This window comes from Aphis gossypii, chromosome X (genome assembly GCF_020184175.1).
Source record: "Aphis gossypii isolate Hap1 chromosome X, ASM2018417v2, whole genome shotgun sequence".
Classification (NCBI taxonomy): domain Eukaryota; kingdom Metazoa; phylum Arthropoda; class Insecta; order Hemiptera; family Aphididae; genus Aphis; species Aphis gossypii.
The window spans coordinates 50,084,097-50,372,454 of NC_065533.1; the positions used below are offsets into that span (position 1 = coordinate 50,084,097).

Genomic DNA, 288,358 nt, shown 5'->3' on the forward strand with positions numbered 1-288,358 from the left:
ATGTGATTTATTACGAGGTAATGAAAAAAATAATTTATTGGGAATTTGGGATGGTAGTTTGTATTTTGTGTTGGATAGGTAGTCAGTTGGGGCATCTGGTAAAAAAACTTGGCTTTTGTGGTCATTTTATCTAAAACTAAAATAGGTATATTTTCTCATTTTCTGTTAAAATTCCTCGCCAAAATTGTGAACAATGTGAGATTTATTTTTATGTTATCAACAATATTGTTGCCAAGATATAAATTTGTTCGAATTCTCTTTTGATATGGAGTTGTACGGTACAATATAAATTTTTAATAACAATGTGATATGGATTATTTTCTTTTAATTGGTACAAACCTTGACTTTTGATTTTCTAAAAACTTTATAATAACTATATACCTACCTATCTATGTATAGACGTACAGTGTATGCGTTTGGAGAGGTAGTAAAGTATTATATATGGCGGCGGAAGCCGGAAACTCTTAAACAGTAATAATTAATATCAACAGAAAAATATTAAATAAATATTAAGCTTAAGTAACCAAATGTAAAATTTAAATATATTTAAGTTTACTTAAAATATTATAAATTCTTTATTAGTTTATATATATATTTAACACATTTATTGATTTCATTATTTTATAAATTCGGTTTTATATTTTTATTTAAAAGAATAATTGCAGATCTCTATAAAATTAAAAATTATATGGTTACATTACCTACAAATGACATTAATTCTACACTCAGTTTATTTATTAATCAATATAGTTAAATATCACACAATAAATCAGGAATGTACCTTAATAGATAAAAATAAAAATATATAAGATACTATGTGCAATAAAAGGATATTAATATGTAAAAATTTAACTGAAAAAAATGTTGATGTGGATTTCGAAAAATTTGAACTTAGTACATTATTTTAATTGAGTACATTTTAAGTATATTTACATCAATCCATATCAATATATTTTTTATAATAAAATTACAGAACACATATAACTACAAAAAATATAAATAATATGAATTCATATTTATTTTTTATTTTTTTTATAGTATGTTGGTAAGGAGAAGTCAGTAAGTATAAATTTATCCCGAGGTCATACGATTGAAGTTATCGTTTAAAAACACAATATTTAACATGTTAAATAATTAATGTGTATGGTTTTGGCGTATTAGTATATATTCGGTTGTAATTAACTTCAAAGGAACTCGATATAGTTACGCTTTTCTACTTCTTACCTCTTCTTGCTGAAATACGCCATTATAATAATTGTAATAAATACCATACTAATAATGTAATTTACACATGTTCTATATATAATATTATGTTTATTATGTACGTAAGTTGCTAAATCCGGTAATGGTAGTACTTAACGCATTACTTATAATTTACTGAACATCTTTAACTCTACGTATCGTTTAGAGTTAATACCTGGCTAGAAATTACAAATTTCTGAAATACCACAAAAAGCAATATTAAAAGCACATGCTCCAAAAAAACTGCAGCTGATTGAATTTTTTTATCTAAAATTTATTATAATAAATGGCCTAATTTTACCTAACACTATTCCTACTAACTAGTTTATAAAATAAAAATTTCACATAGGTAGGTGTTATATCATTTATTTATTAATTTTAACTTAATAATAATCTACTATTTACATTGATCATACACCGATATGTGTCCAAGTAAATCTAGTATCTGTTGTACAAATTAAAAAACTAATAAAAATTGAAAATTATTCTAAGACAAATCTAGTATCTGTTGTACAAATTATAAAACTAATAAAAATTGAAAATTATTCTAAGACAAACTAATATTTACTAGCAAAATTGATAATTTAATAAGTAGGTATTAGGTACAAATGTTTTTATTAGTAATTATGATCATTCATCAAAACCTTCATCTTTCTTCTGTTTTAAAGCATTCTAAAACAAAACAAAAAATATTGATATTTATTAGATACACATAATATTGTGAACAGAAATTTAAAAAAAATATATACTTATGATTAGGATTTGTGTTTCTTCAATTATTCGTATTTATATAAGGTCTAGTTTTTTACAATATTAAAGACAAGTTATAAATTTTATTTTGTGAAATGGTGAAATAAGTATAACAATAGATTTTAAATATTTCGTATTCGACCGGATAAACATTTAACATTTTTAACAATTAATTATCGAAATATGAGTGCATATAATATTTTAATTTAACAATATTTCATTTTTTTACCATTTTAAATGCTTACTTTAAAGAATTTTTTAGAAATTATAATTGCATGATATTTTGAATTTAGTATTTTTAATGTAATATGTTATCCGAGAACGCAGTACCCGCATGTGTTGTCACTTGTCAGTAGGTACTTGTCACCCTTTTACAAGTATTAAATAGTATTATTACATAGGAAATTTACGTTCAGTAGAGCCAATTGTGTGTTGTTAGCTTTGTTATTAAAGTAAATTGACCTATCATTAAAATTAGATCTAAGAACATTAACCATATTAATTAAGCGTTGGTTTTTTTTCGAAATTTTATTTTTTAAACAAGATATGAGTATAAAAGTATTACAAATTAAAAATGCTCATTAATTTAAGTTAGATAACTTAAAAATTAAAATATCGAAAATAGCCTATGTTTAAGCACAAATAATATTATTAACTATAACTTTAATTTTATGCAATTCACTTAAATATTAAAGCTAACAACATACAAATTAGTTATACTGAATGCAAATTTGCTATGTTATATATTTGTAAGACTTGGTAATACGCGCAAGTGTATTAATTATTAATTAAAGCAATCAGTTGAATATTTTAAATTTAGAACATTGTTTGGCATTTTAAATTGCGCATACTTTTAAGTTTTAATATAATTTTAGACTTTGGTGCAATAAGTCCCGAATCATATTAATAATACTGTGATAAGAACTTAATAATACTCTTTTTGTGTGTAACTCATGGCCCCAGAAGTGCTACACCAAAATAATTATTGCAACCAATTCATACTTACAATAATATTAAATTAGTTGTTGAAATAATTTAATTGATTAAATTATACGTCAGAATTCAGTCATTATTGCAGACTACAGTTTTATAATTTACTCATTTCAAAAATTTAAATATAGTTCGCAAGTTCACTAAATTATTTTTTAATCAAATTCAGTACTTGATTTAAAATTCCATCTCAATTTAAAACATAAATTGTTTAATTTGATTGAAAATTGAAATCTTTTTAATTATAAGTTCTTGTATATTTAAAAATTACAATGAAAATCACACGAACTAGAGATTACCAAAAAAAAATCATTTGTTCAATGATAACTATTGATAACTAATTGATAAAATTTTATTAAAATTTTAACTATAGATCTAACAGAAGGTATTTGTGAATCATAAAAGCAATCTTAGAAAGAGGTAAAGTATGTTGAGCATTTTTCAATTTTAAATTTATACCTCCTACCTCACAAAATGTAAAATAATAAAATAATTTAAAAATATACCAGTAGAAGTGAAGAAATAGAAAATTGAACTAAAACAAAAAAAAAAAAATCACCATTACAAAAATTGCAAACAATTAGTACCCATTATTTATTTTTAACTATGTCAAATTTTCGTTTGACAAACACAATAATTGACCAATGTTTAATCTTCAAAAATTTTTCAATAGATTGTTATAAATTAAACATAATATTTAATATCATGTATGATATCTACAAAAATGATTATTTTAATTTTTATTTATGATATAGCTTAAAAATAGGTGTCCACCAAATGTATTTAAATTAAAAACATATTCAAAAGATTTAAAATTAATTGTAAAATTATATTTATAACTATTACCTTGAAACGTTCTTCGAACCATGAAAGTTCAGTTAAAAGATCGGTTAATGAATTGGTTAATGCGTCTTGTGGTGTATACTCCGCACTTTTTGTTTGTATACGAAGTTCAAATTTATGTTCCATAGGATGTGATTGTTTATACCCAACAAATAGTACCTACATTGGGGTCCTTGAGTAGTTGGCTAATCAATAAAATAAGAGTATATTATTATTATCTAGTAAATTCAATAATAATAGTGAATAATCAACTTCAGTTTTTATTACTATTACTTACTCTCTGATCATGTTTCCAAGTGTGTGATCTTCCTTGTATATAGTGAATATTACTGCATTCACAACTTTTGTGTCCAATTCTTCAACGATTCTAAAAAAAATAAATTAATCTTATTTTGTGGTACCCTATGTAGATAAATAGTAATTCTAACTCACTTTTTTTCTCCGTCATACAACAAAAATGATTCAAACGTCGGTGGTGCGTTTATTTTTACTGTTAGCTTTTGGAGAGCTTAAATTTAATTTGAGCGGAGCTATATACAAGCGATCCTTATAGATTCTCTCCGGCGTATGATACAAATATATCTGTTGATTGGTTTCCGGGTTGGCGTAAGAGGATAAACAGTGCACGAATTGATTTTCGTACGCAGCGCCACCATTGCAGCGTCCCGGAGTTGAAAGGGAATAGCCACTGGGTGGTCTCAAATAGGGTTACAAGTATAGGGTGAGACTGGGCAAGACAGCAGTGTGAGGAAAGATGAACTGATCAATAAACATTGATACGACCAACGTTTCGACGTAATATAATATAGTGACTTACCTTGGAACCTTATTATAAACGTAGACTAGCGATTCTTACACCTAACTAATATCCCAAAAAAATAAAATTTATTAATTATGCAAATTATGTGTTAAAAGCTAAAAAGCACATTAGCAATAGACAAACAACAACCAACAAATACGAAAATTGCATTCATTTACTGTTAATTCTACTTAGTATTTACTAATCAGTGTTAACACGATTGTTAGATTAGGTTACACCACAGATTAAAATTAACGATTATACGCATTCGATTTTTTTGTGATAGATAAAGATTAAAAAATAAAAATCATAACAATTATCAAATTTTTATGAGGTTCATTGTTGGTAAGTCCAAGTTGCGAGTGGAATTAATGATAAATTATATAAGTAATAATATGACCTTTAAAGGATTTTACACTTACTTTATTGAATAACTGTCTTTATTTAATGTTTTCTGCTAAATTATAAAAAACGAGATTTCTTTTTTCGATAGCTATTCATTTTTGAAATACCTATATAGTATTAGATAATGTATAATGATAAGTAATGACTAATTACTAATAAACAATAATACTATGCATAAATAATTTATTTTCTATGATATTAAAATACCATAGGTATAATAATTATGTTTTTAAATGTTTACTTATGTACTTAAACGAAATAAATAACAAAGACAATAAAGTTAATTATTGATAATTAAATAATTATATTTTAGATATTTATGCAATTTACTCTTTTTTATACTTTTTGTATAGAGTAATTCAGACTAATCAGTAGTCATATTTAGTTGTTAAAATATTATAGATGGTATTATAAGAATAGTAAAATTCTTAGTCAGTAAAATTAACAATATAAATAATATTATTTATTTAAAGATTTATGATTTTTATATTTTATAAGTATATTAGTCACATCAATATTTCTAATGTATGTATTAATTCAAAACAAATAGTTTTAAAGTAATTGTGTGCATTGAAAGTACATACTTACCTATAATATTTTTTTTAAATATTTATAGAATTGGACAATCTGAAGATTCTAAACGACCGTTCAAAAGCTTATTAATGACTTCAATAGGTTAGATATGTTATAAAAACATAATGTTAAAACTATTTGAATAACTGAAATTTTAAATTTTGAGACGATATTATTTCTAAAAATAAAAAATGTTAAAACTTACTTATCTTATTTACCTAAATAGGTTCATAGTGCCATTTAATAGGCAGTATAATATAGGGGAGCACAATTATGCAGTTTTACACATATCCTCTCAAGAAGTAATAAATACGTAGATGTAAAATTATTTTATAAATTGTATTAATTTTTGATCTATAATAGTATTAAAATCGGAGGAAGTGGTTCTGGCGCTTTGCTGTATAAAAAGTTTTTATTGAAGAGAGATACAGTAGATCGCTGCTATCGATGTATTAAATTTGAATTCAATGATCTATCATTATTTACAAATAACGATTCTGAGCAGGAACGGTCTGTGTACGATCTATTAGGATGTGTTAAAATTTGTAGTAATAATGTATAATATAGTAACTCGGTAGATATTATATCAAAAATATCACTGACTTAGATGTACCTTTTATATTGTTATAAATCAATACCACAAGTACCAAAAAAATTCTACACAATTGCAGTAATAAACATATTAAATAGGTAGGTACCTAAATAATTATAATACATAATATCATATAATAATTATGTTCGATGTTCATGATATGAATAGCTTAAACTTATTTTAATTACCTATTTTGAATTTTCATTGCGTGTAAAGAAAATAACACTACAAGTAATAACGAAAATTGCACGTATATCTACCATTAATATTTTTTTGTAAATAAAAATAAATAAAATTAATAGAAGCTAAATCGTTATTTTCCGTTTAAATATCCAATTTAGTTTCGAAAAAAATTGAGTTCTAGAAATGTAAGGTCACGATGGCTTATTAGTATAGTATGTATTATATAATAATATAATATACATATATATATATATATATATATATATATATATATATATATAGAGAGAGAGAGAGAGAGAGAAGAAATAATGGGTGATAATATAATTTATTTAAAATTTTATCATTTATATCTATTGTACCTGATTTAAGATTTGTGGTTAAAATATCATACTCCAATAACATCATGAAATTATGTTATTTAATTGCCTAAGATAAAAATATAAAAGCCCGATCGCACAATACGAAGAAAATTGGTACACTTATATAGGTATAACAGCGGGCACTCAAAAGTAAGAAAAACAAATAATTCAAGTGAACAAATATTTGTCTAAGGACAACCGTGGCACCTACATACTTGGTCGTACTTAATCACTCATCAGAAAATATTTTATTATTATTTATTTTGTGCAACCCACTTGCCTATAATTCCATAATGGACAAACGACGTTCACACGTAAAAATTACACTTAAAAAAACACTTAAAAATTACATAGCATTGTTGAGCGATCATGGTAAAATAGTAAACACTAAAAGCTCAAATAAAAAAAAAACTATTGCTGAGTACCTAATACCTATTATCTAAACATGCAACTATTGCAAACCTTGTGAATTGTAGGGTTCCAATCGTTTGTTGTAAAATCTGAATGATTCAGTCATCTCCCCGTTAAACATTTGTTGCAAATTAGGACACACACACAATTGATTATAAGACTGACACTAGAAAATAGAATAATTTTTCTCGTAATCGCCTTCGTTAACGCTCTCTAGTGGCCCGGTTATATACCAATATACCTGTCTCATCAGTGTCGTTCACAGAGCGTATGACCGGTGTCACTAAATCACTGTCGCTGCTAATTCAAAACGTAAATATTTTTTTAGATAAACGAAAAAATATTTAACACCATGATACAGACTTATGATGCGAATCGCATTTACTATTACAGATAATAAAACGAATTTTTTTTTAATTGTTCATTTCTCATTATATAAAGCTAATAAAATATAATATATCTTACTAGTAATTTTTGAACTACAAATAAAAGAAAAGTTATTTTCTTGTAATACCTAATAATTTTTCTTTTTTTGCTTTTAATTATTATGTTATCGGTAATAAAAACATAATGATCGTAGGGAATTGAAACTTTATGCTATTAGGTATAAGTATTATTATAATTATTTATACATGGTGAAATTTAAAAACATAAAGAGCGAACAGTGGGTAACCACTCTACTATACAGTAGGTATTGAGTGTATTTTGTTATTGAGTAGGTCACTATAATGAATGTGGTAAAATTGAATCAATGATGAATCATTAAATGAAAATAACAAATCTGAGCAAAGACGATCCGTCAGCCTACATATTACCGACTAAATAGTAAATATTACTATTATAGTAATTAATTTTACTGTAAGTTATAATAGGAATTATTATTCTTTGATAAAAATATCAAATTTATTAAATATAATAATTATATTATTTCATAGAGCATTAAATTAGGAAATGGAACGTTTCGGTGAAATGTCAATTCAACGATATCCGTTTTGGCGCAAGACCGTTTCGGAGACACGTCTATGAACTTTTAAGTGCTTGATAAATTTGACTATACCTATGGCAATGAACTTATATGTCTATGATATACTTTGTCTCACTATGCACCGAGTGGTATAGAAATATTTTTTATATTACCATAAATTATTGTTATTATTATTATTATTATTATTACACGATAAGATGGTTAATAACATTTTTAAATGAGATAATTCTTTTTTATAAAATATAATTGACTAAATAATAATGTTTGTATTTTAACTTTTAACTTTTAACTGTATTAACTATAAATAACTATGATTATTTTTATTACTTTATGAATTAAAATGAATATGGTATTTATTAAACTATATAATACCTACGATTTTACATTACCTATACTACAATTGTTTTTTACTATTAATTTTCGACGAAACGGTCTCGCGCCAAAACGGAGTGTTATTTATTTTACAAAGGTTTGTACTTTGTATAAATAAGCAATATTTTAATATCAATATAAATATTTTTTAAAGTTCCAATTGTTAAAATATAATAATACGCGTACAAGTTTCATACGTATAATGATATTACCGTATAATGCATAATAAAAATAACTTATTCGGAGTCTTGTATTAAATGTTAAAGTTTAGTAAACTAGATGTTTGGGTAACTATTAGAAAAAAAAAATTTAACAGGTTTTAAATTTCTGATGATATTTAAACTATATTTAAACTTAAAATTTATTTATCCCGATCCTATTTACATGCGTGATAATATATAATAGTGGAGAATTATGTAAATACTATAGTGAAATGGTATGAGGAAAGAGCTAGTCTGTTCACAGAACTTTCAAAAGTTTAAATTTTATTTTGACAATTTATTTCAAAATAGTTATATATATATATTGTTTACAGGTACCAATTATTTTATTAGGTCCATATGGGTGTCACATTACCATCGACTCCTGTTAATAATTGATTTTATATCATATTTTTATGATTCTAAATTTTATTAGATTTTTTTTATTTCTGGAATATAGAATGTGGCCATTTAACTATTGTCAACCATAAAAGTCATTTATTAACTCAATTAATTATTAAATAATAGTAGATTAGTACTAATTATACGAGTACTTAAAAATTTGAACATTTTTGCAATAGTTTTCATAAAAATCATCATTTTACAATAAATAAATGATAGAGAAATTTTTAAGAAAGAATTTATTTTTCCGTTGATAAATCTATATATATATCCATATAAAGCTATATGTATGAAACTGAATTAAAAAAAAATAAGTAGTTAGTGATTACTGTCTACTTTACAGTAATTACTGATTAGGTAGCTGGTCATATGTTGTCTATTATAGGGAAATCGTCAATTATAAAATGTGTGGCCGAAACAATGTCATTTAACCTTAAAATATTGACCACTACTCGGAAAACCAAACTTAAAAAGAAATCGTTTTACTGGTGTTTCTGGTTTCAATTACTATACTTGTTAAGTTAATCGAGTAAAAAAAATTTAAATTTTGTATTAAAACCAAAATAGTTTACAATCGCCCATATTTTTTTATTAAGTTTATTTTATACTAGGTATAGTATTAACTATTAGTATCTACCTACATACATAATATAAATAAGTGTGTATGTAACCATGTAGGTAAGTAAAATAATGAGATGACGCAGAAAATATTTTTGATGATAGCTATACCAGTATATTGTTTATGTCATATGCATTTAAATATGCTCCCAAGTACCTATTTTGTTCAATTTTAAACGTTTTCTTAAAATACATTAATATATATTATTATGTTTTTTTTTTTATTATTATTCAAAATCCAGAGACGTGGAACAGAGTAATTAAATTGTGTTCATAAATAAAAAAATTAATTGAATTTAACGATTTTCCGAATTGGGAATAACTATATAATACAATACAATTCAAAATTAATATCATACTTGCAAAACTCGTTTTTTTTCTGTCTATCTTTGCTTTTTGAAGCAGTAAAATTGTGAATGGTTTCTGGTAGGCCAGTATCAATAACTGGAATAAACAAAAATTTACAGATGTATACTGATTTGAAATTTCATTTTAGATTTTTGGTGCTATTTATATAGGTATCTATTTAAAATTTAACAATTAATGTTTTGGTTATCTTTTGATTTATGTGTATGATTCAATAAATGTAAATTTAATATTAGGTTTGTTATAAGTTGAACAATTGAAAAATATTAGGTACTTATACATAGTTCCATTGTTATTTATTTTTCATTAAATTTAAAGTTAACATTTTTACGATATTCATTAAAATCACGAAATTAGCACATCATTTTGTAGTTAAAAAAAAATTTAAACTGTAAATTTATAATGTTTTTAAATTTAAATAATATTTAATTTAATACAAAAGGTATGACATCTTAAGACAATAGGTTACATATACATTTCTTTTGTGAGAGTTATAAAAATGAACGAAATTTCACTAAATTATTAAGAGCATCTGAAATTCAAAATTTGCAAAATTGGATATACTCATGCGTTTATTAATAATTTTAATTTTATTTTTATTACAAATGAAACATAATTAATTGAAGGAATCTGATACATTTCACTATTGTTTATATTATAATTTTCATTACTCAATAAAATGTTCTAAATATTTACTGATTTTTAAGCTATATGTATAATATATAGACTTTTGAAATGATTGATTTTTTCACTATTGTGGCTTCAAGGTGCTTGATTATTTTGAAGAAGATTTTTAATATTTTTAATATTAGAAATACATTTACATGTTTTGTTGTTTAGTTTAACTATTCTTTTATGAAGCTTAAAAATCTAATAAATTATATAGGTAGGTCCATCCAATTTTTTTTTTTAATAAACATTTTAAATTCAAATTTAAGTAAAATTCGTTATTTAAATGAAAAATAATAATATTAATTATTTTATTACTTGAATCTTTTAACATTTTACGAGTATATTATTATGATTTATAAACAAAATTAAATGTTAAAAGTAAACAATTTTTGAGGCAAAAATTAATTCAACCTATTACGTCATTAATTATTATTAATAAGTAAATGACATAATACACAAAATTTCATACTATTTTAGTAGTTGTATTTTCTAATTCATATTAATTACATCAATAAAATTTCATAGTATACAACATTATTTAAATTATAAGTATTTCAGTCGAAGTATTATAGTATTTTTGAATTAATGTGTTAAAAATTATAATTGAGGACATAAAGTATTCGTTAAGTAAGTTTTAATTTAAAATAATTTTCAATTTCTATTATCGAATAATTTAATATTTATATTTATACCTACCTATAGAGTATAGGTAGAATATATACCGAATAAAGAATTATTTTTATTATTTAATACCAATTTAATTTTGCATAAATGATAAATACAATATAGCTTATATAATATACATTGCATACTGTGTAGTGTGTATAAAATGTTATAAAAAAAGTTATCATTAACACGATATGAAGATTAGGTATAATAAGGTATATTAAGGTACTTAGATTATTTATTTATTTTCTAAGCAGACATTTCATCAAAAACGAAATTTTAGTCAGTTTTATGTACACCATACGGAAATGTATAGTAGTATATGGTACCTATTACATACTAAATAATAAATATTGTCTACCACATAATGTCTTTACTCTTTATAGGTTATTAATACATAGTAATAATGTCTTCTGTAATAAATAATAATGTACATTTTTTAAACGTCTACCATTTTTATAATCTGATATATCTATTTAATAGCCTACGATGTTTAAAGCATACTACTTTTATTTATATTTTAGGCTATTAACTCGTTTAAATGTATGTTTATAAGTCATAACTATAGATATCATAAGCTTACTTTGGATACCGATGTTGGATAGTGGATACTAATTGTTATTTATAAACGATAGTAATTTTATAGTTTTAAGCTAATGGAAAATATTTTATTGAATTTACATAGTAATTATGTATATCATTGTAAAACTTTTTATTTTAAAATCCAACGAAACTCATAATATTTTGCTTACAGATAACAATAATTACCATTTACAGAAGTAAAAAACGAATAACGATTATATTAGCAATATGAATTAAGAGATATTTATAATGTAACATTTATATTTGTACTAAAACAAAACATTAAAAAAATGATAAATCATTGTTTTTTTAAGAAGGACCAGATACACATAGTAAACCCATCAGCATAATTAAAGCTAGAAAAAATAAGAGTGAACTCTAAAATCTAAATAGACCAAACTATATCTGTCTATCTATATAGTTCGTGAAGTGGACGTCAAAAAGTAATTTTAAATAGAATTTCGAATAAATCATACATGGTTTACCAATAGAGTATAGACATGTAATGACCAGAACGGATCCTGAGTTATGTCCCTCCTTCGTGTGAATTAATTCCCAAGGTTAAACGTATTATTTGTTTCTTTCGTGAACACAGTGAAACTTGAACCAAGCTTAAAATAGCCCACAATCTCCACAAAGCACTTAGCCCTGATTTTGAAAAAATACTTTAATTTCTTAAGTTGACTAAATTATATAATTTAATTTATTAATACCTATATGTCTCAAATTTCACTAAATAATATTGTTTTCCCTTGCTTTTTTTCTGTACAAAATGTAAAACATTATATTAATCACTTCCACAGTTCCACTGTTTACCTAAGCCACTAAGCTCACTTAAAAATTTCAAAAGCCAATATAATTTATGTAGTTGAGGCTTTATTCACAATTAGAAAAAAAAATCATGAAGTTTAAACGAATATATTGTGAATAAAGAAGTACAATGCATAAGACTATGACATGTGTAATATAGATAAATAAATTAAATGTTTAAAAACAAAATATAACAATTTAAATAGCAAGACTAATTATATTTTTTTTTTAAATATTTTTAAAAATTAATTATTATTAGACCATAAAATAGAAGTAATTTTTTAAAATAGACGTAATAACTGTGAACTCCTAAAATACCGTCAGATTCGTCACAATAAACTATTTTCTATTTGGTAAGTACTTAGTAAACTCGTTTTTAGGGAATAAGAACCTTGAACCCTATAGTAATGTTTAGAACACCAAATTTCAACACAACGTAGAGGACACAATTACCTGTATTCTATCTCGAGTGTTTTTTTAATACCTTTATTTTGACGATTTTATATATTTTTTTTTGAAAATGTACAAAAGACACAAATAAAAAGCTAATAACTTACTCGTTTTTTACGTTATTTAAAAAAAAAACTCGCTGAGAGAACACAGATACGTAATTTTATTCTAATTGTATAAAATTTTTGTTTTTCTTAAGTTCTAGTTCTCGTAAACGCTCTTTCGACGCTCGTAAGTCGAAATACAGGTGTGAGGCGCGTGCTATTTACACTATAATATTAATTGTTGACAATTCGAATAGATCCATCGCTTCTACTCTATACCTACTACGACGTTTTACGGTACTCAACTGTAAACACATTATATACGTATACGCTAAGCTTGACCCATTGCCGACGACGACAAACCGTAAAACCGGATTTAAAGCGTAATTAGGTTTGTTTGACTATCGGACCACCAAAATTATATCGTGTGCCCAGTAAAATGGATTTTGGCCGTTTCACGCGTGTGCGTGTGCGTATAATATATATATTATATATATATATATATATATATACTTAGTTAAAGTCTTCTAAATAAGGAGCTCGCCGAGTATATATAATATTATATTATGTATCGTGTACAGTGGGGGTGGGACAGAAACTGGTTCTTAAAAAAAAAAAAACATGTTTTCCTAGTATGTCTACCTATAATAAATATTAATTATAATTCTACTAGACTAGCGTGTAAAACGAAATGAAGAAGATAATATCGTAGGTACTGGATTGTATTATTAAATGTACAGGTCGTGATTCGTAGGAATCCGGATCATCGTCATAATGACGTGGTCGGTCGTCTTGTAGGCACTCCACTCGTATCATATATATATATTTATATACGCGCACGCACTGCACACAAGTAGCATAGACATAGACTTACCTACCTATATATCGAATAAAATACACATCACAAGAGGAAGCGTGCGCGAACAATTATTATTTATCTCCGCCTGCGCTGCAGTGGCGCGGAAGAGACACCACTGGCCGGCACACATTCTGTTGGGCTAGGTAGAAGCACGTCGTACTCACACGAACGCACACACACAAATAAAAAGTTATAAACCTACCGACGCGAGTGTATTGTATATATATATATTATATTATATATGTGTAGTGACCGCCGTCGCAGTGGCGACACGGACAGAGGAGAAACACACTCGCATTGAACGATACGACGTGGCCATCGCACGAACGCATCGAACACGCGCCGAATACAGTTATTATTATTACAATAATAATAATTCGTATCGTAGGTAGGTACCTATACGCGTCGCGAATTTAATATAACAATAACGACGGACGACAATAATAATAACAATAATAAAATAAAAAATTAATTTGTATGTGGGCCGAAGACGAGGACGGAATGCTCGATCGGACCCGCGTTGACGGACGATAAACATCGAATAGATTCCTACATATATATTATATTTTATACGTACTTACACTCGAATATAAAAAAGAAAAAAAAACACGCACACGACGTAGGTACGTACACGTCTTATACAAATGCGATTGTCGCTTCTCCGAGCGGCATAACAATTCATACGCGCGCTATTGTCATCACATATTATTATTATTGTCGTTCGTATATGTACGTGCGCGAAAGTGATTCGAGTGAATGTGCACGTTCGGTCGACGATGACCCGGTAAACACGCGGTGAATCGTATATATTAATATAATCGACTGTATATTACTTATAATAATCGTACATAGTGACGATTGCCAAAAAGCCGGCAGACGTGTTATAGCAGTCCGCAGTGGTCCGTCCGCAGTAAGTCGCGTGGTCGTCGGCACACACCGTGAGCGTGTTTCGTGCGCGTGTTCGTGCTAAATTTCCGGTCGCAGTGCTCAAACCGTTTTTGTTTTTCCCCTTTTCATCGTACGACGTCTTCCGCGATACTACTTCTACTACTACTGCTGCTGCTGCTGCTGCTGCTGCTGCTGCGATATTTATTCAATAATCGAGGTATAGTGATTAAATCCGGTCGTATACGACCGTTCGCGTATAGTGCACCCGCTCCACTATGCGCCGAGACTTCCGCGACGGCTCGCAGTGATCGCCATGCGGTGGACCGGATTTTGGATCGTGCCGTTGGTTCTGGGATGCTGCGACGCTGCGGACGTCCGGCCCGCGGCTAACCGGAATGACGACCTCGGCGGACCGCCGGGATTGCAATCGGCGATCTCGCGCGCGCTGAGCCGCGTACGCCAATCCACATGCGACCATCGGTTGGCGGGCGACTTGTGGCTGGAAACGGTCGACTCCGATCGCAGTGCCAATAGCGACGGATTGACGGCGGCTCCGGGGTCCGTGCCCGACGACCTCGCTTCCCAAGCGGACGCTGTTTTCGACAACCATCGGCTGTCGTGGCGCGATGCCATAGTCCGAGGACTGGACTTGAGCTTGTACAAGGATCGGCAGCAGCAACGATACGCGCTCGGCATAACACGGCGCACGGGAGATTCGTCTCAGAGTTCCGGTAAATATAATAGAACGATATTATATTATATTTTGTTTATTGTACACTGCTGTGAAGTCCGTTGAAACAGCGCAATCAGTTTTAAGATCATTATGGTCATATTGCTCATGTAGATAGGTATATATTTGACGCGGGCTGATGTTAAGTAGTACCTATCTATATAGTTACCTACCTACTTATTATTTATTATCAACATATATGTATTTTATGCTCAACAATTCTTAAAATATAGTCCATACTATACATATACGATAGTTTGCACTGCATATATATTTCATTGCACTATAATGTAAATAATTAATGTTGTTAACCAAAACGAAAAAAAAAAATCTTAAAATAGGAATTAAGACTTTTATTTATAATTTATAGAAATTATTTATTATTTTTTCATAGGAATAGGATATACGAATAATATAGATACCTAAAATATTGCTCTCGCGTGATAACTATAGGTACAACTACAAAGCGTCACGTCTAGGTACTAAGTAATTCTATTTTTATTAAACTTGTATAAAAATAAATAAAAATGGTATACATAAAAACATAAAAAAAAAACAGTTATGTTCATTAACGACACTGATACCTAAAATATTTAAATGATTACGACCCGAATAAGATTTATATCACTTTAGTTATGATTCTAAAATAAATGTATCGATATGCAAATAAGTCATAATACAATTCACAGCTATATATTTTTTAAATTTAATTCCTAGTTACTATTTTTTTTAGTACCTACTACTAATATGTGTAGGATGTAGGTAGGTAGGTAGGTAGGTACTACGATATTATATATTATAATAGTTAAGTAAAAGTATAATAGACAATACTAAATATAACTTAATAAATGTACCAATAGGTATATGTTTAATATTTATTAAAAGTATATTTGAGACGCATTTCCGATATCTAATATTATGTTTTTTCCTTGTGCGACTGTCAATTTGATTGCCCTCATTTAACTATTTTAAATGACCGCATTTAAGCATGTAGGTAGGTAGTACTGTAATATAAAAAAATACATGGAGTTATAAATTCGTTAAATTATATGTCTTGCAATCTACATAATATTATAAATTCTAATATATAATCAAGAATTTTGCAAGTCGTAAACCTATAATTTTTTTAACTATGTTTAGTTGTTTTGACCTGGGATCACGATATTAGCCGACTTCTCATCAATCATTAGCATTGTTCTGATGTTACCATATAGGTACCTACTGTGTACAATAGTTTATTCAACGTATACGTATGTAAGCTTAGCTATAGTATTACTCTTGTAGAGATGCATTTACTTTCTAATTAGTACATATGTTTTTGTGTGTAATTAACATTTAGCCACTAATATTAGTTTTGTTAATTATTATTGTTGTTTTAGATTAACATTATTTTTGACTGTTTTATGATAAAGAATAATTACTCTCACGAATACTCATTATTTGAGTTTATGACTAAGCTATATCATATCAGTGATTCTTAAGTTTTTTAATTACTCGGAGCCATGGTTACAGACTTTTTGAAACAGCAGATCTCTTTCCATTTTTTTTTTCGATTAATCTGTTATTTATTCATATAGATTTTAAAAATAATTAAATTTTAATAAAGATTATAAGATAAGTTAAATGGGGAAAAAAGTTGCAATAACTCTAGTATAAAATAATAATATACTTTCAAATGTGTTCTTAGCAATCGCATTGTTGCAATACAACATGGTTTATGTGTCTACGACCGGAACCATCGATATTACCACGGACCCTAGGGGTTTAAAATCCATTGATTATGCTCCCCAACTCAAATTTCCTTACCACTTTATTTAACTGATAATTTAAATAGTTTGTGTGGTTAAAATTGTTTTGTTCTTGTGTTGCATAAAAAAGTCTTTAGTTCAATTTGTAATTGAATTCAGTCCATTAATTACTGAAAAAAGTTACATGAATTATACTTGTATACAAATATATACAATAATAAAATAAGTCCAAGTATTATACACTTGTACAGTATAGAAAGTAAAACATTTAATTTTATACCTTTATAAAAACTAATGTATTAGTTTATTTTTGTTCATGGTGTAAACTGTAAAGGAACTTACGTAAGTGTATCTATTTTATCGCATACAAATTTACATAAAATATAAGTATATAACCGTTTTAACTATATTTCGTGGCATACTATAGGGAAATTCTCAAACCTCAAATTATAGACTGGCTAAAATGGTTAAATGTTAAAATCCAAAAAGTCAACTCTATATAGTATAAATCGGTAAAATACGGCAAGAACGCCAATTGTTTTTATCATACAATTAAGCACGATATATTTTTTTATCGGTATACATAAATTATAAATAGAGAAAATTAACTTCGAAATTTGGATTAAAAGTTTATTGACCTAGAAAAAGAGCTTTAATCATTTTAGTTCGTTTTTAAGTCATGAAGAAGTCGAAGATGCGTTTTGGGGATAATGATCTATGTAGAAAAGGGAAAAAAGATTAATTACAAAAATAAATATATGGTACAAAATTCAATTAATTTATAAAAATATTGATAATATATTTGCTCACACTATAAATACTGATTAATAATTGGTATATATTATCTCGGTAACATATTTGTATTATTTTTTATTTTACGATTTTAATGAAATATGAGTAATACGATTATAATAATTGAAAACATTTTTATCACAAATTTCTGATACATAATTATTATTAGTTATACGTTTTTTATTTATATTGTGTATATTATATGCATTTATAATAATTTGTTTTAACACTACCTATATAATTATATTATTTTTATTTTTCATTACATTTAAATGTTCTGTTGTATAAATTCAGCGTGACAAATTATTCTATTATAGCCAAAATGAATTATATGGAAACGTTACGAGTAAATTTGTTCTTAATCGTATTAGTTTTTTTGATGAGAGGCGAGTTCTTTAGAATTTTAAGTATTTTATCAATCGTTCGACTAAAAATATAAAACGCTTTTAAATATTCGATACTAAAAAGAAATAATTTATATAATTACCATGCCAACAAACATACTTTTTTAACCACATCATCTAAAATCATCTTATTATCATCACCAACGATAAATTAAAATATTTTAGAATTTATATAAACATAATACGTAGATATTATATAGTATGTTTACAAATTTATTATACAAATAATGAATATATTACCTTTATTTTATTAAATAATAAATTAAAACATACTAACTACATAGCTAAATAATGAAATATAAAACGTTATGATTCAATCAAAAACCCTCCAAAATAAATAATAGATAAAACAATTATTTTAATATTATTTTCCTTTATTTTCTATTGTTATATTTTACAATATTTATACTTCAAAAATAGCAATATAAAATAGTAAATAGAATATTTTCCTAGTAATGTTATTATATACTATTTGACTGAAAAACTCTTTGTTTTCTTAAAGATGGCACAGATTGTAAGCGGCAACAAATTGTCATTATTTTAAAAATAAATTATAAAAAACCGGAGAGCTTATTTCTGCTGTATAATTGATTTGAATTTAGTAAAAAATAATTTGCTAATATAGATAGAAAAAAATAATTTAGAGCAAGCAATAAGCAGACGGACAATTTGAATTTAAAACGTTATTATCAAATAAAATATTCATTCTTTTCGATATTTTTAAATTCCTATAAAAATAACATTGGTGGGACATTTTAAAGCTCTAATTATATAAAAATTCAAGTATTAAAATTGAAAATGGAATGAAGTTTTAAATTTGAAGTACAAAATAATTTTTGAATTTTCTGGATTTAAACTAAAATTAAAAGCAAATAATTAAATAAATATAATTATCATTATCAATCGTTATCAATCACATAACAATTTATTTAACAGCGGTAGTTCAAACAAATCGGTAGGTACATTATTTTTTTTTTAATTTAATTATGTATGTATAGTTAGAATAGTAAGTTCCTGCCCGCAGTAATATTACCCAATCTCTACTTATACGAGTCTACCTATATTATATTACCTACCTAACTTTTTTCAGTTACTCGGACTTTTGGCGTAGGACGCCGACGAATGCAAATGTTCTTCATGTTGCCGGTGATGTACAAGCTGGGCGTGATTACCACTCTGCTGACTGGTCTGGTCGTGCTCACCCTCAAAGGCGTGACAATCGGCGTGATACTGCTCGTCATAGCCTTGTCCAGTATAGTGGCCAAACTGTCCAAGTTCCACAATCCCTACGCGTCACCGATGCCTGCAGCGTTTTCGTCCTGGTCGGGATACCATCACGATCCTTACGACCGTTCGTCGCTACCGCAACCCGCACTGCCGCCTTTGCAGGACAAAAACATACACGTGCACGTGCACACCGGTCCTGGTCCTGGTCCTGCGCCGTCCCCGGTCAGCTACGCTAAGGGCCTGCCACCGCCGGTGCCGCAATTGGCCGACGACGATGACACGGACAACTACAGCAACAACAATTATTATTACAACGGCGGAGGCGGCGGAGCGTACTACAATCGCGCTGGCGAGGAATACTACAACGCCGCCGCGATGAATCATTATCATCGGGGCGGCAACCACCAACTGGGTGCCGAATCTACGACTGCCAGCAATAGTGTCTATCACCAGTGGTTAGGATAATAGTATAACATATTGTATTATAATAAACACAGTAGAATATCGGATACGGTCGGTCACTGAAACATTTTCCGCCGTTCGGGGATACATAGGTATTGTTCGCTGTTTAGAATTAAGTTAGGTTAACCTAACCTATATATATAGTTTGTAATTAGTTCGAGAAAATTTCACTGAATTATTTTAATTTACAATATCGGGATTATTCAGTTGTGCGAACAACACGCTTGTTACGCAAGGTGCCTAGCCACTTTTAATTCGTATATTACGTATATAATATAATATTATAATACTGTTTATTATTTAATCGTAAGCCTATTATAATATATATACATTGTAACGGTTGTAAACTTAATTAGGTACTTTACAAAGATATGATATTATAATAATACCGTGATCAGGCACGTTACAGAACACAAATGTCTCAAGGGACGGGAGAGGAGTACATAAAAAAAGAGTTTTCAAATTTAATCTTACATGATCGTATCGGAAAAATAATTTTTTTGAAAACATTTAAATTTTAAACCACTTATTCGTACATACTGTTTACACGCCAGGCCGTGATCAGTGCTTAAATTTTTGTATTTATCAATTAAACTACTTAGTACTTAGCACTTAATAGAGAATACTGATTATAGAAATATATAGAATTTTCAACTAGCAGCTGTTTCCTATAGGTATAAGTAGCCAGTATATAAAATATACTGAAATATACAAACCAAAGCTATTACTCATAATATAATATTTTACTAGTATTATTAATAAATATTTTACTATTTCAAATAGAGGTACCTACCTATAATTAATTAAGTTAATATTAATATTAATGTGTTTTACGAATGCAATACTTAAGTTGTAGAAAAAAAAATTCTCTCTCTTAAATTAAATTTTACAAATTGTTTGTCATCTTTGTCTGATGAGCTAAAAATAATGAACATAGATATTTCACGTTTAAAATGACAATAATATAATGTAATTTTTAATTTTTATGCATAAGAGATAACAAAATTTGTATTATTATTAATTGAAAAATGAAAAAAATATATATTACTACTACCTATATTTATATTTTTGTATATTAAAATTGTATTTATATATTAATAAATTTAATTATTTAAAATAAACAAACCATAATACTTTTTCCGCCTTTTTTAGTATAAACTCTTTTTATTAATATATATATATGTCAACAAAAAAAGCCAGTCGATGTAGTTTCTCATAGTCAAATGTTATGACAAAATAATTTTCAGTAATATTATTTGAAAGTATTAAATGTCAAAAATTCAGAGTTAGATAGTAACATAATGTGAATTAATCGTTATTGTAACATAGTTACTTATTCGAATTTATATAATTTTTTATAATAAAAGTTACACTTCTATCAATTCTATAATTTTTTTCCTTTAATATCTACACCAAAAAACGATCATGATTAATAGTGACTACAATTTTAAAGATGCATTGTTATAAAAAAAAAATATATTAAATAAATTATTAAAATGTTGATAACTATCATTTATGTTTATAATTTTGTCATATTATAATATGTTATTTTAAATTCTGAACGAAGCGATAAATGTATTGATTTTACTACAATGATGTGTGTGGTTTTTTTCTTTGTGTGTACGATAAATATTCAATAAAATACTTCTTCGATTTTCAATTTCAAAGATGGTTTGTGAAAGAAAATTGGGTCTAACTTGTACCTATTTTAAAGAAGTTATAATTAAAAATTCTCAGTACATTTTTATAATCGATAAATACAAACAAAAAGTTAAGGAAAAACGGAAAAAACAAAAAAATTTTTAGCTAGATAAAATATGTTGAAAATTTAATATACTCGTAACATCTCATAGAAGTTGTTCTCGTAGAAATTTAAAAACATTTAAAATGCACGGATACAATACGTTTTTATCAGTGCTTTACATTCAATTTTTAACATAATTCGTCCAGAGTCATAATGATAATTTATTGCTAATTATTATGTTAGCTGAAAATGTATAATATTATTTTAAATTTTCGTAGAAAAAGCCCAAAGGCAGTACTCACATTATTATTTACCTACTTAACATAATGAAATTTTAAAAATATTTAAATTAATTTTAAGCTATAGTTATTCATATCACGAACCAATTCACACCGGTTTTGGTACTTTGCACTCGACTTATAGGCTAATAAAAACCAGTAATAATATAATTATAATAATAATAATAATATATAAGTATATATTATAACATATTATGCGATTCTTTTGGTCAACAGTTAGTTCAAAACTTAGCTACCACGTATTAGTAAAAAAATAAATTACCAATAGCAATATAAATATATAATAAAAATTCCTTAGACCTCTTTTAAATCTCGCCGTATAGAATCGTTTTTCGTGAGCAATGATTTAAAATTTAATTAAAATATGATACATCCATTACAGTTATCTGTGACCCACTCAATGACGAGGTATAATAACTTGACATCTATACTATAGATACAGTTTCCCGGTATTTTTTTTAACGTGTCTGTTAAATGTATTTGTTCACGTTAAAATAATGCTTTAAATGGCTGTTAAGTGTACGTGTATACTATAACTACTACAATGTTTTCTATAATCTACTTAAGAGAAATTGACAAGTTGAATAGGTACTTAAATACTTAAAATAGTTTAGACAATTTCATTAATTTTTAACTATTAAAACAATTATTATATGATTGGATTTCAAAGCTATCTATGCTTACAGTACTAGGCATAAATATTTTCAAATTTATATAATACAGTTCCTTAAAGGTAATAAATTGACTTTAATTTACATTACACTCTCAGTCCAGCCGTACACTAGCTAATGACAGTTTGTTGAAATATACTTAAATTTTAAAATCAAGAACTATGATCACAATTCATTTTTTAAATATTATATAGCATGTAATTCCAAGTATTTATCTAGTAGGTATGTCACTTGAATTTAAATAGTTCTAGGTTAACTTATAGTCTAAAAGCAATAACTACTTATAAATGATTCTTGTACAAGTACAACTGTTGCAGGCAACTATTTATCTATGATGCGGCATAAAAGCAATACGAGAGTAATAATTTACGATTATTAATAAGTATTTATCTAAAATAAAATGAATTTTATTAATTTACCTTGAGTCAATATTATAATGAATTTTATTGTTATTATTATTTTTTTTTTTTGTATTGAAATGAACTATATTATATAAGCAACAACAGTTACAACGAATATAGCAGTCTATATTATAAATATATTAGGAAGGTATATTATACTGTACAAACGTATTCAAAGTGTATATTTTTTAACGAATTGTTTAAAAAAAGATATTGTATTAACTATAGCTATACATTATAGAGTAATCAGTATTTAAATACAAACTTAACATAAATAATACTTGAGTTCCTTTCTAATTATATTTATTGTTATTAATATTGGTATTTTTATTTTTTTAGATTCACAAAATAATATTTTATTCTTATTCAATATTTTTATTTTACACCGATAGTTATATGTGGTGATAATAAACATATACAATGTGAAAATATAATATTTTTAAATAGGTTTACAATAACTTATGATACGTATGACAATATTATAATATATATAAGGCACAAAATAACGTATATTGAATCTAATTTTGAGTCATGGTTAATGATAACATACTATATAATAAAATATAGGTAATGTACCTTACGAGATATTACACTCATTTAATATAATATATAATACACAATTGGTGATTTTGTTCATAAATAGTCTTATGTTAACACAGCACTAAGTCCGACGTGGAACATGTGCAGAGAGCATTTTACATTATAAATTTAATAAATTATTAAGCATTAGAAAAACTGTCTGTTGGACAATTACTAACGGCCATTAAATATTGCTCCGAATTCTGGAACACCGTTGTAACCGTAATTTTGAGCCATGAGCAATGAATCCTGAAACACGATTTATAATATTTAATTAATATGGTCTGTAAGGAGTTGTGTCAAACGTAATTAAGTGTCAGACAGAATTAATAATTACCCCAGTTGAGCCACGAATCGAAGTACTGTGTGCATTTTGTGACCAATTACGCATCATATTAAAAATGATCAACAGAATTGCGAACTTGCCCACTGCCATTGCTTTCAAAGCTAACAATTTCAATTTCATTATGAAAAACGGTATGAGCATGGTTTGAATAACAAATGGTATTAAAAGAAGAGGCAAGAATTTATTCTTAAACGAATTCTTTTTCTTCTTGTGTTTGCCCAAAGGTTTCTTCTTTTTAATAGGCTTGTGAATGTTGTGGCCCTTTTCACTGTCCACTGTAATAAAAAAAAAACCGATTCAAACCTATTGTAATATTTTAGAACAAATGATTTAAATTTCGCGATAGACGTAACTAATAAATTTGGCTTATATTTATAAAATATATAATATGGACTTTGAAAACAGTAAAAAATGTATGTCTCAATCCTGCTATCAAAATAATACAATAGTGTTATTCATTTTCGCTTATGAATGCTGTTTAATATTGATATATAAATATACCTATGTTTACATATAATATGTCTGGTGTATACCTACGATTGCAGTATTGGGACAATCGCATTTGTTATATTATTTCCACGATATATAAATCAAAGTATATAACTGTTCCTTTATACTCACCCAAAGCTATATCCTTGACCGCATAATCACTAGCCGCTACATCGGTTGACGTAGCACTTAGGGCACTCGTGTCGAGTACTTCGTCTTCGATATCTCGCGATGACAGCGGCAGCGGTGTGGACGACTGTAGCGATTGATCTGCGGTCGGCAAAGCGTCAGTCGAATAGACTACAGATTGCAATACTAATATCGCGACGCACGCGAAAACGGCGTGACCGCACGTGGAGAGTGACATTTTCCTTGTGACAACACACGAGAGGCCACGTCGAAAATTCGGTATTTTGTTAAAAATTTAAACGACACGAAAGAACTGGAACGACTGAGTAGAGACGAGACGCCGGTGACAACCGTCGACGCACCTTAAAACAACTGCAGCAGCAGTGTATATTATACTATATATAATACGTTAAGTGTCTCTTTATTACTGTCTACAAAACGATTGAAATTGACGAGAGGACGTTCGAACGCGATCGGTACGTCCGAAACGAATGCTTCCCGAACGCTTACGTCGACACGTATAAGACGAATAGAAAATTAATATACGTGCCGGTAGGTATACGACGGGTATGCGATTGACCGACCATGGCCGTGGTACCCGGAGGGGACCTTGACCGAATACTTTCACGTGATCACGGTGGTAAGTGGGTTATACGGTTTTATATACACTCGCCCGACGCAAGTATGTTATATATAATTTATAATATATATATACATGAGGATGTAACTACCTATAATGTGTATATATATATATATATATATATCGCTTGTATATACGGTGATAAGACATCCGGTTTTGTGTGCGCGAGGAAGAAGACGTCCGCGCAGGATTCGAAGGAAAAGATATTTTAATGTATTCAGACATACCTATCGCATAGCTATATTATTATTATTATTATTATTAAACAAGTACTGTGGACATTGAGGTATTTGCGTGTATAGAGACGGTCGTATAGGTTAGGTAAATACCTATAATATTATATGATATTCCGATGTATGCGGTCTGCGTCCACCAATGTCTCCTACTTCTCATCGGGTACGCGCGCGTGTGAAATCGTCGCGTCTCATGACACATAATAATGTGTATATATAGGTTTGATACGAGTATATTTGCCACGGCCCGTGGTTACAAAACAGCTATATCGACGTGCAATACGCATTAATGTACGCGAAATTCTGCAGTAGCTATGTATTATATACGGTATGTGCCAAAAGTCCTGCGTCACTCTAAGTATAAGTGTCTCTCGTCCCGGCGACAGTTCGATGTAATATACTCGAATGCGATTTTGTCAACAGTAGTCACTAGTCAGTAATCTAAACCATATAAGGAAAAAAAATAGGTTTAAAATAATAAAAGGATCCGATTTATGATTTGCTATACGGAGAAATTTAGGATGATGCATTGGACTTTTTGGATATACTGTACATATAACATACGCGTGATTGTGACGACTACGACGAATATATAATAATAATGATGTGACACCGATTACATTTGGTTCAAATATATACCTTTACAGGCACCTACTGCAACCGTCGCTGGAAGAGAAAGTAAATTTTTTCCACAAGTCCATTTTCGAATAATATACGTTTAGGTATGTGTGTATTATATATGCACCGATATACTTGTGTACGGGTACCTACTTACATTTTTCGGCAAACACGTTTATTGGTAATTTTTTTCATTTTACAATAAGAATTAAGAGGTGTGCTCATATGACGCTAAGTCTATAATATATGTATTCCAAACATTTCGCATTAAGGAATAGCCCATCGCCAACGATTAGAAATTTATTATAAAATGCTGTGCAGTGAAGAAGTCTACCAATAAGAAATAATTTTTGACAACTCTCCTTATTACTTATAAATGTTGAAAATATTTTTTTTGTTTTCTGTTGACTTTTACTTGAGATAATCGATTTTACTGTAATTACTTGATTAAGTTAATCCAATTATGATGTAAATTGTCACCCTGCATAATTTTTTTACCGTATTATTATTATTAAACAATAATTAATGCTGTTTTTGATAAACTATATAATTTCAATTTTTAAAAGCTGATATTGATTTTCAGAATAGATTAATAATCGGGAGACATTTTAGATAAGTACAGTTATTGTTACTTGTTAGTGCCAAACACTATAATACAACCGAATAACAATCGGAAATCGGAATTGAAGCTGTGAAAAATTGTAAATTTTATGTAAATGAGTTGTACCTATATATCCATTGTTACATTCTATAGAATATAGGTAAGTAGTAGATATGCTTAAGCATAAGATTTATACACAGCTTCAGAATAATCAGAACCATATCTTAGAATAGGTAATTTAATTTGATATAATATATAGGTACTTTCTAGAACAGCTGTTAAAGATTCGTATATTTTCAAAAACTCAATTATGGTCAAGTTATAGAACGATAGTGACACCTCTGACATTTATATTTTGTTTAAAATATACGAAACATTTCTACCAGAAAAACAAGTTATTCGTAATATATATCTACGTTGTAAGGGATATTGTATAAAATATGCATAGCAAGTAGTTTTAAGACTGTAAAAATGAAAATCAACATATAATCAAAGTAAAATACAAGCAAAATACATTATAGGTATTAATTATAAATAAACCAATATATGTAAGTTTTTTTTTATATACCTAAATGAAGAAACTAAGATACTAATTTAGTGTACTTGAGTTTATAAAGATTTCGATTTTATAAAAATTATTTATTTATTTTTTAATTTTATGACTCCGATGGTTTTTTTAATTTTTTTTTTAAATATGATACTTTTAAGTAGATATTTCTTATTCACAGTTTTTATCTGAAACAACAGGGGTCAACTACACTTTATTTGTCTTCCATTTCTCTCTACATACATGCCACGCGCCATCATTTTCCCTAATCATAACCCTGACCTCTAACCACTTTTTCTTTGGCCCACCTCTCCCTTGACTTGTAAATTGTTATCATATTCAAATAATCAAATACTTATATTTATGGTTTCATAGACACACAAGTATAGTCATATGTATGTAACTATATGTATTTTTTAGATACATTTTATTAACTGTTTGATTTTGTATTTGTTATCAATATGTTTAATTTTACAAAAATTACGTTAATTATAGATTTTTATAGATTTTCTATAATTTATTTATTTATTTTTTTTTTTTTTGAGTTACTGCAAGTCCATCAAAAATTACGCGTGAATGAATATACAGTTTTCCCTCAATAAATTTGCAGTCCGTATTGGTACCATACTTATAATACTATTGCATATTACAAATTAAAAATTGAATAAAATTACTGATTTAGTAGATATACGGTATATATACTTACTGCAACAATAGTCAATACTTATATGGTAAACTCATTATCCAAAATTAGACATTGATAGGTACATTAACACAACTACAAAAACATTAAAATGATTGATTGATATATTTTATAGTCCATTAATCTATAATACGTTGACTCATTCACAATTAATTGAATATAATCTGATAATCAATCATAATATGTAATTGTGCGATATCATGGTGCATTACTAATACACGTTTAAAAATAATATCCAATGTACTTTGAATTATAAATTAATATAAATATAAGTATGTTACTAATGACTTCCATATTCATTATAGACTATAGCTATGGTTATTAAGAGCGTATTAATTATTAAAATGTATTACATTTCGAGTGAATAACCTAACGTTTACTCAAATACTTTGTAATATAAATAAAAAATATTCTATTCTGAAAAAAAATAGGTAGGTGTAAAATATAAGTATAAATATAATTATTTACTTACTTAATAATATTATAACGTTATAACAATACCTATTTCCTTATCTATATATATAAAGAAAGGGTACCTATACTATAAATATAAACTTAAATACGTTACGATTTATAATATTATCCATATAATATATTGTTAAAAATTATTTTTAATTCTAACAAATATTCGGGACTTGAGATGCTTATTTTTTTGTTGCATAAAATCTAACCAAGTACTATAAAAATATGTATCTTGTCATATGATAGTTTCAAATACTGAACTTGAAAGTGTTTAATTTTAATAAAAATATATATTTCAATGTTCTTTTTTTAATTTCTACTTTGAGGCAACGCAAATATGGTAGATACTATATAGATATAAACAAAATCAAATTAGTTTTTATAGTTGTAGGAAAGTGTACTCAGCACAGAAACAAATAACTATTATTATAAAGCTAATTGTTTTTAATTTTTGGAGTTTAAAGATTTGGAATTCTAAATTATCTCTTAATTTATTTTTATCTTATTTTAAGTGCTTACTTAATTCTATCTTTATGATACAATTTTTAAGTGCTTCATAGTTTTAATGATTCATTATTTTTATGGTTTAATGTACTTGTAGATAATGTAAGATTGCCTATGTATATAATAGTTATTATAAATATTATTAATATTAATATATTATTATTTACAATGTACAATGTACATATACATACACTACTTACATTATCATTTTCAGGAGGTTCAATTCCCCTTTGAAAATTCTCAAAAAAATCTTAGTTAAATTAAGTTTTTATGTTTAAAATATTAAAAAAAATTTATTAACACAATTATGCTTAATTAAAAAAAATTATGCTAAAAGTTATTACTTACAATTGATGCAAATAATTAGATACTTACATCTTATATTTTAATTAAAAGTACTGATTGGCTTGATCACCAAATCACATTCGAACCCAATTTTTCCATTAACCGATTACACCAACCTATCTTCGCTAAAACCACCAAAATATATATTGGGTACTACCCACCCATCGATGTTGTATTACATTAATCACGGAATAAAAATTAAATGTTAAATATTTTAACAGAGTATTCTATATATTTTTTTTAAATTAAAATCTCCAGTAGAACTTAATATATACTGTAATTATTGTGGTTAAAGGTTTTAAAACTCACCAAAATTTTCATCCTTTTCAAAAACAATTATTTGGTAGGTACAGAAAACAAGCAATATGTAATGTTAGCTAAATAAATATGTTACACCAATGGAGTCGCTTAACTAGATCAGCTGTTCACCAAACTAACGGCAGTATACCGAAATTATAATCGGTATTCGGTTGGATGGGTGGATTAACATTAGAATAAATTTACTTCATTATGGTGAAAATATACTACAATGATCCACAGACATGGCTGGTTAATAAGGTTATTCACTTATTATTAAAATACGTGATCCGTGATAGAATGATAATAATAATAATCTAGTTACATGTAATGTAGTCATAATATCAGTGGCATACGCAGAATTCATTTATGGGGGGAGGTTACCATTTATATATTTGTAAAAAATGTTATTGTTATAATATCACCTGTATTAAATGTAATACTCCATCTACTAAACTATTATACATATTTCACTTATGGGGGGGATTAAACCTCTAAACCCCCCATAGTACACCACTGCATAATATAAATATAAAATAGACAAGACTGAAACATAATAAGAAAATATTAGAGGACTGTAAGTAACCCCTTCATAATTTTGGCTTAGATATATATTATATAATATATATATATGTATTTAGAGATTTCACATAAATACCTACCTATATTTTAATATGAATACATATTTTATGCATGTACTTATAAAAATTAAAATTAAAAACTGAAGAACTCACTCCGCTGTACTAAAATAGATTTCGTGGGTACTTCATCATCGTCAGTAAATCACTGCGTGCTATATGATAATATATTATAATTATTTAAATAATAAAATCAATAACGACATCATACACAGTATAATAAAAAATATGTTATAAAATAGTAATTTTTTACAATAGCTAGAAATTCAAATTAAATAAGTAATAACTAAAATTGATCGAGAAAAAAGAATTATATTTCGTTTTAGTGAGCCACTTCATCAATTTTTTTACTTTACATATATTTTCCAAAACAAAAGTATGTTTATTTTCGTGAATTTTAGATTTTCTGCGAGAAAAACTCATAAAGAATCTTGTATTAATTTTTCAAGTTTTGCCTTAAAATTAAAAACGTTAGATATGCATCATTTATAGCTATATAATAATTTTAATGTTTTCATATTTTTGACGAGTGTTGAATCAGATTGATGGTAAAATCAAACTGTGCATATTATTATGTATTTTTAATATTTTTAAATTATTATACAACTTATGACGAAATATTAACATTGTATTTTCAAAATTTTTTGCTAAAAACACTGATATATTTATATTATTCATTGAAAATAACTAAAAATATTTTAAACTTTTAAATGCTTAGGTTATAATTGAAAAAATAGTTTAAAATCTTAAAAGGGATATTTTATGACGCATCGTAGATCGCTAGAAATTGACATAACGCGCCGTTTTATACATAAAATATATAGCTTTTAAGATTTTTATATTTAAAAAATTAAACGTTATATTTAAATTTTGATACTTTAAATCGTCTTAAACACACAAAATTCCACATTTATTCGTAAAATAAATTTCAAAAATAAAGTTATTAGTTTGGTAAACTGTTGTGTGAAGCTAGGAACTTTTACACGTATAAGATGAACAATAACGATGAGTTAGATCAAATGACGTAATGCGTTTTTTTTCAATTTCTCATAATTAATTAATTTGTCAGGAGAATTGAGAAACATTCAACCTGTACCACTTATCTTAGAAATGAACGCTCAAAAAAGAGTGGTCAAGTGAGTAATGCTCAGTTGTATTATAGGTCACTATAAATGTAAATGTATTAAATTTGAATCCAATAATAGGTATCATTGTATATACGAAAAACGATTCAAAACGGAGATGATTTGTCGGACTAGGTATAATTTCCAGTGGTTGGTGAAAAAGGTGGTTTTTGTTTTAATGGCCTGAATACCCCAAAACTTAAATTCTTTTATAATTATTGTAAGCCAAACTTATAGAAAATCTAGTATTAAATATTCTATTCATAGCTATTTATACAAACATTTTTATGAATTATACATACAAAATAATTTGCAAATATTCATGATTTTGACGAATTATTTTCAATATTTGAACTACAAAATAAAATGTTAATAAAAAAAATTGTGCTTATATGTATTCTTATGAAGCAATATAAGACTAACTTATGAGAAACTTAGTAATAAATTGTCAAGTATTGACTCAGCCAAAATAGATTTTATCGATATTTATAAAAAAAAACTAAATAAAAACAAATATTTAAATGCCTATAAATAGCATTAAAATAGGCAAAATATTTTTAAAATTAAATTATGCAAAAAAAATGCCATTCTAAATAATTAGTGAACATTTCAAGTATCTACGACTTATACTTTTTGAATAATAAAAAATATTGAAAAGGTACCTATCGTTTGAAGATAAATCGTTATCGTTACACAATTCACACATAAAATTGTTCCTATAATTATGTTTCAAATTTTATCTATAGCTTTTTAGTGTTGAATTTTTAAAAATTTGAACTATAAACGCTTATAAAAAAAATTGTGACTAACGATTTATTTAACTACAATAAGAACGACTCATAGGAACCTTGTATTAAATTTTCAATTTTTTTTTGGAGCCAACATTTTTTTATCGATACTTTAAAAAGAAAAATTCTTAGAAAAATCGAAAATTTCAGTTTTGTATAAATACTCAAAAAAATCCAAATTTTTTTAAAAATTTAATTGTATAGGTATAACTGACACGAATATTAACATTTGGAGAAAGTTTTAAGTATTTACAGAGATTAGTTTTTGAGTTACAACCATATAAAAACATTGATTTGGTCGAACACTAGTTTTGCGTAAAAATTCCCGTTTTTCCGTCACTTTTTTGTTGTTTTTCTCGAATTTTTGAAAACTGTTGGAAAATATTTACTTTTGACCTTTATAATACACCAAGAGTATTCACTTTGCCAGTGGACTTGTGGTCCTTTAATAATTTCAATCATTCATAAAAAAATAATGTAATATTACGCTAGACTTTTTTTTTATTCCAGTATCAACAACTTTAGAGAAACCTTGTTTTAAGCATCTACATATTCTGTAATTATATAAATTTTATATCTTTTTAACAATAAAATAATTTACAAATTTTGAACGAAATTTTATTTAAATCTGGTCTACTATACGATTTATTTAAAAATAAATCTTTTTAAATCATTATATTACTATTTGAATAAATTAATATAATTTTATAAAATATAAATTTACTTTTTAACATTAGTGTTTATCAGCAGTCAGGTCAATATCAATCAAGGTATTTATAATATGGTGTATCAGTGTAATTTAATTAGCTATAGGTGTATGATGTGTACCTGTATAATTTGTATAATGTTAAAAATATTCTGATGGTGTCAATTATTATTTTTAAATATTTGAAAATAGCAACTAAAGAACAGCATAGTTTTTCCCAAAATAAATAAATAGCAAGTATATATGTACCTACTTTCCATAGCCCCCTCCGAAAATAAATCATATATAATTTGGCCGCTGTGACTGTGAAGGGGTATGCAGAGGTCCACCTCCGTAGCTCGTATATTTACGTGAATCGCGTAGGTATACGCAGTATTTTTTTTTTTTTTTTGGCTTTAGATCAAAACTAAATTTCCCAAGGCCCTACAAATTATTCTGACATCATCATCGTTTTCGGGCTCTAAAATAAGTCACACCAGTTAAATGGCGTCCCGTGAAAGTGCATTAGCGTTGTAGTAATGCAATGATTATCGCAACGCTAACGAGACATAATATACTGCAAAATCGAACTAGCCAGTAGCCTCAAAATACAAAATAAGTACAGTCTGCGCAACATCGTTTTAGGAAATCATAGTAACGTCCATTTTAAAAGTGTAAACTGCTGTACATAGTGTTTGTTTTTTCTAAGCGCCTCAATCAAATGTAATCGTGATTTCATTTTATTTACACGTTAATAAGTACGTATTCGTTACACAATAAACGATTGCGCAAACGGCCGGAACGATAACGGCGGTTTGGAGGTAGGCAAGACAGGTACGTAACGGAACGTAGCGTAACGTCGGGACTCTCGAGTGTGGCGCTCGCTCGTATTTACTATTAATTGGGGCCGTTAATTCCGCACACCTATGAGATCGTCGAATGATAATGATATTATAATTGATAAAAAAAAAAAAAAAAAAACAGAAAAATGGGCAATGATATTGACGGTGAAGCGTTATTATAGTAATTTGGGTCGACGAACAAACGTTTGCAGTAAACAGCGATGGAATATAGCGTAATACGTTGAAACATTCGTCGAACTATGCGACGACGGATATATGGTGGGAGACGTTATCTTTTTAGAATGTCTTATCGTACCGAGACCGTGGTACAAGCAGATAAGTGATAACGCGCAAGTTATTTTAATTGCTCGTATCGTTGTTGTTGTTTTTAACTCGATTTTAAGTGATTTATTGCGATAAATATATTTCTCTTTACAATATTACACTTCGTACGAACCCAAAAAGTAATTTGGCCAGTAAAACGTACACGTCGAAATGTCCGATCCGGTGCTACTACACTAGATTCTATCGTTTACTACGCTGTGACGATTGCTGCATTGTTTCATTTGCTGATACATATTATTATGTATAGTGGTAACATTCAACAGGTTTTTAAGTAAATATCATTTGTTTAATAATCGTGCGCGCTTTTAAAACGTTTTTAAACGTACGAAATTAATTGAGATTTTATCGGTTTTTTCGTTTAGAAAATGTCAACTGTGTAACTTAATGTTACTCAGTTGCTCCGTTTAATGATAATTTTGTGAGTTTTTGCGAGATTACAGGCCAATTATGCATTTTATAAAGTTAATTAATTTTTTGCTATATCATGAACGAACTGCATGTTTTTATTATCTGTTTTAGATGTTGAAAGTAATAAATATTCAACACAATAATCATGTCTCGCGGAGAAAAAACCAAGCCAACCACTGGTTTTGTGAGTGCTAATAATAATATTTGTACATTAATATTTCTGTTAATTCTTTTCAATTACATTTATGTTAATAAATATTTTTAGTTATGAAACAAATTCTTAATTCCTTAAATCAAAACTATATTTTACTATTAAAATTTTCTTGTGTTTATTGATAGCTCATATTAGTTCTTACTTAATTATTATTTTCAAGCATTGATTTTATTTATGTACTTACAGCTAGATACATTGTTTGGACGACCAAAAAAATATGGGTCAGCGACATCATCACCCATTGGTGGTGTCGGTGGCAATGGTATCTACAGCAGTGGAAGTACATATGGTGTTGGCAGCCGCTCTTTGCCACGCATCAACTCAGATAACGATATTTCATCAGGAGGTCAATACGATGCAGATGAGTGTGAAATGTTTATTGAACATTTAGATGTAGAAGCACTCAATGATAAGTTTGAAGAAATGCTGGTAATAAAAAGAAATACATTATAGTTATTTATATATCAATTTCATTCCATATTTTAATTGTTGGAAAAACTGTGTTATACATAATATTCAATTAAATTGATCCAAGTTTATATCTATTTAAGGACGATATGAATTTAACAGAAGAAAAAAAGACCCCAATAAGAGATCAATCGGTTGTGAATAAAAAAAAAATGTTAATGATGCATTATAAAAAATCAAGTAATGTAAGTTAAATTTTCTGAAATATTATGTTATTATTTGTTTGAGTTATAAATGTTTAACATTTGTTATAATTAATACCATCTTAACAGGAAGGAAATAAAAAAACATGTGACAAGCCTACAGAATATATCCAATATCTTTCACAACCAGATTTAAGTGCCAATAAGACATATAACTGTGTAGTATCTCTCCGGATAGCTTTAACTAACCATCCATTAAGCTGGGTCAGTGAATTTGGTACTGAAGGATTACGTCAAGTATTATCTGTGCTCAATGAATGTTATCGCAAGTAAGTACAGTTTTATATTATAGTTTAATATTGATCATATTATATTTAATGAAGTTAAAATAAAGCAATTATAGATTAAATTAAGATAGGTGTAGTTTGTAGGGTATTGAATACATATACTGATATCAATGATTTGTCAAAAGTAAAATTTTGATATGGATAAGTACCGAAATACAGTAATATGCAAGTACAATAACCACATGTATGTTATATAATATATATATATATATACCTATAAATGGGTGCATTAATTCCTTTTTGTTAGATAATTTTTTGAGGGGTCCATGTATTTTTCATGTTTCTTAAAATTCTTAGAACATTTAATTTATTTTTTATTCTAAAATATAGTATAACATATTAATTTAATAAAATATCTCAAGTTTCAGTCTTTTACTTATTATAAATACAATGCTATATAATTATCAGAAAAAATACAAAATTATATCAAATAAAACACCAAATCTTCTTTTCTTTTTTTATCAGAAATTTGTCTGTATAGCTTCTATGACCATTAGATATTAAATTACTTTGATATTAAAATATATTTTTAAAATAATTAATAGTAGGAACAAAATGGTATTTTTACCTTAGTATAGTATTAATCTTTTATTAATTTAACAGAAGTAATAATTGTTGAAAGTGAGAACTGATTAGGTAATTTAAAGATTTTATTGTTGTTTCTTCAGCTTTAAGAAAAAAGTAGTTTGCAAAGGACAAATTTTGTAACTCTGGGTAAAGCATTAACAATTCTATATTCTATATATGGTATTAATATACAATACTATTATACAAACCTAAAAATCAGCTAATTGTTGTTATCTTTATATTAATACTATTAAGAAAATTGCATTGAAAAAAAATCAATATTTTACTTGCATTTAATGTATCACAACGTCTCTATTAATGTATATCACTTAAATAAATAACAATATAAAGTGAATCATTTTTATATTTTTTTCCAAGTTCTGTTTGTATTAATATCTATCTGTTTCTGAAGTTTTACATTAAAAAAATTGGATTTGAATTCGATAGTATTACTGCAATATGGTATTTTTAAAACTTATTCTTTATTTTTTTTTTACTTTTAATAATTATGATAAATATTACAATGTAGATATTTTCTATGTATATATTTTAAAGATTTTTTAAAATTATATTATAAATATTTTTTTTTTTTTAGTGATGGGAAAAATGCTCAATTTGCTCGTATTCAGTATGAATGTATCAGATGCTTAAAAGCAATCATGAATAGCACTGTTGGTTTAAAACAAATGTTTGGCCACAAAGAAGCATTGACTGTTATTGCTCGATCACTAGATATAAATAAACCTGCTGTTATGTTAGAGGCAGTAAAAGTCTTAGCAGCTGTTAGCTTAATACCTCCAAATGGTCATGAAAAAGCTCTTGAAGCCATAACTATGAGTGCGGATATTGAAAATCGTTGTCGATTCTTACCTATAGTCCAGGGTCTAAAAAGTATAGGAAATGAAGCTTTGAGAGTAAGTAAATTTATTTTAGCTTTTGTTAGTAATGTATTAAAAGCAGTTTTTGTATTCAAAAATAAGTAGTAAATATTTTCATTTTGTTTATAACTATAAAATAATATAAATTAAATTAATATTTTTAATTATACAATAGAAAGCTGTATACATAAGATATATATAATTCATTTTTTTAACTGTATAAAAATAATTTATACTAAATTGTGGTAGGAGAATTAATTAACTTAGTAATTTTTCTAGTTTTTTACTAATATAATTTCTTATATTTTATTAGGTAGCTTGTCTACAGTTTATTAATGCCATTGTATCTACACCCGAAGATTTAGAATTTCGTGGTCATTTACGAAATGAAATCATGCGAGCCGGCATGTATGATGTTATTGATGTAAGTCTGTTTAAATATTAAATAAGTTAATTTATCAAATTATTTATGCCATAAATATTTTTCAGAGCTTAGAAAAAGATTGCAGTGAAGATCTTAGTAGACAGTTAAATATATTTAATGTACATAAGGAAGATGATTATGAAGAATTAGTTCAAAGATTTGATAATGTGCGCATGGATTTTGATGATGTAGGAGATTGTTTTGATGTTATAAAAAACATTGTGGCCGATACACCTGCTGAACCTTATCTTTTGTCTATACTTCAACATTTTCTATTTATTAAAGATGACGTTTCAATTAGGTAAAATTTTTTAGTAGAAATAATAATCATAAAATAAATTGTTACTCTTGATTAAAAAAAAAAAAAATTTTCTATGCAATAACAATATTTAATTTAACGTGGTCATTATTATCATTTTTTAGTTATAATTATTTTATGGAATTTTTTCAACAATGAAATAATTCTATTAGATAATTATTGAGAAATAAGTATAGAATCTTAATTTTTATTCAAAATAAATGTTTTAATTTAATAATTTTTTTCCTCATTACTGAATTTCATAATTTAAGTTATATTTATAAATGTTTTTTTTTCTGAAAAAAATAACAAGTTTTTCTATTTATACATTTAAATTTTTAATTTACCTATGATTTAAATAAAAACAAATAATGTAGATTTCTATATTAAATTAAATGGTAGTACCTAACAAAAAAGTTAAATAAAAATTATTTTAGTCGCTAAAATATACATATTCAAAATAATTCAAATTAATTACATTTTTAATGTATACTGTAAACTTCTTCATTTGAAAGATTTTTTAATTTATTATATGCTGTTACTGGAGTAAGCAAAACAAAAGGTTTATAGATAATTTGTTTATTTTTATTGAAGGCCTGCTTTTTACAAACTCATAGAAGAGTGTGTATCACAAATTGTTTTACATCGCAATGGCTGTGATCCAGATTTTCATGCTACTAAGCGTTTTCAATTAGATGTACAACCATTAATTGACACTGTTGTTGGTAAATGATCAGTTTTATTGAACTTTATTATACTTTATTAACTTTATTTTTTTTAATTAATTTTAATTATTTATTGGCTATAGAAAAGTCTAAAGCCGAAGAAGATAGAAGAGTTGAAGAGCTTAAAGATAAATTGGAACATGCTGTAGCTACTCGTCAAGAAGCAGAGGCCAAATTAATTCAAGCTGAAACAACGATAAAAGAGTTTATGTTAAACTCATCTATGGAAAACGTAAGTTTTATTGTAATATTTAGTAAAAATAAAAAACCATCAGTATTTTTCAAAATAAATTTACTAATAATTATCCTATGTAAATAATGTTAATAAAGAATAAATAATATATTCTGATAAAGCAAGTATGATATTAGACAGATGTTATGTTATGCATTTATGATTTTGTACTGACAATTAAATTAAATAAATTAAATATAAATATTATTTATAATCATGCTTTAATATTTATTTACAAATTAAATAATATATAAAATCTTATTTATATTTTTATTTGATACTATAAATTTATAGATTTTATTAGAAAACCAAGAAAATCAAATTTCCTTATCACACTTAGAGAAGAAAGATATTAATATAATAAGTTCTATAGATGTCAAATCATATATATTTTTATTACATACAGTTTTCAACAACCAATATATTTATTTAGTTTTATTAAGTACATTTCTTTTTTATTAACCATACTCATTTTAATATTTATATGTTTTATTATTTAGAATGGGAAATTAGGATTAAATAAAAAGCAAGATGGTAATACCAGTGGTCCACCTCCACCACCGCCTCCTCCACCACCACCTATGTTTATTGGTGGTAACTTTCCGCCTCCACCTCCTATGCCTGGTTCTGTTGGTCCACCTCCGCCACCACCACCACCTATGCCTGGAGGTGGTCCCCCACCACCACCACCATTCCCAGGTATGACTGGAGGTGGAATACCTCGTCCACCCCCTCCACTTGGTAATTTAGGAAATCAACTTCCTCCGGGCCTGAAACCCAAGAAACTGTGGCATGTAGAAGGCATTAAACGAGCAAATTGGAAGAGTGTAAGTAAACATAGTTTACACAATTATGTTTTTACTATTTAAGAGATAGTAAAATGAATTTACAACGTAAATTGAACATCAGATATTTTATAATATATTAAATGGTTAATTGTATTGGTTTATAAAATATTATTATTTTATTAAGAGTTATTACATATTCAGTACAAACTTACCCTGTTAATACTGTTTTAGATAATACCTCAAAAAGTTTCTGACAAATGTTTTTGGGCACGCGTTCAAGAAGAATCTTTAGCATCCAATGATATATTACAAGGACTATCAGAAAAGTTTTCATCAAAACCAGCTCGGAAAAAACCAGAAGATTCCACTGACAAGTATAATAATATTTTATAATTTTTTATTAGATTAAAAATTAGAAAATTTTCAAATATCAAAAACTTTGTAATAATAATATATTATTTTTTCATACTAGGACTACGACTTTAAAGAAAGTAAGATGTTTAAAGGTATTAGAACCAAAAGCTTCACAAAATCTATCAATTTTATTGGGTGGCTCGTTAAAACATTTGAGTTATGCTGATGTAAAACGTGGTGTTCTCAAATGTGATGATGTAGTTCTAAAAGGCAATGTACTGGATCAACTAATTAATTACTTACCACCACCAGATCAATTAAAGAAACTTAGAGACTTAGATTGTCCTTATGAAGATCTTGTAGAAGCAGAACAATTTGCTGTAACTGTAAGTATTCTGAAAAATATTTAGCTCATCAAAAATTGAAGTCTAAAATGTTGAATTTAATAATAGTTATTTAATTCAAGAAGAAATTTAAGAATTACAATAATTCTTATTGTAATTCTTATTTATTAAAAATATGATGTTATATTTTCTATGTTACTTTTATTAGGAAATATATTAAAGCTTGATTTTTAATTGAACTTAAATTTTTTATAGATGGGAGAAATTAAAAGACTGCTACCTAGGCTAAAATCTTTAAGTTACCGACAACATCATCCTGAGATGGTACAAGATATTAAGCCAGCCATTGTGGCAGGTACAGCAGCTTGTGAAGAAGTTAAAAGTGGTGTTAAATTTAACAAAATGTTAGAACTTGTATTATTATTGGGAAACTATATGAACAGTGGTTCACGAAATGGACAAGCTTATGGTTTTGAAATAAGTTTTTTGCCAAAAGTAAGTGTCATTAGTACAGTGAGTGTACTTATTAACACATTCTACTTTGCTTAATTCTTATTTATCATTCACTGCTTACCACAGTCTTCAATCCTGTTTATTAGTTTAAAAGATAAATGTTTTTCTGTACTAAAAAAGAAAAATCCAATTCCATGTAATTATTAATAAATCTGTACTAAATAGTCACACAAATAATTCAAATTGTTTATAAATACCTCAATATTTTAATTTAATCAAAAACTCCATTTATTTATGATGACGACGCATCGTCATCGTCTAGGTTTATTAACAACATGATGACAATGTGTGGATGTCACTGGCAGTGAATGTGTTGAATAAATAAATAGTTTATTGATATTTTATAACATCTAATTTGCTTCTTTTACTTAAACAGCTCACTTCAATAAAAGATGTGGAAAATAAGTCAACTCTTCTCCATTATCTTGTTGATATAGTTGAAAAAAACTATCCTGACTTAATTACATTTGGTGATGAGCTAACACACTGTGATAGAGCTGCAAGAGTATCAATTGATGTTATACAAAAAACGTTACGCATTATGGATACAAGTTTACGTAACCTCGATGTAGACCTTACTAACAATTGTAATAAACAACAATGTGGTGAAGATGATTTATTTTCAGAAGTTATGACTGTAAGTATTTTTCATACAAATCTATAATAAAAATATGTTTGCCAAAAATTATTTTAGAGTTTTATCTCTTATTATACAAATGTTAAATTCAAAAATTTATTCTCGTTTTTAAAGTTACCAAAAAAAAAAAAATTAAACTCAAAATAATTTATGGTATGCAAAAAGCTATAAAACATCTAGAAGATATTGTATTATATTTTTATAACAACTAAAATAATTTTTGACAAATTTCTTGTTTTTTTTATAAATTCCACTTATTGCCATAGAAATAATCAGTTTTGGCATATTCATAATTTAATACTAATATTAAAATGTTAAAAAAAAATTATCCTTGTAGTAATAATTGTTTAACATTTTTAAAACATATTAGCCATTTGCAAAAGAAGCCAAGTCACAATTTGAATTGTTACAAAATATGTGTAAGAAAATGGAAGCATTGTATGATGATTTAGCTGAATATTATGTGTTTGACAAGTCAAAATATACCTTAGAAGAATTTTTCACAGACCTTAAAGCATTTAAAGATAGTTTTTATGTAAGTATAATTTGTATAATTACTTGTAATGGTTTACATACCCTTATCATCTTAATATCTTATGAACTCGGATGAACTACCATGCTATTTGAATAGTATACTATTCAGTTATAGACAATATTGTTTTTGTTATTAATTATTATCAGTTATTTATGTTTAATAGTGATAACAGCTTTTATTCATACTCTAATTACTGTTTTTTATTTTAATATTATATCATTTATATGTATTGTCCATTGATCAAATCAGTAATTATAATTTGCATCCAGCCGTATAATGTTTAAATTAATTTCATTTTAATCACAAAAATATGTTTGAAATGTGTAATGATAGAAAATAATATGACTTAGGAAGCTCAAAGAGAAAATCATAAACGAAGAGAAGCAGAAGAAAAAAGTCGTCGCGCTCGAGATGCTCGTGATAAGGCAGAGAAAGAAAAGAAGGAACGAGCAGCCCGTAAGAAAGCACTTATTGATATGAATGCTGATCATACACAAGAAGGTGTAATGGACAGTTTATTTGAGGCATTGCAGACAGGATCTGCTTTTAGTCGAGATCAAAGACGTCGAAGACAAGGTGGCACAAATACTGGAGGTAATGAACATAATTTATTTTTGCATATAAATATTAAACAAAATATCATTCGTAATTATAATTATTACTTATTTTGTATACCTTTATATTTTATATTTTTTTAAATATTTTAGATGATAAAAGAGCTCCATTATTATATCGCAGTCGATCAAGGACAGCTTTTACTGAAAGGGATTTACCAACTACACGAGTTCAACATTAACAATGTTCATTGCAACTGGTTATTAATGAAATTCGGTACAAATATTATGATTTGTTTCTTCAATAATGAACTATTCGACTGTATTTTATATTAATTCAAATTATATATTTGCTATTTTCATCAATAACATTTTATGAATGATAAATTGATTATTTCAAAATAACTTAAGACAAAATATGTATTAATAATATGATATATAATAATTAGTTAGTAGTAAAAGAGGCATATCAAGTATGAACAATTTGTACATAATCCATTTACAAATTCATTAGCTTTAAATAATAATATTATAGCCTAAAGGAACTTAATTGTATTAATAATATCCTATTTTTAAATAAAAAAAATATTGATTAATTGAATTATAATTTTTTTATTATTCACTCAAGTCATTCTTACTAAATAAGTAGTAAAACAAGATTTATAGATCAAGTTAGTTGTATATTAACCTTATACTAGAATTTATTCAATTCTATGATAATTTATTACTCGCATTTTATTATTTTAGAAAAAATTTTAGTTTATAATACCTGTTTTACCGTTGAATCTTGAAAATTTTATTTTTGTTTAAAAAAATAAGGATATTATATTTAATACATAAAATACATTATTTTTAAGTGCCTCTTCTACTATAATTGTAGTTGATCAACATTCAGCATTTTATTTTATTTTTTATATATATATTATAAATATGCAGTTGACTAACAAGCTGTGTATTAATGAAGATCATATTTTAATGACATCCTATATATTTTATGATGCTAATAAAAAATCAAATTATTTTTCAAACCTGTGATACTTAAGACATTTTAGATAAATTAGTATGAATTAACAATTTGATGTAACAAATTTTTTTAAATATTCAATTTTTTATGATAGTTAAAAATTATAATAAAATATTGAATTAATGTTGAAAAAAAAGAGACTGTCCCGTGTATTGTTGCTCATTTATATTGATTAAATTAACTAAAATTATTACTATTAAGTATGTTTTTGAATTATACAACATTTTAATTATATATCTTTTTTTCAATACCTATTATGTGATTTATTTACAGGTAAATAGAAATAATTATATTTTAAAAAAAAATTTGAGTTGTATAAAACTTCTGTTATTTCTTAATTCTTATAGTATTGATAATTATATTCTTGTATCTTGAATGTTTATTTTTAATGCAAGTGTCATCAGATGTCAAAATCAAAAATTTTAAAATCTCTAATGCTTATATTTTGATTTTAGATTTTTTTGTATAATAACTAAAATATTAATGCATCTGTTAAATTTGTTTGTAAAAATGTTAACAGTTAAGCATTTTATATTATTTGAGTATACATAGTAGTAAAGAAATATTGTAACTAACGATTTATTATATATATGTATACAAATGTACATCGAAAATATAATTAAAATTAATATATTTATACAAATTAAAAGATTTATATTCCATAATTAAATTAGTAATTTGCATATAATTTATACTTAATTATATATGCTAAAGTATTTTGTGATTTTCCTGCTTCACGATATTCATACTCGAGTTGAGAATTGCAATGCGCTTGAGTATTACGCGATTGTTCTGCTTCATGAATTCACGATATTCTGCCTTGAATTGCTGTACACGATGAGCTGTACTTTTTTCCTGTAATAATTTTGAGTGTTTTTCAAACCTGTCTTTTAGAGTTTGCAATTCGTTCCTTTCCATTTCCTTCAATTTTATTTCCTGTTTGTTTCTCGTCACCATTTTTATTTTTGGTTCAGCTTTAATTATTTGATTCTCTTTTTGATTTTTTGCCGCAAAAATGTCACGCCCAGGATTCCCCCGTGGCTTCCTTGGAATTGATGGAAACCGCATCAGTTCTTTACTTTGTAGTATGCGCAACAAATGGGGACGCATTTCTGCACTGATGAAATTTTCAAACACTGGGTTTTTTTTCAATGCAAGTGATGTAGCATAGGCAATAGCAAAGACGCCACAGTCGTAACTATTCGACTGCGCCTGTACTTCAGGGAACAAAATTGTTTTCCTGTGTGGAAATAGAGCATTCACAAACGCCTTCTGTAAAGGCGGCATAGATTTGCCCTTGAGACTATCATATATTCGCAACACGTTGCCATTGTAGAATAGACACACCCAATGTCCAATTCCACTGTAATTTTCTCCATAGTAAAATAACTGGATGTGTGTCTGATTACGATTAACAGGTGATATGTCACAGACAGAGTTCAAAAAATCCATTGGACAGGGCTGGGATAACGTATAACGATGTAAAATATTATTAAAAACATTAACACAATCGTCCTCTACATAACTAGTTTCACTTAATAAGTATTTGAAATCGTAATCGACGTTTTCGAAATCCATTTTAGTCAGTCTTACAGTAGGTGCCTATAAAAATGCAAAAAGAAGCTACATTTATCAAACTGTCGCTTGACTTTAGACTGTATACAGTCATACAGATAGTGTACATCAAAATATGTATAACGATTGTACCTACTACAAATAATAGCAGTCGAATATATCATTTATTTGAATTTCAAATTAAATATTTTGTAAATATTTCTACCTACAAACCTAAAATTGTATTTGTTGAATTATGCCCGTTTCTCGTGAACGCGTATCGTACGCGCGCGTTTTTAATTTGCATTGATTAAGTTCCTACGCGCCATTCCGAGGGTCGCGCGTTTTGCTCGCCGATATGGCGCGTATGAACTAAAACGATGTAAACTAAAAACGCACGTGTACGATACGCGTCCATGTGAAACGGGCCTTAGGTACTTTGAAACAGGTTTCACTTCACCCACGCGTACTCGTTATATGCACAGATTTTTTTCTCGGTCTCGACAAATAAAATATTAGGTTTGTATTTAGAGTAAAACTAAAATAATATAATTAACAAGACATAAAGTGGTCTAGGATACTTACGGGTTAAACAAGACGCAGTATTCTCTCATCAATAGCAGGTACTTCAGTACTGTACAAAACATGGATGTTTTATAATCACAATATTTTTATATTTAATTGACGGATTGATGTTTCGTAGAAGAATGATAAAAAACAAAATACAAATACAAATATTTCTTACGCGCTAATTATTATTATTATTGTAACCAATAGTAACTAAACTAAAATATCGAATAACTTAAAATGTCCAGCATAGATCTCAAAATGTCTGAGCACCTTCCGGAGTTGGACAAGTATTTGTTGTTATTGCGGCAACAGAAGCACATGATCTGTCAAAATTTCTACTGTCTAGTTTTCTCGGTTATTGAGACACAGCCTGGTGATAGAAGATATCTTCTATACCGACTATGGAGGCGGACAGCGGAGCCGCCAGAGGATTTATAGAGTCCTGTTTTACGGTACGGAACTCTAAAAACTAAAAAAAAACGAATATTTCAATATTTCAATTAGTTATTATGTTATTATGTAAAGAAAATGCCAATGTAATATTTTTTATAATTATTATTAATTATGCTCATTTCTCTTAGTCAAATATTAACCAATATCAACATAAATATCAATTCATGATATGGTACCTCCACGCGCATGCGCAGAAATGTCACAGTTTAGTGTTTAGACGCTCCTAAACCGGAGACTCCAAAAATTGAGTCCAGCGTACTAGGGGCGCATGAACAGGTAGTTTTATTTCTGGGTCGTCGTGGGCGGCGGCGCACAGTGGCAGTTGTAGATACTTATTCGAAGACATCACGATCACAAATTCACAACATAATCAATACATGTACTACGTTCCATGTATTCAGAGACCAGAGTTCTCCCGAATATGTTTTCCCGATGACCAGCTATATTCTTATACATTTTGAATTACCTACTATAAGACTAATTTATGAGAAAGGAACTATGTATTAAATTTTCAAGTATTTTAACTCGGCCAAAAAATTTTTATCGATATTAATAAAAAAAAAAAAAAATTAACTAAAACGAATATTTTAAATGCCTATAAATAGCATTAAAATAAGTAAAATATTTTGAAAATTAAATCATATTTTAAAGAAAATGCCAATCAAAATAACTGGTGAAATTTTCAATTATCCACGACTTATACTTTTTGAATAATAACAAATATTTATAATCGTTTGTGGATAAATCGTTATCGTTACGCAATTTCGTAAAAATTTAAAATTCAAATGCTCATAACATTAATATATTGACTTGGATATTGACTTTTTCAACGGAAACCATTCCCGAAGTTTGAAATTGAAGCATTACTTCGACAAGTTATGCAGTACACAGACAAACAAAAAATTTTAGGTATAGGTATACTGAATTTATATTTTTTATACGTTTCGAAAGTTGTTAGCTATTATCTCAAATGTTAAAATCCAGCACATCATTAATATTGTTAAATTATGTTATGTATCTATATCGCGTGTAAATATATTTTTTATAATACTGTAGTGAATAAGATAAAGTGGTTTATATAAAAAAAAGATATAATTGAAAAATTAGGTATCGTAAACATTGTACTTCGTATTAAATACTTTTCCAATATTTATCAATAAATGTAAATAATAGTCTTGGTATTTCTTCAAACCTTAGTCATTCGAATACGTATAATATTTTATTGGTACTGGTCTGTTGTCGCCCCGCCACGGGAACGAACATTTTTATCGCCCCGCCAATTACGAATGCGAGATTACCTATCGCTTTGTTTTATTAGTTTAGGTAATTTTACGGTACTTATCGGTTATCGCGACTACCTAACAAAAAATGTAACCGCCCGAAGAAATATTAAAAATTCAGAAAAAAGTCAAAAATGTGACTGCGCGTGTTTCGGCACTCGTCGCTACGCTTCGCACAAATCGAAAATATCCCTCGACTTGCTATGCAACGCCACCTTAAGTAGGTCACAGGGTAAATTATGTCGTAGTATATGGGCAGTAGCAAGTCGAGGGATATTTTCGATTTGTGTGGAGCGTAGCGACGAGTGCCGAAACACGCGCAGTCATATTTTTTGTTAGGTAGTCGCGATAACCGATAAGTACCGTAAAATTTTCTAAACTAATAAATTAAAGCGATAGGTAATTGTTGTAGGTATAAATAAAATAATAGGTTCGAAATCGCAGCATTCGTAATTGGCGGGGCGATAAAATTTTCGTTCCCGTGGCGGGGCGATAACATGATCAGTACCATTTTATTTTATGTTGATTGTGAAGTACAAACTTAAGTTCATAAATTTATAGTTACATGATTATCTCTATTAAAGTTAAGTATCTAAAGTAATAAACAAAAAATTACCGATGAAATTATTACCTTTTTTAAAAAAAAACAATAATTATTATTTTTAATTATAAGTTACTACATAATGTAAATAATTTATTCAAGGAATAATATCGTTATTATTATATTATTTTAAACTTAATTAAAACACATAAATATTTTTTTAAACCTCATTCCAACAGCTATAAGCTGTAAGTGTGTATAGTGTCATTCTCATAACATACCTATATTTTGCCATACCAATACAACTTTCACTAAATCACTGATAGGTAAGTATTCACACCAGCAATCACATCTATAGAAATACCATTTTACCAACTAACAAAAAATACAAACATATTTTATTGTATAGTAAACTACTAAACAGAAAAATCAAAAGTAAAAGAATAGGTAACATACTTGTAAAGCTTTAATTGTTCCAATTTAAACAACACTTTTCGATCTACTACACCAGACCAACAAAAGTTTCTGTTAATTTTCTTGCTGAACAAAAATAATCGTAATATAATAAATTAATTTCTGTTTGTAACATTTTTTCACATTGATTACACTAATTAATATATTATCATTATGGTTGGGATTTTAATGCCCAAAAAAATCTCAAAAATGCAGTATCAAAATGCATTTATATTTATTATGGCTTAATAAAAAAATTGTATAATTAATTTTTTGTTATTATACTTTGTTACTTGTTTTGTTTTGTTGTATTTCTGTTTTCTTAATCATTCATTATAAAATAATAGTTAAAAAAAATTGTTTAATATTTTAACTTGTTTTTGCTAGTACATATTAGCCAATAAGTATATTATAACAGCGATAATTTAAGCGGAAAATCCTAGCTATGATAAAATTGTTATCGACAATAATCGATTGTCATGCTATATAATTTATAAATCGTACCGTAGCGCATCGACAGTTTGCCGAAAATATCTTGTTAATCCCAACAATTTTCGTTCATTTTATGAACAAATTGTGAAAAATGCTCTAAAATCTTCAAAAAATGCCCTAAAAATACATTTAAAGTTAATTATGACAAAAAATGCAAAATAAAAATTACTTTAAATTAATCAGCATCGCCCAACACACATTTTATGCTTACGGAGCAACGTTTTAAAACACTAGAAAAAAATATGCATCTGCATCAAAATCCCAGCCCTAATTATCATATAAATACATGTTATTTATTTATTTAGATTTAATAAATAATATTATGATTGGTAGGATTAAAATGTAAAAATTATTAATCTTAATTTATAGGTATTATTTTGTGAATTAGTAATATTACCATATATTCGAACAGAAAATTAAATCTTGTTTAACATTAGTGATTACTAGGGTTAGGATGTTTATATGCACTAAAAAATGTATGAATATATTGTATGCACTTATGCACTAAAAAACAGTTAAATACCTATGCATGAAAATTTTGAAAAATATGCATTAAAAAGTAAATAAATGTGGACAGAAAAATATTTTATTAAATTATATTATTAACTATTATCGCTCGATTACATTTTTGAATTTTTTATTTACTGTATAAAATTATATTAAATATAAAAAGCTATTACAGCTTTAACCATATATGGCGCAGCGTCAGTTAAAAATAATAAGACGTTATCATGAAGTACACCGTTTGGCCATAAATCATAATAAATTCATTGATTATCAAATAACTTACTAATAGTTGAAAAGTTGGCCCTTTCCAACTGTTCTGAAATTAGCAAAAGGATTTTATCCGGTTTGTTTTTTGTAGTGTGCCAACTACTACATTTGCTATGTAACGGCCTTCATAATCACTTGTTTCATCGATCGAAATCCAAATTTTTTTGTCGGTTAAATTACTTCGAATTTTAATCATTGTTTCTTGATAGCACTCTGATAAATAGTTTTTGAGCATTGTCGATTCATCAGGTATCTCTTTTCCTGTTTACATCTCCAAAAAATTCAACATTGTTGATCTTATTTAATGGTTTGTTAGCTGAAATCAATGCTCTACATAAATCTAAATAATTTAGATTCAATTATTGAATGACGAAATTTTTATGTTCGACATTAATTGTCGTTTATCAGATTTTTGTTTTTGTGTACTTAATCGAATATGTTTAGCGGTGTTCATATGCTGTTCAACAATAAGCCCACGTTCGCTGCCGACCTTAACTTCGCATAATTTGCAATAAAGTATTAAACCATCGGTGGATAAAACGTGTTCACCAAATTCTTTTACAAAACTCCTTAATCTGTTAGAAGTAGAACAAGAGCTTATTACTTTAGGCATAACTGAGTGATATTTTTAGTGATTTAATAAATCAAATAGATTAACGTAAAAACGTATAACGCGCAGTATAGGTACTCTTCATTGGTCGTAGACTAGACGGGCAACTAACTACAAATTATAAAACGTTTTGTCAAAAAATATTTGATAAAAATGTAATTGTTCGCAGTTTTCAAATAAGTTTTGATTGTGACAATTGACGAGGGTTATCGGCATTTATATTTAGGTAGGAATTCTCAACAATAATTAGATAACTGATAATTTGTAAAATGCTTTATACAGATAATCAAATGTACGATATATATAATATATCAAACTCGTACATCAGATTCGATTAATAAAATATAAAGTAACTGTATTTTCCAGAATTTTGTATCAAAAACCGTCAAATATGCGCTTAAAAACAGAAAAAACACAAATTATGCACTTATAAATAAAAAATGGTAAAATAAGCAATTCTATGCAAAATAAAATTTTGATATTTTGAAAATAGATATCATATGAAACACATTTTTGTATAAAAATGAAAGCTATTGGACAACCTAAAAAAAATATGCGAAATCATAGACATTCTAACCCTAGTGATTACATATTATTATAATTTATTATATAATTAAATACTTTTAAATATTTATTTTTATTTTCTAATATTAACTATAAAAATTTAACATAATTGCAATGGAATTTTTTATAGTATTAGAAGATGTAGGGCAAAATCCCCCACCATTGTACCATTAATTATTCCAGCACCCAATGTGCCAATGTGCGCCTATGAACATGATGGGTCTTAAGTGTTATTTCTATGTATATGTAGTTATATATGTACGTATTTTTATAAATAGATAACTATAAACTAGGGCATAATATCATTGTAGTAATAAAAATATAAATATCAGTTTTTCAATAAATTTGTAAGTTCGTTTTTTTATTTCAGTTTATTGGGACAACCGCTTTATTGGAACAAAATAACACTCAATCACAATGTGTCCCAATAAAGCGGAATCGACTGTTATAATAACATACCTAATTAATATGCTGTATCGGGCAACGCACACACCTAGGTAGGTAGTAGACTTAGTGGAATGTATAACTCATAAACATCAATAATATATTAATAGAATTATAAAGGTGTATAACATATTGTTATGTACCGAATACCATTATTTAGTCTTATATACACGTGTAGTCGTGTAGGTTCCGTCGGTTCCGATAAAGAGCAAGCCGGTAATCACGACTGTACACACGTCTTGTCGGCGAGTCAGCCCAACACTCAAACAACCGCAATCAGCAATCAGCTTAAGCCTAGTTCAGTATAGTAACTAAATATATTTAGTAAATATGTAATTTATAAATGTAATATTGCGATAGGTAGCTTAATATTTTCAAAACAGTGTGTATATTAATATCAAGCAGTTGTTTTAATTTAATTTTAATATTGGTTTGATACTTTTTAATACAATTTATTATGCACATTATACTGATCGTTTAGTATTAATAGAAGAAAATGGTAAAAAAACTCAACAGACGAGCTCATACATAACAATATAGGTATATAATTAAATAGGTACCTACTACCTAATATATAGACCTATTAATAATATATATATATAATAGGTCAATGTATTATTTAGTATTAACCATAGCTAAATATATATATAATATAATATATATTTAGCCATGGTGATGGTATTAACTAAATACCTTTATATATGATACCCAAGTTTGGATTACAAGCAAATGTAATACAGTGATAAACTGATAAGTGATAATTGATAATGATAATAACCAATATATATTATTATTTTTATTAAAAAACCGACACTAAAAATAAAAAAAATAAAAAACAATTATAATCTAAGACTTTTGAGACAGTATCCGATCGCCTACAATGTACATCAAAACGTTTTCACATCGTCATTCGCCAGTCAAAATTATGAACACAGAACAACGCAAGAGCAACTGTGAGTGGTTGTTGTGAAGTAAAGGTGAAATAAATTAATGGTAAGAATGTTTTAAAGTGCACTTTTATTGTTTTGTTTGATTCTGAAAAATGCTATTATTCTATTGCCGTCGTTGATAATAGGACTATAGAACATAATACTCGGAGCATCTTGATAAATACCAACACCACTTACAGAAAGACCTAGCAACTATCGCCCACTAAGACTCTCTAGTTGTAACGTTTTTAAATATATTTCATTCTGTTTCTAGTTTTTAGCATAATTTTTATTATACCTAAAAAGTAAAATAAGAGAAAGATATAACATCATTTTTTATTCAACGTCTACCCGACATTTAGACTAGAACAGAGGTTCTCAAGTCTCAACTTTTTTTGACTCACAGCATCCTTAGTCATTTTCTAAAACTCTGGAGGCACCCTATAGACTACTTTGGTTTTATTTAGCAGTGCATAAGTATAAACAAAAGTAGTACCAACTACCTAAGATGTAGGTATATAGTATTTTATAAAACAAATTTTTACATTGATAATTCACTAGGTATACATTTTTATTTTTTATTATTATTGCATAAATAATATATTTCAAATAATTTCGTGGAACCCTAAATAAAGTCCGCAGCACCCCGGTTGTAAATCTCTGGACTATAGTCTCGCCACTGAGGTTGGGTGTATGAATATTGTACTATTTGTACTTTATCATTTACACATCAAAATATGTAAGGAGGATTAAGCTAATATTGAAAGAGCTACCTATTCAACAATTTTAACAAAATATATTTAACATTATAAATAAAAATTTTTTATTAAACTTAATTTTAATGAAAACATTTTTTATCTATAACATAATTTTCTTGTCTTTTAAAAAAGATTTAGATATATCAAAATATTCATAAAATAGCACATAGTATGTAAATCACTTAAAAGTTGGTATTTGATGCTACAAGCAGCATCAAAAATTGAATTTTAATGGAGGTATGACAAAAATTTTTTTTATGTTTAACTTAAATAGATATTGATTAAAAAATGTATAGAATTTCAGTACTTTTAATTCTTTCGATAATAAATTGATAATTTGAAAACAGCACTTAATGAGTAATAGCATCTGGTGGCATGTATCCTGAATTACTGTAACATCGTAAAGTTACTCTTCCATTTGGAGCAATAGAAAGCCATGTTATACTTGCATGATCTAGTTTCAAACGTAACCGTGCCTCTGGTGTCAACTGCAATGATCTATAGCATAAGAACACAAAGACACAATAATTAATTTAAAACAAGAGCTAATAAAATATTTTCTTAAATAGAAAAAACTATTCCTAAAATAAAATTATAGGTTTTGTTATGGTTATCAAAATCTATAATTTCACATTTTTATCATCAATATAATATTAAGGATTAAATGCTTATGTACAATAAATAAATATCATAATTACTTCATAACAAAATATTTTATAACATTTGCATGGCAAACTATTAATTCATAAGAGTCTTTTTTTTGTTCAGGTGGTGCTCTATGAATGAATCTTCGAAAAGCCACTTCTTTACGACTTTTATCCGTATTAAACTGTAAAAAAATCATAAAATGATGTAGGTTTATTTTATACAAATTATAAAAGAGGTAAATATTTATTTAATTTATGTTTACAATTAACTCAGGTATCCAGTGTTTGGATAGTGGATCTGGTTGAATTGGGGATCCAGTTAATAAATCAGATGTTGTTATAGGAATATTTTCAGGCAATTGTTTTTGGATTATTGAACAAGTTTCCATTGCACGAGTCATTGTTGATTGTGTAATTTTTGTCCATGGATAATTCAATATACTTAAGCGCTCGCCAGTAAAAAATGCTTGTTTTCTCCCTGCAAGAAAACATTTTTTTTAATTAAAAGCAATTTAATTTAAATAAAACAGTGAATACCTTAATCCAGTAGTAGATAATAAATAATAAATGTAAAATAAAAAAATATTTTTATTTGAATATTTATTTATATATATATTATAAATGTCTATTTTTATAAGTGTTATCAATAATTTTATTATAAAAGGGTTATTGATTAAATATTGAATAAAGACGATAGACTATTTTAATTGTTTTTGTCTTGTTTTTTAATAAATTCAAGATAACAGTACATAAATTAAAGTAAATTTATTAAGTATATTTCATTACCATAATATAATAAGTCAAATTGCCTATTGAAATAAATAATTTTATCAAGATAATATCACTTAATAACAGATTTTTGTTTAAATGAAATCATTTGGACACAAACATTTATCATTGTTCATAGATGTTAGATACATACCTAATTCAGTCAACTTTCTATCTCCATCAGTCTCACCAGATAGATTATACTGGCCATGTCTAATAAGGAAAATGTGTCTTGTTGCACAGGATTTTTGGCTTTTAATTTGCTTATCATACTTATCTTGAAGCTCTCTTTTTTTTGAGTAAACTGGTTTTACTAAACTTTTAAGTTGTCGCCTGGAAAAAATTTATATGTTGACAAACACATCCAAACTTATTTACATGTAATAAAAGAAAAGGTTAAGAATAAATAAAATATAATTTATTAGTATTGTTACTGTGAATTCTGATAGTCACCTGGTGAATAAATGGGCGAATGTTGAAAAATTAAAATAATATAGACATTTATAAGTGGATTTTGACATTAACATTAGGATTTTGGTCAATGTTGACATACACAACACAGTTTTGTTATATGTTGACATAGGTACGCATTCGCACATATTGTTATAGTATTATAGTGTTATAGTACTTTAGTTAAATATGTTTTATTATAAAATGGAAACAACATAATATTAAATCAAAAATTTATATTTTTCAACCAAAGAAAAAAGAATTATCATATCTTTTTTTAGATACTAAATCATTAAATTTATTATAAAATACTTCATGCATAAATTACATTTTAAAAAAAATCGCTTTAATAAAATTGTAAAATAAAAATATATAACTATGTTAAATAACAATAGGTAGGTATCATACTAAATGATTTGCGAATATTCACAGTAACAGTATCATTCATTGTGCTGAAAGACTAGACAATGTTAGTTTTGATTAGGACTTATTTTGCAATAAGCAAAAAAAAATTCAATTGAGATTATAAAGTAAAATGTTAGTAATAGAAAACAAGAAACTAAATACAATACATTTTTCTTATAAGTAACTAGGAATGTGAAGAAACATACAAAAGCAAAATTTTAATAAATAAATACACCTATTTAAGTACTTAATATATAATAACAGTGAGCAGAATATAAATTTAACAAGGCAGTCTTATTTGATTGTAGTTATTAGTATTTAAATATTATAAAATAAACAACATAATATGTATTTGGTGCATAACTTCAAGCATCCAGCAAATATTATATTTTGGTGTACTCTTGGGTAGCTTTTATTCGAAGTGGGTTTAATCTTAGGTCCAACAGCACTTTGTACGCTTTAAGGCCGCTCTGTAATCGATGCATCAACTTGTAGTTTGTTTTCAACTTTTAATGTTTCATTAAACATTGATGATGAAGGTGACATTTTTGGTTTCTTATACTTTTCTAATATATGTTCAAGTGTAAGTAAATTTAATGTTATTAAATTTTCATTTCTTTTTGTATTAATCATACCATTAATGCAGCCATGTGTGTGACTTTCTAATTGATTATTAATCATGCACCATTCATTGGTATTATCATCATAAAATAATCTATCCATTATACTCTGAAGTTCATCTTGAGATATAACATTTGCCATGACTATATTACCAAGTTTTAATTGACTTAAATTTTAATCAAATAAAGGAAGTTTTTTATCTCGCATTCCTACCATTGTAAATGTTTTACCAGTTTCAGTCTGTCCATATGCAAAAATCGTGCAAAATGTGCAAAATTAAATCCATTCAAAATAGATTCAATGAGAGAATGAACCATTTAATTGTACAGCTCTTCGTGAGTGTATTTCCAGTCTTCAAGTCCAGATTCAAAAATTAACTATTTATAGGTGCTCAAAAGTCAGAATCATCATTTTTGAGAACAGCGACACCGACAGAATTTTCACCTTAAGATATTTTTATAATATCTGTATATCCGTTAGACACTTCTTTAGAATTCATTGGTCTACATCTCATAATCACTTGGACGATTTCTTTTATTGTTTTAGCTGAAGGCTGTAGGTCACTTCGTTTTGTTGATGTTTCCATTGTACAATGGTTTAGCGGTAATAGTGTAATATTTTATGTATGAGTAAGATAATAGGACAGGAACAGTAAATATTTTAATAAGGTCATTGGTAAAATTAACAAAATATGAAGAAAAAAAATTAAAAACACAATCCTGTCACAGTAGAACATTAATATTAAAATATTGGATAGTAAAGCAAAGCGACAGGTGTTGTTCACAAAGAACAGACAAGAAGAAATAAAAAAAGGTATTATCGTGTGAATAATCGGCACAAAACCGTCTGGGCACTAGAACACGAGCAAAGCGATACACTTACTTATCCCAGTTAGAATCCCAATTGTCCTCGAATATTTTATTATAACTCTTTTCTAGAACATTATTTACTGGGGCATTGGTCTTGTTATATTCTTGAAAAATGAATATTCCAAAACCGCTGACGACACCAACACTAGTAGACAAAGCTAACTCGCGTAGGAAACGTTTGTTGAGGTATTTCGACATATTGTGATTAGCGACGATTATTATGTACAACAAAACGTATCACCATAAGCATATGTATGATGTAGGTACTCTAAAATAGGTCGTCTCAATAAGAAGGACCTGTTGCACGATAACATAAACACGACGAGAAACGATGCTCATAAATTACAGACGGTCATAGGTAGATAGTGTAACAAATCATTATAGTTAAGCGCACATAATACTCATCTATCTAGCGAATGTTAAACACTCAAATAATGTTCGATGATTCGGTTATCGAGTAGTAAACGTTAAAAAGTAATCGGTATTTCGTGAACAGCAAACACCAAACACGGACACGATAATGAACGTTAAAAGCATGTGGTTTGGTCGACAATCCAAACGGCAAACGTCAAATGTCTCGACCACGGATCTTACATATTGTTCTGTAGGCTTTATAGGTACTACATACAGGTATAGTATACACTATACAGTCTATGGTCGTACTATAGCCGCGTAAATTTCAAGGTAGATATATATATGTGTATCCTCCACCTTCGTAAATAGGTATAGTTAGACCACAGACATTATAATATGTGTCTGGACCCAAGGAGTATTGATATATCGATAAATAATTATAAACCTGTCCTTAGTCGGACCCTGTTGGACCTTATATAGTTAATATATAGTTATATATGTACATGTGTGTGCTGGAGGATGACGCGCGACGAGCATACAATATAGTGATAAACTGATAACGGTTAAATATTATTATTTATTATTAAAACAAATACAGTCACTAAAAATATACGAAACAACAAAAATCGATTAAATTCTATGATTCTCGAGTCCTGATTCCTGATCGCTTACAATTATATTTCAAAACGTCATTTCATCGTCATTCGCCAGTCTAAAATAAAGTGAACACTATATTATTTGTATTTTGTAGACGAGTAGTCGACACCGGCTGGCGGCGGCCAGGGCAATGTTAATGCTGTCGACTGTATTCGATTGTTGTGTTGAACGTCTTAAAAAACAGTTGTTACATACTTTAATAAGTAGGTAACTATTTGTATTTTTCGTAGTACTATTTCGTGTGTTGGACACTAAATTTTGTGTTGATTTATCTAGATGATATTGTGACAGGCCAAGTTTAAGCGACCGTGAACGGATGTTGTGTAGTATCGGTGAAAAAAATAAATGGTAAATATATTTCATGTTGTTTTGTTAGTTTCTGATAAATGCTATTCTATCGTCATCTTTAATACATTGCTCTTATAATGGTATATGGTACTGGGACTTTTCTCAGCTCACTATGTTTAATTTCTTCCCTATTAATATTCTGCATTTTTGGGCCTATCACTTTTAATACCTTCATGTATTGTATTTATTATAGGGTATCATAGCACGTAGTAAGATCAAGGTTTACTCGGATGATCCGGATAAATGCCAATATCGCTTACAGAAACACTGAGCAACTATCGCAGTAACGACTAAAGCTATAAGCTTACAGCTATAAACTGTCATATGTGGACTAACTTATTCAAGCAGGTCTTGATCTGAAACAATTATGGATTAAACTATTTTTACTTTTTAATTTAAAAACACTATCAAGGTATATATGATAACCTTTCAATGAACTCTGGGAATTTTAGTGTACACATAATAAATCACTTTCATTTTTAGATAACAAAGAGAAAAAGCCGGTCTACCTCAACAACAAAAAATCAATAATAGAGCAGCAGCAACAATTAACAAGTACAAGAGTCATTAAACAAAGAAACCAACACTGTGGAAAAGAGGATCAAAGCGCTGCACAAAATATTTTAGGATTTTGCTAATATAACTCTCAATTTAATTTCACAGTAAGATACTAGATACTTTATACATAATATGTTCTTATTTTTTTTTTAGTTAGTAAATTTGTATTGATTTATCTAAAATCTAGATCAGAGGTTCCCAAACTTTTTATTGTACGACCCATTTTGAGAATTTTTTAAAATTTGGTGACCCTAATTATTAATAAATGACCTATTTTTTTAGTGAATCAGTTACTTACAACAAAAAATATAAATTAATTTTTAATATAAAAGTATAGCGCAACCCACTTAAAATATAATCATGACCCACAGTTTGGGAACCTCTGATCTAGATGATATATTGTAGTAGGCTACATTTAAGCAACTGTGAATGAATGTTGTAAAGTAGCGGTAAAAAAATTAATGGTAAATATATTTCAAAGTGTATTTTTATTGTTTTGTTAGTTTTTATTACCATAAATTTCAAAATTTAATTTAATATAAAAATAATATTATTTTGAAAATATTTTAAAATTTTATATAAAGTTCCATATAAGTTAGCCTTATAGTGATTTGAAAATTATATGAATACCTAGGTACAATTTTTTTTTATTAAATTTTGAAGTTCAAATATTGACAAAATTCGTCGAAATCATTAATATTTGCTAATAATTTTGTGTTAATAATGTATACAATCTTTTGTATAAGTCGTATCTAAGAGTTGAAAAATTAATACTAGGTTTTCCAGAAGTTTGGCTTACAATAATTAAAAAATAATTTGAGCATTGGCCAATTAAATAAATTTTATCTTAAGTTAAAATTTTTATGAAATTAAATATTCACTTATAATATATCAAATTATGGGCGCCCATAGATAACATTTGGGGGGGGGGGGGTAAAAAAAAAAAGTTCTCAAATGTAAGGTAATAAAGATAATAATAATATTATGATAATATTTATTGAGATACACATTTTTAATATTTTTTATCCAGGGGGGGCAAGTACCATATCTTGCCCTCCCCAATGGGCGCCCATGTATCAATTATCAAATAATTTTAGATTTTTGTTAAAGTTAAAACATTTTAGTTATAGAAACTTGAGACATTCACCAGTTGTGTAAATTACCATTTTCTTTACATGATTTTAATTTTGGAGTGTTTAGGTCATTAAAACACACGTGAGTACCTATGTTCTGTGTTTAATTAAGCCAAATAATTAATTACAAAAATAAAAAATTATATGATTATGAATTTAAAAACTTAAAAAAAGGTGATTGTTGTTTAAATTGATTTTAATGTTGCAAACTTAGTTGGATAATGTATAATAATTTAAAAAATATAATAACATATAATTATTTATAATAATATTATAATATATTTGGTATAATAAATGACTAAATGTCAATAAGAACATTTAAAATCATATTAAATGTTGTATTTTGTAGTTTTTAGGATAGGTATATATCACCTATATCAAGATTATTGTGTAAACTTGTATCTGAGTATTATAATATTATGTTTATTCAATAATGCTCTGCTGTACATTGAATGCAGGGGCGTCATTTGCGGTACGCAGGGTATACATTTGCGTACTTAAAATTCTAAATTGTAATTTTTGGCCCGTAAGGCACATGCACATGGCCTGCTCGGCCACATCACAAAAAAAAAATAAAAATTATATTTATATAATTGTATTAAAATAATAAATTAATATGTAAATATTAATTACTATGATAGTTAATAATTGATTGACTGATCATGTCTTTATTATCACAAAACAACCGTTGTATGATTTATTCTGTGCATATCTATTGTATTGCTTAATATTGTAAATTATTCATTGTTTTTATTTGAATTTGACTGTTGAAGTTTCAATTGATATTAAATTTAGAAATTTATAGCTTTTGCACTGCTTACTGCTTGTATTATGTAATTATACTTTATTTTAATTGTGTTAATAATTATTGTTATACTACTATAATATTAATAATGTCAAATATGTCGAGAAAAAAAATAAATAGTGACCTGTTCAATATTTATGTGTACAAAAAAAAAAAAAAAATTGAAATGACGCCCCTGATTGAATGTACTGAGTAGTTCACTATTATAGATGTGTTACATTTGAATTTAATGATATATGTATTCAAAAAATTATTCTGAGCGGAAACGGTCTATTAGCATAATCATCAAGTATAATATTATATTTTTTTGATATATTTATTTACCTAAGTCATTTATTTTACTTTTAGTATTATAACAAAAAGTTGATACATTTTTTTTCAAAAATATTGCTTCTATTATATTATTATAAAAAAATATATTTTATTTTTACCATACATCAATTTATACAGCTCAACATTTAACAATATCTTTCTGTAAATACTGTGAACTGGTAGAAAAAGATTCGTTATACCTTTAAACAAATAACATTTTAAAATAAATCAAAAATATTATTTAGTAAAATTTATAATAGGTAATATAAAATACTTTAAAGTTTAGTTTCCATTAATAATGTTTTTAAATTATAATAAAATAATTAACATATTGTTATTATTTATAGTTTAAATGTCAAAATTGGAAATTAAAATGTCAATAAAAAATAATTGTCATTATACATTTTTTAGACTCTAAGTATTTAGTATGAACTAATTATGAAGAATGTTGTATTACATTTTCAAAACTTAGATACAAAAAAAAAGGTTTTCATAAATTTTTAATTAATGCCAAATAGATTGAATTTTTTTGCGATTTTTACGAATTTCATCAAAATTCTATCCATGAAAGCATATAAAAATAATTGTGCATACGTATTTTTAGTATTTTTATAATGCTTTAAGAATCACTTTTGTGCAATCTTATATTTAATTTTAAAAAATTTAACCCACCGAATAATTTTTTATTGCCATTTATAAAAAAAAATAAATAAAAATCTTCCATAAAACGATAATATAAAAATTTTCTAAAAATGTTTAGTATGTATAATGTATGGTTAGTTGTCTTCGAGTTATGTCAAAACTACAAAATTTTTTTTTCAAAAATTAGATTTTCGTAAAAATTGCCGTTTCTTCTTAATTTTTTGTTTATTTTACCCGGTTTTAAAAATATAAGTACTGGGAATTTTTAAATTTGACCTATTTAAGGTACAAACTAGATCCGATTTGATAACCAAAACCACTCCCGTTTTTGAAAATCAAAGTATTTTATCGAAAACTTTTTGCGTTCATGTCCATAAAACAAAAATAAACACATCATGATAATATCAATACATTCATCGCCATTCGTTCCGTTCAAAATCTAATATTATGTATAGTTGGTACCTTATTTCATATTTGTACCTATATATATTATATTTATTGCATAATTTAGATACACGCAATTAATAGCTATTGTTTGTAATGTATACCTATACCAATTATAAAAACATATTATGTAAGCCAATAAAAGTTGTGTCATAAAAAATCTAATGAGTACGTTATTGTCACAGTGGGTATCTAATTCGACGAGGTAAATACAACACGAATAATTTGTATTTACTTAAAAATAAACTTAAACATAGTTACCAATAACAATACAGGTACCTATGGTTAAATGAACTGAATAACACAATATAGCCGAACGACATAACACACGTAATTGAAATTATCAAATAAATACATATTAATTGTATTAACATAATTGACGCACACATACAACACTTATTTATATATCCATATACTCGGGTAGTTACTAGCTATGTGTTGTCGGATATTACAATTTGATGTTTACCTACCTACAATTTTTATTTACCTTTTGTTAATTTTCTATTTGAGTACTGGTCAGGCACAAACTACATCCAACTGCTACGTTAAAACGATTAAACTTTGATATCACACGATGATACCGTTTTGCGCCAGAGACATATTACTTATAAAAGTAGTTGGTGTTGGTGTAGGTACTTACTGGTTGCAATAGCTTGTGTCAACTTCCCATAAAGAATTTATAAAATATAATATTATACATAATAATTATAATTATAATTATTACACTCGCGATGACGACGACGACATCGATAACTACGTTATTCGGTTGTATTTTGCTTCATTTATTTGTGAGTAAATTATAATAAATAAACAATTTACATATAGGTGAAAGAGATTAGGAGTGACAACTACCACCCAATGACTTATAATTGAAGTCTAATTTAACACATTCATCACAGTAACATCTCAATTATTAGCTAGCAATCTATGTACTAAATTTCTATATTGTACAACAAAAAAGCTTCTAAGTATTTCTTCTTTTTTAATAATGAACCTATTTAACTAATATCAATTCAAATATTCACATATTATATCAACCGTGTTATACTGAACAATTAAAGTATATTTTCAAACAAAAAATATTGGATATTGTCGGATAATTTCGGAAAAGTTTTGTGTACAAAAAAGTTTTTCAGCTTTCACGGATATGATTGGTACACGTTTAAAAAAAGCAATTTCACTTACATTTTGTATCTATCAAACCTTTTATTTTTATACTTCTTGTCTTTAAATATTTTCGAAATAATTTGCATAGTTTATTTTTTCCAAAAAGAGATTTAAATATATTTGAATTTTGAGCTTAATTTTTTGTACTAGCTGAATTTATTTTTATCTTCTTTTACAATATAATATTGTAAGGTTAATCAACAAGGTTTTATCTTATGTACATTTAATTTAATTTTTACTCTAGATTGATCATTTCCTTTTTTAATGGAAGTCACATCATTTTTGTCCAGTACCAAGATTATATTTTTAAATATTTAATTGTTATACATTTTTCATAATAATTGAGGATTGGTACCTTCACAGATTGTGAAGGTATTATTTATTTTTTTTTTTTTTTTTCTGTATTATTTATCCTATAATAAATTATCAGATGTTATTTCTTTGAAAAATTATAGTCTTAAACAGACTTTACTTTTTTAGAAATATTTTTTGATTTATTCTTCCGCACTATGTAAGATGTGAGTTAAGTGAGGTACATCTTCCACTCTAATAATAAAATACATTAATGGCTGACTGATTTGATCATATAAACCATATAAGATGATGTAGTATCATTTAATACAAATAATACATGATTATGTTTATTATAATTTGGCAAAATAATAATGAAATGTTTTACGTTTTTTTTTTTAGCCACTCGAGGGGGTTAGTAACCACAATAACATTTGTTTAAGAACGTCCTTCAATATCCGTAAATTTATCTAAACTACGAACCTAAATTGTCTTATTTTTAATAAAAGATCTGATTAGTGATTTTATCGATAGTTTCCCCTGTTTTCTAATAGTATCGAATAATGTAACAACTTATTCATTGAGAATTATTTTATTTGTTAATTTCTTTAGAACACTTTTAGATGTTTATTCTGCATAGTTTTTGTAAAGAAATATTGGCGGATAATAATAATCCTCGGTATAGGATATAAGTAAAAATAGTAAAAAACAATTTCTTAATTTGGTTATATGTTTAAACATTAAATCATGTATCTACTTGTATTTAGTCTTTGGTTTTTATTTTTAAGTTCAATTTCATTTAAATGTTTAATATACCTACACGAAACTGCAGTTTGCAGTAGTGCTAAGTGGTTGTATGTAATGGTTACTTTCTCCCAAGCAGTTGTTGTAAGTGTAAATTATATACACAATTTTTATCTATTTCATCATAGAATATAACAAGAGAGAAGGTCATATAATAATTAAACTTATCAATAATTAGTAGATAATTATATAAAAGTATGCAGAAAAATAATATCAGGTGGAAATCCTGCCCGGCTGCTCCCTCCCAAATTACGCCTATGATTTTGTATAACACAGATACTTAACAGTAGATAATATACAGAGTGTAACTGGTCTATTTGACATTATTGAATTTGTAAAATAGACGAGTTACATCCTGTATACTATATAATAACTGGATCACAGGTCGGCAAGACCGTATAAATCGTCTTATTTTAAAAAAGAACACCTTAAGCTATGAATTTATTAGTTTTAAATAATGATTTGAATTCAATCTAAATAATAAATATACTTCCTTTGGATAACATGTTATAACGCAAAACCGTATTAATTTGTTATTTGAGTGAAGGTTTTAACATCGACCGCCCCCGTAAGATCGACAGATGATAATTCAGATTTGCCATTCGAGTTCAACTTCAAAAACGGATCCGTGGTTACCGAAGATAACGTACTCACCCAATCGGTTTCAAGTGATGGGCAAAATGTACTTAAAACAAATGACCCACAGCCAATAAAGAAATATCAAAAGGTTAACAAAAGTTCTAAATCGTCTACAAATCAGAATCCAAATAAAAAACAACATGCAAATAATTATAAAGCAGCGAACAGTGCAGTAGAGTATCCTGCTAGTCATACGAGTACATCGTATTATAGCACTTTCCCCCCAACGATGAACAATCAATGGGATTTTTTCGAAAATTTTAGCAAGTATGTATAAAATCATATTCAATCACTATAAATTTCAAATACTATATACATATCTTAAAATGGTATTATATTACTAAATATATTTTGTTAAACATATTTAAATGCAATTTTAATTTTTTTCATTTACTTATTGCCAGCTACATATTAAAACAATATGTTTCCAGTGTTTCCTACTAATTTAAACATGTTTGTATGCAGGTATATTCCTGGATTGTCTGGTATAAGAATTCAATACATTTAAAAACATACAATGGTGCACTTTTATCAAAATTTATGAAAATATTCATCTAAGAAAATAACAGATAATCGAATTACAATTAAGTATTAAATATAGTAAATACCATTATATTATAAATTAATGATATCTATATTTATATAGAAAATATACCCATTAACTATTTCATTTTATTTTTATTGAATGTGTAATAGCTACCTAATAAATACGCCATATCGCATTATTTACCTTGAAGTACCTATATAGGTACATGAAATAATTACATTTACGGTTTTGATTAATTATTATATTATTATATATACTTTTTATATAGATATACCAGATACCTATTATATATATTTATTATCAATGATGTTTATACAGATAATACCATTAACATCTTCATATAATATATGTGGTAGTTATACACATCTATTTTAACTTTTAAGAGTACATGAACAATGAACATAAATTAAAAATCAAAATATTTAAATTAAATAATTGAACACTTCAAAATTATGACGATAAATAGCTTTTAGGTACACAAGTCATAAACAGATCAATTACAAAGTTAATAATAAATTACACCTACTGGCTACTACTTAAAAAAAAACATTTCAATTAATTTTATTTTGTTTCATAATTTATTATAACAAAGGATTATCTAGGTCCTAGAAAACTGACGTTATATTGTCTGGTAGTTTACGAAAATAACTTGGGAATTTATTTAGCAACGTTAATGGTCGGTTAATGATGTAAATGTTCAATTTTCGTAAATATTATTGAGAGAAAACCGTATTATAATTTATAATGTTGCGGATTTACATAATAATTTTATATTAAACATAGAGTAAATTAATCTATAGTGTTTTATCATACTTACTGTTTTGTTAAAAATATTGATGCTGATAAACCTAACATTATTATTACACAAGATTAAATTATGGATTAAATCAAGATACACCGACTTATAAGAAATTGTTTTGTGAAAAAAGTTTATTTAGTACTTATATATTAGTCTCTTAAGACTATTAAAATATTGATGTATCTACTTTTCAATATAAAAGTTCGTTTTTGAATTACGTGAATTATCTAGAATAAAGTAATTTAAAATTGTAACATCCCGTATAATAATTATTTCTTCTTAAATAATTTTTTTTTTTGTTATTAAAATCAAATTACACCGTCGATATTTGAATTTTTACCAAATGTTTATAATAATTACGAATATTTAATATAAAAAAAAATGTTGAGCTATTATATAGGAATGACAAATTTCCAATTTTTTTTTATGATTGTCGAAAAAAAATTATTTACTGAGTTTAAATTCTTGAAAATTTTACATAAGATTCCACATAAATTGTTCTTATATTGAAACGTGGCAGGAAGAACATTTTTAGACTTAAAGAGATATTTTCATTTAATAAAAAACTTTATTTACGGTTTAATAATATACACTTTATAACTAAATAAATTAATATTTCGCTTAATATTTTAAAACATGAATTATTTCAAACCTTAAAACTAGGGTTGACAGTATTTTCAATACACCGGTAAAAACTGGTATAAGAAATACTGGTATCCGGTATATTCGGTGTTCTAGAACACCATTACACCGTGATTCGGTAATTACTGTTGTCGACAATGAAGGGCTGCATTTCAACCAAATTCTGAATGACGTACAATGAACGCATCTACATGAGGGCAATTGATCTATAAATTTACAGAATTGTTAGAAAAAAACAAAATTGATTTAACAAATTTAGAAACTTTAGACAATGGTAAACCTGCATGTACCTAATAACTCTGTATTATATGTGTAAAATAGACAAACACATTCAATATTTTTTCTTGTGGTTTTTGAGTAATCATAGAATAAATTCATTCGACATCCGCTGTATAAATTATAGAAAATAATATTTTCGAGGGGTTAGCATATCTTTTTTACATTATAAGAATATCATCAAAATGCATATGATTGTTTTTACTGTGTTTAATTCCGTTTGTTCGATTTTAATCACCGTTATTTATAATTAATTTCGGTCATTTTTTCATCGGTAGTGATCTTCATTTATACAAATTCCACTGCGTTGTATTTGTCGCAGCATCCAACGGCAGTCTCCGCAAAGGTGAGCGAAAACCGTATTTTCTTATACTTAAAATAAGAATAATTTTAAATTAATGCTGACAGCAGTACTTGTATATCATATCGGATACATCGGTATGATGGTATAAATAAATTCTTCCTACCTATCCCGTGTATAGTATATAATTTATATTTTAGGTAGCTCTTTTGATAGTGCAACTAAATACAGAGCAGTAAGAGGAGTTTGTTCAGCTGATTTTAATACAACAGTACATCCAGTAGCAAGTGCTGGTGCCAATTTTCGTAAGCTATAACAGTTGGATAGTTCCAGGGTATAATTGATTCGACTACTCCAACAGGTTGGCATTTGGTGAAAATATGGTCCATCTATAAAGGTAATATGTATTTAAATATTTTAACAAATTACAACTGATATAAGAGTAAATTAATGTTGCAACTTTTTCAAAATGTGTTGAATATTAAAGTCACAAATGTTCAATCTTTGGCTACAGCCTATTTGCGCCACAGAGTGGTAACTGGTAGATACATTTGCGCTCGAAAGATAATGTACTAGGTGAAATGTAAAATGTTGTGGGTATTCTTGCCCGGGCGCTGTTGGTATATAGGCGCTCTTAAGTGTTGACAACCCGCACACTAATACTATGTAAGGGCGCTAAATTTTTATTAATCTCAGGCGTCAAATGTCCTAGATCCGGCACTGTGTACACGAGTTGGCTAGGAAGAACTTATTTGTACCATTATAACGAAATATCCGATACGATGTATAAGTATTAAGTACCGTCATCATTAATTTAAAATGATTCTTATTTTAAGTATAAGAAAATACCGTTTACGCTCACCTTTGCGGAGACAGCTAGTTGAATGCTGTGACAAATACTACGCAGTAGATTTTGTATTAATGAAGATCACAACCGATGAAAAAATGATCGAAAATTAATTATAAATAACAGCGATTAAAATCGAACGAACGGAATTAAACACAGTAAAAACAATCACAAGCATTTTGACGATATTCCTATAATATAGCCCAGGACGACGAAGTAAAATATAAACAAACTATAAGCATACATGCAAAAATAAATATTATAGTAAGAAGTATCTATTATATTATTAGTATCCATAGGTACTTATTATTTTAAGAAAATTTTTTAAAAATATATTCGTAAATTATTTAAAATTGTAAGTTTATCACATAATTATTATTGCCTACTCTAAATATTTTGAAAATTGCATTGTGTATCTACCTATATTGATTATAATTATTTAAATAATAGTGAAATGTTTCTACAGTTAATATTTTAAATAATAATAAAATAACAAAAATTGTTTGAGGATATAATAAGTAATAACAGTAATTGTGTACTTTGAATATATTTTATTCAATAATTCAATGTTGTCATTTGTTAATTGCAAACACTCATAAAAAAAGTTTGTGGTATTATGTTCAACTTTTTTTTAACTTCTGGTAAAAAAAAAAATGAAAGACATTTTTGATTAAATATTTTAGCCTTAAGTGTTAAAATTAAAAATTGTATGAATGTTTGACTACGAAATAATTTACATATTATTTTCATGATATTTCGTTATAAAATATCTATCATATAATATCTAAAATATTATTTTACCTCTATCATAGCCCGTGTGATTATGATGTTTTTTCCATTATAACTTATTAACGCTATCGGAATACTATTTTTTTTCAAATCGTAACTGGTACTTAGTACCAAGACGAATTTTGTTTAATATTGACTATAAACTATAAAGTACTCGGTAGTAAGAGGGCTCCTGTACAGTTCGATTATTAATTCTAGCACCTTTTAATTAGAAAATCTATTGTTCATTTTTTTGTTATCAAAAATTACATCAATAGATCAATAGAATCAAGTGGCGTTTATTGTCGATATCCAAGTGCATCCAATTGATATCTTATTGATTCAAAACGCTAATTTTGTTCAGTTTGATTCATTTTTAATATCAACTTGCATATCTAATTAAAACGTCTGTTAATTAAAATATGAGCAAAATAAATGATCTAGATATTTTTAAGATATTATAAACAAATACAATTTTCTATTATTTTCATAACTTCATTATTAAATTTGTTTCCTAAACCTAAGTATTGTAAAAATTTAAATATATTTTATGAATAATAATGTTTAAACGTTTTGTAGATTTTTACTATTATTAAATCTATTCTATGTTCACAACTGTATATTCCTGTTCAGAATACCATGGCCCCATAGCGTTATCGAATTATTCTATGATTGAGTTGTCCAGCACTCCTGTCTGATCGGGTATAAAACTATTAACACCATGATGATTAACACAATAATTAGTAAAAACTTAAAATTAGTACTAAAACATTAACAATGTTTTTTCTGTGTACACACTTGTATAGGTAAAATAATAATAGTGTTGTATTGTTATGTATACTATACTACCATTGCACATATACACAATACACGATTTCAAATTAGCATCACTCCCCGTTCTTCCAGCTACAGTTGAACCTCTATTAAAGAAACTCTTTATATAGTAACGAAATATTATACGGAACTATGAAATTTTCATTCAAAAACGTTTCTATTTAACTAATACATTTCGTGTTATACTTTCTTTTAATAAATATATAAACCATTATTATTTTATAAAGTATACTGCACTCGCCAATAATAGAGATCGTATGTTATTATACCTCGTTAAATTTTATTAACTTAGATTATGTTGTCGATATTGATATATACAAGAGACTATCTATTATAAAACCTACTATAAAATAAAATGTCGCCAACTAGAAAACTAAAATTAGTTTTTTAAGTAAAGAAAATTATTATTTCTTTTTACCAATATTTCTATTAAATGATTTAAAAAAAAAAAAAAACCATTAAGTTTGTTAAATAGAAGTTGTACTGTAATTATATTTTTACAAACTTCTTATAAGCTATTGGCCTTTGCGTTTATTGTGGTTTAGATTTAAGATTTTTATATTTGATCGCTTTGAAAAATAATTATTTTTACAATTAATATCTGTTCTTAAATCGAAAACTTGAACTAGATATTTCGTAATTACATTTATTACTTTATGAATTACATCAATGGCATGTATATGGGCTATGTTATAAATGTTATGATATAATAATAATAATAATATAATATATATTAAATTAATTTTTTATATTCGATTTTAAAACAATATATAAGTCATACTTACCTATGTCATATATAATACAAATATATTGTGTAGCGTTAATAATTTAGATGGTGTGACGAGCGATTTAACAACTTGACACCGAAATTAAAAATGCCTATAATTAAAGCAAACACTTTTGAAAACAATTTAAGAGGAATCTTATAGCAATTTATGCAATATGCCTGAATATTCTACTATTATATTATGCCACTAAATATTTTATCGATCTATTGTAAGAAACACTGTACCAAAGCATAGGGAAATTAATGTTTACGATTGCATGCGATTAAACTATACGATCCGTCCAGCATCATTGTCAACTAATTATCAAAGTCACCCTGAATTGTAAAAGTTTTTCGATTTGGAATAATATAATACTATACTAAAACCGTGAAAATGATAATGAATATTATGATGTTTTCAGTCACAAGTCATAACCCCTTTGTATTTATAAATATAAAAATGTATAATTGATTGGTAACCGGTAAAAATACCCGGACAAAAAATATTCAGTAAAAAAATACTCTTGGGAAATATACCCGTTGAAATAATATCCAAAAGAAAAAATAACAAAATATAGTAACTACATTTTGGGAACGAGAGAATTATACAATAACCTATTATACGTAACTAAGCTTATATATGATGATTATTAAAATGTTCAAAATACACACAATTTATGAAGTTTGGCTATATAATTTTTTTTTAAATGAATTATGATATTTATATTTATTAACATCAAACATGCGCATTATTTATATGAGTTTTTAATTTATATACATAGATAATTTTAAATAAGAAATTTAAAATGGTAACAATATTATATATTTTTAATAAATTAAACAACTCTAATTACCATATATTATAATATATGCATATTTTTATATACAGCTTACAATATTATAGTATAGGTACCATAGTCGTGCTCACGGACTTCATACCCTGCACACATTTGTAAGTACCTACTTTAAATTTTTGATTTAAAATTTTTTTATCTATTTAAAACTGAAAATCAGTCATTCATTATCTAGTGTATTTGTCTATTCTGTATCATATATTATAAATATATTATTTTTAATATACAGTTGTATTCAGTTTGCCGAAAGAACACAGCTCGCTTGCACAATAATAATAATATATTGTAATAAAACAATAGTAACGCTTACTAAAATAATTCCGCAGCACACGTGCAAAATTCCTGCGCTCGCCTATAGTATGTAGTATGATGTATATAAATATGTATATTATGCTGTATAACAATTAGGACATACCAATATAAATTAATACATTCTTTAAAAAATAGTACCTACTATAAAATATTTTTAATTATTATTATTTTTCGAGTATTTTTTCTGTTGGATAATATTTCTTAGGATAATCTTTTTTATGGGTATTTTAGCTTTTTGATAATATTTTTACTGATATTTTTTCCTTGGTTTTTATTAATTTGACCCATCGACAAACCGGCTATCCGAGTTTGCGGTCTGCCGTTCGCACATTAATAATGAACCCTTTTTTATATTTACGTACCCACATTGCGAATATTTTGACAAGAAATATTTATTGTTAATTTAAACAGACTAAAATCCCAATACACGTTGTATAAATACCTAATATGTGTAATAATGATAAAATGAAATTTTGGCATATTATAATGGTATACAAATATTAATTTAATTAAAGATATTTTTTGTACACATTTATACGAATGTTTTAACTAGCCGATTTTTTATATTAGATAATTAAGACATTATGTCATATATTATAATATACTATACGTATAACATATTGGTAACACACCACTTAAAAAAATCCTCACAGTATAGGTAGATAGATCTAAACACTCTAAGCCACATCATTTCCAAAACGTTACTTTCATTTATACTACCAAAATATAAGTAACTAAAACTATCGTGATATGCATAATTTATTAATATTGCTATGGACACAAGAACAAAGGCACGTGCGTTGGTTTCTAAAATATTATAAATATAGTTTAACACAAATAAAATATTTAAATTTCACAAATTGTAATAAGTCACCGACAAATGTACCGAGTTTTAAGTGCTTAATTCATCAATATTCCGGACACGGATAGTAAAAGTAATACCATTATTTTATTTTTCATTTTCACATGAAATCGAATTTGTAACTATACACAAAACAATGCATATAACTATGTTAGTTATAATAAAAGCACGGATTTTTAAGCAATTGTATATTTTAATTTTTAAATTTTTGGAATTCTATAAATAATTTTTACAAATCGTAATTTTTTAAACTAATAATGACAACAATTTTATTTACATTTATTTGAATATAATAGTACATTTCATAATTTTTAATATTGAAATCGAAATCGAAATCGAAATTGAAATGAAATTATTTATTATATTCACTATAAATATTCAAAATTTGGTAAATGTGTCAAATAAATTTTTATCGTGTAGAAACAAATCATCTTATGATTAAATATAATATTAATTTCTGGTGGTAACTAATTATCTACTACGCCAGATACCTATCGTTGACTGATAAATGATGATCCAACCGTAGGTTTAGTAAGGTCAAACGCCTAATTTTAATAAATTCGGTTAAAACTCTAAATATTTCTTTCAACCTCCACTCCATTTACAAAATCTGAATCTACTATAAAAAAAACTGCGATCACTTTTATTTTTGAGGCGGGTTTTATCATATAATATACCAAATATTTTTATTATATTATATTATATATTATTAGATACTTTATAATTGTTGAGCAATCATATGTAGTTGTATAATAGTAGTAACTATAAAATAAAAAATGAATATATATCTTCTCAATATGACCTGTAGCATTACACAAAAACCTATTCACACTATACTTATATGCAAAAATATACACAGTAATTGTATTTAAATGTTGTTTTTATTTAATGCATACCTAACAGTTACCTACCTATATATATTATAAATGAATATGTTATATATTATCTTATTATTACCTTTGACGCATATACATAAAATAATTACATTTATTATTTTGATTAATATTATATTATTCATCTCGATATATATTTATAATGTATTATTTACATATAGGTAATATCGTTAACATATAAATATAGGTGATATATACACATTTATTTTACATGAATGATGAATATAAATTGAAAATAGAAATTTTTAAATTAAAGAATAGCACAATTCGACATCGAGAAAATAACAAAATTATAATGATAAATAACTATTACTAGATTTTTTTTATATATCTAATTGTATTGCAATATGCTTGCAAATTATATACATTTATTACATAAATACTATATTTAGATTATAAGTTTAATTTTATAAATAAATAAATTAACTCAATGGTAAATTGTACCTGGTTACAACAACTTATAAATATGAATAATTTATAATAACATTAAATAGATTTAAATTTAATAGCTCAATGTTTGCATAATATAATATTATAAACCCGTATATTATTATCACGCCATTACTTTGTCGATCCATGGTACGAAACGCTGTACATTGGTGTACACTCCAGGTAAATGTTCACGACCGCAACCGATTCCCCACGAGACCAATCCGATTAGAGTTTTCCGTCCATCCAGCATCGTTGTCAAAGGACCGCCAGAATCGCCCTAAATAGTGATAAAGTTATTTGATTATGAATTATATTACACTACGAAGTGAATCAAAACAATAATAATGTTTTCAGTCATAAACGCACTGTATAAAAAAATGTAGGTATAATAGGTATAATATTATATCCTTTATAGCCATTTATGGTGTATAGTATATTTATTGTATTATATAATATGATATATTTTTTATGAGTAAAAAAGTTTTAAAATTTAATAAGATTGATACATTGATCAGACAACTATTATAAAGTTTCAAATGGCATCTTCAAACGATTTTACACAAACCTGACAACTGTCTCGACCACCTTCTTTGTAACCAGCACACAAGAACACATCGTGAATCGTTTCCCTTCGACCAGCAGCCCGAAACCACCTTTGGCATCTTTCATTTGGAATCACCTCAACTTGCACTTCTTGTAAAACCGTAGGAACTGTTGCAACACCTGTGTTTGAAAATTTTGTTATGTTAGATATTAAATATAGTGTCATTGTATATAACATATGTTATAAATTATAATCTATAGAAATATGTATATACTTGGACATATCATATTCTACATTTTTAGGACATTTTTTATTTTAATATAGATATTCTCATAAGTAAGTTTTTAAGTAGTTTTTTGCTTTATATTTTTGAATAATCTATTGACCATATTTTAAAAGTGTCATTATAATTATTCCTACCATTTTTTAACTGGCCAATATATGAAAAAATACTTTTCAATTTAAAATTCATGTTTCAAAGAACAATATTTTTAGAGATAGGTATTGCATTGGTTTACGGAAATCTTAACATTACATAACATTATTTGTATCTGCAAATAGTTTTAACATGAGTATACTTAACTATAACGAAAAGTATATACTTGAGATGTACCAAACATTTTTCATCAAAACAAAGTTACAACTTATATTCTTAAAATAGTGGCATAATAAGAAATTATTTCTTATACTATTATTTTATTACATGCAATTATGCAAAACATTGTAACTCATCGTTTCAATATAATTTAATTCTACTTGGTCATTAAGTATAACTGTATAATAAATTATTGTTGTAAATTAAAATGTATTTAATAACACAGTTTGAAGCTCAGGTAACTATAATGACTAAGGCGTTTTAAGATGTTAATTGTCCGTGAATAAAAAATTAATTTCATTAGATTTAAGTTTGAAATGTAAACTGAGTAGAATATATTAAAAAGTGATGTGTTAAACTGAAAATGTTCAGATATTTCTTCTCAATATTTCAATTTATGATGGGCATTTGATAACAAAAAAATAACGTATGGTAAAATAAATACATATTACAGTGATTCAATTTATTGGTGGATAGATTTGTAGATTTGTCAATCTCTTGTTTAATAATGTTGTATAATAAAGAAATTTATTATTAAAAAAAAAAAAAAAAAATTACTAACCATGTCGAGTACGACCCCAACCAGCTACAGTGGCTGTCTTGCCAACCAATTTAGCTGCTGAGCTAGGCAAACACACTGGAATAATGTGCTGTTTATACGTTACGTCATGATCAATTTTGACTAATGCGACGTCATTTCGAAAATCAGTAGGACTGTACTGTGGATGTACCTGTAATTAACAATATTAAATAATTAATTGTGATAGATATAAATTATTATAAAGTATACTGGGAATTCTATATATGTAAATAACACATTTATATTATGATTATTAACCCTACATAATTTAAAGATTATAACATAATATACGAGTAGTTAGACCTATAACAGCGGGTAAACGTAAAATGTTGTATTATCAACTATCACTATGATGTCCAATAAAAGCGTAGGTACCTATATTCGAAATTTTGGCTACACGGTGCTATTTTTTTTATCTTCATTCAAATCATATATTAATTTTAACAACAAATATAATTGTTTTCTCTTTATTAACATGATGAATTATACACTTTACACCTATATATTGCTATGTTAATAATTAATTTTATAAAAATAAAATCAATTTCTATAGGTACTATTTACCACTCAGTAGTATCAAATATATATTATAACATACTAAATAATTAGGTAATCGTAGACAAATATATTATACTAATTATACTAATATAATATTATGTTAGTTATCATTTCTTACTTCTTTTCGCTCCACGTTGAATTCTTCATGTGCATACTTTTCTGATTGATCTCGTACATCCCATTCACCAAGCCGTACTTTTAAATTATTGTTCGCCGTACTTTTTAAATATAGTAAAAATTTTTAAATTAATATACATAAATTATCGTGTTATTCTATATTTAAATATATTACATGAATTATTGTCATATACATAAAATTCATTTTCAGATAAAGCCATTTAATGCAAAATTGGAACTCTAAAATAACCGTTATTAGGTATTTAAAACTATAAAAACGAAGTATCAGCTTGTAAGTTAATAGGCTGAAAATACCTAATTCATTATCCACTTATGACGCTTTTAATACATCATAAATTTATGGCAAAATAAAGCTTTTTATATTATAGCTTTATTCTGATATAATTTTATTTATAGATATAGGCGTTACTTTCTATCATAAATTAAAATAGTTTTTTTTTCTGGGATTAGGAGAGGACATTTTACTTGTATAAAATACGAATTCTTATAGCGTAAAATCAAATTAAATGTATGTCAAGTTCGATCCATAAACTGCCCTTATTTATCCCATGAACAAGTGAATGAAAACTTTATTATACTTACGTGGCCACGCAATGTGCAGCAGTAACTACCCATCGATTACTCAAAAGAGCACCTCCACACGACAATTTTTTTGACAAAAACCCTGACTTGATGATAGCGGCCTAAATAAATAAACATGTATTTTTATTTTTGATTCAATTCAAATAATAATATATATATATTTATATTTACCTGCCACGGATGTGTACCAAAGTTTGATCCATGTCCACCCACGATTCTATGGCTTCTAGCATATAATTCTCCACAACCTATTAAAATCAAATATATATATTTATTAGGTATATTATAGGTATTTATAAGAGAAATGTAAAGACTTTATACAAGAATTTTGTACAAGAATAAGGTCTATATGAAAACGTGAGGCACAAATTTAAATTTATACATAATACAACATTTCAAATAAAAAAAAAAATCATTATAATAAAGTTGTATGATTATATTTTGATTTTTGAATTAATCATGAATAGTTTAATTATCATGTTTCATAATATCAATAAGCATAACAAAAAATTTATAATATGACCTAAAAAATAATCATATTGGTAATTTATTTTATTCTATAAAAATATTTACTACAAAGATAAAAATAAAATATCAAGCTTGAAAATAAAAAAGTACCTTTATTATCCATACAAACATACCTAACTAATTATTTGTATAAAAATATTCATAGTAAACACAAACATTTATAACCAATAGATAACTAAATTTAATATCAGCTGCTAGTTAATAATATGTGTTGTTAATATTAATTAAACAAACGATTAATTTATACATTATATAACTAGAAAAGTAAAATACAAAACCACAAATTTACATTATTTTTATTATTATCATCATTATTTATACCTATTTTAAATTTAAATGATTGTGTTTTTAATATAGTATCCTTCCATACATTTAATATTATTATAATATTGTTAATATACGTATAAACTATAAAGTATCTTCAATGTATACTTTAAAATCTAAAATCACTCAACTTTTATTTATTATTTATTTATTATAGTTAGTGATAGCAATAACTTAGGCTATGGTTTATCTTTTTAAATTATTTAAACTATTTTTTTGTTGAAAATTAGGACTTATCATCGTGTACAGAATAGCGATTGGCTAAATGGTACAAAGGAAGTCGACTGTTGTTGGGTTACACTCCCATATTAGCTCAATTTAAGCACTTAAAAGTCATAAATTAAATACTTAAGAAAGATAATATGCTGTTTATTTCTTATTATCTTATAATATAAACTCTATCTCAATAACTATGTTTGAACAATAGTGGACTTGACATCAAGATTAAGTAAAGTATTAATAATAATATGTTTAAACAACTGAAAAGGATGCTTAATTGATTAATAGTTAGATATTCTAATTATTTCTTTCAACTTCATGTATGATATTAATACATTATGATTAAATTTATAATATAATATGTTTTAAAAGTTGATAAATTGTGAATCATATTATTAAAAAAATTCTAAATCACATATATTGAAAATTGTTAACAATTTTAGCAGAGTGGAAAATATATTTTTACACTCTTAGAAAAATTATTTACTAAGAATATCAGTGCTTCAAACTTTAAAGAAAAAATTATTCTCTTACTCTATTTGTCAAATCAATAGCTATAAGAAAATTTAAGAACACGTACTCAGAAGAAAACTCTAAAATTAATTATTTTTTAAACTCAAAATACCTAGTATGTTTTTAATATGATTTTTAAAATGTCGTAATGAATATAAAAATGATGATTAATATAATACAATTCGTTTCTACAGCTAGATAAATAAATATAAAAGCACATAGTCAATTTTATATTTTGTAGTTTAAGTTATCAGTTATATTTTAAATTTAAAGTCCACATATCTACTTAATATAGATAAAATCCGATAAGCTATATAGTAGGCTTTAAGTGTATTTCGTCATTGACTAGATTAATATAATGGATAAATAATGTGTTAAAACTTAAATTGGAATTCAATGATCATTGAGTCTGAAAAAACGATTCTAAACGGAGACGATTTAAAAATTATAAGTTTTAAATCAAATATAAGCTAATATACCGACATACCATAGCACTGTAGTTACGACATATGAATATATACAAATTAGTCTAAATGATTTAAAAATATTAATGTGTATAGAGAACTATAATAATTTAAGTTATAACGTGTTGCGTGCTACCTCTCATTGATAACAGGAACTTTCCCGGACAAAAACCTGGGACCAGTAAAATTAAACATAAGTTTGCTGCAACTCACCGCATAGATCTCGAATTTCAATTAGCTCAAGTGTTAAAAACCAAAGAGCTATTTATGCTTTCAACCTCAAATACGTCCTACAAATACAGCCATATAATTTCACAAAATCTACAACACGCAATTGATAATCAGACTATTCTTGGTATGATTCTATATAAATATGAATTTGAATGACGAAATAATTTCATATACGATAACGCTACGATTACCAACTCGGATGATACACTGGGCAGCAATAATTCTATCAATAATTACGAATCTATAATTCATCATGTTATCAATGCCATTGCTCATTAGAGCTTATTGTTTCTGCCTATACAGTTTTAATTTATCTTTGATTTTATAATATTACATTTTAATATCTCACATTTCAATAATATAATCTCATCTAATCTTAATCTATTTCACCATAATAGTCTAAAATTTAAAATTTAATTGTTTATTATAATTTATTCGATCAATATGTATGTATTTTTTTTTATAAAAATATAATTAAATAATAGTTATGAAGTAAAAAAAAATCATAGGAAATTACTGAAATGTTTCAAGTTGCTACGGTTAATTACAAAAAAAAAAACAAAGATTATTTTACGTTTGGATTTCCAATTTCATCCATATTTTAGCTTCAAATGAACAACAAAAACATAATACTCGTATAGATCACTAAATATTTTATTATTCCAGTAAGAACAACTTAATCTCATATTATATTTTCAAACTTGGCTTAAGTACTAAAGGAATTAAAATTTAAAATGTTATGAATTTTTAAAAACAAAATAATTTGCTTATTTTGGAGTTAATAACGAATTAGTATCTATATTTTTTTAAACGATTAAAAAAATATTCTGACCATGTTTTTTTTATATATTTTAAGTTTTATAAGAATATCTTATGATAAAAATTTTATTAATATTTGATTCAATAAAAAAAAAAATGACTCAACATTTATAAAAAAAAACTTAAATTAAAATAAAAGCTCACAAAAAATCTCAAGTCTAGATAATTATTTTTTGAATTGCAATAAACAATATGAAATAAATTTTGTCGAAAACTGGACATGCGGAAATGATCAGTTATTCCGTAATTTTTCACTCAAAAAGTGTTAGAAATTTGTTATTTTTGACCAACTAGATTAAATTTATTACTAGAAATCATCTTCAAAGTTAAGCATTGAAATGTTTTTACTGCTTCAAAAGTTAATGGCAGACACAGAAATAAATATCTACACTCATAAATCCAATATAATAGCTACTACGATCAGTAATTAAATTTTAATGTTTTATGATTTATGAATGAACAAGTACATTTAAAATTAAAATAATGAAATAATAGATAACAAATCATACGATTCCGAAATACTTAGTTTTTGAACTATTAAAAACCCAATACTACATATCAATAAAGGGCCTATTTTTTTTTATATATATATATAATACGAAATAATAAATTGTATAAATAGGTAGTAACTGATTAGTAATTTGTGACAATATTTATATTATTTTACTTAAAAGGACATCACGATGTTTTACAAATGTATTTACATTATGGCAAATTTAAGTTCAGCTGAACTAAGTTTGTGTTAGTAACTTTAATAATAGAATGAATTGATCTATAGATTCATTATCAAACTTAATAAAATTACCTCTGTTTATACGTTACATGTTTAAAGTTTGTGCTTTGAGTCATATGCAAATTATGAGTGTAAAATATTGTAATTTAAAAATGCTCAAATCTTGTAAAATCGTAAAAAACAACAACATTCAAAAATAGAAAATGTTCTTAACTAAGTTTAATACTAAAGTCAATTTACTGTACTATTTTATAAGTTAACATTCCAACAAAAAGATACATTGTTTAAGAGGATTTCGGAGCACCATTTTTTTTCTCTCTCTGGCCCGTGGAAAATCAAAAAAATTACATTCATCAGAACCACAATCTTGAATTGTTAGCTTTTATGTCAGACAATTAATTGATCTATTATAAAACTTAAACATAAAAACATTATCTGTATTTTTATGTTGAATTTTTACTCGAAATTTTGACTTTTAAGCAAATATAATATTACAATTTTGCTTATGACTTTTAAAAATTAAAATGTCGTAAAAAACAAGCAATATTTTTACTTTTGGGTTTAATAACTTTTTTATTTATATAGAAAATTTGCTATGCTTTACGTTTGTAAGATAACAAAAACGACATATTACATTTTGTAAAATATATTATGCATTTAAATAAAAAGATTGAACACTGAACTTTGAGTTTTTACTAAAAAATTGCTAAAATTACTAAGACATGTAAATTCATAAAAATTAGAATTTTACTTAGCAGTCGAACGAATTTAAAAAATAATATACCTGCAGTGTAGGTATATTCAATTGGAATTAGTATGGCCAGAATTATACAACATAAATTCATAAATATGTATTAATTCCTATAAGAATAAATAAATATAGGTACGAAAGATGAAGATACTTTTGAAAACTAACAGTAGATAAAAATGTAAAAAATAATTATGCGATTCAGATAAAAATACATGCAATTGCTTAGGTACACATTTCTAACATAATGATATGTCAAAACTATTAAATTGAGTTAAAATATATTATATATATAAACGAGATATCGATCATTAGATCGATCAAGTATCAAACGTTGCTTAATAATAATAATATCATTAAAACGTCTTCATATCGTTTTTTAATAATCATAATATATATTAAAACCTATATGTTCAATATATATGTGCGTTTCGACTTCAAATGACGTTCGATATATCTAAAATATTTTATCGACCGTCGTAATGCACCTCATCGTAATAATAATTTGTGTGTGCACCTGCTGCAGAGTGTAGTGCAATAATCATAAGACGTGCTGTAACCTATATAATATAACATATTATATAGATAGATAGATGCGTTTCAAGAACGAAAACTGTGTCGTGTAATTGTTATCGTGCATTTGTGCATTTCTCTTTACATAATACAATATATTTATACAACGTGCGTTACAAGACAACCCGATCGAAGATTTTTGCATTATCGTTTCTCGCGAACATACGGCAAAATAAAATCGGCGTATGCTCGTCTTCCAAACTGCAGGTGCTCTAATCTATTCCGTATACGGATAACAAGTGTAATAGTAGGTACGTGTACGAAGCGTGTGACCGGAAGCGGCGCGGCTTTATGCATAAACAGCGACTGTAGTTTACCGCGGTATCCGGACGGCATGTAGTGCAACAATTGACTCTGTTGCTGTTGCGGTTGCTGCTGTTGCTGCTGCAGTTGCTGTTGCTGCTGCTGCTGCAGTTGATCGTCGGCAACGATGCCGCTGCTGATCTGAGTGATGTGAGAGAACGGCGCCAGTTGCGGTGGTTTTTGCGTGGAATAAAATCCGTTTCCGTGATCGGTGTGGAACAACATGTTGGATGACGCGGGCGGTAAGGTCGTGCTGGTCGACGTGCTGCTGACCGACCCGCCACCGTTGATCTGCCAATGGCCTCCGACGCCACTCTGATGGTGCTGATAGTAATACGGATGGTAATGCTGGTGCTCTTGTTGGTAATAGTACGATGGTTTGGCCGTCTGGTCGGCGACGAAAGGCTGCGACGACGGACTTATGTCGTTGATGTAGTTGTCCACGTAACTGGCCACCGTCGCGGGCTGATGGCTGTGATGGTGTTGTTGTTGCTGCAGTTGCAGTTGCTGTTGCTGCAGCTGCTGATATTGATGTTGCTGGTGCATGTACATGTTGTAGTGGTGTTGGAATTCGGGATATTGCATCAGGAACTGTATGGCTTTATACAAGAGGAAACGATATGACAACATATAACGCAACAACTATAATATTTCGGAAGCATAACATCGTTTCCCATTGTCATAATAATATACGCTTATATAACCGAATAAACATTTCGTATGTGGTACCTAGCTATACGTGCCTATCATTAAAATATTAAATGACTCAATGTGAAAGCACGATGAAAAAATACATATATCGTTAATCGTAATATACTGCAATAAGGATAATATTATAAGGATTCTTATTAAATATAATCAATACCTGTACAAATATGATGTGTATAAATATATAATGTATATGTATATATTATAAGAACCTACTTAAATAATAATGAAATCATGTTTGTTCCAAAATTATAAAAGAAAATATGTTACAAACATGATCACAAATAAATAATATATTATAATATATGTTTAAGTTTTACTCAGCAGCCATTGCAAATATAGGTAGGTATTTTAGGTGTACAAACGTATTCGCGTATATCGTCACAACATAACGCACGTGTTCATAAGCATGTGTGTCACGAAATTAAAATAATTAAACACATGCGTATAAATGCCTATACGACTAAACAAGCAAACATAATATAATAATAAGGATAGCGCGTCTCGGTGTTATGTTATTATTGTGGTAGAAATGGTATCCTGCAAGTTATAAAATTAAAACTAAATAAAATCTACACTCTCGCGTCGTAATTATTATGCCCGTTCTTCGTCGTCATTTGAATATAATGTATACTATCGTACACCATGATTTTAATAAATACGAGAACCGTGACAATATTATAATAATAGCGGCGACCATAAAAAGTTTTGCTCTGATTATAATACCAAACGAGAGAAATTAACGCGATTATTATTATTATTTATATAGTCAACTGTGTCGTCGCACATCCAGCGTGCGCGTAACGACGTGTCTCTTTAATAATAATAGTAATAACATAAATATGAGCATCGCGTGAAACTCTACAAGTGAATATTGTGCAATGCTACCATTATTATTTTGAACCGTTTATTTCGATAATTTTTTAACAAACGCACGTTCTGGAATGAGACGTTAAAGAATGAAAATAAAAATAACATAGTAAAATACAAAAACTCACTGGCATTTTCTATTGTTCCCACCGAATTCGACGCTGCCGTCACGGCTGACGACGACGACGACGAAGAAGATCCGGATGTCTGGATTTTGTCTCTGGACACGCAACAGCTCCATATCATGCCACCACTGCACAAGTCCACTGGTTTGCCACCCTCGAGCACACACGAAATACTAAGCCCGCAATCGAATTTGTTGCTGTTGTACCAGCAGGTCTGAGGTATCACTGTGAACGACCAAAAAAAATATATTATTTAAAAAAAAAACGTCAACATGTAAAGTGTATATTTATAGGTATTAAGCATAATAATATTATTATTTGTATTGGATTAATCAAAATTATGATATAATTTAAACAGTATTATTACAATGTTGAAAAAAATTTTATAATTTTTACTACATTTCAACATTTAATATTATATAATGTACGGCCTATGAGCATATCTTATTAGATATGGTAATCAGAAATGTTATACCAATGTCCATCACTTCGTATGAACAATAAAAAAAATTTTCCAAAAATTTAAACTCAATATTGCTTTGCTAATATTATAGTACAATACATTTTAATCGTAAGACACATAAATACACGAAAACATGTAATTAAATGTAGACGGTGACGGATGTACCTATTCATTTTTTCAAGACTATAATAACATTAATAACTATAATAGGTTAATCTACACAGTGCAAATGGGCCGCCATTAAATCAATCATTCGATTATCAATGTCAATGAAATGAATAAGTCGAGAGAATACCCACTACGTACACTCAAATATTTTTAACGAAATCTCAAGAGTAGGTATATGGCACAGAGGAAACACCACATCACTACATCAATATGTAGGGAAATTGAGAGCACCGTTAATTATAATGTTACTATTTTATAGGTATAGGTACCTATATTTTAATTTTTTTTTCGTTATTGTAGAATAAGAAAAACAAAAAAAAAGGAAACACGCTTTATAAGAAAGCGTTTTCGACGAAATCGTATAAAATAATTTCAATATTTTTTTAATGGTAATAATAACAATCTATAGTCATTAAATCCATATAGACGATATATTATAGTCATGAACCCATACACATATTTGATAATAAGTAATAACTCATACATTTTTTCACAGCACAAAATGACTTTTTATTTTTGTGTTTTATATTATATCACTTTAAGTTATGTAATTAGGTATATTGTATTTTTACACTATAATCTTCGATAAAAAATATTTTACAATTTATGTATACAGTTTACTTTTTGTCATTTACTTTACATAATATATATAATGAGTTTTATTTTATGTGCATGTTCAATTTATACGAAAACTTTGTTTACAACCCGTAATAAAATGAATAAAGAAATTAGATAGGTAAGTACTCAATATCATAATGTAATATAGTTGTAATGTATTATAGTGGAATACATTTTGAATGCCGCAGTGATTATTCGAAAACGACTAATTTGTGTTTTTGACGGGGAAAGGTTTCTATATTGATGACATTCCATAAATTTACTTTTACATTTCGATTATTTAAATTCTGTAAAAGTAAAACGTGTTGAGAAAATAGTAATAATAATAATAATAATTATGTACCAAACAATTTCATACAACCCACTATTATTATTTTTTTTTTTTTTAGAAATGCATATCAGTTTATATCTTATAACGTACCTACACATTTAAAATTGATTTTTATATCCGTATTCGGTTATTAAATAAAAGTAACGAGAATGTAATTATTAAAGCCATACTAATTAGCTATAAAATATGAACAAAGTTGAAAATTTTAATGTATGAATAACTTTTTATCTACATTCTCGAAAAATTATGTATAATAATATATGGAGACGATCACAAGCAAAAAAACATGTTTAGTCCTGGACTTTAAAATGAATGACTAAACTAAATCGATGTAAAAATGGTTCGTATTTAAATAACAACTAAAATTCAAATAAATGTAAATTATCAATTGAAATGTAAACATTTTCCTCTCGGAAATATTACTATCAGTTCTTAAAATAAAAGTTTTTTTTTTAACGAGTGTACCGAAACTTCGAAACTAGAACAATAAAATAAATTATAGTCAGACAAAAGAACGAATATATTAAGCTCTTTATTTTTAATAAACATGAACTAAATAACGACTTAAATAAACAAAAGTAACCGGTCATAGATGTTAAAAACACAAATCATCAGCATGGATTTACGTAAATATTAAAATATTATTTTGTGTACAAAAATTAACCAAGTCACCGGCCATGGCAAGTTTGCAGACAAGTATTACCTATAGCAATTCAAGAAAGGAAAAACACCAGACGGCCGTGATGAAGAAAGTGAAACCACATCACGGTCATAGTGTTGCTTTCGTTTATATACTACCTACCTAGTATACAACTAATCGCGATGTGTATAATTTATTAATATTGTTATAGAAACGAGAACGGCGACACGTGCATTGATTTTTAAAATATTATATATTATCATTATTATCATACATGTAACAAATTGTAATACGTCACTAAACAATTTACCGGAGTTTAACTAAACGATTATAAATATCCCGGACACGAATGGCAAAATAATACTATTATTTCATTTTCATTTTCACGCAAAGCTTAATAAAACAGTCATAACAAATATCTTATGGCATTTAGTTCTAAATCGTAAAATATCCGTACTTCGTTAATAAATCGAGTTCGTCAATATCATATTATTTTAAGAAGAGTTAGAAAGTTATTCTGAAAAACATATGCGAAATTTGCTCATTAAAATGCAAAAAATACAAGTAGGTATGTCCTTAAATCAACAAAATAAGACATTACAAGTACTTTTTGAAGGTTTTACACATTCGCGCGAGTTGTTATATCAACAATAGTACACTTATAGGTGCAAACAGTGGAGTGGCTGAGAGATTGCAACGAACGAGGTCCAAACTAATTTATAATTTGGTCTAAACGCGAATAAAAGAAAAAGAAAAATGTAAAAGTCGTAAATCTATAAGTGATTAGCAATAATATACGGTATATTGTTAATACAGTTAGAAAGGTACTACAACCTATAATATACTAGGTAATATGTCCTTATTAACTATAATCAGAACCGTTTGAAAATGATTTAGTCGTCTTCGTCATTATTTTATTGAATACTCGCCTATGAGACCTACGTGTTTCGAAATTGGTAACTATCTAAGAAATATAATTTTATTATATTATTATGTTGTAAAAATGAATTGTAGTGCGAAGACTACGTCCCGAAGGCTACATTTATTTTATTTAATCTCAGAGAAAGTTATCAAGGATGTACATAAATACAATGGAATTATTCTAAACGGAAAACCCACACAAGTATAATAATATGACATGATCGCTATCAAGTAATTGAAGTGAGGAACACATCATGCCTGTATGTGTTATAGCGGAGCGAAATCATTAAAATCATAATTAGATGGAACGCACATTGTATAACGATAGCATTAGAATACAAACATTATTGTACACTTTTCGGTTATTTTAGTAAAAAAAAAAAAAACCAATGTAAGTATATAAGTACACGACATGATTACAATGTGGATGCATCTAAAAAAAATTGTAGTGCGTTACGCACATAATATTACGAATAGATATAATAAGGGGATATGCATGGCAAGACGTTCTATCTGTATATTATTATTATTTTAGTCAAATACCTATAATATATTTTTCGTTGCCCGCAACTACCGAATAAATACACAAATTGAAACGATAACGACGTTATTGAAAACGTCGCGTGTCGGACGATTAAAAGCCTAATCATCTGTTTAACGAATTATTATACACAATATTATAGTGTCGTACCTATTAGACCAAGAAAGAAAAAAATAGACGATAGCGATGATTTCTTCACGAAATCCAAGAACATAATATATAACGACTATAACGAAAACGACTAATCTCTGCAGAACCGTGATTAATTATTACACCTGTATATTAGATACCGGCTACAATGTATACCTATTGTAAATAATTTTTTTCGTTTTCATCGTCGCAGTCATCCACCCGTTTACTCCCCCAGCCGACAAAAGTCGCGAGTATCGTTTTCTTCGATTGCTCTTATTTTTTTTTTTTTATTCTCTTTCTCTCTCTCGTTCATCTTCCTCTAATCACTCGGAAATGTCACGTCAACACACCCATCATCGCGTCGGCAACCGAGTTCCGTGACAGCTCCTCCGGATATTATACAAATACATTGCGTGGCAGTGCACCGGATTGTATACCTATATTATATATATACATCTCATAAGACCAGGAGCGTAGACCCGTGCATCGACACATTTTATAATGTTATGTATACGCACGATTTACCCAAATTTACGATGGGTGTTCGTAATAGTTGTTACGAGTGAAACGGACGGAAAACAAAAACCGACTACCAAAAAAAATAAATAAATAAATAACCGTCATCGTTGGTGCGACACGAGTAAGACGACAACAATAACATAATAATACGAATGTATAAAAAAGTAAAACTATAATAATATATTAGACAGACCAATCTCGGAGTAATAATTATTGTTTAACACGAATTAAAACGAATATAAAAAAAAGCCCCGCGGAAAGACGGGGGCGAGTCCACATACTTTTACCCAACATGTCCATGAGATCGTTTTGAAAGCCTTTGGAACCGGTGACGGTTTGCCCGCCGTAGTAGCCGCCCTTGCCGGCGGTGGTGTTGAAACCGGACTTTTGACCGAGCACTTCGGCCAACAGCACTGCGTTGCTTCCCGCTGCGTCCGGCTGCTGCTGCTGCTGCGGTTGCAACGACTGCAACGACGACGGCAGAGGCGGTGCAACAGTGGCGGACGCGGCCGCCGGAGACGTCTTGGTCGCGTAAGACAGCCGCTTCGAGTACCACTTGGACGCCGCGTCGGACGACGGTTGCTGGTGGTCGCCGTCGGTCACCGAGTTGTGGTGCGACAGCGGCTGGTGCACTACCACCTGCACTTCGGACAACGACGACGCGCCTTCCGACCCGACAGCCGCCGGCCACTGTTGCTGGAGCTTGTCGTCCGTCGGTTCTCGCCGCTTGTCGTCCGTCTCTCCGGCAAACGCCACTTTGTCCTGGTGCATGTACTTGTGCGCGCCCGCCGAAGCCCGTCGACGGCTGCCGCCGATGATCCAACCGCCACCCCCGTCGGCCGACGACGAAGACGACGTGCCGTCGCTGACGTGATGGTACGTGTTGACCGTGCGACGGAGACCACCGTCGTACGCGTCCGATCTGTCGACGTCGGCTCCTCCACCGCCTCCGTCCGCGTCGCGACTTATCCGCTGACTCTGTCGGTCGTCGGACGACGAAGCGCCTCCGTTGCAGTACAACTGCATCACTATGACACTAACGATTATGGAGTATGACCTCATGGCAACGCGCTCGTGATCGACGGGCGATATTTTTTTATAATTTTTTTTTTATATATTGTATATAAATCGTTAATATAACGATATATTATTTTGTTTCGATGACGTTAAATGTGAAGTCGTCGTCCGCTCGCGGTGGCAGTGTAATAGAGCGCTATAACGACGTTATTGAAACGATGATGATCTGTCGTGGTGTTTCGGTGGCGTTTCGGCGATACGACATTGACCCGTAAGACCGCTGTGCAACACGACGACGATAACTATACAACAATCGCTGTTGTTGCGTAACATCCGACGATTATGATGATGATGACGAAGACGGCGACGACGACGACGACGACGACGGTGATGTCGACGACGATTGACGGTTTTGACGAAGACCGACGGATATCAGAGGAATGCGAGCCACAAATCCTACACACTCGAATGTCCGCCACTTTCTTCTTTCACCCGCGCGCGTGTGCGAAGTCGGCGAGTACGCGTGTGTGTGCGGCAAATAGGGCTTGGCCCGAGCAAATAATAATAATATAATAATTGTATTCGCGCGTATATCGCTCGAAAAACTATCACTTCGATAACAGGAGTAACAGCAGCGGTTTACCTTGGATTCCTGCGCGTATGTACAATGTCACGGAACGAGCGTATCCACTTTCTTTCTGTACGCGCGCACCGCGCTCAGTCGTCGTCGTCGTTGTTGTTATTATTATTATTATTATTATTGGCAGTAGTAGTAGTAGTAGTAGTAGTAGTAGTAGTAGAAGTAGTAGTAAGTAGTATTATTATTATTAAATTTTCTATCTCACACGCGCCGCATACACGTTCACTTTCACTCGCGGTCACTGAGAGTAAAAGAACCAGTGTAAAAAACAAATAAATAAAAAAATCCTGCACTACCTACACAGGTACGAAATTACGACGATAACAATATGATATTATTACATATACGATTGTTATTGATAAAAGACGTACCCTCAACACGTGGTAACTTCGAATAATATTTAATGTCAAAATTAAACGAAAATTGACCTTACGCGGTAATTTTCAATCGCACTGAAAATATATATTTTAATGAACCGTCGAAAAAAAACAGTATAGTAACTTTTGACTTACCGCGTCTCGAGTCGTATATTTAATATATTATCGCTGATTGTGTAAAATCCAATAACACGCGGATATAATATGCTATTATTATTGTAATAGTTAAATAAAGCAGATTTCAATAGAGTATAATATGTGTGTACATGTATATAGATTTATTTATATAGATACGTAGATGAGAAATTTTCTTTATAAAAAATATGATAACAAAAGAAGCAAGCGAGAAAATTGTCCTTTTGTATAACTTAATGCGATGATATATAGAGACAGATAAAACGGCAGATCATATTGGTGGTTATTTTTTTTTTTTTTACATTTTTATCATCACGACTATCAATACACCACAGATAAATAACGAAGTATTCTTTCTTCTACGAAACAATATCAACAATAAAGACAAATATTAAGAAAGTAAACCGACTGAGAGCCGCAGCAGCACACAAAAGACTAGTTGCTACAAAACGTAGCGACCACCATCATCATATTCAAGTGTCTCCGCCTAACCGCTCTTTTACCGCGAACTTTCTCTTAATCGGTTTGCTGTTGTTCACTGTATGCTTGACGTTTACCCCTCCACGATTAAAAATAAGAATCGCACTCTTTCAAACGCCATAACAGTGCTTTTACTATATTGTAACACACAATTTTTACGCATGTATATACATCGTATATGTTATAGGGATATTAACCAATTTTCAAAATAATTGATTGAATAGATAAAAGTAAAACTTAATAAATTCATTAACATTTTACGTGACTGAAAATCCAAATAAATTCTCAACATACATAACATAGTTATTACCTATAGGTAATATTATATTATTATATAATAAAACGTCTATAAATTATTAATAGTGTTTCTATTTTTGATATTTTCGGTCTGAGACACTACGAAAAAGACCTCTCGACTATTTTTTATTAGAGTTCTAATAATGACTAATATAAATTTTTAAATAAAAATATTCAAAATTATTTTTTGATAAATGTAAGTTTTGTCGACTTAAACGTCGTGAAATTAACGATTAACTTTATTAATTTTAACTGCGCAATGAGTTTTATAACTTAATACAACGAGATGTTCTAGTCTTATAAGTGCTGTATACATACATATGTATGTATATAAATATATAGTAAGTGATACGTTAATATCTTTTAGAAACTGAATGTTCGAAATTTCTCCATATTAATTAGTAAAATTGAAAATTAAATGAAATCTTAAACTAAAATATAAATTCATTGATAAAACGACTGGAATTTAAATAGAATTATTTAGTTAATTTTTTACTCATTAGTCAATTATTAAAAGAAAATACGATTCGTTAAATTCTTTGTGTTCTAAGATACAGTTAACTTCTTTACGTACAACGATAATAACACAGAAAAATAGAAAATAAGTGTATAAAAGCGATATTAGTTTCGAACGTAAATTTTGAAATTACTAACTTTTATTTATTTTTTTTTTTTTACAAATATATTTTGAATTATAATAAATTCTAATTTGTATTAAAAATTTTAATTTTATTGTAAAATATTGATAGTTCATGTTTTAATATTAATTGTCATTAAGTACAATTAATAAATGTCTTCTATCAATTTCATTACCAAACATTAGATTTTCAGTAAAATTTGGGTGAAACATTTTAAAGCAATAACGTTGCAATTTATAAATGTTTAATACATAAATAATAAATGTATACCACGAATTTTTATATCATTCCTTACATGTAGCTAATAAGTAAAAACGTATAAACTTACAAAATTGTTCGAAAAAACGACCCTTTTTCTTCTTTATTTTATGTTGCATTCCTTGTTGTTTCAGTCTGGTTGTTATAGAATGATTAGATTCTAAAATCGGTGCTGTATCATTGTATTGTAATGTAGAAACAACATCATGTTCACCAAATTTCATCGCTAAAATCATTATTTTTTTAATGAAAGAATAACATAAACATAGATAAAACAAAAACTACTATTATTCTTTACTATTGTTAAATCGATGTGTTTTTGGTAGGCTAACTGCTATTGATTCGCAATTGTTGATGATTGAAATAATAAAAGTAACTAAAGCTACTGCAATTATTGTGGTGTGCATGATAGTTTTTAATTGCGTCAAATGTTTCCTTTAAAACATAATAATACATCACAATTATTTCAAATATATATAATATATATATATTTATTTCGTATAACAATTATTTCAAATTATAAATTGTTATAGAATATTATTTTAAAGAGTAAAACTTAGTTATAATTATTATTAATGCATAGGTCATAAGCATATGAAGTATCCATTAAAACAACAGAAAAACTAATTTATAAAATGTTAATAAAATTTGTTTTGATACTTATGAGCAAAATAAAATGTCAACGTTTAATAAACAGCTGTCTATAGTATCTGAATAAAATAAAATATAATACATAAAAATTACACGTACATAGTATATAAATAAACAAGAAAGTAGTGTTCATAAACAACTTGTTATTTTTTATTTACCCTCACTATATATTCTACTCTTTAACGACTGATATTAATTTATATTAAACACATCAATTAAAAATATATATTACATGATACATCCGTATTCTAGATAATCATTGCGAAGGTAAATGATTTTCTATTATTAAATGTCACTGTAGCTACTCTATCTTAATTAGCATATCAATTATTGGGGGTTTTTTTTTTTAATTGAATTATTCGTAGTTTAATTGAAGCGTATATATATACTATTATACTGATTTAGTTTTAAGAACCATAAATATTTGATTTTCATTATTGTTTTTCAAGACAACAACATAAATACAAATACTTATTTCTAATTCCTAAAATATGTAAAAAGAAAAAAAAAGAAAAAAGTGTTTATATAATTTATAATTTACATGAAAATAATGCACACATTGTGAAAATTATCAGACCGTATAATTATGCATTGAAACTGTACTAAAAATACATACCTACCAAAACAATAATAAAGAACTCAATAGTAAATCATAACTATCGTTACAATGCTCTCTGTTCAAAATATTATGCATTATTATTTTTAATTTAACAACTTACCCGGTTTTTTAATTAAAATATTTAGTTAGAAAGTATTAAGTCAACCAGCTATTATAAACAGTACTTACACGGCAGTAATGACATTAAATAAGGAACTATATAATTAAGTTTATAATTTTTCTATTAAAATAATTTGACATTTGTTGATGTATATTATAAATAGCACCGATATAACTTGATTTAATTACGTTGAACAAAAGCCAATCATAATACGCAGGTAATTCGATTAAAATTAAACTCTTATTAATATCCGAGCATAATTGCTCTGCGAATGTAAAAATATACTCATAAATATTGTTGAGAAGACATTCCCGCGTATAAACTACACGGGTACTGCAGCATGTGTACCAGCTGTTGATGTGTTTACTGGGAGCTGACGTTCAGTCCATTGCCGGGTGAAAGTGATACTCAAGAAATGGGATGTGTACGTATGTAACGTACACAAAAACGGCATTTCTCCTTTGGTTTTGTCATGTCCAAGGAAAATATTTCATACCATTAAATAGTGTGTATAAAAGTACCCATACCTACCTACAATCTAAGAACTGTGATGATAATAACGTAACATAATATTAATATATTAATACAAACGTCTTAAGGTTTATAGGTATTCTGTTTTTATTTTATTTACTTACTGGATATAATATATACTATAAGCTTATAAAAACTCAAATAGAAACAGCATAAATTATTTAGTATTGAACATTTTCATAAACATGCAATAATAACATACACTCGTTAATGGATAAACGTATATGACCAGATTAAAAACGACATTCTTCGTTGAAGTGGCAAGCTACGTTATATGGAAGCTCCTCTCGTGAACAAAAACAGATTATAAGGACTATATTATCCTAAAACTAATATTACTATTCAAAAAATAATATACAAATATTAGTGTGTACAAAATTATTACCATAGTCTTAAAATATTTTTATTATCTTTGAAATACGAGTACACTAATTAAGCGCCTTCAGCCTACAGAAAACGGAATTATAAATTAAAAATTGATATAATACCTCTGACTATTTTTCATCATATTGCAGTGACGAATACTCTAAAATATAGGTACATTAAAAATATGAATATAAGTATTTGAAGTATTTCATATTCCTTCAGTTTATACTTCATAATAAGGGGAATCAAAATTGTCATTATATTTTTTTCCACTTTAAAGCTAACGACATTGGGGCAATTAAACAATGTTCTAAAGCATCCCCAATACCACTTCATGGCTCTTAACAACTGCATATCCTATAAAGGAGAGGCAAAACGTTACTTAACTAAATTTTACTAAGAATTTTTAAATATTTTCCAATCAATATTTAATTTACTAAAAGCAAATTTTAAAAATAAATTTGCAAAGTGTTCTCAAAATATAAGTGCATAATTTTCAAACAAATTGGTCATAGTGGGAGGAAAACTTCACAACAATTACATTACTATAGGTATAAGTACTAACATAGCCAGTTTACATATAAATCTAAATACTTCACCAAGCGTATCTACATTTAACATTCAGTCCCTAATTCACCATTGATCACCGTACACTTAACATCAACTCCACCCATACATTCGAACAAGACAGGCAGTTCAAGAGACTATGGAACATTATATCTCACATCTATAACTTATAAGCAAATAACAAATAAACCTTGACTTCTTACTTGTTAGCTTCTAACACCATTACATGAGCTTTATTTTAAAACTAAGCTTATAATAATACTTATAAGGAGATGAATAATAAAAAAAAGTATATTTTAGTTTCCGAGTGGTTACTAAGAATAGCTTATAGACTTAACAACAATAGGTAAGTGTTATTTTTTTTCGAAAAACACTTTTGATTAAACTAAAACTGAACAAAAGTACCATTCAGTTTCAATTGGGAATTAGACACAGGTGGTACACTAATACACTATACAGAAAGGTTTTTATTTTAAGTTCTAAAATAAAAGTAGCGGAAAAGTATTGAAATGTATACCTCTCTTAGTAACGGTAAAATTAATAAAAAATTAAATATAATTTTAAAATTATTATATTACAATTTATGCATAATTTGTACCAAGTTAATATTATATTAATATTCTATAAATTATAAATTGATTAATATATTTTAGGTTATAAATAACTTTTTTGACAAAACATTAAGATGAGTTTACTATATATCGTAATATTATGCTAGCTTAGGTCTTTAAGAAAATGTCACCACGATATTCTTTCTAAAGATGTTATAAAAATGCTCAACAATCAAATAATTCTATATTATACAGATAGGAAGTTGAACGCACATTATATTTTAAAGAAGTCATTTCCGTTTAGTTTTTAAAAAAATCAACTCTTACATGTATTGATGTATTTGACTATTATACTATTATACTTTTTTGTATTTTATTTTTATTTGATAGTTGATATGACCGTGTATAAAACTAACAGTAAAAAACTTTAAGTAGCTGAATACCATGAATTGTAAATGAACTTAGCTGAAAAGAGTAGAAGACTAAAAAAAATGCTCACCCACATACTCATATACATATTACATACCTAATATGAATGATCACAATCTTTAATTGATTAGAAAAAAATTTATAAGCATTATATATATTATTAATTACAATTTGAAATCATATAAATTAAAAAAATTGCTTTAGGCTATTATTTTTTTTTAACGCATGACATTATAGATTATTACAATATTCTGTAATTTGGATAAGCTGGTATTATATTTTCTTTATTTCATATCCATGAAATTTTTATTTCATGAGAAACTCCAGTCATTTTTCTTGTACAATAATAATTACTGTATAATAATTAATAATTTTAAAATATTTTACTAATATAGGAAATAAGTTTATTAAAAATGTATATTTTACGTATTATATACAGGTACGCATACGGTAATGATATACTCAATAAATAGTGTAAGCTTAATAATTAACTAATTATTTAGTTTCTATTCTACAGTTGCATTATTAATTGGTAATTAGTAATTACTATTTAATTTTATTCTTAATTATTACTATTATTTAGTAATTGAACATGTGTTAACAATTCCTATGTATATAAGCCATAGTTATTATTTATCTTTGAATAGGTATATCTATTATGTATAAATTGAATGCGTCCATTTTTTTTTTTATTTGATTTTTAAAGATATACTTACATTAAAAATGCATGAAAACATTATAAATGTGAAAAAAATGTATTCAATATTTTGAATTTTTAACAGTTACCTACGCTGTTTTAACCCTGATTATTATATTATTTGTAAAATAAAATTTAATGCTGAACAATAAGTATAAACAGTTTTGTAAAAAAAAAATTATTTCGCTTATGTATGTCTTTATCTAATGGTAATTATATTCGATATACTCTAATTACGTCAATTATTATAGCTATTGTCTGCACCAAACGTGATAATAATGACACATACGACACTACACCCGCGTTTATGGACCACACAACACAGTTGTCTGCATACATCAATAACTTAACCAACATGTGGAAATATGATTTTCACTTTTATATTTTTATTATAATAATCTGAACATAAAATATGTATACCAATATGACAATACCTAGAATCTACATTATATCACAGTGTAGGTACATTTCACGCTTTTTCTCGTTATAATTATACTATCCAGAACGGGACTTGTCTGAGCTCGGTGTATTCAGTATTGAGTGTAGAAATCTAAGCTTTTACTTTTTACTTTTTAGATTAACAACAATTAAAAAAAAAATACATAAGTTAAACTTCAAGAGTTAACCTATGTATTATTTCTATTTTGTATAAATATGATGTACATAAAATTATTAATATGACATTTTACATTTATCCAAAACATTGAATTTTTAACCAAGTTTCGCTCAATATTTTCTTTTAGGTTTACAGTACTATATAGTATATATTTTTTACCCAAAACAACTAAATTTAAAAAAAAAATTTATGCTTATAAAACAAAATTGAATTTACCAACTATGATATCCGTCAGTTTGTCACTTTCTGAAAATGAAATTTTGACTTCATACCAAACTAAAAAATAGTAAGTCATTTATCTTTTTTTTTTTTTTAATTAATTTTAACTATCAAATTCAATATTCGCTTTCCTGAGTCGTTCAGTTTGTTGATACCTATATAAAATTGCATTTTTTATCTTTACTCAAAAATTAAGTACATACTTTAGAATATTTTAAATTTAAATTTTGTTTTATAACTAAAATACTTAGGTAACTATCAAATTTAAAACCAACTTTTTCACTAATAATACACTAATAATTTATTTAGTTATTAAAGGCTAAAACAAAAAAAAATTAATTTCATAATATAGGTACAAATAAGAATTTTTACATTTACTTTTCGTGTTCCATTATCTCTGAAAATTTGAACTTTTGCGTATTCGTAACCATAAGCATTAAGCATTCATATAAAGGTCTTTTGACTTCAAACAAAAAGCAATATAGTGACCATTAAGTTTTCATAATTTCTTTTCTTTAGAACCACTATACATACTATAACACTTTTTAATTCAAAACTAATACTATGTATTTAATTTTTTTTTTTCGATATTAAATTTATTAACCATATAGGTACATTTATTCGCATAATTTTGCTTTACTTTATGTACCTACTTCTTCAAAATGGAATTAGTTGATGCTGCAAGATCTGGAAACAATATTATTTATGTTTAGTTATAATACAAAAAACAAATGGAAAATCATTTAAACTTAATACTTATCATTTAAATTATTTTTACGATAATTGTATGACATAAAATTCAACACATATTATAATTATTAATTGGTTTAATAGCAGAACTATATAGTTTCATAAATGTAATATATATAATTTACTATTTTTTACTGAATTACCTTTAGGTGATAAGAATCCCACATTTATACGATTATTTTTTTTTAGTGTTAATGTCTTTCATTAATACAATTCATAGATAGACATACATTTGTTGAAGAAATAAAAAAATTCGAGTGTCAGGATTAAATATATGTCCTCAAGTTTTTAGTTGTTCTAAATTTAAATTATAATTATATTATTTAAATTATAAATTGAAACAGTTTTTTAAAACACAGAATTAAAATTCAAATGTAAAAACTTTTAGTCTACTGAACTGAAACTAAAAGAATCTAAATTATAAAATAAATTTCTAAAATTATGTTCAAGCGACGAATGACATACGTCCATCAATTGTTCATAAAACGATTTCGGGTGAAAAAAACCACTCAACTATATAACAGTCCTAGTGTCTAGTTGTCTTCATAAAGGGTTATATTTTCGATTATAATATATTAGAGCATATTCATCATAATTTTAAAAATAGATATAGTCTGAAATGTGTTGATTAACTTTTTAGGAGTGACATTCCAATAAAAAAAAAATGAACCACTAAAAAATCGTAATTTACGAGTATATTATGTTTATTTTTAACAGTCAATAATTAAAATAAACCTTCAAAACATTTTTCGCTTCATTATGTTCATGCATATGTAATCATTTAGTAAAATATAAATTATCATCAGTATCAGTTTTTATAAAAATTTAAATAATGACATATTATAGTTAACCGACTGGAAATAAATTATATGTGTATACGTCATTACTCAAGTCGCATCAGATTAATTCTCCACAAAAACATACATGACTTTTATTTTCCAGAAAAACCAATCATACTATGTAGACTACTATTATAGAGTACAATATTAAACGTTATAATATGATAATAATATAAATTATACATGCACAAATTTAAACTAAGCATAGCATTTAAACTTATATTTATCATATCATACACTAGAAACATACTGTAATTTACGAAGAGGTGCATTATATTTTTTGTATACATTTTTTTGGACATAAATGTATAATTTTAAAGAAAAATGTAGGTACTTAAAACGATGAACTTAATAAATCTACTCGACTTTTGAATATATATTATAAACAGTCAATAATATGAGATTTGAAATGGTTGAGAATGATTTTGACGAGGTCAATTAATTACGAACATTTTCCGATAGATTTTAAATTTCCTATTTGTCACAAAATTATGGTGTATTCATTTAATTATGATAAATTATTGAATATTCATTTTTTAATATCACCAATTAATTGTACTCGTAAAAATACACATTTCCTTAAAATAATGTACAAATAATATTAACGACTCAATTAAAAGGAAATTATTGAAACCATTTTTATATCCCACAATTATATTTTTATAAACAATTTTTTTCTTTTTTAAAAGAAGTAAAATCAATTCATTTACATAACTCAGTAGAAGTTATATACAGTCATAAACAAATAATAAAATATATAACTACTCGTAGTGTATATTCGTAAATAATATATATATATTTTTTTTTAATACAAACGCTAAAATACAATATAAATTATAATATGTTAGGTACTTAAATTAATGTATATTAATATATTTAAGAACTTGAATTTCTCTTTTAAATATTTCAACATAATCATTTCTAAACAATTTTATAACAAATTGTAATATTTAGAAGGTAACTATTTCATATAATATCCAATACTATTTAATTTTTATCCATTACCTACCTATCGTTAACGCTTAAGAAAATAAAAATTACATTATAAAATTGTTTAATGTTGATCTGTTAACATGTCATTAAAAAAGTAAAGATAATAAGATTCATATATAGGTATACATAATTATTTATTATAGTTAAGTATTTTTTAATTAAGAAGCAAAAAATGTATTAGTTTAACAATAATTATGAGTATTTTTTAATATCATTAACAAACATTATTAGTTCAATAAGTTCAAATTTAAATTCTAAAACCATAAATCGTTTGGACTCAGTGGCGCCGTTCGCCAAATTTATCTATTAGAATGCCCTACTATTGCAGGTTTTGTAGGTTAAAGGGCACACCGTGGCATACTAGGTATACTATAGGTCCCTCCGACTATGGATTCAAAAATGTTCTATGAAGATAAATAAATACGATATACGAATGATTAATTACGAGTATAATAGTAAATAATTATCATTAAATATCATCAGTGTATGCGATTATTAAACAAATTTAAAGAATAATGTGAAATCTCTTGATGCACGATGTACATAAGATGCGTAGGTATTTACTTATAAATTAATAACAATAATATAGTATTATACTCGTATTTATATACAATATATTTTTAAAAAAATCAATAAACATTTTTAAATAAATGTAAGATAAAAACATCAAATTATTAACATGCCCTTTCTGAACAATAATAGTCTGACTCATATTTTGTGATTCAATAGCTGCCATATTTATAGTATTATGCTTTCCTCACAAACATTCACAGAACAATAGGATGTGTCTAAATAAAGTTTTAAATTCAGAAACGATAAATACATATGTAATACATCAAACTGATAATATATAATGCCAATATTATATTATATGTGCACATTATTACATTATATTATTGTTGTTTATCTATCTTATATTTGAATTTTCCCGTTGTTTATAAAATATTACAACTAAAATTTCAATTCTCTACATATTAATACGAACTTTCTGTAAAGATTACAAAATATATCTATATTTTCTGTAAAAGATTTAATTCCGTAAGTATAGGTTTTGTTTTCGCAATAAGTAATTAATCTTTTTTACATACAAATACCAACATAATATGAATTATACACTGTATATACCTAAGTCGTATTGCATGTACTTCCAAATACATCAACGTAAAACATATGCATTAATATAAGTCGATAATTCTTAAAGAAACACGAGTAGGTACTAACAAAACATCGAAACATCCTAAACTTCTTCTTGCTACGAGCCGCATTGTAAAAGCTGTAAATCAAAGGATTGAATAATTATTATTGTTAAATAAGTACATAATATAGTATAATATATATATATTATTTTGATACTTCAAATATATGATACGTATTAAAAAAAAAAAAAGTGGTTTAGTTTTATTTTATATTTTTTCTCCGTTAAAATCGATCTCTTGATATTAAATATATGTATATACACGTTACATGTCATTATGGGTGGAGAGACTTGTTGCACACCCCTCATAGAATCGCCAACGAACACTCGGAGCGCCCATTTATACATATGTGGGTGTATGTTAGTGTGTATGTGTGTGGACCCAAAAGGGTATATAAACCCAAGTCATCACTGAAAACCATCTCTTCCTGTACTATCGGCAGCAGCGTAGAGACTTTCGATAGGTACTTATTGACAACAATTCAATACGTACTTAACGTTTTAACAGTAATATCTACATAGGTACTTATTCAAAGTCTACTGAAATGTAAGTATAAAAAAATACGTATAACTACATAAAATAATATTTTATGTAATAATTGTAAATAATATAGATTAAATATTTTTATAGTGTTTTTAAATAATTGTTATGGCTATTAGCTAGGTATTTCGTATTTATATATATTATGGTTGCATAATATTAATATATTATATTAGTAATAAGATTATAACTATAACCATTTTATATATATTATTTTTAATATATTCATAAGTTTACGTTTTAGTAGTATACAAAAATATTTTAATTTTAAACAATGTTTATTTAATGGAATGTAGGTATATTTTATACTAGTGGTTTTCAACCTTTATCGGATCGCCACCCCCTATTTCTTATTTTTTTGTAATGCAAAAAAAAAAAAAAATGTTGTCTTATTCATCAAAATTTGATTTAATTACCGATGAAATATTTACATGGTATAGAATTTTAATAATTTACACTTAACAATTTAATTAATTATAATAATACAGCATTATTTTAAAACGTATTGTTAAATTGATAAAATATAAAAACTACACAAATAAAATTTTAAAAATGTACAATTTAAATTGTTAATCACGTGTTAATGAGATACTTGAACTTGAACTTTAGATATTATTTATTTCATATTTGGTTTTATATTAGAGACTTCTATACTCTTAAGTTTCATTCTACATTTAATTTTGTCCTATATTTGTTTTTTATTACTCTAAGAACTGAAAACACAAAATACATGTACTGCCCAAATAACACATAGGTAGGAACTGATAATTATAAATATTTGCGACTGATATTGTTCAAATATATGTATAAGATATCAATCGATACGAGTTACAAGTTTAAAAACAATAAATATTAACAATATATAGTTTGATCACAATAACTGAATAATATTACACATATAACCAAAATATTTATTTATCAACATAATACCTACAATTTACACAAGATTTTTTTTCTAATTTGTTATCACTTTCAATTTTATCAAGATTACTACGTATTTTTAGTTATAAATCATTTTTAACGTGTTTTAAATTAATTAACCAACTATGTACAACTTACACTTTATACTTTCTATGTATATGTATTTCAACAGATTACCAATTTATTGAAAAATTTGTACTATTAACATATAATTAAATGAATTTTAATATAAATTTCAAAGTTTTAGTAATTATTTATGATAGAAAATATTACTTTTTTAAATCTTAATTTTTTTTTTTGTCTCAACACAAGTTACTTTTGATTCAAAAACTAAACTTAGCATTTTTTAAATTTTTTATTATTACTATTTAAAAAACACATAGGTATATTTAACGAAGTTCAGTTTTCTAAGCTAGTAATATAAAAGATTAATTTTCCCAATTCATTGACCTTATTACTAATTCGTCGTACCTTCATAAAATATATTATTATTTTTAAATTATACTTATCAGATAAAATTAATTTCATTTTCATTAGGTTATAATAATAATAGACATCTTGAAATAGTTTTTATTCACGATCAGATTATCATATATTATAATTTGAAACAAAACTATAGGCAATAAAGCTTAAAATTAAAAATTGTTGCCAGAATACATTTTTTTTTACATACTTAAAACATTTGTATCAACTGTTGAGTAGAAATATATTTTTAACAGTTTTGCGATGATATAATGGTTATTTTTTATCCTAGTAGACAATTGAAATAATCTTCAAATATTTTTCAGTATATTTTTAAATACTTAGTATCTTTTGTACTACTTATAAACATTTAAATTGTTTAGAATTGTTTCTATATTTATTTTATTTATACAATTTTGTCATAGATATTAAAATGAGTGTCTAATACGTTATAAAAAAGTTTGCTGTAAAAATAATCTTTACTTTATAAAAGTTAAATTGTATGAAAATAAATAAAGTATAACATGACAAGATTAAAACAAAATTTCACATAAATCCTTCAATGTTAATAGCTTTAAAAAAGTATTGATGTATAGGAGTATCAGTAAACCATTTAAAGAAGTGACTATTTTTTACCAAATGAACTAAAATAACAGATATTATATTTCAATAAAATTAGTGATTTCACCATGAAATTTAACTGATAACTGATAAAATTGACTAGTTATTTTGTACTTATATTTTCATGCACACAAATTTTTACATAATTTTTACCTATACTCTAAAACAACGGTTTGGATAGACTCTTGGGACTAATAAAAAAGTATAATTTCTATTTAAAAACAATATCATATAGATATATATATATTATATACCTACGTATTATTTTGACGACATAAAATGCAAAAAAAAATATCACATATTGTCAAAATAATTTTTATTTTTTTATTATTATTATTTTTTGTTATTTTAATAAACATTTGGTTAACTTCATCTCATATGAAATCATTTAATTTTTCAATCCAACCAGAAATATTATGTTGTTATTTTTATTCAGGTTGAATTATCATTTAGACACAAATTAAAATAAATGTTTTTAGTCTTAGTTGAGCTCATTTTATACACCTCATACTAATTCATATACGTAGAACTTTCCATTTAAAAAAAAAAAAAACTATGTCGATACTAAAAATCTGATCTGGTTTGCAGCGTCACCATACTAATTTGTTATTCTAGCACGTATTGGTCGTTGTTGACATGTTTGTAATTGTATTTCTTTCTCGAGATTATTATGTAATCACTATACGTACACTTTTAACAGTCTCAAATGACGCCCCCTACGCATTTTTAACTTTCACATAACGCTGCCATATTATATTGGTGTTGTATAGACCACTAATTTCTTGAACACTTTTTGAAATAAAATAAAAAAAGCGATTTTGATTTTGGTATCCTCAAATTTTTTTTTTGAAAAAGTGAATTTTTCCAAGTACTTACCTAACAAATCTGTTTTCACGCATTTTTTAGACTAAATGACGATAGTCATTTTAATATAATAAATGTATTAATAATATTTTACAATATATATTATTGCGCATTAGTATTCACTTCATTAAACGACTCCTATTTCCTAATAGTGAAACATTAAATAAACCAACAGACGTGTGCACATTTTTAAGTTTGTTCCTCGGATCATTCAAAGCATCATAAATTTAAAATTATTTTGAATTATCTTTAAGGGGTATAATCTAAATGATAAAGCCTTAAATAACTTTGCATGCAATCAAAAATATACAATTTACATTATTATAACTTTGAGTTGTAATATTAATTATAAATCTAAATAATAATAAGAAATTTTCATTTAAAGTTAGGTATAAGTTAATTGATTATTTATTTAAAAACAAAATTTATTAAAACTTTATTGACGATGGATGACATTCATGAATCAAAATTGTATAGGTAACAGTATTCGATGAACTATACATGTATTGAAATATTTAAATCAAATTAAATTAAATTAAAATAAGATAATAAAAAAAAATATATATTTTACAGTTTAATTTTGAATTCGGTTGACTAAATCAAGCCGGCACTAAGTGTTCACAAAATAGTAGTTAATAAACTAAATTGGTTTGCACCTACCTACTATTATTTTACACTCATGAAAGCAAATCACAAGTCAATTTAATAAAAGTTCTAATGGAATTTGCCACTCTCAAAATAAAGTAAAAATAACTCGGTTTCTCACTATGTATTCTACTGCAATCGTTTTGTATTCGCGTAAAGAGCTTTCATCTACAATTATCTATCTCGGATTTTTAGCTTATTGTTTTTATATTTCCATACAGATTAAAGTTAAAGACAACTGTAATTTTCATTATGCTACTAATTTTTAAAATAAAAATAAAAATACTAGAAACGATTAATTTTTTAATTAATTAAATATTATAAGCAATTTAACTTAACTTTATTTTAAATTATTGAATTCTCAAAGTTATAAAAGAACAGTACAGCTTATTATTTTATCGCAAAAATAAAATCTTTATTTATAATCTTTAATGATATTTATTTACCGGGACCCTTCATTGCCGAAGTTCAAGTATTTTACATCACACAATAAGACTATTTACGTCAGTACAAATACGTCAATAGAAAGTAAAACAACAATACAATCTAACAATAATTATTACTAAAATTAATTAACAGTAATTTTGTTAGTTTATTTATTTAATACAAAACAAATACATTTCTAGAACCAACCAAACGTAACACAACCAATATTAACTAAATATGTCTTGTTATGAATATTTATTATTTATGGTTTTATTCATTTGCTACAAAAAATAAAAGAATCCATTAATAAATTTTTTTTTTTTGTATTGTACAAGATTTATTTAACCGTGAAACGATTTTAAAGGATGCCTTTTTTAATGAATCCCCTTATTGCTTCTTATAGGCATTTTGTAACTTATTAATCAACTTTGATCTTATTCTTACAGTACAAATGTGATTGATATTTCAAAATAACTAATAAGACATTCCGTCTATGTCGCTATATATATTTGTTTATTAATTCTTTATTATAATTTTTTCAGACGATTTTTTTCAGATTTTAAAATTACATCCTACGTTTTATCCATGCATCAAAATAATAACTCTAACATGATCAAAGTAATGGTTTACATTGGATTTGTCGTCTATATCATGGCCTTGACCACAACGTGTTGCTGTAATCCCGTAACATCTTCTGAAGTGGAAAGCATAGCTCGACCAACAAGGCCTAAAACTTTCGGTTCTCCAGATGAATTACGTTCGTACCTAGACCAGTTAGGACAGTACTTGGCGGTAGTTTCTCGTCCGAGGTAACTATATTCATAGGTTTATTAAATTAAACGAATATATCATACATTATTTTGATTCTAGTGTCCCAAATGTCCCAAATGTCTTAATATATAAATAAAACGGTAGTATTAATAAAATCGAGATAATTAATTTCGTAATTACAATTTGTTCGACTTATTCACAATACCTTTAATTATTAAATTATATATTTAAGATATGGTATATATTCTAATTTAAGCAAACATATTAAATCAATTGTCTGATGCCTAACTCGACCATTAAGGACATTAAAAATTAAAATACTTGAAATATACTATATTATTATTTTTCCTTGAATTATAATTTTATTTTAATCTTAATTATCTAAATATTATTCAGAAAATCTACATAATATAAAATATTATCATAAATTATTAAATTTACCAAAAAAATACTGTCTATAATTAGGTTTGGAAAAAGGAAACCTACGTTTCCAGTCATCCCGTCCGCTATCACAACACCGAGATTACAACAGTACATCGATCATCAACACATGCTTAACAATATCATAAACCGAGAAGACGATGAGACTTATAAATTACAATACAAACCGGCTACTATAAGAAATTCAAAAGACTTGTATGACATGCTGTTTACGACACGTCGTGAAAACGGAAATAATGACCGCCATCAATACTATTTAATGCAACAAGATTTAACGAATGCAGACATTGGTTTAGATTCAAATTAATTATCATTAAACTGTTTAAACTATATTTGTAGTATAAGATTTAATGTATTTGTATTTCTTAAAAACTTTAGTCATGTACATACAGTATTGTACTAGCTGTTAATAATATAAGAACTTTAAAATTTTAATTCATCAGTATAAATAAAATCCGTTAAAAGCGTTGGTATAGGTATCTGATGCCTATAGACGTTAAAATTGTATCAGTTGAATTTATTATTATAAACAATAAAAATATCGGTTTGTTTTTAATTTTTATTCTGAAATATAGACAACTTTTATAAATATAAAAACCTATTGTTTAACCATCAAGTAATGCAATGTGATAAGTAAGGTAAGTCATGTATACCTGTATGGCATACCTACATAAGCACAGCGTAATGTAGCAGACGCAGATCCAGAAAATATTTACGAAGGGGGCAATCTTGAATAAAATTCCGCTAAAAACGGTATCGGCAAAACAATGCAGATATACATACAGTATATATACCAGTCTACGGAGGGGGCATGGTCCCTTGCCTCCCTTCGATCCGCGCCTTAACAATACTTAACAATTAACCGAATAAATTATCTAAATTTTAAGATAATTGTTATAAAATGCTTATCTTTAATATATAGATGGATTAAGCTTTTAATTCGTTGAAAACTATACACTGAAAACAATAATTATAAACATACTAGTATATTAATATTACACCACATACTACATATATACCTAGGTACGACAAATAGGGACAGCCATATAAATATTTTGTCATATTTATCATTAATACACTTTAAAATAAAAACGGTATACATTGTTATACTACAGCATATTGTATATACACTTACAATTTACGTGGTGCCTACACTAGTATAGTACACTGGTATACCTATACCCAAACGCAGTGGCGGCTCGCGCGTAGTATAGTGCACAGGAACACGTGAACTACCAAAAAAAAATATATATAAAAATTATTAGATTTCTCTTATTAGACTACATATAAATATAATTGATTATAATTATGCATGATATGTACTGTTCTAAAACAAATATAAATTAATAAAAAAAAAGTTTCCGCAGCTTATATGGTGAAAAGTGTGTTTATAAACGATTAAATAATTCGCGGAGCACAAATTGTTTGTGCTCCGGGCGACCGTGTAAAAATTAGGTACATGCCACGACACGTCGATTAATAATATATTATGGTAATTTAGAGCACATTTAATGTGTGCACCGAACTTGTTTTTATTGTGCCGCGATGACGTGTCGTTCGTTTTTATTTAGATAAGTACTTAGTAGGTACATTATTTTGATATTTACCTAAAAAAAAAATTTACAAAATTAATATTTTTACCATCATCTTTCATAGATAGCATATCTTATACTTTTTTTGTGCACCACTTTATGTGAACCTCACGAGCTGCCACTGCCTAAACGTCATTACATCCGAATATAAATATATCTTAAACTCCACTTCGAGATGGATTTAGACCCTATCCTGTTCTGGAAAAATCTATCAAAAACAGAAAAAATAGAGAATTCATGGTTTAAAATATTAAAATATTATTAATTATTATATTATATATTATTAAAATTGTTTAATAGTGCGAACCGGGTTTTACGTGATTCTCAGCTTCTAGTATTTGTAAGTGATATATGAAAATATTCCTTCGTTTTAATTTATTAATTCTATAAACAGTTGTACCCGTCTTCAGAATGTCTTAAGGAAACTCGCATCTTGAGCTTTTAAGTTAATCGCCTAACGGTTCTATAAATGTAACACCGTTACACTTACTCACCACAAAAATCTATTAAAATGTTCGTACTTCATCACTAATAATACTATATTTCTTCACTCAACGGTTTAATCGGTAATCTAGGTTTCATTATAATTCCTACACTTAGTTCTAATCTGAATTCTGCACATTGATAATAAGTAATGACTACAATGCCTATATAATGCCTTTGGATTTTATTAAGTGAGTAGTACATATTACTGTAGTGGCTACTATATATTGTAATTACATACATAATAATACAATATTTATAATGTAGAATATAATTATAGTTTTATAAATTATAAAATATCTCCGGATGGCGGATTGATTATAATACAAATGATAATTACAGCGACATCTACTGCTGTCGATTCGAACTTTAATCGAATATTCCTATATTTTGACTCACCGCTTGAAATCAAAAAAATCAAAATATTGTAAAAATTTAAAAAGTACATCACTATTAACAAAATTTTATTTTAAAAAAGTTAAGTGTTAAGCCAATTTTTTTTTGTTGTAATACAAAAAAATATTTTTTATTAGAACTTGAAACTTTTCGATGTTAAATGTACCTATAGGTACCTATATTATAATTTATCACAGCTAGGTACACTATTAAATTTTAAAATTATACAGTGCACCTACCTACTCTCAATTATCCGCTTAGCGGATTATCCGTAGTCTTCCACACATCATCTACATACCTACATATACACAATTGTAGAGAGCCTATATAATTTATATAGTTTAGGATTACTATAATTATCATATAAACACAAAAAAGAGAAAATGTGGTAAACATAGCTTAAAATCATTCTAAATATAGTGTATTCTAGATTATCCGCGGAATAGGGTAGCTTGGGATCCATGGATAAGCGAATTTTGCTACAATTTGGATTTTGGGCGTACAAAGATTAATTAATATGAAATCGTTATAGAAATCGGAATTGCAGCGAACTGCGAAGGCAAATGCTAACGCTGTCTACGTAAGTATATTTAAAACATTTAAAGTTTTATAATTCTTATGTACAAATATGTAGAGATAATATATACTGGAGAAGTTTGTTTGGCCTATCGTAATTTTAAAAAAATAATTAACCTTCAGATATAGGTACGAAAACGTCATTCACAACAAACACTGTTTATTGGTAAAGTTAAAAAATACATAAAATAACACAACTTACCTCAATAAGGTACCCATTTCATAAAAAAAAAAATATTTTGTTTTCAAAATTAAATTCTGGTTTTAAACTCTTGAATATGTTTTTTTTTTTTTTAGGATAATTATAAAGTCATTATAATAATGCTCACAAAAATTAAAAAATCATAAACCAAACAGAAATAATTTTTGGATCAGAGTTCAACAAATTAATATAATAATGAAAATGTACAAAACATTGAAAAAAGAATTGAGCAAAGTTATTTAGCGATTATGAGTGAAGAAGGATAAACACACTTAATAACAGTTAAAGAAGCCAATATTCAAAATAAAATAGATTCACAACTTCAGCTTTTCAGCTTTATTCGACAATAAAGAAATCCGGCAAAACAACAATAGTAAAGGCTTTTGCTGTAAGTGAAGAGTGAAGTTAATACGTTAATATTTGGACATAAATATGGCAAAAATGAGACTACCTGGCAACTGCAAAATATATTCATAATGTACCTATTCGTTCATTCGTATTCTTAAAAAGTACTTAAAATATTTTATTTAATTAATTAAGTAGGTACCTACCTACCTACATGGCTACATATTATTATTTTGCAATTACAATATTGACAATTACATTACACTTATTTTCAAAAAAAAAATTTTAAATTTAAAATTTTTTTTTTAAAATTTTTTAAATTTGTTATTTGCCATAAGACATAAATGTGCAAATTTAATACTTACACAGACTTGTAGTTTTATAAAGGTATCTATATGAATATTTGCTAATATTCAATTATGTATAACCACAGTCATATACATATATTATATATGTCCTGTACTCCTGTGGGTACAACAAATTTATTTTATTGTCTATTGATAACAATGATTTGCGCACAGTGATAATGCTATGATAAGGGAAGCTGCATTCGCAGCATCCAATTTTACAAGCTTCAATGAGATGCTCGTCCGAATGAGCGATGCGTTTTCATAAACTACAATATTATAGTCTTGTGATAATACTATAGCCACAATAGTACGTCACTACGTTAGATCAGGTTATGTTTATGGTTACATTGTGTTCTACAGCCGACGGTAGATATAAATGATAATAAATTATTACTGGCCTTTCGGAATTTAAATTTTTTTTACAATACATTTTAAACTTATAATTAAGCCAACCTTAGTCCATAACTATTAACTATGTTAGCCTTCTAGTTTTTAAAATAATTCTTAACGCTAGTTTATATACAGACTATATAAATGTTTGATTTTTATTATATGTTATGTTTATAAAAGTATTATAATCTATATGGATAGACAACAGTTTCCGTTGTCTTACGGTGGTGACAACGACATCGGAGACTACTTATATAACTTCCCAGCGGGTAATCATTATTATTACGAAAGAAACATATCTAATGAGAACAGTATTTAATTCAAAATTCACAAAACTAGATTACTATGAATTGTATGATGATCAATTAGAAGATGAGAATCAGTATTATCAATCAAATACAGAAACTCATGATGAACCCTCGTTTTGGAGCAATCTAACATTTCACCAGTTATGCACTCAATGTGTTGTGCCTGCTGTTGGAAGTACTGGCAATCTACTGGGAACTACACTTATTCTATGCGTGTTTTTCCGATTATTCATTGTTATATGTAAGTAAAACACATTATGTTAAAACTATTTTTTAACAAGTTCTAAAACAACTCTGCTTTAGGCAATAAAATCAAAATAGTTCCTGAAGCAATCTTGCACACAGTGTGCGCCATATGCGGTATTCTACCATTAATCATATTTCATGAAGATGGAGATGTGTACCAATTATTACTACAAATTATACTGTACCCTATGTTCTGTTACATAGTGTCTATAATATGTATATTGACTTTAAAACACCATTCCTCTATTGTGTTCTCTATTATAATCCTATTTACATTATTCTATCGGTGAGTTAATATTTACTTAAATATATATTAATATTAGTAGTATAATATTAGTAATATTACCTATCAATGGCGGTGTGAACAGAGTTAATTTGATGGAGCTAATTGATGGGTGTTAAAAGTTAACGTTTGTAGTTGAGTAGAAGTTAGAAACTTATTTTTACATTATCGATTAAATATAAAATACATTTTAATAATTTTGATGTTATAGAACATAGGTGATTTTTTACTGCGTCATAGAAATAATAAGTTCATACCGCCACTGTTACCTTTATATTATTATATACTTCATTTGTAATTAAAATTAAACAAAATATTTTTAATAATGATATTATGTATTAGATGTAAAGTATATTTATTATAATATGGTATGTATACTTAATTTGAAATATAATAACTTATAATTATAATTAAAAATTATTTTTTATACTTTAGTCATAAAAAGATCTAAGTACTTGTACATTTTTAATAAGGAATTGAAAATAATGATACACCATTTCAAAATAATATATTATATTAAATATTTGTAAACAATACTAAAAACCTATGTTTTAATCTCAAGAGAATGTCAGATTACTATACTTTATTTTATCTTTCTGACCAATGTATAACATACCAAATTTAGATTCATTTGAATCAATCTTGTGTTGTTAACTTTAACATTACAGTGCATTTACCTATTATCATACAAAAAAGTTACATTATCTGTACTATTTACAATATTTCAATATTAACTTTAAATTGAATATTTTGTATACATAACTTGTATGCAAATTTAAATATAATAAAATCTAGCATTCAAAGACTTATCATTTTCTTTACTTTTATTTTAATAATATGTGAATTCATCATAATATTAAAACTAACAACACAATATTGATTCTGCTGAATATTATTTTATGTTAGCTACATTGCTAGTCAGTCAAAGATAGAAAACTAATAGTATAATAATGTATTTATAAAAAACAAAATTAATGAAAATCTAAATATTTACAGTGAATGTTTTACAAATGATTCAAAATGGCAAAAAACCAAAAGTGCTCATATGCTAATGTCAATGAAAGCAATGGCAATATTATTTGATATTCAATCGAATAAATTGCGAAAGTTTCCTTCAGTTCCTCAGTATACAGGTTATATGATGTGCGCAGGTACTGTTTATCTGGGTCCATTTTTAACATTTCAAGAATACTCAAACGCGTTTTTGTTCTCTGTTAATTGGGTAATACATTAATTAATATTTTATTTTTAAATATTTAATTGTATTTTATACCTTTTATTTCATTTAAGAACAAGACCAAAGTCTGTCATTTAATATGGAAAATAATAATTTCGTTGCTTTGCTTCGTTTTATCAATTTGTGTTGTAGATTGGCTGTTTAGCCAACATTTATCAACCAATAATAAAAGGTTTGTATTATTTTATTCAATTTATATTTTAATTTTTAATTTATTATAATTCTATGTTACAGTAATTCAATTATTAACATTTTTCTAACTATGTACAAACAAGCTTTGGAGTTCCGTACTGGTCATTATTTTGTTGCCTATGCATCTACAGTATTTGCAACTGTTTGTGGATACCACAGTGAATACAACAGTGAAATATTAGTAACTCGACCATTAATTATGGAATGGCCACGATCTCTTCTACATGTTGTTGTGCATTGGAATGCGCCAATGCACTATTGGTTAAAAAAGTGTAAGTTACTAATAAAAATTGTGTTATAATTATATAAATTAATGTAAACTTTGTATATTTATTTAGATGTATTCGAAGAAGTACTAAAATATGGCAATAAAAATAAAAAACATAGAAATAGATTTATTGCTGTAGGAACCACATATCTAGTGAGCTCTCTATTACATGGATTAGAACGACGTTTATCAGCTGTACTACTTTCTCTTGCTGCTTATACATATGTAGAACACCAAATTCGTACCAAACTGGCATCAAGATTTCCAAACACATTTTCTTATTATGCTAAAAACAAAGATTCCCGCCATAATTCAAAAACTTACTTAGGTAGCCCAAATCAAAATAATTGGTTATTTTGGAGTATTAACCTTATGTTTACTATTTTAAACATTATACATTTAGCTTATCTTGGTTCAATAGTAGATATGTCCGTAGACAACTCTCATAATACTACCTACCAAGAATCTTTTGCTCCTTGGAGTCGAGTATCGTATTTTAGTCATTTTATAACGTTAGTTATGTTTTTTATCAGTTTTATACTTTAAGTGTATATATTATACATATATAAGTCTTTTGTAAGCATAAAAAATATATATATTTTTTTTTATTTTTTTATGTAATATAATATACTGGTTATTTGAATTAAAAATATGTTAAAGCTAAACAGACCAACTTAGAAAACAAATAAACAATTAAAAAAAAAGTAAGAAAATGACATTAAAATAATAAATATTTAGTAGTACTTATTCAATACTTATGATAGTAAGAATAATTAATCGAACGAGAAATGATGGGTATTGTTGGCCAGATTTGTCATCCTATACAAAGAATTATTATTAAAATAAAACAAACAACATTAACATTAAATAATTCAGTTGTATATAGCATATTATAATATATATTTTTATAGATTTAATTGCCTTTAAAATGATAACTTATTGAACTTGTACTTAATAAAAAGAATATTTTATACATTTTTTTAACTAATGTGAACTCTGTACTTAAGAAAAATGCAATCATTCATTGCAACACAATAAAGTTATTATAAAAGACAAATGAAAAGTATAAAAAAACTTATTGTTTTGATTTACTTTCTTGTATACTTAACATATTGATACAAAATATTAGTACTTAAAATACAAAACTCAACTATAATTTATGATGCCAGTGAAGCAATTCACTTTTTCTATTATAAAGACACAAAAATAAAACACTATTATGAAATTTATTTATTTATCATCCTACTCACATCTTTTTAATATATTGTAAAATAATTATTTAGTTACCAAGGTTACCAAAATATTTGATCCATCTCCACTTAGAATTATTTTTCGTTTAATTCAAATTTAACACGTCATCCATTACAGACTTGATTAACTTAAAAGCTTTTTTCATATTATTTTAAAAAATGCATACTCTTAACCAATTGTAGTACAAACAAGATCCCATTTTTACAAAAAAAGCTTTCCTGAAAGTTAATGATTGAATAATTTTTTAATCTAGAAAGTGTCTTCAAACACCAAAATAAAAACACATTATTGTTAAAATAATCATCTAGGAATCTAATATAATAACCATAATATATATATATATGTATATATAAAATTTAATTATTATTCAAAAATTTTGTTTTTAAATGGACTAAATAATTATTAGATAGGCTAAAAAATTTGAATTATACAAATTCTATTAAAATATATATAATAGCATATTTAGAGGTTTTTTTATTAATTCAAACGTCCTGTTGTTAATTACAGATAACTCAAATATTAAGTAATTGTAAATTACTTTTAAAAGGCTTAATGATAAACAAAAAATAAAATTTATTTATAATTGAATGTTTAATGGTGTGTATCAATCAGATTGTGAACTGTGATGTTTAAAAAAAACATATTAATTTAAAAAAATTTTCTATTATTTTATAAAAATAATAAATTTTAAAATGAAAGGCAATGAATGCGTGCTTATAATATGGTAATTCTAGTGAATAAACTTCCAGTCCCTTATAATTACCCTGTATACTCATTAATTGATATTTTCTTAAATTATTATTTTTAAATTTAATTTAAACAATATTAATAATTAAGGTCAGTACATTTAAATTTAAAATAATACAAAAATCATACTGCTCAGTGCTCACTAAGGTATGACAGTTGAAGTGATTTTAATAGCATGTCAAAATTTGTTGATTTATGAATAATTATATACATAAGCTATTCATACAAAAATATTATATTATACTTGGTAGTGTGACCAGTATTTTATTGTAGTTTTAATATTATTATTATTATTATTATTATTATTATATTCAGTCAATTATATGAAAAAATTAAGTCAGTAGTTTCATATTTTTATTTTTGAAATGCTCAATGAATTTATAACATAAGCTTTATTTAAAATAAAAATAAAAATGTTGAGATTCAAATAAACATATATGACAAAAATATAAAATGATATATAAATTAGCACAAACTTTACAGTAATAATATTTACAGTATAGTCTAAAATTATAACAAAATGATATGTATGTAATGACATCATAATAAGTAAAAATAATTAAGTATCGTTTTATAATACAAGTTTCAATACCTTACATTTAAAATATAATTTGTTTTAAAATCAGGTATTTCTGAAAATAAACTTATTAACTAGAAAAAAATATTTAAATAAATAGCTGCATCATTTCACTAGAATTAGAGACTAGAAGTTACTTATATGCATCTTTAACGCATCAATACAATTCTATACTTAATATAAACACTTAGCTTAAAAAAAACCATATTATGAACAATTGTTTAAATTACCCTGTTTTAAAAAAAATTTATATATTACAATGATATGGTAAAAAGATAAGCAGATAATACTAAATTGGGAATAATATTCCATAACACAGTATGATAAAAAAAATTATATTTTCCGCAAAATTTTAAATATAAACTTGGTAAAAATAGTTATTGATAAGTAGGGCAGTGAAGTTGTTGCATTTGCATATTTTTTGTAGATGCTTATATTTATTGCTAAGTGAGCTTAAAATATGTTTCAGTTAACTATGAGTTTAAACAAAAAACATTTTTATTGCAATAAATGCAATTTTGGCCATTATTTTTCTTTAAGTGCAATTTTAACTATTTTTCGTCATTTTTTTATAATTACGTACCTATAGTGAGTTAAATTTTTACATGTAGGTATGTTTTTCGGGTAAAACCGTTCACACAACGGTGAAAAAATCTTTTGTCATGCAATGCAATAATGTAAGCAATATTTGTTCTTAATTTTTTTATGTATTGTAATATTTTATTTTATTAATTAAATTATACCTAAATAGTAAATACCTACATAATAAATAATGATTAATGATTATACTGTATATTTGTTCTTAATTTAATTTTATACGCGATTTTTTTAATGCAATTTTCAAAAATTATAACTGCAATTTTCAATATATTTTAATGTAATAATGCGATCAATTTATTATGTTTTTTAAAACAATAATTTCACTGCCCTATTGATAAGTATTAAATAAAAATACTTGTTAGTGAAAATGCTTAAGTTTACCATACCACTGAAACCACAACCAATGTACCTAAATTAAAATAGTTATAAATTAACAATTACAATATAATTTGACGTTTTTTTGACCAATAGTAAAAAAAATCTGTCTGTGATGTATTACTAGGGTCTAGATTCAATTCATAAAGTGCTTCTCTTCTCCAAATCTATAATAATAACCAATAATTAATAAATATAGTGAAATAATGATGAATAAAACTCACATTTACGTTTTCAGGAGATGGTTCTGGTAAGATCTTATTAGAATTTGACATTAGATCTTGTTTGGTTACTAATCTTATTTTGTACAAGACATACTTGTAAAACATTGCATAATAATTTGAAGATAAATCTAGTTGAAATGTAATGGCAAATCTACTCATACATTTCTAAAAAAAAAAACATAATATTATTTAAGTATACAATATTATTTCTATGTAGTAAATTAAATATATTTTTAGTTTATCTTACGTACATTAAGTATTTCAGGTCTTAAGCTTTTTACGTTAAAAGCATTAAACATATTTATTGAATGAAACAAAGTACAACCATATGAATCCATATTGCTAATTGGTATAGCATTATTCAGTTTTCTTAAATAATAATCTATTGAAAGTAAACAAATAAAAATAATGTAATTATCTTCAATTTCATAAAAGTCTAGGTAAATGAATATGTTTAAAGTATATTTAGTAGTTGTTTATTAAATAAATGTTACTTATATATTATTTTATTATTAATTAATCATATAGAAGTTCACAAAAAACATCATATGAAACAAAATACATTTTTTTAGATATAACTTAGTAAAAATAAAATTAACAACATATTTAACACAGCCTTTAATTAACATTTATTTAGTGCCATACTTAGTATCAAGTTACACCTTACAACATGTGTAGGCAAGTATAGTATAATTAATATTAAAGTATTAAATCCTGATGGTATCTATTTATATTTATTACCAATCAAATTTTTAAATAAGCCATTTTTGATAAGATGAATGTGTAAATCAAAAAGAAAATAAAGGAACTATTTTACTTTTACAGTATTCTGTGTAGTTCAAAATCAGATTTCTGTTATTTCTCACCAAATTAAATATTATTGTTTAAGTTAACCATTTTCACTATTCATTAATAACCACACAGTGCATTAATTGAATATTTTTAACTATTTAATATAGTATGTTAACACGTTAATTACAGATTGACACAGAATATGTAGACAGTTTAATAGTACCTAAATATATTTTTTTTTTTATACATATACATTTCAATAATACAACTATTGTCAGCACAATTAATAATACAAAAGATTTTATTATTCAATTGAACAATGGGATAAAATCAGAGGTTGGTCATCTTTGAAGATAACTTAATCAAACTACCCAACGTTCTACTTTCCTAGAGCTGGCACTAAATTAAGTTAATATAACAATACAAATTAATTTAAAACTCACCTAACATTTGACTTTCATTTTTGGATACTTCCGAGTTACAACCATCCACATTACTAATTAAATGCACTAGGGCTGTTAATGTATTTGTATTAAACAGTACACCTGCATTGATATTTAATATACCATTGATGTATTGCCCAGCATAATAATTATGTTTGTGTTTATTGACATTCAATAATGATATTAAATGTATTAAATTTTCATAAATTAACCAAACATTATCCTTGGCCAAAAATATCCAATCATATTTAATGTTACTTGAACTATATTGGTCATGTAAGTACATTATAGTTTGACAGTAATATTTCCATGGTTGTGATGAATAAGTATCAGTTATAACTTGTCCAATATACTTGTGCTTTTGTTTACTCACATATATTTTGTCGTTGCCACATTTATCGAGCCAAACATTATGTTGCATGAGTAATGAGTCTATATCATTAATAAATATGAGACACAAAAGCGATGTATTATGATTTATAGTTGATTTTGTTAAATCCACTAGATGATAATTCATCTTTATTTGACTGTTAAAATCTTTAACTGGAACTGGTGTTAACTTTGTGTTGTCTTCATAATTCAATAACAAATAGTAAGTGTAAACTGACATAATGCCAATAATGAAGCCCATTAATAAAGGCATTGGCAATGTACATATTTTGGACTTATTACCATTTGTGCTTCTATACAAAAATACCATAGCTGCTGTTAAGATTTATAAATATATTATGATATACATTAATTTTAAAGCTACGTTAATTTGAATGTTTTTTATATATTTTTAGTAAATGATAATTTATTAAATCCATTTCAAATTACTAAATAGAAATTACACGTAAACAAGAAGTTGAATTTTTTTTTAATGTAACTACTTTATAACTATCATTTTTTCTACCTAACAGCTAATAGTAAAGTAAGTTATATATGTACAACTATAACTGAGTAATAGACAATAATGAGCAATATTAAGTATAAAATTTAATACTAAAACTTGGTACAGTAAACAGTTCATATGATAACTCACGTACATTTGCCACTTATCGCTTCTGATAAGGCAGGTAACCACAATACTGAATAATTTATTGCCTATAAATATTCTAAAAGGGGTTTTAATAGACGAATTTATTGCTCAAATATTATTCAAGAATTCAAGATTGATAATTATTAATAATAATTATCCTATTAAAAATTAAATATTATTTTCATCAGTAATATTAAAATTAATTATTAAATTAATTAATAAGTATCTACATACATATTATTATGTACCAATCCAATTTCAAAAGTAGTATTAAGTCAACAATAGCGGTTATTGTTTAAAGGAAAAAATACAGACAATTTTTAATCTTGTCACCACTCACCGACCGTGTTCTCTGTGTTAGTGTATCTTTTATAGTCCTAAATTATTGTTAGTTTAAGTATAGTTTAATTTGTGTTCTTTATCTAAATATTCTATACGTGAGAGTCAGCACGAATTATTTAAGGCACGTTCGAAAATATTTTTCTGTTTACGCAACAATGAGTAATGCCATTGATTATAAATTAGTATTTATAATCAATGGTATAATTTCAATAAATTGGTGAAAAATAATAAAACATAAATAAAAGACCAACGAATTTAATAATTTTTCAAAATTAAAAATAGAATAGGTTCTTTGTCGAAGGGTGGGTAGACCTATCGGGAAATCAGGATTTTCTAGGTGGGGAGCCTCTGTCCATACCAAATTATGGGGCTCCCAGTTAAAACACGGTATTTTATGTTTTAAATGTTATTACTTATTATTTATTAATAGGGCTGGAATTTTAAACCATAATAAGCAACTAAAAAAACACATGATTATATTAAAAAAGCAAAAAAGAAGTACCTATATTAATTATTTTTAAAAAAAAAGCATGGCCAAAAATTAATACGAACTAGTTCTAAAAATGAATAAAATTATTTTAAAAAATTAATTTAAATTTAAAAAAGAATTAACTACTGTGTATTTCCCTCGATTTGCAGTAGTGCAACTGATTATTGTCCAACAGAATGCTTAAAATTTAACACAGAAAACGAACTCTCTACATCCACTGAAGTGATCGGTGCATACTTCATATAAAAGGTTTCAAATTACAACACTAACGGCCCCATATGCACAGTCAATTTATGTGACCCATGGTACTTAATTATGTATTTTTTTAGTCAATATCGATGTTTAAGCCTTTAAGGCATACTGACAATATGTATAGGTATCGCAGGCTATATGTAGATAAACAATCTATATTATGTTTAATACATTTAATAAACAAGCCGATAACGAAAACAATAATAATTCAAATATCCAATATAAATATTTAGTCCGCATTTTGTGATTTTACGTTTCTTATTAATTCAATTTTTTATTATTACTCTAGTAGCATATTAAACATAATATAAAAATTCTATAACTGAAATAACTAAAAAAGCATTTACATAAAAATAGCCGAAAAATGCAAAAAAAATCGGTTTATTTGGAATCAGAATGACGTGAAACGAATTTATGAATAAAAATTAGATTTCTATGTCATACCTACATAAAAAAATAAGCATACTCGTATTATGCTTTAAAATCCAAGCCCTACTTATTATTATTAATAACAATAATATAATTATAATATCGAACAATACACAATTTGGAAACAGTTTATTTTATTGGTATTTGATATATAATTAATAATGAAATAAATACTTATGTGTTTACGGCTTTACGTTAATAATACATGTAATATGAAGTACACATGAAGACTACAAAAAGGAGACCAAACTTCGAATTCTAATCTTCATGGTAGACGGTAGTACGTTTTCTATAGTATGTAAAGTATATTATGGATAATGAATATAATATATATTATCTACATTATTATAATAATATCGTAAATTCAGTGGCCTAAATTGACTTAAATTTCTGGTGGTGCAGAGAAATACTTTAATTTGTAACCCACCAATAATGTTATATTTTTATGTTAAATTAATAAATAAGTATTGAATTATTTTACTATTATACCTGTGCCTAACATTAAAAAATAAAAATGTAATGATTAAAAAGACACTCTAATATCGGGGATGATTTTTTGTCTTTTAAAGTTTTAAATCAGTTACTTATTAATTATTACATTATAATTTAGTCATATTACCTCTCCGATCCTCATAGTGACGTGCTTGTTGAAACCGTGATTAGCGTCTTATTTGTGAAATAAGGTGACCGATTTATACCTATTTGTAGAGTAAAAAGACTTTTTTCTTTGAATCACTACTTATTAATTCTATTTAACTTTTTGACACACATTAATACATATATTTTAAATTATTATTACAACTATATGTCTTACTGCCCAGACGATCTGCGTAGTCTTTTACACTCGCCTTTGGCCGTCTGTACACAAAGATAATAATAACGCGAATGCTGCATGACAGAAAATTGGGCTCCTTTATCTAATTTTATGTGTGTGTGTGTGTCGTGTGAGTATGTGTATGTATGTATAATTGTATCTAATTTAACATTTATCATCTTATTTCTAAAAGTTATTAATTCAAGTTATTATATAAATGTGTGTGAGTGTATTTATAATTGTATCTAATGTAACATTTACTGTCTTAATTCTAAAGGTTATTAATTATTAAGAGAGTATATTGATTGCGCCAAAATAACCTTTCTACTTGTAAAAAATCTATTGAATCCGCCGCGGCTTTTTAAATTATTGATTCCGCCAGTTAATATTTGTAAATTATTGATTTTATTAAAAACAAAATATAAAAGGCTGCAATTAATATAAAATTAATTTTCAATTCACTCGTAACATATTATTTTACTATTTTAATACATTTTACTTACAAAAATGTTTGAATTATTTTTTGAAATGTTTATATTTAAACTTAAAAAAATTATGGTAAACTACGTGTATCTCATACAGTCATACCTATACTATTGATTAAAAAAATTACAGTCATCGGAATCAATATAAACAAATATCCAGTAAAATTGATAGCCGATGGAATCAATAAATAAAAAAGTTAGTCGTAATCAATAAATAAAAAAGCTCGGCGGAATCAATAAAACATTAAAACTCCATTATTAAAGTTATTACCTATATACAATTGATGTAATGTATATATAATAATTGTAATAAATGTTGTCTAAATAATATGTTTATATATATGTATATAATTATGATGTGTAGTATGATCCAGGCGCGTTCCTAGAAATTTCTAAGGGGGGTTGTTATTCAAAATTAATTGATAAAATTATACACACAAAATTTATTACTTTACGTATATTTAAATTTTTCACAAATATCATTTATCGATTTAAGATAAATCGTGCTTATGATGCATCCTTAACTTGATAAAACATATTAACCACGGCTGAGGGAGGGGAGGGGGGGGGTGTTACTACACCTGTAACATCCCACCTGACTACGCGGCTCATACTATGATCTTTAAATTTAAATGTCGTTCGATAAATATTATATACAATTAAATATGACATAAATATACCATGTATACATCATACTTAAATGTTGTTAGATAAACATTATATACAACTAAAATGATTATATATATACACTAGCTATGTATATATCATTACAAAAATTACAAATAATTTTTTTTTTTTTGACCTAGTCAACGTCTTATTTTAAGACATATATATCATCAAATTCATCAATTACTAATAGAAAATTTATTTTATCAACGGAAAATTTTTTACCAAATGTATAGTTGAAATAGAATTTAAGATATAGATACAAAACGACACTTGCACAAAAATGAAATTTTATACAAAGGTACTTGTAAATTATAAAACAAACGTATATTTTTGAAAATAGAAATTATATATACTATATATTTTTATGATTTTCTGGTGGTGCAATTGCTACATTTGCACTACTCAATTTATGCCAATTTATCTATATTTAGATATAGATATCTATACAACACGTACGTTTTTATACCAAAAAATAAATACATCCATTATCATAAGTTTCTCAGGAGCGTGCTCAGAGGGGATGAGGGTGCTATACCTCTCCATAAATTTTTTAAGTATTTATACATTTTGTATCTACCTATGACTAACAAAACAAAATACAGTTCATTCCCTCATCTCCCCCATTGGAAAAAGCTGAGCACGCCCCTGAAGCTTCACAATTTTACAATAATTTGTCTAACATTTTCATGACAATTGTTATTATCTATACATGTCCATAATCCACGTATCTACATACATTTCTTTTTTTATGTTTTATATTGTGTTGGTTTTAATTTTTTATACATAGTTAATATTTATTATAAACTCTATATTAAAAAATATAAGTGTATAAAATTGTATACAATATTTTTTTCTAACAGAATATATTAACACACCATACGATACATCGATATATATACCTATAGAGGTATGTATATGTATATATAAAAAAATTACAAAACAACTGCTTAAAATAAAAAAATATATTCAAAATATGAGTCCAAGAATCTCCACAAAGGAAAATTACTTAGTGTATTAGTATAAGCATAAAGAGTAAGGTACTGCACAGCAGTGGCGTATCCAAAGGGGGGCTTAAGGGGGCTATAGCCTCCACCATTGGCTGTATTTTTTTTATTGTTTTGAAATATTTAAATTTAAATATGGAAATTGTCTTACAAATTTGACTAATATATTTCTTGTTATTAGTTTTATAATAGAATATTTTAGTAAAAAAAGTATTATTAAAAGTGTTTAATTAATTTTTTTGTTGTTTTTGATTTTCAATAACTCAAATTAAAAGTAGCCCTCCCCATAAAAAAATCCTGGCTACGTCTCTGCTGTACAGTGCACACTATTTGCGGTATTTAACTATACCTGTATTATGTTTGCCTTAAGTTTTAGGATTTGTCATACAATCGTTCATTTTGTCCCAGTTGTAAGTCAATCGAAGTTGAGAGAAACAAATTTTAAATTATAAATTGCAATTATTATAGTGAACAAATAAAAACCCCGTCAAGCCCATAACACGGCCATACACTAAATGTAGTAATACACGATATTATTATACTTATGTATATAGTAATATACTATACTATACTATGTACAAATCAAATGTAATATGAATCTAATGTTACATATTGAATAAACCGACAATAAGCAAAAAAAAAAGATAAAAGTGTTTAAGTAATATATCCTCGCAACTATTCGTTTATTGCCTAAACAATAAACCGGCTAAACCATTGTCAAACTAATCGAAAAAATGCGTTTTATAATATAAAACACTTAACAAAAGAAATTATAAACGTCCACGATATTACGAGTATACGCCATACAACCATCGTCATAGTCATCACTCATCGTGATATTATATCATACACCACGTCATATTCTCGTGCCCTTGTGAGACTATATTTTGAGACCAGAGACACAGTCCAAAATTTTACCTACTGACGTCTTTATAATATAATGATACGTATGTTTGGTCCGTGTAATGCCAAATAACAATATATCACGCACCACAGGGTCAAACTTGAAATCAGTTCGAATGTTTTGTTCACAGGGTATTCTACTGCAGAATATTTTATTGCATCGGAATTTTTTCTAACCATTCGTCGCCCCGTGTTCCGGGACGGCGGGCGCTTCCGGCAATTTTCAACCTCCACGAAAACCGCGCGCACAGGGCAGCTGGCGCGTGCGTCTGATCATCATCATCATCATCGTCTTCATCGTCGGTCTGTCTTATCTTTTCTCTCTCTCTCTCTCTCTCTCTCTCTCTGGTCGCTAATCGAAACAACGTTAATAATCACTACGTTAATGACTAAAAAATAATGGCCATTTATCGAGATACGAGCACGTGTTTATGGGCTCTGCCCGTAGTAAGTCGTACAATTTAGTCGGTATAAATAATTATTCCTAGTACACATGTTCGCACATATTTTGTGCGGCTCGTGATCCCTCCATCGATTTAACCTGCACGGACGGTTGTTTTTCTTTTTATTATCAGTCGACGAACAGTTGTACGAACGCCATAACAATATTCGTGCGCGCACACGCACTCTATCCCGATCCACAAAACCACCTCTGCTTCACACACGCGCACACACGCACACACACACACCGTGCGCACGGTGTACGCACACACTGACGCATACACTCACACAAATTACAAACACACTCGCACGAGTCCGAACGCTCAAGCCGCAGTAATAATAATAATTAATAATATTATTATTATTATTATTGCCGTTCGGGATTTATCTCGTTGACCACCGATCCCCGACGAGGTCGGACAGCGTACACCACGCGAAACACGAACGCGATTATTCCGTTTTCGTACAAAACGTGATCAGCTCTGTCCGTTACCGTACGCCGCCCGGCGTTCCGCTGAACATCGATCGAGCAACTGTACCACCGAGTAAGCATTTTTTTTTTTTTTGTTTTTGTTTCCTCGAGCGTTTGTCGACGGGCCTCCGACCGATCCCCGCGACGGTGCCGAACGGCGGCGATCGCTTACCGTTTTTGGTCGGCGTCGACGTTTCGAAATTCGGTATAATAATATGATCGTCCTCGGCCATTGTAATCGCCCTTGATTTTCACCGAAATACCACAACATTTATGTTTGTTATTAACCCATTCACCTTTTGTTTCGTTCTGTTGCAGGTTAGCCTTCGACGAAGGTCCTTTGGCTGTTGGTCGCTCATTTTTGATCTTCATCTCTAGTAGGTATTTCCCCTATTTTGAAAAATGGCTGTAAACGTACTGCAGACCAACAACACTGGCAAAATTAATAACAAACGCTTGGCATTGATACAAATTGTAAAAATTGATCTGAATACTGGAAACAACTCTGAAACCGACGATGATGGTGTTGTATACTCGCCCGCTTACATTTCCACTACTAATACTTGTGTCGTAAATAGTGGAACAGCATCACAGGGGATACAATTTCAATTATTGGGTAAGTTAATTATTATTTTTTTTTTTTACTGTAGGAGATTATGAAAATATTTAATTTATATTTTCATTGATATTATAAAATGTCTATTACCTACCAATCTATATTTATATCTGTACAATTCTTAACCTTTCATAATTAATATGCTATAATCTTCATAGGTATATAGAGTTTATCTTTTTTAAATTTAAAAAACATTAAAAATCCAAAATATAAAATAATCTAGCCTATCTAGGTACCTATTTTTTTTTTGTATATTTAGTAAATTTATTTTAAAATTTTTTCTAAATCTTTGATGATTCATAACTAAGCTCTTGAAAATAGAAAGTTTTTAACAATTAGGGTAATATGTAGTACAAGTCAATTACACATTGTATGTAAATACAAACTACAGTAGTAATCTGGAGTAATTTGTGAACTTTTTACTTTTTTCTTTTAGTTAATAGTTAGGTATCCATTTATACTTATTGGTATAAGTCTTTCATTAGTTTTTAACTTAAGAGTGTTTAATAACTAGTGTTAAAAATTACTGCTATTTTTAGGTTTAGGAATAATTATTATTTTTATTACCTGATTAACAACTAATATTATTTAAATTTAAATTACTGAATACTTTAACCTAGATTACTTAAATATATTATCTAATAAAAATTAATTATAATTTAAATTTTTGTTCAAAACTATATCTAATTTACTTAATTTGTTATAACGGGTAGTTGACTCCAAATTATTGTATAGAGTATGCTGCATTTTCTGAATCAGTTGTTTCAACAAATTTTGTTAGAATATATTTCATAATTAAACATATAAACATAAATAACATGTTTCTACAGGGCATCTAAGTAACAAGTATATTATTTGATTTCATTTAATTGGTAAAATGGTAAAATATTTAAAAAAAAAAATCTGTGTAGGAATTATATTATACTATCATGTATATTGTTTCATAGTTGTAATTTTTTCAATAAAATATAATATAATAATTTCAAACAGGTATGAACTATTATCAATCATCTTTGTGATTGCAAATTTTACAATAATGCATAGCAACTAGGTCCGCAACTAGGTTTAAATAATTGTATATGGGGTGAAAAGGTGAAAAAATTGGGTTCAGATAAAGTGTGAACTAACCAAGTTTATTGTGGTTAATTTAAATAGACTAAGAGCCTTTAGAGAACAATAATTATTTCTATATTAATTGTTTATATAGATTGGTCACCATCAATTGTAAAATATATAAAATATTTAATAAATTAAATAAAAAATGTATATACTACTTATATAGTTATAAATATAATATTACTTATTAGTTGTGCATTAATGTTATAGTAGTATAAAACTAGTAAAATTGATTACATAAATGTTCTACTTTTACTGTTATAATATTTAAATTCTATAAATATATATAAATATACCTATATTACATTTTGTAATAATTAATTACAATCTCAGCATAAACTAAATATCATTGCATAATGACACTATTAATGTTTGTTTTATGTTTTTAAATTTAAACGCTCTTTGATTTAGAGCTAATAAGTTCTTATACATTGAAAAACTATGTTGTTGTTAGTAGAGCGTACTTAAAATGAGCTAACCCGCTAACTGTCAAGTCTTCCAATTTCTCAAAATACATTATCTAATTTATTTTGAAAATTTCTAATTATTGTAATGACTTCAACTATCGAAACTACTTATTTTTTTAATTTTAAAATTATGTTTGGCAAAAATATAATCCTATTCATACAAGTTTCAAATTATAGCTAAAATAGTTTGATAAATGAGTAAATTCAACAAAATTGCAATTAATTATGCTTAAAATTTTTAGATTAAAATTTGTACTTTCATGGAACATATTTAAAACTTACTTAGCTATAAACTGAAAAATTAGAAAAAAAAGTTGTAAATGCAACAACATCCATTCCCTACTTATTAGTTGAATGTTAGTTTATTGAGTTAAAATAATCCACTAATTTTACAATAATGACCAATTTTAACAAACATCACTTATTAATAAAATTGACCAAATGTTTGCATTATTTAATAAAATAGTTAATTACTTTTAGTAAACTATATTATAAGTATTATAACTTGTAGAATGTGTGGATTTGTATCCATTAAAAAAAATTAATAAGAATATGTACATACTATATATATATATAATATGTTAGGTACTCAAAAATGATCTAAGATAAAACATTTATTTCTTTATAATCATCTAATTTCTGATTCAATATATTAATATGTACAATAGATAATACCATTAAAGATATACTGCAGGTCATATCCAAGCTACCTATACCTATAAAATATTAATTTATTTCAATATCATTCAAAGTATTATTTTTGAAGTTCATTAAACATTAAAAAAAAAAAACACCTACAATTTGAAACAAAAGTTGAGCTTACATAGCATATTATAATATTAATTTAAATTAGAATATATATTAAATTTCCACAAACGTGGCTTCTAATTATATTGTTAATGGTTATTTAATTTTTAACTACTATTTATTTACCGAATTAAATTTACAGCTATTCTAACAATAAAAAAAGTGTAATTAGACATTTGACATGCTATAGTGTGTTGTATGTGTGCATTGTGCCCACTCCATATAGTTATCTTTTATGCTGCTACTTATTAATAATAATTGATAAGTAACTTACTACTAATATACCATATCATATTATTGATTAAACTATTAAAGTATGTGAATACATTAAATAATTTAAATAATCAATCCATTTTATTGAAATGATTTTGATTTTATGTTTTTTTTTTTTTTTTGTAACAATTAATGCAATCTTATGAAATTAATTTTTGCGCTTGATTATTTTATATGCAATTTTATTAATATTTTTAATATGATTCAATAATAATAACATTAAATTGAATTTAAAACCATATTATCATACCTAAATTTCAGTTGGGTCATATAAAAGAATAATATGGTACTTATTTTATTGGCATTACATTAAAAAATTCACAGTAAAATTATTGCATTAAAAACTTACCATAAACTATCATAATAATTATTATAAATTTTACATTTCACAGAAGTTAGATGCTGTTTAGGCGTTTAATGTATTAAAAAATCATTTTTTATGTTACACAAATATTATATTATATTAAATAAATACATTTAATTTTAATAAACAATTAGTTATTCCAGTATTCCAGGGTTTCTCAACCTTTTTAGTGTCGCAACCCTCAAAGGCTCAAAATATGTATAAAATATGGTCACTCTCTTTGTGACCCTCCTATTTATATTAAGTACAAATTTTAACAGTAAAAATATTATATCATTAACCAATTAATCAAACAAAATATACCATTTTGATTATCAATTTATAAATACCATGTTTAATACCTAATTTAAACTTGTTACAGATATATAATATAATATACTTCTATACTTATTTTTATAAGTATTTTTTTATTCAATAAACAATTTTAAATAAAATTGTTCATTATTTACCTATTTTAGCATTTTATTAATTTGACCTACGTAACCCCTAGTTAAGATGATTGTGACCCCCAGGTTGAAAAACTTTGTTCTAAATAATAAAATTATAAAAAAAAATATTTAAAGACTTGTTTAAATTATTAATTAATATTTTCATTAAACCAAAAAATAGTTTGTAAGCACCGCATATTAAATTAAACTGGCTTAAATAATATTTAAAAAATTCCTTTATGATTGAATATTTTTAAAATTGTAATTTCATTTTTTCTAGATGGTAACAATGAGAATATTGTAGAATTTACTCCCAGTTATTCAGTGGACTATTGTAAAGTTTCCAAAGATACATATGCCATACAGTTGAATAATCATTCATATATGTTAAAGTTTAAAACACATATAGGTAAAGTATTTAAAAATGATTTTATTAATATAAAAAGAAATTTTATGAAGTTAAATAGTTACTTACATAAGTATTTTAAAATTAGATTTGTATGAATTCACTGTATTGTTGGCTCGTGCTAAAAAAGGGAATGAACTCTCAGTTTTTTCAAATCGAACTGATGAAGCGTCAGCGGCACAATATTTTCAAGTAACATATTATTTAAAAATATTAATTTTCTATATTGAATATATTAATTTTTGTTTAGTTTTATGGCTATCTTTCTCAACAACAAAACATGTTACAAGACTATATACGTACAAGTACCTATCAAAAAGCAGTACTTATTAATACCATAGACTTTCAAGACAAAGTTGTACTAGATGTAGGCGCTGGATCGGGGATATTATCATTTTTTTCTGTTCAAGCTGGTGCTAAAAAAGTGTATGCTGTTGAAGCAAGTTCAATGGCACAACATGCTCAGGTATAAAATATTAAAATTAAAAATTAAAATAAATAAATAAATGTAATTATTAATTATGTTTTGTTTTGCTTTTTTGTATATTTAAAGACTTTGGTAGATTCTAATAATTTAGGAGACAAAATTTTTATTGTTGCTGGTAAAATTGAAGAAATTGATTTACCTGAAAAAGTAGATGTTATTATATCAGAACCAATGGGATATATGCTCTATAATGAGCGTATGCTTGAAACCTATTTACATGCTAAAAAGTGGTTAAAACCAGGAGGTAAATTAAGTTTTAGACAAAAAAAAATATATATATAGAGAGAGAGAGTTGATAATGTATTAATTATTGTAGTTTTGTAAATAATTAATTATAATTTTTAGGGAAAATGTATCCTAGTAAAGGGGATTTGCATATAGCTCCATTCACTGATGATGCCTTATTCATGGAGCAAACAAATAAAGCCAGCTTTTGGTATGTAAAATATTTTGTTAAGTATCTAATTGATCGAAACAGATCTGATAACATAAATAATTTGAATGAATCAAAATATCTTTGAATTTATATTTTTAAATTATCGACGATTTGTTAAGTATATTGATTATTACCATTCAAATTTTAATTATAACTCAATATTATCTTATTTTAGTATAATTTTATCAGTAAAAAATATAAATTTAAGTATATGAATTTGATTATTAATAACCTTACACAACCTTATTTCTTTTAAAGTCTGATGTTTTTAATATTATTTAATTTATATTTCAAACTTGAAGGGTTCAGTCCTGTTTTCATGGAGTTGACTTGAGTTCATTAAGAGATATGGCTATGCGGGAATATTTCCGACAGCCAATAGTTGATACATTTGATATCCGTATATGCCTTGCAAAGTCTGTCAAACATAGCTTGGATTTTCTCACAGCTACTGAACAACAATTACACAAGATTGACATCCCATTAGAGTATTATATACTTGAATCTGGAACAATTCATGGATTAGCTTTTTGGTTTGATGTTGCATTTCAAGGTAGCAGTCAAACTCTGTGGCTTTCTACTTCACCTACTGAATCTTTAACTCATTGGTATCAAGTCAGGTGCCTTCTAGAAAAACCAATTCTTGTTAAAGTTGGTCAAATTTTAACTGGTAGTGTATCACTTCAAGCTAATGTTAGGTTAGTATATTGAAATTGTAAACATTCAGTAATCAATTTATTTATATTTTTTATTACTGTGTTTTTAAAAATTATGATGAATTTATTTTTAGACAAAGTTATGATGTTTTTATAAACTTAATGATTGACGGACTTCCACACACAAGTTCTTCCAACAATTTGGATCTTAAAAATCCATACTTTCGATATACTGGTCAACCACCACAGCCTCCTCCTGGAGTCAATACTATATCGCCCAGTGAAAGTTATTGGGCAAACTTGGATCTTCAAAGTACTACTTCTGGTATTTTTTATAATAGTATTGAGTATCATAATCTTACTAACAACGGTGAAACTTAATTTAAATAGCTTTAAACATGGTTAATGGCATTCCATTAAACGGTTATGCTACAGAAATTTCCATGGATATGCAAACATCTCCAACTGCTGTAGCCAACAATGCAAATCTTATAAATTTAGGTAGGTAATCAAACAATTATATTATATAAACAATAACTTTTTGGGGCATGGAGTGGCACAGTGGACACACCAGTTGCCCAACAGCACTGATGTTAAAGCTATTCTGTTGTTAGTCCCAAAATGAGTGACCACTTGAGAATTTTAGCAGCATACACACCATGTCCTACCTAACTTCATCGATAAGATAAATAGTATCCAGCTAAAATTTCTCTCAACATAAAAAAAATAAATAAATAACTAAGTTTTATATCTAAAACATTTATTTTATAAAATAGTTACCGTACCTCAACCAAATATTCATCCAGGGTCTATAAGTAGTACTGGACGACAACGTGTTAGCACAGCTACTTCTACAGCAGGAGCACAACTCATTGGTGGTGGAATATCTCCAACCTTATTTACTTCTAACCAGGTAGATATTAAGTAGATTTATTGTTGTAAAGCAAATGTTCCAAATGTAATATTAAGTATTAATTGTTGGTTTTAAAATATGAACGTAGAATTATTAAATCAAACCCCATTTAAAAATGTTTTCAATATTTTAGTAATTTCGTTTTTTATTTATAATTTTTTTAATTAACCATCAATTTTTTAGAACCAAAATCAACAACTTTTGTTAGGAGCAGCAACAGCTGCTGCAGGAGGTTCAACCACTGCTATGGGAAATTATCCAGTTAACAACAGTTTAATGATTGGAGACTATGTTGCGCCCAGTACTGGTGTTTTAAATATTTCATATCGTTAAACTTATTACATTATGATTTATTTGTATTTACAAAATAAATCTTAAACCGCGATAATTTCAAACTCCCTCTTAAGGGGATTTTTTTCTCCTTAAATAAATTTACCATCCAGTCAAATATTTATTTGATATATATATATATATGTATATATATACAATAATAATATAAATAGTTCATATGTTTTAATACAAACTATTTTTATTTATAAATATAAACTCAAGTAGGATTATTAATTTTAAAAAGGATATGTTTTCCTGTTACTCATTTTTTTTATAAGAAAAATAATATTTATAGACTATTAATATGATAAACATCCATTATTTTTACATTTTCATAAAAAATAAACTAATTTAAACAGGTTTCAAACATAAAAAATGTTTAGCAATAAATGTTCTTTACTTCCCAATTTATATTTTTAAAGTAATATATAAATATATTATTATATATTTGCTTCAAAATTGTTACATTCATTTAGGGTTGAAAAATTAACATTTAAAAATATAGTTTAATGGTACATAATAAATGCAAAACAATTATAAGTATTAATTATTTTATAATTAATAAATAACAATAATAATATTATCATTAAAATATCAAAAATCATTATTCTAGATATATTATTTTTTATGGAACATAAAATTGTTATTTAATAGTGTATAATAATTTTAGTTAAGCCTTTGTTGCTAATTTATTGTTAAGGTTGATTATATGTATCAATAATAATTTGGCAATAACTTTATGTATACTTTTTTATAACTATTTTTCTTTGTAATATTATTTTTAATTTGATAAATATTAATACCTAAGGTGTGCATTATTCTACCTTTTTCCTGATTATTTCCATGTATTTTTCATTCTCTTATGTGATTTGAATATAAAATATCATAGCTTTTTTACAATATACTTAAATATTAATTCATTATTGTGATTCCTATGTATACATAATATATAGTAATATTTTAATTAAGATAGTACAGTTATGTAAAGCTTAATATTAATAAAATGTTCAAATAAATTTATCACCACTACCAACCAACTATTTTATATTTTTATTTGATAAAAAAATATCATTTTGTATACTATGAGTAATTATTACATAATATATCATGTATATATTTCAAATAATTTCAGTTGTAAGATGTGATAATTGATTACCTAATTATGTAATGAATATCAGCTATAGGTTAGGTAACTTGACAAATTATGAATACTATTATAGTATTATGAATAAAATATTATCACTATAAAAGTTTTTATAAAATTAATATGGTAAAAAGTTAGGTACAAATCATTTATTACCAGTTACCTAAATAGTTTGCGTATCTTTTATTGGTTGCATATGGAAAAGCTTTTCAAAAATTATTTTTTTTATACAATTATACTAAGAAAAGTGGGTTAAGTAAGTAAAGGTGTGTAAAAAATAAGAGTTCTTCAGCGTATCAGCGGTGACCCCTCTATGAGGTTGCTGTGTATAGAACTATAAACCACGATTTAATAAAATACTTATATTTTAAATTTTATACATGTTTATTTGTTTATTTGTGTTTGGCGAAGTGATGAGTATTGACACTACAGTAGGGGTGCCCAACTTTCAAAAACTTGTGATTGGCCTCTGAGATTTTCTAGGTTGTGTAAAAAAAAAAAAAAAAGGATACTATTAAAAAAAATATTACATGTATGCGTAGGTATTAAGTATTATTAACACGTTTAATTTTACACCATAGCTACTCAATATCAGTGTATAAACTCATTTTTCAGAATTATTTATTGACTTTTTTGAAATCTAATTTCTATATCAGTGGGACATACAAAGATTTACAAATTTACAAAAAACAAATAAACATTTTATTTGTTTTCTGAAAAAACTTTAAGAAAGTCACGATCGATCTGTTGGCCACCCCTGCTACACAGCATAGTATAATAACATAACACATTCATACTAATACCTATAATATTATGGAGGTACATAATGTATACAAACATAATACAATTGTATATAGAAGGTATAAGTAATCTATGGTGTCTCAATTTCATAATTATTAATTAATAATAAAAACAAAACATTTTTATTACATAAAAATTTTGTCAATAAACATAATTTGTACTATATCATTTTATTTAAATAGCATACATATTATGTACTATAACCAATGCCGGATCTAGGGGGGGGGGGCAAGGTTAGGTTATCCTTGCCCAAGATTAGGGTGCTGTTGATATTATGGTGCTCTTAGGTTAGGGTGACCAATGACCATGTTTCCAAAAAAAAAAACGGGACACTTTTTTTCAATGAGTAAAATATAGGTGTATTGATTGTCAAAACATGAAATAATATACAATATTTATATACTATATGTATTATAAATACTACAAAAAACGGGACAATCCTGTTTAAAACAGGACGTATGGTCACTCTATCTTAGGTTAACCTAACCTGCATACTATTATTGTGTAAGGGCTCTACATTTTCATTAGCCCTGGACATCAAATGTCCAAGATCCGACACTAACTACAACTCATAAAATACATTAAAATAATTTATAGATTTGTTTTTCAAGTTCAATATTATCATTGATTTATATTGTATAATAAAATACATAATATTAATCATATATAATTGATATTATATAATAAATTAATATGAACATTGAACACTGAACATTACCTCAAAATCAATATCTCCAGGTTCTACAGAAGTCTATAAAAAATTTATTTCATACTGAAAATCAATTAGTAAAAGTACAATTTGCTTAACTTTCAAAGGAAATAATAATAAGACATTATTTCTGTATTATTATATACATTATTTAAGCCTTGTATTTTTGTTTCATACAAATAATAAAAAAAAAACCAATTGAATAATATACAAAACATATACTATTAATTTTATATCATAAATTATTTTAGACTTAATTGCAAATATGAAGTATTGTTAATGAGCAGCTCAACAAACAAAAGTATAGTCAAGTGGGTACGGGTACCAGGGCTGGATCAAGGGGGGGGCTAGGGGGGGCTATAGCCCCGGGCCGCAAGTTTAAAGGGGCCACAGTGTGTCAACTCATTTTTTTTTTCAAAATATTATTATAACTTAATTTTTAATTTATGTCATATGAAAATGGACTATGGACTTGGATACTTCATTACCGACACACAAGACCCAATTTTATTGTAGGTATAATGGTCGTCGCTTCTTATTGTAACTCGTTATCGTCGTTATCGAACGTGATTCCGGCCGATCCGTCAACGCGATAAATATAATCAGTTAAATTTATTTTAAAAACCTAGTACATTACACGTTCGATGAACGACAAACACGTACTTTTGCAGCCCGTAGGTGCAGTACTGATTATGTTAGCTTAGACCGCAGACGCTAGCTTGAGATTTCCGATTGTTATTACTTTATTATCATATAATATTTAAAGCCCCTTTTAAAACGTTATAAAATTATTGAATTTATCTATCAAGTGTGATTTAATAATCATGTCTTTCCGAAAACATGAATCTGGTGCTTCAAAACGAAGAGCCCTGAAAATTAGAAATGAGTACGAAGCCAAAATTCCTAAATTGTCAAATTTCTTTCGACCAATTGAAAATCCTGCATTTGAGCAAAAAATGAAAAACACCGTCAGCGAAATTGATACAAACACTGATAAAGTAAATTTAACATAATTAAATTAAAATATTTATTTTAAATATTAATACTATTTAATATCTTGTAAATAGAACATATTGACGGAGTTGGAAATAAATAAAGATGCTTCTTTGGAGCCAGAAATGAATGAAACCGTCGGCGAAATTGATATAAACACTGATAAAGTAAATTTAACATAATTAAATTAAAATATTTATTTTAAATATTAATACTATTTAATATCATATAAATAGAAAATATTGATAGAGTTGGAAAAAAATAATGATGCTTCTTTGGAGCCAGAAATGGATGAAACCGTCGGCGAAATTGATATAAACACTGATAAAGTAAATTTAACATAATTAAATTAAAATATTTATTTTAAGTATTAATAGTTAATACTATTTTATATCATATAAATAGAAAATATTGACGGAGTTGGAAATAAATAATGATCCTGCATTGTGGCCGTCAATGAGTGAAACCGTCCGAGAAAAATGTATACAATTAGGACCGGCATTTTTCCAAAATAAAAACAACGGATTTTCAGCTTCCTTACGAGATTATAAAAACCAAAAAAGGTATTTTTCCTGTAATTTTTTTATACGAACTTTGGTGAATGGAGAGAAACACGAACGATTATGGTTGATGTACTCTGAATCAACAGGGAACGTATTTTGTTTTGTCTGTATGTTATTCAATAGTAATAGTTCAATGAATCCTTTTGTAAAAAATGGATTTTCAAATTGGAAGAAGGGCGATGAAAGAATTAGTGGTCATGAAAACAGTTCTGTACACCAGGTATGCACGATGAAATGGCTTCATCGTTTGAATAATAAAACAAATATTAATAAACAGTTAACGAAACAATTAGAAGTAGAAGAAAATTATTGGATCGATATTTTAAAACGCGTTGTTGAAGCTATTCGTTTTCTTTCGACACGAGGTCTTGCATTTCGAGGTAGTCATGAAGTGATTGGAGTTACGGATAATGGTAATTATTTAGGAATACTTGAGTTGATTGCTAAATTTGATCCTGTATTGAAAGCACACATAGAAAATTATGGTAACAAAGGCAGGGGCAGTGTGTCTTACATATCAAAAACTATCTGTGAGGAACTTATTGGTATCATGTCTTTAAAAGTGTTTGATCACATTGTCGATGAAATTATTAAATCTAAGTATTTTGGTATTGTCGTTGATTCAACTCCAGATCTTGCCCATATTGATCAGCTGTCGATAATCATACGTTATTGTTTGAATGGTATGGTACATGAAAGATTTCTTGGCTTTGTCTCTTTTCATAGCCATACTGGCGAAGCTCTAGCTACGACTGTCTTAGAATTTCTCAAACGAAGTGGTATCGATATTGCCAACTGTCGTGCGCAAACGTATGATAATGCTGCCAACATGTCTGGAAGATATCATGGACTACAGGCTCAAATTAAAGATCTAAATGATTTAGCATTTTATGTCCCATGTGTCGCACATTCTTTAAATTTAGTTGGAGATTGCAGTGCAAAAGAATGTTTAGAAGCAATCAATTTTTTTTCAATTCTTCAAAAATTATATGCGTTTTTTGCAGCCTCTACGCACAGATGGGATGTATTATTAAGAAACAGTAAAAAAAGTAGTAAGACTTTAAAAAGTCTCTCCAGTACACGGTGGTCTTGTCGTAATGATGCTATTGAAGCATTAGCTGGTAATTATGATGTGATATATAATACGTTATCTGACATTTCTAAAGATATGAATGAAAATGCTGACACTCGTCATGATGCCAATTCAATTAAGAAAAAGTTAATAAAATTAGAAATAGCTTTTATGACTATTTTTTGGAAACGTGTTCTAGGCAGATTCAATGCTACAAGTGTTTATTTACAAAGAATTGAAATTGATATGGTTACTGGTAATAGTATGCTACAATCGTTGATAACATTTGTTGATGAACTCAGAAATGATTTTGACGCGATTGAAGATGAAGCAAAAATATTGAGTATCTCAGTTAATAAAGAATGGTCTAATGGAGGAAAAAACAAACGTAAAATTATTAAAAAATATTCGGATGGTACTACAGGTCATGAGAGTTTAAAAGGTAGAGATACGTTTAGAGTCAACACTTTTTTTGTTATCATAGATAAATTGCAAACCGAATTAAAAAAACGTAGCTCAGCTTATGACAATATAACAAACCTTTTTGGATTTTTGACTCGCTTGGACGTGATTGATGATAATTTATTGAAAAAATCCGTAAATAATTTAGTCAAAGTTTACTCTCGTGATTTAGAAGAAAGTCTATACGACGAATTGAAACAATTCATTGGTATGGTTAAAGTCAAGGAAGATAATAAATTAATAAAAAACCCAATTAACATGTTACAAATGATTGTTGAAGATAATCTCTCGGGCGTTTTTCCACATATTTATGTAGCGTTCCGAATTTTTTTAAGTATACCAGTTACTAACTGTGAAAGTGAACGATCTTTTTCTGCACTAACAATAATTAAAAATAAATATCGTTGTATGATGGGTGAATCAAGACTGACATCTCTATCTATTCTTTCAATAGAGTGTGAATTGACTATGAATATTTCATTTGAAAATATTATAAGACAATTTGCCCAGGAAAAATCCAGGAAAAAGTTTTTCAAACATAATATTATATAATATTAAAAATATATGTGTATATTTTTTTATTGTATATGCCGAAAAATGTATAATATGATATAAGAATAAAATGTTATACTTATAAACAATGCTATACTTATTTTAATTTATATTTATTACAAATTAATAAATTGTTTTAGGTGAAAAGGCCTCAATAAAAGTAATAGCCCCCCTTAAATTATGACCATAATCCGGCCCTGACGGGTACCGCTCTGCTGTACATTAGGTAGGTACCGTGTGGATAATATAGGAGTCCAATGATAGGTATCATTATATAATTTATATACCGAAATACGAAAAACGATTCTGAACTGAGATTATTTGGCAGCCTAGGATATTATTATATATAAAATGTTTAAATGTATTACATTTTTAATTGGGTAGTGAAGAAAGTGGCTTATGTTTTAATGATCTGAATACCCTAAACTTAAATCATTTACAAAAAATGACAATTCAAACAACTGTTGTATGTTTCAAGTTTCTACGACTAATAATTTTTAACTATACCAAAAATCTAAAAATATTTAATAGTAAATCGTTATTTTACGTGTTAATTTTGGATTTCGTAAATATTTAAACTAAGGATACAATTTTTTTAATTGGTCAATGTTCAAGTTCTTTTATAATTATTGTAAGCCAAACTTATGGAAAATCAAGTGTTAAATTTTCAACTCTTAGCTACTTATAGGTACAATATGTATAAATAAATTTTAACTACAAAATAATTTTCAAATACCATTCATGATTTTGACAAATTGTTGTTAATATTTGAACTTCAAACACTAATAAAAAAAAATTGTACCTATGTATTTTTATAAATTTTTAATCACTTTAAGACTAACTCATGATAAACTTTTTATTGAATTTTCAAGTATTTTAACTCATCTAAAAAAATTTTATCGATATTTATAAAAAAAAAAAATTAAACTAAAACGAATATTTCATATGCTTAAAAATAAACTTAAAATAAGTGAAATATTTTGAAAATTATATCATCTAAAGAAAATACCAATCTAAATAACTGGTGAAAATAGTCAAGTATCTAATACTATTTATACTTTTTGAATAATAATAAATATTGAAAATCGTGCGATGATAAATCGTTATTGTTACGCAATTTCGTAAAATTTTTAAATTCAAACGCTCATAATATTTTTCTTATACTGAGGCTTCGAGTTTTCTCTACAGTAATGTGAAGGAAAACTCATGGAAAACTTAGTGTTGACTTTTTCAACCTTAGATATAAATACAAAAAATTGTATGTATTTTCATAAATGTCTCAGTATATGAGAGCAATAGTGTGCCGTCGCCGTGTGCGCTATGTACCTATACTGTGCCAAGTGACAGTGTTGATTTATTTTATATTCTATTGCTTTTTCATTTCTGTAAATGCATTATAACCTATAGGCTTTAATGTTAAGTATAGTATTTTTTTCATTCACAATAATATTATATACATTAGAACCAGTACAGTTTCATTTTGTTATAATTTATTATTGACCAACGCCATCTTAATTCTTATAGTCATCCTATAATTCGCTTTACAGTTTAGTTCTATTACTAAAACATGAAAATGGCATAAGCTTTAGTTTATATTAGATTTATTGAGCATTTGTCATTTTCTAAACAATATTCTTACCTTTAAATTTGATAATAGGTAAATTTACTCTAATATTAAAGTTAACATCACAAAATATGTTTTGCTAAATGCAAATTTGTTATGATGTATATTAGCAAGACAGCGAGACAACACATGTGGATTGTGGATATGGTGTCCTCTTAATACAAAAATTAACAAGTAAAAAACGGAGCTAACAATTTTTAGTATAACTTAAGTGCCTCTTGATCAGATTGCAGACTGCAGGGACTTATGACGACAGTCCGACCCTAATTGTCTGTACACCAGTGGTTCTTAAAGTTTTTCGAATGACGGAACACAGCCATATAAGGCTTATAAGGTTTTCGCGGAACACTAACAACAAAACAGTTTGCATAATTTCAAACATGTTAGTGAAATAAAACAAAACTTGTTCCTAATGATTCTATAGTCTATATACAGTATATATGCACTGGTGACTATAGTTATTAATTTGTACAGTTATTGTTGTTGTATACACGTCTTATATCTTTGTGTTTTGTTTTAAAGGTCAAAATGTCAAGAGAATGAAATAAGAAATACTAAATAAATTTTTTTTCACTGATTTTTAAATTTTGTCGGAACATTTATATGAAGTTCGCGGAACATCAGTGTGACTGTGTTCCGCGCAACACCGGTTAAGAATCACTGGTGTACAGTGTACACGGACACAAACAAAATAAAAAAAAACACTGATCATTGTAAAATCAATACGTTCGCATCATTTCAGAATCTTATACACTATTATGAAAGAAATAATACAGAATAATTTAAAATATTACAAGTTAAAAAAAAAATTGTTTTTAATTACGTTTTATTATAGTTTTGAATTTGAAGTGTACCTTGCCACCTTGGTGCTTGAAAATTAATTTTTAAGCAATTAAGTAGTGCACGAGGCGTTTGTTGACATGTTCATGTTACACTTCCACACTGCGCCAAGTCTCACAGACTCACACCGTAGGACGTAGGTAATAGGTATGATATACCTAGTGTTGATGACTTATTAGTTATTACTTATTACTCACACTAGTCACACATTTAAGATTTACACAGTATGCACGTGTTTAAAAAAAAAAAGTTCGATTTCCCATACTCAAAAAATAAGTCCTGTATTGATGTTAAATAAAATTTACAATATAGGTATACCTAATTTATTACTGCCATAAATCATTATACTATATCGTCTATAATCGCCTAATAATTCTACGCAGATTAAACAAAACAAACATTGATTCAAGAAAATGTGAGATTTCAATAATAATACCTGTAATAAACTTTAAAACATTTATACATATAAGTAATTTTTTTTTATTATTATTATTATTACAAAAATGCAGAATTAAACAATTTAATACGTTTTATAAACTTGTTGAATGTTTTAAAAATTATTTAACGAAATGGTGAAAATTGTTTAATGAAGTAGTTTTTGTACACGCATAACCTTACAATGTGTAGCCCCTTGTTCACACTAATTTTACGTCTAAATAATGCTTCCGCACCGTCGACACAACGATGAGCGGTCTACTAAACCGTGTAACACGTCAGTAGTGCAGTACACGTATAGGACGTAGCGGGTAGTGAGGGTCATACACAAAACACAATGCTCGCGGCATTCAGCAATGCTCGTCGATTTGTGAATACGGAACGCTATCGTAATTGAGTTATATATAAGCACGTCGCAACTTATCGTTCGTCTTTACATCAAAATCAAACACTTTGACGTTGAAGAATAGTCAAACGACGCTTTTATAACGGTCGTATTAATTAATATTTTGTGCACGACTGTGTACGAGTTATACGCAGCACACGCAATGTGTTCATTGCCACCCTCCCCCCCCATTTCGCACACTACTTGCAGTCACGTCGCCGTCGACACTATTGTCGTTATAATATTCCATAACTATTAATATGTACTCTGTGCGAAAATCGTACACAAAACTATTGAAAAAAAAAAAATCTAAAATTGATTATTTTCAAACAATGCGATTGTCTTTCGCGTACATTTTTACTTTAAATAAATACCACTACGTATAGTACTCAAGTTCTAGATGGCCCGTAAAAACATTCTACGTATAATATCTGTGCATATATCTAACACGTAATATAGCGATGTCGTCTATTAAAGTATAAATTATCACAATACGATAAAAATTAAAAACCGTGAGACACAGCAGTACACACTACACGTTTACGCGTAATCGTAGTGGTGGAGTCATGAAACGTGTGTGTGTGTGTGTGTCGCTTGTCGATAGGTAGCAACGCTCTTTGCATTGTTATACATAGGTAGACAGAAACCACGTAAAAATCTCGACACTCGTAATAATATTTTTATAACGTAATAATTTTTCGTACGTTTTTAAATCAAAATTCAACTTTTCTGAAAAAACAATAATGCACTTTATTAAAATGGTCATTAGTAGTTTTAGTGTTAGTGCACTAGTTCAACACAAACGGCGTAAGGTATAACGATTGAAATTAATATATTTTGAAAAAAAAATCGTCCACCTACGTATATTGTATGTTATTAATTTATAATAAATGGATGATTGTAAAAAGTTCCTTCACTTTTCACACAAATGAAGTTCACGAGTAAATCGCTAACGTTGTGAAAATCCAAAATTCGGGAACGTTGAAATTTGGAACCTATACAATTTTCAAAAATCAAAATTTTGAAAATTCCAAAATCCAAAATCCAAAATTTTGAAAATTTCCAAAATTCAAAATTTTGAGTTTTGAAAAATCAAAATCTTTTTGGATTCTTATAAACTAGATCATTTTATTATGTGGGCCGTTCCCGGTGGTACTGCAATACCGGGTCAACCCGCGGTGGAGCAGGAGCAAGCCCCAAAATCTCCACCAAGTTTTCAAAAATTAGTTTAACATTTGAACCTTTCGATGAAAGGTGTATCAGATGTTAAGCTGATAAGAACAGATACTACACTTTGATCTTAGCCGATAGGCCGAGAAGCGATACACTACAAACATCTTTCAGCTCTCTTATAGACGAATACAATTCTTAAACAATAGCAGTTTCAAAAATGGAAAAATTCGGTAAAGGAAAAATATCGATTTTCAAAAAATCGGATTTTCAAAAAAAGTCGTGTATGACAATAATTTATTTGTCTACATATTATACGTCATCAATAAATGTATTTAAATACATAATTTCATAGATTAATTGTCGAAAATTCGATCGCACAAACAGTACAGCTCAATCGCGCTATCTATCGTCAACGAAAAACGGCGTACACACCAAATATTGCGAATACGCGTATACGGCGGTACATCGTTTTTTGTCGACGACGAGTCGATTGCGATCGTATATCGTTAGCGCCCTCTTGTTGTTTTTTTAAAATAATCTTAACAATAGAAAAATGACATTTTCCACTTGGTAATTTTGAAATTATGTCGATATTATTTCATGAATCAAAAACGATTTAATAACTAGCAATATTGTAAATTATCGATTTAAATTGTATTTGAAATTGTGTTTGTAATCGTTTATAAAATAATATCAATAATAATTTTATTATTTTATACTATTAAAATCCTATGTTTTCGTGTGTATTTTTTTAAATATTTTAGTTTTGAAACTAGTTATTATAAATACATAAAATAATATAAAACTCTCAAAACTCGTTTTAAAATTTAAATATCAAATATTAACAGAAGAACATGGATAATATATCCACCTTCAATATAATAAATAATATATTTAATATAATATGATAAATAATATGTAATAATATTACAATAATTATAATCACCGCCAAATAGATTCTGGTGAACGCAATAATGTTTTGTAGTACGTTTTTACATACGACGATGATGCAAATTTCGATTGCATATCGTTAACACCATCTTATAAATAGTCATCTCATTTTGTACAATTTGTAAAAATTGGGAAAATTAATATTTAATATATTTTCTAATAATGTAAAATTTTAGTTAGAAAACTTGTTTTTTTTTTTTAAAATACAGCGATAACATTTTTTTATCAATGATTGATGAAATATCAGTATATCTTAATAAAAATAATTTTATAAATTTATTTTTTAAATTCAATTTTTTTAGCATTTATGACTGTTTTTTCATATTTTAATTTTGTCGCTAGTTACAAATACCAGAACCGTCAATCGAAGTAACTTGGAATTGCCAAGTGAAATGAAACGATTCGGTTTTTGTTTAAACATATCAGGTTATCTCTGAGAAAAAATGATTTATTAATTTTACTTTCATTAAAATTAAATTTACAATTTTTGTGATAATAAATGTTATTATTTATCAAGTGATTGGTCTTTTTATTACTTCTGAAAAATATAACCAAACATTTCGTATGATTACAGCGATTTTATTATTGCTGTCAAAAGTGCTTCAGATCTTGATGATTGAAGTCAAGTGTAAAGGTTTTAAATTTTTTTTATGCTTTAAACAGTTCAAAAGCAGAATTTTGTAGTTGGATAAATATTTTTTCAATTTTATAGCTTGTTTTATTTTACAAAAAAAAAAAAATTGAGGGTGACTTGTAACACCAAAAAAACAGTAACCAGACAATTATTGAGAAAAAGAAAAAGAGCGAATACAAAATGAGCAAAAACATAATAAAGAGCGAACAAAATATAATATTATAATATAATTAAAATAAATTATTTGCATTTATTATTTATTATATTTATAACAAAAAATATAAAATATAAAATATTTGTTCATATTTGACATACTTTTATTGAATTAATACATTAATTATACTTGCAATGAAAAATTATACGCGATACCTTTTAAATATTAAACTGTCGTAGTATTATAATAATCGTCAATTATATTTTTTTTAAGTACTATAGCTAGCTGGTATAAAATATTTAAAGACGAAAACATTTATGTTATACATTTTTCTTCTTTATATTATGTTTTCGCTCATTTTGTATTCGCTCTTTTTCTTTCGTTCAATTGTCGTAGAACGTAGAACTCAAAAAAATACTATATCAAGGGACCAAATAATTAAAAAAGACAAAGAAGAGGTCATTTCAAATTTCAATAGTATCTATTAAGTAGGTACCTATTAAGTACTTATTGTTAAAAAGTTATGTTTTTCTATTTAAAAAGTTATTTTATTTTGTTTTTGTAATTTTGTTATGTTCCTTATTGGTAATATTTTTATTATTTTAAGTTTAACCATGTAGGTATACAGTTTAAAAAAGGTTAAATCAACCTATTTTTTTAAATATTTAATTTACATATACTTGTGTTAACTTAAAAAAAAATATTTTGTTACCCAAAAATTGAGGTGACTTGTAACACATACTTTTTATTTTTTTTTAAGTCCAATTTTAGTCAAAAAACTAAATGAAAGGTCTTATTCTATTCATGAAATATATGCAGTATGCGCACATTTATGTATTTTTTGTAGCCCATTGCAATTTTTTTTATGCTTGGAATACCTAGAAGTATAACAAAATCATTTCAAGTCACTTCAATTGACAGACAACGGTAGTAATAAATATGTAAAGTATAAAAATACCACTTGCTTTAAAATTAAAATATTAAATAAAATTTACTGAAGAACACAGAACATATTCTTACTAATAAATTTTATATCAGATATAAATTTGTTATCATATCAAAACTAATAAAGTAATAACACAACAATTTTATGTTATATGTTTCTTCAAAGACAACAATTAAGGGTATAGGCGTCCACTTCAAAAATTCTAATTTCATACTGACACACCACACACATTTCTAAATTATAGATAAAAATATTTGGAACATATAATGTACAATAAATACACAGCATTTTTGAAAATTTTAATGAAAGTGATTGTATAAATATTTTTAAAATATTGAACTAAAATAACATTTTTTTCATATATAACTAAAATTTACAAATCTTTAGAAAAGTAGGTATACCTACTTATGATTTTATAAATATTTCAAATTAATTAAAGCATTAAAGAATTATTATTTAATAAGATAAAAAAATCCAACCTATATTTAGTCTAAAAATAAATCTTAAATACAATTTAATTTAACTTTTTTTATTTAAATGGTGTCGTCAATGGGTGGTTTCTTATTTAACACCTCATGTCCTGTTATTTATTTTACCACATAAACTTATTGTGCATTGGCATTTAGCTGTACAGATTATTTATTTCTAATAAAAAATAAAATAATTATTTTCAAACAGTTCAACATTAACAATAATATTACCTATTTAATATTCTATTAAATAAAAAAATTAAAAAAAAAATAAAATATGTAAAATTAATTATATTGCATAATTAATTAAAATTTCAAAAACATGTACAACTTAAAAATTAAATTAAGTGTTAGTTATATTTTATAAATGACTATAAATTTAATTATCGTATGATTAATATAATATTACTTTAATAGTTACTTTGTTGTACAAAATAATTGCTGTTTTAAATATTTAAAACTACCTATAATAAGTTAAATAAAAATCTTTTTTTTTAGTTGAATATTATTATGGTGCCTTAAAGAGTTTTTTGAAAACAAAACTTTATGTATTAGGTATTTATATTAAACAAGGTTGTTTGGCTTTAAGTTATATTTATCTAAGATGACATTATATCATTGATTTTAAATAATGTGTAAATTAATAATAATATTTCAATATTTATAAATACATGTTGTAATTAATATAAATAAAAACAAATTATTCAAAAAAGAAAAAAGAAGTTTATAATATAAGTAAAACAGTAATACTAGTAATAGTATACCGTGATTTGTTTTAGGATTTATTTAAAAAATAATTACATGTCGATTTTTAAAAAGTATACATAAACATAAACGAATTCAAGCAATTTTATGAAAACATCGATTTCACAGAGAAAGAATAATATTATGATTTACTGACTACGTGCTGTTTTTGGTATTCACCGCTAGATATCCTCAACCCTACATAATATTAAAGACTTGTAATTCAGACAAAGTGCACGTATTTTATTTTTTCCAGTTGAACACGCAGTGGCGTCATTTCAATTTTTGCGGCGTGTAGTATGCTTAAGTACAAACCACTATACATTTTATTCAGGCCAATCAATTTATAAAGTGATCCAAATTACTGCAATATTGGATTTTAAATATGCAAATGTATACTCTGGGCTGTCCAGATAACGCCACTGTGAATATGGTCCTGGAATATTATTTTTATGTCCACACAGACTTCTGCGTTGGAAATAAATATGTACGTAACACTTAACCGTCAAACCAAAAGGACATTTTGGAGTAAAAGCAGATTCTAAAATTCAATATTTCGATATAAACAACGTCCTGCTGAAGCTTTGTTTCCATTGCGGTACATTGACTATACACAGAATAATGTCTATTAATTGTTCGTGATGGAACGCGCCAGTCACCACGTAGTGCGGTGTATCGTCGAACCAAAAACATACTATGAGGTGCATTCAATGACTATACACAGAATAATGTCTATTAATTGTTCGTGATGGAACGCGCCAGTCACCATGTAGTTGCGGTGTATCGTCGAAACAAGAAGATTCTATAGCCAGACTGGTTAATCGACTAAAGAGAGAAATAATGCTATATAATATTAACCGTATGAGAACGATGACTCGAAATTTAGTCGAGACGAAGCTGTTCTTTCTGGTAACGAAACAATAACAATAAACACGTCTTTTTCCAAACTATTACAAACATTATCACTAACACCGACTATGCAATCAAGACTCGAGAGCTATAATCGATATTGAAATCATAAAAAAAAGCCGATTCGATTGGCATTTACATTACAAACAATATTTGTTATCGTCGTCCACTCGTGTATCGTATTGCGTTATAATATACTGACGCACGACGAAATGAAAAATTACTCAGATTAAATTAATTCGTCAATCATCGTGATGTTGTACATGGCATGGATCGGGAAACCGTTGACGGAGGAGATCCGATATGTGTTCGAAACGTCGCGATACGTTTTCGTTCGGTACATTGTTGTAGCGGTCGCCGTGCTCGGACGTTTCGATGAACCGCCGATAGATGGCGTTCGCTGGCACGGTCGTTTGTCGACGCGCTTTCGACGCGATCGTCGAGCGTTTCGAAAGTACCGCGACCACGGATTTTCGAGTTCGGCCGTCGTAACGACGCCTAAACTTTGCGCCGGTCGCGGTCCGGACGCGCACCGACCCTATGGACTCGCGTTCACTACTCGGAAAACGACGTGATGCGAAAAGCAGCAACTGCACGGCGTCGTTACTGAGCCAACGGTATATAGGTACCCGAAAAATGAGCAGACGACAACTCCGGTTCCCTTTCAAAACGAAAAAATCTTTCGCCTTTTACTAAAGATTTCCGTGGAGGGGAGCACTCAAAGGAGTCTAGAAAATTAATTTTTTAACTGCCTGATCTTACGGTCGGGCTTCTGATACAAACAAACATTTAAAAATCAAAGTATATATCGTACTTCATATGCTTCTGTGAAGTACACTCGTATGCGGCAAGTAGTGTGTGTTACACGTAAGTGCGTGACTGCTTGTTCGTTCGGTATTCAGTGTGTGTGTGTGTGTGGTAATATTATATGAGAATTCCTTATTGTCCTTTTGGTGTGTGTGATGCGTATCTACCAAAACGCGTATAATATTTATAATAATCGTGTTATCTACAGACAATACAAACGCTTTTTCCCTATCACTATGAGTTATCATTTTATCAATATTAAATGAAAATTGTACATGTTTTGTAGTTTGTACGCTGACCGGCTGTCCAGTTGTTTCATGTTTGCATAATATTTGCTTATACAACGGTAGTCGATACTCACTCGGTATTTTGTATTTTTGTACTCAGTCACCTCAAATCACTCAAATCAAAGCATCGACTATTGCTCTAATTTTATTCCGAATCGTCGATCTTACTCGATGCACGTAAATAATGCTTACGTTATTTCAGCAATTTTATTTCTGTTTTTATGAAAAAAATATGAACCCTTTTTTATATGTACGAACTACGAATAATATTTTGCTTACGATATATTTTAACAAAAAATGTGTCCAGACTCGAAAATACATTACTTCAGTATATTATGATAAATAATTCCAAATTTTGGTAAATACGACGATAAGTTTATAATTTATTATAATTTTTGATAAACACATCCGTGCCCGGTAATATTAATAAAGAAAATTATAAAATTAAACGTAATTCCTAATTTCACAATGAAAATTATTTGAAAATATTATGGTCACCGTAATTGTCTAACTTCATTCAACTACAGCATACGAATATGTTAAAATTGTTTATAATATGTGTAATTAGTACTCGTTTGTATTATGTTATATTTAATATTTATACTACTACAGTAACTTGAGTAAAAATTATAAAATTATAATTTCAATGGTACACAAGGACAATGGTAATTGATTGCATCATTAATATCTATTTCAATTGTAAGATTTTATTACTGATAAAAAACAAATTATATTAGAACTATTAAGTACATTATTAAATTGTTATAGGCTAAACGCTTGGATTTTGATATTTTAATTTTATAGCCTTATAGGTAATTGACCACCTAACAATTATATTTATTTATTATACATAATAAAACACATTTGACTTGATGTTTTCACGGTAGGTATCATTTTTGTCTTAGTTTCGATAATATAGGTAATATACCAATTTGTTACTGAGTAGATACTATATAATATTGTATTTTAATTTATTATACTGAAATTTTTTACTAACTACCTACTCCTTTACTTAGCTGTAATCATTAATTATTTATTTTTTTGTATTATTTGTGTTAATTATTTTATTATAGGTAGAGTTAAATGTTGTCAACCATACTTTAATTTTTTTACAGTAAATTAAAATATACTATTATTGTGTAAAATTGAAATATAATAGACATTAGGTACCTACTAAGGGTATAAGGACTTAAGGACTTCCACATTCCTAAGGCCAGGACTGTTAATACTTATTACTATTCACTAATGATACCCGTACCTTATACTTTAATTCATCAAATAATATAATACATAAATATTGTTTTAAAATAACTGATATACTAAAGATAATAAATTATAAATTAGTTTAATAGTATACACACACAAAACAATAATCATTATTTGAATTATCTTGAGACTTGAATTAGAGAAATTTTATTTGAAAAACAAATGTTTCTAGTTTAATATGTTTTTATAGAACTTTGGGTACTATACAATAAAATTAATTTATTTTGTGAGATATTACCACAGGGCACAGAATATTCAGTGATACTACCGCCTTATCAGAAAGTTAGAAAGTGATAAGTGGCACATTACTGGGAGCTAACAGTTTTTTTTATATTGTTTAAATATCTTCAAATTATGATGAAGTTTAAAGGATTATTCCGATCACAAATATTTCCTAAGTACAAATTGGTATTCAATAAAACAATGTTTATCCGGTCAACAGACAAGCCGAATGCAAAATCACTAACAAGTCTTAACAAGTCCCAGCCGTATACCAAATATTTTGTCTTAGATTTTGAAGCCACTTGTGACAATGGGGCTCATTTACTAAAACCTCAGGTTGATTTTTTGTTTAAACTTAAGTGTTTAAGTGATAATGGCCTAATTTTTAATTCTTCTAAAGAAAAAAATAGAAATTATCACTTTTAATTAAAAGTTGATTTTCCTCAGTGTTTAATATTTAATTTAAAATATCTTATAGTTGAAATAATATTGTATTAAGATAGTGTGTGAATTAAAAAACAATACATACAAATTTAACAGTTTCATCACTGAAAATAAGCGGGATGTATAAGTAGAAAAGTGATGTTTGGTTATGATATTGTAAAAATAATCATGTTGTATATTTTATAGTAGGTACTGATCTGCTTAGCACTTGACATATTTATCAAAGATTGTACTTAAAGCCCTGATACATTTTACTGGCTAACATTGAACTTTTGAATCAGTTAATACCCCTCATAAAGTGTTTTTAAATTTAAAAATAATGATTTTAGACAGATTTAGTTCCTCGGAAAAATGTAACATTTTTATTAGAATAGGTACTTACATATTCTCATTAGTTTATTTCAGTTTTTAAATTTACTTAAAAAGAACTTTAATGGTATTATTTCTTGTAAATGCAATTGTTCCATTACATTTTTAAAAACTTTTACTGTATCAAAATATTTTATAAAACCACTCATATCATATTAATATAGGTATGTATTACAATTAATTTATTACTAATTCATCATGTTCCAATTCATAAAATAGCAATTTACAATTATTAAGACAGTACATTTTTATCAATAAATACCAATAAAAATTAAACAAAATAATGAATATTTTTAACAACAAGTTATTGTAATGTATCATATTGAAATTTTTATTTACTCACTGTTCGTCTATTTTTTTTTTTTTTTTTAATGTTCTTAATATATTTGTTTTAGGAAATAATTGAATTCCCATGTATACTGGTAGAACTTAATACAGTCAAAGGAGGTTTTGAAGTAGTATCATGTTTTCATTCATACGTTAAACCTATAATTCATACACAGTTAACAGAATATTGTACAGAGTTGACTGGTATTACACAAGTATGATATTTCAAAATTTATTTTTACAATTTTTAAGCTTTATTTTATAATTTGTTAGAATTACTATTGATGTTAACTAAAAAGTTGCCAAATTATGTAATATTGACAAAATTTAAAATATTACATAATTTAAAATAAATTATGTGTTCAAATATTGATGCTAACTTAAATTTATAGTATTAACAAATTAACATATTTTTATATTACGGATAAAAAATATAAAATTGTTCACTTACCTTCTATTCTAAACAGCCAACTTACCATCTTGAATAAATATATTTTCATTAGTTAATTTTTTTTTTTTTTATCTAAATTTACTTTTGGAAATAGGATACTATTAGGAATATTAAGCTTCTTGTAAATATATAAGGATATTATGTTTAGATTTTTTTGATTATTGATTATTATACATTTAGAAATAGTGTAACATTTTAAGCTTTAACTTACTATTCTTTTTATGTGCTACCAAATATTGTTTACTATGAGACTAGATAGAATAAATCTGGCCCCATAAAAATGTACAAAACATTAAGATTAAAATATTATAATATAATAGTGTTTGAAAAATAAACTTTATTTTTATAATATTGATATATTGAAAAATTCAAAAATGAATATCCAACCAAGATTATAGTCTATTCTATAATCCAGTAGTTCCCAACCTTTTTGGTACTATGGACCACTTAGAGAACTTTCAATACGTCACAGACCACCTGAATTGTATACCTCATTTTTCTTATAAATTAGAATCAATTTTTTTCACACATTTTAGAATTTAGACTATGAATAAATAAAAAAAAAACAATGAAATTCCTTATAAGAGCCTTTTAATAATGTTTATTATTAATAATTTTTAATTACAATTTAAAATAATTAAAAATTTAACACAAATTATCTAAAATTAATGTATTAACAAGATCGGATTATTGGTTAAAATAATAACATAAATTTCACTGTATAATATAAATTTATAAATAAACTACATACTTTATACAATTGTTAGTATTCCTGTTATGCCTCAAAGGAAAATGAAATATTTAAAATATTTTTAAATTTTGTAAGTATGGCTAGCAGACCACCAGTGGTCCGCGACCTTTAAGTTGGGAACCTATGTTATAATCAATGATCTAACTATATTTATTAATAGAGCTTTTAATTATTAAAAAAATGAATATTATACATTATATGCATTTATGAATATTAGGATATGGTCAATAATAGCCCACCATTTGATGAAGTATTCTCTAATTTTTGCAATTGGCATAATGATCATATAAATATGGAAAAAGAAAAATCTATCATTGTAACATCAGGTAACTGGGACATTGGTAACATGTTTGTTGAACAGTGTAAATTGTTTCCTTCAACAATAACAATTCCAGAGTTCATGTGTACTTGGATAAATATTAAAAAGGTATTTCAAAAAAAAATAAAATAAAATATTTTAACATTCTTAACCAATAAACAGTTAAAAATAAATAAATGTGTGTTATCTTGATTATTTTAATAGTTGTTTGCTCTGACAATGGGACAATATCCATTAGGTATAAAAAATATGCTGAAGACAACAAATTCAAAACAAATTGGTAACATTCATTGTGGAATTGGTAATATTCATTTAAAATAAATATTAATAGAGAATATAATTATCATTATTTGTATTTATGGTTTATAGATGATTGCGTTAACATTATTACCATTATGAATCAATTATTACAACGAGGTTGTGTATTTCAAGCTACTAATAAAATAACCAGTGTATAAAATATATTTTGTATAATATACTATGACATAAGTAAAATTGAAATAAATAATAGAATTTTAATTTAATTTATATTTTACCTAATTTTTTTAATATTAATCAATTATGAATGGATTCAAGTGCTCAACATTTAAGTTTGTTGTCTAAACTTGAAGATGAGAAATTCTTAATTTTTAGTTTTTAAGTTTAAGCATAGACATATGTACTAGTTGGAAATATTAAATATATTATATATATATATTATATACTGAAATCTCAATATTTTAAAACCTTATCAAGTTACCCATAAATACTTATTTAAATGAAAGTAATATTTTTTTAAATTATAATTTATCACAAAAATTAATTTTATTATTAATTTATACATTTGTATAGGTATATTTTGATTACTATATGTCTATATGATAATAATATAATTAGTATTTTTTTTATAATTTATTATTCATTATAATTAGGTGAATTTCAAACTGTAAATAAACTATCTATATATTACAATAGTTAATAGCTAGATTTTCACATGTACTTTTACTATTTAGTTAGACAATGAATACTTATATATACAAATATCATTTTCACATAATTTGGCTCACAATAGTTCCCATTACATTATTTATTGATTATTTTTTAATTACAAATTTACAATTTCTATAAACACTATATAAATATTGCCTTCTATTCTCTAATGGTTACTTTATTAAGCCAATAAAACATATATTTGATTGTAAATTCATATTTTTGAAGTAAAATATTGTAAGTTATTTATTTTTTTTAATATGTTAATCTTATCTTCACACATTTTCATAACTCATAAGTACCAATGATTTTATTTTATACAAATGTATATTTTTTTAAAGTATAGTATAAAAATGGATAATACCCAAGGTAGATGGCCTGAACACGTAGGGATACTAGCCTTAGAGATAGTAGTACCATCTATGTATGTGAGTCAGACTGACCTTGAGCTACACGATGGTGTATCCAAAGGCAAGTATACAATCGGTCTGGGTCAAGAGCGTATGGCATTATGTTCAGACCGTGAAGATGTTGTCTCATTGTGTCTAACTGCAGTTAGTTTGCTGATGAAACGTACAAAAACAAGTATGTATACATAATAATATATATTTATACCAATTTAAATGTGATGGATTTTACATAGTATATTTAAATACAAATAAGGTTACTCTAATATTGGACGACTCGAAGTGGGAACTGAAACACCAATAGATAAGTCCAAAAGTATCAAGTCTATGTTGATGCGTTTATTTGACAACTGTAACAACAACGTCGAAGGCGTAGATTCAACCAATGCATGTTATGGGGGCACAGCTGCTCTTTTTAATTCAATAGCATGGTTGGAATCCAGCGCGTGGGATGGTATATATGTATCTTCTCTATGATAAAAGATTTATGAATTTACTGATTACAATCATTAAATCATGGCTTAAGACTTGGCATTTGCATATTTATTTTTTTGCATTCCCACTGTAATTCTAATTTATAGTAAATAAGAATCAAATTTCAAATTTTGCTTTATAAAGCTATATTAATATCAAAATAAAAGTACAATTTTAAAAGATTTGGCAGTAAATAAAATAAAAAAACGTATTAATCAGTTATTTAGTTTTCAAAAATATTAAATTGTGTTGTCTTTGTTGAATTTATAACATTAAAATTAAACCTCATCGCATGATTTCAAAAGTTTACATTTTAATGTTTTATAAAACGTCAGTGATTATTTTTAGAAGTACATATTACATACCTATTTTTTTTTTAAATTCAGTCGTAAATCATAATTGGAAACAAATAATTCATGTTTAAATGATATGTAGTAATCGAGTTATATACATTGTTTGTAGGACGGTTGGCTATTGTTGTTGCTGCAGATGTCGCGACATATGCTCGCGGTGGAGCAAGGCCAACAGGTGGTGCAGGTGCTGTGGCAATGCTACTAGGACCTAATGCACCCTTGGTGTTAGATAGAGGTTTCAAGATAGAACTATATTATTTTTTTGCTACTATAACATTGATTTTTTAATATGTGTTAATCTAAATAAAAACTTAGAACTGAGAGCTTCACACATGGATGACACGTACGACTTTTACAAAGGAGATATGAGCACAAATTACCCAATAGTAGAAGGAAAAGTGTCGATCAGATGTTATTTTGAGGCGCTTTACAATTGCTATTATTTGTATCGAAAGAGATTTTTGAAGAAATTTGGTGGCATCGACAATGGCAAGTCCAATAATCTGAGTAATAGCTTATAAAAATTAATAAATTAGTATGATTTTTACATTAATCCATTTTAAAGACTGAAGGTCTAAGTAAACCTAGATTTACTATGATTTACTAACTTGCCAATTGAAATTGATTTCGTTCACGTTTAAACGTAAAATGTTATAGGCACTAAGAGTGTTTTGCAACACTTTGATGCCATTGTTTTTCATTCTCCCTATGGAAAACTTGTAAGGAAAGCGTTTACTTGGTTAACACTTCATGACGTGCAGTTAGATGTCAAATGTTATGAAAATGAACCAAATCTATTGAAACATGTGTAAGTAAATTAAATGTGTGATCACTAAAATCTGAGTTTCGATTGGGAAAATTAACAAATGCATATTATTACTAGGAATCTTTTTTTTTCTGATTTTTAAATGCGTTTTCTATGATTGTTTTAAAATAATTGTGAATATTCTTGGTTCAAGAGTTACAACAAAGTGTAATAAATTAATAACTAATAGTCTTGATTTGGTAATAAAAATACAGTTAAAACTTAATTATTTTTTACTTTTTTCTTCTACGTTCATTTGCTTAGATTGACTAAACCAAAGATATCTCTAAATTTTCTGACCAAAACCAACAAGTCACATGATAAAAACAATTTTTTTTTTAACATTTTAGAATTTTGTTCTTTTCAAAACAAATTTTTTTCATCAACAATTTTCAAAATATTTTTTTTTAAAGAAGGTTTAAGACATTTTTGATAATTTCTTTAATAGTTATTTTTTTGTGGAAATATTTTGAAATTCAGCATCTAAATAAACACATTATTTCAATAAAAAAAAAATAATAAAAATTTGTGATCATATGGTAAAGATACACAATTACCCTTTGTTTACTAATGAAATAATTTATGAAATTATGAATTGCCCATTAGTAATACAGATATCAGTGTCGATATGTTATCTGATTTGGGTGTTGTAAAAGACACAGAACAATTGTTTAAAAAATTCACTGCACAAACACAAAAATTACCCAAAAATATTGGAAACATGTATACAGCATCTATATTTAGTGGACTAATTTCATACTTGCTTAGGTAATTATAAAATGTTTGGTTTTCATTGGTTTTACAATTTAACCATAACATGGACACAGAAATATGTATTGTAATTGATGCGTTAAATTAATTGGATTACAGTAAACCTACCTGTGAAATGGCTGGGAAACGAATAGCAATGTTTTCATTTGGTTCTGGTATGTGTTCTTCATTTTATTCAATTACTGTACACCCAGGGGAAAAATTAGATACTCTTATTGGTTTATTGAAACACGTTCCTAGGATGTTAGAAAATAGACATTGTACATCGACTGATGAATTTGAAAATATATTAACAAACCGGGAATTAGCTTACAATAAAGGTAGTATATCTATTATCTATTATTATTGTTCTATAAAATTATTACTTGACATCTGAATACTAGTTGTGTTTTTCTTAACTATGTTCTATAAATTAAATTATTTAAATTTGTTTATAGCACCTTTTGAACCTACTTCAAATGTTGACAATTTGTTTCCTGATTCATGGTACTTGACTCATATTGATAGTACTTTTAAACGATATTATGCACAAAAGAAATAAACTACGTTCAGAAGTACCAGTTATTTTTAATATGTTTTTACATGATAAGATGAAAATAATGCTTAATGATTTATTATTGATTTTAGAATTTTTTTTTAATTTTCATCAATTTCATTTGATACTGTTAATGAGTGCTTGTATTTCATTTGCAGAATATTTCTGAAAAATAATTTAAATTTCTTATATTTCAATTGTAAATTTAACTTTTAATAAAATATTTTTTTAGAATTGGTCATTATTAAATAAAAAATAATAGAAATTATAAAATTATTTATTTTTATTTGTATGTATAGTAGAACCTCGATTATCCATCACCCAATTAACCGTATTCCTCAGTACAGTAACAGTATTCCTCATAACTACCAGGCGGCAGACTACTTGCGTGTTGCAGTAAAATCTTATCGACTTTAAATATGAGCAGGTATATTCAAAAAACAATAATAATTAGTTATGTAACTTTAAATGATAAATGTATGTTTGTATGTATGTGTGTTTAAAAAAATATTTATTGTTCACTAAACTGTCTTTACAATTATCCATCAAAGCTCTGGTTCCGACACTGACAGTTAATCAAGGTTCTACTGTATTAGATTATTAGATACCTTAAAAATTGAACTGATACATTTAAACATCATAATTTCAGTCCTTAAGTGTAAAACATAAATGTAAACATAACAAAACATTAAGTTTATATATGAAGATAAAAATTTAAGCACAGTAATAGTTACAAAAAAAACTTTAAAAAACCTGACAATTTACTCTGGGAATCAAGAAAAATAACTGAAATTTGAAACTTTTCACCATTATGTTTGATTTTCTATACATTATGAAATTTTCAAAATATTAAGATTAATTTTAAGCTATTTGTGCACTAAACCAATTCTCACTGTTCTACTAATTGAAGTATGGAAGTTTAGGCAATATAAACAATAAAAAATCTAAATGAAAAAAAAAAACATTCAAAAAAATTTTATATGTGAAAAAAAGAAGTAACTAAAATTGATTATGTTTTCAAATTATACACGTAAAAATTTGTGTCTATAAAAATTTATGAATATACCGTACTACACGTGTATACTTAATGATATTATTAGTATTTTATAAAAAAAACAACTTACTGATTTTTGTGGCAATATTTCTGATTTTATTTCTTTTCTTATTAAACTATCTTCAACAAATTTCTTCTGAAAAATAATTTTAATGCATTATGAAATAATAATATGTATATGTATATAATTTGTATAATTACTGTATTTAATTTTACTGAGAAAATAAATTTAAATCTATCATCTTCCACGTGTGTTATATTTTGTTTATCTCTATAAGATGATATATCAAGCCATACTATTTGTATATAATAAACTATAAATACATAGAACCATAAACCCATAGAAATTAAATGAATAGACAGGAACTGCACATAACAACAGCATTTCTAGAAATATATCGACATGTACACAGTTAAATAACCTGTATTGATGGCATTTGTGCATGTACACTAATATTCAATTTACTTTTGGATATAACTAAAAACTAAATCACAGTCACATAATTTACTAAATCAAATATTACAAATAATATTAGCGTACCCAATAACTACTATTTACAAAATAAAATATGTTAATATATATCTAATAAAATAATATTTAATCAATATACAAAAATAAATTTACCTGGTTCATAAGATCATCAGCCTTTGTATTATTATGTTTTATAATTCCTATATCTTTATCAATAGAACATATATTTGATAATGAGTAATTTTCATTGATATTTAATAAAATACTTTCTAGTTTTAATACATGGTCTTCTATTGATTTTAGTTTGTTATAAATATCAATGTTACTTTTACTATCATCACTTTTAATATTTAAGACTTTTTCTAGGTTTGATATTCTTTCTCGTACATCTGGTTTTAATCCAATTGAACTTGTATTATTTGATAAATTGTAACTGTTTGAACTAGTTATGTCCAAACCACCATTATTCTGTGGTCCTACATTATTTTGTACTATTGTCTCTGAAAAAAAAAAAATATCTTTAATTGAATTTTTATAAAATAAGGGTGTACACTATAAAAAAAATACTATACTTTTTACAAAGCATTCAGATCCTCTCTGACGTTTAGCTTCTATTGTATTACAAGTTCTGGAAGCACCAGAATAATTTGAGCTTGATATTGAGTTACAATACATTCTTGTATTTCTATCATGGTTTTCTTCTCTTTTTCTCTTTAAAAAATTTTCAATCCTGTCGTTGACCTACCATAAAAATATTACAACAATAAAAAATAATATTATCAAAAATAATTTACGAATTGTATACTGATGTAAGATTTTGGGTGAATGAAAAACTTACCACAGTGATAGGTTTACATATTTGAACTTCACTAGAATCCAAATATGTAACTCCATTGCTGTTTTCCATACTGTTCAATTCAATAGGTTGTTCATATAAATCCACAAACTTAACACATTCACACGTTAGGAGTCTCCTCAGCTGTACATAATACACATACAAGCATATCCATTAATCATAGAGCAATATATTGAATACCCAAAATATATCAATGTTGAGAAGACTACAAAGCTTAAGTGAATAGTATTATGGTCAAATTTAAATACAACAATGAATTTGTATTTTTTAATTATATCAATATCAATTTAACAATAAGTTACTAGGTAGTGGCCAAGTTTTCTGTATTAGAAATTATACAATAAAAATGTTATGAACATAATTTTATGCACTAAATATTAATGAATAGATTTCAAAGAAAATTCAGAGTAAAATTATCATTAGAATATTACCGGCAACAATTGTCCCAAAATTGAAGCTATATAATTAACAATTATTATGTGAATAGTAGAAACATGTAACAATTAGTTTGTTTTTAAAAGTACGAAAGTTATGTTAATTAATAATTATTGTTAACAAATCTACCGGTTATCACAAATTACAATAACAATATGAATTAACCAAAGACTTTATAAGTACATGATTTAACTTTAACAAATATCACGGTAAAATTATCAAATTGATTTGATAAATATTATTTTACAGATAAAGAAAAAAAGAGTTCCACAAGTTTAGTGTATACATTGTTTATGTTTACTAGTGCCTACTGCATACTGCCTAGACAGTGCTAAATATGAGTTTACTAAATTTAGTGTGAAAGTATAAATTATATATAAGAAAAAAAATTAACAGTAGATAGTAGTGTTTATTGTGTTAATACTGAAAAGTGAAATTAGTATAAAAGTATTATTGTAGTCAGTAGTAAATTAAATTAAATTGTTAGCATTGAATTGTAAATAAATTTCAGGTACCCTGAGTACATATTATATTAAATTTAAAAATAATTTATTCATTGATCTATTTAAAGTTAAGATATTATTTTCAGAATATTACTGAATAAGTTATCATAACATAATGGAAAATAAAAAAACGCAAGTCAAAATGTAAGAATTAAAATCAAATATCATACTTAAGTATTTTCTTTTTGCATTACTTCATTGTTGTTGAAATTATTGGTATACAGATTAGTTTGTTGCGGTATCAAAGGCCATATAACGTCATTTATTGATTATATAGAAGCATTATTTACTAAAAAAGGCATGTTTGACTATGTCTTTTGTATTGGCGATTTTTTTGGAGATGATGAGTCCTGTGAAAAAGAATGGGAAGAGTTTAAAAAGTCAGGCAAAAATAGTAAGAAATGCTGTTATTTACTTGAGTGAATTTAAAGTTAATTATTTTTTTTTTTAAAGTTTCAGTTCCTATTTATACATTGGGACCGAATAAGAAACAACATGAAAAATATTTTAAGAATTTAAAAGATCAACAATTAGCACCAAATATATACTATCTTGGTTTGTAATATTTTGTCATTTATAATAAATAGTTATATTAATATGTTAAATATTGTTTATATTATGCTCATCATTTTCTTTTTTAATTAAAAAAATATATTTTCATCTATGTTTATTAGGTAAAGATGGAATTTTTACTACTTCAGATGGCCTTAAAATAGGTTATATCAGTGGAATACAGAACAATAGTAGTAAGGAAAATGAAATTCATACATTTAATTATGATTCTCTCTCACAGTTCAGAGATTCTTGTATCCGAGCTGGAAGTACGTCATTGGATATACTATTAACTTCGCCATGGCCATTAGACATTCGCAACAAAGAGCGAATTCATGAAGTACAAACTATTATTAAGCAATATTATAATTTAAAGTACATGAAACAATTTCATAAATATATTTTATTATTTTTTCATAGAACATAAATGTTAAGGAACCTACAGAAAAAGACAGTGAATCTCAGCTATTGTCATGGGTAGCTATTAATTTAACTCCACGTTATCATTTTGCTGGTTTACAAAGAGTATTTTATCAGCGGAGTCCGTATAAGTATGTTATTTTTTTTTTATTCTTTGTATCAAATTAAAAATAAACATATTTTTGGTTCTATAGAAATTCCAATAGCAAAACAATAACACGATTTATTGGTTTGGGTGATTATCAAGACAATAAAACAAAAAAACAAAAATGGCTCTATGGCTTTGTTTTATCACTAGCAGAACCTACTACATCAAATACATTAAATTATACTGTTACTGAATCACCATTTGCTGATAATATATCTCAGTATACTGCTAATATGTTGCCAGTTTCAAATCAGTATTTTTATAATACAAGTACTAACTGCAATTATAGAAGTAATGAACAGACTAAAAAAAGAAGATTTGACGGGCAGCCAATCAAACAATGTCAGTACAATTTATTTATCGTATTTAATAATTTGTAAATGTACATCAGAAATATTATAATTTTTCATATTTTTTTAACAGCTATTGACATAAGTACAGATTCATGTTGGTTTTGTTTATCTAGTAAGAAAATTACTAAGCATTTGATTATATCTATTGGGAATCAGGTATTCAGTAATTTGTCAATTTTACCTAAATTAAATCTTAACCATTAATGTTCTCATATAATACGAACTAATTCGTTTAAGGTATATATATCAGGAACTAAAGGTCCATTGGTCAATGAACATATACTAGTGGCTTCAATTGAACATTACAAATCACTTGCTGAAGTACCACCAGAAACAGAAAATGAAATAAATTTGTAATTATCTAATCGCTTTTTTCTTTCTAAATTAGGATATCATGTTCACTAATTAAAATAAAATTACAAATTTATTTATATTTTCATTACAGGATTAAAAGTTCTTTAAATCAATATTTTGAAAGTACAGGCCGTGTAGCAGTTTATTTTGAACGTAATATTTTATCTGCTCATTTTCAATTACAAGTAGTTCCAGTTCCTATCAAAATGGCAGATCGCCTTGAGGACATGTTCAAAGTAATTAAAAATATTATTTATACATTTATAATTTATTAACTTTCAATTTTTGTAGGCTAAATTTAAAGAATATGATCTCAATTTAATAGACATTCCACCAGCTGCTTCGCTTCGTCAAATAGCTGGGAGCAGTGAAGGACATTACTTTTGTACAGAGTTACCTAATGGTAAACGTTTGTTTCATAGTGCATCCAAAAAAAATGGTCGTCAACAAAAATTTCCACTTAATATTGCAAGGTATGTTATAAATTATTAGTTAAAATATTTTCATGGGATTAATGACGTTGACAATTTAATTGTTATAGAGAAGTTTTGGCGTCTCCAAGACTATTGAATGTTGAAAGTCGTATTGACTGGAGAAAATGTGAGCAATCTTTAGATGAAGAAGAGAACGATGTTAAATTGTTTCGCGATGCTTTTGAGCCTTTTAATCCAATAAAAGATTAATTAATGACTGATTTTAATCATGATTATTATCAATAATATTTGTTAAATAAATAACTAGACAGAGTATTTGATACAGTTGAACTTAAAATACTTTAATGTAACCCATAGTTTTTAAATCTGTATATCTAATATTTAAAATAAGTGTAAATGATAAATTATAATATGTAATATATCATCATACATCATCCTTTAAATATAATATCTCAATTCATATTTAATAAATACAATTCACTGTGTAATTCATAGTTAGGGAACCTATGTAAAACTTTTCAAAGAGAAAATAATACAGCGTATGAAATATCGAAGTCAAAACAAAAAAAATTGAATTAACAAAAATTATGAAAATATACAAATGTATACATCTATTATATTAATAAATAATAATGCAATATTAAATGACATATTATAAATAATATAGTTTATAATTTGTTGTTGTACAAAATTATGTAATGCATTGGTGGTTGACTGTTAATTATGTACTATATAAATGTGATGATAGTTCAATGATGCTCTGAAAAAACAAGCTAAACTTCAAATAATTAATGAACCCATAATTCTTAATCTTGGTAAAACTACTATGATTTTATGCCAATTGAGTGAAACATACTTTGATTTGTCATGAATAGGCAATTTGGATTAATCTATATTTTTCTATAAATTGTGTACCTAAATTAATTTTTATTTCAAATGATCACGAAATTTTTAATTCTCAGGAAACCAAAATTTTATACTTACTTTGAACTAGTAATGTTTGAAATATCGTCGATTATAAATTATTTTATTAGTGTTTTTTTTTATAAACAGAGAACAAATTGTTTTATATACATAACAACATCTGTTTATAAACATAAAATCGCAATACAAGTAAATTTTGTTTATTAAATATAATTATTGAATTATTTCATTGCTTCAACTGGTGGCTCATTTCTCATTACAATTGATACCCTTCGTTTCCGTACAATCTGCTTATCACTGAACACAGATGGTGCACCATCACTTAATATTTCATGTGTATATTGGTATCGAACTGAATCTCTGTTTATAACAAATAAGAGTTTATAATAATTACATAGAAATAATAAATAATAAGCTCAAAGTCTATATAATAAACAAAATATATACTCTTCACTACTGTTCAAACACATTTATATTCGTGCAAAGTTTATATTTAATTTAAAAGAATATTATATCTAAATTTAAAATATTATGTAAAACTTACTTCATAATATATAATGAACGACGAGGTAACAGAGCATAAACTGCATAGATATCTGGAAATTTTTCATCAGCTAAACGCATGACAGAGTCGGACAGCAAGCTCAAGCCAGCAATTATATTTCCACAAAACTAGTAAACAAAAAATAAATAATATATCATGTTCAACATCTATTTTTGGTAAACTAAAAAATAGTTGTATTGTTAAATTTGATATGGATTCATAAAAACAAAATAAAATAATTCATTTATTTATTTAGTATTTTAGTGATATTAGTGGATCAAACATTAAATACTTACTCTTATACTATCTATATGTGGTTTTACATAGCCATTGTCACATAAATCAAGTATATGAACTCTTTTCATTTGTTCTGTAATTGACTCATCTGCAAACACTCTATTTCTGAGCCTTTGCATCACATTTGTATTGTTTTGATCTTTCCATGTCATAATTTCTGTTTCCCTATATCCATGTATAGCCTAGGTAAATAAACATTTGTTTACAAACTGTTAATTTAAGTATATTATAAATAAAATATGCTTACATCGTCCCAATGATCATGTTGATAACGTAGACGTTTTAATGACTTTTCTATTTCATTAATCAGTTGTGATTCTTCATCCACGGACACAATGTCTGGTATAATGGTAAACGAAGAATCAAATTGTTGCCGCTTAATATCAACTACATTTTTAGTATTTATTTCATTTGGAAATTTATATCTAACATATTCACTCTTATCGATAGAATTTGAAATATGTTCGATTGATGAAAATGATGTACTAAACAATTTACTTAAGTGAAATAAACGAGATACTGAGAAAATTTCGTTGAGGATAAACTTATTAGCTAAATTCATAGTAATATCTGATTATTTAATCACGTCAATTTTTGAACAAACAATATATTTTTATTTTGCACTCCATAAAATAACACAAATTATTATGAACTATGTAAAAGACACAATAACCAGCTGAGATTAGACAAGATCATAAGGAAAACTAACTTCAGTATCGTCAATTGTCTGTGACCCGTGTACAACAATAAATTATTTACTTTATTTTCCTTTATCTCTCGAGAACTATAGAAAAACGAAAAAATAAACTAACAGTTTGTTAAATCATAGATTGACACTATAATACCAGTATATTGTTCAAGCTGAGCACTGAACTATATTATACTATTAAATATTTAAGTATTGACACGGTGCTAGTGCCAAGTATTAATTAATAATTACAATTTACAATAATTTAGAGCGGTTCGTTATTCGTTAGTTTTTGTACAAGCTATAATAATATGATATGATAACTGATAAGGCGTAAACACTTGGCATATCAGTTGATTAAAAAATATGTACATCATGAGAATCTGGTTCACCACTAGATCACATAAAAACTCGATATTCCGATATCCGATGTTCGATGAAGGATCGAGTACTTTGGAATTGTAAAAAATTTCAACTAGAGTAGTGAGTACAAGACAACAGTTTATACGATGACTGATGAGTTGTTAATTTTTAGGTAATATAAGTTTATATGATTCAATGATTGTTTAAAATCTTAATTACCTATAATGGTTACCCTTACCTTTATAGTTTATTTTAAGAATTTTCTTTTTAAGTTTATAAATTCTAAAAATATTTAAGTAATTTGAAAGACATTGTTTTGGTTTCACAGTGTTTTTTTTAAATGTTTCAATTTACCTATCTTTGAACTGTACACATTTCATAAAATATAAATTTGAATCCAATTTTGCAATTCCTCAATTTAACTAATTTAAGGGTGAATTATATCAGTTATAAAAAAAATGTGAACGATTCGGTAAATGCTCTTCTGTACAGTAAGTGTATACTATAGTGTACCTCGACATTGATTAATGGATGTATTAAATTTTAATTAAATGATAAATCGTAGCATACGAAAAACAATTTTAAGCACTATCTATTCTTATATTATATATTGTCAAATACCTATACCTATCAATATTAAATTATATATTTGGAGCTGGACGGGATGGCTAACTCGCCATAACTTCAATACTTCATCCCAATGTTTCAGATGTTTGTAAACTGCCTTAGATGTTTCGCGCTTAGGAATTAAATGAGTGAAAATTGTTTCAAAATTCGGGTCCGGAATGGTGATTGGGTGTATAGATAAATCGGTCACTAATAATATGATAAAGTAGATTGCCATATTATAAAGTCTATAGTAGTTATCATAGGATGTAAAAGTTTATCCCACCGTTTGCCCGATGCTTTTTTGTATGTAAAAAAATGAAATAAAACGAAAAATGGTAGGTATTTTTTATAGTTTTTAATAATGAGTGTATAGCTATCAGTCTTCATCTGTTGTACCTACCTAAATCGATAATTAACAGGGCAATCCAATGATGAATTTTTAACATGTTTAGGTTTCTTTAAAATTAACTTTTGAAAACCCTTTTGTAACATTCGAAAATTTAACATCAGTGAGCCTTAGCAAAAGAAATAGTTAACTTTATAAATTATTAAGTATTAACTACAAAATAAAGTGTACAAACTTTCATTGCTTAAATAAATTTTGTCAAAATATTAACTTCAAACGCTTTTAAAATATATCATTTATATATTATATAGATAATTTAATATTTTTAGACTAGCCATTGTAAAAACAACATTTTCAAAACATCTAAAAAGTCGAAAATGTCTATCAAAAGCTTAAAATAAGCTTAAATAATTAGAAGTGTTATTTTTAGTATTATTATAATATACTTTTAAATAGGTATCTAATGTTTACGAAATTTGGTCTATAAAACAATGGTTCATAAAACATGTATAGGATCTTGTATGAGCTTTTGATAAACTATTTTAGATTCTGAATGAAGTGATACCTAAATGTTACTATCTACGAGTCAGTTCAACTTCAAATTGAATAAATTATTTTTTGTACAATTTTTTTCCACTAATTATTGCTTAGCATCATATTTTCCACATGTATGTTGGCAAATAAATTAGCAAATTTTGTTGATTTTTTTTTATGTCTCGTGAGTTTTAAAAACGAATATGTATTATGCCTTAGCAAATTATAATACATAATTTATTACTCACTCTTTTTTATACTATTTTGTAATTTATTATAAATTTAATTGTTTTTGTTTAAATGTTTTTTTTATTTTTTTGTTATTTTTAAAATAATTTGTATTGTGTATAATTATTTAATCAATCAGATTTGAATTGCTGTAGCCTGTAACTATTTCAAATATCTATTTTTAATTAAAGGGTTCATATCCGTTTACAATAAATAAATAAATAAATGTATTGATTTTAGAATGATGTGTGGTATTTTTTGTGTTTGTGTACAGCACAACTTGTCGAAATAATGCTTTAATTTCAAACTTCAGGGGTGGTTTCGAATAGCAAAGTGAATATCCTCGATGCATTATAGAGATCAAAAGAAAGAATTTTCCAACAGTTTTCAAAACAATTTTTATATAAATTTTATAATTTTTAACAATTTTTGGGTAGTGACGGATAGGTAAACAGGAATTTTTATGTAAAACAAGTTTTTGATAGGTTAGTTTTTATATATAGTTGTAACTCAAATACGAATCATTGTAAATATTTTAAATTTTTACCAAATGTTTATATTAGAGTTTTCTATACACAGTTAATTTTTTTTAAATATTCTGGCTTTTTTTGAGCTATTTATAATCTTATAGACAACTGAAATTTTCAAATATTCTAAATGTATATTTTTGAAATGTAGATAAAAAAATTTTGGGGGTTCAAAAAAAATTGAAAAATTAACAAAAATTATCTTATAAGTTTTATTGTAGTTAAGAAATAAATAAAAAATAGTTAGATTTGAGAATGTTCAAATTTTTACGAAAAATGTCAAATCGCGAACATTTGATAGTAATTTTGTAGTTGAAAAATAAAAATTTTTCGTATTTATATCGAATGTTAAACAATTTTACACTTAGTGTTCACTTAAATAGATGAAAAAAATGAAAAAAAATGTTATGCGAGCGTCTAAATTTAAAATTTTTCCGAAATCGCGTAACGATAACGATTTATCCTCAAACGATTTTTAATAATATTGTTTTTGTTATTATACAAAAAATATAAGTCGTAGATATTTGACAATGTCACCAATTATTTAGATTGGCATTTTCTTTATATCACATAATTTTCAAAATATTTTGCTTATTTTAAGGCTATTTATAGGTATTTGAAAAATACGTTTTTGTTTAGTTTTTTTACTATAAATATTGATCATTTTTTTTTGACTAAATCAAAATATTTGAAAATTGAATGCAAAGTTCTTTATGAGTTAATCTCATTAGTTATTGTCATTTAAAAATTATAAGAATACATTGGCACAATTTTTTTTTTAATAGCTTTTGAAGTTCAAATATTGACAAAATTCGTCAAAATCATGAATATTTGTAAATAATTATGTAGTTAAAAATATATAATCAATTTTGTATAAGTAACTAAGTTTTGATAGTTTAGTACAAGATTTTCCATAAGTTTGGCTTACAATTAGTTACAATTTTGGTGTATTCATTTCAGGCCATTAAAACATAAACCATCTTTTTCACCAACCACTGGAAATTATATCCTATAGGGCATAGGCCAAAAAATCATCTCTGTTCAGAATCGTTTTTCGTATACAATGATACCTATCATTGAATTCAAATTTAATACATTCATTATAGTGACAGAGCATTACTCACTTGATCACTCTTTTTTTTTTTTAAATTTTAAGTTGCCGAATTTTTTAAATAGTTAGGGCAAGGGCAAAATTATACCTTTGCTCTTCTGTAAAAAACTTATGAGTGTTTCTTTTGCCACCCCTCACAACTACGTCTCTACTTACAGTAATTTATAATTTATTATTGTATTCAAATTTAATCTATCCGTGGCAGTGACCTACTCGTCCTACTCAATAGTCAATGACAAGGTTCAATCGACACCTATTCTATGGACGTGACTCACGGTTTAATGGATCTAAACTCAATGTAATATAATTATTTTAGTTACAGACTATGCAATACATTCAGCCTAGGAAAACTATATTTTATCGACTCTAAAATTGGTTTCGTTTTGAAACTATTTAGTGTTTTTTTAAGGTATAAATGTATGTATATGCTGATTCTAAGTTTCAATATTTCATGTAACATATTGCCCTTAAATTAGTTATTAATTTATTATTAATCAAATTAACTCATATTTCACACTTTATAAAAACAGTACCTATAATATTATATAATATTAAATTAATATTAAATTAAAATTAAATTAATTAGGTACATAATTTGTTGAATGTAGTTTTTTTTTATCTAATAATTAAAATTAATAAATCACTTTTTTCTGATACCGAATATCAATGTTTTCAAAGTTCAAGATCAATATAGATATTTTTCTCTACAGCTGTACTGAGTGAACACTGCACAGCCATAAACTGGAATAGGAACCTATCTAGTTATTAATTATTATTTCAGAATTGTATGAACAGCCCTAGTTTCTAGCCACGACCAACTAGGAAAAGTGTCGATATCCCGCACCTAAGTCCGATATTGAATCATTTAAATCAGGAAAATTAAATGTTAAAATGTACAATATTGTCTTATGTTAATCTTACGAGCATTCAATATAATAATGAACTTCGTTGATGGAGGAAGAACGTCAATCATAGAACAAATAAGATTTTTTTTTTACGACCGTCTGGCCGTGACCGACTCCACAGTCCAATATAATATCATTTTCCTTATCTATACCTATATCGGCTATGTCTCAAACCACAGCGAATGTATTATGGCTACATGTGGTTTAGCTACCTACATGCTTATCTAAAATCGTAGCAGTATCGAAATACTATAGAACATAAATTACAAATGTAAAAAAATATTTTATTGAATAATTAAATCCACCTTGAAAGATAACAATATAATATTGTAATTATTATATTATTATTATCAGATTGCGGATGTGTGTAGAGTGTGTGTGTGTGTGTGTGTGTGTGTGTGTGTTTGTGGCACTCCTCCTACCTATCGTTATCATCAATAATTTTGGCTGGTGAAATGTAAAATGTAAATGTTCCATCTCAAAGAGAAAGTAGTTACTTACCAGTTACTACTTACTATTTTATTAACGTTTTAAGAAAAAATACATAAAACCTTTTCCCATACGCCGAATATGAGAATAGATATTTTGATGAGACGTAAATCATAGTTTTAGATCATCGTTATAATATTATTATAGGTGTTTTAATGCCAACGTGAATAAAATTAAAAAGTCGAACGTCGTTTTCATTTATATCGATATATATAAGATAAAAGGCTTTAATAACTCAACGAAAAATTATCTTTAAAGTATACTTCCTAATAAAAACCATTGTCATCGCTGATTAACATACATATCTGGTAAGTAAGTAACTTACCTATTGGTTTAATATGGTATCTAATTTAGTTATTGCATACAATTAAAAACAATAGTTGAAATTAAGTTTTTAATATATTTATATATATATTTCTCAAGTTTTTAATTGTGTTTGGCACTATGCCCTTTTGTATAAGCATAAAAGATAACTTCATCCTGATTACTACCTAATTATAAAATCATATCTCACAGAGCATTATTTTCAAATTTGCTAGGGTTCTGCTTGCTCTGACAGCAGTTATAAAAGCTGGTATTCCACAGGACAGCATTTTATCCTCTATTCTATATAATATTTATGTTTTTGACAGACCATACACTCTTCATTTGTCAGTAGCTGATTATAAAGATGACAAAGCTATAATTTCCACCAACAATGATCCTCCCACTACCTTTTAAAATCTTCAAAATCGCCTTGTCCATGTAGAAAATTGGTTTACCAAATGCCGTTTTAAAGTTAACCAAAGCAAATCTATTCATACTACTTTCACCCTTAGACAGGTTCCGTGTACTAATGAACATGGTACTCCCAATCCTTGCTCTCTTACTGTCAAATATTTTAATCTAATATTTGATCGAAGAAAAACTTGGGTATACCATATTAATACTGAAAAATAGTTCTAAATCATTGCCTACGTATGTTAAAAAATGTATTATGCAATAATAAATACACCTCTACTGGTATCAAACTTCTCATGTACTAAAGTCTACTCAAACCAATATGGACATATGATCTGTAACTATGAGGTAATGCAACAAAATCAAACATTAACAAAGTTCAAGTATTTTAAAACATTATTCTAGGAAAATTAACTATAGCACCTCAGTAGGTATGTTACAATTTTTTCTCTATCTTTAGACCTAAAATAAAACTAAAAACAATAAGTAATAAATCAAAATATTTCTATAGAAGATTCCACAACTCATTTGTTGTAAAACAAATATATAAATATTATATACAATTATTATAACCTAACCAGGAAGTTTCATCAATGGGTAGCTCATTTCATTAAAATAATTTTAACCTGTCATATTTGTTATTTTTAGCCTATATTCTTACTGTATCAAATGGAAAATTATATATTTTTTGTAATATGTACATGCTACTAAGTAGTATATCTAATAGAAACTATAATTTTACATAATTGGCTGTATTTTTCATATTTAAATAAAAATGCTGCTTTTTAAGAACAAAACTTTCATTTAATATTTATAATTAATTAGTAGTATCTTATTCCTCGGGAATAATATTAAGATTTTGCTCTTAGTCTTAATATCATTGTAAAATTTTCCAAGTTTTGTTAGAGTTGTTACTTATGTTTTGACACAAAAAAAAGGTAATTAAAAGATACTCGACAAAGATGAATAATGAAAATAGTGATTTAAATATGCATAATATGTAAAGTAGAATCCCATACATTTTTGTATACATAGTAATCTATTCTATATGATTATTTGTGTTATTATGTTTATTTAAACTATACATTTGAACAAATATTTTATATACTAAAAAAAAAAAAGGTAACATTGTGTATTATTACTATAAGTAATAATTATGAATAATGATCTTTATGAATTGAGCAATAAGTCAATAATATGGTTTTGTTATGATTGTTTGAGTTTGTTAAAACATTGTTATGTTTTACTAAAGCTATATATGTTTGGTTTCAATGCAAATTAAAAAAAAATTCATTATTATTTATTACAATAGTGTGGTAAAATATGCATGTATGTATTAATATAATATATATATATAAATATATGTATAATATTGGTGAAAAATTGACAATCACTATAGAGGTCATTGTGTGGCTATAGAATTAGATAGATAGTCATTGTTAAAATTATTGAGCATCACCTTGAATAGATAACTTACCTATATTATATTATATATATATATATATATATATATATATATTTATTTATAATATTATTATAGATATTATTATTGGCCTTCATTTTATTTAGTCTTAAAAATGATGGTATAAATTTTACCAATATTACTCTCAGTCTATTCTACTCAATCATACCAGTAATAATTGTCAGTCCTCCTAAAGTTGTGATTTAATGTAAAGTATTTTTATTTGCAATTTTTGTTTTATTCATAGAATTTATATTTGTTTAGTTTATAAGATGGCTCAAGGACCAGCTTTAGTTTGTAGACTTTTGGCTTCATCAGTATCTGTTGCCCATAAAGCTGGTAAAATAATTCGCGATGTTATGCAAAAAGGAGATTTGGGAATAATTGATAAGGTAAATAATGTTATTTATCATTTGTTAATTGTCTTGATGCTTGTATTGTAACTCATATTATGTTATGTTTAGGGTGAAAATGATTTGCAAACTGAAGCTGATAGATCTGCACAACGTTGTATAGTTGCATCTTTTAAAAATCTGTATCCAAATGTGAATATTGTAGCAGAAGAAGTTGATAAAATTAGTCAAAATTTGGATGTTCCTGCAGATTGGCTAATTACTGATCTTGATCCTAAAATATTGGATTTAGAGTGTCCAAAATCATTACAGGGTGTTACAGAAGATCAAGTTAGTATGACTGATTATTTTAATTTTTATTTATAATAAGTGATTAAAATACACATTATTTGAAGACTAAAAATATTAAATTTAGTAATTTTTTATAAAATATCAATACAATTTTTAATATTATAAAAATTATGACGTACCTTTTTAATAAATGCTAATAATGGTTCATTATTTGTATAAAAATTCTGTTGTTCAATACTTCTATTAATATATTTATCAATTATTAATATCAATATTATTTAAACTCATCCTTATTTTTAAATTTCTATGTTTAGGTTACAATTTGGATTGACCCATTAGATGGAACATCAGAATTTACAAAAGGTAAATCATTGTATGATTAGATTATTTTATATCTATTGGAATATTGGCTTAAACAAATTTATATTTACTGTTCTATTTTATAGGTTTAATAGATCATGTTACAATATTGATTGGAGTATGTGTTAATGATGAAGCTGTGGCTGGAGTAATTTATCAACCGTTTTGGCAAAACCGTGGTCGAGCTCTTTGGGGTCTGGTTGGCAGTGGTGTAGGTGGATTTGAGTTAAAAGAACCTCCTCAAACAAAGAAAGTATATGTAACTACAAGAAGTCACTATGATAAGGCAATAGAAAAATTTATTGATGGCTTAAAACCTTGTGAAATTATACGAGTTGGTGGTGCTGGAAATAAGGTATAATAATACAACTAACTGATATAAATTTTAATTATTAAATATGAATTCATTTTGAAAAAATATTATTTAGGTACTTTATATATTGGAAGGCAAAGCGCATGCTTACGTTTATCCTAGTGCTGGTTGTAAACGATGGGATACAGCAGCACCAGAGGCAGTTTTAAGAGCAGCTGGTGGTGAATTAACTGATGTATATGGAAATAAATACAGTTATAGCAAGGAGAATGAAAAAGATCCTTTAAATAAATATGGAGTATTTGCAACGGCTCCTTCTTATAACCATACTGAATTCATGAAACTCATTTGTGATATTCAGTCAAAAAATGAAAAAAACGATTAGTTATTTATTCAACAATGTTTAAGTATGTACAATGAGTATCATGTGTTCTAATTCAGTTGAGTAAATTCTTAATAAACGAATATGTAATGATTTAATTTCATGTGATCTAAATTAAATCTGATTTAAAAAAAAACTTTAAATTTAACGATTAACAATAAAATGTTTATAACAAAATACATTCCTATAAAATATTAAGTATCACTAACTTATAATACTTTAAATTTAGTAAATAAGTTTAATTTAAAAATTCTAATTTCCACACTAATTTTCCAACACATAAACTCTAACCATAATTAAACAATTAAATTGCTTGTACTGTATTATTTGCATTATATATTATGAATATATATATATACATATTATATACATTTCTTTTGTTACATTAAATATTATAAGTTATTTTTTTCAATTTTAAAGTTATTTATTAAGTACAAAGTACAAATAATTGTAGTATTTCTAATAGTATTATTATATTTTTGAGGGTTTTAAACTGGTATGTTACAACAACAATTATTTTATAAATAAACATATATATTATAATACTATTATATTATTAGTATATACATTTTGCTGTAATTTAAACTAATCAGAATGGCAAAATGTCATAAAGTTTAAATTTTGGTTAAATCATATTTTATAAATTTAGAGGATTTATATTTTAAATATAGATGGCTCATGAGATTCTGTTATCAAGTATTGTATTTCATGTCATTTTTAATATTATAGATCAGCACAAAGATTTACAGCAAAAAAAAAAAATCAGTAAGCTGTCTATGATAACATAAATTAAAAATTCAAAGTCATCTTTGTGTATAATAAAAGCTCTTGATAATATAAATCACAACATTATCTATTATAAGTTTCATTACATTAGTTTAAAAAAAGGCAAAATGTATGATTTATTAGTTATTATTATTCTACTTCATTGATAGAATAGAATCAATATTGAAATAAATAACTTCTATTGATAGGAATTGTAGTTATTTGTATGATAGGTATGTTTATAAATAATAAATGTAACCACGTTTTTAAATAAACTAGCATTACGAATTTATAATACAAAAATATATTATTATTATAAGCTTATAAATATGGAAATAATTTTCTTGATGTTTATTACAGCTATAACATCTGCTTTAAAGTAAATAATATTTACCTATTAACAATTAATATCAATGTAAATGTTCTTATTTTTAATAAATATTTTGTCTTAAAAATCTCCATAAAAGTAAAATAATGAAGAACAATATTTATTACTTTTAAAATGTAATTCACTTCAGTTGCACAGTCCAAACTTTACCTGAAAACAATTGATTTTTCTGATCAATTTGTTCTTATAATATTTAAAATTATGGACACTAAACTGTTTATCTGGAAGAGTCTCTTTTAAACCTAATACTACCCAATGGGAACACAAATAAAAAATTAACACTAATACAATAATAGTAATTGATAACAAATTAAATAATAATAATTATAGTTTTGATTATCTACAGTTATTTGATTTTGAATGAACCAAAATTAACAAAATCATAAAAGCAATAATGCTATACATTTTAATGTATTCATGTAAAATGTATACTTAAAAAAAAAAAATAAAACAAATTTGCTGTCGGTTTTAATTGTAGAAATATAGGTATCAACAATTTACATATTACTTTATCAAAAATAATATTTTGTTTTAGAAACTCTTTATTAATAATAAAGATATAATTTATGATACTTCCGAAACTTTGGAATTGAAATATTATTGATTGAATTATTATTATGTGCTATGTGCTGTTATTTATTATTTGTCTATTAAAAAATACTAACAACCCAACTATGAATTTAAATATGTACATTAATAAGAACTTGAACAAAATCATATTAATGAATTTTTTTATCAATCATTAATTTTATTCTATTATTCATTAAATTGGCAAATAGAAAATATAATAATTTATAATATTTAATTGTAATTTAAAATTATTTGTGTTTCTTAATACTCATTATATTTTTTCAGTAGGTAAATGTTTATCATGATTACATCATAACATAGTTGTCAACGTACATAAGATGGCAAGTGATAAAACAAAATTAAAATATTATTTAGTACTCACATTTAAAATTTAAAAAAATTGCACTTGATTACTTTTTGCATGATGACAACAATGTTTAAAATAGCTAAAAGCATTTTTTCATACATAAAATACTATTATTTTAATACAGAATATTATAATACAAAATTATTAGGTTTTTTTATATTGGTTAAATTATTAAAATTATTACTATAGAATATCAAAAATATAAAATTTACTATTTATAAAATGATACCGTATAATCATGTATATATAATAAAAAAAAAAAAACAATAATAATATATTGAATTAATATACTAATAAATAAAAAATAACAAGTAGGTAGTGTCTATATTTTATGTTAAACATGTATCACTGTTTGTTGACTGAAGATGGACTTTCTGTTTCATTTTCGTCTTTGCAACCAATACGTTTCAACACATAATTTACCTGTTTATATAAATATAATTTTTGATTAAACAAATAAAAAAAGGTTTATTTTAAAAATGATTTATTTACATCAACAAAAACATAACTGAAACTTGGATTGAATGCAACAAAACGATTGAAAGCAGACATTGAACTAGCGGGGCTAATGGCATGAAGATGCATATGTCCTATTGAATAAAATGGAGGCCAATGAAAACCCATTCTAACAAAACAACAAGACATAAAAATGAATATAATTATAAATATGACGTATGATTTTGAATACCTCATGTCATTTAAATCACAACCATTGTTTAATAATATTTGTTTTGCAGCTGCAACCATGCTCTTGACTAATGTAAATATACAAAAATATTATGCAAATTAAACAAAGTAGGTAATTAATATGGATTAATATATTTTTTCTTACGTAAATTACGATCTTGTTCATTAGGTTGCAAACTCTTAGAACTTTTTATGTGTTTGTCACTCAACACTAAGAAATGGTGAGTAGCCACTGGCTTAATGTCTTTTATGATTACAAATTGATCGCTCTGTAACATTATTTATTCCATAAAAATGTAATTTAATAAATATTTATCTTAAGTTTTTGAATTATAATCTAATGAATGTTAAACAGACATAATATTGGTCTGGCATTCAAAGTTTTTGGAAAGTGATAAATTAGTACAACGGTTACAATAATATTAATTAAATAAATAGACTTTAAATTACTCCAATCCAATCCATCACTGGTCGTCAATGATAACAAGTTAGTATTACATTAAATACCTACCTAAGTGTATAGCTATTAAACTAATTTAGTATAGGCAACTTATAGAATAATATATAGTTATAAAACAATTTCATTAAATCATAAGAATAAATATTAAATAATTTTTACTCGAGGCTCAAGAATAATATTTGGGTCATTGGCAGCAATTACGTTACAAAATACACAATTTTTAACTCGTGTCTTGGTTGTTTCCACAATATTCATATTAACCGGTGATTCTTCTGTCATAATTAGTAATTATATCCAATTAGGTACACAAACACACAAATTTACAATCTCCAAAAAAGGAAAAACAATATAATTTATAGTATTTTAATTTTCAGTTTTGAGTTTTACTATACACTATATTATAGTACTTGTATACTCTTATCATATTAAACTTCTATCTACGATAAAATCATTAAAAAATGATAATGATAAGAATTATGACTGATATAGATAGTTAACTACCGACGTATATAATATGCACCTTTGTTATAAATTATAATACTTTAGTACCTACAATAATTCGGGATTGTATTTAGGAATTTCATCGTTTATAATTTATGGTATCCCAGTTTTTAATAATAATTAATAACAAATATAATTCTCTGTCAAATTAAATTCAAATGTATAATAAAATGAAAATAGGTAGGTAGGTACCTACCTATATGTGCTAATATCTACATCTTTTCTGTCAATCAGATATTAAGATTTTTGACTTTTTTGAGTCAATACTACCTGTTCTGTTCTAGGATACTACCTTATCATAAAACAGTGAAACTACTACTGAGTAGTGAGTACTGAGTACTGACTACTGACTGTTAAGTTTCATAATAAAATAGAAAAATTGATAATATCTTCAGATAAATATGCATATTTCAAAAATAAAATTTCGTTTAGTGAAATGTATACCTAATATGCTTAAAACCTTTGTCCTCGCAAATAGTGTTTTGAATCACAACAAATTAATTTATATTGTTATTCGTTATCTAAATAAATAAATTCATTCAAATTTATACTTCAAATGTTTATAAAAAATAATTATGTTTATGTATTGCTTAGATTATTGTTCTAGTATAATAGTATAAATAAACTATTTATCTATGAAAAACCTTGTAGCTATAGGTACTATATTTTCAAATTTTAAATAAAAAAGAAAACTATTTATGAATTTCTAACTATTATAATGCACATAAAATATTTTTATATTTTTATACAGATATGAAAAAAAACTTATGTGAAATCTTATATTAAATTTTGAGGCTTATTTTTCAAAAAAAGAATTAATATTTTTAATATTTTATCATAACGAATAGAAAATAAAAACATAAACATTTGTTTGTGAAATTTTTAAGTTTTTACGGTTATTCGTTATCAAATTGCCATAACAACCTATTTAATTTAAAAATATTTGTCGATAATTAATTTAGCATAAAAATTCCTGTTTTTTCGTTAACTTTTTCTTTGTTCTTCTCGATAATTTATAATTTATAAAGAAAAGTACTGTATAACATTTTTACATTTAACCCCTAAAGTACCAACCACCCAATTTTTTACCAGAAACCAGCCCTAAAATTTAGAACTGAAACATTGTTACTGCTCAAAGAACTGATGATAAACACAAAAAAACATAGGTACATCATTGTAAAACTAATACATTAATTGCTTCGATTTAAAGGTTCATAAGCCAAGGGAATATTATTTCTCCCAATACGTTCTGCAACAACTAGGCAAGTTTACCAATATAAAAATTAACAATATTTTATTTAGGTAGGCAATAGGCATTTAATATTAATTATCATTATAGTATTAGTATTGTATTGTTACAATTATAATTGTTTTTTAGGTCATTCCAATTAGCAGCTTATCTTGAATATGATACGATTTATGATTTATCTAAAAAAATTAGAACACCGAATCAGTTAAATAATTATTGTTCGTAAATGTTTTTTTATTAAAAATTAAATCAAAGCTAATATGACGTAATACCCTTGAAATTCATTCGTTTAATCCGATATAATAATTACTCCTTAACAAGAATACCAGTGTGTTAAAAAAAGAAATTTATTTTTGATATTAGTGTAATCCTTGCTTTTCTATTCTTCCCCTATTTTATTTATTAAATAATAAAAAGATAATAGTATGTGAAATATTGTCCATGGAAGAGATACTGATGTTTTGTACGAACAAGTGTAAATGTTTTTACATTTTTTGATTTACCGCCTACTGGCATATATTATAAACCGATAAACTCCGATAATCGATATAAACTAAAAGATTCTGATATTAGGTATTGTTTGCACGTATATACCAGATGAAATAAATTTCTAGACCCATAGTAAGTACTTCCACTGTAGAACAGTGGTGCTCAGTGCTCGCTACGCGGACAATAATTAAGACATTTTATGCAAATCATGCAATACAATTAAACTGTACATTCTAGTGTGAAAAAACAAAATTATAATTTTTTGTGGTTCTATTATATGCAAACAATATAATTTCAAAAAATGCAAGAAGTTTCATCCATCAACATTAAAATAACATCAAAGTAAAAAATAAATTAAAAATAGATTATGTTAATACATTGATTTGTATAACTTGTTTATAAATTTATTTATAATTAATTTTAAATGTGTAAATAATAATACAATGTTATATTATACCTAATTTGATCGAACTACTATTTCTATTTATTTATTTATTTTAATAACAATAGTATGTAGACAAGTCTAATAAATTTATAAAAATTGTAGAAACTACTACTCACTAGCTACTATTTATTTTAGGCTGTATTTATATTTTACTGATTTTTAATAGGTATATCTATAAATGCCACAATAATAAAATAATGCTAAATTTACTAACACATTGTATGGTATAATATGTATACCTAATAATATGAAATAAATAAAAATTTCATTAAAATATAATATAATATACTACTATAATATAATATAATAATTATAGTAGGTATCTAAAATAAGTATAATTTGTTTAAAAATATAGTAACATATAGTTAAGAATAATGATTTCTAGTTTGTAAAGTTTGTACATACGAGTATAAGTTAAACAACGAACCAATCAATAACACTTTTAAAGTTTATGATTTTAATAACTAAATATTTACCCATACAATAATTTTGTAAATGTAAATAGTAAATAAGTACCTATATTGAGTTTAAGACTCGGCGCCATCAATAACCGGCGGAAGTCGATATAGGTATAATATCGGTGAAATCGATATACGCCCTTGTGACCTAGGGTACAAATTTGATAAAAAGCTCGCGAAATTTAAGAGTAGATTAAGCCCGATAATATGGATTAATTAAAAAAAATTAAAACAAATCTGGGGAAGTTTTGGAATTTGGATTTTTGTTTAATATTTAAATGCATATAATATAATATACATAATATAGGCTATAGCTATAATACCTACTAAAATGATTTACAGTATTGCTGCAAACTTTTAGAGCATAAAATAGCAAAATTAAACGTCATTGCAGCGTTACATTAATGTTTGAAATAAATTTTAAAATTATTATTCTAATTATTTTTTAATTATGTGGGTACCTACACGTCATGAACTCACAGCATAGATACTGTGTTTGCACTTTGTATAGTTATTATATTATTATTTGATGTTACTGACATAATAGTATAAATAACGGTAGGTATAGCGCTAATTTATACATTTATACATTTATTTATTGAAATGGTACCTATATATTATAAAATATAAATATGACTATACAAATTATGAACATAACCCAAATGATTAAACCTATACACAAGTACATTGGGAATGCAAGGTATGTAGCTGCTTAATATCCTGCCAATTGATGCTCCCCTCACCTCTCTTTAGATACATGTATTCTAACACGATTTTAGACAAAGTATATAGAATATTATAATTTACAACATGATGAATTAGTATTGACGTATTGTAGTTATTTATTGCCAAAAATATGCAGTCTGTCATTTCCACTCGTAGGTAGACGACGGGTGGCATGGTAATCTAAACAAATTTTATTGCCGACAATATACTTACGATAGCAAGCTCGAAATACCGAACACTTATTTAATCTGTCCCTTTAAACACTTTAATTTGAACGATATTTGCTTAAAAAACGATTGTAATAATTATTTTTACGGTCGCACTCTTATGCATAATGATTTTTTAAATTTTTCTAATATTTAAAATAATAATTATAATAAAATAATAAAACTAGTAATGTAATTATCATTATGTAATACTGTATAATTATTTATTACTATAATAGGTAATGATACTTAAGTCGGCAGTCGCCACTACAGTAGGTAATAAATTATCTACTATAACGTATAAAATATCACTCGAATACGTCAAAAACATGTGGGTAGTATCAATTATTATTATTTTTTCTGCTACTAAATTTTACCATTTTCATATAAACGTATCATGATAATGTTTAGTAATATTTCGTACACATATACGTATATATAATTTTAGTTTTTGAATTTATGCATAAAAAAACTGTTCTGTATCTCCTCTCAGTCCGGATTTATTAAATATTTATTTGAAGTCTTAACATCCCAAAGGCGTTATGAGCATAGTCATAGACACTATGTAGGTATTAGAAATAATACCTAATCAATATATTAGCAGCCAACGAGTAATTTTTATTTTCGTCTGGCGTTTACAAATATAATATAAACCTATTATGGCTATTCCATTCTATGATATTATCTAGGATTCGATACAACCGTCGAGCCAGCCCGGTGATTTTTCGTAGGTACCTACTCAATTCATTTTTTTGTCTTCGACTCCCGCCAACAACCAACCGCGTCGTCGTCGTTTTATACATAACGGAAAACGTGATCGTTGCCAAAAACGTTCAAAAGCGTAGTCACGCTATAGTATGCCTACCACCGTATTGGCATATTGCGTTACCTATAAATATTTTTTCATTTTTTTTTTTTTTTTTTTTCATCTCCAAACAGTCCAAACCGAGAACGAACGCGCGCCCACGGTAACCGTGTCAAATTGCCGTTTTTATTATCTACGAAAACGCCGTCCGATAAGTACCTACGTGATGGTAGTTAAATAATATTATAACTGTCTCACAATACCGTACAAACATAATACGTATAATGTTATATACATAGGTACAACACACGTACCACAAGGTCTATTAAAATATAATAAATAATAATAATAATCGGTGTTATGATAACGATGAAATTACGAAAACGGTAGTAGAGCTGCAGCCGCGCCGGGACAGATTGAGATAACGACTGCATATTTTCGTAGCGTAAACTATATCATTATTATTATTATTATAAGACGTATCGAGTTCGTACTAATAGCTTGTCGCGCAGCACTAGTAGCAAATATTTTATTATTAACGTCTCTTCGAGGTAGGACGTTAACGATATAATAATAATAATAATAATATTATATTTTATTGCGTGCCACCGATATCGTATTTTAGTATATTATTATATATTTTATATTGTAATTCAGGACTCTGATAACCGGTGCGCGAGCGGCGTTGGCGGCGTTGCCGACGCGACTCCGCGGGAACAGCCGCGGCGGAGTGGCAGCAGAGTAGTACAAATTATCAGCGATCTAATACAATATTAATACGTCGTGTGCGTAACGTTCTACAAAACGACAGACGTTGACGATTGTTATACACATAATAATATAATATATTATGTACGATAAAACGATATGATATATATTAATATCGAAGCGCAAAAAAACGGGAAAACGCGATCGAACGCGATTTAATTATCGTTTCCGTCCGGTAGGTCGGCGGCGGTCTCCAACAGTCGTTGTGTAAAAAGTAGTACCGATAATACGAAAAACCCATAATATAATAATAATATTATATATTTCGTACACGATAATATACCTAAAATATTAAACACGACGGGACGGGACGGCGGCGGCGGCGACGATGACCGGTGGCGCGGGGTCGCGTCAGCTGCCGGTGGCAAACCGTCTCGGTACCACTACTACCACGACGACTACTACTACCGCCGCCGCCGCCGCGGCTACCTACGACCACTACACCCGTTATAACGTGGACGGTAGGTACACGACGACCACCGACGTCACTACTACCACCGCGCACACACACACACGCACACACACACACACACACACACCATCATAAAATAATAACGACGTGTGTGTGCGTGCGCCGTATTCGCACCATGCGTGCGAGTCTGCGAGTCATGGGTGCGGACGCCCTCCGCGCGACGACGGCGGCGAGTGCGTGCGTCCGTCCCGTCCGCTCCGGCACCGGCGCGCGCGCGCACGCGTACACCGCGCGCGACACGGCCGTTTTCGCGTCCGTGTGAGTGACGGCGGTGCGCGCGCGGCGGTTTTCGTGTTGCGAGTGCGCGCGCGACGACGTACACCGCGGCGGTGGCAGCACAGTGTACTCGAGTGTGTCAGGTGCCTGTGTGTGCGTGCGTCGGACGTGCGCTGGTGTGAGTGAGTGAGTGTGATTAGAGAGCGATACCGTCGTCGTCGTCGGTGTGCGTGTGTGTGTGTGTGTGTTTTACGTACGGTTTTCTCGCCACCGCCGTGTGGTATTAGAGTCGAGTGCGTGCATGTGTGTGTGTGAGCGCCGCGCGAGCTTTTTGCCCAGGAGCGACTCGTCGTCGTCGTCGCCGTCGCCGTAGCCGCAACAGCAGTCTCGTTTCGCCGCAGTAATTTTCGCGTACGCGTTTTTCACGCGCGCCGCCCGCCGTCGGTTTTTCAACGTTTCCGTCGTCGTTCACCGTCGGACATCGTTCGTGTGCGTGCCGACGCCGCCACCGTCGTCGTCGTCGTGTTTATCATCCGGTCGGTCGGTCGCCTGCCCGCCCTCCCGACAACGACCGCGCGACCGTGTGTTGTATCGCCGTCGACACTGTTCACGTCCATCGCGGCATTTGTATACTGCGCGACGTATTGTGTTACCGTGTGTGTGTGCGTGGTGTTATAAACAACCGAAAAAAAAAAATTTATAATAATATTTTTCATATCGTTAAAATCATCGCCGTCGACGTCGTCGTATCGTGTTATATAGGAGGTACCTGCACATTATTTATTTATTTATCTATTATTATTATTATTATTATTACTATTATTACTATTATTATTATTATTATTATTATTGCTATTCATTACAACCTATTACAATATTTGTATTAGTTTTCGCGTAGACGTGTGTATGTGTGCGCGTGTGTGTGTTTGCGCGTGTGCGTGTGTGTGATTTGGTATGATAGTATTATATTATTATAATATTAGTACGTGCGTTTGCTGCTGCGCGACCGTGTGCATTGCGTTGAACAACAATAATATTTTATAATATTATCGTCAGTATTCGCTGGCGTCGAGTTTTCGCGATTTTCGGCCCGACCACGACGGTGATAGTATTAACGCCGCCGTAGTTGCGCACCGAACGCGATTTGATGATATCGATTCGTGGAGGTTGAATCCAACCACCGAGTTTACGGACCTCGCACGCTCGCCAAACCCTCGGCGGCGATAAGGTCCCGTGGAAACGCGAACCGATTTTTTACACGCGCTCGCACGTCGTCGTTTGCCGCGACGGGTGCCCGACGAGCTGTTGTAACAATAGTGCTTATCGCCGCCGCGCCGCGTACAAGTGCATCGCGACTGACGGTTGACACGTTTTCGTTTGTTTCGCGTTTTTGTCGTTTTCGAGGACCTCGGTAAGAACAACAGTTTACGTAGATCTCGTCTAGTACCTCGTACCCGCTCTTTATGCGAAATCATTATACTGTGTTTGGCTCTCTCTGTTTCCCCCCCAAATTCGTACGAGCTCGATCGAACCGAATAAATGTGCCCCGCGCCAGATTACGCGTTCGCCGTAATTATTTTGTTGTGATGCGTTTTCGTGTCATCAACGCGCCAGCAATCAATAATAATCGATTGTGCACAAATTAACGACTTGTGTGTGAACACAGATAACACACGATCGTTTTTAACAACAGACTATCGCACGATCGCCAAATTCGCTCCGAAAATCGTTGATCGTTTCATGCCGCGTTCACAACTAACGGGTCGTTCGATTTTTAACCGCCTACGGCGGGACTTGGCCCAACGATCAAGACTGTTCGAGTAGAAAATAAAACAAATCGTATTCGGGCCACTTTATTCGTGTTTGAGTTCTATGAATGGTGCTCGACAACGACATTACAATATTGTCGAGTGCCAATGTTTTTTTCATGCTTACTATCGTCCGTGTTCAACTTTATGTACGTTTATATATTTTATAACGTGATCCTCGTGTGGTGGGGGATACAAAGTCGGCTCCCTGTCTTATACTTAACACTGTATCACAAGTCTGTCGTTAATGAGGTGCCTGTGTGTATTCATATCTGGTTGTATTAGCTTTATTTTTGTTGTTGTGATGTGATCGACTCTTTAAGGTTATTACTTGTTGATGCATATCATCATTAATTTAAGATAGTGCATTTACTCTGACTTTTGACAAATTCTTATTGTTTGTCATCAATAATTTGTATTCTGTTACCTAGTTTTGTATATTTTTAAACATATCATAAATATCGACAATTAATATAACAAGGCTGATATTTATTTTTCATGTTGGTTTAATATTAAAATAAGTTATACCTAATCACTTATTCTTGAAATGTATATATAATGTAATATTTATCTAGTCGTATGTCAAAACTAATTTTTTGTTGTTTTCAGGTTGCAAATTCATGATGTATGTTTGTCTTATCACTTAAGATAAGATAGCTTTATAGAATTACAACTTATAAACAATGAATCATCTCGATCAGTGATATATTTTCGGATCCATCGAATTATAACATTTTCATTGTTAATTTTATTCCATGCATAATACTTATTTCTGCAAGTTCTTTATAAAGACTATAGTGTGATAGTAAATTGAATAATAATTCATTAGTCGCTACTTCGCATACGGACAATGTTCATTAAATATGCTAGTTTGATTGTATCACAACAGCATCATCAATATCTACAAAACGACAGTCAATCACCACACAGACGTTTTATCATTTCAATACTCAATAACGATCCAAACAAGTTGTCTACATACAGGGAAATAGTTGTTGGTTTATACAGTTGTTAACTATTTATAACAAAAGTTAATTCTTGAAATACAGTTAACAAAATGCGATTATATCAAGAAGAATAATATTAATGAAATAGTAAATGTATATATTATTATTACATTGTATTTCTGTCGTTTAATTGACAATAGTCACAGAAAATTGATTTGAGCTCTGATCACGTGTAAACCAAAAAAAAGTTTTCGCATTTGCTTATATAGAGCATGTCAAACACGGCGGCTACTGCTTCTAGTGCTGGTAGTGCTGCTAGCGGTGGAACTACTGCATCAACTGGTGCGGCCACAACATTTGTCGACCGCATCGACCCGTTCACAAAAATATCTGTGTTAAAACGCAAAACGAAGCGTTCACAGGGCTCATCGTCTTCTTCTAGATACCGTACGTGTTCAGACGTCGAATTACAGCCTTTACCATTGTTAAAGGGTGAGTACAAATTGACAGTAGAACTATTATTAATTTTTTTACGCATTATTTTTTAATTTTTATAGTTTTATTGATCAATATGTTAACAATAATAAGATTAATTTATGTCTAGTTAATTTATTATTTTATAATATAAGATAATTTACAGATAAGTATACATAATTCATTTTAATTTAATAAGTATACATAATATATCATATAGATAGTAATTTATTATAATTTATCATACTTAAAAAAATTACTTTAAAATACTGAAATATATAACTTGTTTCATTTTAATAGGTACATAAAATTGAAGTAATATTTTTAGGTAACTAATATCCATAACATATTTATATATGAAAAATACATAGAAAGCTAAGTTTTAATATTTTTTTTAAAAATCATGGTATATTTGCACTGGCATATTGTTATTTAATTATTGTTAAGATTATTGAATTTTGTAGGCGTGGTACCAGTTGATTCTACTGGTGCTGGTTGTTCCCTTTGTAAATTTTAATATTATTCAAAACCTCTTAAGAATCAATTCTATAGCTTACTAAGATACAATATCTGTAAATTTAAGAAATGTATGTACATTTTGATTTTTAAAATAGTTAACATGATATTAGGTAGTCTGATATTAGTTCATTTGTTTATCTTATTGAAAATAATAAATCATAATTCATAGACTTTTAGTATGAAGTTTATTTTATTAGAGAACACTGTTTTTTATTGTTTGAGATCTCAGATAAAATAAAAAACTTTCATTCTGATGTATATAACCTATTCACGCAAGTGTTATTTTAAAATTTGTTTTGCATTGTTTGAAATATATCTATAAAAAATTTTTTTCATTACTAGGTTAGGTAAATTAATATTTATATAAATTAAATTAAGTAAATAAGCCTTACTGGTATATAAAGTAAAAATTTCATGTAGGTAGCTAAGTATTAACTTGCGTGTGTAACATTGACGTGTATACATCAACATTTTTTTTACACTTATGCAATTTTTTCCTACAGATGTAACTGCTCAGGAACAAGAAGAGTTAATGATAAGAAAACTTCGACAGTGTTCAGTGCCTTTTGATTTTATGGATCCCATGGCAGAACTCAAGGGCAAAGAAATAAAGCGTGATACACTCAATGAACTTGTTGATTATGTATCAACGTCACGGGGTGTATTGACAGAAAATATGTATCCAGAAATCATTAAAATGGTATGAAATATAATTTATCCTTATTAAATAGTTGTTTTTTTTAATAACAATAATAATAATAATTTTTTTTTTAATTTTAATAACGCAATCAGTTGAAATTATATTCTTAACAAAAAGATTTATAATATATTAGCTAATAGAGTTAAGTAGCTAATAGATATATGTATTATTGTATTTTATCATCAAATGATTAATTTAACTGTTGTAGGTATGTAATTGAAGATACTAGTTTACAAGTACATACTTGTGTTATAATATTGTATGGTCTTTTAGATTAAAAAGATAAATTGGCATTAGTTTCTTCTAAAAAATTTAGTTTCGATCATGTGTGAATATAATGAATATATGTGTGATTTAAGTAAGGTTAATTTACCTTGCTCTTTTTACTAACATTTGGTTGAAGTACTAACATTTTGAAATTTTTGAGGCATAATAATGGTAATAATTAACTTTTGGTTTAACTTTTTGGATGTTTTGAAATGTCACCACATGTGTAGTGATATTTTACCCTGATGTGAAAATCAGTGGATATTTTGGTAAACAAATGTTATTATGATGGTTTAATTTACAATGCTATTTACATTCCATTTACACTTTTATATATATTTCAATAGTCTTAGCTCTTAGGACATAGTTTGTATTTAAAATGATCATATTATGATCATACACTGAATCATAGGTTCTTAACTTTTTGAGGTTTATACCCTTTTTCATACTATTGTATGATATTATACTATGCCCCTTTATTAGTATTAGATTTAAGTCTGATTAATGTAGGATATATATTATATATATATACATATACACATATCATGAAGTTATAATATTATATCAAATTATTACATCACCAATAATTATATTAAAAACTAAATTATAAACTGAAATAAAATTACTTCAATATGGTACGAAAGCTACGATACAATTACATTATATTATTGATAATTTGTATCTTGTTTATTGTACGACATTATTAGTGTAATCATAATATTTATTTATAAGTGTTATAACTATCTAATATTCTAGGAATATCAATGTTTATTCAACAGTATTCTTTGAATTATTAAAGATAATTTGATTACTCAATAATGTCCATTAAAATAAAAATAATCAGAAATAACAATTTCATGTTTGGTTTAAAAAAAATTCATGCTTCCCTAGGGGGGTTGCATCTGCCATATCCTAGATTGATGAGAACCATTGCTTTAGATCATTAGCTGATTTTTCCAAGTCTATATTATGATAATACAATAACAATTATCAATGAGATATTTGCTATCACTTAATTAGCCATTCCAAATATAATTGATTTCGTTGTTTTTTAAAGTGCACCTACATAGTGAATATGATCATAAAATAAAGTATACAATAATTTGAACAAAAGCAAGGTGAATAATTATTGTATCTAATAACTCAAATTTCCTCTGAAACATTATTAGTGACACTAATAAAAAAATTAAATTAGGAAATATAAATGATTATTATCAATAAATAAATATATTTATTTCATTAAATATGGGCTAGGCTTAAAGTATAGTAATGTGTAAGTAAATAATGCATACAAGAAACACAAAATCAAAATTGTAGAGCGAGATGTTTTCTAATATTGGAAACATAATAACAAACTGACCAAGGGTAATTATTTAAATTGATAAAAGGTTAATGGAGAAAACTTAATTAAATATAAATATGAACTTTTGATTTACTATATGCTTTACAATAAATTACTGAATATTTTAACTGTATAATCAATTCATTATTGATAGTTATAGCCTGTTTTTTTGTATTAACTATTTCAATGACAAACCACTTTGATACTAAACAAATTGCTTATTTTTTGTTTTTTCAGATTTCTTCAAATTTATTCAGAACACTGCCGCCCAGTGATAATCCAGATTTTGATCCCGAAGAAGATGATCCTACATTGGAAGCATCATGGCCTCATTTAACTGTAAATATGTGTTTATTAAATAATTTAAATAATAAGAAACAAAAAAGAATTTCTACATTTTATTTCTCTGAAGTTACATTTTTTAGTTAGGCTTTTTATTAATTTCTTTTAATAAAGATAAATTATAAATATTATTTACTTTTTCATTAAACACAAATAAAGGTGTTCATATATACAACATTTATTTATCCTTAATAATGAAATATTTTCATGATGATTAAATTTGTTTTATTGTTTTCAGCTTGTTTATGAATTGTTTTTACGCTTTTTGGAATCGCCAGACTTTCAACCAGCTATTGGCAAGAAAGTCATTGATCAGAAATTTGTGTTGCAGGTAATAATAATAACTGATAGGATAAAATATTGAGATACTATTTATTATTTTATTTTCATAAAATTTGCATACTTCAAGAGTATGTCAACACAATAAAAATTATTCTTCTTTAATTTTTATAGTCAATTTTACTTGAATATGTTTGGTTTTCTATACTTACATAGTATAAACTATATACAGTAAAACCTCTCTATAACGGACCCTTTATTAGACGGAATCTTCCTTATAACAGAATTATAACTGAAAAAATTGTAGGTCTCAAGCGATTCTGTTTTAGAGAGGTTTTACTGTACTGTACTCCAACAAAAATTGCTCCACAATGTGCAGTTAGACTACAGAATTTTGGAATACAATAAACATTTTTGTTTTCATTATCTATGCAACACAGAGATGTGTTTATTCAGGATTGCGCCTTATAGTAGTGATAAGAATTTTTGGAGAACCAATCTATGCCAGCTATTCTTAATGAATACTAACCTGTCTGGCTTTCTGTAAAATGTTTTTAATATGGTCAGAAATAAATTATTTTAATAACATAAGATGTCAATAATATTGAAATAATTGTAAACTTATATTATGTAGTATAAAAGAAATCAAATTAGGTAAACCAACAGTTTTCCGTAATTATATTGCCATTAATCAATAATTAATAATCCTAATAAGTATTTAAATGTTTTCGAATAAGTTGAATGTAAAAATATTGACCTGTGATAGTATAATTTGCGTTTTTGAAATTATTGTTTAGTTATCTTATGGTAACATATTTGTGACCAAAATTAGTTTTTACATTTATAAAACTATTTTAAAAACTAATTCAATCTATTACTTCAGCTCCTTGAATTATTTGATACGGAGGACCCACGGGAGAGAGACTTCCTGAAGACTGTGTTGCATCGCATTTATGGAAAATTCCTGGGCCTGCGTGCTTTTATTCGCAAGCAAATCAACAATATATTTTTAAGGTTTGTATATTACTAGAAAAAAATAACTAGGCACTTGTTATTTCTAATATGTATAATATATTATAGAATTATTTATTATTATAAAATTTATTAAAACAAATTATGTGTTTATTAGGTTCATTTATGAAACAGAACATTTCAATGGTGTTGGTGAACTTTTAGAAATACTAGGAAGGTAATTTAATACATATTTATTTATTCTTATAATACTTAAGTTATATGTAAATCAAAATTAATGAAGTTATTATAAAAAAAATATCTTTTTATCCATTTAGCATTATCAATGGGTTTGCACTTCCTTTGAAGAACGAACACAAGCAGTTCCTGGTTAAAGTACTCATACCTTTGCACAAAGTCAAATGCTTAAGTCTGTATCATGCACAATTAGCATATTGTGTAGTTCAATTTATTGAAAAGGATAGCTCTTTAACCGAATCTGTCATTCGAGGCCTACTCAAGTATTGGCCAAAAACGTGTAGCCTAAAAGAGGTATTATTATACTAAAAATAACTTACATTTGTTATTATAAATATACTGAAGAATTAGATGATTCTCTTAACTTTTTATTTTTTAATAATGAAATAATATTTATAGATTAAATTCATTAAATACTAATATTATGGAAAATGAATAATTATTGCAAATGATATATATATATATATATATTTATTTTTATTTTATAACAGTTTTTCACTCTTTTTAATTTTTTTATTTACAGGTCATGTTCCTTGGTGAAATGGAAGAAATACTTGATGTTGTTGAACCATTGCAATTTCAAAAAATTGAAACACATCTATTCAAACAAATTGCTCGTTGCGTATCCAGTGCTCACTTTCAGGCATGATAACTTTTATTTAAATTTTTATGTTGTGTATTAAGTATAAATAACGTACTGTATCTTCAAACCTTCTAATGTATTGACAATATTACAAATCAGTAGTTGATTTCTTGATACTGATTTAGGTTTTAAAAATTAAATTTTTTTTTGTGCTAGCTATTATTTTAAAAATTAAAATTACAGAAAATAATTTAGTTCTAATTTAAGTAAACTTCTATTATCTATATTAATCTAGTATTTAAACATTTAAAATTGGTTTCTTAAGTATAAATAAGTAAATTGAGTATATAGATTTAATAACAATCCTAAAAAAAAATGTTATGAATTCATATACTATGTATTCTTGGTTATATATAAGTATATCTTTAATCGTGGTTATCAAATATTAGTTTTGATTTTGATACTCTGGAAATGTTTAAAACAATATTATCAAAAGGTGTGAAGGTGTATGATCTTTAATATATTATTTGATTAGAGTTCTAAACTATGGTGTAGACTATGTTATCTTTAAAATATTAGATTTATTTATGTTTTCTTTCATGTAATTGTATTTTTAAATTTAGGTTGCCGAACGAGCGTTATATTTGTGGAACAACGAATACATTATGAGTCTGATAGAGGAAAATAACCAGACAATCATGCCAATCATGTTTCCAGCACTTTACCGTATTAGTAAGGAACATTGGAACCAAACCATTGTAGCATTAGTTTATAATGTACTAAAAACATTCATGGAAATGAATAGTCAACTTTTCGACGAATTAACTGCTAATTATAAAGCTGAACGACAAAAGTAAAAACTTAATAATAATTCTGTAATAATTTTTCTAATTGTGCCATATTTATACAGAGAGAAAAAAAAGGAAACTGAACGTGAAGAGTTATGGAAACGATTGGGACAACTGGAAATATCTCATGTTCGTGGTAAACCATCTGCAGCGTCACTAATATCAGTAGATAATAACAACAAGACTAGTAGTAATAATAGTTTGGATTCTGTACCAACAGCAGTAACAACATCAGCAGCACCAATAGCAGCAGCACCAATAGCAGCATCTCCAATTGCAGCACAACAACAGTAGTAGGAGTGGTAGTAGCAGCAGCGATAATAATTATTTGTCATTCAATATATATATATTTATTCATGTTAATGTATAATCTATATATTTATTTATATATACAGATTTTCACATGTTTTGTGTGTATTATAGTTGTATACAATTAAAGATCTAAACATTAAGATTCAAAGTGATGGCATTTTAAAACAATACAATGAACGTACAGTGTTGTTATCGGTGCACACATGCTGTTGTAGTGTGTTGTTTATTTTATTTTCAATAGTATTTGTATGGTAATATATTAATTGCATATGCTCCTCATTAAAATTATGTTTTGCAAAAATAATATCTGAGAGAAAGAAATTATGGAAATGTTAATAATTATGGAATATGACATACTTAAAAATTCTGTGAATATTTATTTTATGTTTATGAGATTTTGATGAAGAATAAAATATTGATGAAATTAATTATGTGATGTAAAACATGTTTACATGCATGTTCTTATTTTTTATTAAATGTATATTATGTGAATTGTTCAATATTATGTACTCAAAAATGTGGTGTTATCATTTCTATTCTATTGATTTGATAGTCACAATAACAATCAACACATGTGTAAACGCGTATAACTAATGCAAACTATGGCGTTATAAAAATTTTAATTTTCTAATGTTTAATGTTTAATGTAAATTAAATTAGTTTTAACCCTCTCCCTCTGTGTAAGCGTGTGTGTGTGTAAATAATATTAGAATAATTAAATATTAAAAATTGTTATTTTTTAATAATTATATATATATATATATATATTATAAATATAATATATAATATACAATGTAAACATTCTTAACTGTTAGCAATGGTAGTAGTAGTAATAGTAGTAGTAGTAAATAATAATAATAATAATGATAATCCTTAATAATTATAAGAATGATAATAATAATAATAATAGTAGTAGTAGTGGTATTATTAGTAGGAATTAAAGAATATTATTTTATAAAAAAATGCATAAATTAACTTATCGCATATACTGATCTGTAAATAATTTAATAATTGAACAATCATTGATCAGGTATCTGAATAATGGTGTTCTATCATTATTAGAATTATGATTTTTGATGTTCATTGTGGCTCTACTGTTGCTACTTCTTATTTTTTTCTATTGTTGTGTTTTTTATGATAAAATTAATTGTTTTAAAGATGAAATATGTTTTAACAGTGTCATTGTTGATGCTTTAATCTTAACTATTAGTTATTACACTTATACTACTGCTATTACTACTACTACTACTATTACTACTACTACTACTACTACTACTATTACACTACAACTATTACTACTACTACTATTATTATTTATAATTATAAATATTAAAAAACGTATATTAACTATATGAATGTTTCATTTCTCGCGCGCGTGATAGTTTTTATGTAGTTTGTAAATCATTATAACGAAATTATTATTATTTGTTGTCGTTAATACGTGTGCGCTCGCGAGAGTTTTAAAATTCTGATATATATATCTATATATATATATATATATGTACAAAGCAATTTAACTGGCATCAGAAGCTGTAAATCCATATAGATAGAAAACACACTCCATATGTACATATATACACATGTGTATTTATCTGTGTGTGTGTGTATTTATTAAAATGGAAAATATTATATTATTACATAAACACGAGGAAGATACACACAATTATTATACATTACTATATTATTACTATCATTAGATTATTATAATTATTATTGTAATTATATAAATTATAAAATATTATTAAAAAAAACTACATACAATTTTTTTTATTATTATTTACAGCAACCTTATTATCTGGAAAGGTTGAAATATCAAAATTCCTAGTAGTTTTTGATAGATGTTAAAATCATTAAATGTGTATTATTTTCATCTGAGATTTTTTTATTGTTATTATTTCTAGTAAATTACAGGTATAATATATATAGGTGTATATTTACCCCAAATGTGTTACTTTTAATATTGATCGCTTTCAAATGGTATATTTTGATAATATCTTTAAAAGTTATAACATATAAAACGTTACAACCCTACTGAATCAAGATTTTTTGAAAGATTTTCTGTTCTCTTATGTATTGATGTTTTAATTGAAAATTAATTTTTATTAAAAAAAAAATATATTATATTAAATCAATACATTTTATTGCACTCTTTTAGTTACTACCATTTCTACCATTTATCATGATAGCGTTATAAATTATTACAATAACTTTTTCTATACTTAGATTCAATATTTTCCATTATAATTTGTGAACATTAATGATTAATAAATTGTATAATATGCAAATATGCACTATCCCACATGTTTTAAACCACTTTGTGTTATTATCTCTAATACTTTTATACCCATTATTATACTTTTTAGTAAAAATATAATCTGTCATTTAACTTTAAAAACATTTCATTTTTTAACCGTTATAAAAATAAATTATATGAGCTCATATTATCTCGCTTAAAAATTTAAATTTCAAGTATTTAAAGATTTTGAGATACAATATAAAAAAGAGTGGTCAAGTGAGTAACGCTCTGCTGTTTAGTAAATCACTATAATGGATGTATTAAATTCAAATCCGATGGTAAGTATCATTAGGTATATATGAAAAAAGATTCTGAACGGAAATAATTTGTCAGTCTAGGATTTAATTTCCAGTGGTTGGTGAAAAAGGTGGTTTATGTTCAATGGCCTGAATATACATCAAAATTTAAGTTCTTTTATAATTATTGTAAGTCAAACTTATGGAAAATCTTGTATTAAATTTTCAACTCTTAGTTACTTGTACAAAATATTTTATGAATATACCTACAAAATAATTTGCAAATATTCATGATTTAAGGAATTTTCGTCAAAATTTGAACTTCAAATGTTAATATTTTGCCTATGTATTCGTATTATTTTTGAATCAAGACTAAGTTATGAGGAACTTTGTATTAAATTTTTAAGTATTTTGACCTAGCCAAAAAAATGTTATCGATATTCATATGAAAAAAAAAAAGCCATTACAGATATCGACTACCGGGAGCGTTCGCATCAGTGGCCACTTTTCGTTCACAATCACACTTCTAATTTCGCTGGCCGCAAACGAATAATGAAAAATGTGCTCAATCTCGTCGTTGACGATTCTCGTTGACGAAACGGGGATTGGCGGTACCAGGATCGCATGAACTAGCCACTACTCGTTCTGCAGTAACCGGCGGCGCGCAGTGTCGGTGCAAACGGCAGCGAACTGCTCGTTCGATGAGCATCATCATGATCGCCACATACACATTTCTGTTAAATTTTCTCCCCAATTTTTCGCGTTATAAACTCGTTTATTACGTTTATTACGCGTTCCTAATAATGTTGCTACAACCGAGTTTGCCAAACCGTTTCGTGACTGACTTTTCAATACAAAATAAGCTTTTTTTGGTTTCAATATGAACTTACTTAAACTTCAATTCAATTAAAGACATAATAAATTATACTATATTTATGATTACAACAATAAAAGGAACATAAGAATTTAAAAATCGTAAAAAAAACCAACGTAAAAACACATTTATCAGCTACAAGTTCATTAACAGGTCAAATTCACTCCAATATTAATAAGCTTATAAAGTTACCTATAACACAAAGTTGATTTTACTTAACGCAAATTTGCTATGTCGCATATTATGAGTTGGGAGATAAAACAAATGTCAAGCTGACTATCTTAATTTATATGCCATAATATTATTATATGATAAATAAAATGAACAATAAAATATATGCATATTATGTATTAAAAAAGGCACTAAAATTAATAATATGTACATATATAGCGCCGACGGCAAGTTTTGTGAGCCCGCAGCATAAGTCTTTCATGGGCCTATAGTGCAGCCATCGAAATTAAAAGTGTGATCGTCACGCACATACAGTGGCCGTTTTCGTGAAAATCAGCGATTCTAAGAGTTTTTTTTACCTTTTTTTACGAATGTACATTATATTATATAGGTATATTTTACGAGTGGGTGGCATTTGTAGAAATCTTAAAGGAAATTTGCCACCGGGAGCGTGACGGTCGCACTATAAGAAATTTTTTTCGTAAAGTAAAACAAATTTTTTTGGCATGTCATAGTACTTACTTGTGTGACATTTTTTTTCTATTTTATATAACTTACCTAAAAATGTTTTTTTTATGTACACAATTAAAGTTTAAACAAACTATTAAACGTACATTCTTCAACATACTATATTTATTTTTTAAAACATTAAACTACAAAATAGAACACCTAAAATTTAAAATTAAATTTTTTTTTCAAAAATTGTATTTACATATCATTTTAATGTAAATAGGTATATAAAATGCATATAATATATTAGTACTATGTATCTACTTTATATTGTGGTTTAAGTGTGTAACTCGTTTTATACCCGAACAGTCAAGAGTAGGTACTAAAGGACAACTCAATCATAGAATAATTCAATAATGCAAAGGGTCACGGCATGCTGAACAGGAATACAGCAGTGAACATAGAATAGATTTAATATTAGTAAAAATCTACAAAATGTTTATACATTATTATTCATAAAATATACTTAAATTTTTACAATATTTAGGTTTAGGAAAAAAAATTTAATAACGAAGTTATGAAAATACTAGAAAATTGTATCTGCTTATAATGTCTTAAAAATATCTCGATTGTTTATTTTACTTGTATTTTAATTAACAGGTGCTTTAATTAGATATGCAAGTTGATCTTAAAAACGAATCGAACTTAGAAAAATTAGCGTTTTGAATCAATAAGATATCAATTGGATGCACTTGGATATCGACAATATATGCCACTTGGTTCAATTGATTCTTGTAATGAGTTAAAAATATGATATTAAGTTAAAGTATAGGATTGTATTTAAATACCTATTTGTTTCTTCAGTTATGTATCTTTAACTCATCACTTTATGAGATAAAAATAGGGGATGAGTACGAGAATCTTTCCCTTCTAAAAGGTGGTAATGTATAGAAAATATTTATTTTGTATATTTTTCACTTACCTTTCGAGTCACTTATATGGTCATCGGCTGTATCTTGTCCGACTTGGTGCAGTAGATATTAAATAGTTACAAGAGAAAAAAGTATATTGAAATATTACAAAAAACAAATCGAAAGATAGAGTTATAGAAAATCACATTTATTACATCTATAAAAATTTAACAGAAATGTTGAATATTTATTGGGAACGTGTTATGTGAGCGACTGAGTCTCGTGTTGACTCATTGACTGTCGTAACCTTTTGATGTAGATGTTAATATGCCGCCTTTACAAATTTGTACATGAATTTACCGATAACGATATTAATCATTTGTATATTGATATCGTTATAATATGTACTATTGTTATAATAATTTGTGTTAATACAGCTTCAAAGGTTATTAATTTTCTTAACTTTAAAAATAACTTAATCAATAATAGTTATCTTATATTAATTAATGTTTGTGCAGTTGTACAAATAATATTCTATTGAATTTTCTTAAATCTAAAATCAAAAATAATTATCTTTAATAAATGTTTGTGCAACTATACAGATAATATTATTCTATTTAATTGTCTCAAAAATAAAAATAACCTAATTAACAATAATTATCTTTCGTTAATTATTTTTTGCGCAGCTGTACCAGATGATATATTTATTTAATATTCTTAAATTTAAATAATGATATATCACAATGTATATATCATTACATTCTATTGGTCTGATGTTGTTTGTCAGCTAATAGGAGACTTATTGCATACAACCGACAGTTTATAACAATATAAAAATATAGCTCAAAACACACTCGAGGTTGCTCGACATTTAGAAGCAAAATTTGCACCGTACTTATGAGATAATTGTTCACTTATCAAAGCGCATAATGAAATACAATCAAAATTAAAGAAAGAACTTGAAAATGTTAAGAAAAGTACAATTTTGTTTCACATTTTAGTTGAAAATTATATTAATGCAACATCTATATTTGTAGTTTTTTAATTCACTTATAGGTATTTATAATATTTCTATAATAATTATTTTTAATTTATGACTTAGACTTAGTGTATAATTTTTAATTGAATAAAATTATTTAAAATTAATTTTTATAACAAAAAAATGAACAGTAGATTTTTAAATTAGGTAATAGGTGATAGAATTAATAATCGATAATCGAGCAGCACAAGAGCCCTCTTACTACCGGGTAATTTATAGTTAATAGTCAATGGTTAACAAAGTTCATCTATTGGTACTCAGTAACAGTTAAGATTTGGAAAAAAAACAGTATTGAGGCAGCGATAATAAGTTATATAATCGAAAAAACATCATAATTACTCGGACTATGATAGAGGTAGAATAATATTTATTGTATGATAGATATTTTATAACGATAAATATCATGAAAATCATATGTAAATAATTTCGTAGTCAAACATTCATACCATTTTTATTTTTAACACTTAAGGCTTAAATATTTAATAAAAATATCCCTTATTTTTTTTTAGAAGTTAAAAAAAAAGTTTAACATAATACCACAAACTTTTTTTATGAGTGTTTGTAATTATTAACAAATGATAACATTGAAATATTGAATAAAATATATTCAAAATATATAATTACTGTCATTACTATTATTATATCCTCAAACGATTTTTATTATTTTGTTATTATTTAAAATATTAATTGTAGGAGCATTTCACTATTATTTTAATAATCATTATTATTAGAGCAAACTAAAAAATCATTAAATATACATTAAAAAATATGCAGTAGTTCTAATCTATACAGACTCGAAATTAAGATAATACGAGTCTTTATTGTCTTTAAGAGAAATTATGTACAGAAATAGTTTGATATAATAATTTTTGTCCTTGATCATGACAAATATTCACCGAACTACATGGTTTTCGAAAAAGATTCATAACACGCACTACAAACTTAAAAATGTTAAAATATGCAAAACATGCACTTAAAACTTCGAGCTTTTGGTCACAAATATTGTGAAATGTATTGTGTGCTTACTTTGCATACGAAAAAGTCAACCAGAAAAAATATGCGAATGCATCAAAGTCCTTGCTCTAATCATAATCAACATAGGTAGGTTTAGGTAGGTACACGATGAAAGTTTCAAAATAATTAGATTAGGTAATAATAATTATGCGATAAATTTACAATTTCAAATAATTTACGAATATTTTTAAAATTGTTTCTAAAAATGTTAAGTATACCTTTGGATACTAATAATATAAAAGATACTTACTATAATAATATTTTTTTTTGCATGTATATTGTGTGTAGTTTGTTTATATTTTACTTCATCGTCCTGGACTACATTATAGGAATATCATAAAAATTAATGTGATTGTTTTTTACTGTGTTTAATTTTTAATTCTGTTCGTTCGATTTTAATCAACGTTATTCAAAATTAATTTTCGGTTATTTTTTCATCGGTACAGCGGTGATCTTCATTTATATAAACTTCACTGCGTTGTATTTATCGCAGCATCCAACTAGCGATCTCCGCAAAGGTGAGCGAAACCCGTCTTTTTTTATACTTAAAATAAGAATAATTTAAACTTAATGATGACAGTACTTGTATATGGTATATATCGTATCGGATAGGTTAATTAGTATAATTACTCTGCTGTAAAATAAGTATGTTGCAGTGTCACTGACTAAGCCACATGCCCACATTTGCAAAAAATAAAGCAATAAGTATAAAATATAAATTTATTGTTTTTTATAAGGCCCATATAAAAGGTATTATGAAAATAAAAATGTAGCAAATACTGAGTATATTAATATAAAACATATTTTAGATTCTGAACGAAGTGATGAGTGTATTGATTTTACAATAATGTATGTTTTTATTGTGTCTATGTACAGCATAACTTGTTGAAGTAATGCTTCAATTTAAAACTTCGGAGTGTTTCAGATGGAAAAGTGAATATCCTTGGTGTATTATACTGGTCAAAAGTAAACATTTTCTAGTAGTTTTCAAAGAAATCGGGAAAAGCAAAACAAAAGTGATGGAAAAACGAGAATTTTTACGCAAAACCAGTTTTCGATAAAATCGATTTTTTTTTCATACATAGCTTAACTCAAAAACGAATTACTGTAAATATTTGAAGTTTTCATCAAATGTTTATATTAGTGTTATATATACAAAGTTAAATTTTCAAAATATTTTTGCTTTTTTGAGCTATATTTATAGACAACTGAAATTTTTGATTTTTTTTTTTAAATATCGATAAAAAAATTTGGTACCCCAAAAATTTGAAAATTGAATTCAAGGTTTCTTATGAGTTATTTTTATTGTAGTTGATAAAAATCAAAAATCGTTGGTCACAATTTTTTTTTTTATTAGCGTTTAAAGTTCAAATTTTAACGAAATTATATGTTAAAATCGCCATAAATTAAATTGTGAAAATGGTGGTTTATATTTTAATGACCTGAATATCTAAAAATTAAATCATGTACAGAAAATGACAATTTAAACAACTGGTGTATATATTTCAAGTTTCTACGACTAGTAATTTTTAACTATAACAAAAATCTAAAATTATTAATTGATAGTAAATCGCTATTTTACAATTGAATTTTGCATTTCATAAACATTTAAACTAAGAATAAATTTTTTTTAATTTGCCAACGTTCAAGTTATTTTATAATTATTATAAGCCAAACTTATGGAAAATCTTGTATTAAATTTTCAAGTCTTGGCTATTTATGCAAATTTTTTTATAAACTTTAACAACAAAATAATTTGTATATATTCATGATTTTAACAAATCTTTGTCAGTATTTGAACTTCAAACGCTAATAAAAAAAAAAACCTTTACCTAAACAATTTTCGTTCATTTTAAAAAACAAATTGTGAAAAATGCTCTAAAAACTAAGAAAATATACTTAAATTGTCAAAAAATATTCTAAAAATGCATTTAAGATTAATTTTGTCAAAAAATACAAAAAAAAAAAATTACTTTAAAAATGTAAAATAATCAGTATCACCCAAAACATATTTTATACTTATGGGCCAACGTTTCAAAACAACAAAAAAAGATGCCTTTGCATCAAAATCGCAGCCCTAATTATTATATATACAGTGAAACTCCCATCTAACGAATTTTCATTTAATAAAATTTTCTATTTAACGAATTATTTTTGAGAACCATATGATCTTCATTTTTAATGATAGGTACGCTAATTCTATTTAACAAATTCCTCTACGATACGAATTTTTCTTGTTCCCAATGAGACTTCGTTAAATAGAAGTTTCACTGTGCCAAACTATGTATTAAATTTATAGAAGTACAATTCACAAAATAAAATTATTAAAAAAACAAAGATTTGCTAATAGATACCTGGTCATATAATATTATTATTATACATAATGAAATACTCAGAATTTAAAAGCGTCATGTATAGAGGTATTCATATAATTATGTAAAGAACTTTTTAATGTAGATGTTTAGAGAATGCCACCGCATACCCTGCTCACTCCCATGTTCTGTCTCCATGAGTCTATTATAAAGTATTTGTATGTAATGATATTTTAAAGAAATGATTTTTTTTTTATTTATTATAGTGTAGAGCAGCGGTCTCAACCTTTTTATATTCGCGTACCACCTACATAGTTTGAACATTTTTACGTACCAACTTACCATTTTTTTGCTTTTTGGTTATTAATAGTTTATAGGTACGTTTATGTTTTTTTTTTATAAAGGGAGATTTTCTTCGCGTACCACCTATATGAGCTTTCCACGTGCCACTAGTGCAGAGATGGCGAACCTATATGTCACGCGTGTCACACGCGGAGTGACACGCACATGATCGTTAAGTGACACACGCAAGATCTGATTTTTATCATTCAAGCCATATGGATGCAGGCATTTTTAAGTTTAAAAAGAAGTTCATCAAATTAGTTGACACACAAGAAAAATAAAACAGAATCAAAATTTTTATTTGACTCGTAGGTATATAGAAAGGTTCGCCATCCCTGCACTAGTGGTACAAGTACCACAGGTTGGAACTCCTGGCTTAGAGTATAAAACTATTACAGCTCAACGATTATATAATAAAAAGAAATAAATTAAAAATTGTATAGATACATATTATGTATATATATATATATTTATTTTAAATAAAATATAATTATAAATACGCGTATAATAATAATAATAATAAAAATAATTAAAAAAAAAAAATACATATAATAAATAATAATAATAGTGGTGGTTTTAAAATTTTTGTTTATATATACGCGTATCTATATGATATAATTTGTGCAAAAATATTAACAATAAATATTTGATGCAAAATTTGCAACAATGTGTTTTAAATTAAAAATGAAAATGAAAATAAATATTAAATATAAGCATATAATAATAATACAAAATAAATAAATTTTATATATATTTGGATTATGATAAAATTATAAATTAATAATAAGAAAATAATTATAAGTTTATGATCAATAAAAATTCTTAAACTCTTCGGTTTCGTAATATGTATATTATTATATAAAAAAATAAATTTGTTCTTTATTCGTGTTATAAATTATAATGAAAAATATAAATAATATAGGATGATAAAAATAAATATATTATTCAGTAAAGTATTGATTTTAAAATTGGATAAAAATTAATTAATAAATGCTACAATATAATATGTATCGTGATACAGATATTGAGATATTATAATATCTATTATAATATAGGCGATTCATACGATTTTTTGTTTAAATGGTCGATATAAATTCTGTTACACACATACATAATATATAATATATAATCAAATAATACAAGTATAATTATTATGATATTAACATTTTTATAATAATAAAATATAAAAAAAACATTACAATAAATAGAAATCAATACATTTTGTTGTAATAGACATAAATATAACATATGCATAATATTATTCGGTATTCGTAACGTACATGTACATAATATTATTAGGATACTATCGTAGACTCTAAAAAATAGATTATAAGTAGACACATTGATATTATTTTTGGTTATTTTATTTTACACATTGTTATCATTCATGACCGTCGTATATTTTTTTTGTATTTAGCACACACGTCTTGATACATACTTCTATTTATTTAGACTAATTGATACAATTATACAACTACAATATATAATAGTTATTTTAGTTAACTGTTTGTTAAACTATAAAATCCCCTTACACACAAGTATTTGTCATCAATTTTGGTGAACAATTTTGCTTGGGATAAGTAGATTCGGTTAATAATTCCGCTATAGGTACCTATATACAATATCATGTAATATATTATATACTATATTATGATCTGTCAACTATTTAGTACAAACCCCTCTTGACTAGACTATATTTTTACTAATAAGCTATAGATTCTGATTTGACTAGATTATGGTTCAGCTAAATTTATATATAATTAAACTCTTTATCGGACTAACCAATATATCTATACATATACAAAGTATATAAGTAATAAGTACTTATATTATTATATCCCCTATATAGCTGTATATCTAACCCACAATGTTTGACTGGATTTTATTTTGACTAGACTGTGTTATATTTTATGCTATTGACTAGATTTTATATTTTGACTAGACTGTGTTATAATATAGTATGCCTATTAGTAGGTATACTTTATTGACTATGTTTGACTAGATCATACTTTTCGACTAGATATTTTATGCTGTATTGACTAGATTTTATTTTGACTAGATTGTGTTGTAATATAGTATGCCTATAATTGGTATACTTTATTGACTAGATCATACTTTTCGACTAGATATTTTATGCTCTTGACTAGATTTTATTTTGACTAGATTGTGTTGTAATATTGTATGCCTATAATTGGTATACTTTATTGACTATGTTTGACTAGATCATACTTTTCGACTAGATATTTTATGCTCTTGACTAGATTGCATTTCCACTACATTTAAACTGACTACTTTTGACTAGAATTTATTTCAACTTGACTAAACTATACACGGACTAAAATTATTCGATTGGACATGGATGTTTATTTTTATAAGATAATTATGCTACTACTTAAAATACGATAATAATATATACAAAACATATAATATAATATAGTATAAATTTATTTGGGAGGAAAAGGTTATAAGACGTACCTATATTATATTATATAGGTATTGGTCTGAATATATAATATCTTGGGACAAATGACTAGAACGTACTCGTGCCGTACAACGGCGTTTTTTATAACAATATACAATTAATGAATAAATATTTAAATATACTCTCTATACATATTATTATAATAAACTTATATTAAATGTGAAGTATGACAGTTGAATAATTTAGTCGATACGAATATATATATTATACACCCTAAATACGTATATTGACAATCACTGACAACCATCACACTTGCCTATATATATATCAATTATGAAATATAGATAACAGTTAACCATATATAAACTTATAATAATAATATAACAATGTAACACAACCCACACAATATTTTTGTTGTTGTTATATATACTTAATATAATACTGACGCATTATGTCCCAGTGTCTGTCGCATACGGCTCGGTGGTAACGGATTCGAATAGAATAATATGTATTTTGTTATTGTAATAATGCAACGGCTGTGGTGACTTGAATGCCCGCCACCACCGAGTGACATGCGACGACTTATTTTCTATAAGGAAGTTTATTAAGCTTAAGTTCATTACGAATAGAAAAACAGTACATTAAAAAAATATAATTAAAGTATAAAACAGATTGTTTAGATAAATTTATGATGGGAGAGGAAAAGGGGGGTTAGAAGATGGGTGCATTAATTTCATATAACAGGGGTTAAGAATAAAGAATTAAGTTAATTTTTGTGGAAAATGACAACAGCTGACTAGACAATATACAACTTGGACTAGACTGTTAATATTACGCTAAGCTGAAATATCCAGTATTATATGCTATTAATTTTGCTTATTATTATATCGCTTATTAAATATTATGTATGAGTATACGCGCGTATGACTAGAATTATTTTCATACACAGCGCATTTCATATACTTAATTATTAATGAATATATAGTAAATTATTTATGACTAGATATGTTAGAATTTCTGACTAGAATTGTTTTATGACTACTCAATGTAGGTATTTAGTATAATTGTATCAAAAAGTATAATTTTGAACCCATAAAAAATACACAAAACTAAAGTTAAAACTGAATTTGATTGTTTTGTTATTATTTTATCGAAATATTTAAAGAAATTTGTATCCAAACAGATTGCACTAAAATCATTTAAATAGAATTTACGGTTTTTAATTTGTGTAGTACGCTGTTTAGCTCGACGACGGTCAATGACGTTTAAAAGTTCTTAGATGTACGAGTAATTAAACCAATACAGTATAAAATAACCAATGTGTTTACAGAAATATTAATAACATTAAACATACCTACACCTACATACCAAATATAATGTACAATTTAGGTAATTATATAATATCGTATACCTATATATAACGGCGACGTTCATCTGCTTATTTGGCGATGTCACCACGGTCATCGTTGTACTTGTTCTTTTCGTTGTCATCGTTGCCGCCGTCGTTGTTGTTGTTGTCGTTGCAGGCGGCGGCCGCAGCAGCCGCGGCCGCTTGCACGGCCCGCTGCAATATGTTCTTTTTGAATCCCGAGACGGAAGTCATCGGCGCCGTCGTTATGCTGTTGGTTCCGTCGCCGTCGTTGACGTCCGCGATGGTTGCTGCAATGTCGCCGACGACATTTACGGGTTTGCTGCCGCCGCCGCCGTTGTTGTTGTCGCCGTTCTTGCTTTGCAGCTTTCCGGCGCCGGCCGTTTTCGCCGCGGCGGTTCCGGTGCCGTGCCACCGTCGGTGCGACGCCAAGTTGGCCGGACACTGAAACACCTTGTCGCACTCGGGACACGTGTACCGGACGTGCACGATGCACCGACACCGGTGACGGGCCAGCGCGAAGGCGTCGACGTACCGGACGCCGCACAACCGGCACCGGTACGGGCCCAGAGCGTTCGGGATGCTCTCGATCTGACGACGAGCCTCGTCGGTGGCCACGACCACGTTAAACTCGGGGTCGATGTCGCCGCCGTCGTAATCGTCGTCGGCGTCCTGTGCCGCTGCGCAGTCGGTCATCGGCGCCGAGTACGGAGGAGGTGACGGCAACGACGACGACGACGACAACGACGGAGAGTACGACGCCGGACGTTTCCGGCCGGCCGCGGTCGTAATAGGTTCTTCCGAACCGGCCGGCACGATGATCGTACCGGACACGGGCGACGACCTGTCCACGTGACGGTCGAGCATGAGCTGTGGCAGCAGTTTTCGCGTTGCCGCTTTCACCGCCGTCGTCGAAGCCGCCGCACCGGCTGCCGTCGAAGTCTTTTTAGCCGATTTACCTGCTCGATTGGCCGTCGTCGCCGCCGCGGCCGGCCGTTTCTCCGGCGTCTTGGCCGCTGCCGGATATCCGTCGGATCCCGCCCGTTTGCGAGGACTGTTGGTGGCATTGGTGGTGGTGGCGGTGGTGGTCGTCAGAGTGGCTTTCACGGACAAGTCCAGCGGGCCCGCCGAAGTCGCGTCTTCCGGCTCGTCTAGTCGATGACGTAGATGCGACAGTCCGTTGTTTCGTTCAAAAGGCCAATACTCGTCCTTGCCGGCGCCGCCGCCGCCGTAGACGTCGCCGACCCGCTGCCTCTTGCCGCCGGGCCCCGCGAATTCGTCGTCCACGTCGCTGCTTCCGCTCCCGCCGCCGTCTCCTTGATGGTGGTGGTGATGATGCTGTAGGTTGCGCAAGCGGACGGCCGCCGCGGCCGTGGTCATCCACCACGTCCACGACGGGTCGGCCGCCGAGGCTTGAGCGTAGTCCGTCATCGTCGGCAGAATTAATAACGATAATAATACGTGATATATATATATACGATTTTGAGAGCGCGATGCACTCGGGGACGGCTGCTGCAGCACTCGCTGTGTCGTCGGTGCGCGCCGCTCCTGTTGCGGTGCGTGACTGCCGCCGACTACTGCTGCAGTCGCCGGCGTGGTATATCATTACGGTATCGGTGGCGGCGCGCGGTATATACCTACGGCCGCCGCCGCCGCCGCGGTCGACCAATCGCCGCGTCCGCCGACCTGTGCAGGGGGCAGGACCCCGGTGTCCACTGCCGCCGCCCAGCACACACTCATCGGCGGCGTCGGTGACGTAGTCGTAGGTACGGCGGCGGCGGCGACAATAACAATAATAACAATAAACAACGCACACGTCATGTGTGTGTGTGTGTATAATATTATAATGCTCTATGTGTATGTGAGCGCGCGCGGAGATACCTTTGTTGTCGGTGGGTCATATATGAACGGGGGATGGGTTGAGGGGGGCGCGTGCCACAACCGTTGCAGCTGCCACTCGGCGGGCACTGTATTATAATACGACGGAACCGCGCGAGCGCGTCGTGCCGCGGGTGGGTGGGTGGTGAGTTGATAAAAATCGCTGCGGCGGCGGCGGCGTGCGAACAGAAATCTCCCTTTCGCCGCCGCCTCCCCATTAGTGATGCGCTTTCGCTTTTTTTTTTTTTGGCGTTCCCGCGATCGTCCCCACGGGCACGATATATAATATATAATATTTTACACACCGTGTAGCACTATTATATATATCATATGTGCTCGTATGTAGTATATTATATGATGCTCGCTCGGTGCAGTGTACATACTGCAGCACACAATGCTGCGACGGGTATAAGTATAAGTATTATGTGTCGCGTCTATATGTACGCGACTTATATGGTCTACACGGTCCGACGGCGGTGGGCGGTTGGTGGCGGGGCGGGGTGACCGGCCGTCGGACGAATGGGAGGGTTGATTTTGACGGTTATTGTTACGAACAACCCCGCGACACAAATCTCGACCGACTGTTATGTGCGCACATTACGTTAGGGTGGTTAATAGTTATAGCTATAATTCGTCGTATATATACCTATACATCGCGCGTATTATTTTCCTATATATACGGTACGCATAATGCTGTACTGAACCGGTCGCCCGGATAATTATATCGCGAAGAGCTTGCGCGGAAAATTTACGGTACAGATTTCTGTATAGTGTTCGCATAGACTGCAGCTATCGTCCATTCACTGCAGCGCATATTATATTTTATGTATAATAATATAATACCTATGCTAATTATATAAGCCGTTGGCACGTTATTGTGATCATATAATATGTGATATTAAATTTCTTTAAATTTTATTCTTATTTATCAATAACTAAGCGCCAACAGACGAATACCTACTTCCTGAGATGGAATTTACGCGTAAATAGTTTGTAGGAAAGTTACGTTAAGTTAATTAAACTCAATAAAAAAAAAGTAGTAGGTAGACACCAAAACAAACAATGAAAATAATTTATTTTGCACTGTATCAATTACTATTGAACCAAATTATACTTGATTTCTACGTCTAATGAGGAAAAACATATTATCTGTATAAAAATGTATGTTTGTCTGTGTGTCCTTTGTGGCATATTATGCATTCCTAAACCGTTCATCTGATTGCGATGAAGTTTGGTTCAGAGATAGACTACACGGAAAAAAATAATTAGTTGGTTTAACTAAAAATATATGTACACTAGCCATAAAATGTAATTCCGTATGGCATAGCCCAACATTTAGTTGCAAGTACCAAACGGTTATAGTTGCAAGATTAATAGTTAATTTGACTACAATTTAAAGTTGCTAATTTTTTTAACAATATTATTTAGTTAAGTCAACTATTAATCTATTGTAAATATATAGTTGATACAACCAAAAGATATATTAGTCTTACTATAGCATCAGTCAAATTAACCAAGTCAATTTTCTGAAACAACTAAACAATGCAGTTGACAATTTCTCTAACTAAATATTTAGTTAAACCAACTATTGTTATTTTTGACATTTATAGTAAATATAACTAAACCTTTTATAGTCATTACTATAATTTTAGTTAAATTTACTAATCATTTTTGTTTGAAATTGCTAAAAAATATAGTAGATTTTTCTAAGTCTATTAGCTAGTTTAATTTAAACTACTAATATTTTTGGGGTGATCAAGAAGTAGGAAAAAGAAAGTACAAGGACCTGTAAATATAAACAACATAAATTTCAAAAAAAAAAAAAAAAATACAGATTCATTAAGAATAATAAAATATTTATTAATAAAGAAATGTTTTTTTATACATAGTAGATAGTAGATACATAAAATTTTTGTATTACATATGTTTATGAAGATATATAAGATAAACCATTTGATAAGACACAATGAACAGTGGGATGTACACAGTCTAATTGTTCAACTGAACAACAAATTAATTTTTCAGTTAATTGCACATTATATGCTTGGAAATGCTCATCAAAATATTTATTCTCATAAATCTTACAAATAAAAAATGGTATATTATTGGTTTGAATAAATATAGATAAAATTAGTCCAAAAATTGGTAAAATATTTGGATTATCACTGAAATTAATAAGAACAGACATATTATTGCTATTGTAAGTGGTTCCTTTAAAATCAACCCATGAAACAAATATTGCATTTTCTAAAAATTCAAAAGGAGAACATAAAAATTCAACTTTACTATACTCGTGCCTTGTAGTTTCCGAAAGAGTTATTTGACGACCAAACTGCATATCAATAATATTATTATTTGATGACAAAACTCTGTATGCCAAACTAAGTTGATGTTTCAATGCTAAAGTATAAGGAGAGTTCTTACGAGATGTAATTGATTTAGCAGTTTCTTTAAGCTGTTTATGTTTTGATTGAAATATTTACCTATAATAAAAATGTGTTTTAAGTTATATTATGCTGTCCATATTATAGTATAAGCCCTGACTATATTATTTATAATTAATAACAAGATAAGCATAAAAAAAAATATTAACTTACCTTTAAATTTTTCAATCATATCTTCAAATCCCCATACGGATAAAATATTTTTAGTGAAGTCGTCCATTGAAATTTAAAGCAATGCAATTTTACGAGTAACAATGTTTAACGGTTACGGATTAACGTCGGCAGACGGCTTGTGACTAGTTGTTGTGACGGGACTCGAAGGGACTACGGTAGACACTAGACAGACTGGCGACTGCGAAAGGCGCGAGCGGGGATCCAGAGATTAAACAAAATTAACTAAACGTATAGTAGATCCAACTAAACAATCTAGTGAAACTCTTAAATAACCACACCATTTTAGTTACTTCAACTAACTTTATCAGTAGAATAATTATATTTTTTAACTATAAAATTCTAGTTCAGTTTACTATACCATTTAAGTAAATCTAACTAAAAATTAATTACTTCAACTAAATTTCTGCCAACTAAAAATATTTAGTTTATATTTTTTTCCGTGTAGACCTTTGGAAAAAAGATAGGCTAATTTAAAAAGGGAGAGGTCTAACCATCATCTTGGGATGTGTTCAAACAGGGATTTAGAGATTTACTATATGGACATTTTTGTTTGAAATAGTTGCTGTTGGTTTTAATTTCATTATTATTAAATTATTAAAGCGATAATAATGAGTCATCGAATAATTAAATAGTAATTTGTCCGATAATATCGGACTCTGGTATTTTTCAATGAGTGTCTTTGGATTTGTCTTTTTTTTTGTCATCACTGTAGAATTGATAACATTAATTATTGAGCACAGATTATTGTATTATATATATATCTGTGTTATTGGGTTTTTAAAAACGCGCCATGGCACTGTATGTTAGATGCATAATTTATATAGGTATGTGTCTATGACAGTTTTTAAATTTTAATCGGATTTGTGAATTTCATATTGCTTAGTGACAGTTCGTATGTGTTTAGTGTTTTTTCTGTTATTGCAGCAATATAAATAGTATTCAATCAAAAATGTATAATAGAATTGGCATTTTTAATGGCCATCGAAGAGCACGGATTCATACTCCTATATGTATAATATATTATGTTGTAATCAAAAATATTAAAGACTTAATTTATAAAATTAAAATGGTTATTTTCGAAACTAAATGCCCATATAATTTAAAATTATCGTTTAAATATGTTTAATATGAGTATATGACTAATCTGTTAATAATGAAAAAAATATTGACGTAATTTTATAGGTGATGTTTTTTTAATGTGGCTAATGGCTATTTTCTGTGTGTATTCAATCTGTCTTCTACCGACTACCACTGACACGATAAGCTTTGAAGTTACCGTATAGAATATAGATATTATAATTTACACGTAATCAAAATAATTCTTAGTTGAGTAAAATAATTTGTAAAGTGTTTTAATTGATAATAATAATAAATTAATAATAAAAAAATATCTTTATATTAATAGCCATTCTAATGTATACCTAACCTGGCTATCTATATAATATATGGTACACTTTAAATAGGTATATTTTATGGTATATAATTCTGTTTATTATGTACTTTTCAGTTTTGACTTTTGGGCTTCGGCTAGTTGCTACTATGTTCATTATTTATTGAAAAATAGCTAATAAAAAAATATATTTAATGAAATATTGCTGCAAGTCTGCACATAAGATAATATATATATATCTATTATGACTAATGTTGAATTAAATATTTAACTATTCGTTTTAAAGTATACTAAATAAGTTGTCATTTAATTATTTTAATTTGGTACTATTGTGATAATGTTTTTAACAAAGTCTGTATGATCTATGTAATTATTATTATGGGATTAGTTTGTTAAAAATCAAAAATATTTTATATTTAATTGCTCACGTTTTACTAAATAAATATAATTAACTCAATAGAGTTTTATAATTCACAGATAAATACATTTAATTGATATAAAAATATAAAATATACATTATACAATATGTAATACGTTTGAAATTATATTTCAATTTATTCAACAATAATTAAACGTAGTTAAAATCTAAAACTATATTTCTTACCAAAATAAAAGTAATAGTTAAAACGTGGTAGTTCAATGTTATTATCGTCGGAATAGATATACCTATCGTGCATTTTATATTAGTGTTTAAATATTATAATCATATAAATATGCGTGCTTATACTTATACCGAGTGTTTCATCAAACTCGATTACCCCCCTTTTAACTTAAATAACGCATTTATTAAAATTGAAATGTTTAGAGTTTTTAAGTATAGGTACTTACAGAAATACTATATTTTAAATTACTAAGATTTTTTATAATACCTATTTAAAAAGTGTTCTCTGATAATGTATTAAGTTATATTTTCTAAACGATAGTCACTCTTTTTTATTGTGAATTGATGATCATTTTGGGGTGTTTTTAAAAAAATTTTAATATACTTTTCTAAATTAAAACTAATATTTTTCGAGTTTTAAACATAACATACTAAAAGGATAACAGTAAATGATAATGGGTTAAAATAAATGAGGACTTATATTGAAAATTGTAATTATTTATACCAATATACACTAACATTTTATATATTGTAAAAATTAATTAGTATAGTAAGTAGGTATAAGTATTAAATTACATATTACGTATATATTTTATATTTTTGAAAAACTATTTTTTAGAACTATTATTCTTAGTATAATCATTTCAATAAATCAGAAACTATATACACGTTCAAATTTTAATTTAGATGAGTACTACAAGTCTACAACATTTTCAAAAACATTATATATTCTTAATAATTAAATGTAAAAAGGATGGTTCTCGTTTAACAGTAGTTTGTACTATCACTGTTACACTCTTGATATTTTTGTAAAGAATCTACATAATCAAAATATATAATTGAAAATCCGAAAATAATTATTTAAATAAATTTATCATTAAATAAAAAAAGAGAGTAAGGAATAATTATGCTTGTGAGAGGTATGGGTATCAACTGTATAATTTACTTTTAGATGAATGCAAGACAAAATTAATGTACAAGCACTATCGTAATACTAAACCTGCATAAAATCAAAATATCATACAATTAACCGGTTTCATTTTAACTTGATAGGTATTGTAGATGATGATACGCATACTATTTACCGCTATTATACCTTTGAATAAGTTCACTAGTTCACTACTCCCCCTTTAAATCAAAGATCACAAATTAACTGGTTATAGTTGATTTAAATCAAGAGGTTATGGTGTTACATTTATGTTTTATGGTTAGCTTTCAAACTTCAATGACTATATACAAATTAGGTTAGATCACTGTAATTAAGGCAAATTCAGCAATGATTACAGAAGGGTAATTAAATGAAATGTTGGCGGAAACATTTTTAATGAATACAAACACAAAATCAAATATAATTGTCCGTGTCCATGGATCGTCGCTAACATGCGTACGACCGTTGGACACACGTACTTTCTACCCACACAAGACACAACGGCTAGAGAGGGTCGCACCCTTTTCGTACTGATGGTGGCATAGTTTTATAACAATAACAATTTTGTGGTCTCCACACATTCGTTTTCATCGTCCTGGCTTATATTAATTACTTATTTTGCTTCCCATCTATTTCATGCCCATTACTAAATATTTGTAGATGGCTGTCCGTATAAACAGTACCTATAACCGCACACACCGTATACGGATATACGATAGTACTTATGTACGAAACACGCGTTTTATATAAACAATAAACGTCGATCGGATCGGTAAATATCGGTTCAGTAGGGGTCGTGTTAGACGCACAAAATTACAAAAATAATTTTGAAAATGAAAATGGTATTAACTGTTACGAGTTGCACCTACGAGTTTACGTCGACAGATATACATGTATCTAATCATGTATGTAATCTGCCAAGTTAATTTGGTTTGTGAGAAACAAGTGAGGCAATAAGTTATATTAATATTAAAATTTGACTATTTTTTAATTATTTTTAAGATTGATTAAAACATCATGTGTAAAAAATTTTCATAAATTGCCAATAGGTACACTATTTTTTTTAAATGGAATTTTTCTTTGGATATAATTTCAGTATAGTAATAATGAATTTAGTTTCTGCATACTTAATGTTGGTTAGTTTTCAATTTTTTAAATGTTGTAAATTGTAATTGGACTGTATAAATATTTATTATTTTCTATTAAATAGTAAAATACAAAAATTGAAATGATAATTCTAATATAATAATATATTTATACAATCATATTAATTAATTAAAACAAATAATAAGAATTGCTCATTGATTTATCTAATCTATACTTTGAATTGATAGTCCATAATCATTTAGTAAATAAAATAAGTTCATTAGTATAATTGCATATATATCATCGAATTAATTATTGCTAAACATTGAACTTATAATATATATCAATTACTAATATAATCCATGTCTTATCGAGTTAATAATGGGTATACATTTTATGATTTATAAAATAAGTTGTTGATTTAATTAAATATAATTCATGAACTTTATGTACATATTGTATACATCAAACATTCAAATGACAAACACTCATTCATTCAATCAATAAATAGCTTTATTGGAGATATTTTAATGACAATTTATTATAAATTTAACGAACTTTTTCTTTAGTCTTACGTAACTATTATTTTCAATCAGGGCCGTATTACTGCTTAGACTGTTTAGGCTAAATCCTAGGGTAGCAAATATTAAAGGGCGGCAAATGTTAACGGTCGAAACTAAATAGCAAATTTTACCTATGTAAATTAGGTGGTAAATTTATTTTAGCTTACGGGCGGCAAAAACCTTAATCCAGCCCTGTTTTCAGTGCAGTTATTCGCAAAGACGATTCGTAAACATATTATTGTATGATAATATATTCATTATTAATATTCAGATACAAACTTAATTATGGTGGAGAATCGCCGGCAAAATATGCATTGTAAAACTAAAATATTAAATAACCGTTGATCGTAATTTTTATTGCAGTTTAATAACAATACGGCAAACGAGAACCCCAAGTCTCGCGCTCTCACTTAAATATACGAGTATATTTCTATATGTTACAATATTATATATGCCGTTAATGGTATAGTTGGTATACGGATTTCATTTTAATTCGTTATGATAAATAATATATTCAAAGTCCGGTGATATTACAACGTATTATTATATTAAGCTAAAATGCGTATATTGCCCGCCAATCCGAGCCCCGAGTAGAGCGTGTGCGTGATGCGTATTGTGTAGCAGTGGCAGCTGATGTGATCCAAGCTAGAGACCGTTCCCGTGGGGTGATCGTACGGGGCTGCAGCGGCGTGTCTGTACACACGCGTGCGTCTAGATACGACGCGTGCGTTCAATTATATATTATAATTTATAATAATGTATGCGTGAAAAAAGCGACTGACACGCGTACGACGAAGATTTTAATACTTATGGTTAAAATATATGCACCAGGTTTCAAAAATGCACCGGGTACTGTAACTATACAAGGATATACTTCAGCACCCAAAACCCTCTGTAGTACCACTCGGTCAAAATTAAAACACCGGAACATAATATATGGACGGTTTTAATTTGGGCGAAATTCCTAAAATCGTGTATCGTTTAGACGTGACTTATACATAATAATATGTTCTTAATACTGCATATAGTTTGGCAGAGTCTATACAATATACATATTATATATAGTTTTGCTAAAATATATATGAATACCAATAATATGTCCTATAAATTTCCCAATTTAAGAAACTTAATTATTCATACAATAGGTACCTATAGTATATAATTAATTTTAATTAAAATGAGTCTCCCATATAATTTATATAAATGTTTGTGTAATATGATGTTAATTATTTAAAACATATAGCCAAAAATCTAAACATTAAGTTTTTGAATTAAAGTTTGATAACAGGAAAATGTATTCTAATAACAAAGTAACGAATTCACAAAATTGATTCTGAGTCAAAGTGTGAAATTAAATAGGCGCCAATATCGTTTTAAATATAAAATTCCCCAGGACAACATCTACGTGAAGTATTAAAACGTTAAAAAGTCAATCTAAAATCATTTAAAAAAAGCTATTTTTGAATTTTTTGGTTATTGATGGAATTGGTTGGAAGTTATTTTATAAGTTTTTATAAGCTCTAATGGCCAACATTATTTTTACAAAAACACTTTAGAATTTTCATCCAAAAACACACATTTATACAACGTTGTTAAAAATGTGTTAGAATTTGCTGGAAACAATTAAAAAGTTAATCAATCTAAAAGTTTGTAGTGTTAATTTTACTACTAGCACTCCATATTATTAAAGTGAAACATTCAAAACTCTGTCAATATTAATTATATATATATAGTATTACAAGATGTTATTGGGCAAAGATAAAATAAACTTTCCTAATTATTAAGTGAAAAGTTCAAAAGTTCATAAAATATAAGTGTTTAAATTTAAAATAATCATACAAATGCTTTTGATATTGTTTCAACAAACTTGTTTGTATTTTAGATGAGAGAAACGAACTAAAAAATAATTTTCAGTATTTTTCGCACAGCTTTTTAATCTAGTAGTCTAGCGCTGCTTGCCTACTTATAATTTTTAATACTGAAATAATACTAATATTTTTACTTTTTACTCTAACAACTTATAAAAGTGATCCAACAAACTTGTGTACACACATCAAAGACCCAGAACTCAATATTATGAATACAAAGTTTTATCAGTACGCATATTATCACGTGTAATAGGAAAAAGTAATGTATAATATATTAATATGTATACGAGCCAGAGTAAAACACTCTGTGAAAAATATCGAATAGTCGTTGGAGTTTTTTTTTTCATCTATCATAATATTATTATCAATATTATGATTTACACTGAAATAATTATAGGAATGTATTAACACCGTCGTGATGATGTAAAAACGCGAATTCAGAATTAACTGCCACATTCAGCTGTATCTGCAGTTGTGCGGGTAATAGGTACGATTGTACGTTATTAATTTTATTATATTATTATTAGTGAGTGACTAGACTAGACGTAAGTAGTTGGTATACTGTTGTTATTTGTACATATTATTATATTATAGTGGTAGTATTTTAAAGGTATGTATTTCGTAGGCATCTATATATACTGTTTATGACAACGACTTGGTTGTATTAAATAATAACAGTAATAATAATAATAATAAAAAATACCTAATAAAAAAAAAAAAAAAACCAAACGACGATATTACAATAATGGCCGTATCCTGCAGCCAGCCAGTCCATGCTGTGCCGAGTTGTTTTCTTTTTAAACGCGACAATGCGGGCCACTCGTATATAACGCCGTCACCCCGCCGGGGCACGACGAAACGAGCACTACACTTCGGTCGGAAGGGTTGCCCGTGAATAGAGATATAATAATATTATTATACGATTCTTTCAGTGACACTTGTAGATCTCATCGTAAGACAGTGTACCAGCATCGCCGCCACACACACAGCACCTGGCCATCTCACCGTTATCGCGTTTTATAATAATGGCTATTTATTATATAATAATATAAAGAGTCGTCGAGACGACATTGTGTTCTTTACGACAACAATAATTATATTATACACACGTTTGTTATTTGTCGTTATTCGATTTAGTGGTAACTGTATACCTATGTACATAATAATGCACTAGCTATTATATATACGTAGGTACATATTGTGTACACTTACACTTTTATTTGTGTGTGTTGCAATATGTACCTACGGTGCACTTCACTGTAGTTATGCTCAGGTTATACGTTAGGTAAGCCGGTATAGTGTATAGTAATAATATATACGGGTTTGTACATAATACAAAATAATAATATAATAATATAATGCTCGTATAGTAATGCGTGTACTCGAGCTCGTTTGTTCCTGCTCAAGGTATAGTATATTATAATGCATTTATGAGTTGTGATCTAATCTATACTGGACTTGTGGACTATCGAAGATTTTTAAAGGAAATATTACACGTATACGTGTACTTTATTATTCTCTGTTATTTTTATTATTTTTTTTTTTTAATCACTAGAGAAGTTTGAAAATCTTGTACATTTAACGGCTAGTGAACCTATAACGAATACAATGGAGTAGATTCTCGGGAAACAAAATAATACCTATGTTCTCTGTTAGAATTTGGTACATAAATTTATCTAACACTTAAGGTTCTAGTGAAATTTTGTTGTTTAGTATTACTATACATACTATACTTAGTATTACTCGATCGACAAATTAACTCCACGTTTACCTCTGAAATAAATTTTTTCTATGTCAATTTTAACATTTATACTTTTCGATTTTGGATGGTGGAATGTGAAATGTAAAAACTAAATTAAAAGTCGAGAGCAGTGAGTGATTGTTGTATTATATTATTTATAATTTTCTGAATTCGTAGCTATTGATTAATTACCAATAATTGAAAAATTATATACTTTCATACAAATAGTTATAAAAACTATAGAAACTTCACATGTAGGTATATAAATACTTTTTCGAATATATAAAAACATAGTTGTTAAAATTAAAAAATGTATTTACATATTTACATCTTTTTTTTACCTCTTATATTAATTATTATTATAGATGTGATGCTAAGTTCAGTAGCGTAATCAGAATTCATTTATTGTGGTGGGGGTTAACATTTATAAATGTTATTAATGTAATATTCCATAAAAGAAATCATTATAAATGTTTACTTATTGGTGGTGAAGGGAGTTTAAACTTTCGTCATTACGCCACTGGCTAAGTTGCACTTAAAATTCTCTTGCACTATTAAAGCAGACAAATAATATTGATTAATTTATTTAGCCATGCATTTTTCAATGATTTACTTTAAAAACTTGGTATTTTGTTATGTAATATTATAATTTGTAGACTGTGATATACACATACAACTAAAAAGTGAACATTGCCATACAAAATAATTTGTGTTGGATATTATTTATAAGCTATATTATTAATCAAATCATTATTAGTATAAGTAACAGTGGTGATAAAGTTCTATGTTCTTATGCCTCTCTTCACATAGTAGTGCAGTATCGTCTAAATTAAGTGTGGACTGCAATTGCATATAAGCAAAGAGGGTACCTACATTATTATTAATTAATTTAGAGCAGAATTAAATATAATAAATACCTAAAAACATTGTCATTCAAGTACAAGTGCACAACATTTATTTTACTATACCAAAGAGTTTAAAAATTAAGCTTTTTTTGAATTTTTTAAATTCAAGTATATTTTTTGTATACTATTTCAAAAGCATGAATACAATTTGACAACAATTTTTCCATAAACTATAGGTACGCCTCTAAAAATAAAAATAAAATAAGTGGTTTTTATTTCCCTCTAATTATTTTATTACGTATGTTTTTAGTTTTTACCTATAATGTAGGTACTAAACAAGGCGGTAGACTAGGCGGCTGCACAAACGACATTTTCGTCACGCGCAGTCAGACATAATATAGGTACATGAAGTATGAATATTTATATATTTATAGGTAGGTCATTTTATTTACGACTTCCATCAATCACGATAAAGCCAAATTATGTAAATGTATAAAATATTCAAATTGATTTTTGTTAAATTGTTTTTATTTAAAAAAAATTTTAAAAGCATTTTTTTGAAAATTTAAATGCACGTCTCATTTATTATTATTACTACATGCCATATCATACAGATTATGCATTTAACAGGTCGGTACTATAATAAGACTCACGCTCAGTCACCAAATATACACTCGTTGACCGTTATATAATAGTATGACATGTAGTTTATATATGATGTATATGTAGTACGTATCGGGTTTGCCAAGCAAATGCTAAATACTGCAGTGCTGTGAAATGAATTGTGTATGTTTTGCGTGTACTTAAACTGAGTACAATTTGTAATAAGGAATAATTGGGTATTATACATATATGTTGCATAGCTGCTTTCAGTGGCGGTAAAATGAGTGTGATGAGGGGTATAGTTGAATATTTATAACAATCTGTATAATATTATATAATATACAGATTGTATATTGTATAATGTATTAAATTTTGTTTTAAAAATATAAATAATTTACCATGATAAATTTCCACAGAATACATCTGTATGATTATATTCTTATACACTTTATCTAGTGCAATATTATCTAGACTTACACGTTTAGGAACTCGCTGGGCTATTATTATTATTAGTAGTGTATAGTTGTCTATAATATTATGCAAAACAAACGGAAATTACTCCACTTGATGATCGTTCATGTTCAATAACAAGTAACAACACCCTCTTCACTCGAAAAGTGAATATGCAAGTGTAAATAAATACATGTAAATTGTGTTATTATACTATTCTAAAGTCGTCTGAGTATAGATTGGCCATTATGGCTGTACATTGCGGGGCTATAAAATATATAAGTACATAAAAAATATGAAAATAGATTTAATAATTATTATATAAAAATATTATTATTAATATTTTTACAAATAAAGTTTGTATTTACCATATTTAAAAAAATTCATATTAGGCATAACCACAAATTGTATATTTTTAATGATCAAATAGTGTATGTTAAAAAATCAGCCACATCCTCCTCCTTCATAGACAAAATCATTTAACCATCACTGGTTACTTTATAAAATAATAAAAAGCTGCAAACACGCATGTAAGATGAAGAAGTATAATAATTATTATATAATATCCTTTTTGCAGGTTAAACGGAATTTTACTGGTAAATTTATTCACATATTTTATGTGATCAGTCATATTTTGAGTTTATATATATGTATATTGATTGACGTACTACCTATATATATCATTCTGTTATACTTATGATATTACTTTGAGACACGCCATCAACCACGACGGTGACGTTGAAAAAAACATCAATATAAATATATATTTACTTGTTGATTGTTGATTTGCGATATAGTTGCCAAAACATAATATAAGACATAACCAAATTATATATTGATGAATTTAAAAATAAATTGTTGTTGACGTAAGTAGTAAGTACCTATAAACGACGTCTTTTAGTATTTGATGATAGCGTGTTGTGTGCAAGTTAAAGGGGTTTTTTTCATTTAAGCCAATCTACGTGTATTGAAAAGCTCAACAGTTATAGGAATGTATTATATTCCGTAGACATAAATAACATACATTTATTCAATTTACGGCATCATAACGCTTTAGAATTTTTATCACATAACAATTAATCGACGGAATAATTTATTTATAAACAACGACGACTACACAATATTGTTATACCATATAGGTAATTATATTCATTTGACGAAATGTATTTATATGATAAGGAAAAGTATGAGAGATCAATATCTTCTCAATATTTTTGGAACGTACAAGAGATCACTTTACATTATTTTATGCAAAAGATTTAAATTGTAAAATGTTATTAATTTTTAAGTATAGCAATAAATGTACTAATATTGATTTAGTAATCGTGAAAAAAATAAGGAATGCAAAACTGTATGTTTATAATATAGTATTTTGACAAAATCTATTTTGTTTTAATTATAAAAAAAGTCTGTAGAATATTGAGTTTTTTAGGTACCTAATATTTACTTATATTAGCATTTTATAGGTAGGATATAATTTATACAATTTATAGACATTTGAAATTGTTTACTTTTTAGTTTTTTTTCGATTTATATACTATAAAATATTTTCTTCAAAATCATCAATATAATCTTAGAAATTTAATATATGGTTCTTTATACCAATTATACCTAAGTTAGTTTAAACTGAAATTAAAAAATGTTGAAAATACATAGAAATGACTTAGTCACAATTATTTTTTTTAAGTGCTCAAAGTTCAAGTTATGATGAAATTTATTACTATTATTTGAACTATAATTTTCTATGTACAATAAGGTTAACGTTAATGTTAAGGTTAACATTCAGTAAAAATTTCAAAATATTTCGAATAATTCTAAGGTTTCTCATAAGTCATAAGTATTATAATATGTAAAATAATTAAAAAATATCAACAATATCTAAATTAAATATTTTTTTATAAACTTTGAAGTTCAGAATTTTACAAAATTTATGTTTGTTTATCTCAAAAATAACAATCTTATTACTTATAACTATTTTAGTTGTATTTTGTTATAATTCAGAAAATATTAATTGTACATTGTTCTGGGTAATATTTTTTTTACGTACAATAAAAATTTAAAAATATTATGCCTTATTTTAAAGTATTTATGTATTACGAACCTATATACATACACTATAAATGTATATGGTACTATGGTACTTATATCGGTATAATGACTAGTATATTATCATAAGTTAGTAATAACAATATTATATTGTGAATGTTTTAGTTTTATTATAATGCAATGGTTAAACGCAAAACTTGGCATAAATTTAAATCTACTGTATTATTACTGTTAAAATATAAATTTGTCATACTAATAAAAATAATAAATATATTAGAAAATATTTTAAAAAATAAAGACTTTCGTTTGTTTTCAAAGTTTTAATAAAATCATTAGTTTCATTTTCTGATTCCGTCCGGAAAATAATTAACTAATACAAAATAAGAGACCAGTGGATTCGGATTAAATTTACTTCCATTCGCTAAGAATTTTGTATTGATTATGAACCTCAATTTGAAGAAAAATCGGGCTGAGAAGATACACAGCTATCTACTTTATATTAATAATATTAGTTGCACATGGTTAGCCAGAATTTATATAAATAAATGTTCTGAATGAATACGGTCAGTGGTCATGCGACAAGTACGGTAGTATGCAGTTGCGTTATAGTAATTATTTGGATCACATTTTTGGTGTTGTAAACTTATTAATGGATAAACAATATTAATCATCTAATTCGTTTGACTTTCAATGGATAAAATCCTAGCTTAGATGAGAATGTGTTTAAAATTTAAAGGATTACGAATTAAAAAAAAATTACCTTAATAGAATATTGATGAACAAAAGGTTCAACGTAAACCAAGAACGGTAGTAAGACTATTAACTACCCTATTGTTATATTGACAATTAGATTTAAATAAATGAGTCATTGTACTCACGTGTTTATTAAGTACCATATTTTAACGTAGAACTTTAAAACTTACAATTTGAACACTTTTGGCGTTAGTTATATTATACGAATTGTTAGTGGTTACACTTGCAAATTACAACCCCTAATTTCGCAACTCCAGTTCGCTGACCTGCATATCTACTACATACTAAATTAATAGGGTGGTAAAAGTGACACGCGAAACAAATAACCAACAAATTGCGACAATAATTACAGTGTTTAATTTTTAATTGCCAGTGGCCTATACTAATTGTCACCAACATATATACGCACAGCATGAGGTTTCTTTTACTTATTTAATACTGTTTACACATTAGCGTATGTAATAAACCAATGGTATTATACTATTATGCAAATGTTTCTAATATTTCTATAGAAATCTGTATAATGATAGATTGATATAATATACTTTCGTTACCACCCTGATTTGGCTTCTACTCGTGTTCAGGGTACTAAGTTCCGGTATTTGTTTAAAATAATTTTCGACAGCCAAGAGACCACTATACTAGTAAGTTCGTAAATTTATAATTTTCTCTGCTTCAGTTTTTTTTATGTTGACATTAGAGAGTCCTTCGAGAGTTCCACCACTGTATAAGTTAAGTTATGATAAAAGCTATCTCTGTGACTTTTTCTATCTGTTTTTCTAAAGATTTAACTTTCTAATTTTCTATTGATTATTATTTAGCGTTATTTAAAGTTCAGGCATTTTGATCAGGATTATTTTGTTGGGTTTGGCTAAAGTTTCCAAATTTAGCCGATATTTAGAACTAGTTTAGAGTTAACCTGCATTTTATTCAATAGATATATCTGCAATATTATTTTGACTGATCGTTTAACGGATTATAGACGATTGTGATTGTGATGTTCAGGGCTGTGAATGTTATGTATTAAAAAAGTGTTAAATATGCATGTATTTATGGCTTATGCACTAAAGAAAATATAAAAAAAATGTTGCTTCATAAAAATATTTAGTTATTAAAAATATAGAAAATTTATGTAAGATTATCATATGTAGGGTGACAAGATATACTAGGTACTATTTTATTTTCAAAATAACATTTATTTTTTATAAAATAATATACCATTCTTTAATAAATACCATTTTTTTAAATAATTAATATTGTATTAATATAAAAAAGTTTTTTTTACATAATGATAAAAGTTGGTAGAAGATGATGCATTTTTGAAATTTAATAATAAAGTTGAAAACAAAAAGTTGTAATTTTTTTTTTCTAGTGTGAAAATGGGACATATTTTTAAAAGCGGAATACCAGGGCAGATTTTTAAAATAAGAAACTTTACCGCATAAACAAGACTTCTGGCTACCTTAATCACGCGAATCACTTGCAAATTACAATCAAAAATAGAAATAAAAAATTTTTCAATACATTTATAAATTATAATACTATATTAAAAATCAAAAAAATTGAAAAATAAGTAATTTCTTTTTATTAAAATCAGAAAAAACCATTAACACAAATAATTAATGAAATTATACATTTATATCTAATCTGTTAAATATGCAAAAATATGTAAATAATATTTTGCATTTAATTTGTAAATAACGAAAAAAACAAATTTTGATTGATAATATATTCTTATACGGTGTAGTAAAAAATACACTAATGGGTTATAAAGTTATAGCCTCGGTGATGTTTGCTCTACTTTGAATATTTATATTGGTACTTGATTGGTTGTTATGTGTTATGTGATTAAAATGACAATCGATCGTAAATAATATTTACGTTCAGTGATCAAGGATGTCGTGTTAATAAAATGATGTAGCTATTATATAGTCTATAATCTATATGATATTGAAGTACAACGTACACGTATTCTTTAATGTTTTACAATGGATCATATTGTGTTAATTCACATGATTCATCAAATGCATTTTTAAATATAATAAAACTGGTAAAGTAGGGTGGGTTTTTTTTAGGGTTACAGTATAAACCGGAAACTCAACAGTTTCCGTTTTTTCCATACCCTTTGAATTTTGAATCATCGAGAATCAATTTTGTATATACCTATATCGGGCTATATGGCTATATAATGTATAGTGTATTCTATACAAAACTAAATATACCGTGTACTAACGTGTACGCGCGTGACACATACACTTACACACATACATTGTAATGACGCACCTGCTCAATGTTTCAAACATTAGTATATTATATTCGTACCTATATATTATGTTATGTTTCTCACATTTTACTACTTTAGATTAAGTATCTGTAGGGGTGGATTACGAAGCTATGGCACAGTATATGCTATAAAACAATAAACGGTCCAAATCCATTTATAACGGTCTATTTTTTTTTATCTATTGATTGTTCAAAATTATTTTTCTATTAATATATATTTTTCAGCTGTAGATATATATCAAATATATTACAACTGTATTACACTACGATAATATAACAAATTTTGAATTTTTTATAAAAACGTTCAAACGTGTTTTCAATTTCAAATCTGAGCCGAAATTAATAACATTACAATATTATCATAATTTATCACGGAATAATATTCATACTTATAGGATGTTAGATGAAACTTAGGTAATTACATATAGAATTGTAATGGTATTTCACACCACTATAGTATTTACATTTTAATATTAGAATATTATAGGTAGGTACATAATATCAAAAATACTTTCTAGACAAGTATGTCATTTTTAATTTATTCTGTATTATCGTGGAGTTCCCCCATGTATAGACCTAACTATATTTTGATAACTAAACAAAAATATAATAATTAAAATAATATAATCCTTCAGCTTAGTACCCACTACATATTAATTGTGTTCTAAAGTAGTTTCGTTGATTCTCAATTTGTATTGTAGTATAGTGTGCAATTTATAAAATGAGAACGATGTAATATACCGTATACACATACACACGCGCACGTATATGTATATTATACACAGAATTATAGTCGGTCTGTGATTAAAAAAGGTTAAAAGGTGTTACAAATGTGGCAGATGCGGTGTAAATGTGGTGTAATAAAGTGGTATCACTTTATTAGATCAATCATACCATTGAAAATAGGGCTATCTTTCTAAAGTGTCCTTATGACAAAAACAGAAAATCATTACTTTCAATCTCCCAAGATAAATTATTTTGAGACCTATGTAAAAAGTACAAAACTTTTAGATATGTGTATGGGCGTAACTAGATTTCAATTTAAACAAAAACCTTAGCTAAAAACGTTACCCACTCATCATAAAAAAAAAAAATTTAAACAATAAAATAAGTACGCTGTATTCAGATGTAAATGTTTTTAAAATACTATTATCGATAATTTTATAACATACCTCATTCTCTTACTTAATTTATTATAATAGCCAGATCATTCAATCTATTTTGGGCCATAGTCGACCTCGTATATATTTTGATTTTTCTCATACATAAACTAGTACATGATATACATCCACAATATTAATATATAATATATATATATACATTTAAAACCATTAATTATTTTACACATTGAACCCATGGCAGCTTTTTTAAATTGTTTATGAGCTGTCTTCCCACTAGCTCCCTTAGTTACGCCGGTAGTTTAGACGATGGATATTGGACAACTATGTATCTATTATAATTAAGATGAAAAAGATTATTTTATTTCAAAAACGATTTAACACATAATACTATTATTTCTTCACATCATAATTACAAATAACTTAAAACAAAATCAAAGTGTTAGAAACATATTATGACTTATGAGTTATAAACATCAACGATGATGATTAAAATTTAAAAGTAATACACATACCAGTATAATTATGAATTACGATGTTATTTCGCACTTTTGAACTTCATATTGCATAAAGTGTGTTGTATTATACACACAACTTTAGTCCCAGCTATATCGCAGTAGTTTGGTTAGTATAATTAAGTTTCATCAACTATAATAAATAATTAATGTAGGTATAACGTATACTTAAATATTACGTATGTACACAACGTGTTTAGTTCGGTGCATGCAAATATTAATCATAAAACATTGAACATACGACAACGGTGATATTATTTAAGTACCTAGCAGTTTCTAGTTTTCCAGTGTAGGTACACAATAGGCCAGTTGTCCCTTACCTATATTATTATACATTTTATAGTTATCAGTTTTTTCTCCTCGTATTTTTCGACCACTTCGCTACTGGATTCTCTTCACAGTCATTCGTTTCCGGTATTAATCCGGGCCCCTCACCCTGGCAGGTGGTATATCATACGGATATATTCCAATATACATCGATATAGTACCACCGACCGGCGACCACCATCATTAAAACAACACGACTGCGGTTGATTATGGTTGTGTATAATAATATTATATACTACTCACTGATGATACTCAACATCGATTGTAAATTATAATTCACAGTACTGAAACCATATAACCGTCATTATTTAAAATATGTTTCTCAGTGATAAGTATGCTTGTATTTTACAGGAACATAATTTTTTTTTTTTCACTCACGTAAAACGTAACTCCCTAAATGCCATAGGCTCGTTTTCAATTGCACTGAAACGTAAATAAAGGCATCGTGAACATATGTATAAAAATCTATAAAATATTATATATTATATACAATATGAACTATGATTGAAACTTATACTGTAACAGTCCAATAGATTTTTCTTTAGAATGTTACATGGTGCAGTTTTTGGTGTATAGAAATTATACCTATAGGAATTATAATTTCAAAACCTTATTAATTGAATCTTGTATGACAAAAATTTCATATTCCAATACTTATAATTTATAAATAGTAAAAGTATACAATGGAAATAAAAATTTAAATTAGCCTATTTTTTTAATTTATTCAATCTTTCGAGCAGCGGCACCCTTAGATTATGTTAATTTAATATTGTTCTGATAATAGAATGCAATCTGTTCCAGCCCTCTTAGTTTTCACTGTATAATATATGTATATATAGGTATATTATTATTTAAGAGCAATTGAATATTAGTTCCCAATTCAATTTAACACAAGGCACTTTAAAATACTATTACTTGTTAGTTGTTGACTTATAAGTTATTACTTTTTTGTAAATCAAAAAATAGTAACTGTAGAAACTCTTAAAACATCTCACTATATAATTTAAATTATCATTTTCCATACACAGTGTAATTTAAAAAATATTTAGAATAATTTTAAGCTATTTATAGTCATTATTTTAGGGTTCTTTTAAGAGTAAATATACATTTTCATGCATCACCAAAAAGCTTGAAAAATTAATACAAGAACTCACATAAGTTGTTCTTATATTTATACCAATTTCAAGTTCTTAAAAGTATTAATAATACTTTCCGATTGACAATTTTTTAATAAGCTATAGCGTTTGAAATTAAAGTTTCGATAAAATTCGTCAAAATAACGAAAATGTACAAATTAACTTTTTGGTTAAAAATGCATTCAATTATTTTAAAATTAAAAGTAAAAATAGAATACAAGGTTTCTAAAAAATTGTTTTTACGGCAACTTAGAAATATTAAAAATATATTTATTCACATTTTTAAAAAATATTTCACGCAGTTAAAATTTCAACAAAATTTTATATTTAAATGAAAAATAATGATTTTAGTTTTTTTATTTATAAAATATAAATAAAATAAAATTGTATTACTCTTTGCCACTTGAAACTATTCAACATTGCGTATTTTATTATTATAAATTATTATTAATATACGCAATTCATTTTTCAAAATTGTATAGATAATATTTTTAGCTATATACACCATGAACCTAATCAGGTATAGTATGTCAGTATCTATTGACTTACAAGTTTTAACTAAGTTAAACTGCAACAACTTATAATATAACAATATGTTTTATAGTGTATAATTAGAGTTTTTTTTTAAGAAAAAAATAGTATAACCTATATTATTACTTTAATAGGAAAATAATGAATAATATCAAAATACGTATGTAATAAAATATTCTTGGAAATATAGGCGCCAAAATCAACGAAAAAAACAATGCGTATTTTGATGTCAGATATTTATTAAGTGATAAATGATCAGTTATTATCCAAACATACTTATCTGTAAGATGTATTAAGTGTTCCTGAGTGTGTTTTATTTATAGTACCTATTTATATAATTATTATAATATTATATGAGTAATTACAGATATGCAGGAATGATAAACTATTTTGTCGCGATTTAACATTTTGTTATCAATATAATATAATGGTAAGATACCTATGAGATATTATTTTTTTTAGGTGAACAGAGATTTTAAAATAAAATTACTAACAGGAAGAACATTTTACATCATCTGCTTTTTATTACATCATGCTTTGTATTGGATGTTTGTTCCTATTCATCATTATAGATATTATATTTTTTATATATGCTGGTGTATATTGTTAGTTCAACGAAATGCGAGTAGCATCGATTTTTCCATCGTCAATGAATTAATTCGTTTGTTTTGATTTAATCACAAAAAATAGAAATTCAAAATAATTATATTCTAAATCGTAGAGTGGAAATATATGAAAATGATTAATTAATCACTTATTTCAAATAAAAAATTATGTCTGGAAGTTGGTTCCAAACTTTCAACATAATATAATTATTAGTAACTGTTTATTAATTATTTAGAAATAATTAAGAATTTCTTTTATAATTATTTTCATTAATAAAATATGCAATATTTAATAATAAAAAAAAATATTGTGAATACTGTTAACATTTAACCCAACGTATAGTACCTATCTTTGGTCGCATGCCTTTGGTTCGCACCCCTTGTAAAAATATATATTGATATCTTTATTATTTTATAACGGCGACGACGATATTTCCGTCACCGTAAGGATTCGCCGTCGTAATTAAAAACCTGAATTCTTATTTTTGATAATGGTGTCGGTAATTATCTTTTATTACTTTATATATTTTATATTAAATACCTACACAATATAATATGTAGATAGTACTATAGCTGATGAACAATATCAATTAGATGGTAGCACTAATAACGAGTTATTAATTTGTTTTCTTTGATATACAGCGACGGCAAACTTTACTCGAGTTTAATAAGAAAGTAGTTATAATAACGACGACTAAAATTGTGATTTTCTTTTAATATCATCGTTCCAATCGCTCGATTGAAAATATTATTTTTTACCCATGCATATATGCATTAATTTATTATCCTGTTGCAGTTGATATACAATAATGGTGTGACCAGAAATATTAAAATTTGTAAAAGCCATAGGTATATGGCATACTTATTACTATATATTAATACTTACATATAAAAGTAAAGACAATTTAAATAGTATATAGGTACATTTTAACGCATTCAAACACTGCAGATATAATATGTGTCATACAAGTGTCTATTGAAAATAGTTTCATGAGATCAAAAATTTGATAGAATGAGGATAATAAATATGTTTTTAAGATATCATCTGATACTTAATATTTTTTATATAAGAATCTTTTAGATGTAATATAATATTTTCAACTTTTTCCCGATGATTTTTATGTATTCATTTGTTGATAAATTTTGATTTCCAAATTCAAAAGCTTGAAAATTTGGTAATACCAGTAGTACAAGGCTTCTAATAATTTGTAATTCAGAAATTAAAACAAAGTATTTTAGCGTAAAAACACATTAATTTGTAATGAGTGTTTAAAGCTTTAATTTGGTTAAAATAGAGTATATTCACATAAATACATGTAAAATAATACGATTTCTCTTCAAATAGTTCCTTGTTAATTTGTTATAATTTAAAAATTTTAACCGCTGAAACTTGAAACATTCCTCTATTACTATATTAAATTATTATTTTATGTATAGACTGAATTTAAGAATTCTTAAGACATTCACAATTTTTCAAATTTGTTTAGTTAGCGTTCTAAGTCATTAGTTTTTCTTATCTTTATAGTAAAGTATCAAAAATACATATCTATATTACATTTTATTCATAGAAATTTCAAATTTGAAGTACAAACTTTTTACGAAATTGTATATTTAAACGAAAAATAAGTTATTTTTTTGTAATTTAAAACATATTATTCATATAGGAACTTTTAACATAACATATTATATAATTTTCAATTAAACCTATACATACAGTAATATTAAAAAAATATTTATACATATTTTAAGCAATTTACAGCTATTACGAACCTATTCAAATTTCACACCAATTCAATTTATTTAGTATGTCGTTATTTTAGTTAATAACAAAAATTAAATTAAATTACAAAAGTCTTACAAAAATTGGTTTTAGATATTAATATTAATTTTCAACTTTAAGATAATAAATAGCAATAAACATTTTACGGTTGTTATGTTCAGCAGATTTGTGATGGATTGCAATTTTTTTGCAAGTATTAATACAATCTATCGTTACATCTATATGACCCTGCATTTTGTTCAATCGACTTCAAAATATCACCAAACAATTGCAGACTTGTTAATTGAGTTAAAGTATATTTACATTAAATAATTAAGTACAAACGATTTTCTGAAACGTATCAAAATATTTAATATTATATATTATACGTCAACATAATTTTATATTTTATAAGTCACACTTACAACTTACATATTATGCCATTCTAAAGAAAAAGAGTATGGAGATATACCATTATCATTGTTAATTGTTATATGTAGTTATATAAATGTAATTTTTGTAAACATTTTTTATTTTCTGCAATCTTAAAATCAATGTTTTCACTTTTCAGTGATATACTATTTGAAGTATACCTATACCTAGTATGATAATTTGTAATTATATTGTTAACACAGATACAATGTAAAAGGGAAACGAATGATAATAATTTTTTTTTAAAATCATTAATTTATATGAAACGTTCTTTTATGAAGTAAGAGTACTCGTAATACTACAATATTATTTGAAAAATAAAAATAAAAATCATTTTTTTTTTTATGCAACAAAGCACAATAATAATAAGTATAATAAGTGTTTTTCAGAAAAAATGATAGTAAAAATCAAAATTAAAAATATAATAAAATTATTTCATTTTGATAAATTTTGATTATTTATCCAATTTTAAATATAGTAATTTTTTTTAACTAAAGTAATTGTTGTTTCCAATTAAATCAAATTGTTTTACGAATTACCTTCATCCAAGTCTTCTTCTCATTGTAATTATTAATTATACTTATTTGACTGAATAATAATAATGTCAACTAAGCGTTTATTGTTCATATTATTATTTAACTGACAGTGAAAACAAAACAAATTTCTGAAATGTTGGTGGTCAATGGTGTACCGGGATGTCAATTTGGAATAAAAACAAAAGCAAAGGAATAAAATTACATAAAAAAACCTAACCAAGTGAGATGGTCAAATTAATGTATTATATTTACCTCCGATAATATTTATAGAAAAATATAAGCCGAGTAGGCTGACAGATAATCTTCGCTCAGAATCATTTTTCGTATATAATGATTTATCATTGAATTCAAATTTAATAAATCTATTACAATGCCTAACCCACTAATACTAGGACGTATACTTAAAATTTACTATACACAGACGATCAAATTCTTCGGGATTTTAATAATTTTGATTTAAAATAATTTTTTCATAATTTATTATCATGTCTAGCAGACATTAATTCATTATTATGATCAATCGTTATAAATAAATATTGTTCAATGAATGGGTTTTTTCAAAAATATTTTATTATTATTTTTTAATAAATAAGGTATTTATAAATTTATAATACATACAGGTTTAATGTTTATACATAATTAAATCTTCTATCTACTATAACTATGATTTAGTTATGATACGATCACCTTCCTGCAGCTCAATCTTACAACAAGTGCATTGATCCACATGGGTGCATCTCAAAAGAACCTGCAGGTAGTTCGGTTGACGGGTTATTTTTTCATATTTTAATTCTGAATGCATTTCTAGACCTTCATCACCCTTTTTATGAAAGTTCATAAAGGGTTGTCCATTAGTGACGGAAGCTGCGTCAGTCAATAAGTAATTTTATTTATAGTGAATATGACATCTTATAAAATTTAATATACCTATAGTAATTAAATTAATTTAAATAAAGCCTCGAATAAGTATACCTAAAAGTAATACTACGAGTATTTATATAAATCTATTGAAATGTCATACATTTATATGGTCGCTATAAATGCTTTGACATAATAAGCAAATGCATCAAAATGCAATGCAATCGAAACTCAATCGTAACCAAACTGCAAGTATCTATATACATTATATATCGACCGGGCGATAACTGTCTCAACGAGTACTTGGCAGATAAATACGTCCTAAAAAGGACACGAATTCACGTGATTCTTTTTTTTACCGTACGTACAGCTGTATAAGTATAACTATAACTGTATAACTGTACTAGTACACGAAAAACGACACGATATATTACGGGTTTTACGGCATTTTTTGGGGGTTATTTCAGCAGGGCATTATATTGTAATACATAGGTATACTCGTATTGCTATTATTACTATCATATATATATACGATTCATAAACGGCAGCACGACTGCAGATTGGCAAGAGTGTAATAAAATCGGGCAGCAGGCAACTATCGGCCGGCCGTTAGATTAAAAAAATAAAAATCATGACCGTGTTCCTACATCATAACGTATACCCGCTGCAGCCGTACGAAAAAAACGGTGCACCGGTCGCAGTGCACACGCACTCGTCAGGCATCAATCCGTTGGAACGATGCGGGGGGGCTGAAGGAGTGTGCGCTGGTAAAAGGGGGCAGCTGATGGGATTTTTTTTTTCCGCTCGTTTACCCGCCTACCCCTCCCCCACCGATCGCTACACCCCTTCGTCGCGATAACTCATCGAATCTATTCCCTCGTCCCCTCTGCCCACGCCGCCACCGCACCCGTCGCCGTTAAAATATAAAATAATATAATAATCGCGTTTGGCCGACGTCGTCGTCGCAGCGCACAACAACAATATACACCGTATACTTCTACCTATACATACGTATTATAATAATATGATGTTCGTACGGGTTTTTTTTTTTTTTTGCGAACAGCTGCAACCGAGCTCACCCTACGACGTGTTCGCATACACATACACACTACAGTAACGCGCGCGTATATACCGCAGCGACTATACGGCGGACGCACTGCATCCCATTGTGTACATTATATAAAATATTATGTTGTACAGGACGATTTAAACGTCAAATCTCCGAGAACGTGCATATATTTTGGTCGACGCGAAAGTGTGCAAGACAAAGTTATTTTTCAGTATAGGTCAGTAGTTCTCAACTTTTTTTGATTCATATGTCACCTTTAACCCCTAGGATCAAACACTGCGTTGCACTAACATCAAAATAATAAATAATCTCAGCTGTATACATTAAATATTTAAAAATTGTTCTATTATTTGAAAAAATGTCACCCCGGTTCGGAACTACTGATATAGGTGTACAGAACACGTCATAAGCTCGTATATGTACGCCTGACTCGCGCTCGAGAGAATGCATCACTCGACATCTAGCCAACGCGTCACAGTCCGTACACCATATAATTATTATATATGGTCGAAATATATGCGTTACATACGAGCCATCCTTCTTTTGATTTCGTAACAATTATACGCATACAGTCAAACGGTTTACTGCACCACTCCGAATTCGTGATTACACGAGCACGTGTCGTATACGATGGGTCTCCTTAGAAATGTCGTCCTTCAAAAGCACCTTATGACCGCGGAGTAGACGGTTTATATAGGCTGCGGCAGGTTGTCGAATCTTATTATATACGCGCTGATACTATATAATAACGAGCCGTGCAGGTCACGCTGTGAAGGACATAATATATAATACAATACAATAAGGACGTCTCTCGGCGACCAATCGTGACCTCAGAAGCCCCCCTTTCTTTGCTCCGTGCGCGTTTCTTCTCGTCTGCGGACGATCTCTCGAAAGACGTCGTACATTTTTTTTTTTGTTTTTACAATCGCTCTGTATACTGCTGTTGTTATTTGCGAGTGCCGCAGCGATGTGGGCACGCGACCGGTAGTATATATTATATTGTCTACGGCCCACCCGCCCTACACACAGCTACTGCAGACGACTACGACGACGACGACGACGACAACGGCTCCGACGACGATGTGTCATAACAGTACTCGCGCGAACGGGTGGGTGTGGGGTGGACGTGTGTGTGTGTACGCATGCACCTGGCCCGGGTGGTGTCGGCTCGCGCACGGGGGCACCCCTGCAGTTTTGTAGTAGTAATAGTAGTAATAGTAGTAATATAGTAATAGTGATGGTGGTGGTGGTGGTATATAGTTATATACGGTAAACATTATTAGGGTGCCGACGGTGTGTGTGTGTGTGCATTTCTGCAGCGGGAGGAACAAACACCCGGCTCACGACTATAACACGTATACGCGGACTTGTACTCGGCTCGCTGCAGGCCCCCCAGCCGCGCGAGCTATACTTACGCGTAGGTACACGACAGCGTAATTCAGCCGTTGACGGTCGCGCGTGCGTAAAAACACACCCGGCCGCCACCAGTTAAACCGAATAATAATAATAAAAAAAAAAAAAAAAAATAGAATAATAATAATAAATAATAACATATATAATATACCTACACGTCCGAGCCGGTTATTTTGTCGTATATGTATGTATATTATAATAATATCGTATCATAACGTACCTACGAGTATACCGCGCGATTGTAACAACAATAATAATAATATATATGTGATAATATTCGTAACGATCGGTTTGAAATTAAATAACCGTCTCCGAGTCGAGGGCCACTGAGTGTACATAGAGCTATTCGTCTATAAACATACTATATTATAATAGGTTACAGTAGGTACCTATACCTATATGCCTGCAGTATTGTCCATCGACATTGCAGGATTATATTACGCGATTAAGCGTGTTGATTCGATGTAAAGTGCGATTTATAATTAATTGATGAACACGTTAGAGCCATTTATTGAGTACCGCGTTTGACAGCAATTTGATAATGCGTCAAAAAAAAAAAAAACGTGTGATCGTAAAGCGCACCACAAACGTTTTCGAGAATAATATACGTATGTAGGTACATTGAAAATGTCATTGTCGTGAATTTAAACTATATAATAATAATATGCGGACATACGTTAAAGTCTCCGAGAGTAATATTTTCAAATTACAATAACAAAATAATAAAAATCTTACTTATTTTTTTTAAACATTCGTTTATCATTCATTTGGTTCTGCATGTTAGAGTAAAAAAAAATAAATAAATAGAGTAGAATAAAAAAAATTATTTCAATACATTTTTTAGATTTATTGGTTTCAGTACACAATTTTTAAAAGAAATATTATATTTTAAAGCCTTTCAGCTGCAGAATAACAATTTTTATCACGTATAAAAAATAATGAATTGGATGATATTTGATGAAAAATTTAAGCATCCACAAATTATGATTATTCAGTTTTGCAATTACAGCTTTAAATATAAATATCGTTGTTGTATGCGTAAATATCTAATTTTGTCAAAATTCTGACTCAATGTTCATTAAAAATTATTGTTTATTTACGTTCAACTTTTTTTAAATTCCATTTATTATAACTTGTGAGAAATCAATCCTTACATTTTCCGATTGATAATTATTATTATCAATATTTATAGAAAAAAATCAAATATCTGCTATACCTAAACTTATGTAAAAATTGTAATAAACTTCAAGTTTTTTTATTAAGATATAATGTTTATTGATAGGTATTTATTGAAAAGAAATTTGAACATTTCAAATTTCTATGTATTATTATTAATCGTAATCTAAATCATTGAGTATAATATAATATTATATTTTTTTGTAAATGAAATAAATTACTGACTAAGTGAATTATTTAAATTTTATTTTTAAATCATATTTTTTGTTGTTCTGTGATCATCTTTATAACCACATATCAGTTGTCTGTGGTTTGATATTATATGCATAAAGGATAATTGTTTATCAATTTAGAACTTTGGTTGTGATACGATCCGATAGTTTTGTCACATAAGACCATTTAAAAATAATAGCATACCCATATTGAAATTACTGTGAAGAATACAAGATAAAAAAATTTTGTAGTACAGCATCTAGAAATGTATCCATATAGAAAATAAAACTTTAAAAATTTACTTGTTTTTTATAGTTTCTAAATTACATAATTATTTTATGACGAAGAAATCTGAAAATTTTACACGATATATAAGTATCAAATATTTAGTCTTTGTAAGCTCTTCTAAACTGTTTGTATCCAAAAATAATAATTTTTATATTGATATTGTGATACATATTTATAATGATAGCAGTGGTAGGGGCAAGACCGTAAGGCGGAAGGGTAATTTCCCGCTTCAAAATTGGTCATTTATACAAGGCTGGGCAAGTTAATGATTTTTTTTAACTCAGTTAAGTTAAGTTAAAAATTTTTTGTTCAATTAAATTGAAAGTTAAGTTAATTTATTTTTTTAATATATCAATTAAATTTAAAGTTAAGTTAACACATTTTTGCTAAATTAACTTCAATTAATAAGTTAAGTTAATAATAAAAAAAAAAATTAATTGAAAAAGGTTATAAAATAAGTGAAAATTATTATTAGTATTTTTGTAACAAAATGATAATCGATAATCATAAAAATTATAGAATAAGATATAAATAAATATTAAGTAATAATAACAATAATAATAATCTGGTATTATTAAATATTTAAATGTGACTTCGTGAGCTCGTAGCTATTGACATATCTTATATAATATGGTCATACGGGCGGTTAAATACTTAAATGTCACATTGTTACAATGTTATCTTTATATTATTATTTATTATTTTAATATTTTATTAGTATACTGGCATTACTAGCCCTCCGTGCTATTATAGAAATAATTACGAAAATATCTTTCTTTTTTTCCAACAATATTTTATAATATTCTATGAATTTTAAACCGACGAATCGTTATAGACTAAAGTATATTCTAGATAAAACAAAAATCCAAAATTAACTTAATTGGTAATATTAAAAAAGTAGATGTTGATTTTAAGTTAACGTAGATATAAATGAGTTAAGTTAAAGTTAAGTTAATTAAAATAGCGAACTAGTAAGTTAAGTTAATAAGTTAAAATTAACTTAACTTTTAACTTAACTTTTAACTTATTAACTCGTTAATGCCCAGCCTTGGAAATAAATACCTATATTTCATACGTAATTCGTTGTATTGTATATTATATTATACTCGTATGGTCATTGAACCCAAAACACATAACATTGAGAAGTATATAAAAAAAGTGTGTGTTTAATATTTCATTGTAATATTATATAATACCACCTGCGACCTGCACATTGCGCCGTTCGCGTCTTTGGTTTAGAGTTTCTTAACATGCCATGGTAGTCTCGAAGGACGAACGAACAAGTATACCTCGCTCGTTCATTCATGCCTCCTCCATCGTTCATTCATAATTCATTCATACATTCATTCATTTATATTCATTCGTCTATGTTCTGGAATTACAACCAAAATAATAATATTGCCAATGTCTCTATTTTTCCGGAATGCACACAAGTGGGTTTACTAAGCAAACTGCACATCCAGAATTTTTTTTTACTTTTCGATTTTTGCCAATTTATTTAACTATAGACTACAGGTAAATAATATCTATTAAATTTAAACGTTAAAAAATTTGAATTTTAACGAGGACAATAAAAATGCATATTTGAAAAAATACTTCATAATTTTTCTATTCTTTAGTTTTTACGCGTTCCTAATAGGTACTCAAGTATCTATACATTTAATAATTCTTAAATATTACTAAATTAAAAACAAAACAAAACAAAACAAAATTAAAGAAAATGACATTTCAGTTATAAATTAGTCAATTCTTTAAAACGAAGATCAAAAATAATTGCAACAAGTTACTTAAAGATTATTTTTGATGGTATATTTTGCATTTAGAAGGTTGAACTGTACTCAAATATTCTAGTCTCTACACAGTGTATGATTGTAGTATTATGTACCTATATATCTAGGTATTTGTATATTATGGTATTTTATAAAACTGCACCTATCCATTAAAAAAATATAATTTATAAGCAATAATAGATAATATAATCAATGGATACCTACCAATAATTTTATTTTGTATAGAATTAATCGGAAGTGTTTATTTATAATAGGTATAATATAATTTTAAGATTCAAAAATACTAAAATTTCTTAAAAATACCTTATGTGATTTGCCATCAATAGTTTTTTAATGATTTATAGAATAATTATAAAAAAATGTTTTTTTTTTTGAAAAATTATTGAAGAAATACCTAAGTATTTTCTAAAATAAATACTGTTATGTATTGTATACCAATTAAATCGACATGAATTGATAACGTTACATTTTTTCTCGGCAGTTTTCTTATAATAGTATAAATTTGAATTCATAATTAGGATGTAAGTTGATTCGATTATTATTACAATTATATTGAAAATTTGAAATTAATTATTTTATTTTGAACTACGTTTGCAAACTATTTTATAATTTTATTAGTATTTATCCCAAAACTAAATAAATTGTGTGTGTATAATAATAAAAAATATATAAGTATAAAAAGAAAAAATTAAATTACAAGATATGTAGTTAAAGAAAACTTTTATGTTGCATATCTTACACAATAACATTATTCCGTTTGTAGAAAAAATATTTTAGTCAAACTCTTGAACAAACGCACGTAATCGACTCGCTGATGGTCATTTAAATTTCGAAATTTAATAATAAAAAATTTTGAAAAAAAAGTGTAAAATTCATCGACATCGCACCTTTTGGGGCAGTAAAAAATTTCAATTTTAAACTTTAGCGGTGGTTTCTGGTAGCAAATTTGATGTAATAGGTTAAATTATTCTTTGAGGGGTCAGAGGTAAAAAATTCCAAGTAATTTTCTTAGTATAATCGGGAAAACCAGTTAAATAATGTTTAAGCATAATGTTAAAACTTTTCAAAATATAATTAATTTATTAAGTTAAAGTTTTAAAATTTAAAACATGGTTTCTCATACGTAGTTTTTAGTTCTGCCTAAAACCTTAAAATATTTTTTTTATTTACCTACTTATCAATTATTTTAAAATTTGTACTTTAAACGTTTTGATTGAAGTACTTAGAAAAAAAAAATAATGAGATTTGGTGGCACTAATATCAATAAAGCAACAAGTGTAGGGAATTATGCGCAAATTATTTTAAATTATTTTAGCTACATAATATAATTTTGACTGTCATACAACTTTACAACTTTAAATTTTATTTTAATATATTCAATATTTTAAACGTATAATATTAATTTATTCTCCAAAAATATTAGTTAATTTATTGCAATACCAAAAATAGTATTTGTGAAAAGTAGAATTTTTTTTACTACTATTTATAATATTCTTTTCTATCAACGCTGAAATGTTCAAAATTTATTTAAATCTATTTTGTCTATTCTTAAATATTTTAAGCTATTTATCATGAATCTAATCACATTGTTTAAGGTCGAAAAATGTTCCTATGTCAAAATTGTTCAAAAAATTAGGGGAAAACGGTAATTTTCAAGCAAACCCTGTTTTCGAAATAATCGATTTTTATATGGTTGTAACTCAAAAACTAATCACTGTAATCACTTGAGTACACCATATGCTTATATTAGTACTATCTATATACAGTTAAATTGGCTTTTTTTGAATTCATTTATAGATGACTGAAATTTTCGATTTTTCTAAATGTCGATAAAAAAAATTATGGGTGTCCAAAAAAACTTGAAAATTTAATACAAGGTTTTTTAAGAGTTATTCTTATTACATCAAAAAAAAAAAAAAATCAAAATTCGTTAGTCACAATTTTTTTTATTAGCGTTTGAAGTTCAAATATTGACAAAGGTTGTAAAAATCATGAATATTTACAAATTATTTTGTACTTAAAGTGTATAAAAAAATTCGTATCAGTAGCCAAGAATTGGAAATTTAATACAAGATTTTCCATAAGTTCGGCTTATAATAATTATAAAAGAACTTGAACGTTGGCAAATTAAAAAAATGTTATAATTAGTCATACATTTAAAGTAGGTAAGAATATCTAAAATAATAATAATCATAATAATAAGTTATTATTGTGGTTATTATTAATAACCTACATAACGTCTAGGAGAAAAAAAACACCTATAGTAATGAGAGCATTACATTTTGACTGTAACATACAATACAAACATCAATTTTAAAACACATTATATATTATTAAAAAATTAAAAACAATAAGTTGTAGAGAATAATACTAGCAGAGTAATTTTCTCTTTAGTACTTAAGGTAAACATTATTGGCAAATAACTTATTTTTATATTATAAATTAAGTCTAGAAAATTGACTAATTATTTAAACTTGTAAAAATTATAAGTTAAATTGAAAAACAATTAGCTAAATTTGTCAAAAAAACAATTATTTATATTTTTCTGAAAACTGAATATTTAAAATCTATATCAGGGATGGCAAACCCATGGCACGCAAAAATATTTTGTGGGCACGCGAAGATTTTTATTATAATATACTAAATAATATTATAGGTAATAGGTTAACATATTTAAACACATTTTTTTTATAATATTGTTCACATGGAACGCTTTAAAAAAAAGACAAATTTTTGGCACGTAGTGTTACCAAGACCTCTTAACGTCTGGTTCACACTTAAAAGACTATTGGTGGTCCGTATTGTATTGGAAAAAAAATATATTTTTAATGTATTATTCATTCATAAATTATTTCAAAAGTAAATATTAGGAGAAAACCTTGTGTTGTCAAGTATTATTTTAAGTTACCAATAGTCCGTAGTTTATAATATATTTATGTCTCATATTTAGATATAAACTTTGATATTTGCTATAGGAGTTCTACATATTGGACATTTCCATGTTGCCAGCCTTTGAAAGCAATTTGAACACATATTGTAATGTTTACATGGTTCTAATAAAATACCAGCTTTGTTGTCTTCCAAACATACTACACAGTATGTCAATTCTTTAATGGCATGACCTAGAATTGTAAAATATTTTTATAGATTATAAAGTATTTTTACATTATTAATCATAAATACCGTTTTGTATGCGTTGAATTATTTCTACTGGTACTGGGTCAAATGTATAATCAAGTAGAGGATTAAAAGTATGATCAACACAGAGCGACGTGGGAATTGATTCAAGTATGAGTTTTGAAATACTCTCAGAACTGATATCTGTCAACAATATAGTGTTTCTTAAGACATACATGTACTCATCAATTCGTTTAGCCAAACCCGAATTGCCTATAACTTGCTCTCTTGATTGTATTTTCAAAATATATCTTTGTAAACTCTTATGCATTTGGATAATATTAGGATCTGAGAGAACCACGTGATGATCAGGATTATTTCTTGTACGAATAGTAACTTTAAGTGATTTAGGTTCATTTACTGATGAATTGGTTCCATTTACTGAGTTTCCTGGATTAGGACTTAATTCATTAGAGGAATGTGATGAAACAGGTAGATCTGCAATTTCGTGGAGGTCATTCAATATTTCTGCAATGTTTCCATCACTAAACTCAGGTGGAATAATAGGTACCATTATATTTTTAGCACCAGGGTTGAAAATTTCTACGGCTGTTACTGAATAAGGTTGGAAATGTGATGCGGTAGATGTAGTATTGTTGATTTGTGTACACGAACGAGTTGAATCAGTAGTATCGGCTGTATTATCAGGAGCAGTTGTAACTTGTGTAGATTGAATTGGTTTAGATGGATTTGATTCAACATTGTTTTTTACCATGAGTTGACTGTTAGAATTTTCAGTATGAGACATATTGGAAAATGTGTGACTTCAACGTTGTAGCTAAATGTTCACCTAAAAACAAATTATAGATTATAAGCTTAAATACATATATTTAATTTTTAATTTTTATACTTTGATTTATTCTTTTTTATTTCTTAGAAATGGATTTTATAAAATATTCAGATGAGATTTTTGAATATCTTCCAATGTGATATGATAAATGATATAAATTGATATTTTTATACCAGCTAGAAATTCTGAAAACACACAAAAAAAAATTATTATTATTAAAATTGTTTTTATTATTGACCAATGAAATAATAATAATTATCATATCATAACTTTTAACTAAATATAATTGTACCTTTATAATGTAAAAAATGTATTTATTTATACCTATTTATGCGTTTTTTTCTGGCCTATAACTAATCACATTTTCATTTATTTGTTTCTAAGTTTTTCATCTCAGTTGCTATGTATTTTGTAAAAATATAAATTGATTATTTTATTTATTAATTTACGTGCTTTATTAACGTGCTATATATAAAAAATTGGATAATACAATAATATTATAATAAAATAAATTATTATAATAATAATATTTGTATTACACAAATAGCTACAGATTTATTGTAATTTAATTAAATATTTGATATTTCTGATATTTTTCCCAGGATTATTCAAACATAAGGAGTAAAATATAGGCAACTCTTGAGCCATGAAATAATCTTCCTTTCATTATGGGTTATATTATAATATATCGATATATCAGCTTTAGTCATACGGAAGTAAAATATTAATATAATATTGTTGTAACTATAATATATTAACTATAATAAAAATTGTACCAGGTAGATCGCATACTATTTTAGAAACATAATATAGTAGGTATAGAATTGTATAGACCATACCAGTACTGGCCCAATTATGTGTTAAAAATATTTTCGGGACTCAATTCAACGTCAGCCTAATGAAATTATCTAGCCACTTTACCTGTATCTTTAAATATTATGAAATTCTTGTACCTATATATAAGAACAATATATTATATATAATAATATATGACCTAAGAATATGAAAATTATTTATAAGGTATTATTAATAAAAACCGGACTTAGGTAATAGATATTGCAACTTTTTATTGATATCAGGTAAACCAATTCTGATAAAATCGGACTTATCAACATCATTTTATTTTAACTTGTTGCTATTTTCAACAATTTTGCAATTTTTGCAATTTTTGCAATTTTTGCAATTTTTGTAGATTATTGTTAAAATGATTTCCATGTGATAAATTACTAACTATTAATTACTTTTGCATTTTTAAAATTATATTTATCAAGTTATCCATAAAACTCATAAGTTTAAAAAAATCAAATAGCCAATTACATAACACATTCGGCTCGGAGCATAGGAACATAAACCGCAGTGACAATTAATATATATATATAAAGGGCTGGTTCAGAACGAACAGTAACAAATATTTTGAGGAGAGAGTAAGTGGTAACAAGGCCTGTGTCGCCACAATACTGTATTTCGTAATCGAATCACTAGCTCCTTCTAGTAGACATTTTGTACACATTATAAAAAACATCATCGTAGAACCACTGGCTTCCTCGCTCCGCTCAGAATCTAATATTTTATATTATTTTATAATGATTTAAATATGCGATATAATGATGTATTGATATACCTACGTTGTCGGGTTGTCGTAAACTTTAGATGCACAAACATGACTTATGAGAACATCATAATATAGGCGGTATTACACGGGTGCAGCCTCTGTATTACACCTGATATTTAAATTTTTAACTGTTAATTTTTTTTTATTGGTTGTTATCATACAAATTATTCATTACGCATAAGGTAGGTATTTTATAGTTGATATATCTTAGTTATTTTACGATCTATTTTTCTGATCAAGAACTCAGCTGTTAACTTATTAGTTCGTATTTTGTAGTTCTTATGTTAAGACTTGAATAGACTTCAGATCACGTCATCACGATGCACCTATAAGAGGAGATCTTCTATAACTTACTTAAAATACTAACATTTTAAGAATACTCTAAAATGTTGTCATTTTTATTTAGCTGTCTAAACCATTGATATACATATATAATATTATATATTGATGGAATTAAAAACCGAGATAGTATACACTCAAGTTTTGATGAAGTGGTAAAGCTCTATTTCCAGAAACTAAGCCAATATGTATAATGACGGACATTGAAATTGCATTACAGAATACTTTTAAAATTGTTGGATATATCCAGATGCAATTCAACATGCATGTTTTTTCACTATGTCCAGGTATTTCTTTATTAATTTATTTTAAATTGTTGGGTATTTAACATTTTATTTAGTCCAATTGATTACCTATTACCCATATGATTAATATAAATATTTTGTATGTTTAATAGTATTTGGTGAAAAATATTAGGAGTCTAGGATTAATATCCAATGTTAAAAACAACGAAATGGCTCAAATATGCATTAAAATGACAGTTGTTTTAGCTTTATTACCACTTAACAAAATAGAAGAAGGTTTCAAATTAATTCGACGGTATAGCAAGGAAATCTGGCTTCCTTTTTTACTTACTTCTCTAAGTAAGTTGAAAAATATTTACAAATCAAATACCTATTTTGGTGACCTAGGTTAGGTTAGATCATTAGTCATTGCTAAAATTCCAGTCAAATTAATAGTATTTAGTAGGTATACGAACTACTGTTTTTAAATTAATTTATTATAAAAAAATTATTTTTGTTTCTTATTCAATATAGAGGTTAAACCCTAAAAATATTATCCTCTTTAACTTTTGTAATCGATGATTCAGATCCAGACAATATTTATATGATGGAAATTGAAGAAAATATTAAATAGGAGAATTTTGGAATTACAAAATTTACCTTACGTTCAAGTACCTGAAGTTCTTCCTGCTGTTGAAACAGAAAACCAAGAAAATATATGTGTTGCTTATCTTGATACGAAAAATACTCACGCCTTCTTTCCATATGGACATAAATGTTTTTGTTTGATGTGTTTAGAATTATTAGTTTCAGAACGCTGTCCAATATGTTATATTATATTTACTTTATACTTACGCATTTGGTATTGTAAATATTATTTTTCATAAAATTATGTTATTTGTTGATAATTATTATTATATTTACTTTGCTTATTAAATATTAAATAACATGAAATTGTATAAAGGACATTTTTATTTACAAAAGTAGTACAAACGTGAAAAAATATTTTGTAAAAATGATGATTATTGCATATTTGTTTTTGATGTTGAATTCTGAGTTTAAGCTTGAAGCGTTGAATGTATCATAGTTATCTTCACTATGGGCCCTATGTGTCTGTAACCTAACCTGTATTATCCTGTGAAAACCTATGTACTAGAAAGGTAGTATATTTATTTATTCAATGACCGATTAGAATATTAAGGGCACAGGATGTGTAAGGAAATATTTAACAAGAAACAAAAATTGGGATTGTTTTTTGTACGGAATGTTATTTCTATCAAATGATATAATTCAGGATTATAGGTAGTAGAGTAGTATAGAATAATAATATTATAGGTATATCATACATAACAATACTAATAAACTAATTATTAATTCTATAAAGACTAAAGAGGGAATATATAATTGTCATTCATAATGTATAATACTATATAGGTATTTAACAAAATTATGTTCATAATTTAAAAAATATATAATAAAAAATAATGATAAGTAGATTGGCACCTATATTATAAGTATATACTTGTAATCAAATATTAATAATGTAGCAATTCTACTAATTAGTTTTTAAAAAACATTTGGTTATTCAATTTCACGTGATTGTAAGTAATATTGTAGACTGGGGGTTATTTTTCCTAGGGTCGGGGTTTATTTCCGTGATGGTTCGTCGTGGTTTTTTTTAATTCTGTTGCGGGACATGAAACTAGACTATTGGATCATCAATCTCCCGCTAATAGAATTCTCAAATATTATGTATAAAGTACTGAGTTTACTGAGTACCTATTGAGTAATGTAGGGTAAGTGAGTTATAGTGTACCAAATTTTTAAGTACACACGGTACCTATATAGAATATTATAATATGAAAACAATGGTTTCAATAAAAATATTTGTAATATAAAATATACCTTTTGATTTGTATTTAAATATTTTGTGTTGACACCCGTCACACTACATACCTATCCACGTTTTTATTATTTTTTATTATTGCATTTTTATTAGCTCCGGACGTCGATTTCCCCAAATCTGGCACTGGGTATACAGCTAATGATAATTTTATCATATTTATCACTGACAATAATTTAAAATAATTATAAAAATTAAATAATTACATTTTTTTCAAAAAATAAAAATAAAAATAGAGTTAAATTTTTTAAGATTTTTTTATACTTCAGGAAACAATTGAATAGTATTTTTTCAGGGGCGGGGAGCTATTACAAATTGCGCTGATTCCCTCTCTCCCACCAATGGAAGCCCATATCAAGTTATCTATTTTTTAATGGTCTTAATTGGAAATTCTTACATAAAATATTAAAATGCCTATTTCTAGCCCCTTAATATTTTATTCCTATGTGATACTTTCCTGTATAATATTTTCCTGTGTAATATTTTTCGGATTTAATGTTCTTGGATAATGTTTTCCTAATTTTATTTTTCCCGTGTTAAACTTTCCCGATAACACTATGTCTGTGTAATTTATTCCTAATTTTTTTTCTTATGTTATACTTTCCCGATTACATTATTCCTGTTTAATATTTTCCCTAACAATACTTTCCTAAGATAAAAATATTCCTAGTAAATATTTTTCAGGAGATTATTGTTCCTCAGCGATAATTCCCCGAGTTGCGTACACCCCCACCACTGATTTGTACGTACAAGTATAATATACAACAAAATATTGTATATATCTGTGCTTGTGCGAATAACGATCGGGGGGAGGGGAGTGGTAGGGAAGGGGAGAAACAACACACAGGTAGTAGATGACATGGAGTGGAGCCGTGGAGGGGTCGACTAGCTATCGATTATATGGTTAAGTGGGAGAGAATTGTTCTAGAAAATTTATATTCTCACTTCACTACGAGATGCTATAACATACTGTATTCAACTTGCGACTACAGAGTCAACAGAAACGTAGAACTAGAATACGTGGGTTGACGTTGCTCGTAAACGGAGCTTATTAGTTATTTGTTACTATGAAATTGCAGTATGCTTACCGTGAAAGTCGGTCTTTCGTCTGTGGTTTGTTAATCGTGATGCTGTGACAGAATGGATCTTGATGGGATACAGGAAACTGTTCAAAAGGCGTCTAATAAATTCAAATTAAACGCGATGAATCTCACTCAGTTGATTAGTTTTTATAACACGTTCCGGTGCAACAGATAATGGTCGTTGTGTGGCCGCCTCCGCCTTCCGGTGAAACCAAGGCTAAGGGTTTATATAAATCGATAAACCTTGCAGTGAAAGTAAAACAACTGAGCAGTGTAGAGTGACAGGCGCGGGGCGAGTGATAAACACTTTTCCGAAAAATGATAAGGAATCGAGATGTGATAATCGAAAATTATTACCAACTGTTGTTAGCAAAATTATGGGCATCGTTTCTTATCCCTGCGTCCTACCTTGTTGCATAGAAAATCGAGGGATATGTTCGTTTTGAATACGTACAATAATGTACGATGTCATCTTAATAAGCATATAAGTATGTATGGCCGTATGTGTACAGGCGTCAGGCAATGTTGTAAAATATACTTTAATAAAATTAATCATATTGGAGACAACAATTTTCAAAGACTTTTTAAAGACATTGTTGCTTTCAGTGACTTGTTTAACATGGTCAGTGTTTTTAAGTATTGAAGATGAAACTATTTTTATATAGTACAAAGTTGAGGATGCTGTTCGTATTTAAAACGGGCAATATTTTTGAGTCTAAAATACGAGTATAGTGTTTTTCAAGAAATCGTTTAGGTATATCGATATTTTATTTATATTATAATATTGAATATACCTGTCTAAATACCAACAAATTTTTCAATATTGTTGTTTTCGATTAAATTATAATAGATAATAATCGTTGTTATTTGATCGTGCGGGGACTCTTGTACTATAAGAAAAGATTTCCCAACACCTAGTGCTCAAAAAGGGAATGTACTGTAATATTTTAGATAATCTGCTTGCACACAACCTTACTTGTAATTTGTAAACGGGGGGTTCACCTGCAGTGAACAAAAGAATGTGTAAGATAGACAACAGCCATCGTGGCAACTAAGTAATATAATAATAAATGACAGTACATGGTAACAAAATAGGTACCTATATAATGTAATACGTGGTAATAAAATATATAAGATAATATGAGGTGATACAATATACATATATAATACAATACAATTTAGATGATAGTCATTTAGTTGGCACTAGTCGTGCTACCAACCACTACAAATACCCAACAGTTAGGTATCAACAATTAATAATAATAAAAGTTGGATATAATATAATAATTACTAATAATAATTTGACTCGCGTTGAGTATAATAAATTAGATGATTCAATAATAACATAATAATAAATAAGACTCACGGTACAGTGGAGTGCAAGAACTGGTCAGCTACACAATAATAATTCTCGCCTATAAAATTCACAACTAACAACAGTACAAATAAAATTACAATAATATTTACTATAATACTGAGGTATAATATTTTAGTTACATAGCATACGATTTGGATATAATATTTTTAAATTATATAATTCACTTATCCTATACCTAGAAATATATAGAATAAATTAACTAAGACACACTGATGACTGGTTAACAATATGACAATATGCTTATGGCACACTTCTGACCGCAGTTTTTTATACCTATAATTTAAACATTAATGAACTCAACACTATTGTGCGTTTGACGTAACGATTTATGACTTAATAATATACCAAAACAAAAAAAAACAACTTGTCTACTCCAGACGTCTTCTTATTCATATTTTCTAATAATTTTATATTAATTCTTACAATAATGATGCGATGTTTAGGGCATTTAATGATAGAAGTGCCCGACCGTCTAGTCAGACGGAGTGTTGGTGTCGGTCCTACTCCTAGAGGGCAGCACATAATTGTTCATGCGTGAATATTATTTATAACAAATAGACACGAAAAGATAAAATAAAATATATAATATATATATGGTTATTGGTTATAATATCGAAGCACTCAACCCGGACCCCAACAACATACACAAGATCACGCAATTCCTCAAACATACTAATCTTATAAACAAAATGTAAATTATAATGTACTGTTACATCCAATGGCCATAGATGCCGCGGATAGTTGTTTAATAAAAAAAAAAAAATATCGAAGTAAATAAATAATAGTTATAACAGCATATTATATAATATATAGGTAAGTAGGTACTTACTTTTCAAAAAAAAAAAACAAAACAAAAAACAGATTTTAAGTATGACGCTCGAGAAGACGGTAGTATCTAAGGCGAAGAACTTATTATAATCCTAGAACAATATAAAAATCATACATTATAGCGCGTTTTATTATAATAAGACAGCTAAAAAACAAATAGCACAATATCCAATCTGCTGTGGTATACTAATAAATTGTTGTATGACTATATAAAATGAAACGCGCGAAGTGTGAAGCTATATTATATGGAGTTTGACAGACTAACCGTGGCGACGGACGAACTCGTCAAAACGCGGTCGTCAGTCGGAGTGCGTTAATGGTCGTACGTTGTTATCGGATTTTATTACTAAGCCTTACATTAGTGTGTGTTGCATTATGCACTAGTACTTAAGTCAGAGGCACCAATTCAGATTTTAAATAAAGATGCTAACACTGCTAACATTTAAGACAGGTTAAATAGTATTTTTCAAAAGAAGACTGCTTTGAGTATAAAATCATAATTTAAATTGTAACTTTATTACATTTAAAGGCTAGTACTGCTAGTAGTGTTAACACTTACTTATAACTTAAAAGCAATATGTTTTATTATTTCATCTATGCGACCAAATTTATTTATATTATGAAATTAATGATTTAACTTTACACTATTAATTTACCCACCAAGGCAATTTCTTAGATTTTTTAACTAGAAAGCCTAGACCATATTATAGTACATGAAAAGTAGGGTCACAAAATGACACCCTGCCTCCCCCCCAACGGTGCTTCTAACCTAAGAGTTAACATTGATAAAACCGAGAGCTTGGGTGAATAATAACTTGATATGTTACTTAACGATAAGTAATTACCTATATTAATAACTAAGTGCAAATGATGAGTATTATAAAATATGCATCGCGTTTATACTGCTAATTTGCAGTCATATTATAAACAAATTAGTGCTTACATTTTGATTGTACCTGTGATTAAAAATGAAGGCGGATAGTGGGGTCAGTCAATTTTTTTCTAGTATGGTCATAATAGAATAATATTCGTGCACAGGTAGGTTCTAACACATATTTACTCCTACTCTTCGGACCCTCTTAGGTTCAACGTTTATTATTATAAAGGATATCCATACCTATACAATGATTGAAATAATTTTTAATATATATTATAATATTACTATACACTATATTATATTATTTTAAAACTTAAAAGGATGCTACATCCGCATGTATGTCTTGGTCTTACATGCACATAACAGCAAATTTTCGTTGAGTAGACTCAATTTTATGCTGTTGCCTGTTAGCTTTAAATTTTAATATTAGAGTCAATTTACCTGGTGTCAAATTTAAAGGTAATAATATTATCTACGTCTTCTCTTAAGCATTTGCTGCTATTTTAATTTTTAAGCGAATTATAGTTTTCCTATATAACCTAGATATACTATTATTACGTTTAAGCTTGATACCAGGTAAATTGATTCTAATATTAAATTTTTATTTATTTAATTATTCAAATGATCTAGTAATTTATTCATTCATTCATTATTTTAGAGTATAATTTAATTATTGAAGAAGTGAAAAATATGGTTGACAGTGAAATTTTTTGTCCAAAGTGTTTAAAGTATCCTTTGATCGATTATAATCTCGGATTATTATGCAGAAATATCTTTAATTTTTATGAAGGTTAATTCTTGCGTTATGTCTTCGTCGATTGTTTGGTTACAGTGTTCTTTGAATTAAAAATGATAAATAATTATTCAATCATTTGATGTTTTTATCTCAAATAATAAAATTGACAAAATATTTTTTAAGTACATACTTTTTTACATCAGGGAAGTCCGAGTTAATAATAATTTTTTTAAATTATTGTACACTCCAATATTAACATTTTTGAATTTCTATAATATCTGATTTTTTCCTTGGAATTCTCGAATACTTTCATTCCATAATATCAAAGAGTCTGAAAATTATATTGATATAATTTTTATTATTATTTCATTATTACTATTGACAAATACGTCGTACATTTTTTGTTTTCATCAACACCATGCAAGGATATAATATTTTCGAATTTTTTTATATCGTATATTTTTGCAATAATATCTAGAACAGAATATTATTATATAATTATAGTTTATAATAGTATATATAATAATGTTGTTGTAGGTATTATTCTCACCAATTATTGTGTTTTATTTATCTTTTTGTACTGTATATCATATTGATTTTAATACAATTTTACGTTCCTTGTTCTTCTTTTGCACTTATCTGAATATAATCATTGTCTTCAGGCGTGGATCTAGAAATCGCAAATGGGGGGGAGGCTTATTATCAAAAATGATAAATAAAGAATTTATTAAAAATATTTTTTTAAGTAATTTCATTTTACATAGCTTAAAATACGGCCGAAGGGAGGGGGGGGCTAAAGCCCCTTAGCCCACCTCAGATCCGCGCCTGATTGTCTTTTTGTTTCTTTCCTTTTTTTATTATACCACTGTGTTAAGCTGATTGATCGTTTACACCATTTCGATAGGTACATATAAAAGATAAATAATGTTATATGATAAATGATAGAAAAGGTTATCAAAAAAAAATATTAAAAATAATTGCTTAAATTAAGTTTAATAATTTTTTTACCTTTTTGTTTCAGGAATATTAAGATTCATTAAAACTATTTTTGCTTGACTCAGTTTTATTCTACCGTAGTAGACTACTCTGACATGTCTTAATAAAATTACGTCGTTTAATATTCCAACAAAATATTCAATTTGGACAGAGTCTTATAATATAAGCTATATCTGAAAATATTTTGATATAAAATCAATATATTTGTATCATATGAAATAATAATAACAGTATGATCTCCGGGATATATATATCAGTATATATATGTATCTTATATCAGTTCTAACCTTCCTCAGATCTAGCTGAATATACCTAGTCGTTTTCTTTCGCACTCGTAATCTTATAAAGACAGATAGATAGATGTATTATTGGTACATTATTAATCCGCTAGAGCGCGTCATTAGTTACGATCTTGTTTCGTTACCACGATTTAAGATATTATCTTAAATCGTGTTCGTTACACACTTCGACTGAACCCAGAAGAGATATTGGGTTATTCTCACATAGATACTGACCTTTCCCAGATCATGCTGAATATCCATGTTGAATTTCAAGTGAATCGGAAGAGTAGTTTTCGAGAACATGAGGATAATAAAAACCACCACATAATTTTACATAAATTATTGAATATTTTGTAATCATTTATTTCCGTGTCACAGAAGTAAATACGTTTATTGCACTGAAAGGAGATGATTATGATAAATATATTTTTTTTTTTTTTTGGGAGGGGGAGTGATAGGTAAAATGTAAAATGTTTCATCTCCCCCAACAAACATGATCAAAATACGCTACTGCATGAACGTAATTATGAATATAATATATGTTTTAACTTATAATATAGCAAATAATATTTCTGTTAAAAAATTAATGTGGTGTTTAATCATATTTTTATTATTTGACATGTGTGAGTGCGTATAGGTATATTGATATACAGTTTGTGGGCAAAGGGCAAAGTGTATAATAGCACATTAGCACACATACACAGATACCATTAATTTACTTTGTACACAACAAGCCTTATCGTAGTAGACATAAAAATAATATTATAAGTACCCATAAAACATATTCCATAGAATATAACCGACTAGAACCATAGACCTTATACTCAACCAAATAATATATTATTTTACTATCAATATATTATCGGCCCAACAATTTACGGAACTGTTTTCATGCAACCTGGCATAATACTCTTTTACTGAGTATAAGGTCTATGACTAGAACACATGAAAAAATGTTTGTTTTACTGATAAGAAAATGCAATTAACTAAATAAATCGACATGCTAATTTGAAGTTATTTTAAACTGGACATTATTTTACGATGATAATACCTATTATGTTTCTATGGACGTAAAATAAAATGACCGACAGCGATTTAGGGCCCGTATTACAATTGGTTAAACCAAGGTTAAACCGCCGAATTCGGCCGGTAAAATCAGTAACCTAGGTTTAAACTATGATTGTAAAACAGACACTTACTGCAATACATGGGAGTTGAATTTTTTTAACAAACGACTACGCTATATTAATTTTTAAATAAGACATTTTATACATGAAATCGTGTTCAGTGATATAGATATTTTGTCCCTTATATTCAACGAAATAAATTTACTATTATATTTTATTTCATATACTACCATTATGGTTTTTTTTATATACCAGTCATACACTACAACATCGATGAAATTTAATAGCAAAGTTGTATTTAAGATTTTTGTAACAATTCTATAATGATCAGAAGCGGTGATTCTTAACCTTTTTTTTTAACGCGGCACACATTTTACACATAATTTTAGTATTACACTTAAGTTACAGCCAACTTAAATTTTAAGCCTAAATGATTATGACTCAGTATTGTTTTATTGAATTTTTTATTATATTTTTCAAAACATTTTTATTTTAAGTTTAAATGATTATGACTAAGTATTGTTTTATTGATTTTATTATTATACTTTTCAAACGATTTTTATTTTATGTGTCAACATATTGCAATACTGATATTTTTTTTTACAGCAATACGAGCGGTATTAATTTTTTGTAGGAGGTAATACTATCTTCTATAGGAGTTTACCATACCCCATTTAGTTTATTGCATTTTCTTATCCGTAAAACAAACATTTTTTCATATTGTGTTCTAGTCGATAATATTCTATGGAATAGGCACTTATAATATTATGTCTATTACGATAAGGCTTGTTGTGTGTAAAGTAAATCAATATTATCTGTGTATGACGTGTATACCTACTACACACTTTGCCCTTTGTCCACAAACCGTATATCAAATATATACGCACTCACACATGTCAAATAATAAAAATACGAATAACACTAAATTAATTTTTTAACAGAAATATTATTCTGCTGTATTATAATATTTTAATAGAAATTAAATCGGACAATCGAAAGTGTCACAACTTTGTTACAGCTGCAGAAAGTCTAAAAACGGTTTTTTTTTTTACCGACTAGAAATATCTATTGTAGAATTAAAAAAAAAAACCGTGCTGCCACAAGCACGGTTAAATTACTTTTGTTTTTTTATATATAGTGTAAAAATATTTTATAAGCCGTTTATTATATTGAGATCATATTGATAAAGGGCAAATACGCGTACAATACAATGTATTGCGAACTACCACGGATATCTGCAGTGATTGCAAATGTCAAATAGGAAGACACGAATACGCAGAAAAACGATCTATACATTTGAATCTTATTATATATTATATATAATTTTCTCATTTGCCATTATGATTATAAACCTATACATATACTATATTATATACCGTTTTCGTAATAAAATTCGTTCGTAGTTTGACCTTTGATAATTATCGTGTACGCAACCGAGAAGAAAATCGCCGTGTACGCGTACGCATCTGCAGTTCTGCGCTCCAACACCATTAAAATCGTTCAAAATTAAACGTGTAATTTTTTACGACGAGTGTATTCACACACATAACAAACGAGACGCGCGTTCGGTATAGCGTCTGGTCGCGTTCGAACGTGCCAAATCGCTAGCTCGTGTTAATTTCGAGCGGCGGCGGCGATTTTCAGCAGATTTATACTATAGTCCACACAAAACGGTATTGTTTTTGACAAATACACATTAAATACAGATAATTAATAAGAACGACTGAGCTTCATTACACGTGAACTATATTATACGAATCTAATTAGTATAAAATAGATAGCTAAACGCGAAATTCGTCGTAGAACAGAAATATGGTTTAAATCCTCGAGATTCGGCATCCGCATTCGACTCGAACTGTAGTCGATAGGATAGGTTCCCGTGATAGATTAGGCAGGTTCAAAACCCGCTTCGGAGGTATTATTATGTAGTCGATTCCGAAGGCGGCGCTTTGATATGGCACGGCCGCCCGGGTTTTTGTGTTTTTTACCGATTTTTTTCCCCGTAATTCTTAATTTGATTATTAAAAGTTAAAGCTATATTACTTTCTCTTATACGATGTACACCAGGGGTGGCCAGCGTGAGGAGACTCACGAGCCACCAAATGTATCAATAAATATGGAAGATTCAAAATGTAAAAAAAAAAAATGGTCGTATTATTATATACCTACATAAATTCACGTTAAAACAAAATTTTTGTTACGATACGATACGATGCGAGCCGCAAAAGTCTACGTGGCGAGACGCGGTTTGACCACCCCTGATGTATACACACGTCTAAGATTTTTTTTAACAACACATTATTACTATTATTATACGAAATATATACATATACATATAAAGTGTTTGCAGTACTACAGCGCGAATAACTTTGAACGTTTTTTCTGATGTTATACAATATATTAAATAATGAATTATAGTTTAAATTTATTAAACGTACCTTTCGGGTCACTTTTTATTGTATATCGAATAAATATATAATTTCAAATATGCATCCCCATTGACCGTGATCTATATCGCAGTACCTACGCGTTTAGTTGCGTGTAAATTGATTTTTACCGGCGATTACTACTTAAAACTACCGTCATCTACAGTGCGCGAAAACAAACATTTTTTCTACAATTAATTACGGCGATAAAAACCGGTATCTACCTGAGTATATCTTTTTTTCCTTATGCATACAAAGTTTTTTATACTAAATAATAGTACTATATGGACGTGTTGTAGATCTATTAGTAGAGCGGTGATGTGTGTTTCGAAGTACATTATTATTCATTTACTGATGTACAATATAGGTACTCTGTTTTCGATTCAACAATACATATTACATTTTATTGTTGTATTTTTTTTTTTTAAATATTATACATGTCATCGACCACAGGTCGTGTTAAAAAGCACACGAGTGTTTGTATCGCACTGTACTGCAGTATTCGTTTTGGTCACACACCCAAATTGAGTTTAACCGGCCCCTATCTTATGTTATGAAATATTATGTACAGATAACTACTACAGGGTATTAATAATTTGGCCGTACAAGGTTAAACTGACCATTTGAAATCGATATATAAACATGTGAAGGCAGTTTCTAACGCTGCAGAACATCTGCAAGACGTTTCTTTGAATAGAGACAGTCCCTTTTATATGATATATATAATATATATATATATATGTACACCATTGACCTGCGTGAGTCTCTATTATTCTCAAAATTGAACGTGAAACGAACAAACAAAAAAAAAAGTATAGCAACCCTTAACATTATTCTACGAACATTTTTACAAAACGTGGGTTTAGTCTCTCTTTCTCTATACCTATATAAATATATAATATACGATTTATATTATTTGGTCACGTAGGATATTATACATAGTTGTGACAGTGTAGCGCGACACATGTGACCTATTTCGTGTGCCGTCGGAGACAATGGATGGTACAGAAAGGGTCTCTGTCGCCGAGGATAGACTATATTTCTTAGTAACGCAGAGTCCTTTGATGGGGCCGCCTGCGACTCTAGCCGACTTGACCAAGTCGTCTCCTCTCATCAGCATATGAGCACCTTTCAAAGCAATAAGTGCACGAGCACCATCCAAACGAACAAGTGCAGGAGTACCCAGTGGCGTATTTAGGAATTTTGCTAGGGAGGGATGAAATATATAATAATTAATAATACACCCATAAGGCCATAAATACGTATACATTATATACATTCTTAAAATCCCCAAACTTGTTACCTATTACGGTTAGTGTGGATCAAGGTGAAATAAGAACTAACACAAATTGTATAGTACTTGCCTAATAATTATTAGCATTTATATTTATTAAAAATGCATTCTAATTACTAGCGCCAATCGTGTGTTTTATTATACTGAATAAAATTTTAGCTATAATCACATTAAAGTGTTGGGCCCAAATATCCATATATATATTAAAAAACTTAATCATCAATTAAATACAAAATTGTTAAAAACCAATTTAAAGTCTAACTACCATCATGTTTATTGCACTCAATGCCTATAATAGAAAAAGTAGGTCCATTGATAAATACTTGGTCAGTATATTTTAATGTTAAATACAAGTGGCTGCACAAGATATTACCAGCAGAACAATTATTTGCTACACTTTATTTTTGAAAAACCAACTCAAAGTCGCACATTAAATAGCTAACAATATTATTGTCTGAAATTGTGTTAAAATATAGATCCATTGGTCCTATTTAAAATTGGTAAAACATTTTTTTTTATGTCTAAGGAAGAACCAAAAAATACTTTTTGTATTTTTATAATGATGTTAGTTATTATACATTAATTTTGCAGGTTAAAATAAATGGTACTTGTTATAACATGTCAAGTAGGTGTGTAAATGAATTAACTAATTTACTTGTGTATAGATTAATAAAGCTTATTTATACTATACCAGACTTGTACCCTATAGGCTATAGCCTATTTCTTTTTTATCTTTACTAACGGTTTTAACGACCATTATTAGTCTTATATTGTAAAGAACACTAAGAAATTGTAAAAATTAAAATAATTGAATCACCATTCAAAAAATCAACTTATTACCACATACGTTCGAACGGTTCAACATAATATTATATTTCATAGTATTTTGTATTTTTTTGAAATAATAAATAAAAAAAATCTTAATAGAATAAATTATTTTTATTCTTAAATAATCCAATATATTCCTCTAATTGCATTAAATAAATTGACCTTAATATTAAGTAGGAATTTACATTTTATATTAATTTTTTTATCTTATGTGTGTTAACACTTTTAATTTAATACCTATTCAAAATAATTTTATATTATAGCTCAATCTATTAGTTATTACTTATTATACGTACAATCAATACATTCAAGAATAATGATACACTTAATAGTTAATATGCTAAATGAAACACTTACGTTATCATTCAATTATTACTATTATTTTTAAATAAATTAATAGATGTCTTATAGAAAATTATTGGAGCACAAAATGTTAAGTGTCTCCGTAGTTTACCATCTATAAAATTCATATTTAGTTTTAATTTAAAAATAGCAAAAAGATACATATTATAAATTAACTTTCACGCAATAGGTATATTATAATAATTTTTTTTTTTTATAAACATACCTAATAAAGAGTTGAGTGAACTATTTATGTTTAAAAAATATCAACATGTTCATTAGGAGTGGGGAATGGTTGACTGACTTCCTATTTCTGCAAGCATGTGGCAAGACTTTAATTCTATTCACAACCCCATTTCCATTTTTTGTTATCCAGCCTTCGTCATGATTGGTTGTATTTTGTACATCCATCCATTTGTTTTGTTCATAATCCAATCATTTTTTTATTATTAGGATTTAAGATAATATCAATCTACATCGATACTTAAATGAATTTAACATTAAATTTATAATTTCACTCTTGATGTACACCTTACTTGTGTGTGTACTTATTACAAAAGAAAGAAATTTATTCCAAACGCTAGAACATCTATATGGACGCAAAACAATACCAACATCAAACTTACTGTTATACCGGTTAACCCCATTATAGTATTTAATATTTTAAATAAGTGCATTGAAATTTTTGCAAGCACACTGAGTGGAGATGAACGAAAAATAGGGTGGTTATATGTTGGTTATAGTATACGTTATACTATAGGTACTTGTTATATATACCTACATTAAGAATGCTCTTTAAGAATGGTTTAACAAAATAATAAAAATGATGTAATATTAGATCTAGGTACCTAGTATTATTTATTATAGGAACTGTGATAATTTTACATATTATAAAATATTAATATACCTTCTTTTTTTTTTTGTGAGATGACGCCTGGTAAAGTGGGAATTGCTTTTGCATTATCTGCGCGGCAATCATTTATTTGTTTTCAAGTAAATACATTGCAAGTAAACTAAGGGCTGTCGGGACAGTCCTCGCGACTTATCCCCTTACAAATTACATTTTACAAAATATGGTTATTATTAGGTTGGCAAGCAGTGTCTTGGTGGGCTTACCGGAGTCCGCCATCCTGGGTGTGCTGATACCGTGAACGTGTATGCTTGCAGGTTAATATTAATATACTTATATTATTAATTATTACAAATAGAAAAAAAGTATCTTCAAGTACCACTCTGCAGTATATTAGGTACTGTGTCAATGGCGTAATTTGGTCATGTTTGTATGGGGGGGGGGGGGGGGGGGGGGGGGAGGAATAAAACTTTTTTACATTTTATAAAGAATTAAGATTGTGCTGATCATTAACATCTATTTTCAATACTATAAATGTATTTACGCATGTGACACGGAACCAAATCATTACAAAATATTCAATAATATACAATAATAAGAGAAAATAAATGTACTTAATCAGTCTATTTTTTTAAAAAAAATTTATTTTTAAAAAAAAAAAAGGTCAAATGGGGGGATATACAACACCCAACTCCCCATTTGAGTTAAATAACTAATCGTTTACATTTAAACATGCAAGTTTTTAAATTTATATTATCTATATCTATAAAAAAAAAAAATAACTTACACTCTTACTTAATTTATTATTTTAAAAAAAACTAACTAAAATCTCAGAAAAAGAAATCAGTTTGGATATAAATTCAACTTAATTATTTTTTAAATTAAACATAAAATTAAATTAATTTGAACTAATTGAAAGAAATGTCTAATTTATACAGCTTTCTCATAATATAATAATTAAAATGTTAAAAGTTATCAGCTCACAGTTGTACTTTAAGTTTAAGATATTTTTTCAAATACATTTTTTTTCAGTTAATTTTTAATATGTTTGATATATTTGTGATGGCTTATGCTTTGAAGGTCATTAAATGATTCCTTGCAGGAAACACACACAAACATGCCGGGAAACTTGCACGAATCTTTATTTTTATGCTTGCGCATTTTGCTCCTATTAGGAAGTACTTTGATGCATGTCCAGCACACCATTCCATTAACATTACGATGTTGACGGTAGTGTAATTTGAATTTATAAAAAGTTTTGAAAAATAATTTACATGATGGAATAATACATGAGTAAAAGGCTCCTGATTTGGAATAAACTCGATTGCTCATGATATTAATACAAGTATTGAAGGTACAGTTCATCATATTAGTAGATTCTTCTTGGTATTCATTTTCACTAAGGGTGGTGGAAGATGATTCTGAAGCATTAGAGGATTCTGAAGCAGTAGATAAATTATCAGAGATATCTTCATTATCATTTTCATTTACAGTTATGGAAGATTCTGAAAAAGTTGAACAATTATCTTAGTTGTCTTCATTATATGTACTTCCACTAATAATTGTGGAAAGTGCTGAAAAAATTGGGCAATTACCTGGGTCGTCTTCATTAGATGTACTTCCGCTAACAATGGTGGCCGGTGCTGAAAAAGTTGAGCGATATTGATTTTCAGTAAAAGTTGTAGAAGAGTGCTGAAAAGTTAGACAATTACCTAAGTTGTTTTCATTAGATGTACTTCCGCTAACAATGGTGGCCGGTGCTGAAAAAATTGAGCGATATTGATTCTCAGTAAAAGTTGTAGAAGGGTGCTGAAAAGTTAGGCAATTACCTAAGTTGTTTTCATTAGATGTACTTCCGCTAACAATGGTGGCCGGTGCTGAAAAAATTGAGCGATATTGATTCTCAGTAAAAGTTGTAGAAGGGTGCTGAAAAGTTAGGCAATTACCTAAGTTGTTTTCATTAGATGTACTTCCGCTAACAATGGTGGCCGGTGCTGAAAAAGTTGAGCGATATTGATTTTCAGTAAAAGTTGTAGAAGGGTGCTGAAAAGTTAGGCAATTACCTAAGTTGTTTTCATTAGATGTACTTCCGCTAACAATGGTGGCCGGTGCTGAAAAAGTTGGGCGATATTGATTTTCAGTAAAAGTGTTAGAAGGTGCTGAAAAGTTAGGAAATTACCTGGGTCGTCTTCATTAGATGTACTTCCGCTAACAATGGTAGCCGGCGCTGTTGATAATGGGCGATTACCTAAGCTGTTTTCATTATATGTACTTCCGCTTACAATGGTGGAAGGTGCAGCTGAAGTGGACGGATTATTAGTTGTTGGATTTAGAAAATAATCAAAATCATCTCTTCCTCTTAAATGAGAAAATTGATTCTAAATAATAAACATAATAATCAGTTACCTAGATGTTAAATAAATAGGGGTTTTTTTTTAAATATTATGTATTAATATTAAAAAGTATAAATTATTATTATATGTTAATATACGGATGCTAACAGGGTTATTAAGAATAAAATGACACAAATGTAAAATTAGGTAGGTACTCACCTACTGAGAAAGTGTTAAGTATTTTGTATTTACATACTAGTAATCCAGAATAATCAGAAGGCTCACTTAATTAGAACTCAAAAATCAGTGAAAAATGTTTGGGATATCAGTGAAGCTAGGATTCAAAAATAATTGAAAATTCTCTTTTGCTGCTGAAACTGAATCTACAAGTTTTTGCTGTTATTATTATTATATCAATAAGTTGTAATACGAGACCACATATATTCTGTGGTTGTACAATTGGTTATTATTTATAATATACAGGTTACACTAATATCCCAACAGGTATTGCAAATCTATTCCCCATAAGAACCCGTATAATTCTAATAAGTGAGGCTTCTGGTTATTTTGTGCAATAAAATAAGATTATATTAAAATTTAGATAATAGTTGATGATAATTGTTATACACACAGTGTTTTCGTCAATACAAAAAATAATATTGATATCGATAATAGTTCAGAAATTTATATTAAAACTATATAAATAGTTATTATATTCAAGAAAACCGAAAGGTTTAAATGTACGTAAACGGTCGAAATAAACTATTACCTACTATTTTATAGTAATATTATAGTGGTTATTAATATTATATTATAATATTCTTCATACCATATCAACTATATAAGACTTAGAGATCGAACATTCAAAGAACTTCAGAATGCACAAGCATACATTTGAAGTACATTATTTATAATTTTTTTAATTGACCAACAATGGTACTGTTGTCATGATTTACTATATTCCACAAAATATATATATTTTATTATTAAATAGAAATTTTACAATGAAATGGAACCACACATTACCAAGACAAATAGACCAGTGAAAGTACCACTAAACAACCAATTATTAGGATTTATATGGATAATGGCTACCCCGGATTACTATAGAAGTGTTGCAGAGAGATTTAAAATGAATTGTGGTACACTTCATAAAATTTACTGAACGATTGTTTCAAGTGTAGTTTCTGAAGCACATAGATACACTCAGTGGCCTACAAATGAGAAAAAAGATATCTGAGAACTTGTATCTATGGTATGGTTGCCAGACGTACTTGTTGGAATACAGATTTATTACATAAAACTATAATAAATGTTTACAGTATCTAATTAATACATTTGTCATTGATCCTTTGACTGTCATATATTTTAATTATTGCATTTTTAAGTTCAAATCCGAAATAATCATTAAAAGTTTAATTATTTTGTTAGATTGATGATTGTTTTTATTGTACACACTAAAGTATCATAATTTAACATTTTAATATAAATCATAAATTTAATAATTTAAAAATTAAAAACTAATGTACCTAAATAAATAAAATAAAAAAAACATTAACTTAAAATTACCTGTAGATATGTTTGCACAATTTATAATTTAATTAATATAAATTTAAAAAGCTGGACACAGAAACAACAATGCGAAGTTGGATCTGCATTAATATAGATGGAAGGTATCAAATATACTTTTTTATTAGGTAGATCACTGTGATTAATGTATTATGTTTGAATTGAATTATAAATCATTGTATTCGCACAATAAAAATGATTCTGGCAACCTTAACCTAATCTATGATCAATTTTATATAATATCATGATCTAATACATTAGTTCATTTTTTAATATATTCAGATTAAAGATGCATTTATATTGGCCAGTGGTTATCCAGGAATAGTAGGAGCAATTGATGGATGCTATATTCAAATTAAACAACCACATGGCGATAAACATTATAGATACATGAATAGGAAAAAATATTATGCTGTGATCATACAAGGAGTGTGTACATATAATAAAAGGCTACTGAACGTCCATATTGGAGAAGTAGGCAGTATGCACGATGCTCGAGTGTTTTATAGAAGTGAACTATCAAATAGTTTACCAAGATTGTTGGATTCAGATGAGCACATTGTTGGAGACTCGGCATATACAATAACTCCGCACATGATGGTGCCATACAAAGACAATGGTGTATTGACAACAAAACAAAAGTCACAACAACACACTGAGCAGGGGAAGGGTAAATATTGAAAATACGTAGGCACAACTTAAAGGGAAATGGAGACATCTAAAGTATTTAGACCTAGATAGAATGGATAATGTTGTGAATCATATTTGTGCAAGTTGTGTTTTACATAATGTTGCTTTTGACGATTCAGATGATGAGTATGGTGTAGAAGAAAATGAAGAGATCATCAGTACCTATTTGAGGAGAGAGATATAGATTTGGAAAGAATGAAAAAATAAAGTCAAATTAAGAGGAATAGATTGGCTGATTTACTACCTAATAACTAAATACAGCACTTGTAGTTTAAAAATGAATTTATTGAGAAAAATAAATCGGTATCATTTAATAATTAGTAATAATAAAAATATAATATAATGACAAATTTAACCATAGAAAAATTTATTTTCTATATTAATAACGGGAATTATTGTGAATGTTATTTATATGTATGTATGTAATGAATGAATGAATGTATTTATGTATCTAGATTGGTTTTTTTCAGATATTTAAATTTTCAAGCAAGTTATGATTATGTAAATGTTGCAATTTAAAAACTGTCATAACTTTCATATAATATAGAAATCAAAATAGCATTAAAAAATTAATATATAAACAAAGATAATGTTCTTAACTTGATAATTCAAACTAATTTCTTTCTTCATTCTAGTTAACATAAATTTACCATGTTGGTCATGGATAAATAGAAATAACAAATAATGTACTTTCTTTTGCGATTCTTCTTGTCGGCCAAGCTGTTTAAGCGACGGCCAGGATACCCAAAGGTCGTGAAGGTAACGCAAGCGAAGAGCGGCCTGGATGTTTAGGCAATGCCAAATACGTGATTAGTACCATATTGGCCATGGTTTGGCTGTTTATGCAACGCACCTATTATTATCTTATTACAAGTGTTCCTAATTAATACAATACTATACCAACCAAAAAGTATTTTTTTCTGTCTTACTTTACTTATTCACAAATGTTTAGCATACAAAAAGTTTATTCAGTCTTTTCAATGTTATGCTATTTATTTTAATATTAGAAGTTATTTAAGTTAATAATATTATCTATATTCTATGCCATCTTATAGGCTATAATTATACTCAAATTTTAAACAAATTATAAGCATTTAAAAATTATAAAATTTTACATAAGAATAATTTATCATAAGATTTAAATTTCAATAAAAAAGCTTACAAAATTCAATATGAATTTCATAACAGGCTAATTATTATATGATTATGTTTGAAACCTACAACACAAGAGTTATGAAAAACATACAACACCACATAGAGTATAAGTATCCAGGTATCCTAGGTAGTATCCACTTCACATAAAAACATGAAAGTCAATAAACTAGGTACATACAATTATTTACATATATAACTCTAACTTAAACAAACCACCTGTTTCAATGAAATTTATATCATAATTATAAATAGGGGCTGGATTTAATTTCCCTTAAAACCAAACAAATATGCTCTAAAAAATAGTCAAAAGTGCCATTAAAAAATTCATTTTACCACAAAAATGACTTAAAATTTTTTTATTATACAATTTAGTAATTTATTAGTAAGGAATAATAATTATCTTATTAAAAAAAAAAGTTCTATAGTCGATAATAAAGTTAAGATTAAAATTGAATCTAGTGGTTGACAATGTGTATGAAAAAACCCAATAAACCTTTTAAATGAAATTAACTTATATTATATTATACAATTTATCTTTAGATAATATCTGTAATAATGATAAAAAATGAAAAAATTTGAAATATGTAAAAAAAAATGCAAAATTAAAGTTTCAGCTTTGAAGCGCCCATTGCATGAAATTAATTATGTACATGGAAAGCATTGTCTAAGGTCAATTAAAAAAAGATGCACTTTGCATTGACATCCGGGCCCTAATTATAACAATATATTGATAAAATAAAGAGAATAATTGATCATATAATTATATATACTTGGGAAATTTTAAAATCATAAAAATAAAAGATACACATGTTTATCGTTTATGAAAATATTACATTTATTGTTTATTTCTATGGTAACTAATTAAATTGATAGCAACAAGTTTAACTATTACTAGTACCTATACTTGAATAAGTACAAAGGTATTGATATATTAAATATATATTTAATATTTAATAAAATATACATGTCAAGGGAATTTTCTCATATTATTATAATTTAAAACAATATCTTAGAAAAAAATTGAATAGGTACTGAAATATTTTATTGTTGTTTTATTATAAATATAAAATATATTTATTAGTTTATCTTTGTATCTAATTCAACTAATTTTCATGATTATGTTCAATTGTTGTAAGATCTTGCTTGTAATGTACTTAATATTGATATTAAGCATTTCAAGTAAATCTGATCAATTAACTACTATTTTGTATATCTTAAGGACTAAGGAGTAAAATTGGTACTAATATAATTATAAAAGTTGTTTTTTAATTAATTAGAATCTATTAAAATCAAATACATATTTTATCTCAATTATGCTGTTATAATTTTGTTTTACTTGATCAGATAATAAAAATCTAGTTGTATAAAGTAAGGCATACAACTTTATTGCTTTTAATGCTTTAGCATTCTAATGATAGATAACAGTCAATAGGCCAAAAAGTAAAATAATGTTTAAAAATATATTTAAATTAAACATAAAAATCAAATAACATCTTAATATGTATTGTTATGTATTTCAATATACTTAATGCAGTGTTTGGATCACTGTTTATTTAAAGTTTTAAAATTGAAACAGTTGAAGAGTGCTAACAATGAAAAGTACTTTACTAAGTAATATTACATACAAAGTAAGTGATGAAACGAGATTACTTTAGCAAGGTTCCTAGCGGGTTAGAGGATTTTGTAAAGTGATCAAAAATACTTTCTTACTAATTTTATTTAATGTTTTAAATTTTTGTATTTATTACTAGATATGAAATTTGAATGTTTTTTATTCATTGTGTTATAAATTAAAAATTAATTCTGAACGTATGTCACAAACATTCATAATGCTTAATATGCATAATTTTTAATACAATTCGTGTTATTATTTTTTGATGATATATTATGTTAACTAACTTTTTTTTTTAACTTTGCTCCTCGTTACTTACTCTTTCGTGATAAATTTCAATCTTTTATTTAACAGTAATTACTGATTTGAAAAGAATACATTATAAATATAATATTTTTTTTTTGTTTTTTTTTTTTTAGCATTGAGTTAGCTTTTAATGGATTTAGCTTATATGGGTTTAAATCTAATAGTAGGTAAAATTTGTGAAATTTTTATAATTATAAAATTAAACACATAAGTAATATATATGAGTACTCTTGGTGTTAACATTTATTTTTTTTTAAAAATACATTCATTAACTCAATTTTTACATTAATATATTAGTACCTATTTTGAATGATGGTTTATAATATTATAGGTAGTTAAACTTGTTACATGAATAGTAGGTAAAATTTCCTTAATTGCGTTGGTTAATGTTATATTATGATAATAATAATAATTCATATATCATAAAATAATCTAATTTTAAAATTACAAAACTTGGAAAATGAATAAATACATTATAATATTCAGTGTTATTTGTTTTAGAAAAAGTACCATTAAAATATTCTCATTTATATATTAAAACATTTAAAGAATAGATTAAAGCAATAGATTTATATTTTTATAGTTCCTTGATATGAGGTACCAATATATATTGCTCCAGGAAAACCACGATACTTAATCGGTCCCTTGTTTAAACATAAACGTTAAATATTTTATAAATATCTATTATCTAACATTAATAATTTTAGTAGTTTTAATCTAATTAATCTATATTATACAAGTTTTATAGTGTTAGAATGATTATAAAATCAACATGCATATGTAAATAACGCAATTTTTACCTTTATCTCATCCATCTCTTTGAAGCAATCGACCCATTTCGTATCACGTCGTGACATTTCTACAGCTTGTGTATAACAGCGTTGGCAAATCAATTCGGACTTCATATCAGCTCGCGAATACTAAAAATGATATACAACCGTAGTTACAGAAAGACGAGTTATTTGCATATTTGCATGTTGTATTTACTTACTTTGCCATAAGGAAACATGTTAGACAAGACTTCGTTTATTTTGACACCATTTATAGAATCATCAAAAAACTTATAAAACCTTAATGGATGCATTCCAAATCTATTTGCACACAAACCGCATCTTGGCAAGGAATCGTTCCAAAAGTAAGACACAGACATTTTACTTATTTTACTTAATCTTTTTAAAATTAATTCACGAGTTAGTATGATAACCAAAACTTCACTTCGTGAGCGGTGAAAAAATATGGCAACTCGTAAGAAGTTACGAATACTAATAATTGAAAGTACAATTAAAAAACAGCTTAACAGCGTCAGATATGGATACGATACAACAGGACAAAACACCGACAGAGAAAAGTTATGAAAAAATAACACGTGTTTAATGGCCACCGATCACTAGTCAACACTCAACAACAAACGAGAAAAGGCAGTTGTAGTTCGTCGTACACAACAGCTAGGCCGGTGCTCAATAAACAAACCGCCGCGTCATCGCGGTAAACAGCCCAGCCACTGCACGGCGAGTTCGGCAAATCAGTGCAACCAAGAGTCCAATAATCCAAAAATCAGAACGTTATAACTGGCTACTATCGTCCACGTTAGCTCGTCGGAACATCGAGCGATGTTTCCAGCGATACCTATAGATATTACATTGAAAATCGAGAGACTTAACACTGTTAACTGATTACTGAAAAACACGGACGCGAAACCGACCGCTGGCCACAAACCGTACGCTTCGATTTGTCCGGTCCTCACAATATTAAAATAACATTATATTAATTAATATTTATAATGACTTTGTCGGCGGATCGACCGATGTTAAAATACTGCGCGTTCCCTATGCCGACAGCTGTCCAAAATCATAACACAGTGACTACGGCGGGCAAATCGGTTACGATTTTACAGGCGAGCGATACGAGTGAATACGATCTAAAGCCAATATTATCAGCTGTCTCTAAAACAATTTCTCAACCCGAAACTTTACTTATCTTTAAACTAAGAAGTACGTTTCTCTACGTTTTATTTGATAATAATATTATTTGTAGTTTTGCGCGTGTTAATGAGTCGAGGCGGAGACATAATGTATTGGTTTTGGAAATCGCAGTGGATAAACAGTGTGTGATAACGATTAAAAAACATGGTATTGGCTTTTACTAGTTTTACTGTATTTAAACAATTTGCTTTTCGAAACTCAGGCCGAGGCTATGTACACGGCGTTTTCCGCCGAATTGAAAATTCGTTGGTTTATAGCGGAGTAGCTGTACATGGCGGACGTAATACGCCGCGTTTTTATTACTTGGGCGTTTGCCCGCCAAAACTCAAACCGACCGGCGTTTTCCGCCGCGAATTAAAACGCGGCGTATTACGACGTCCACCGTGTATAGCTACACTGATATAAACAAACGCATTTTCAATTCGACGAAAACGACGCGAAATACGCGGCGGAAAACGCCGTGTATAGCCTCGGCCTAAAATAAATTAAAATCTACTTGTAGTAAACTATAATTGACTTGATATTATTAAAATAGATAAGCATAACATATTATATTTTTACACGTTAAATTAACAATGTTACATTTTGACAGTTTTTACAAATTTAAATAACAATTTATTCTTAATAAAAATTATCATAGACATATTAATGTAGGTATGAAAAATAAACAACAATGTTAAATCCGTGAAAATAATATATAACCATGTTAAATTCATAAAGTCTTATATTTAACCAAACCTAGGTTTTTACTTATAAGGAAAGATATCTGTTCTCTATTATAGGTAGGTACTATTATGATCGTCACGACGTCGCTCATCAAAACTACGTAGGGTACCCATAGGCATAAAATATCAAAATCTAGAATGCAAAAATTAATATAAATGTAAAGTTCAGTTCAACAAGCGTACTTTCGAATTTGTATGTACCTATATTTAAAAATAATATTATTTATGACGGCAAATATTTTAATAATTTATAACTAAAATTAACGTTTTTCACCTATTATGGGTACCTCAAATATCAATAATCTCTAAAACTAGGTATAAAAAGTTTTTCAGTAATATTGTTTATAATAATAAAGCGTATATAAATATTGCAGCTTGATCAAATACACATATTTAAAATCATAACAAATATTACACCAAAAATCTGTTTTGTTACATAAATGGTTTCTTGAACTTTAATTCAATTTAATTTAATAAATTTCTGTTGACCCTTAAATTAATTAAATACATTGTTTAGATGAGGCTTGATATAATTTTGAACTTCAAAATTATCGTTATGTGATATTGTGAATGACTCTCTTTATGTTTTTTAACAGCCATGTGTATGTGTTTGAAATTGGTATGTCCATTTATAAAAGGGGATTCATGATGACTACTATTATAATGACATACAAACAGGAGGGTCCGTGTAAATTCCATTGTGTGACCTTTTTAGACCCTTTTTCGTGTTGATTCCACCGGTAATATTTGCTACCTGAAAAAATGTTAATTCCACCAGTACATTTTTTACCTTTTTTAAAAAAAAAAATTAACATTATTTTTATATTTATTTAGATATTCGGGATTTACTCGTTTAGATTTTAGACAAATTCTTTAATAGGTAATACAGTAAGACATTATCTATTATATTTTTTACCCGGGGTAAAGTATAAAATTAGCGTTCTCTCCCTTTGTTATACCCACAATTTGGCGTCATAATTTAGCGCCTCCGACCAAAATTTCCGGGGCAAGTGCCTCGGTCCCCCCTAGATCCGGCCCTGGACATAAGTAAAAGATTATAATATCAGTAAACACGCAATAACAATACAACTAGTAAAAGATAACAATAATAAGTTTGTTTAATTAAATGTAAGTGAATGATTGAATATTTTATGAAGTTTTTGTAAAATGATGTGTATTTGGGAATATTTGGTTGTTTGTTATCAAAAGATTATGCTAAATGTGAGTAAAATAACTCGCATACATTTGTAATTAAATTTAATTTAGCGCTACATTAAGCCCAAACAATTGGGAGAAATAATGCTTGTTCTTGTTTCTTGTTAGAAACATCTTCAGTCTGCAAATACTAATCCAAAGCAAATTTTAAATCAATTTTATACTTCTCTGTTAGGCCAAATCTTAGGATTGCTCTCCACCAACCTTGTGTAACATGAAACTTATAACTCATCAATTTCGAATTTGACCAAATTAAATTGATTTTACCATCGGTAGAGTTTACGTGTTTTTAAAGTCAAAAATATGTACTTAACCTAACCTAATTTACGTGTGTATTATCTTCGATTTACAAATGTTAAACATAGCAAACACTGTTTTTCGCGAAAATTAACTGAGATGGTTACAATCAAAACTAAAAAAAATATATCCACCTGCAAATAAAAGCGAAAACTTTGGCTGTATCGTTTTTATTTTTTCGATATGGGAACTATAAAAAGTTTTTTCACGTTTGAAAACAGAAAAACACAAAACTAATAGATTTATAAAACAAAAAAAACTATTTTAATTTTAAATGATATCAAAAAAGCAAAAACGGTATTTTAAAGCGAAAGTTCTCCTTTTTTATGTAAATAGTGAAAATTTCATTTTTTAGTTATCAGTTTATCTTTGTAGCCTTTTCGGTTCTTTCCCGCAAAAACAGTTTTTGATACATTTTATACTTGTAAGACGGAGACAACACGTGCGCCATCTTAAAATTGTTCAATAATACATAAGTATGTTAGTGTGTATGCAACCGATTTAATTTAATTTAACTATGATTGAATAATGTAAAAACCAAAACTCACCTCTTGCTCATTATAATATCTTGATATTTTGGATTGATTCCGTAACTGTTGTTTCACTATTTTCACTATTGTCCATTGACCATTAGTATGTTTAAAAAAATAATGGAGTATAAAAAATTATATAAATTGGCAGAATGTATCCGTAGATTAACTTTAAAAAATAATATTTTTGAATTTTAATTAGTAATTACACAAATTTATTAGGTATATAATACTATTAAAATATCTGGAACAAGTGCACTGTATACACGCAGTACCTAATTGTTATCCAATTTGCTTTACTGTACAAAACCACCACTAAAGTTGAAAATCAAAAGAGTTTATCAACAACTTATCCAAAACTCATAAACTTGAAAAAAACCTCTTTATTGTAAGATTAATACATCATGGCTCAGAATCTAAAATACTAAAAATACCATTCTATTATACTATATTGAGTTCAACAATTTACAAAATTATAAAATACAACAGGTATTTTAATAAAAAGTAAACATTTAAATATTTACTGTTAAAAAATATTTAGATCTTAAAATTTTATTTGCAATGAAATTGGAACACATTACATAATAATATGTTATTACTTTGGAGTTTGGTTGATAAAAATATTATTTTAAAATTCTATTAAAATCGTATAATATTTAATATATCATTGTTAAAAATTTGAAACAGTGATCATATTTGTTTTTTTATCATTATTTTAGTTTCTTAAACAGTATAAAATCATTGAAATATTTTTCTTTTTTACAGATACTCATTCAGCCTAAACATTGTCAATGTTCAAATGAATTTTGCTTCGCATACAGCTAGTTAAAGTATATTTGCAATGAGGTATCATTGGTAAATGATATTATGGTCTATAATTTCTGGCTTAGCAGTTGTACAACTTTCTACTCAAAACATTTAATATCATCTATTGGTTATCCTATACTGTTTTTTTGAACAAATTTATTTTGTATAAATTATAAATATTAATGATAAAATTGTTTAAATAATGGTTTACGTAATCATCCATTTGTAAGTTAGAAAATTATTTAATGTTTAAATTTTAAAATTTAAATTATGATTTGCTTAAAGTAATCCATAGCACTTAAGAGAAACTGCTTGTTTATTATTTATGAAATTAATATTTAACTGTTATAAATCAGTTTTAATTTTACTATTTATTACTTATCTTAGCAATGAATCTTTTTACATTTGGGTAAATTATATAAATGATCTTGGAATAATAATTTGAATACAACAAGTTATTAGAAATACGAGTATTTAATTCATGAGTTTATGACAAATTTTGGTATTTAAAGTACATAATCTTAGTAAATAGTTCTAAACTAAAAATATTGGATTTATCAATAAAAAAACAATTGCAATTTCAAAGTATAAATATAATTTTTTTTACAATTTAGCAATAACAAAATTGACATCTGAATAAATATGCGATAATTTAAATTTAAATTCATCTGAAATTTTATTTTATTTTGTACAAATTGGATAGATATTTTTCATAAACTAATTTTTATAAAACCATTAATTTTTTTTTGTTTTATATTTATTAATAATTATCATTTAAAATTAAAATAGTAGATAGTGAATACTTATGAAGTGTAATTATTTAAATGTATTTTACATTGCTTTCACTGTCTATGTATTGAATTCATAGAGTGTAGATACTATTAAATATTACATGTTATCTGTTTTTTTTTAAATTAGGAAAATTATAATTTTGTATACCATTGCATAGTATATGTATATCCATTTTACTGCTATTAATCATGATTAATAAATGGATTTTCTTTGAATGTAATTTGCATTATGCAAATAATACAATTATTATTTAAATAATGCATTAAGCTATTTTGCCTACTGTCTAATGATTATAGATATCATTATAATTAAAAAAGAGAAACAATTAATTTAAAGTATTAATCTACTTAAACAAATTATCCACTTCACTTTCATAAAATATAACTAAAATGTATTTTGAATATTACCGGTAGTTGATAACTTATTACTTAAATTAAATCCCCTTTTTTCAATACTAACTTTACTTTTTTAAGGAGTTTAGTATAGGCAATTTTTTAGCAAATGTGTGTAAATGTATGCTTAGTAACTAATAAGTGATCATTCGTGTAATTAAATAGCGAGGTGCAATGTTTACATGAATAGTAATTATTTTGTTGTATTAACTAATCTATTTTGTTGATAAAATTTCTGAAAATCAATTTTAATTTGTTACGAAGTTTCTGAAAAATATCTTCTTTAACTTTTGTCTTTTTCTGATTATCTCATTTTGATTTTCTTTATATTCTAAAGTCAAAATTTATTTTGGGGTTTTATTTCAAAAATATATATAAAACAATTGGAAAAGTATTTAAAGTAGACTTTGTGACGATTTTTGATTAGTTTTGTTGGTACAGTTTGCAAAAGATGGGTCTATTTTTGTAGTAAAAGCAGACAGAATCTATCTTGTTCTAATTGTAGTTACTCATACCTATTATTTAATATTCTAAATTTTAGTTTTGCTATACAATTTAAAAAACACCTTTTATGTTTAATACAAACTATATTTCATAATACAATAAAATATTTTGATTAGGTATTTTAAATATTTATTACCTAACAACAAATTATACTTCTAATAAAACAATTAATAAATAGATATTATGTGTTTTTTATTTGTATAAGTTAGACTTGTTAGAGTCTTGGTAGTTGGTAGTTATTATAATATAATAGATATAATATACATTTGGACGTTTATTGTTTGTTTTATAAATGTAATTTTTTTTTTATTATTATTGTATGAGTAGTTTCAAATTACAATATAATTTATAGTCACATTCATTATTTTGTAATTTATAGATGGAAAATGAAAATATGTTTAAAACAAACTTAACAAAATCATTTTTAGTAAAAAGTAATCTTTAAGAACTTCACACATTTTTAACAAACCTAAGTTAGTCAGGTTTTGGCCAAATATAAAACAGTGGTCTAAAATTATATCCAATAAAAAATAGTTAGTTTTTGTGAGTAAAGTATATTCAATTGTTATGTGTATAAAATTAAAAAGTCAATAGCACAAAAACAAATGAATGAACAATGGCATCACAAATCTCATTTCTTCTATTGAAGAAAATGTTATGAAAATAGGTACCTAGTACTCTTTAGATTTGTATAAGAGTCATCTGTTTTAGATCTTTGGTTTTATATCTACTTATTTATGTATTAATAATAAAAGTGAAAAAAGAATATTCGATTTCAATGATCCGAGTAACTACTTGTCCGATAGTTACCGCTTAACAAACCAAACGGGTTTTTTTTTAATTGTATAGTATATCGCGGATAATGACGTTATAAGCTTGTTTCTGGTTATTTAAGTTAATGAAAAATCGAGTTATTAATTTTTTTGATAATCTGGAAAATATGCACATAATGATATTTTTTTCATTCGTGTTACTAGTTATTAGTTATTTAATATGTTAGTGAATAATTGATGTAAATCCATCATTATAAAACTTTTTCGTTGTTTTTGTTATTGAAACTTTATGAGTTTTTGATCTATAGTGAAAAGGAAATCCAAATTGGGTCGTTCGATAAAAAAGAAAATAATTTTAATAAAATGCTGCTGACTGCTGTGAAATGGTCGAAATAATTGGCACTAGAAACGCTGAGTGGGACAGTTATGTAAAGTTGATATGTCGGAAATAAAAATGATTCTTTACACATAATCAGAAAACCAAATATATAATTTATCCAGACGCGTTACGTTAAATCTTAGCATTTGGCAACCAAATTCAACACGGATACATTTTTTAAAGACGACGAAATGCACGGAGAATGGAGATAACTATTATATTTTAAACTTTTAAAGTATTAATTAATAATATACATATTATATTATATATGTAGTATGTACATAGGAATCATGGTTATCGGTAATTGGTGTAGAAAATTATAATACCTACCTTTTTTGAAAAAAAAAAAGTATAATTGATTACAAATTATGTTTTAAATTATAATAATGAATCATTTGTTCATATTATAATGTGATCATCATTTAAGATGACACTTAATAGTAGTAAACTTTTATTATTTATTTTGATTCAGGGTTTTTTAGTGCTAAACTTGATATTATAGTTAATGAAATTACGTTTATTTTTAAAAATTCGCGTTTAATCTCTTTTTATATGAAGCAAATTTTTTAGAAATATCCCTTCTTTTATTACTTAAAATCTAGATTTGGATTGTATTATAATTTTGAATTGATTTTGATTTATACTGTTGTTATTTTATCTTAAGAGGACGTCATACCCACATGTGTTTACGCAGTCTGAGTAGAACTCGCTCAATTTTGATTCTTGAGTAAATAATATACCTATTATAAAATTGAATTGTGACAATATTTCTGAGAGTAAGACGTTTCGTTTTTTTTAAAAAAAAATTAAATTTTTAAAAGTTAAAGGTTATTTAAAAATGTTGATATTTTCGCTATTTTTAAACGATATAATGAACATTATATTAAAAATAATGGAAAAATCGCAGCGTCTCAGAAATATTGTCACAATTAAATTTTATAATAGGTACCTACACAATGTTGTACTATGTATATAGAAAATGTAAACATAACATTTCGATAGAAAGTTAAGGTATAATATCCACAGTTTTGTTCGTTTTTTTATTTTTACAAATTAATAAATAAGTTGATTGTGGAAAAAAAAATATAGTTTTACGGGTTTAGATATTATAATATTCAATATAGTAGAGAGCGAGGCTAATGAGATACTGTTGTCAAATTTGGATGATGCGTAGGCAAATGTATTTTATCGTCTTTTTAAGACGGCGAAATCTTTTATTTTTCTGAATTGCTATAACAAAGTAATACATTTAAAAACATATGATAATACAGATTGCAGTAGATGGATATTACATCGAGAGACGTGCTGATCTGCGGGAATCGCAGAGAATATTAAGTATCTTGCGCGTAATACGTTGATGTGATAAATTATATAGATACAGCTGTTTCTTAGAACTGAAAACTACTCAACAATAAATTAATGTCTTTAGAAGCACTGCGGAGTACTGACACCGAGTGGTCGGGTAATTCCTTCGAACTTGGATAAAATTGTTTAATACTCTTATTATAGTCGTACTCAACTGTAAATAAACAGTTACCTAAGCGAATTAAATGTATATACTAATGGTTGTACGGAATAAAAATACATTGATATCTATATTGTTAGTTGTTACTTATCTGGTTTTAGTGTTTTTTACAAGTATTTGAAGTTCTAATTATTTTATTTTAACAAAATCTGTTAAAATCATAAAGATTTGTTAATATCTAATATCTACTTATATAATGTATATACCTATGTATTATTTATAGATACTAGGTGAAATGCGAGTTGTTTTTGAAAAAAATGAGTTCATCATTTCGTATTTCGATTTCTAATTGTAACTATATACCAATACAATTATAAATATATAATAAATTATTTATAGAAATATATATAGACTGACAATATTCGAATTTAATAACATATATAACCATTATTATAGTGATCTACTCAATAACGATACGTACACTCGACGTCTCGACACCTACAGTATAATATAGTTACAACTATAACTACAGCGCAGAGCGTGTTCTCCGTTTTGTTTTTTAATGCAAAAAATAATTATTTATCATGGCTTTTTATTTTAATCAAATATACCTACACTCATTCGTTCCGATGGTCCATCTCAAACTATAACTAGAGTTCAATCCAAAATGGACTGTTTTATGAATTTAAATTTTATTGAGTTGGAAAAATGTTACCAAATATCTATTTGAATTCTAATACTTTCGTGTGCATCCATAGCATATCTATATAACGTTTTAAGTGTGTTATTAATTATTTGTACATGTATATACATGAATATGCATACAATGAGTTTGTACTTTATTGTATAGGTACAAAATTATTATGTAAAGAATTAAAGACTATATGACGTGTTATTATATTAAGTGTTAACTCTCATACAAGTGTTGCCTTCTATTTTGCTTATTAAAAATTTATCATGTTATGTATACAGTTAAAATATAAATATAGGTACCTTTATTTTCGATTTATATGCTAATTTTATCATATGTTTTTGTGGATATTATTTTTTACTTTCTTACGATTAATAAATACTTCACATAATATGGGACTTCGACAAGTTTATATATAAATATACATTTTATAATTTATCGCAGCACAGTACCTATATTATATATGATATGTAGGTAGGTACATCACCTATTTACATATGCGTCAAAATGTATATATATAGATACAAGTTTTCATCTGTATAAAATAATATACACTTATTACTTATGCAGTAATGCATAATAATATCAATTATTCATGTGTACCTATTATTATAAGATTTAATATAATATTGTAATAATAAATATTAAATAATTAATGATAGGTAATCTACGAACGACGGTCAACGATAATAGCCTCGCTGCTGTCCGACTGTCATTGCAACTGCGGGTTTTTCGTCATTGTCGTCACGTACATGTCCCCAGCCCCACCCATTTAACTTTTCGCAATTTTTTTTTTCGCATAATTAGTACGTCATTCCTATGAATTCCTATGATAGGTTCCAGAATTCCTACGCAAAAATTCCTCCCGAGAATAAAAAATTCCCGTGGGTGGGGCCGGAAACACGTTTCTCCACCCCCACCCATGCCTGAAAAAGGGTTTTTCGCAATTTTTTTTTTTCGCATAATTAGTACGTCATTCCTATGAATTCCTATGATAGGTTCCAGAATTCCTACGCAAAAATTCCGCCCGAGAATAAAAAATTCCCGTGGTGGGGCCGGAAACACGTTTCTCCACCCCCACCCATGCCTGAAAAAGGGTTTTTCGCAATTTTTTTTTTTCGCATAATTAGTACGTCATTCCTATGAATTCCTATGATAGGTTCCAGAATTCCTACGCAAAAATTCCGCCCGAGAATAAAAAATTCCCGTGGGTGGGGCCGGAAACACGTTTCTCCACCCCCACCCATGCCTGAAAAAGGGTTTTTCGCAATTTTTTTTTTTTCGCATAATTAGTACGTCATTCCTATGAATTCCTATGATAGGTTCCAGAATTCCTACGCAAAAATTCCTCCCGAGAATAAAAAATTCCCGTGGGTGGGGCCGGAAACACGTTTCGCCACCACCACCCGTACCTAATAATTTTTTACTTCGCAATGTTTTTTGTATACTTTGGAAAAATTGTCATTTTAAATCCATTTTGTTGTACTTGGAAACGTTTATTTTTGAATTGAATTAAATAAATGTAATCGATTTAGTTTAATCAGTTTATAGTATATATGAATTGGAGTTGATTTTTTAAATTAAATTTGACGAAGGAAAAACATTACAATTTTAGGAAACATCTTTGCAATATCTCATCATTAACTTTCTTTTAAATCAATCTATAACTATATTTTAAATACTATAAACCTTCTACACCCCCACACATGCCTATAATAAGTAGTTAGTAGATAATAAATCATTTTTAATTTGTAAATGCTATGCATTTCTATGAAATAACTGAATATGATTTACCTTAATGTATTATATTGTGATCTATAATATTTTAGGAAAGATAATTATTTTAAATAGTTTTTTAACTTGTTGTTGTATATTTTTTTTGGAATGTAGAAATGTTGAAATATTATAGATTATAAAATCTACAAATTTTTAATATTTTACATGGACACTGGACAGACGGACAGTTGATAAGAATAAATAATCATTATATTTAAATATTTTACTATTATAAAATGATAAAAATATAAAATACTTTGTTTCATACTACCTATTTATAAAAATATTATTTTATTATTTTTGTACCTATCAGATAAATTGTGTATTATGTACGTATGTTGGATCCATATGTTTTATATTACTTCTTTACAATCATCAATAAGATACTGGTCTTTGATCCTACTGTACCTATACTGTGCCAAAACATTATTTTGTTTTATTGAAATGGAATAATAAAAAAAATTAATGATAATTACACTTGCTTGTATTTTTATGATTATTTGATAAGGTTTTTCGTGTTATCGTTAGATAATCGTCGACCGTAATAGTGACATTAGATCGAAACGTGAATTGTTACAGAATAACACATGTGAATAGTGCTAAAAATAACTTGTTTGTTTATTTTTACCATTTAAAATTAATATAATCATTGTAATTTGTATATCTGTAGATAAGAATAGACATTTTTTCTTTTTGTTCATTATCATAGTTGATACACTTGACAATCAATTTTATTACTTATGTTTCTTGTTTAATGTTAATTAAATTATTTAGTTTTGTGTTACGAATTATTTTTTTAATATTTAAAAAAAAATGGGTGGACGAAAACCTTCTGTGCCTCCTGCGGTTGTAATAGATGCAGTCTTAAAATTTAAGAATGGAGTTGTGCACATTGATATGAATGGTGAAAAAAGTAAGTAACTATGTTTTATATCTAATATATCTTTTATACTATTATATTATCTAATTTAAAACACTTGGCCACTTAGGTAAAATAAGAATACCTACCAGTATGTTTCAACAATTTTTATTAAATACTGTGGATTGTTTCCCGTATTTTAACATCATTAGTGATCTACTGATATATTATGTGATCGTTATCGAAAAGATGCAGTAGTAAAAAATTGAAAAATGTTTATCACCCAAAATAAAATTAAAAAAGCGGGCAAGTGGGTACCGCTTTGCTGTACATTAGGTGCCGTGTGGATCACTATTATATATTATAGGAGTGTTAAATTTGAATCCAATGATAATTATCATTGTATACGAAAAACGATTTTGAACGGGGATGATTTGTCAGTCAATGATAATTAAGTTGGATATATTATATTATTAGTTATTACCTATATTTAAATTGTATTATTGTAATAAATCGTTATTTTACACGATTTTGTAAAAAATTAAATTTCATACGCTCATAAAATGTTTTCTATATTGACGATGGAATTTTTTTTTACAGTTACTTGAAAGAAAAATTATGAATAACCTTTTATTGGATTTTTGAACCTTATGAATATATTATAAACATTTTATGAATTTTCAACTTCAATATTCCTTGCAAACTTTTGCGATTTTGATATATTTCGTAAACATTTGAATTTTAAATGCTTATAAACAAGAATTGTGATTTTATTTTATTTTTGATTTTTTTTTACAACGATAAGGTTATAATAAACCTTCTATTAAATTTTAAAGATTTTTTGGATATCCAAATTTTAACCTATTTTTACCTAACCTATCGGTATTTTAAGAAAAAAAACTTAGAAAAGTCGAACATTTCAATTGTCTATAAGTAGCTTAAATAAGGTCAAAATATTTTGAAAATTTAATTGTAAATAGATAATCATAATATAAACATTTGGTGAAAAATTCAAGTATTTACAATGATTCGTTTTTGAGTTACAGCAAAATCGAAAAATTGATTATGTAAAAAAATAGTAATGCGTAAAAATTCCCGTTTTCCGTTATTTTTTCAGGGTTTTCCTAGCGCTTTTATAAACTACTTGAAATTTTTAGCTTTTGACCCCCCCCCCAGTACCAACTAGATGAATTTTCCTATTCAAAGAGAGGCTGATGTCAAAAATCGAAGCATTATTACTACTCCAAAACGTGATAACAGACACATAAAAAAAAAAAAACACACATCATTGTAAAATCAATACATATTCATCACTCCGTTCAGAATCTAAAATAATAATCAAAACCCATTTAAAAACATTTTAAATATAAGGAGAGTGGAGAGTTAAAAATCAGATAAATTTACCGATACAAATATTCAAAATATTTAAATATTTATCTTCTTCGTTAAGAGCAAATCATGAACAAATATAACTGATATTGTATGTTTATGTGTTGAGCGGAGCGATGAAAGTATAGGTTTTAATTTTTAGATTCTGAACGGAGTGATGAATGTATTGATTTTACAATGATGTGTGTTTTTTTTTTTTTTTTTGTGTCTGTACAGAATAACAAGTCTAAATAATGCTTCAATTTCAAACTTTGGGGGTGGTTTCCGATGGCAAAATGGATATCCTTGGTGCATTATAGAGGTCAAAAGTTAACATTTTCCAACAGTTTTCAAAAAAATCGAGATAAACAAAAAAAAAAATGACGGAAAAACGGGAATTTTTACGCAAAACCAGTTTTCGACCAAATCGATTTTTTTTTATGGTTGTAAATCAAAAACTAATCACTGTAAATACTTGAAATTTTCACCAAATGTGTCAGTGTTATCTATATATAGTTAAATTTTCAAAATATTTTGACTTTTTTTGAGTTATTTATAGACCACTGAAATTTTCAATTTTTTCTGAAAATATATTTTTGAAGTGTCGATTTAATTTTTTTGGCCCTATCAATATACTTTAAATTTAATACAAAGTTCCTCATAAGTTTTTCCCATATTGATTAAAAAATTATAAGAATACATAGGCACAATTTTTTTTTATTAGCATTTGAATTTCAAATATTGACGAGAATTCGTCAAAATCATGAATATTTGCAAATTATTTTGTAGGTATAATTCATGAAAATATTTTTGTATAATTATCTAAGAGTTGAAAATCTAATACTATTTTTTTCATAAGTTTAGCTTACAATAATTATAAAATAACTTAAATTTTGACGTATTCATGCCATTAAAACATAAACCACCTTTTTTACCAACCACTGAAAATTATATCCTAGGCTGACAAATCATCTTCGTTCAGAATCGTTTTTCGTATACAATGATAATTATCATTGGATTCAAATTTAACACTCCTATAATATATAATAATGATCCACACGGCACCTAATGTACAGCAGAGCGGTACTCACTTGCCCGCTTTTTTAATTTTATTTTGGTGATAAACATTTTTCAATTTTTTACTACTGCATCTTTTTTGTTTGAGAAGTGAATCTAGTTGGTACTTTGGTGTATCAATTATAAAAAATTCCTTATAGTTTACAGTAGTGTCAAGAATAACATAAAAAACAATTTAGAATAACCGGGGATTTTTACGCAAAAGCAAATTTCAACAAAATCGATTAAGTTTTTTGTTGTAATTAAAATAATATATAAAAAAAAATTGTTTAAAATTTTTACTAATTATTTATATAAGAATTTTACATACATAATGCCATTTTTAAAATAGTTTACCAACCGTTTTTAGCTATTTTGTTTATTTTGTCTATTTTGTTTAGTTGTATACCTACAACTAATTTTTTTTCAATCATCCATGAAAATATTATTCACAAATTATTCCCTATAAAAACTTGAAATTTTATAAAAAGTTTCTCATAAATTACTGTTAGTGGAAATTAAAAAAAATTGAGCGTACATTTTCATTAAAATATTAAATCTTAAGAGTGTATAATGTGAGAACTTTTATAATTTCTTAAAAATGTGAAAATTCACAAATTATTTTGAAACTAGAAATTCATAAAAATTTTCTTTTTAAAATTGAATACAAGTAAATTGTCTTACATTTTATATATTTAATGATTTTTTTATTACATGACTACTATTCTATTAAACACCTTTTTCGTTAGGTACATAATTACATTTTTTTATTAGGTAGAATAATATTATGATTAATATAATATTTTATTTAATTGCATATGATGTATGTACAATTAATATTTTTAGGAGTTTCTGTTGCTACTAATTGTGTCTGGAAAGAAATAAGTTGTAGTATTGGTAATCGTATGTCTAGCAACGCTATTCATTTATTTGTTCATGAGGGGAGATATGGAATTAAAGAGAAACTTGGCTTATCTTCTGTAAAAAAGTCAATTCCTAAACTTGATGCAGATATTAATAGTATTATGTTAGATGATAATGGTATGTAAAACTTTAAATACAGCGCAGTCTTTATTAGAATATTAGAATACATTTTTCAACAATTTCCAGAAAGCCTCATTAGTAGCGATAGTGATGTGACCAAATTGCCAACAAAAGAGTTTGTTTTCACATTTTCCGCAGATGAATGGAATCAAATACATCCTAGAGAAATTTTTTACAAGTTGAATGATAAATCAAGGCCCATGCAGAATTCTAAGTATTTTTAAGTTAATTTATTTGTGATACATATAGTTATGATACTTTTTCTTTTATAACAGATTATATTATAGTTTTCCAAAATGTAATTGGACACCGATTCTTGCTGAACATTTCTGGGAGCACACTCGATTACCATGTTGCTTGTCATTCCGCAGAGGTAAAGTGACTCCTAATGGAAATAATTATGCAGTGGTTGTTGCACGATGCTCAATTTGTGGATCGAACTTTAAGGAATTATATCTGATAGACCATATGAAAACTCTAGGTATTTTAATATAATACATTTATTATTTTGCAATAGTTATTTATATAATATTATATAACGATTAACTTTTTAATATTATATATTCTATAAATTGATTTTTATTCATATATACCTTTATAAAAACTGAATATAGATTAATTCAATAGAACAAAAATAAAAATTCGGTAAAACGGGAATTTTGACAGAAATCCAGTTTCGGAAAATATCAATTTTTTATTTTATTGTACCTACCTAATTCACAATATT

At 27.2% G+C, this 288,358-nt stretch overlaps 22 protein-coding genes, 6 long non-coding RNA genes, 2 other non-coding genes and 1 pseudogene across 94 annotated transcripts; 15 read left to right on the forward strand and 16 right to left on the reverse strand.

The window, feature by feature from the left end:
- Window positions 1–1,480: 1,480 nt before the first annotated feature.
- LOC114132577 (DNA-directed RNA polymerase II subunit RPB11-like) lies at window positions 1,481–7,253 on the reverse strand (annotated as a pseudogene).
- Window positions 7,254–14,303: 7,050 nt separating this feature from the next.
- On the forward strand, window positions 14,304–22,165 carry LOC114132583 (uncharacterized). The gene is made up of 2 exons (XM_027998084.2): window positions 14,304–15,792; window positions 19,826–22,165. The coding sequence occupies exons 1-2, from the start codon at window positions 15,375–15,377 to the stop codon at window positions 20,425–20,427; spliced, it is 1,020 nt and encodes a 339-aa protein (XP_027853885.2). The 5' UTR covers window positions 14,304–15,374; the 3' UTR covers window positions 20,428–22,165.
- A 1,660-nt stretch (window positions 22,166–23,825) lies between these two features.
- LOC114132586 (uncharacterized) lies at window positions 23,826–25,647 on the reverse strand. Its single transcript, XM_027998088.2, has 3 exons — window positions 25,086–25,647; window positions 24,456–24,739; window positions 23,826–24,367 (listed from the first exon to the last, which is right to left on the reverse strand). Exons 1-3 carry the CDS (start codon window positions 25,318–25,320, stop codon window positions 24,293–24,295), a joined length of 594 nt encoding a protein of 197 aa, XP_027853889.1. The 5' UTR covers window positions 25,321–25,647; the 3' UTR covers window positions 23,826–24,292.
- An 8,180-nt stretch (window positions 25,648–33,827) lies between these two features.
- Window positions 33,828–43,484, forward strand: LOC114132571 (protein diaphanous). 3 transcript variants are annotated; one of them, XM_050206387.1, is made up of 18 exons: window positions 33,828–34,101; window positions 34,974–35,046; window positions 35,263–35,505; window positions 35,628–35,729; window positions 35,817–36,016; window positions 37,197–37,515; window positions 37,793–37,903; window positions 37,969–38,204; window positions 38,796–38,926; window positions 39,010–39,158; window positions 39,659–39,985; window positions 40,178–40,320; window positions 40,419–40,686; window positions 40,900–41,139; window positions 41,534–41,794; window positions 42,165–42,329; window positions 42,680–42,923; window positions 43,037–43,484. In XM_050206387.1, the coding sequence occupies exons 2-18, from the start codon at window positions 35,008–35,010 to the stop codon at window positions 43,123–43,125; spliced, it is 3,267 nt and encodes a 1,088-aa protein (XP_050062344.1). In that variant the 5' UTR covers window positions 33,828–34,101; window positions 34,974–35,007; the 3' UTR covers window positions 43,126–43,484. The 3 variants fall into 3 exon arrangements, with proteins under 3 accessions (XP_050062344.1, XP_027853873.2, XP_050062345.1); XM_027998072.2 differs by lacking the exon at window positions 33,828–34,101 and adding an exon at window positions 34,302–34,725; XM_050206388.1 differs by lacking the exon at window positions 33,828–34,101 and adding an exon at window positions 34,854–34,872.
- LOC126551970 (uncharacterized) lies at window positions 35,308–41,527 on the reverse strand. 2 transcript variants are annotated; one of them, XR_007605836.1, is made up of 5 exons: window positions 41,355–41,527; window positions 41,219–41,268; window positions 40,604–40,695; window positions 36,249–36,353; window positions 35,308–35,502 (listed from the first exon to the last, which is right to left on the reverse strand). It is a non-coding gene; the product is annotated as an uncharacterized LOC126551970 (long non-coding RNA). The 2 variants fall into 2 exon arrangements; XR_007605835.1 differs by lacking the exon at window positions 36,249–36,353.
- A 1,883-nt stretch (window positions 43,485–45,367) lies between the features above and the next one.
- Window positions 45,368–48,870, reverse strand: LOC126551972 (uncharacterized). The gene is made up of 3 exons (XR_007605838.1): window positions 48,762–48,870; window positions 46,047–46,500; window positions 45,368–45,509 (listed from the first exon to the last, which is right to left on the reverse strand). It is a non-coding gene; the product is annotated as an uncharacterized LOC126551972 (long non-coding RNA).
- Window positions 46,386–52,158, forward strand: LOC126551971 (uncharacterized). Its single transcript, XR_007605837.1, has 3 exons — window positions 46,386–46,483; window positions 51,569–51,695; window positions 51,763–52,158. It is a non-coding gene; the product is annotated as an uncharacterized LOC126551971 (long non-coding RNA).
- Window positions 52,159–52,341: 183 nt separating this feature from the next.
- Window positions 52,342–59,496, forward strand: LOC114130311 (uncharacterized). 3 transcript variants are annotated; one of them, XR_007606146.1, is made up of 5 exons: window positions 52,342–52,635; window positions 58,195–58,303; window positions 58,377–58,448; window positions 58,642–58,860; window positions 58,932–59,496. It is a non-coding gene; the product is annotated as an uncharacterized LOC114130311 (long non-coding RNA). The 3 variants fall into 3 exon arrangements; XR_003592913.2 differs by lacking the exon at window positions 52,342–52,635 and having other exon boundaries at window positions 58,051–58,307; XR_003592912.2 differs by lacking the exon at window positions 52,342–52,635 and having other exon boundaries at window positions 58,053–58,303.
- On the reverse strand, window positions 53,501–57,741 carry LOC114130307 (serine/threonine-protein phosphatase PGAM5, mitochondrial-like). The gene is made up of 5 exons (XM_050207591.1): window positions 57,103–57,741; window positions 54,899–55,077; window positions 54,240–54,454; window positions 54,028–54,158; window positions 53,501–53,827 (listed from the first exon to the last, which is right to left on the reverse strand). Exons 1-5 carry the CDS (start codon window positions 57,285–57,287, stop codon window positions 53,680–53,682), a joined length of 858 nt encoding a protein of 285 aa, XP_050063548.1. The 5' UTR covers window positions 57,288–57,741; the 3' UTR covers window positions 53,501–53,679.
- Window positions 59,497–62,907: 3,411 nt separating the features above from the next.
- On the forward strand, window positions 62,908–65,913 carry LOC114130310 (uncharacterized). Its single transcript, XM_027995257.2, has 3 exons — window positions 62,908–63,130; window positions 65,152–65,510; window positions 65,709–65,913. Exons 1-3 carry the CDS (start codon window positions 63,074–63,076, stop codon window positions 65,749–65,751), a joined length of 459 nt encoding a protein of 152 aa, XP_027851058.1. The 5' UTR covers window positions 62,908–63,073; the 3' UTR covers window positions 65,752–65,913.
- Window positions 65,914–67,084: 1,171 nt separating this feature from the next.
- On the reverse strand, window positions 67,085–68,769 carry LOC126551873 (uncharacterized). Its single transcript, XR_007605759.1, has 5 exons — window positions 68,671–68,769; window positions 67,975–68,197; window positions 67,713–67,879; window positions 67,522–67,619; window positions 67,085–67,437 (listed from the first exon to the last, which is right to left on the reverse strand). It is a non-coding gene; the product is annotated as an uncharacterized LOC126551873 (long non-coding RNA).
- A 5,177-nt stretch (window positions 68,770–73,946) lies between these two features.
- Window positions 73,947–94,409, reverse strand: LOC114130308 (serine proteinase stubble-like). 3 transcript variants are annotated; one of them, XM_050206166.1, is made up of 11 exons: window positions 94,145–94,409; window positions 93,005–93,141; window positions 92,777–92,932; window positions 84,535–84,756; window positions 82,843–83,427; window positions 77,545–77,621; window positions 77,374–77,474; window positions 76,772–76,871; window positions 76,078–76,246; window positions 74,942–75,099; window positions 73,947–74,653 (listed from the first exon to the last, which is right to left on the reverse strand). In XM_050206166.1, the coding sequence occupies exons 2-11, from the start codon at window positions 93,111–93,113 to the stop codon at window positions 74,498–74,500; spliced, it is 1,833 nt and encodes a 610-aa protein (XP_050062123.1). In that variant the 5' UTR covers window positions 93,114–93,141; window positions 94,145–94,409; the 3' UTR covers window positions 73,947–74,497. The 3 variants fall into 3 exon arrangements, with proteins under 3 accessions (XP_050062123.1, XP_050062122.1, XP_050062124.1); XM_050206165.1 differs by lacking the exons at window positions 92,777–92,932; window positions 93,005–93,141; window positions 94,145–94,409 and adding an exon at window positions 89,146–91,475 and having other exon boundaries at window positions 73,952–74,653; XM_050206167.1 differs by lacking the exons at window positions 82,843–83,427; window positions 92,777–92,932; window positions 93,005–93,141; window positions 94,145–94,409 and adding an exon at window positions 89,146–91,474 and having other exon boundaries at window positions 73,992–74,653.
- A 7,817-nt stretch (window positions 94,410–102,226) lies between these two features.
- LOC114130309 (uncharacterized) lies at window positions 102,227–108,077 on the forward strand. Its single transcript, XM_027995256.2, has 3 exons — window positions 102,227–102,376; window positions 106,852–107,118; window positions 107,546–108,077. The coding sequence occupies exons 2-3, from the start codon at window positions 106,895–106,897 to the stop codon at window positions 107,826–107,828; spliced, it is 507 nt and encodes a 168-aa protein (XP_027851057.1). The 5' UTR covers window positions 102,227–102,376; window positions 106,852–106,894; the 3' UTR covers window positions 107,829–108,077.
- A 3,573-nt stretch (window positions 108,078–111,650) lies between these two features.
- Window positions 111,651–115,260, forward strand: LOC114130312 (protein-serine O-palmitoleoyltransferase porcupine). Of its 2 annotated transcripts, XM_027995259.2 has the most exons (8): window positions 111,651–111,831; window positions 112,036–112,124; window positions 112,195–112,404; window positions 112,467–112,695; window positions 113,689–113,914; window positions 113,983–114,101; window positions 114,164–114,393; window positions 114,460–115,260. In XM_027995259.2, exons 2-8 carry the CDS (start codon window positions 112,049–112,051, stop codon window positions 114,933–114,935), a joined length of 1,566 nt encoding a protein of 521 aa, XP_027851060.1. In that variant the 5' UTR covers window positions 111,651–111,831; window positions 112,036–112,048; the 3' UTR covers window positions 114,936–115,260. The 2 variants fall into 2 exon arrangements, with proteins under 2 accessions (XP_027851060.1, XP_027851059.1); XM_027995258.2 differs by having other exon boundaries at window positions 111,651–112,124.
- A 2,391-nt stretch (window positions 115,261–117,651) lies between these two features.
- Window positions 117,652–122,794, reverse strand: LOC114130314 (uncharacterized). Of its 2 annotated transcripts, XM_050206501.1 has the most exons (5): window positions 122,552–122,794; window positions 119,399–120,081; window positions 118,415–118,545; window positions 118,164–118,328; window positions 117,652–118,106 (listed from the first exon to the last, which is right to left on the reverse strand). In XM_050206501.1, the coding sequence occupies exons 2-5, from the start codon at window positions 120,039–120,041 to the stop codon at window positions 118,002–118,004; spliced, it is 1,044 nt and encodes a 347-aa protein (XP_050062458.1). In that variant the 5' UTR covers window positions 120,042–120,081; window positions 122,552–122,794; the 3' UTR covers window positions 117,652–118,001. The 2 variants fall into 2 exon arrangements, with proteins under 2 accessions (XP_050062458.1, XP_027851061.1); XM_027995260.2 differs by lacking the exon at window positions 122,552–122,794 and having other exon boundaries at window positions 119,399–120,396.
- Window positions 122,795–126,260: 3,466 nt separating this feature from the next.
- LOC114128939 (histone-arginine methyltransferase CARMER) lies at window positions 126,261–135,056 on the forward strand. Of its 2 annotated transcripts, none has more exons than XM_050206299.1 (12): window positions 126,261–126,793; window positions 127,039–127,336; window positions 131,072–131,200; window positions 131,286–131,389; window positions 131,448–131,663; window positions 131,751–131,928; window positions 132,030–132,120; window positions 132,423–132,818; window positions 132,911–133,089; window positions 133,167–133,277; window positions 133,553–133,689; window positions 133,873–135,056. In XM_050206299.1, the coding sequence occupies exons 2-12, from the start codon at window positions 127,123–127,125 to the stop codon at window positions 134,020–134,022; spliced, it is 1,905 nt and encodes a 634-aa protein (XP_050062256.1). In that variant the 5' UTR covers window positions 126,261–126,793; window positions 127,039–127,122; the 3' UTR covers window positions 134,023–135,056. The 2 variants fall into 2 exon arrangements, with proteins under 2 accessions (XP_050062256.1, XP_050062255.1); XM_050206298.1 differs by having other exon boundaries at window positions 126,262–126,793; window positions 132,911–133,101.
- A 2,897-nt stretch (window positions 135,057–137,953) lies between these two features.
- On the forward strand, window positions 137,954–140,315 carry LOC126552517 (zinc finger MYM-type protein 1-like). The gene is made up of 3 exons (XM_050207230.1): window positions 137,954–137,995; window positions 138,072–138,229; window positions 138,353–140,315. Exons 1-3 carry the CDS (start codon window positions 137,954–137,956, stop codon window positions 140,313–140,315), a joined length of 2,163 nt encoding a protein of 720 aa, XP_050063187.1.
- A 4,414-nt stretch (window positions 140,316–144,729) lies between these two features.
- Window positions 144,730–144,923, reverse strand: LOC126552954 (U2 spliceosomal RNA). Its single transcript, XR_007606415.1, has one exon. It is a non-coding gene; the product is annotated as a U2 spliceosomal RNA (small nuclear RNA).
- Window positions 144,924–150,228: 5,305 nt separating this feature from the next.
- LOC114128941 (U5 spliceosomal RNA) lies at window positions 150,229–150,351 on the forward strand. Its single transcript, XR_003592796.1, has one exon. It is a non-coding gene; the product is annotated as a U5 spliceosomal RNA (small nuclear RNA).
- A 1,784-nt stretch (window positions 150,352–152,135) lies between these two features.
- Window positions 152,136–155,524, forward strand: LOC114128940 (ERI1 exoribonuclease 3-like). The gene is made up of 5 exons (XM_027993554.2): window positions 152,136–152,498; window positions 153,371–153,517; window positions 154,722–154,931; window positions 155,028–155,124; window positions 155,193–155,524. The coding sequence occupies exons 1-5, from the start codon at window positions 152,295–152,297 to the stop codon at window positions 155,279–155,281; spliced, it is 747 nt and encodes a 248-aa protein (XP_027849355.1). The 5' UTR covers window positions 152,136–152,294; the 3' UTR covers window positions 155,282–155,524.
- A 535-nt stretch (window positions 155,525–156,059) lies between these two features.
- On the forward strand, window positions 156,060–159,172 carry LOC114128935 (hydroxymethylglutaryl-CoA synthase 1-like). Its single transcript, XM_027993548.2, has 8 exons — window positions 156,060–156,377; window positions 156,456–156,653; window positions 157,136–157,261; window positions 157,342–157,515; window positions 157,684–157,834; window positions 158,438–158,599; window positions 158,702–158,922; window positions 159,040–159,172. The coding sequence occupies exons 1-8, from the start codon at window positions 156,116–156,118 to the stop codon at window positions 159,141–159,143; spliced, it is 1,398 nt and encodes a 465-aa protein (XP_027849349.2). The 5' UTR covers window positions 156,060–156,115; the 3' UTR covers window positions 159,144–159,172.
- On the reverse strand, window positions 158,868–162,099 carry LOC114128936 (uncharacterized). Of its 3 annotated transcripts, XM_050205844.1 has the most exons (7): window positions 161,951–162,099; window positions 161,502–161,642; window positions 161,236–161,404; window positions 160,817–161,163; window positions 160,393–160,578; window positions 160,262–160,327; window positions 158,868–159,302 (listed from the first exon to the last, which is right to left on the reverse strand). In XM_050205844.1, the coding sequence occupies exons 2-7, from the start codon at window positions 161,568–161,570 to the stop codon at window positions 159,255–159,257; spliced, it is 885 nt and encodes a 294-aa protein (XP_050061801.1). In that variant the 5' UTR covers window positions 161,571–161,642; window positions 161,951–162,099; the 3' UTR covers window positions 158,868–159,254. The 3 variants fall into 3 exon arrangements, with proteins under 3 accessions (XP_050061801.1, XP_050061802.1, XP_027849351.2); XM_050205845.1 differs by lacking the exon at window positions 160,393–160,578 and having other exon boundaries at window positions 160,262–160,324; window positions 161,951–162,097; XM_027993550.2 differs by lacking the exon at window positions 160,393–160,578 and having other exon boundaries at window positions 161,951–162,096.
- A 134-nt stretch (window positions 162,100–162,233) lies between these two features.
- On the forward strand, window positions 162,234–165,194 carry LOC114128933 (CWF19-like protein 1). 2 transcript variants are annotated; one of them, XR_007605652.1, is made up of 12 exons: window positions 162,234–162,465; window positions 162,544–162,601; window positions 162,682–162,851; window positions 162,911–163,012; window positions 163,132–163,349; window positions 163,430–163,560; window positions 163,624–163,919; window positions 164,001–164,086; window positions 164,168–164,283; window positions 164,376–164,520; window positions 164,610–164,757; window positions 164,826–165,033. XR_007605652.1 is itself a non-coding variant. In XM_027993541.2 (12 exons), the coding sequence occupies exons 2-12, from the start codon at window positions 162,573–162,575 to the stop codon at window positions 164,965–164,967; spliced, it is 1,617 nt and encodes a 538-aa protein (XP_027849342.2). In that variant the 5' UTR covers window positions 162,234–162,465; window positions 162,544–162,572; the 3' UTR covers window positions 164,968–165,194. The 2 variants fall into 2 exon arrangements, 1 of the variants encoding a protein (XP_027849342.2); XM_027993541.2 differs by having other exon boundaries at window positions 164,576–164,757; window positions 164,826–165,194.
- Window positions 165,195–165,729: 535 nt separating this feature from the next.
- LOC114128934 (alpha-ketoglutarate-dependent dioxygenase alkB homolog 7, mitochondrial) lies at window positions 165,730–167,476 on the reverse strand. Its single transcript, XM_027993545.2, has 4 exons — window positions 166,731–167,476; window positions 166,483–166,665; window positions 166,187–166,314; window positions 165,730–166,002 (listed from the first exon to the last, which is right to left on the reverse strand). Exons 1-4 carry the CDS (start codon window positions 167,043–167,045, stop codon window positions 165,864–165,866), a joined length of 765 nt encoding a protein of 254 aa, XP_027849346.2. The 5' UTR covers window positions 167,046–167,476; the 3' UTR covers window positions 165,730–165,863.
- A 4,748-nt stretch (window positions 167,477–172,224) lies between these two features.
- LOC114128937 (3'(2'),5'-bisphosphate nucleotidase 1) lies at window positions 172,225–176,262 on the forward strand. Of its 3 annotated transcripts, none has more exons than XM_027993552.2 (6): window positions 172,225–172,595; window positions 174,730–174,857; window positions 174,930–175,148; window positions 175,424–175,472; window positions 175,556–175,824; window positions 175,898–176,262. In XM_027993552.2, the coding sequence occupies exons 2-6, from the start codon at window positions 174,738–174,740 to the stop codon at window positions 176,165–176,167; spliced, it is 927 nt and encodes a 308-aa protein (XP_027849353.1). In that variant the 5' UTR covers window positions 172,225–172,595; window positions 174,730–174,737; the 3' UTR covers window positions 176,168–176,262. The 3 variants fall into 3 exon arrangements, with proteins under 3 accessions (XP_027849353.1, XP_027849352.1, XP_050062568.1); XM_027993551.2 differs by having other exon boundaries at window positions 172,226–172,591; XM_050206611.1 differs by lacking the exon at window positions 172,225–172,595 and adding an exon at window positions 174,649–174,673.
- A 2,080-nt stretch (window positions 176,263–178,342) lies between these two features.
- On the reverse strand, window positions 178,343–179,819 carry LOC114128932 (adenosine 5'-monophosphoramidase HINT3-like). Its single transcript, XM_027993540.2, has 5 exons — window positions 179,561–179,819; window positions 179,087–179,210; window positions 178,943–179,009; window positions 178,747–178,879; window positions 178,343–178,677 (listed from the first exon to the last, which is right to left on the reverse strand). The coding sequence occupies exons 1-5, from the start codon at window positions 179,678–179,680 to the stop codon at window positions 178,600–178,602; spliced, it is 522 nt and encodes a 173-aa protein (XP_027849341.2). The 5' UTR covers window positions 179,681–179,819; the 3' UTR covers window positions 178,343–178,599.
- Window positions 179,820–185,860: 6,041 nt separating this feature from the next.
- LOC114128931 (serine/threonine-protein phosphatase 2A 56 kDa regulatory subunit epsilon isoform) lies at window positions 185,861–197,127 on the forward strand. 2 transcript variants are annotated; one of them, XM_027993538.2, is made up of 11 exons: window positions 185,861–186,501; window positions 188,154–188,983; window positions 189,988–190,184; window positions 192,031–192,132; window positions 192,374–192,466; window positions 193,298–193,428; window positions 193,544–193,603; window positions 193,704–193,917; window positions 194,147–194,266; window positions 194,830–195,059; window positions 195,117–197,127. In XM_027993538.2, the coding sequence occupies exons 2-11, from the start codon at window positions 188,764–188,766 to the stop codon at window positions 195,346–195,348; spliced, it is 1,599 nt and encodes a 532-aa protein (XP_027849339.1). In that variant the 5' UTR covers window positions 185,861–186,501; window positions 188,154–188,763; the 3' UTR covers window positions 195,349–197,127. The 2 variants fall into 2 exon arrangements, with proteins under 2 accessions (XP_027849339.1, XP_027849340.1); XM_027993539.2 differs by lacking the exon at window positions 185,861–186,501 and adding an exon at window positions 186,652–187,147.
- An 8,438-nt stretch (window positions 197,128–205,565) lies between these two features.
- Window positions 205,566–210,509, reverse strand: LOC114128928 (uncharacterized). The gene has a single exon (XM_050206433.1). The coding sequence runs from the start codon at window positions 210,231–210,233 to the stop codon at window positions 208,872–208,874; it is 1,362 nt and encodes a 453-aa protein (XP_050062390.1). The 5' UTR covers window positions 210,234–210,509; the 3' UTR covers window positions 205,566–208,871.
- A 2,010-nt stretch (window positions 210,510–212,519) lies between these two features.
- LOC126551846 (uncharacterized) lies at window positions 212,520–213,737 on the reverse strand. Its single transcript, XR_007605730.1, has 2 exons — window positions 213,278–213,737; window positions 212,520–213,163 (listed from the first exon to the last, which is right to left on the reverse strand). It is a non-coding gene; the product is annotated as an uncharacterized LOC126551846 (long non-coding RNA).
- A 30,441-nt stretch (window positions 213,738–244,178) lies between these two features.
- Window positions 244,179–251,616, reverse strand: LOC114128929 (uncharacterized). The gene is made up of 4 exons (XM_027993537.2): window positions 251,355–251,616; window positions 246,249–246,373; window positions 245,405–246,188; window positions 244,179–245,343 (listed from the first exon to the last, which is right to left on the reverse strand). The coding sequence occupies exons 3-4, from the start codon at window positions 246,144–246,146 to the stop codon at window positions 245,168–245,170; spliced, it is 918 nt and encodes a 305-aa protein (XP_027849338.2). The 5' UTR covers window positions 246,147–246,188; window positions 246,249–246,373; window positions 251,355–251,616; the 3' UTR covers window positions 244,179–245,167.
- A 12,319-nt stretch (window positions 251,617–263,935) lies between these two features.
- LOC114132680 (zinc finger protein 341-like) lies at window positions 263,936–272,575 on the reverse strand. Of its 49 annotated transcripts, XM_050206631.1 has the most exons (9): window positions 271,968–272,517; window positions 271,777–271,896; window positions 265,491–265,689; window positions 265,375–265,422; window positions 265,258–265,305; window positions 265,141–265,188; window positions 265,024–265,071; window positions 264,907–264,954; window positions 263,936–264,816 (listed from the first exon to the last, which is right to left on the reverse strand). In XM_050206631.1, exons 1-9 carry the CDS (start codon window positions 272,124–272,126, stop codon window positions 264,344–264,346), a joined length of 1,191 nt encoding a protein of 396 aa, XP_050062588.1. In that variant the 5' UTR covers window positions 272,127–272,517; the 3' UTR covers window positions 263,936–264,343. The 49 variants fall into 49 exon arrangements, with proteins under 49 accessions (XP_050062588.1, XP_050062583.1, XP_050062584.1 ...); XM_050206626.1 differs by having other exon boundaries at window positions 265,024–265,188; window positions 271,968–272,575; XM_050206627.1 differs by having other exon boundaries at window positions 265,024–265,188; window positions 265,375–265,421; window positions 265,538–265,689; window positions 271,968–272,573.
- Between the last annotated feature and the right edge of the window lie 15,783 nt (window positions 272,576–288,358).

What these genes read in the sequence shown, in the direction of transcription:
- LOC114132583 (XM_027998084.2), top strand. Translation starts at nt 15,375, where the DNA reads ATGCGGTGGACCGGATTTTGGATCGTGCCGTTGGTTCTGGGATGCTGC. An exon ending in AGATTCGTCTCAGAGTTCCG is followed by an intron (nt 15,793 to 19,825) that starts GTAAATATAATA and finishes AACTTTTTTCAG; the next exon opens with TTACTCGGACTTTTGGCGTA.
- LOC114132586 (XM_027998088.2), bottom strand. Translation starts at nt 25,320, where the DNA reads ATGTCACTCTCCACGTGCGGTCACGCCGTTTTCGCGTGCGTCGCGATA. An exon ending in GGTCAAGGATATAGCTTTGG is followed by an intron (nt 24,740 to 25,085) that starts GTGAGTATAAAG and finishes TTTTTATTACAG; the next exon opens with TGGACAGTGAAAAGGGCCAC. An exon ending in CGATTCGTGGCTCAACTGGG is followed by an intron (nt 24,368 to 24,455) that starts GTAATTATTAAT and finishes ATCGTGTTTCAG; the next exon opens with GATTCATTGCTCATGGCTCA.
- LOC114132571 (XM_050206387.1), top strand. Translation starts at nt 35,008, where the DNA reads ATGTCTCGCGGAGAAAAAACCAAGCCAACCACTGGTTTT. An exon ending in CCAAGCCAACCACTGGTTTT is followed by an intron (nt 35,047 to 35,262) that starts GTGAGTGCTAAT and finishes ATGTACTTACAG; the next exon opens with CTAGATACATTGTTTGGACG. An exon ending in CAGAACAATTTGCTGTAACT is followed by an intron (nt 40,687 to 40,899) that starts GTAAGTATTCTG and finishes AATTTTTTATAG; the next exon opens with ATGGGAGAAATTAAAAGACT.
- LOC114130307 (XM_050207591.1), bottom strand. Translation starts at nt 57,287, where the DNA reads ATGTCGAAATACCTCAACAAACGTTTCCTACGCGAGTTAGCTTTGTCT. An exon ending in TGGGATTCTAACTGGGATAA is followed by an intron (nt 55,078 to 57,102) that starts GTAAGTGTATCG and finishes AATTTTTTCCAG; the next exon opens with GCGACAACTTAAAAGTTTAG. An exon ending in TAGAAAGTTGACTGAATTAG is followed by an intron (nt 54,455 to 54,898) that starts GTATGTATCTAA and finishes GTTTTCTTGCAG; the next exon opens with GGAGAAAACAAGCATTTTTT.
- LOC114130310 (XM_027995257.2), top strand. Translation starts at nt 63,074, where the DNA reads ATGACGACGACGACATCGATAACTACGTTATTCGGTTGTATTTTGCTT. An exon ending in GTATTTTGCTTCATTTATTT is followed by an intron (nt 63,131 to 65,151) that starts GTGAGTAAATTA and finishes ATTTGAGTGAAG; the next exon opens with GTTTTAACATCGACCGCCCC. An exon ending in TTTTTCGAAAATTTTAGCAA is followed by an intron (nt 65,511 to 65,708) that starts GTATGTATAAAA and finishes GTTTGTATGCAG; the next exon opens with GTATATTCCTGGATTGTCTG.
- LOC114130308 (XM_050206165.1), bottom strand. Translation starts at nt 89,926, where the DNA reads ATGAGGTCATACTCCATAATCGTTAGTGTCATAGTGATGCAGTTGTAC. An exon ending in TTGGTACACATCCGTGGCAG is followed by an intron (nt 77,475 to 77,544) that starts GTAAATATAAAT and finishes TTATTTATTTAG; the next exon opens with GCCGCTATCATCAAGTCAGG. An exon ending in TTGGGGTCGTACTCGACATG is followed by an intron (nt 75,100 to 76,077) that starts GTTAGTAATTTT and finishes TTTCAAACACAG; the next exon opens with GTGTTGCAACAGTTCCTACG.
- LOC114130309 (XM_027995256.2), top strand. Translation starts at nt 106,895, where the DNA reads ATGCATCAAAATAATAACTCTAACATGATCAAAGTAATGGTTTACATT. An exon ending in GCGGTAGTTTCTCGTCCGAG is followed by an intron (nt 107,119 to 107,545) that starts GTAACTATATTC and finishes GTCTATAATTAG; the next exon opens with GTTTGGAAAAAGGAAACCTA.
- LOC114130312 (XM_027995258.2), top strand. Translation starts at nt 112,049, where the DNA reads ATGGATAGACAACAGTTTCCGTTGTCTTACGGTGGTGACAACGACATC. An exon ending in CTATTTACATTATTCTATCG is followed by an intron (nt 112,696 to 113,688) that starts GTGAGTTAATAT and finishes AAATATTTACAG; the next exon opens with TGAATGTTTTACAAATGATT. An exon ending in GCACTATTGGTTAAAAAAGT is followed by an intron (nt 114,394 to 114,459) that starts GTAAGTTACTAA and finishes ATATTTATTTAG; the next exon opens with ATGTATTCGAAGAAGTACTA.
- LOC114130314 (XM_027995260.2), bottom strand. Translation starts at nt 120,098, where the DNA reads ATGGTATTTTTGTATAGAAGCACAAATGGTAATAAGTCCAAAATATGT. An exon ending in TAAGACCTGAAATACTTAAT is followed by an intron (nt 118,329 to 118,414) that starts GTACGTAAGATA and finishes TTTTTTTTTTAG; the next exon opens with AAATGTATGAGTAGATTTGC. An exon ending in CATCTCCTGAAAACGTAAAT is followed by an intron (nt 118,107 to 118,163) that starts GTGAGTTTTATT and finishes TTATTATTATAG; the next exon opens with ATTTGGAGAAGAGAAGCACT.
- LOC114128939 (XM_050206298.1), top strand. Translation starts at nt 127,123, where the DNA reads ATGGCTGTAAACGTACTGCAGACCAACAACACTGGCAAAATTAATAAC. An exon ending in CAATGGCACAACATGCTCAG is followed by an intron (nt 131,664 to 131,750) that starts GTATAAAATATT and finishes GTATATTTAAAG; the next exon opens with ACTTTGGTAGATTCTAATAA. An exon ending in AAAGTGGTTAAAACCAGGAG is followed by an intron (nt 131,929 to 132,029) that starts GTAAATTAAGTT and finishes TATAATTTTTAG; the next exon opens with GGAAAATGTATCCTAGTAAA.
- LOC126552517 (XM_050207230.1), top strand. Translation starts at nt 137,954, where the DNA reads ATGGATGAAACCGTCGGCGAAATTGATATAAACACTGATAAA. An exon ending in TTGATATAAACACTGATAAA is followed by an intron (nt 137,996 to 138,071) that starts GTAAATTTAACA and finishes TCATATAAATAG; the next exon opens with AAAATATTGACGGAGTTGGA. An exon ending in GATTATAAAAACCAAAAAAG is followed by an intron (nt 138,230 to 138,352) that starts GTATTTTTCCTG and finishes GTTATTCAATAG; the next exon opens with TAATAGTTCAATGAATCCTT.
- LOC114128940 (XM_027993554.2), top strand. Translation starts at nt 152,295, where the DNA reads ATGATGAAGTTTAAAGGATTATTCCGATCACAAATATTTCCTAAGTAC. An exon ending in CTTGGATAAATATTAAAAAG is followed by an intron (nt 154,932 to 155,027) that starts GTATTTCAAAAA and finishes TTATTTTAATAG; the next exon opens with TTGTTTGCTCTGACAATGGG. An exon ending in TAACATTCATTGTGGAATTG is followed by an intron (nt 155,125 to 155,192) that starts GTAATATTCATT and finishes TATGGTTTATAG; the next exon opens with ATGATTGCGTTAACATTATT.
- LOC114128935 (XM_027993548.2), top strand. Translation starts at nt 156,116, where the DNA reads ATGTATATTTTTTTAAAGTATAGTATAAAAATGGATAATACCCAAGGT. An exon ending in CCAAATCTATTGAAACATGT is followed by an intron (nt 157,835 to 158,437) that starts GTAAGTAAATTA and finishes ATTGCCCATTAG; the next exon opens with TAATACAGATATCAGTGTCG. An exon ending in CTAATTTCATACTTGCTTAG is followed by an intron (nt 158,600 to 158,701) that starts GTAATTATAAAA and finishes ATTGGATTACAG; the next exon opens with TAAACCTACCTGTGAAATGG.
- LOC114128936 (XM_050205844.1), bottom strand. Translation starts at nt 161,570, where the DNA reads ATGGAAAACAGCAATGGAGTTACATATTTGGATTCTAGTGAAGTTCAA. An exon ending in ATCTGAATGCTTTGTAAAAA is followed by an intron (nt 161,164 to 161,235) that starts GTATAGTATTTT and finishes TTTTTTTTTCAG; the next exon opens with AGACAATAGTACAAAATAAT. An exon ending in CTGATGATCTTATGAACCAG is followed by an intron (nt 160,579 to 160,816) that starts GTAAATTTATTT and finishes ATATATTTCTAG; the next exon opens with AAATGCTGTTGTTATGTGCA.
- LOC114128933 (XM_027993541.2), top strand. Translation starts at nt 162,573, where the DNA reads ATGGAAAATAAAAAAACGCAAGTCAAAAT. An exon ending in ACAAAGAGCGAATTCATGAA is followed by an intron (nt 163,350 to 163,429) that starts GTACAAACTATT and finishes ATTTTTTCATAG; the next exon opens with AACATAAATGTTAAGGAACC. An exon ending in CGGGCAGCCAATCAAACAAT is followed by an intron (nt 163,920 to 164,000) that starts GTCAGTACAATT and finishes TTTTTTTAACAG; the next exon opens with CTATTGACATAAGTACAGAT.
- LOC114128934 (XM_027993545.2), bottom strand. Translation starts at nt 167,045, where the DNA reads ATGAATTTAGCTAATAAGTTTATCCTCAACGAAATTTTCTCAGTATCT. An exon ending in AACATGATCATTGGGACGAT is followed by an intron (nt 166,666 to 166,730) that starts GTAAGCATATTT and finishes TTATTTACCTAG; the next exon opens with GCTATACATGGATATAGGGA. An exon ending in CACATATAGATAGTATAAGA is followed by an intron (nt 166,315 to 166,482) that starts GTAAGTATTTAA and finishes TTTGTTTACTAG; the next exon opens with TTTTGTGGAAATATAATTGC.
- LOC114128937 (XM_027993552.2), top strand. Translation starts at nt 174,738, where the DNA reads ATGGCTCAAGGACCAGCTTTAGTTTGTAGACTTTTGGCTTCATCAGTA. An exon ending in AACATCAGAATTTACAAAAG is followed by an intron (nt 175,473 to 175,555) that starts GTAAATCATTGT and finishes TCTATTTTATAG; the next exon opens with GTTTAATAGATCATGTTACA. An exon ending in TTGGTGGTGCTGGAAATAAG is followed by an intron (nt 175,825 to 175,897) that starts GTATAATAATAC and finishes AATATTATTTAG; the next exon opens with GTACTTTATATATTGGAAGG.
- LOC114128932 (XM_027993540.2), bottom strand. Translation starts at nt 179,680, where the DNA reads ATGACAGAAGAATCACCGGTTAATATGAATATTGTGGAAACAACCAAG. An exon ending in ATATTATTCTTGAGCCTCGA is followed by an intron (nt 179,211 to 179,560) that starts GTAAAAATTATT and finishes ATAATGTTACAG; the next exon opens with AGCGATCAATTTGTAATCAT. An exon ending in TGAACAAGATCGTAATTTAC is followed by an intron (nt 179,010 to 179,086) that starts GTAAGAAAAAAT and finishes TATTTACATTAG; the next exon opens with TCAAGAGCATGGTTGCAGCT.
- LOC114128931 (XM_027993538.2), top strand. Translation starts at nt 188,764, where the DNA reads ATGTCAAACACGGCGGCTACTGCTTCTAGTGCTGGTAGTGCTGCTAGC. An exon ending in TATCCAGTGCTCACTTTCAG is followed by an intron (nt 194,267 to 194,829) that starts GCATGATAACTT and finishes TTTTAAATTTAG; the next exon opens with GTTGCCGAACGAGCGTTATA. An exon ending in TATAAAGCTGAACGACAAAA is followed by an intron (nt 195,060 to 195,116) that starts GTAAAAACTTAA and finishes ATATTTATACAG; the next exon opens with AGAGAAAAAAAAGGAAACTG.
- LOC114128928 (XM_050206433.1), bottom strand. Translation starts at nt 210,233, where the DNA reads ATGACGGACTACGCTCAAGCCTCGGCGGCCGACCCGTCGTGGACGTGG.
- LOC114128929 (XM_027993537.2), bottom strand. Translation starts at nt 246,146, where the DNA reads ATGTCTCATACTGAAAATTCTAACAGTCAACTCATGGTAAAAAACAAT. An exon ending in AATTCAACGCATACAAAACG is followed by an intron (nt 245,344 to 245,404) that starts GTATTTATGATT and finishes TTACAATTCTAG; the next exon opens with GTCATGCCATTAAAGAATTG.
- LOC114132680 (XM_050206626.1), bottom strand. Translation starts at nt 272,126, where the DNA reads ATGTCTGTGTCTTACTTTTGGAACGATTCCTTGCCAAGATGCGGTTTG. An exon ending in ACATGTTTCCTTATGGCAAA is followed by an intron (nt 271,897 to 271,967) that starts GTAAGTAAATAC and finishes TATCATTTTTAG; the next exon opens with TATTCGCGAGCTGATATGAA. An exon ending in ATCTAATGAAGACGACCCAG is followed by an intron (nt 264,817 to 264,906) that starts GTAATTGCCCAA and finishes CAACTTTTTCAG; the next exon opens with AATCTTCCATAACTGTAAAT.